Here is a 280535-nt window from a genome sequence, read left to right as displayed (position 1 = left end):
ATAAATAATGTAATAGTATAGTATTTAGAAAAGAAAGTGGTAAAAAAATATGTAGTATTGTATGCCAAAAGAAAATGTAAACACATTATACAGTATAAAAAGTCATGAAAATGTAATAGTATAGTATATAATGTTGTATAATATGTTAAAAACATGTAAATATAGTGGTAAATACAATAACATTGGCCTCTAAATTGTAGTGGAGTAAAAGTATATAGTAGCAAGGAAAAAATAAGAAAGATACAGTATATGAAGAAGTTTAAGACGTATGAAATTATTCAACACTGTAGTTGCAGGAAATGTGGAATAACTTTGTTTATCTTGCTTGCATTGTTTTTCCTGCCGAATAACATATGCAGGAAAACTAAAGCACTTAAATGCCTCAAGTGATTTATAATCCCATTTCTAGCTTCATGTCAGCCTGATTCAGAAAACAGAAAAGCTACATTTTAAGGGCCATAGTATTACCTGGGTTAAATTCTTGATTCTCCTGCTCACATTCATCCTCTGCTTGCTGACACGTTATCAAAGCTCTGATAGCATTTATCTTTCAACATAACCAGAACGATCTTGTTAGACAAAAAAAAAGCCTCTTCCTGGTCAGTCATTAACAAATGATTAGAGGCAAAGCACACAAACTCAGAGAGGAGTCAGTGTCACGTGTGTTCACGTAACAAGTTTGGTGTCTTGAGTGTTTTCATCATGGTGCACAGACTGTAGTTCTGCCAAAATAAACAGAGGTGTCTCTTCAGACTGGCTCATGTGGTTTCATCTAGATCTGTTTTTCCCATTAACCTGTCCCTGACCTCTGACCCTTTGTCTTCTACGACAGGCCACTTCTAAGTAGATTCGGGTGCGCTCAAACCAAATAATGTCACAGTATGCTTTCTAACAAAACCTTGATTTTAGAGTGAGCTATCACCGTCTGGCACTGCAAAAAGGAATTGGAGTAGCTACTTGCAGCTGCAATAGATCTATCAATAAACTATTAATCAGCAACAACAACATGCTGTACATTCTCGATGTAAACAATGTGATTACAGTATGAATAAAATAGTGATACCAAGCAGAATAGTTTTGCTGCCCAACATCAACCCCACTTTTCTTTCTTGCCAGCACATTTTGTGTGTCTTGAGATAATTAATCATTCAGTTAACTCTAAACAACAAACTAAATACAAGTCAATGTCCAGTTTATCCTTCTTCTGTAATTCTGGCAAACTTGCCAAGGACAGAACAGATTTACAAAAAAAGGCTTATCTGATTTAAAGAATCCGCTCAAAGCATTTGAGTGTTTGAAAAGTTTAAATAAAAGACACAATTCTGCCAACACAAAAAGGCCAAACAAAGGTCAGGAAGTAGTAGGAACATCACTATGTATCTAGATTATAGCGGGTTTCTCATGTGTTATGCCTTACAGATTACAGTGAGTGTTGGGCTCCTTAATTGGGCCCCTAAGGAGTATGAACTCTGTGGATTTAACTAATTATTTGCACTGTTTACTTTAAGCTAGCCTCAGGTTGTTATTTCTGGCAACCTTTATTTTATCGTCTCGGCTCACATCTAACTAGTTTATTGCAATATGAAATAGTTCATTTTGGGTAGGCCGTTTAGGCAGGGCAAGAACTTGAATAGTATATTATATAAATTGGCTTATTATTTGGTGAATTATTTAGTTTTAAATCCCACTCAGCACGCAGCCCCTGACTATCCAGGTTTGATTTGTTTCTGCTGGCCTACGGGAGGATCGGCTCCCTAGTTTAATGGCATTCATCTTTATATTAACACAGCTGTTTCTTATGGTCACCCATCTTAAAATTCATGAAACATGCTATTACAGCTTACATTGGCTCCATGGTTTATGAACTGTTGATCATGCTTTTTGCCTTGCTGCTTTTGTTCTTAATGACGCTTGAATCAGATGGCATAACATTCACTAATAAGAGCTTGTTAATTTTCGCCCCTAATTTCATAAGGTTATCACCAGCTGAAATCAGAATGAGAGATGCAGAGAAAGGGTTAGTCTCTCTGCTCTGTTTACACAACAATAAAGAGACATTTTTTTATCTCACTGTCTGCAGAGCTTGTGAGCCACATGAAAAGGTTCAGTCTGTGTTCAGATTACAGACCCATTGTTTCCGCAGGCTCCTGTTTGTGAGCATCTCTTGCACACACAGTGCAATACGCTCCCTGATATTACACTGAAACACAGGCACAGTGTTGGTCACCTTAAAGGCCACCAGCTATCGGAGAGACACATCTTCATTATTTGATCTTCTCTCAGGAAATGGCTCAGTATTTTCTGCAGTTGTGTACCGAGACAAGAGCCTCAGGCTGGGACTTTGATGGAAAAGAGCATTTAGACAACAGGTGACTGTCTGCTCCAAATGCAATTACGGTCAGTAATGGAAAGTTACTAAATGCATGGTACTGTACAGAAGTACACATTTGAAATACTTTTTATGGTACTTTGAACTACTTTTCACTCCATTTCAGAGGGAAATATTGTACTCTTAACTTCAAGACATTTCTTCCACCTGTAGTTGATCATTTTGTTGATTAATATGCAAAGCATTATGCATTTCTAAAGAATTAATAACACAGCACTAAGTAGTAGACATTAGCTTCACCTCAACAAGCTTGCATTAGAAGTCTGCTCATGTTATAATAAAATGCATTATGTAGCAACAATTAAATAAAAAAAACTAAACATCAGTTTTTTGTGCAACATCTTAATTTGCATAATTAACTATTGCAGTCGCATGAAATGTAATGCAGTAAAAGGATGAAATTGAGGCAGTTAATTACAGTACTTAACATTTTTGTACTTATTTTAAGTAGAGTACTAGACTTTATGTATTTATGGCGCATTTCCACTGCAGGGCCTCGCACGGCTTAGTACGGTAGTTAGGCCTTGGTAGGCCAGGCTCACTTTATGCTGCGTTTCCATTACAGTTTAGGAACTGGGGCAGTAACTATTGTAACGCAGTGTAGGCGGAGCCGTGAAGTCCTCTCCAATGCGAAACACAAAGCCAAGATCAGCCGTTAGCTGTCAGCCCTCAAGCTCACTCCTTCTCATATCTGTTCAGAAACTAGACAAAAGTTAAACAAGTACAAACCACAGACTGTCTGTGTCATAGCGAATACAGTCGCTGGTTTATTTATGTCTGTATAGGCCGTTGTTGTGAGTGTGGACGGTCGGAGCATATACTGCGTTAGCTTAGCCGATCTCCATTCAGAAAACACGCATTTTAAAAGGTTTTTCGCCTGCAGTCTTGTCTGCAGACTCGTCTTGTCAAAGCATGAATTCATGGTTTTTACTAACCGGTATCAGTATGTTGTTACTTCATTTTGAAACGTGTATTACAATTAAATCACGGTAAAATATGTTCATTTTGTTGTAGTTGCCAGCGATTCTCTCACTAGTTTAGCATACTCAGCCCGGTTGTTGGCCCGGAAAGAACCTCGATTTTGGAGAGCCAGAAAACTGTGAAAGAGTACCCGCTAGCCGGAACTAGCCTAGTGGAAACGCAACCAAAAACAGGCCGGGCACGGCACAGCACGCTTAAACCGCGCTCCGCGCTGTATTGAAAATGCGCCAAAGTCACTTTCCACACGAGAATTTACATTAATGTAAGACCAAAGAAAGCAGCAAAATATAGAACCATCAAATTGTCATATTTTGCTTGAAAATTTATTAAAACCATTGATCCATATAAAGAAATTAAATCAACCAACAACTAATTGCTGAAGCTCTGCATGTTTTACGTTCATATGTCATGGTTTCTAGTTAAATATTTAATGAACAAGCTAACTTTGCTCAGAACATGATGTAAACAGGAATAGTTGCATCATTTTTTTTTTGTTGACAACAACAACCTTTCTCTCCCTCTGTCCATAGGCTGCCCTGACCTGGCCGGGTCCCAGACAGAGCTGTCCCTGTGGGTGACGGGGGAGGGGGTCCCCCTAATTAAGGTCTTCTAGCTCCCATACAACATTTGATCCACAAAAACAGAGCTGAAAGCAAAAGTGATGACAGTAATCACACACTGAAGCATCTCACTGTACACAAGGGGTTAACAAGCAGTTTCCACAAGCTGTGAAGACCCTCCCATCATCCACTCCCCCCTGGACATGGACTGTCCCATGTATTCACAAAAGTGTGTATGTGTATGTGTGTGTGCGTGTGTGTGTGAGTGTGTGTCCCTGGTGTGTGTGTTCTCTTGACCATATATATTGGGCCATGTGAACACAGACGTGGAGTTTTGTAAAATAGACTGTGTAGTGGCTGCAGGGCTGTTTGCCTCCCTTATTACATTTCTCTCTCAAAGAAGAGCTAGCAGGAATATAAAGCACCTTCAGATCTCTCTGAGCTGCTTGTGGAAGGAACTGAGGAATCTCTTCTCCCTGAGACTCTAGCTGACTACCTGGCCCTGCAGAAAAAATGAGTGACAGCCTGGACGATGGGTCGTTCATGTTCACATCGGAGTCCGTAGGAGAGGGACATCCAGGTGAGTCTCCAATCAACTTTAACTACCTTTGGGTTCAACAGGGACACTGAAACTGAAGCGTGTGAAAGTGTTTACTAAGATATGTCACACCTTGGCCAAGTCTGTTGTAATAACAGTCTTAAGGAACCCCATTTGTATTTGTTTCTGTATACAGAGGAATATGTTAACCATTTTACTAAAACTGCAAATAAGGACATGTATACAAATAAACATCACACAAGTTAGACGTCAAGACCAAAATAGCTCCACGGTGCTTTTCTCTCCAAGCATGGTTGGTATTCCATTCACAGCAACATGTGTTTACTGCCCCTCTCTCACACTCTCATTTATGAGCAGCAGGAAATAAATGTGTGTGACGGTGGTGTAAGGTTACACGCTGGAGTAAAAAAAAGTATCTCTTTTTTGTGTGCACTATCCTGGGATACAACTGGCATGTTGATAAGACAAGTCAGTCACAAATGCAAGTACATTGCTGCAACAGAACAAAGCTGTCAGCCTTTCAAAAATGTTTAATGAAATGTTACTCAAGTCCAAAAAGTAACAATTCCATGTTGGCTATACTTACATTTAAGTCCACCCTATTTAGCATTTATCACAATTTATCCATATTAACAACATGGTTTGTAACGGTCTAACTGTGATTGAATTAGCAGACGTATTTGTCAACAGCTGTAAATGTCCCATAACAGGAGACTGCTACATTTTTAAGGGCATTTGCAAAAAATATTGGTGTATTAGGTATTTTTAGATGCTTAACTCTATTACAGTTTTCACATGTATTCAAAGTTTGTATACTGTTCATAGATGCTCAATAGGAGGACTAAAATAGTGTGACCTAAGAAAGATTGTCCAACCAGAAACCATAAAAGCTAAAAATGTGCTCTACCCTCTAAAGTTCTGCTTTTAGACCACCCCCAACTTGTGTTGTAATCATTTCACAAATATGTTACAAAGTCCTCTTTACTAAATCGATAATCAGTAAACGCAGGTAAAAACAGGTTGGGCATCTTTACATAGACTGACAGAAAAAGTGACAACTTTAAGCTCCAATTATTGAAAACAAATGATTAATTTGCAAAAATGATATTTTACCATTTTTCATTATTAATTGTAAGGGAAAAGTTTGAAACATGACAAAAAAGAGGGCTACATCTTTAGTGTGTAAAATATCATACTTTTACTCTATCATCGAGTAGACATAACTTTAAGTCGTTCAGGTCTTTAAAAACTTTAAAGACCTTGTTACCAGTGATAAGAAATTGAAAGAAAAGCCAAAATGCATGATAACCCAAAACCAACAAATATATTAGAGGATCTTTTTAGCATGCAGCTTGTCTAACTGGAGTACTGTGAAGAAAATCAGATGGCACTTTTTCTAGAAAACATGGCAAGACCAACATTTTCATACCTTTTTGTTCACTACAGATGCAATTTACTAGCAGTAGGTTAATAAGGCATTTAATCACAGACCAGCTTAAATATAAAAGTAAAAGGTTCAACACTCTACATCCCTCGTTTAGCACATTCACAAAGGTGTGTGGCCTTGGTGGAGAGCTGCAGCAACAGCGTTGGTTTGATAACACCTCGAGGTCTGGGCTGTTCCCACAGATAGGGAACTTTTTGGACTGAAAGGCATGTAGACATACACCTGCACACAACTGCAAAGTCAACCTACAGTAAAGATTAAAACAATCAAATGTTTTTGGATTTGGCGTGACCACATCACCCCAATTCTGCCCTCAAAATACTGGCTTCCAATTCAGTTAAGAATTGATTTTAAAATCCTTTTATTTGTTTTTAAAGCCCTTAATGGGCTGGCTCCTGCCTTTATAGCCGAACTCCTCCATCGCTACACCCCAGCCAGAGCTTTAAGGTCTGCTGACCAGCTGCTGCTGATAGTGCCCAAGACCAGGCTCAAAACCTGAGGGCACAAGCCTTCGCAGCAGCTGGCCCCAGGCTCTGGAATAGCCTGCCCCTCCATGTTAGGTCGGCCCAGACACTAGGGGTTTCTAAATCCTCACTAAAGACTCACTTCTTCTCCCTGGCCTTCTAGTCAGAGCGGAGTATGACACCTGACTATTCCCTGTGTTTTTGTTTTTTATATTTCTGTTGTAAATGATTGTCTTTTATTGTGATTGTTGTAATGTGTTTTTATTACATGTACAGCACTTTGGCTCGACCAAAAATCGCTTTTAAATGTGCTATATAAATAAAACCTGATTTGATTTGATTTGGATTGCTCCATATTTGTAAATGAGTGCTATAGTTTGAGGTTCTGAGGGTCGTGTTGAGCCGATGCAACCAGGTGTTTGTTGTTGTTTCTGATGTAACGCGTGTGTTGCTTTGCCTCAGCAGGAGGGCAGAGAGAAAGATGAATGGAGTTGTTTGAGAGGCATTATCCTGCTGCTGCACTCAAATCCAACATGTTCGTTTTGAAATATAAATATTTAACCTTTAAGATAAAAATCAGCAAAACTTACATTTAATATGCTACAATATATATTGTTTTTTCTGTTCTGCAAATACTGGAATCTGCTTCAGAATCTCATATAAACTGGTGGCCTTTATGTTAACCTGCTTTTTTTCTCTACAGACAAGATCTGTGACCAGATCAGTGATGCTGTCCTGGACGCTCACCTGAAGCAGGACCCAGATGCCAAAGTGGCCTGTGGTGAGTGTATGAGATATTCTATGTCGATCAAGAAAATATAAATAAAGTTGCAGACAAAACTAGCAGAACACATTTTTGATATTTTTTATCCATAGTTATGGATTGTGACAAAAAACTGCAAGATCCAATAATATCCCAGTAGCCTACAAGTAAATGTCCTGAATTCAAAATGTTAATTAATAACAGAATATTAATCAGCAAAATGTTCTTAAAGTATCAAAAGTAACGGTAATGGTTTCCACCTCTTACTATGCATATGGCTTATTAAACTTGACATCAGAACAAGTGGTTTTGTTAGGGATAAGGTTCATCAATAACTTAACTTGTTTATTAGATATTCTTTTAAGGACAAAGGGCAACATTTGGTAAGTTTTGAAAAAGATGAGTGTAAACAAACATCATTGTCTTTGCTGAGATGATTTATTGTATCTCTATATCGACCTCTGAGTGTCTGAAAATTACCTCTCAGCAGAGCGACGCTGTGTGTGTTCTGAAAACTGCAATCATGCCGGTTATGGCGTTGCAAAAATAGACCCATGAATAGATTTTCAGGTTTTTAAACGGATATGTAATGTATTGATTTGACAGAGACGGTGTGTAAGACTGGCATGGTGTTGCTCTGCGGGGAGATCACATCCCGGGCCAACGTGGACTACCAGAGGGTGGTGAGGGACGCCATCAAACACATCGGCTACGACAACTCTGAAAAAGGTGAGAGAACAACTTGAACGTTAAATAAAATAGAGGTAAAATATGCTCTGTGTGTCAGCCTTCTCCATCTCATTCTCTTTCCTTCCGTAGGTTTTGACTATAAGACCTGTAATGTGCTTGTGGCTCTGGAGCAGCAGAGTCCCGACATTGCTCAGGGCGTCCACATTGACAGAGAGGAGGAGGACATGGGAGCTGGGGACCAGGTACAACAACAATAAAAATAATAATGTATAATAAGCGACAGAAAAATAAAGTTCAACGATGCCATGTTAGCGACGCAAAGTAGGGCAACGTTTTCCCTTTAACCTTTTTAATCATGCACTTTTGGGTGGTTGGCTACAGTCTATGGTAAGTAACATCAAAATGGAACCACATATGCTATTGTTACATAATGGAAACGCAGGTTAGGCTACTAATTGTTTAATGCTAAATTTATTTTTAAATCTTTTCACCTACATGAGTGCACTTTTTATTTATTATCTCAGCCTATATCTGACTCTTCAGAGACCACAGATAAGAACAATGAATATCAATGCTTTTTAATCATCTACCTTTAAAAAAAGATTATTTCAAGATTGCTATTTCTTCTATGACGATCTTTTTCATTATACAGTATACATCTTCTGTTTAAGTTCTGTCGCTCTCTCTCTGCAGGGTCTGATGTTTGGATATGCCACAGATGAGACTGAGGAGTGCATGCCTCTCACCATCGTCTTAGCTCACAAACTCAACTCAAAGATGGCTGAACTCAGACGCGACGGCTCCGTCCCCTGGCTGCGCCCTGACTCTAAAACACAGGTGGGTTTATGAATTGTATTACAAGACTTGCAACATTTTGCCTCACAATATGTCTTCTGTGTAACAGTTTTTTGTTTCTACTCCGGATTTCTTCTGAGAGTTTTGTTAAGATACCAGCAGAAAAAAACATTGACCTTAGGTGCCTTTGTGTCCCTGCTGGTTAATATAAGTTGATAGAAAGTCAGTCAAGAGATGGTAGGTAAAATATTCAAATAGAGAACACATTTGGTTAAGCACATATATTTATTGACAAAGGAATATTAAGGAATTGACTATGTAGTCAGCTTGCCAATGCAGATGCACTCATTTTCTATGAGCTGTGTCAGACGATATCAGGCCTAACTCTCATTTAAGTTTCAGATGAGGATCTGCAAAGGAAAATAAATAGCAGCGGTAAAATGGAGAGAACAACAGATCAGTCAGTAATTATAATAAACACCAACTGTTTTCTTGTGTGTCCCACAGGTGACGGTACATTATGACCAGAAGAACGGAGCTGTGATCCCCAAGAGAGTTCACACCATCGTAATCTCCGTCCAGCACGACGATTTTGTTACTTTGGAGGAACAGAAGAAGGTCCTCAAGGAGAAGGTAGAGCCTCATAAGCACACCTGACCGGCCTCTGATGAAACCACCTCTTTGGTTTTAATGTCGCATTGATTTGTTCAGGTGATCGACGCTGTGGTTCCTGCTAAATATTTGGACGACAAGACCATCTACCACCTCCAGCCCAGCGGTCGCTTCGTCATTGGAGGACCTCAGGTGAACATCACACACATCTGCTTATTCCGATCAGTAAACAATCAAACACTTAAGAAGTCACCACTGATTTGTACTCATCTTACCTTATTTTATTTTTTTTTCATTTATTTGTACTTATTTATTCAAAACATACATGAACATCATACATTCTACATACAACAAAGTACAGGGGCAGACATACAAAGCAACAAAACATTACATAAAGTAAAGAAAAAAGAAAAATACATTTTGATACTTCAGATTAAATATTTTTTAAATATCAAATTAATTTTGATTGCCTTCTTATTCCTAATGTTTTTAATAGTGCTAATATTTAACTTCTATAATACATTCTTGATAAATATTTTGAAAAAATTGGTTTGGAGTCAGCCCATTTATTTTTATGGATATGAAATGTCCCTAGAAATGCAATTAACTGGACAAAAAAGACAAAATCTGCATCCATACCATCAGCCTTGAAGTACATAACACCTTCCCTTCTTTCTTCAACAGGGTGATGCTGGTGTGACAGGCAGGAAGATCATTGTGGACACATACGGAGGTTGGGGCGCTCACGGTGGTGGAGCTTTCTCCGGTAAAGACTTCTCAAAGGTGGACCGCTCTGCTGCCTACGCTGCTCGCTGGGTGGCCAAGTCTCTGGTCAAAGCTAAACTCTGCAGGAGAGTTCTGGTTCAGGTGAGCGTACAGCGTCAATATTTCACCCATCTAAAAATGGATGAGGGAGTAAAGGCTGTAGATGTGGTGTTTGAAGCATTAACGGGCTGACCTTTGACCTTTCTGGATGTGTTACAGGTATCTTATGCTATCGGAGTGGCAAAGCCTCTGTCCATCTCCGTCTTCACCTACGGTTCCTCCAACAAATCAGAGTCAGAGCTGCTGCGGATTGTCAACAAGAACTTTGATCTGCGTCCAGGAGTCATTGTTAGGTAAACATTACTATTTGACCTTTATGCAAGACTGTGTCAAGCTGCTACATTTGAAGCTGCCTAGTCCGATGGCCTAGGACTAGGTTTCTTTTTGGGGCAAAATCAGACAAGTGAAAATGTGTGTTTTTTCTGGTGATGTGCATTTGTGTCTACTACCACTAGGGGCCATTAGAACTGAACATGTTCAAATTGTGCACATAGCTTCTACATTTACATTCACCGCAACTATTTTTTATTTCATGCTTCGTGCATAACAACATACAACCATTTGAACATTCAGTTATGAACCAACAATTGTAGCATAAGATAGTTTGCAATGCCCTTCCCTACAGAGACTCAATTGCAAAGGGCAACACAAAACAAAAACAATGATGCTCCAGATAACTCATGGCGAAATGTCTGATCAATATTAAATACACATGAGTTGCAGTTGATCATAGCCATAGTGTGAACAACCAGAACTACATACATTTAAAAAATGTACTAATGTAATGCACTAATGTACATTTTTCACAGATTTCACAGATTTTTGACTGTTATTTTTTATATATTGATTGCTGTGCTTTTATGTATGTCTCTAATGTGTGCCTATGGCTAAATGTGTCTGTTGATTGATTATATATATGCATATACATATTTTTATATATATTTGTATTTTGTATTCTTTGAGATTCTGGGAAACGGTATTTCGATCTCACTGTCTGTACACACAAACTGAAAGATTGACAATAAAGTTGACTTTTACTTTGATAAAATTACAAAAACAATCCAGATATTATCCTGTGACGTGCTAACAGTCTTCTCACCTGTGATGTTGTATTTCTTCTGTATCCTCCATAGGGAACTGAACCTGAAGAGGCCCATCTACCAGCAGACAGCCTCCTACGGCCACTTTGGTCGACCAGAGTTTACTTGGGAGATGCCCAAAAAGCTTGTGTACTAAATACTCCACCTGCTCTTCCTTGAGGCGCCTCTTTCTTGACTACGACTGCTTCAACTGATTGGACATTTTTAAATAGGAAGAACCAAAGCCAACGTTAACGATAAGTAAGATTAAAAGAGATGAGGATTATCATCATATGCACGAGTGGTTGTAGTCATGTAATGTAGTCGAGAGGCATTGCAGAGGACATCTCAGTAACCAATCCTTTCCCCCCGTCCTTGAACATCCAATTATTGATGATTTATAAATATGGGTACAATCGCTAGTCAAAGATCTTCCCTGGTAAGGTAAAGGAACACCACAGCAAATAGAATCCACTGAAGATAGATATTTCTAGCCCACTAGAATCAGGGTTTTACCTCAAAGCTGCAAATGTTCCTTTACTTGATCAGTATGATGTACAGAAACCACCTCAGTGCTTTATTTACTTCATCAGTGACGAACATGAATATGTACGAAGTGTAATTATTGCTCAACCAAAGGCTCAGCTTCATGACTGTAAAATTCCTTTTTTCTAAGTCTTAATTTGTAATGTGTGCTACAGGAAGCTGTTTGCACTGTTACCATCACTATTGTAAGTCCAGACAGGTCAGTACAGTGGAGAGGGCTCTGATCTCTTCAACATTGTGTTACAATCAGTAAATAGCCATGCGGTTTTCACACTGCACTTCTTTGCTGTCATCCTTTCAGCCTCTGCTTGGCTGATTTGTATTTTTAAATGGGTTTTTTTTTTTCACCTGTAGGCCCGCTGCTGTTAAAGAGTCTATACATTTTATCAAAACACTTATAAAGTCTTAATCAGTCTCTTCTCTTTGAAGTGGATTATCAAGCTGCACGCTGTTGAGGCTAAGCATTGAGTTCACCACTGATGTCTTATAGTTGCTGCATTGTTGACCATTTAATTCTATCTGACATAATACCATGGTGTGGATGCAGATCACCTTTATCTTTGAGATGATGTTAAGTTCTCTGCAGATCTTTATTGCAAATTGAGATCCTCCCTTGTGGATTTAGATTGCAAAAAGGGTTTTTCAAATGTATTTCTCAAAAGGCATTTGGAACCTTGAATGGTAAAAGTATTTAATCAAATGGTTTCCTTCTGATAGGGTGGAGGAAGTGTGAACAGTGCTCACCTCAAACCTTCATGTCTGCAGAGGTGCACACTTTGTGGCTATTGTAACAACCCATGCTTTCTTTTACAGCAGACATTGTTTTCTATTTAATGTGTTGATCTGTGTTGACTCTGTTGGAAGAGAATCTGGACAATGTAAATAATTAAACAATAAAGAAAATTAAAAGATATAAATGGATTGCCCTCTTTCTTCATCACAGATAAGAGCTACATGCAGAAGATAGAATTGCATTACATAAAGAGAATGATTGTTTTTGGAACATTTTTATTTGTTCAACATTAAGGCAAATATACAATCATATGACTTTTCATCCAAATATAATTATTTACAACCTAAACCTCTTTGGTTTTCATAATCAAAATAATATATAAAGGCACATCGGGAGCATTTTGCATTTCAACGGTATTGAGTAACAGATTTCTGTGAGCTTTACAGAGGCTAGTTTGTCAGAAAAGTCTCACCAATGATCTACTGATTACATGGGTGAGTTTTTCTTGCAGATCTTTAACCATCATGAGCAGCATAAGCATTCTCAAAAGCTTACTATACAGGAATGTTTATTTTGAAGCTTAACTTGAGTCTTGATTAACAAAAATAATCGATTAAATCGTGGCTAACCACCTATATAACAAAACATATATAAACATAACAAATAGTCATAGAACAAATGCCTTAAAAAACAACAGAAGGCAGAAGCAAGCAGAGTTCATTCTGCCGCGAATCAAACGATGCAGCTGGTGTCGTAACGCTTTCCTGAGTGCAAAGTTCAGACAGATCAGTAAATGAGAAGGAGCGAGGACAGAAAGAAGAGTGTGACATTGAAAGAAGAGGATGCAAAATGACAATCAGTCTTAAGGAACATTTTACAAAAGAGATTTGTGTAGTGTTCAAATCCAAACGAGGGCTTTTGTAGAGTTTGCTACTATGCATTAATGTGTAATGAAAATGTTTCCTGCTAGAGCCACATGAGCAGCACCATCATCACTTACTTAAAATAATGCATATTGCAAAACTAGTGTCACATGGTCAAGTTTGACTTTAAATTAATACCTGGTAGGCAACTGAAGATCGCTGCTGAATTAAAGAACAGGCCCAGTTCAAGTGCTCTTCAAGAATTTGCTCCACTGCAAATGTAAAAGTAATACAAGAGCTGACTTGGCATGAACCTTGAGGTGATTGAATGTGGAAAGTAGAGAACAAGACCTGGTGTGAGCGGAGCAACAACATTACAGCTCTGGTCCAACACCTGCAATAAGCAGTTTGACCAGTAGGGAGAAGCAAGAGACCACAGGTGTGTCTGCTGTTGTGTCTGTAGCAGCGTGCACAAGCTTTCCACTTCAGTCTTCGTGACAGTATTCATATGCAGTCTTTCAGTGACAGGATGTGAAGCGGTTTTAATACTGGGTTGTGGTTTGAGGGTTTGATATTTTGAGAATGCCTACTAACTAACTATCACTGTAAACCCTCTGCTTGCTCTGCTTTTTCACCAGAGAGCTCAGAGTGTGTTCTTTTTCAACTGAGATGTTGAACATTTTCCCAAAATATAAACACTAATCCTTACTCTGTATTACTGCATGTCAGAGAAAGACATTGAATAAAAAACTACATTTGAAAATCTTAAAAAATATGATTTTGGGGCTCAAATAAAATAAAAAATGCACTAGAAGATACAATTATCAATGATCAATTAGCAGGGAGCCATATCTAACATGTAGCTATATCCGTTTTGGTATCCCTGGCACTCACAAGCATGCTACCCCCTGTCCCTGCTTCTCCACTATAAGCAGTGGACGTCTATAACCATCCTATAGCCTTCATTCATCAGAACACGTTAACATAAACACAGATAAACTCAGGGACAAGATAAGGCCCCGTGTGTTTTGGCACCAATGCCACAGGCAAAATGATATTTGGCTTATTCTGCTGTAAAGTAACAATGAGGCAGAACGGAGCATCTCAGTAACATTACAAACCCTTCCTTCTTCCCTTTGTCCATAGGGCAGTGACAGTGTGCTGCTTCTCCTTGTTGGGGAGTAATGAGATGCAGACCTGCGCTCCTAGGAGCTGGGAAGACGTGTGAAGCCGGCTCACTAAACTCAATAAACCCAGTGCTCTGGCTTGAATTAGCTGGTACGTCTTTGGCCTCTGGACACTGCATCATCTTTCTTTCATATTCTTTGGTAGAACGGAAGTTGAATACATTTGAGGTTCATGTATCCCAACAGAAAGGGGATAAGACAACAGTTTAGGTTTTAAGTCATAACGTTTTGACATAACGAGGCACCAGATCTAATATTTCTTTTGGGTGTGGTTCAAATAAGGACACAGTACACCACGCAAAGCATCCAGGAACAAAGTGGAGTAGCTATTCAAACATCATTTTGTTGATGATGCACATTTTAAAAAACGATATGAAGTAGGCAGACATGTAGCGTGGAGTATGATGTTAATTCTACGGATTTTTTGACATAAAATGTATTTAAATTGTATAACAAAAGTATTGCTTGATGCAGGATTGACTAAGACATTCTTTTACTTTTCTTTTTCACACGGTTTATTTAAATGTTTTGTATTAATCTATTCTCTCGAGGGAAAGACAAGCATGACCTTGCTCCCGCTGTCGCTGTCGCCCTCACACCCTCTTCCCTCTCTCCTCTCTGTCCCTCTGCTGTAACACTGTCAGCTCGGCCGTCCAGCAGCCGTCACTCCTCTACGTAGATAATGATGCTTTCAGGAAGTCAACAGAAGTGAAACTGTCCCAAGGCCACTATTGAGACATGTTTCATTATCTCAGAGGGGAACAGCACATTTTCTTTATCTGATTGATAAAAGACTCTTTTACTTGTCACGTCGGGAGGAAGTCTGGTTTTACACTTGTGCAATGTGCAAAATACAAAGTTCTTGAGACACCGAGCTCTTATGTGTGCACAACACAAGCTTAGCTCCCCACCCCTGGGGCTGAAATCGTAGAATCCACTCTGCCATGAGCGGCACTGGCCTGGTTCATTTCAAAGCTTCAGACGAACACGGCTGGAAATGAATAATTCAACTTATTCAACAACCAGAGTTTGAAAGGATGATACAAGCCATCTGTGTGGCATCGAGGTGAGCCAGCAGGCTACAGTATGGACATGTTTTCAGGTTGGTGTGGGTGTGGCTGTGAGTGAGTAAGGGGCCCTCCCAGGGGTCCCAGTGCGTCCACTTTGTGTTCTCTCCCAGCAGGTCCCAGGGTCCCTCGAGCCAGCACCACCATGGTATCTGATGACATGCCGGCAAACTCAAAGGCAAAAGTCCCGTAAAACAGCATGATGATGACGCAGAACAACCATTCAAAGATGGCCGACGCGTGTTGAAGGACGAAGCTCTCCTGACAGAAAAACACACCACCTGAGAACACTGTTAAGGTCAACAACAGCAGAGCGGTGAGAAGACATGTAAGTCAATGTGCAGACAGGCTGACATTGATCAGATTCAAACTCCTTTCAGTAGGGCTGCATCAGACGGTTGTACCGGACCACCACCTGATTTCGTTTTCACAAATCAACACTACCCCTTACAGTCAAATACATATTTGTTCTATATGTTATTAAATAGTTTAGTTTTAAATATTTTTTACAGAATATGGAAGTTTTCACATTTTTCCTCTTGACTGTACAACATTGTCACTAGCCATCATTTGTATTTATCTTATCCAATGATTCATTATTCACGTCGACTGCTTCTATACATCCATATTGGAAAGCCTGAAGAGCTGAAATGCATTTTGGATGCAGTTGGGTATGTCCCGTAGGCTCCAATTGCATTTTTTGATTTTCTTGTTTATGTAGTATACATTCGGGTAATTTTTTTATATAATCCACATGCTGTGCCCACTTTATATACTCAGTATCACATCGTACTTACTAAGATAGTTAACGTGTGGGCTACCCCTGGTGTAAGGTATATAAGAAATTATCTAAGAAATATTCCTCAAAATGGCACGTTTTCACAGCCATGACTGTGTTTAAAAGCATGCACCATAACATATATATTGTAAACATTTGAGTCTACTCACAGTAAAGCTGTAAAAGACTTAAAAAAAGGCCTATAACAAACGATTTGACATTACATACCGGACCTGATGTCTCTGGCAGTAATAAGCTCTATGCTAAAGCACTATACGGCCTTGAAGGCTGCCATCTGTCAGTGGCTGGAGGATACTGAGCACCAAGGCTACGAAGGTCAGCAGGGTCATGCAGAGCCGCAGGTGGGCCACGTTGTACTCCCCCTGGGTCTTGGCCAGTCGGTAAGTCAGAGCTGACTGCACGCACACAAACAGCATGCTGGTGGGGAAGGCGATGCCTGCTCCGACATAGTGGAGAACTTTGGAATTATCCACCTTGGGTAGAAAAGAAAGGAGACAAGAGGAGATAAAACGTGGTTAAATAAAAAATGGGTGAGAAAAAAGTTTATACACAAAGTCGGCAGCTGACATGTAGGAACTAGCAGACAGCTTCTGCATCAGGCAGTTGGGTCGGATTATTTATTGTTGTGTAATACTTTCTTAGGCTTCTTTTGTAAGGAGCTAAAAGAAGAATACGTGGAAACGAGAGCATTAAAGTAAGCGCTAGCGGGTAGCAACTCAACAAAACGCCTGCTGTCCCCTACTGGTCACAAGAACGATGAGAAACAATACACAAAAGAGGTGCTCAGGAGCATGTGACACACACACACACACACACACACACACACACACACACACACACACACACACACACACACACACACACACACACACACACACACACACACACACACACACACACACACACACACACACACACACACACACACACACACACACACACACACACACACACACACACACACACACACACACACACACACACACACACACACACACACACACACACACACACACACACACACACACACACACACACACACACACACACACACACACACACACACGATACTGGTGAGTACATACAGAACATTCCTGTCCAGTAGGCTAATCCTTGAAAGTAAGTTATCCATACAATCAATATGAAAAAACCGCACACACCATTAGTCTTATTTTTACAGGAGTGGAAAAATAAATCACAGCAAGCTCTTTCACACATGTTTCCACATGCCTTTGCTCAAACAGCAGTTTATTGTTTTAGCTTTCATACTAAAGTGGCTGTTACAAAATCCTATTTTTTCAACTGCATCACCATCTCCATTTACAGGAACTACATCAAACTGGCACTGCAGGGTCTGAGTGTACTGCCAATCTGTTACTCACTGTACACAGTAATGGAAAAACCCACACCCATGCAATAACAACCATATGCTCCGTTCTCCTTCTGGTAACTTCCGGTTTTAACTCCCGTTTTGTTTTTTGCAGAATGTTTCCTTTTCAGATGTTTAATATATCAAACAACTTTTGTCTCAAGAATATAACCAGCAGATTAGGCATAGACAGTATATTTAAATAATCCAACACTCCTCAGGGGTTTGTACTGCTTGTGTGCTGCCTGGTGTCACAGATTATATCACTATCGTGGTCATTACCTGATGGCTTAATGAGCCGTCGCGGCATCAAAGTAAACCTTTGCTGTTCTTTTGTATGGAGGTTTTCACACTTTAGTGTGCTTTCAATATGGAAACATGTGTTCATGGGAAACTACACATCTCTGAGCATCTGCCTTCATCTGTCACTGCTGAAACTTACTGCAGCTAGAAGTCACCAGAGTTTGCCCGGTTCTGTCATTTTTTTAAAGAATTGGTACCACATTTTATTAAATACATTGATCCTGTCAATATAAAAAATCAATAGACATATGATCATCTAAATGTGTGTGTGTGTGTTACTGTAATGTAATACAGAGCGTGTGCAGGATAATCTGAGGTGTGAGGATGTAGCACATGTTCCCAACAGACATCCAGCTCTCTGTCAGCGTCAGTTTTCATTATCTGGAAATTGAACAAAAAGTGAAACTCTTTTGACTTGACCGTTGAAACCACAACTGCTGAACCAAACGGCTGCCAACATCTGTAACAGAAATTTCACAACCACATATTGCAAAAGCCATTCAAGCAGACGGACAAAAAGGGGGTCCTGAATAAGTGCCTATATGACATTTATATCTATAATCACCAGAGACATATTCATGCACATAACATATGCTTTCAAATGTTAGCCATGATTCCTTGGACATTGTTTCTAATACTTTACACAACCATCAGTGCTTTTCAAAAAACAATATTTCTTAAACGGACTGCAATCCTTTAGGATGCAGTTGAACGGCACCGACAGTCAGCATCATCTGTACGTCATCTTCCTCTCTCTCCTCCTCCTCCTGACGGCAGCTCATGAACTAGCCGTGTCCCTCTCGTGGACCTCTGTCTGGCAGCGATGTGCTTTTCCATCATCTAGTTATGTGCTTCTCTGCCCAAACCATCAGACCACCTGACAGGAAAAGCCCCAGCGGCCGCACCACATCTGCTCTGCCAAAGCCTTTACGTAACCCACAGCTACATACGTGTTGTGTTTCTGCTACTTTCTCTCCCTTTTCTCTGTTGGGTTCATCAGATTTTGGCTGCTGTTCTCTCCTCTGACTCTCCATTGTTTGCCAGGGGATGCTGTGTCATTATTCTTTTGAGCCTGGGCTTGATTTTGACAACAGAATTTATGTTGTCATGCGGTTTAAAAAGTGTAATCATCTTCAATGACATCTCTATTTCCATCCCACTGGAATGCCTCGACTATAAGCCATGTGATGTCTGTGAGCGAGGCCTGTGATTGGTTACAGAGGGCCTCAGCCTCACACACCCTGTCTGCCTTGCTCCTCTCCATGCATGGCCAGACCTGATGACTCACTTCCCCCTGGCCCTTCCCGTGTAATTCCTCCCAGCTCTGCAGAGCGGAGGCCCCAAAGGAAAAGCGGGAAGAAGGTGAAGACGACCTTTGAGCATTCTCAAACAAAATACCACTGCAAACCTCTCACACCTCTACGGCTATTGTTTGTCTCCATCTTCCTCAGGACACAGTGGCCTCTAGACAAACATTGTTTAACTACTGTAAGATGTCATATCATCCATAGACAACATTTAGTTAAGAGTGCTTCGGCCACACCTTACAAACAGCATGAGCTCAGTCTGATCATAAAGGGACACAGAGTTGCCCCAATACATTTTTGTAACTAGTGATTCATTTACAGATTCAACGGTTAATCTTTAAGTCTATAAAATGTCAGAGATATATACAATAACAATGACATCTGATACACTCAAGGAACATTTATTCTGCTTTATACTGAGGAATGTTTTCATTCAAAAACAGGAACTTTAACAGTGAATTTCTTTCAGAACTGGTCTGCCTTTTGGCAATTCAAAAAGTCCCACATGTGTTAGTACTGTAACCTGTCTGCTCCCTTCTCGTATCTCTCCCACATGATTTACCATAAACAGTGAACTATTTAACAGTCTTTTCCAATTTGAAGGGCAAAGCCTGAATGTTAACAACATTCAAAGAGGTATCCAGCCTTTTATCAAAAAATAAAACCGTGTCTATTTGATCTCTGAGCTTCCCCTCCCAAACTTACAAAAATACCAAGGATGTCTCCTCAAAGCTACTTGTAGTCTGGGCATCGAGCCAGTGCTCCAAATATGTAAACTTCATGAAATTCTTTTCCAAAGAACAAATATCTACAGGAGAGAAATTCAAGTCAGTTTTCCTCACTTGAACTACCGGAGAGAGCAGGAGAACAGTGTGTCTCTGATAGCAGAGCAGACTTTAAAAACACCTGAATGTACAAAGTCTAATCTTAAATACAAGTTGTTTTTCTGTGTGTATCTGTGTGCACGTGATAAAGAGGGGGCGAGGAATAGTGTCATTTGAGGAAGATGAAAGCAAATGAAACAAGCTGAGTCATGGACACAGGCCTGAATGTCATTGAGAAAGAGACATTTCAATGCCAGGCAGTTTTCTTCTGGGCTGTAAACTAACGGTTACTTTGTATTGATAATAATTCTGCCATGTGCAATGAAAAATAGCCATTATTATATTCTTCAAACCAAGGTCACCACATGTGAAAGAGAAAAACATCAAAATACTCATCTTAAAATGATGTAAAAACCACCTAAAGCACAAATCTTAACAATTGCTGTCACAGTCTTTACCTTTCTAATCAACTCTGACTCACATTTTGAGAGTCATTTTACTCATCTATATTTCCCTTGTGGTATCACATTACTTTCCTGCTATTTCATCATTTTCTATATTTGGAATTGCATTGTATGTCTGTGTGATGAAGGTAAACTGGACCCTCGTACCTGGAAGTTGCCCACCATCATGAGTCCAGCGGCACAGATCCAGCCTGTGGAGAGACCCGCCGTGTTGAGAACACAATTTTGTTGCTTCTCAATGACGTGGGCGTAGCGGAGCAGCACGATCACCATAACTACAGAAGAGAAACAAAACGAGACAAAGACAAGATGAGTCAGTGATGGTTGGATCTGATCAATTATACAGGTTGCTACATAAATCACTACGCTAGCAGAACAGTGAACTGCTGTGAGCGAGGGGTAACAGGTTATGCTGTTTCTGGAAAAGTCCGCTACACACTGTTGTTATTGCGCGTTATTATTTCACCGTGCCTGGCTTCAATTTATTTCACACACTAGCACACCTCACAAAAAACACAAGACTTGCTTGGGAGCTGATTAAAAAGACAGGAAATGGCGGGAAAGTGAGAATGCTAAATGGGTGGGGGTTGGTCTAAATCTTGCATGAGATTAAAAGAAGAGGGGAAACGAAGTACAGTGTATGGGACAGATGACCGCGGATGTGCTAATGAGCTGTGACTGGGGGTATTGTTGGTGCACGGAGGAGCTGACCCCCGCTTGGTGTCTCTTTGTTAGCTCCTCACGGATGGTGCTTCACGAGGGCTGACTGGGCTTGGTGAAAGCGGGGGGCAAAGGGGGCGAGGGGAAAAAGACGAGGCTGAGACATTCAGAGGGGGACAGGGAGCCCCTGGTGTCTTGACCTGACGCTCATATATTTTCTTGGAGACTAAACTGTTGTTTTAAATCTGTCAGCATCTGTGTGAGAGACGGGCTCTAAGACGTTCTGTGCTGCCAAATGAGAATAAAATGGAAACCGTGGTCACAGAGGAAAAAAAACATCAGTGCAGGACTTAACAATGTCAAGCTTTGTCTCCACGAGTCAGGGTTTGGATACACTGTGGCCCGTCTGTGGCTAGTAAACCGAGACATTTCAAGAAGTTTTGAGTAATATCCTGTTAGTACAAAGTGTGAAAACGGCACGGCTTTCTTCTACAAACTGCCAAGAAAGTACAATGAGTATACTTTATGATATTTTGGAATATAGGATTAATTGTAATCCAACAGTCATTTTAGCTGGTATCTGTGTTTTTCACCGTAAATGAAAATAAACTCATTATATTATTGTATTTATTGGGCAAAACAGATACAAAATATTACATGCAATGCAACAGATGAAATGTTCATGTGTATCTGGTGCCACAGTATTACCAATAATTATATTACGTTATAAAAATGTATAACAATGTTATGTTTGTTCAGATCCTCAAGCCTCAGCTTTTGCGTGAGTGCTGTTGTTTGTTTTCCCTCTGCACTAAGAATCTTCTTGGCAGTGATTTAAGTTACAATCATGGAAAAACCCACAGCAGTGTCTCCAGGCTCGGTAACAATCTATTCTCTTTTTTTCCCTCCTCGTTTTTTTAATGTAGAAAACACTGTAGCGCTGAAGGGACAAGAAAGGAAACTGCAGTTTATTTAATTAGATTACAGCTTCTTCGTCCAATTGCTGCAGACTGGTTGGCTGTGGATTTTCTCTATTGAAACAAATGAGTTTTCATCATTACAAATGAGCGTGCTTGAACTGGCTGGCATCAAGTTGTTTCTCTAAACTGATGGAAGCTCGGCCTGAAGGTTAAAGGCATGGAAGAACATGTTCCCATTACTCTATGGAGAAATCCTTCATGCTTAGGCTTTATTTGTGCTCTGTAACCTTTGAGGCACATTCTGTTTTCTGGAATAACTTTTGGAGGATGCATGTCGTGATGATGAGTCACAGCATAAAGGTTACATGTCTGAGGAGTTAGCAGCATGGCTGACGCCCACCTGGCCTCAGACAGTTAGGACAAGCTGCTGTGACACATTTGTATACTGCCTTTCTACGTTACCAGACACAGCACTATATCATTTGACTCCAATTATCCATTCACATACATCTTAATACACTGATGGTGGCAAAGCTATCATGCAAGGTGCTGGCCTCGTGCCTTGATCAAAGAAACGTGTGGACTATATTTAGATGTAGATGTTGGCAATTTGATTGTGTTGTCAACAGAAGGAATCAGTTTACATATTGCCATTGCTAAGCTCTGATCTCCTTCCACACAGACGCCCACTCCTTTTCTCTGAACTCAGGAAGCCCAGAGGGGAAAAGCTTGGCTCAAACCCACCAATGCTACTCTTCCGTGGAAGTCACCTCTCAACAACGTGGACTTATGGTAACTGATGCACAAGCCTGCTGCCACAAACACAGACTGGCTTATGCAATCGCACATAGACGTTAGCAAACGGTGCCAGTGCATATTCCCACTAAAGTCCCATCAGCCACACCACACCTCGCAGTTAAAAGAACCCTGCTGTCCCCTCAAGTAGATATGTTTCAACCCAAACAAACGGCTGCATTCTCTCCCACAGGAGCATGCTGAGAAAGAAAACATGCATTGTCTTTGAAACAGAGTGTATACACTGGCCATGAGGTGGGAACTGCCTGGAATAAAAACGAGAAGTATAATTATGAGGCAATGTGCAGTCCAGGGAGTGCAAGATATCCCAGATAAAAGTGAACCTCTGAGCCGACTGTAGCAGGCACAAAGCGAGACATAAATCAATAGGCTAAGAAGCTAAACACTAGTTATTTACAATAGCCTCTTGTATAGCCACATGCCTTGACTGCTTAGCCCGCTTTTGTAGAGCCTTAATAACTTACAATACAACAGGTATTAACACACGCCGAGATCAGACTCGCTTGACAGTAAAGAAAATGTTTAATAATCCCAAGGAAGCCCTCATTTTTGTAGCTGTATTTACAATGAATTCCTATGTTTTCTTCTATTTTTGGTTTTAGATTTGAACCTTTGTATAATCAACAGTGTTTCCCACAGATCTGAAATATACTTGGGGGGGGTGGTGGTAGCGGGGGGGGGGGGGTTGAGGTGACGTGCAACAACATGGGTACTACCCACAAATAAACATGGGTTACTATTTAAAAAAAATTGTAAATGTATTTAGGAACATATCAATGTGATTTTAAGTGGGGGTGGACCTCAAATCCTCTAGGGGGGTCCAGGGGCATGCTCCCCCGGTAATATTGTTTTTTCATTTTTGAGTTAAATGCGTCAATCTGGTGCACTTTCAGGGGGAAATAAAGAGACTAGATCTATGGGAACACCTATATGGAACAGAACTGTATACATTTCAATAATCATAAAATCATGGCCATAACCAATACCATTTCCAATATGAAAAAAACACTGAAACTTGTTTATTTATTTATTTTTGGTTCATTTCGTTGTGAGTGTGTCTGTGCTCCTGAATCAGCCTCTCCTGTCTCCCTCCTCTCCCCCCTGCTCCTCTCCCCCCTGCTCCTCTCCTCCCTGCTCCTCTTTGAGGCAGCAGCAAATACTAGTTTTAGCTCTCAACAAGTTTTAAAAGTGTATCTTACCTTTTTTCACCTAGTTAACTTTTTATTTATTTATTCATGCATATTTTACTAATCACTACCCTCTCAAATGGAAATATGTGTTACATAAATGGTGACCAAACCGTTTGAGACCCACAGAGATGACTTAGACTAAGTTAACTATCTAAACACTCAGAGAGTCCTTTACCTCACCTGAGCTGAGGTTATCCCGAGCTTGAATGACAGACAGAGACCAATCAAGGGCTTTGATTTATGAACTGTATGACAGTGGCCATGTCGGCAGGCCACATCATGTAGACAGCCAGTCACCCTGTGTGAGGCAGGCCACTTAACAGGCCAGGCCATCGGGAAACACCCCGGTCCTCCCGATGGCCGGGACTGGGTACAGGAGGCGTAGAGCGAGGGATCATTGTCCACAAGTTAATCGACCGCAGATGGCGTCGCGGTCACGGATGAATAAAAAAATAATTATAATTATATAAAAAAAACTAAAAAACCTAAATGGCTCGCGAAATATACTTGGGCGGCCGTTAATATAACTGGGCGGCCCGCCCAAGTATATTCTATGTGTGGGAAACCCTGATCAACATTATTTTAATCAGTTTTGAAAATGTGCCTGCTGGTGTGGGACTGGATGATGAGTAAAAAAAACAGCAGGACCAAAGTAGAGTAAATTATTACATTTTAAATAATATACAGTGATTTTTTGTTAAGTATACCTGTATAATTCAATTAACATGTTTTTTCTGCCGCCCAAAAACTCAAACCATTGTTTATATAATAATACAATGCCTTCACATAACACAAAGATATATAGTTCTCTAAAGTAGCCGGGATGTTACATGCCTGTCAGAAACTGAGTATCATAAAACTGATGGATGGGGAACAAATGTGCTCAGATTTAAGACTGATTTAAAGGATATGTCGCAACCTAAAGTACATGTCCAGCAAAAAAGGACGGATCTTATTTCTAGGTGCAACAACAGGTGCACTTTAAAGTTAAACTTTTTCTACTTCAGAGCGAGACTGATGGATCAGTTACGCTGATATATCATGGCAGATTTGTTGCATCGTAAATAACAAATAAGTAACAATGGTGTCACCATGACATAGTACTTCCAGACTTCTCTTTTTTAAAGCACACCATTTATAGCTCTGAGCTGAACACACTTACTAAGGACAGAATTACACTTAAATCAATTCGGAGTTAACATTAAAGACAGGCAATATACCTTTGTGTCGTTTTTGTTAAGCTGTATGCACTGAAATGCCAAATTGTTCGTCAGATACATTAAAGTGGACCTATCATGCTATATTTGAAAAATATATTGTAGGGCCATACCTATATAAAACCCATACCTATATAAAAAAATATTGTATAACCCATTGTAGCCATATTGTATATGGCTATAATGGGTTAACTGTTCGGTATTTTGAAAAAAATAATAACAAAATACCGAACAGTTAACCCATTGTAGCCATGCCTCATTCTGCTCATTCCCCTCTTTTGCAGCCCTGTTAGAGAAACGCAGATTTTGGGTCCTAAGATTGAAAAAGATAAATAAGAGGAGGCGGAGCTAATGCTTGATCAGAATTCTACCGGAGATAAAGTTACATTCGGTTGTGATAAAACGCCATCCTGTTTAAACCACGTCAAGGATTATTCTGAAATAGTATGGAGCTCAAATGCTTTTTTCTCTTGCAGGTTTATCACAAGGTGATTTCCTTTTTTATTTCCTACTTTTTAAACACATGTGCTCTTCAGTACAGGTTAGCTCTGAGTGTTAGCGAGGCTTGCTAATGTAAACAAAGAAGTCCAAAACACGTCAGGCATTGTTTCTGATAGCAACTTTCAGTGGGTCCGCTGCCAATTTGACGTCAGTTCGGATGGAAATCTGTATCCGCTCGTTGTACACCCGTTTTTAAAAGATTTGGGTACGGAGGAAAAGAGAGGGTTTTATTTTCTGACGCTGCGTGAGTTCCCTGATGCACCAGGGACACATATGTATAAAAGACATCACAAAGTGCATTTTGCATGATAGGTCCCCTTTAAGTTGCCAACTAACTTTTCTAAATCGATTTTCTACATGTTTGTATACTCAACAGCATTATCATATCACATTACATTTAATTTAGCTCACGCTTTTAACCGTGCAACTTAAAGAGGAATCAACTATGAATAACTTAAAACAGCAATAATCTTGTAATAAGACAAACCATTTTAAGTGCTAGAGCATTAGCTTCAAATAAGCAACACCAAGTGCTGGATACGGAAATTCAATTTTTTGTTTTTCACAGTGCAGTGCTTAGCCGACCTGTCTTTCTCTTACACAAACACCTTTATGTGCACAGGGGTGAACTGCTGTGGTTCAGGGGTCATGGATTGCTAACAGAGCTGCTCCAATGTAAGACTTTCACTGCTGCCTGAGCAGGCCTTCACACTGAGCTGCAACCGTCTGCTGCCTGGATCTCTCACGCACAGTCTCACTCTATATAAACACACACATACACAGAGAAAGGCTCCCCTATTATTGTCACAGCCAAAGAGTATAGCTGTAATTAAGATGTCAAAAACACACAGCATACAGCTTGTTTTGAGGATCATGGTCTCATCATGAGACTTTCTCTGCTTGCCTTTCAGAAGCAACAGTCCACAGCCGGCCGATCACACAGGCCTTAAATAGCTGCTGAAGGCACGGAGGCTCCTGATGAGAAGACAAACTAGGCAAAGGGACCTATCCCCCGCTTTATATAAGTGCATACACACACTGAACATGTCTAAGCCACAGCTGGGAAACATTAACTGGATCAGGATAGTCAGGCAGGCAGTTAACACAGGGAACAGCATGTGTAGACTCATACAGACCTGCACACGGGCGCTCATTCCCTCACTTTCATATCATGCATGTTTCCCTTGTCCCTTTGAAAATACACACTCAGCATGTATGTGTTGGAGGCTGTATAAAACATTCTGAAGCGTATGTTGTTGTCCTTTTACCTCCCCCTTTATTTAGATATGACAACATGCAAGGTTTTCACTGGCTTTTGGTCAGTGTGGTTATATGTTTTGCACAGACTGGCATTCTTAAAAAGGGCAACAAAACTAATGCTACTCTCAGTCTCAACTTAGGCAAAATAACTGTTCATAAAAACTACATTTAGTACCAACAAGACAAGAAACTAGTCACTTCTGCAGAACCGATTTATATATTTTTAATGAATAACTTATAAAAGAAAGCGATGCTTCTTATTACTCATGTATCCTATATTTATGTACTTTGGATTGGATATTATATATAGTAATAAAACTATCAGTCGATCAACAGAATTTCAATTATTTGATAGTTAATTAATGATTTATGATACAAAATTATGATTGTTCCAGGTTTGAATTGTGAGGGTTAGCCAGTTTCCTTTTTATATAATAGTAACCTGAGTATGTTTGTGTTTTGCCAGCTTGTCTCAAAAAGCAAGCATTTTGAAGATGACAGATTTTGTTATTAATTATTACATCCCCATTACTGATGGTATGTATCCAAAATTGTGTATGTGTAAATAGTTTGTAAAAGCACCAATAGCAAACCCCACAATATCCTTTTTGAGGTCAAACATTGTGATATGGGACTTCACTATATTCCCCTGCCCTCATGTATGTATGTAAAATGTTTGTGTGTGCACATGATGCTTACCCATGAATGAGCCTGTGCTGCAGATCAGGCTGAAGAAGCAGCTCTCCGGGGGAAGAGTTCCACATTTACTGCAAGATAAAGTAGACAGAAATAAATCAGAGGACTACTGTTAACAACCTACGCACAGTCCACAGCAACAGAAACACTAATTCATCTCCTTTGTTGTGCAATAAAGCATGTTGTCAGATATGTAGTTCTGCCCATGCAACAAAGGAAAAGGGGGGGTGGTGTGGGGGTGGGGGGCACACTTCCTCATATACCAACATTAAGGCTTTGACTTTTCACCTACTGAATACTCCACTCTAGGAATGGGAAATGTTTGTAGGAGGGGAAAGCAGAAGACAGTAAACACAGGCCGTCTGTGCCCGAGATCCTGCCTCATGCAAAACCAAAGCCTCCTCAGCTGACTGCGGTCACACACACACATTCAGTAAGCTTATTCTCACAACCATGCCTTTGAAACAATTCTGAGATGCATTTAGGATTTTGATTGGGGATTATGTATATTTTGTCGATTTTATTTGACATAGTTCGATTTCCGTCTATTACTGACCTACTCAAACAGCATATGATGTAGCTGAATATATAGTTATAAACTGGAACATTTGAATCTCTCTCACCTTCCAACTAAATTGCAAATGACAGAACAACAGCAGCACTGCATTGGTGAGGATAGTTAGCAACATCTCTGATGTTACGTATAGGTACATAAATAGTTTGAGGCCTACTTAATATTTCCGTTTACATAATCTTGCGCATGTGTCAAGATAGTGATTTTTTTTATGGCCTTCTCTAACTATTTACTCCAGATTTGATAAAGAAACTAAAGTATTCAGATGATACACTTGGCCTTTGATGATGAAAGCCCAGTTTGAATAAAAGCTGCACAAAAGAGCGGGAGTGTCTAGATTTCCTCCCAAGTGTAAGCCGACGCCTGTGTGTGTGTTTACTTGGTAAAGTGCAGACCAATGCTTCGCCTCTGAACTGCCACGGTGGCAGGCAGGATACTCAGCCCTGAGTTGTTATTTTCTCCACACACACACACACACACACACACACACACACACACACACACACACACACACACACACACACACACACACACACACACACACACACACACACACACACACACACACACACACACACACACACACACACACACACACACACACACACACACACACACACACACACACACACACACTTCGACAAGGGTCAGGTTAAACAATGGGACAGTGTTCCTTGTTGTTGTTTAACTACCAGACAGAAACGAGAAAAATAAGACAGAAAAGAGACAGATAGAGGTGTGTGTGTGGGGGGGGGGGGGGGGAGTCTCACTGACCTTATGAGAGGTACATTGTCTAGCGTGCAGCACAAGGTTGGCCCGCTCTGCAAATACAGATCCTCTTCACATGATTGGTTGTACAACCTGGAACATCAAAACATACATGTTCATTTGTGCACACAATAAAAAGGTCATATTTATAAACAAACTTTTGTTGAACAATCATATTTATTTAAGCTTTAGAAATATTAGTACAACTTTATTCCTGCTGTTAAATCACCAATTGCAGACGCATTTCGAATAATTACCATCACATTTGTTCTTAGTAAGTTTGGAATAAATAGTTAATCTGTAAAATAATAAAAAATGACGAAGAAAAACAGGGACCACGAGGGATCACCAGATGGCAAGGATTGAGTTTGTGGGATCATCAGAGGTCAAATAAAGCAGCATACAGTCTAATTGATCAACATACCAGTTATCCACAGGGCAGACATGTTGATTGTACAGGGCCATGGCGTACCTGAAATATAAATAGTATGATTAGCCGGGAAAAAATAAACAATGTTGGTATATTGTAAATCGTCTCAAGTGAGTGAAAAAGTAAAACATTTAGAATAAGGTTCTAATAATACGCAAATAACAGTGGAGTCTTTATCTACGCTGTTGTCTTAGTAACATAGCCCATGACTACACTTTTACTACCAAAATGTCATTTGATCATATCCTGCCAGTCTGACCTTCCACTGATTTTGTTAAACCTGTAGGGCCAGACGACCTGACATTCGATTGTTCTTATCTCTCTATCTAGGACTCAGAGGTCAAAAGACTTGTTTGTCTTTCACAACTGGTTTAATAACTGCTGATATCCAACAGTGATGTTTAGTCAGGTCACTGACCACCGACATCCACTACGAGGTCAATGGCCAGAAGATCCAAAGATAGAAACACATATTATTGAAGATATTTTGATATAAGTGTACTTTTGGATCAACATCATCCTCCATATTGTGTTTCAAGATGGACATGTCAGGACTGGAGGGACGAAAAGGGAAACTCTGGAAGGAAAAGCAATTGTCACCTTATCCCCTCGCTATTTCCGAACACACATGCTGTCAACACTGATAAAAAATAATATTTTTAACTGCTAGAAGAAAGATGGGAAGACAGACGGTCAGAGACAGACACAGAGACTATCTATCCAGATTTGTGAAAGCAGTCCTGGTTCAGTAGGAGGTTAAATACCAGTTACAAATGTTTCCGGGGTCGATAGTATCCAAATCACTCTTTGAACGACGGAGTGATATCATAAAGGCGCACACACACCTGCTCCCCAAAAGACACTAACAAGCACAGGCCCTCGTGTCAACACACATAAACACAAGTAAGACTATATTTATTGGAAGCAAGACCTATTATATGAGTTACAAATGGTGGTGTTTATAATATTCAAATCGATTAGTGAAATTTGAGTGTCAAACTATAGAGTGCAAGGTCTGACGCTTTAAAATGACTGACTTCAATGTTGTAAAAATATAGTACCACACAGATATATAGTTACAATTATATTATAGTTGTGGGTACATAACTAGAAATATCAGGTAAAGAAGTCCCCCCCCCCCCCCCCTACATCATATGGTTATACACTGAACAAAAATATAAACGCAACGCTTTCTTTTTTGCTCCCATTTTTCATGAGATGAACTCAATCATCTAAAACATTTTCTACATACAAAAAATAACGTTCTCTCTCAAATATTGTTCACAAATCTGAAAAAATCTGTGATAGTGAGCACTTCTCCTTTGCCGAAATGTTGTGAATCGAGTGGCCCAAGGTGGTGGTGGAGTTATGGTACGGGCAGCCGTATGTTATGGACGATGAACACAGGCCACTCGGTTCACAACATTACCCTAACCCTAACCCTAACCCTCACACCAGATACTGACTGGTTTTCGGACCCCCCCAGACCCCCCCAATAAAGCAAAAATGCATGTTTCAGAGTGGCCTTTTATTGTGGCCACCCTAAGGCACACCTGTGCAATAATCATGCTGTCTAATCAGCATCTTGATATGCCACGCCTGTGAGGTGGGATGGATTATCTCGGTAAAGGAGAAGTGCTCACTATCACAGATTATTTCAGATTTGTGAACAATATTTGAGAGAAATTGTTATTTTGTGTATATAGAAAATGTTTTAGATCTTTGAGTTCATCTCATGAAAAATGGGAGCAAAAACAAAAGTGTTGCGTTTATATTTTTGTTCAGTGTAATAGATCTGTTATTTCGGTACTTTATAAATGAATGCATTTTCTTTTACACGTGAAAGCTTGTGTTAAGTATTCAATTTGGCGTTATTTCACAGTCATCCGCTCTGCACTGTATTACACTACACTAGAGGATCTTTCATAAAATCCTACACATAAAAAGGTCAAGTTAAACTATAATTATTACAAAAAAATCCATTAACGAGACTTAAAACCAATAGATATCAAGTCCAACCTAAGATAAATAATTACTGGGAGAAAATCAACATGTTGGAGTGTTTATTTGTGGCTTCCTAATTTTCACAGTTTCAGACTCAAGTGTGAGCAAGTGAAAGGCATAATTGAATGAAGATTACATTATTTGTTTGGGTACTGACTAAGGGAAGAGGGAGGCACGAGTGGCATGTGAAAGGTATACAAGCCAGATGCTACTCTTGCATAATGCAGCGAGGAAGCCCACCGCCATCAGGTAGAAGGTTCCAGTGCTCCAATACAATGATACTACTATACTTACCAAGGGGGAAAGATGTAGGAAAAGTAACTGCAGCCAGCTGAAGTGATCACATTTTCCACAACTTCCAAGGAAACTTGTTTTGTTTGGTCAGCTTCCAAATATAAAACAGCAGCAGGGCCTTTCTGGGACATTTCTAAATAGAGCGGTCTTTTTTAGCACTATGTGAAACTAAACTGGTGCTTTCTGCGCTCGGGGGAGTCTGAGTAATAATAGGCTTTTTTACATAATTAGACCTCTATCGAAGCTCAGCAGTGGTAGTAAACTCTAATTGCATGCCTTTGAGCAAAATATAGATGGAAAAAGCCATGTTGTTTTATTTAGGATAAGGACTTTTACAGAAGGATCTGATGTTGACAGTTAGAATTCCCATAAAACTGAGCAAAAAAACAACATATCAGAAACCACAGGAAAGGGTGTGATGCACAAACTGTGAATTTATTTTAGTAGTATGGACTAAGCTCCAGTCGCTTCTCTGGCTGTTTGCTGTAGCGCCTAAAATGTAAAGTACTATTAAACTAAAGCAAAACTGCTTAACTCCTAACTCAGGAGAAGAATCAAAGGTCCTGGGAGGGTCAGAAATCTTCTTCTGCCTGCACACAGACATTTCGTACACTGGGCATGGCCTCCAGATGCTGAGTGAAAGTTCTGCTTACTATGACCGCCCTCCAATATTTACCTTACTCCCACCCATTCGCCCACAGTGAAAGAGGGAGTTACATAACATGTCACATCCTTTGACATTCCTCCAGTCTGGAAAAGGACCCTTGACTGCTCTTAGAAACAAGGCGCCATTGTCGAGGTAACGGGAAGGAAGCGGGTTTAAAAAAGGGAATGACACTAGGCAGCATTAGGCAGCATTTGGCATCTTAGCTCAGATATCTTACTACCTCAGAAACAATTGTCAAAACAAGAACTAAATGGGCAAAGCTAGCACTGATTTTCACCTGCATGTACTCCAACTTTGTATTTGTCTGAGTGTGACGCAAACAGTCTATAGTCTAAAGCAACATTAGCAGCTCCACCATGTCCTTTGTGCAAAGCCCTGCACACCTGAACACACACTCCTGATTAGACTGTGAAGCAGCCATGTTCACAAACACTAGTAATTGGTGTGCAAGATCTCAGCTTTGGCATCTGATTAGACTGAAAACTCCCCAAGCAACTCATCATAGACTGCTACAATCTGGAATTAGGCCATCTGTCTCTCTCCCCTTTTTGAGGTGAGCATTCCTTCTCCCATAGAAACAACAGAGCAGAGAGGAGAGAGCTGTCAGCCCAAAACATAGCAACAAGGTAATCACTCCTTCCTCTCTGCTACATACTATCAGATACCATACTGCAGACAGATATACTGCAAACCTGCAAGTCTCTCTTTAAAAGAGCGGTGATAAACCCAGATCCTTCCTGGAGAGCGTTAAACATGCGATCGCCATGACTCCCAGGAATTCAGCGTAAATATGCAGTGTTGCTCTCAGGCTGAGGTATCAAAAGGTTTTAGACTCAACATAAACAAGATTTACAATGTGTTCTATTAAGGCCTGGGTATCACTGCATCTAGTCTATGTCAAAGATAATTTGTTCAAATATCATTTTAATTGTGATGATATTCTGTTATGTACACTGATATATTTATTAAGAAAGATATATGCAGAAGTCCTATATTTGTATAAAACAAATTGTCCAATGTGTATGCAGGCAGAACAAGTGTGTGTTAAATCAGGTTTATGGCTCTATTAAGCTATTAAAAGGTGTATACAGAGTGCGATAGCGGACCAAATGTGCTTTATTACACCATTGCACATGAATACACTGTGTATTGTTCCTCCATGCAAAAGTGTTATAAATCTGTCAGGGATAAGGTGTTATCATTGTGCCTGGTTGAATTTAATAAAACCGTGCTACTGGCCAAATGTGTCTCTTTCAAAATCTTGTGGGTTACAATGCAGAATTGAAACTAGTGTTTCTTTTACTTTTGGTAAAACGGTTACTGTATTGGTTTGGCAGAAAGGATTACAAAGCTGTTATATAATTAAGCGATGTAACATACTTGACGTAAAAGAAACTTGCACTAAGTATCACTCACTACCAAGGCAGATGAGCATTGTACACACTTTTTCAGTTGCAGCCGACTTGAAAAGGTACTTGGTTGTGTTTGATTTTAGTTTTAGAAACAGATTTTAAGGAAATGTCCTACTTACACAACCCATATCCCAGTGATGGTCAGAACTGGGAGGCTAACGGGCAGTATCATCCAGAGAGACATCTTCCAGCACCTTGAGCAGCCACTTTCTTCTTTTTCCTCTTCGGCCAGCCGAGCAATATCTGCTCAGGTAGTACTAACATTTAACTGAGTGTGGCTGACATCTACATTGCCACCGACATTTTCTTAAAGATAGAGGATAGTAGATGGACAGGTGTGTCCTTTATGCTGGGGAATGAGAAGAGGGGGAGAAATGAGTAAGGTCAGTACCTTTACCTAATGATCGAAAGCAATCTTCATCAAGCTCTGCCAGTTAGAGAAATCAGAGCAAGTCTCCCTAGCATGTTTATGTAAAGCATACAGCAATTGAATGTATAAAGACAAAAAAGTAGGGCTTTAGATCTGTTAACCTGTTTCTGGAGATTTCTTCTAATTGGTGGAGCTATACAATGTTGTTGTGGACTAAACCTAGGTTATCCTATTCAAGATTTTAAAAGTTGTTTTTCGGAAGTTTAACTGTATTTGACTGTCTGATTTAACAACGATGATGCTTGTCATTCTAATACATTGTATATATTGGTGATGTGTAACATTGACTCAATTAGTACACTTTTCCAGGTACATGGGCCTTACTTGAACACCAGCATTTATGTTATTTTGATTCTACTTCCCTACAACTAAGAGGAACATATTCTACTAATACAAAATATTTTTAATAAATGATGATATCCTATAGTTGATTAGTCTGCCCAGTAGTATATATATACTACAACAAAATAATGCATTGTAAATATAGGATTCTGAGATTAGTCATTATGTGTGTATTTTGTACTCAATTTAGTTGTACTTTTATTTGGAAGAAAATCTGTAAATGCAGGACTTTTACCTGCCATTTACCTAAAATGGGGTTTTACTATATTGCACTAATATGTGTAGTTAAATCTAATGTGTGGTAAGCTGCATCCCTTCTCATGGCACATGCTAAAAGCTGCTCACCTTCAAGGGTCTAGCTAGCAACAACGACGAACATCAAAAGAAAATCATTGACTACTCACCTTCTGTCTCAGTGTTCACTAGTACGTTTTTTGCAGCTTTTTGGTAACTTTGAGTACGCCGAACACACCTCTGGAAGCCGAAAAATATTCCACACAGACGGGACGCAATTAAACTTGTTTTATATATTAATCCTGTATTTTCTTTCCCGAACAACTGAATCCCGTTTTCCGTGTTTCTCTTTGAATCAAAGGGGGAGGCTCGCTCTCAGTCGGTTTCGTTGCATCTCCGCCACGAGACACTCCACAGTATCCAGCTGTTAGGCTCCGCCCCCTTAGACCTGCAGTGTGCGCTGCATTTAAGTTTGTTGGCGCAACAGGTGGGCGGGTCGAGGGCAAAAATAACCAATTTCAAAGTTGTCCTATTTTCAGTGATGTAAGAAGTGCTCAGATGTTCTACTTAATAAAAGCAGCAATACCTAAATGGAAATGCTCAGGTAAAGTACAAGTACAAATTGTACTTACGGACAGTAGCCTACTGCAGTAAATGTGCGTAGACCACTGCATATTTTACAGTATGATTATGCTTTTCAAGATAAACCTAATAACTGTGTTACCACCATTAGTGTTATAACCTGTGGAGGTCATGAGCACTTCTAATTATTTTAAGTACATGTTTCTTATATGAGAAAACTACCACTGTATTGCATATCTAAAGTAGTCCTATATAAAAACAAGCAAAACACCTCATTATAACAGTCATATGGAAAACGAATTCATTGTTGTTGTATCCTACATGTACTACTTCAATTATTAGTTGATCGTATGGGTCGTTTTATTCTCTCACTGGACAGCCAAAAGACTCAAAGATGCAGGTCCCACCTGTAGAGACGAAACGTGTTTCTGCTGCCCCCTGGAGCTTCAACCATGGTATGTATATATTACTTGTTAACATGTGTATGCACTAATGAGGACCAGCAGATGGTGGTGGAAGGCAATAATCTATTGAGTCTGGTGATTATTGATAACAAATACAATCACTTTTATTTGATTTCTGTTGATTATCAAATCGTTTTTACATTTGTCACATCATCACAAGTGGCATATGAAATGTTGTTTCCAGGTTTTCCCCAACATCTAAAGGACGTATTTGTGTATAATTAGAGCAAAGATGGTGTATAGACTCACATCTTGCATAACTAGAATGCAGAGATACATTTAAAAAAGCATGGTGGTTTTAGAAAGTTTTATTTTCAATTTAGTTTAAAACACAGTATACCATTAATATAAATATAAAACGTGTTATAACATAATTGAGAAAAAGATGTTGAACACTGTGAAATAACATAGTCAATTAGTGCATATGTTTTATAATTAGATTGCCCCAAAACAACAGTGATCAAAATAAAATACACAGAGGGTAGGATTCATTTAAAATAAAAAATAGTAATTGGATCATTTCAAAAAGAAAAAACAGAACACTTGAATAATTTAAACCACTCCTACTTTAGCTCATAAAGGAAGAAAAAACTTAAAGCAAAGGTTAAAATAAAATAAGATCCGCATTTTTTTTTTTTAAAGGATATATGGAATTTTGTGTACATTTGTCGCACATAACTAGCACTATGGCAACTCTCCTACACTCTGATACTACTACCGAAGCCCCACACACTGAATGCAGGGTAGAGGGGCTGAGTGAATATCGTCTGGATTCTGTGCAGAAGCTGCATGCCATCAGAAACGCTGTAAAATGCGAGTGTTCCTGCAGAATAATCCAGGTAGATGCCTATTCGGGATGCAATAGGAGCTGCAAGATCTGTGCTCTTGTTGTTGTGGACAAAGGAGAATTTGGAGTCAGAGCAGTACAGACTCCAGGACTTGTCGTTCCAGCCCAGGCTGCACTCATTGCTGTTTCCTTTACGGCGGATTCCCCTGTAGCTAACAGCCATGTCCACCTCTGTCCCCCTCCAGTCCACCTCCCAATAACAGCGACCATTCAGGCTCTCCCTGCACAACACCTGCATGGACCAAATGAGAGGTTAAAAGACAACGTTTAGGCATTGTTAGCTTTTATTTTGAGAGTTTACTTCACATTTGCCCAGATATGTACTGCAACTACGCAAATGAAAAACTTTTATAATAAGAATAATTTCAAAGACTAATAGCCTGATATGGATGGAGATTTTAATTCAATACAAACAAAAGACATGTAAAAAGTTTCACAAAAAAGAGAAAGAAAACTCTTTTAAACTTTAAAAGATGCTCGTGTTCTAAGTCTACTGACATTTTTTGTTTAAATGTGTCAATAAGGCATGTTAGCATTTAGTTAGTTTATAGGATAATTTTACAGATGCAGATTGACAAAGTGTAGTCAAATAAACAACTGAATGTGTGTTTAGGAGGTCTTCTGTTCAGTAGTCTAAAATATGACATGTTGTGGGAGAAAAATAGCCCAAACTCACATATCAGAACTGTGCTTTTGTGTTTGACTTCTTGATATTGTGATCATTTTGGCTCTTTAGAATTCAGAACCCTCTTCTCAGGCACTAAATAACTTTTTGGCGTGCTGAATATATTCTCACCTGTTGCCATTGCTCGAATCGGTCTGGGTGGTCAGGGTAATTCTTTGGCTCACTCTTCATCGTTGCTGATCGGTTACCCTCGGAGAGATGAAGATTGCGATGGACACTGTTGACCTCCAAACTCAGCTGGCAAGAGTCTAAACAAAGCAGGACAATTTCATAATTTACCATCTCTTTTTTGTTGATCAGTATCTGTTTTCCAATGTAATGCTATACATTTAGCTATTTGTCTCTTTTCAGATGAGCACATTTTCTTCCCTTTTCCTTCTTCTTTGGGTCGTACATAAATCATCCACATAAATGGTTAGGAACAAAGTTAGTCCACTTAATCCTTGGTGAATCATTTTAATGCAGCAGTTTGTTAATATGCTTTACCAAGGTGGAGTTACAGTGGGAACACCTGTGTTTGTTTAAGTGATACTAAACTGTGAGTTTGCTGTCTTACATTTCACCAAACCAGTTCTACAGCCTTTTGTAACACTCCGAAAATGTGTTTCACCCGATGGTGTAGTCATACCTTTGTAGGGGAGATGTGCCAGCTATGTCAACATGACTGTCCTGTTATGAACCTTAGTACAGAATACACTTCACTCGGTTGAATATGAGTGAGGTTTGATATGACCGCAAAGTAGCCTTGCCAAGTTGCTTTTGCTAAAGGTTTCATGAAAGGTTAAAGGCATCCTTCTCTGTAAAATAATTTTTTTAACTCACATTTCAGGAAATCTTCTCTTGTCCTGGGTCCTTCTCTTGTCCTGGGTTCATCTCTTGTCCTGGGTTCATCTCTTGATCTCGGTTCTTCTCTTGACCTTGATTCTTCTCTCGATATTGCTTCGCTCATTGTCTTTGTTTCAACCTCCTGCGTGATGTATACATCATTGACTATAAAGAGGCAGATAAAAAACACAGGGCAGCATAGGTTTTATGAGAGTAGAAGCAGACTGAAAAAACATTCCTTAAAGGAACTAGAGAGGGGCATCAATGCTATTTGAGATGAACATCACACATTTGTGTACCTGCTCCTGAGATTTTTCTCATTTCAGTCTTGCTGACTTCTTCTACTTGTAATTTCAATGCAGCGATGGCTCTCTTGGTGGCATCAAAGGAGTAATTGGGAGCGGCACAGATGTTGTTGAGGTCTTCATATCCGGAGGGGCCTGACAAAGACTGCCAGCTCTAGTAAAAGAGATGAAAGCTAGAAATTAGCATTAACAGCTTCTACATGTTTTCTACTAAGACTCCTGATATTTGCACTATACAAGTTCCTCAGTTCATATAAACCTCACCTGCAGAAAGTGTATGTGATCATCGGTGTGTGAGAGCTTCTCCAGGTCAGTGTGTTTCTTCCTCAGCAGAGTGATCTCTTCTTCCAAGCGGTCCAGAAGTAACTCGGCCCGTGTCACAGTTGTCCTTTCATGGGAACGGATCATCTCTTTGACTTCAATGTATTTCCTCTCGATGGAAAGCACAAGCTCTTTGAAGATCCTATCGTTCTCCTCCATGGCAGTTTGAGCCGAGTGCTGAGGAGAAACATCACAAAGAGAGGAAGAGAGTTTGTTAAAATATGGATAAAAAAGCAAAGCAAAGTTATTTTCCTTACAAAATACCCTAATGTTTGACCTATTATGTTTAAAGTACATTTTACTTACTTTAACTGATTCAACAGCTTGGCGGAGATCCTGCCACTTTTTAACTCTCTGGTCGATCCTAGTCTGAGATTTGTGCAGCGTGGTACCAAGTTGTTTCTATAAAGGGAATGACATTAAGGTGTTTTTGTCAGCCTTGAGTATCTTAACCAAAAAGTTTAGATGGACATGTCGTTTTCACCACTCACTTGTTTCTCAGTCCTTTCAGTCCCAGCCGGGACGATGTCGTGGTGTTTGTGTTCATCCATCATGCACAAAACACACACTGATGTCTCATCAGTGCGACAAAAAGCCTCCAGCAACTTGTCATGCTGCGCACAGATCTTCTCTCTCATCTGACCCGTAGCTTTGACCAGCTTGTGCTTCATCAGGGCAGGGTAGTCATAGTGAGTCTGGACGTGGGTCTCGCAGTAAGACGCCAGGCACACCAGGCAGGACTTCTCAGCCTTTTGCTTCCTAGTTGTGCAGAAGTCACACACCACTTCCCCGGACTTGGCTAGGGTCCTCGACTGGTTACGACTGGTAGACCGACGAGATTTGTCCGAGCTATATCTGTCTAAATCTAGAGACATTTTTTAAATAGGATCTCTGGCAATTATGGGACCAAAATTTAAATCCACAGGTGCTTCAGCTCATCAGCAATATGTTACCCAAATGTGTTGGATCCGATGCTGAAGAAAAGCTTTGATAAAAAGTAAGCAGGAGGAGGTAGCCTATCCTTAGAAAAATGAAGAACTGAAGTTAACAGCTTCAGTGAAACTGTGAGACTGACGATGTGTGTGACAGAATGTTAACTATGTGGTTCACTCTCATTGTAAAACCAGTATACCTGGTTGAGCATTTATAGGCAATGGGTGTTACTACAAATAGGCTCAAACAAAGAAGAGGAAAAGTTAAAACTACCTCAATAAAATAAAGTCCTACTTATTTATGACATGTAATACACGTTTATGTTTGTATCTCTATTGATTATTTTAGGATAAGGATAGCATGAATAACACAATTTTAACATGGCCTTCATTTCTATTTTAAATTATATTAACTGCTGTTAAATCATTATCCTTTTGAATGTAACTACTGCACTGTTAAGTGTTAACTTACCCTTGTTATATTTGTTTCAATATCACATTTGTCTTATGGCTATCTTTAGATTTGCCCTTGATATGTAACATATTTGCTGCCCATTCTATCTGGACCTTAATCAAACACTTTCTCTGTGAAAACAGCAACATCTTGTGGGACTTATTCATTACTACATACATTTTATATGTGCCTCTATTGTATGTTGCCTCTACTCCTTAGTATACTAAGAACTATATAGCATCTAAAACCTGATCCCGCAGTTTTTAACCCTTTGCAATGTTGCACAACTGAATGAAGTGGTAAAACAGAGTAAAATCAAAGAGGTTTTACACTAACAGCAAAATTATTTGAAGAAGGCCTGCATAAGTAAAAGTATTTATGGTGAGAAATGTATTTGTTTAAAAAATAAAGATGTAGGCTATAGGCTGTGCATATGATTATCGTCATGTGGCAATTATCATCAGAATCAGAATCAAAATGTCTTTATTAGTCCCACAGAGTGGAAATTTACATTGTTACAGCAAAAAAGAGCCAAAGACAGCTTAATGTTACCTAAGCATGCATACAAAAAAGTACTAAAGATAATTAAAAAACAAAATTATAATAAAAAAGTTACACATTTAAAAAAAAATACACACCCTGTAACAGTTCTGTACCAGCCATTAAAACACTAAAAATATAAATTAATGCATCAATAACTACAATCCAATAGTATAGGCTTTTTTTAAATGGACTTGCATTGCCATGCTTTACTTTCGGCAATTTCAGACGTATTTTTGTAAATTGAATTACAGAAGTGTTTCTGCACAAGCCCCTGTTTGTCTCCAGGCCTGCAGGGGGTGATAGTGGTCTGCTTGCTGTATTGAAACGACGCTAAAGTGCGTCGGTCGTCCAACATTGGCGCCAGCAATGCACAGAGGCAGAGAGAGAGAGAGGAAGACACATAGCAGCCTGCAAAGCCCTTTCTCAACCCTGAGTTTGAAGCATATAAACGACAAAAACAAATGTCTCTCGTTCTTCAGCAATTAAAAAGTAAAAGGACATAAGGTGGGTGTGCATGCAAGCTTTTTTAAACATTTATTTGTGTATTAATTCAAACCGTTTTGATCCGGACTCCTGGCGATTGTTAATGGTTTAAACTCTACTTAATGTTATAAACAGTAGAAGCGTTAAAGTAGAGGGTTGCTCTGTTTAACGGGGGGGGCGGGGGGAAATGTTTTTGTCTTTGTTATGATTAACTTTGGTAGTCAACGTTTGTGTTGTTTATTTTGTGTCTCCAGTTATGATAGTAACGAACTTTGTAATGGAAACACAGAGGGCATGGCTGGCTTTGGTTGAAGCATTTAGTTATGTGCGGAAACGCACAGGGAAATATTAATATAACGGTATGGATCTATTTCAGATTTGAGTCTCATCTAGGTTATTTCTGATACTTGTTCTTTATAGACTCGGCCTAGGCGCCTTTCTTCGCTTTTGCATGCGAAACCATACTTAACATGGTCTGATGGGCGGTAAAGCAGAGCTTCCGCTACAATGTTTTACAATATACAGGCTGCTACTAAACAGGAGAGCAGCCTTTAGCTTTGCTAGCAAACTGGATTAGCTGGCTTGTTAGCTTTGCATCATGGCTATGTAGCCAGCACGCTAATATTGTCTCGGCTGGATAGCTGCTAACACCAGCAAGGCCGCCATTAAAGTCGTGTGTGCGGGTTGGTGCTGCCGCAGTAGAAGGAGGGCTTTAGGGTCTAAGCCAAGATGTACAGTGCCGCCTCAAGCAGCAGTTTAATTAGTTGTCTTGTCTTTTTCTGTTCGGTTGCCCTTCTTTAGAGCTGTTTCTGCCGTGGGACGTGTGTCTTGCCTGGATTGCTGTGTAAGTAGGACGCATCCTTTCCCGGGCTTTTCGCGCAGCATTAATCGCCCTCACGGTTAGCCATCTTTGTTTCAGCTAGCCAACTACTGGTTGGAAGTGCCGTGTGGCTCTTAGCGTGCTAACCTACTTACCATTAGCCTACGACGTTGCTATTCGTCGCTACTGCCTATTTTACGAGGATTTAATACGAACGAAATACTGTCATACGTGAGTTTTACAAGCTGTGTGTGTTTTTGACTTACTGCGACAGTGCTTCTGGGCCATTCAATATGTTATGGAGGGCGGAAGCTAACGCTGCTAACTAGCTAGCGGCAGCCATCTTAGGCGAGCATGTAATCTTGGCTAGCTGGAAGTGCTGGTGTGGCACAACAAGATGGCCTGTTAATACTCGCACAAGGAGATTTTTCACGTCGATCGAAGATTCATAAATAACACCATATTACCCATTTCGAATAATGTGTTAATGTGAGTATGTGGCTGTTTTCGGTGTCTTTACTATGTACTCGCGAGTTGCTTTTGCTATGAAGCTAGTTAGCTGGCTAAATTGCGATCACATTAGCAGCTAACACAATGCTCTCGTTAACCAGTCGCCCCTCGACCATAGCCAGCTAACTAGCTGCTATGAAGGCTATTTTGTAGCTGTTATTGAAGGCTAGCCACCAACAGTTCAATGTTTAACAACAATGCGTTGTTGTTTTGATGCCTCCACATATTCCAAGTCGTTTTAGAAGTAATGCATGCAAACTGCGGAGACAATGGAAATATGTAGGCCGCACAGGTTTTGGCTTGCGGATTAAGTACGAATTAGGGGGTTGATCACGACAACTTGATTTTATCATTTGTGTTAGCTAGTGATAGTTTGGCTACCAAATTGACAATTTAAGTAGTATTGCATCTGGCCGTTCATTTGATATGATGCACGCTGATATGGAAACCCATATAATTAAATATGAGCCGATGCATGGCTACATTTTAAACTACTTATTAAGCTTTCTGAATTGAAATGCAACCAATACTGTTTTAGAGAACAAACATACACCAATGGGTACTCAACCGTACAAACTAGTTACACATATCTTGTGTGAAGGGCTTCCCCTTTGTTACTCTCCTGATAAACCTATTGTGTTAACCAAACACTCGCCAACCCTCGTCTTTACTGTTGACACCAACCAAGAGCTATATTATGAGTTGGAGGTAGAAGTGCATGTCTGTCCTGGAAAGCACAGGGAATGGATGCTACATTACACTTATATTGCATATGTGCTTTACTCAGCTTTTTAAGATCAAATTATTAATTATGTTGTATACAAGATAAGACTGAATTTATCCCGAAGGAATTCTTGTTAATAGTTAAAGATATCAGATGTACAATAAATAAAGCAGCATAATCATAACAGCAACACTTATGATGATTATACTGTACCTAAGAGTTCTGTAAAAAGATTAAATTAAACCACAAACTGCAGAAAATTTAGACAAATAATTAATGCATTATGGATAATAATCTTAAGGTTGACTTTTCTTTTAGAAAGTCTGGCTTTAAATGTATATTTTTTTATTGTCTACAGCCAGATTAGGACCGAAAAGGTCTTAAGACCCAATTTTGTCAAACCAAAGTTCTAAAGCCAGTTTACAAATCAGCTGAAACACCACCACTGGGGTCTTTTCTATTCCAACAATATTACGCTCTGATTACGTGTATGACGTTTTTTCATTCAAATTCAATAAATTAGTAGTTATTGGTTGTTGGTAATATAGTTAAGTTCCTATGTAACCGATGCACGTATACCGGTTTTTGTTAGTAGCATAGTCATATAAATGAGGACAATCTTCTAATTTATGTTTTGTCTTTTCTGCAGGTCTGCTCACTGACTACAGCACCAGCGTGACTTGACCCAAAACAAAGATCCATATCACCCGATTCTTTTTAGTGTGTCCCCCGTCCGGCTGAAAAACGGAGGTCGTGGGCCTGGAGTGTGTTCTCATGGCCGAGTCAGAGACTGAATGTGACACACCCGGCCTTGACACGCTTGGGTCGGAGTGTGTCATAGCCCACAGCCATGTCGACCTTCACTATGGAGCAGAAACGGAGATCATGACTGAAGAAAAGCGTGGACTAGAGCTGGAGATCCACGGCTCAGACTTAAAGATACAGGGACTGGGCTCAGATCTCGGAGCTGTAGCCTGTGTGGAGTCAATTGTAGCGGAGTCAGACCATGATTACATCAAGGTGGAACATGGAGAGATGCACTGTTTCACAGCTGCGGAAATCAAGACGTCGGGAGGCGAGACTCTGCTGGGAGAGGTGCTGCTTAAGGGGGACGGCGAGCATGTGGTGAAAGTGGAGTCTGACCATGGCGGGGAGTTGACAGTCGAGTCTGAGAATGGTGTAATCATACATGAAGCCCATGGACTGCAGTGCAACGAGTGCGGGGAGATTTTTGGAAGCATAGCTGATCTTCACCAACACTTTGAGATCCATAAGGATCTGAACCCTTACATCTGTGTCCACTGTGGTGAGAGCTTTGCTGTGGAGGCCAGTCTCAAACAACACATGAAGATTCACATGAAAGAAAAGCCCTACGTCCCTCCTGGAGTTGAGATTATGGGCAAAGATGTTATGGATGCCTTCAGTCTCAAGTCTCATCAGATGATTCATTTGCCAGACAAGCCCCACAGATGCTCTGAGTGCGGTAAGAGCTTTGCAGCTGCCATCACCCTGAGAGAACACATGAAGATGCATTCAGAGGACAAGCCCTACAAGTGCACTCAGTGTAGGAAGAGCTTTGTCCGCAGAAGGCATCTGAAAAAGCATCAGGAGGTCCATGCACGAGAGAAGCCATATACCTGTGGCCAGTGTGGCAAAGGCTTTGCCACGACTTCCAACCTAAAGCAGCACCAGAAAACCCATGCTGCAGTTGTTCTCGGAGACAAACCCCACCGATGCGCACAGTGCGGAAAGTGTTTTGCGGCTGCTGCCACTCTGAGAGAGCACCAGAGGATCCACTCGGGCGAGAAGCCGTACAAATGCAACATGTGCAGGAAGAGTTTTGTCCGCAAACGCCATCTGAAGAAGCACCAGCAAGTCCATGCCGGAGGGAAGCCCTACACCTGCAGAAATTGCAACAAAGGCTTCAATCATTCCTCCTCTCTCTCTCGCCACCACAAGATCCATCAGCAAAATCCAGTGTTTTCTTCACCTCAGCCTGGGAAAACCCTGTCCTACGGCACTCCCCCAAAGCAGAGGGTGCACCAGCAGGGAGAAAAGCCCTACATGTGCCATCACTGTGATAAGGGCTTCAATCATTCCTCTTCCCTGTCCCGGCACCAAAGAGTCCACTCGGAGGGAAAGAGTTACACCTGCGCTCACTGTGGCAAAAGATTCAATCACTCCTCCTCCCTCGCCAGGCACCAGAGAGTTCACTTGGAGAGCAAACAGCAGCAGCAGCAGCAGCCACCACAATCGCCCCAGCCACCACAATCGCCCCAGCCACCACAATCGCCGTCGCAGCAGTACAACAGCAGCCCCACAGGGAAGGGATTCCCCAACAACGCCTTCCCAAAACAGCGCAGCCTGTCCGTTGAAAAAGCATACAGGTGCTCCCACTGTGGAAAAGGCTTTAACCATTCATCTTCCCTTTCCAGACATCATAGGATCCATGTAGACCAGTGAGCACCCTCACAAGCTGTCCCATGCGAGAGTAAAACCCCCATCTCCCCCCTCTGTTTCTGTTCTACTAATGGTCCCATCATTGACATCACCACACCAAATGTCAGGCCAACTTATAGAGACAACGGTGGTCATGCCCGCTTTGAAGTGGAGTGGCTGCAAATAAATGGACAGTAACACAAGTCTTCAGGTGTAAAACGGACCGTGTAGCCTGTCATTCAGAGCAGAACCCGGGACTTTGCGCTCAGTATGTAAAGGGGATAATAATAGATTGTGAAGGAGCCTCTATTATTGTTAGTGATTGTGCTTCACTTCAGGACCTCTTTTGAACACTTTTAAAAAAAAATGTGATTTGGTGATCTAAAATAATTATTACCTGGGGGAAATATGCCTCCATCTGTTGGTCTTTTTGATGAGAATTGGGTTTATGTAGGTGGTCATATGCGCTTTTCAGCTGCATCTGTATCCAAGGCTACGAACACAATTTGGCAAACAAAAAACATTTCTCAATTTCAATTGTTATTTCTTTTCCACCACCATATCCCATGTGTAACAAACATCCAAAATCCAATGTAAATACTGATTTTCTTTTATATATGTGTATAGGTGACTAGTGTGCTGTTCCAAAAGATTACATTTTTGATAGTAAGATCCACTTTGATCAACTTTGTCTCCACCGTTTTTTTTCCTTTTTATGAATTTAATTTGTTTTAAGTGTTGGAGAGCAACATGTTGAAGGTGTTCTCATGCGGCTTTGTTCTGGAATTTGGGCCCCATCAGACATGAGCCATCTTGTATATTTATACGGTTGTATTCTTGTATGTCTACGATGGGTTAGTGCTGGTGCATCGACTGTACAGAGAGCAATACTGGCTGACACCCTGATTCTATTATGACATGCAATTTAGTTATTAGGAAATGCATAATAGAAAATAAAAAACCTACTGGGTAGCATATTACAACAAGACCTGTGTCCTAATTATTTACTGTGCGGTTTCCGCTGTACCCCTTGCACCAAATGTACATGAAATGCAATATCACACTTTGTCTATTGCTTTGGAGACTAAATCAATATGTATAGAATATAGGTAACTCTTACTTTCTGCAAACTATCACAATTTGATCTGAGGAAATCTCAATTTTACAAGACTTCAATGATTTTTCCAAATTCTAATGGGTTGCGCTCTTATTTCTGTGTAAGATATCTTTTACAAACTGATGTATTTTTTTAGACATGGCTTGGGTTATATGAAAGGGAATGAGAGATATACAGTTTTTATGGGAGTGAACATTACAGCGAGCAATATTTTCTTTTCCTTTTTTGGTTAACATTTGTGCTTCACACAGTAGCATAGATTTTTTCCTTGTGTTAGATAGGTGCCTTATTGCATGCTATGTAGAAATGTGTGCCGAGCTGTTATTTGAAAAAAGTTTCAGGGTTTTCAGAAGTCTTTTGTTCTTATTCATACTAACTTACCCTACATTTTTAATTTGATGTCACTGATACTTATTGCTTTTGTTTTGTTTTCATGTATATTACCATGTGTTTACACTGTTACGACCATATTGTCTTTTATTTCCCCTTTATTTTTGTCAATGGCCTCATTGTAGAGAAAAAAATTGTAAATTATCCATATAGGCTTCTCCTAAAGGCAAATCATGTAACATCTCTTCCCAATTTCTGAGTGGCACATATATGGATAAATAAAGGTTGTTGACTCTTGTGGCTTTAATCAATGGAGTACAGTTTGGAAATGGGAGATGTATTTAACCTCATGGCTAAATAAAAGTCATTCATAAATCATTAGGGTCATGTTTCATTTTTATAATCGTGCACACAAAACAGAAGAAAATGCGACCAGGGGTAATACTTAGTGGGTTATTTTACTTTCAAATCAGTCTCTAATGTTGCACAGCACACAGTGAATTTAGACTGCATTTGACCCAGCCTAGAGATGGCTAAAGTAAGTCATTTACTCTTAATGCACTACCTAAATTGGTCCACTTGGTGTCACCACTGTCTCAAATGTTTTGTAAGACCAAGACCAGTAAGAATTGTTCAATTGGGAAACTCCAGACTTGGAGCAAGCAGCAGTGTGTTTATTTTTAATGTTTTAAGACCCTGAACATTCCCCAACTCTTCAATGGGAATTTTACCAACACTGAACCAATCAGTGCAGCTGAAGGTGTGCATTGATCTGTGTGTGGATGCTCTTGGGAATAGTGTGAAAACATCAACATAATGTCAGGAAGCTTACTGCCTTCCCGTACACCACAATGGTTTACATTCCTTCACAGCTGGAGGACAGACTTAAGTTGCCCATTGAGGGAGACACGGTTAAGATCCACCATCATAATAACCTTCAGAAGGAAGAGCCAATCAGACCTCTGGGGCCAGAACCATGTCTGGTCACCATCACTGAATATTTACACTAGAGATAGCACCTTGATATGTCTGAAGCTATGCAAATCTTCAAAGATCTCCTACCAACAAATAGATTATAATAAATTGATGTTGTTAAGTGTTGTTAATCAGAATGTTCTTGAACTGGGTAAAACAAAACAAATGCTATACAGCTCTGAAAAAAATTAAGAGACCACTCTAAATATTTATTAAATCTCAATCTACACATGAATGGCAGCCATTCCATTTCTGTGTCTGCATTCAAACACAGAGAAATGTAGTCAGTAGTTTATAGAATAAAATAAAAATACATTCATTTTACACATTCCTATAAATAGTCAAACCAGAGAAACTGATAATGCTGCAGTGGTCTCTTAATATTTTCCAGAGCTGTAACAACAATAATGCTTTCTGAAGTTAATGTTGACCATAATAACAAAATATATATTGTTATATATATTGGCTCAATTAAGTGAACATAAATAAAACATTTTGTTTTTCACCAGTTTCACAACAAGTTCAGCATTAAGATATTAAAGAGGACAGGTTGGTGGTAATTTATTTTTCTTTAATTTGAAACCCTCAAAAAGAATCCATCCTAATTTACAATCGCTTAAGGAAGTTGGGTAGGAAAGGAGGGACCTTACTCTACCGATGCTGATTCTGCTTAAAAGTGATGTTTTTCGGGGGGGTTGGTTGACTCCATGTTTTATTTCATTAAAATGCAAAAGTCTAAGACATGTTCGGCATTGAGAGAACATCAACAGAAAACTTTTCCATCAAAGCATTTTTGTATCCCTCTACATCAGACGTGTCAAACTCAAGGCCCGCGGGCCAAATGTGGCCCGCCACGTCATTTTATGTGGCCCGCGAGAGCTTAATTACATTACATTGCATTTTTTTTTTTTTTTTAAACTTTTTCTTAATTTTTTTTTTTTTCTTAATAGGTCTGATTGTCTAAAAATAAATAAGTCAAATGCGTGCCGTGACCAAAAACTACATTTCCCACAATACATGCCGATTATGTTACCCGCGAAGTGACGGCATCCCGCCACTAGACTGCAGTGTTTCCACATCGATGCGATTTTCCCAACAAGTGGAATTGAGAAATACAAATAATGATCCCAAAATGTCCAGGAAGAGAAAAATTGATGCAGATGGAAGGGTGTTTCAAGAAAGATGGGAAGGCGAATACATGTTTGTGCTTCAAGGAGAAAAACCGGTATGTCTTTTGTGTTATGAGGCGGTGGCGGTTGTCAAAGAGTACAATCTACGTCGGCATTTTGAGACCAAACACGGAGGTAAGTATGCCAAATTTAGCCATCAAGAAAAACAACAAATTGCCCAAGAATTAAAAGGCAAACTGCGATCGCAGCAGAATGTGTTCGCGAAAGCCACAACCAAAAACAACGCGGCAGTGAAAGCTAGCTTTGTTGTAACTGAAGAAATCGCCCGCGCTTCAAAGTCTTTTTCAGAGGGAGCGTTTTTGAAGCAGTGCATGCTGAAGGTCTGTGAGCAGGTGTGTCCCGACCAGATACAGACTTTTAAAAATGTCAGTTTATCAAGAAACACCATCGCGGACCGAATTAAGGAACTAGCAGGAAACCTGGCAACACAGCTGGCCGAAGAGACACACAGCTACATAGCTTTTTCATTAGCTGTTGATGAAAGCACAGACAACACGGATACAGCGCAGCTATCTATTTTTATTAGAGGCGTGAAGTCGGACCTCTCTGTCACTGAGGAGCTGTTGGATGTGGCTGCCATGCATGGGACCACAACGGGACGGGACATTTTTGATGCGGTGGAGAAGTCCGTCAGTAAAAACGCATTGCCCTGGGAAAACTTGCTGGGATTAACTACAGACGGTGCACCTGCAATGTGTGGAAGAAAAGTGGGCTTGGTTGGACTAATGAAGGAGAAAATGCAAGAAAGTAACTGTCACACGCCTCTGATAACGTATCATTGCATTATCCATCAAGAAGCTTTGTGCGGGAAGGTGCTGGGGATGGATGATATAGTGACCACGGTCATGAAGACAGTGAACTTCATTCGGGCGCGTGGCCTGAATCATCGTCAGTTCCAGCTGTTCTTGCAGGAGATGGGCTCGGAGCACGGAGACGTGCCGTACCATACAGAAGTAAGGTGGCTGAGTAGGAGCAAAGTCCTCAAACGATTTTTTGAGCTTAGGGAAGACATTGCTCTTTTCATGCAGAGTAAAGGAAAACCCTTGTCTGAACTGTCAGATCCAAACTGGCTGTGTGACTTTGCTATGTTGTGTGACATAACCGAACATCTCGCCCAACTGAATCAGAAGCTGCAGGGACGCAAACAAGTCATCACGCAGATGTCCGACACGATCACGGCTTTCCAGCGTAAACTTGACCTATGGATGTGCCAAGTGAAACAGGACAATCTTGCCCACTTTCCTGTTTCTCAGAGCATCTCAGCCTCATGTCCCGGTACTTTCTCATGTGCTCAGTTAGCTACCAAACTGAGCCTGTTGATGAATGAGTTTGATCGGCGCTTCTCTGACTTCAGACCACAGCACTCTGGATTTGCCATCTTTGCTAGTCCTTTCACCACCGACGTGTGCACTGCACCCCAACAACTTCAGATGGAGTTAATAGAGCTTCAAAGCAATAGTGGCCTGAGAGCAAAGTTCCAGGATGTTACAATCCAGGACTTTTACCGTCTACTGCCCCCTGCTTTCATGCCACAGCTTCGACTTCATGCTGCCCGTGTTCTGTCTATGTTTGGGAGCACCTATCTGTGCGAACAGATGTTTTCAATAATGAATCTAAACAAAAACAAGCACAGATCACGCATCACTGACGACAACCTCCACGCTGTTCTACGGATTGCTACAGCACAGGACCTAAAACCAGACATTGACACACTGGCCACGGAAAAACGGTGTCAGAAATCTGGTCAGAAAACACATTGGTAAGCATTTGAAAAAACCTAATAATATATAATAAAATGCAATTCAACCAAGAAGAACAATAGTTAAACTATGTGCAATGTAATGATTGTGTTTGCATTTTGTTTTGTGTTTGTTATTTACAGAACATGATCAATGGATGAGGATGGTGGAGAGGGGATCCACATGGTGTGTTCAAGGACAGGCAGCATCTCCTCATCAAAAACTAACCTAAAAACTTGACCAATATAGTTGTGGACTGAGACAACCCTTATTTTGTTATTTTGAGTTTATTACATATACTACTTTATATGTGTAGCAATGTATTTAGTGTTTGCAGGTTTTATGTGTTTCTGCAAACAAATGTTTACTGTAATCAAACCATCTCTCATGAGTTGGATGTATGCCCCCTGCAAGGCTGTGTGCAGCCATTTGCTTTTGTAAAATGCTACATCTGTCACACATGTTCTTAGCAGCTCACAATTGTTGGTTTTACAGTTATTTGTTATTTCAAGTTTTGAACAAAGTTAATGTCATAACTTGGGTTTGATGTTATTTTTCTTTATTAACTTGGATAGTTTGATCGTTGATTGATGGAGTAATATGGGTTTCATAACCTGACAAATTAAAAGGATTTATGTTATAATAACAGAGCAACAAGCAAACATATTTTTTACATCTATGCAAATATATATGTAATATTTGTAACTTGAATAAGAAATAAATTCAGAGTTATTTAACATTAAGGAGTAGTTACATTTATTTTACATTGCATTTAGTTACATTGCATTTAGTTACATTTATAAGTTACATCTGGCCCTTTGAGGGCAACGATTATGCTGATGTGGCCCTCGGTGAAAATGAGTTTGACACCCCTGCTCTACATATTTTCTCCCTTTCAGATGGTGAAAACCAACCCTGATGAGAATGTGATAAGATACTTCAACTGGATTTTGTGCTAGCAACTAAACTACAGGGTGTCCGCGGGGTCTTAAAAAGTATTAAAAGTTGATAAATCAATTTAGCGAAAATTAAGGCTATTAAAAAGTATTAAACGGCATTTTCCAAGGTATTAAGAAGGTTCACAGCAACGACAACATGAAACACCCTTTAATTTACTGAAACGACATGTCGGGAAACCCCACGAGGCGGCCCCATGCATAGCGCGCCGTAAAATGCTGCTTATTATTTTAAGTTTCGTTGCCTTGATCTATCTTGTATCAATTAGATTTATGATTCGAAAATTATAAAAGTAGGGTAGACATGTGGATATTATCCGACTGAACAAAACGTGCATTTACTTAACAGGTTCGTTTTCCACTGACCTTTTTTCGAGCTATTTTCCAAAATCCTATGGAGAAATCCCATTGCTATTTTGTCGAGGGAAACCGAGCGCAGCTTACTTCCGCTTTTTGGGACGCGTCACTGCACCACTCAGTTGATGCGATTTGATTGGATTGTGAGGTAAGGGAAGCCAGCCGCCTCTGGCTTCCCTTGGCATGGCCCTGACCAATCACAGGTTGGCAGGGGCATGACGTGAGCCTCATCTGATTGGTCAATCCCTCCATTTTTTTTCACCAAGGGAAGAAAATTTCGGCTGGCCTCCTCTCGCAACAGAGAGTGCAATCTAGTGTTTCACCATAACATCTAGAGGGGCGCTGTTTCACTCTTTGTAAAATACTCAATGAGAATGGGGGAGAGACGGGCCGGCAGCAACACACAACAAAGAATTTCCGAAACTAAACGAAGTGTTTTTATTTATTTATTAAAATTATAGCTACAATCCGAAAAAACAGGGGAAGCCTGGCTTCCCTTGGCATCCAGGAGAAAACGCCACTGATTATTATACAGAGAACAGAGTCGTTATCAATTTGTTTTAAAGCTCAATAAATAACAAAGAAGACCTCTGACCGGCACTTTCCTAATTTTGAACGGAAGATTTAAACTTTAACGGACATGTTGACCGGCGGAACATTTTTTTTACGGAAACTGCCGCACGGTCCCCTCGTTCCTTGGAAGAGGCGGAGAGGTGGGTGTTTTTCATCTGCTGGTGGACTACCTGAGAGATACAGCAGGAGAACACGCCGTCCACCGGGGAGAATAAACAGAAGGGCAACCATGGCAACCATGCTCCGGGGTCTTCTTCGCTGCTTTTGGTGTATTTCGGGCGGCAGCAGCGCCACTTACAGGCCTGACATATGTACTACATCGTTTCCAGCATTTCCAGCGGTCTAGTGGTCTAGTGTGAACGGACACGTTAATGAATCGAATGCGTGGGCCCAATTTAACCCCTGGGTATTTGTGAGGGAGCTCCTATATGGCATTACCCCGCTGAAGCTCACCAAAGTTTAACATATTTCATAGTTCAAAGTTTTGTCAATTGTTTTGTTTATTGGTCAAATACTGGTTTCTAATGGTTTCTGAGGAGTTTTACTGGAATGAAAGAGCACAGAGTACAGAAGCAAAAAAGCAGCATACTGCATTAAACCTGACCTTCACGGAGAGGTTGAAGTTCATGTGGGAGGAGGCTTCAGTAGTCTGTCTGCACTCTGTTTAGTTTTACTATCTTACAATCAATATAGTAAATGTGAGGTAAAGTGTGTTGCCAATGTAACCGGTTAGAACTCAAAGTTGCGATGAGGTCTTAAAATGTATGGAAAGGGTCTTAAAAAAGGTCTTAAAAGGTATTAAATTTGACTTCAGGATTCCTGCATATACCCTGAACTAACAAGAACTTGTTCAAGCCTGGTTTAGAAACTGAACTACAGCTCTTCCTTCACACTTATGATTTTGTAAAGCCAAGAGGTTGAACACAAAAGGCCTCGAAATAGTACATTTTCACACAAAATCACTTAAAAACCCTCTCACTTCACGTGTCATGCTCCTGAAATCTGCCTGGAGGTGAATTTAGACCATTTCAGTACAAAATATTTTTAACAGCACCCTCTAGGGAGCGATGTCGGATTCAAACTAACCCTGTTCTCGCTTAATAATGAGACAGAATGAAATGCTGGGCTAACAGCAGATATCAGAATCATGATTATGATCATGTTAAAATAAGGGACGTGATTTCTCATCTTCACTAACTTATGCTACATACATTGCGGCATGTCCAAGATACCCGACAGTTTCCATTGTGTTTTGAGCCTTTTGCATTACTTTTTCTTATTGCTGTGAATGTGTTATCTATTGGTTTTTGCTCAGTCTATTTGCATAATATGTTTTATTATTTCTTGCAGTGCAGTTCTCAGGCCCAAGGTAAACATCTCTCATTTTATTCTTCTATTAATAGAACATGTTGTTTTACAAACACTAATAGGACAAAAATACACCTTGGTTGACATACATTTTTATTTGTAGTAACTTGCTACATGATAAAAGAAATAAGTAAATGCTAGAAAATTCTATTTCTGTTATAGACATTTTAACCAATGTGTAGAGAATGGAAACTGTACATTTCACAAGAAAAGGCTATCTATCTTAAACCATGAAATTAACCGGCAAACAACGTAGTTTGTAAATGAATAAATCATAGCATATTACCTTTAAAATTATTTACAAAAAGAAATATATATACTTACATTTGTACACAGAGCCCTGTTTTAGAAGGTATTTATATGTGAAGGTAGGCAACAAAGTGCAAACCTTCCTTTTTGGAAATGTTTTCTGACCAAGCAGCTGCATAGAACTGGAGAGTCAAGCTTGGTTTAGGCCTTTTCATACTGAGCCAAGAAATCCATCAGCTCCCACACAAAGCTACGACAGAGGACTCAGGTCTGCTATACGTTCATGACAGGAGTCAGCTGCAGCAGTGAGCTCTGCGGGCGAATGGCGCTGCTCTTGGAATGGAGTTTCTCCAAGTTTTGTAAAAAGCCTCTTCTCTTCAGACCCTCCAGAATGACAGTGTTGCTGGAGGCCAAACTGACACGGGTCCTGCAGGGGGAAAAAGAAAGGCATGAGGTTGAGATTTTCTATAAATATACCATTTGTACCAAGTTGACGTGTTCATGCCCCCCATCTGTCCACCCACACACCGGGGTGCACAGTGAGTTCAATGTCGAGAAGTTCCTCTTTGATTTATAACATACGAATTTTAAGTGCCTTACTGCAATTACACTACATTATAAAAAAATACTCCCTCCTGTCCAAATACTGCACACTCTAATTGGACACAAGGTGTTTGTTCAGCTTACTTTAAAGGAAAAAACACAAATTGGGAGGAAGGCCAACCACAGACATGTAACCCAGAGGTTAACTAACCTCAGTACAGTGTTTATTTTGCCTGTCACTAAAGCTCCTCTAGTATGCCGTGGGATAGTCTGGTGTGGGCTTACAGTTAGAGCGGTAAGTCTTTAGGCTAAGCTGTGAAAACTAGAAAAAAACAATGTGTGTCTGGGCTAAGGGGTAAGGAGCATTTTCTTACTGGTTTTTATCCTTTTTTCTCTTATACCTATCGGTCAGTTCAATGCCTTGGAAAAGATACCCCAGACTCAAAGTAGGTCACAATGAAATGCAAACATGATATCACACCATCTTATTACAGCTGATATGAACAAGAGAGGAACTCACCGAGGAGAATCTATCCCACTGTCTCCCGTGATGCTCTGGTTCTCCCCAATTTCCAACGCTTCCCCGATCTCCACCCCTCTGGCACCACTGGGCGGACTCTGAACAGCTCTGCTGGTCTGAGGAACATCTGTCTCATCAATATCGTCCTCCTGCACCTCAGCCGCCCAGTCAGCAGATTCTCCATCGCCCTCATCACCCGACTTACGGACCGTCTCACTGTCGGATTCTATCTCACTGGTCTGGCAGTAGTCAAAGATGCTACTGTCAGCAACTTCAGGCTGTTCGGGACAATCCAAATCAAGGTTGACCTCCTGTCGTCTCTCCCCCTGGACCGATGCACCTAGTCTGGGGCTAGATTCCCTTTGGGACCCTGGTGATCGAGTCCTCCGATGGCGGTGATGGACCCTCCAGATGGTCTCTTCAGATCTGGTGGGGCTGAGGGAAGAATTCCTCTGAGTTGCTTGGGGAATTAAATCTTTAAATGTGCTTTCCCTTGAATCTTGTTTGGAGTCAACTTGTGTTTGGTGAAAGTTGGAATTATAAAAGTGACGATGGGGTCTTTGGTATTGAAAATCATACTCATTGTTCTGGTCAACTACCTTATGGCCTTGGTAGTCAGCTAGACCTGTCGGGAACACATTTGCAGAGTCAATAATCTCCTCTTCATTCAGACACAAGGAGCTGCAAGCATCCTCATCATCATCATCATCCTCTTCTGCTCTCTGGTAGAGCCTGAAGTCGTCTTCTGCAAAGCCATCAGTGTCTGTTATTGCGCTGTCAGCAATCAGTTCTGGCCTTTCTCCCATGGTCCTTTGCTCTCTATTACTGATAGTGAGGGTTCTTATCTCCTGTTGTTCCAGTGTGGCTGTAGATTCACAGGCCGGCTGATGTGAAGAGAGCTCTGGCCTCTGAACATCTTCCCTTTGTGGGTTGGACAGTCTGAGGGAGTGTTTCCGCTGTAAAGAGGGCTTTGGCCAGAGCAGGGTTGGGTCATGTGAGGGATTTACAACAGGCTCATATGGATGAGTAGGGGGAATGGCATTGGTATTGGAGTATTGTTGGATGTTAGAGAGGATGTCATCTTTAGTTTGGCTGTGGTCTGGTGCACAGTTGTATTCTGGCTCGTGTAAATTGGTTCCTTCTCTCTCCCAGCTCTCCTTGCTGTTTTCGTCCCTCTGATGTCGGACCTTGTCTTCTATCCGGAGCGTACTGCTCTGTGGGTAAACTGAACTGTACTGCAGTGGCAGCTCAATGTTGAGTTTCATGTCTGCTTGGAGCACATGATCAGCATCAATGTTGTACCTGTCCTTAGACGTTGGGGATGTTACTGCATGCTCTACATCTAATGTGATCGTTTTGGCTCGATGTGGGTCCCAAGATTTTGAGCGATTATTTAAGCGATCCTTCTTCCCTGGTACAGAAACCTTGCTTTCTTTTACCTCTCGTCTTCTTGGCTCTTTGTTTGTGGTGACATGAATAATAGGCTCAGGTTCCTTGATTGGATGAGCCTGGAAAGGGTTTTCGATGCGCTTCTTATAAAGAGATTTCCCTTCAACAGCTCCACCTTCTTCCACTTGATCTGGTTCATCAACAGGGATTTCCCTTCTGAGCCGTGCAGGGATCAAATCCTCCCCCTCTAGATAATCTTCCGTACACATGGGAGCCTTACTCTTCGCCCGCTCCTTCTCTCTTTCCTTCTGCTTGTCTCTGGAGGAATGTGCCCTCCTCTTGCTGCGAGAGGCCTTCTGAGCAGACCTTTTCCCGGCCTTAGAGGAGTGATGATACCTGGGTTTTGAGAAGGCAAGGATCTCAGTAGACATTCCCTTGTCTACTCCCTTGTCATCTTTATCAATAACCCTGTCCAACACCCTCTCTATCCCTCTCTCCCTCCTCTCCTCCAGCTTCTTCATTAGGACCGTGTGGCGCGTCAAGTTGTCCACAGTCAGTTCAGGGTTGATGCGTTTGATGATTGCATGCTCCAGGTCACGGGGCAAGTTATTCAGGTCCTCCTCGTCTCTTACTGGCCACTCCTCTGGAGGGAACTGGGCTGAAAACGATGCATACTCCTTCTTTGGCTTTTCTTTTTTACCTCCATTCCTCCGAAACAAACTGAGACCAAACTTCCTCCCTGGCTTGGTGTCTTTTTCCTTGCGGCTAGTGGCGTTACTTGTGGCCGTCGTTTTGCTGATTTCACTCGCCTGACAATCTGCCGCTGTGGAGGTGGACTGATGCTGCACTGTAGGTTTGTGATCTAATTGTCTGGGCCACTTTAAGCTCTTGCCTGTACATTCACTGATTGAAAAAGAAACTGAATGTTGGTCTGGGACAGTAGAGGGAGGGATAGTAGCTGTTACAGCGGTGGAGGCAATATGAGCGGGTGTTTGGAGAGGGCTGAAGCAACTGCAAGACTTGCAGTGAGCCACTGGCAGCGTTTGAGTGTTCTCAATACAGGCGTCATTGCTCAACAGGTACGTAATGGGAGGTGGAGAGGGAGGGTCATCCGCTGAACCAGAAGTCCACCAGTTCTTCTCTCGGACCATGGTGTTGGTGATGAAATAGGTCTGAGGCGTGACGATGAAGTAGCCCTCGCCTGTATGGTAAATTTTGCGCTCTTTGATCAGAGTTCCTAGAGCATTGTAGAGGATGTCCTGAGTAGGGATGGTTATCCCTGGGACATAGAAAGAGAAAATAGTGTTAAAAGGACAAGCAGGGGGGGCAAATTAATAAGATTGGAAAGCATACAATATCTTCAAGCAAAAGGTTGACAAAAATTGCTTTCTGACTGAGTGCAAGATGAGAAAATAGATACCATTCACATCTCAGTAAATAAGAACCTAAAGCTCACAGCCAATTAGCATAGCTTAGCATAAAGAGTGAACATGTGGAAACAGCTAATCTAGCTCTGTCATATGGTAAAACCATTCAACAAGCACCTCTAAAATCACTAATTAAAACAATACAGAACAAATATGTTGCAGAGAAAATTACAACAGGGGTTACAGCAGGACCACATAAATAGTTCCCCTTGTAAAACAGCAAAATGTCGTCTTTAAAAAAAAAAAAATTGTTTGATGTAACAATAATTAAGATTAAGAGCTGCTGGGAGTTGGATTTTGTTCATTTTCAGACAGGGCAAATGTTTCCAGTCTTTTTGCTAACCTAAGCTCACGGGCTGATGGCTTAAGCTTCATATTTACTTATTAACCGAAGATACAAGAACGGATACACTTCAAACACATGTACCAAATATTTAAAACCATCCCTTTAACAAGAAAGCAGTTCATATGGATTACCTGGGTGGGCTTTGCTCATGTAATTGATAAGTGCTTCCTGGTTGACGATGATTTGAGAGGAGTTCATATCGGAGATGACTGAGCACAACACCTCGGCCAAGGGAATGAACTGGGACTGGGGGACAGGGGACATCTGCACCGGGGACAGATCACCTGAAACACAAACACACACACCACCATATTATTGAGTGAAACAGGTGGGCCTGCTGCAGTACACACAAACACACCTGGGTAAGAGAGGTCTCTCTCCGACTTGTGCTGCCAGTGAAAACAACTCAGAGTGCTAAAGTTGACATTCCTTTCCTAACCACCTTCTAAATCATGACCGATGTGGTCTATTTATGTGAGTTATATGAACCATGCCTGACTGCTTTTGAAATTCCATCAGTACTGGGACAGACCACGAAATTCCATTACCCCCAGAGAAATGACCACAGGTCTGCCTGCTGGGCAGATCAGATATCCTGCCCTCCATATCATACGGCCCGACATGTCCAGGAGGTGCCCTTAGACAAACATGTATCCGAAAGTGAGAGAGACTCAGAAAAAAACCCAGACAGTTTTAGAAAACATTTGTCTTATAGTTATAATAATAGGATAAAACTTGTTCTCTAAATGTATACCCCACATACGAATCTGTACAATTGCAGGCTGACAGTGTGACAAGCAGACTGTGAGCCTATTAGGCAGAAGCCACAAGGCGTTTAAATCATAAAACTAAGCTGCTTTTTAAGACAACCAGACATTTTAAAGATGTATTATTAGTTTCAAAAACAATCGCTGAGTTTCACAGGATTAACACATTGAGTAACGTAATTCAAGCAACATGCAGTGGTTAAGTTGCTTCAGGGAAAAATGTGTTGTGTAAAGCCTACATTGAAGAGAGCATGAGGGGTTAAGACACTAGAGCCACAAAGACTCAGACATCAAAACTAAACGTGACATTGACACGGTTGTGTCTAAGTCATTGGTTATGATTGAAAACATGGATGTCTCTTGTCTATGTTTTAGACAAAACACAGGTAATAAACATATCTTGTTTTTTTAATTGAGTTCCCTATTTACCACAATGTGAGGCAACTAAAAACATCTGACTTTTGTTCAAACTCAATTAGTAAAAGGAAGAAAGGAACATTTCCAAAAAGGTAATAAAGATACCACCATTGTCAATTGCCAATTCAAAACCTCTGATCCCACTCAGGTCATTGGCAGAAATGCTGTTACTGTCTTCACAATCTGGAAGATTGTGTTTAGGCAAACTATTAGAAATGTCTATTAAATTAAACTTTAAGGTGGCAAGTTTTAGTTGTAATATTTATGTTTAGGTTAAGCTTAGATATTGAGGTTATGGTTAGAATAAGAATTTGAATGAGGGCTTGTTGCTGTGCATACCTTGAGCAGTAACCCCAAGAAAAGCATTGCAAACCCTTGAGGGATAATATAAAAGGCAAGCTGAGAAAGGTTTGCCTTTATGAAACTGTTATTTATTTTACAAAGCTAATTTTGATTAAAACAGTTGCACACATTTTGACTGTTTGACTTATTTAAAAAAAAATATATAGAGCACAAAGAGTAATGTCTACTAAAGACAAGTGAGCCAAGTGAGAGCACCAAAACAAACCAGATCCCACTGCTGATGAATGATTAGCATCTGGCCTGAGTTAACACAAACTCCCTTCATAAGAAGAGCAGACACAAGGGCATGACCATAACCTTACGCACAGGACTGGAACATTGGTTTAAGTTAATCAGCTACACCTCCTTAATGGGCACTAGCGGGTAAATCTTGACACAAGACACAAGATGTGTGCAGTGATCTACCTGCTAGATCTGATATAGTATTTCCAGTACCCTCACAATGCAATGTGAGTGTAAGAAATGCCACACATACAATTAATGATTGCTATATAGCCAGTCAGGACTTCTTTCTGTTATTGAGTGGGACATTTCCCCCAAATGTCCAGTTGTGCTGACCACAACACTTTGTGTATGAATGTGGGAATAAAGCTCAAACATGTGGCGTGTGTGAATGTGACCGATTCTCCCATCAACCCCAGGGCATTCAATGAATACACTGCCAAGCTCGCACTTGATGTAAACTAAACATTTACAACCCTCACACTTGAACTACTTATGTCCAAGGAAGGGCAAATAAACAACTAATCAAATATCTGCCATGTTGAAACATGACAGAACACACACATACCAAGCACATGTACCACTTCTCTGGTGTGCACATATGGATTATTACTACCATGAAGCATCAAAGACAGTGTTGCAAGATTTTATTTATGAAAAGTATCCCAATAAATAGCCTCAAACCAGAATAATAATAGACTGGATAATATGTAAAGATAAAAAAATCCTACTTGTGATAAATTGAAATTACATTTGTTTTTGATGGTCAGGTATTGCATGTCAAGCCAATCCTACTGATATGCTTTAGAAAATCACCATAATACTAATAAGAGAAAAAACCGGTGGCAGTTTTACTGGAATAAAGCCTAACTTATCATTAGTGAAAACCCCCCAAATGGAACAAAAAGTAGCCCACATTTTCACATTTATCCACCCAATAAAGTAGTATTGGTGTTGAAAACTGCATAATCTGAGCTGCTTTTTCCTCAGTAAATTGTTTAATCAAACTGCTACTTACGCTGTCATTAATGTTTTGTATCCTCAGAACGAACTAAATCAAGCAAAGTCAGTAAAAAACAATTATCGGCACAGTGAGCTCGCTTAAGGCTCATAAGCTCACAGACAGGGGTCTTTCAACTGATCCTATGGCACATGGTGGGATTTAAAAGAAAAAGAAAAAAAGCCATCTGCCTTTTTCGGCTATGACAGAAGACGCTAATCTGACAAAAGCTCAGAGCGGATATCTCAATAGCAGTCTCCCTGGGCAGTGAATTACTGCTGCTGACTTAGCTAGTCATTGTTGTCAACTTCCTATAGGAATGTCCGCCAGGCTGTCCACATAGCAACCGCCTATAACCACAGACAACAGTCAAAAGGTCAGCAGGGATAGGCCGGAGGGGGAGCCAGATAACTAATGTTTGAATACAAGAAATCAATAAAGTTATCTGAAATCACCGCCTCCTCAAATTGAGTTCCCCGATGTCTTTGAACAGAGGTGTTTTTTGTCATGCTCTCTGACTGTGTCCCGGTTTAAAGCAGAATATCCTGTGAACACCTGCTCACATGATTTCAAGCTGTACTGAAAAATTCTACAGAAAAGTGAGGCTGAGGATGTAGGTGAGACAGAAGGAAAAAAACACACCTACAGCAGATTGTTTGTGGGAAAAAGATGGTGTAATATAGTCAGGGGATTATTGTTTATTGAGTCTAACATTAGCAGACGTGACCTTCGGGTGGGGGTTCATGGTTCTAACTATCTTCTCTCCGGGGGGAACAGGCCTCTGTGTTCCTGTAATCTTAGACCGGGCCACCGACATTACACTCATTGTCATACACTGCATGAATACCCTGCTGGATGCCATGGCAACCGAACCCTGTGCCACAACGAAAAGGGAGGGAAGCTCTGGACCCAAACAGGAGACGAGCCTTCAGTTCAAAGGAGAAGCAGTTTAATGTCGTTTAGGGGAAATTCCACACATTTTACATTTCAGAGTGAGCCGTCCAGGAGAATAAGCGCTTTTATCTTATTTCTTTATAAATGTGCCCCCCCAAACTATACGACAGTCCCCGTTAAGTATGAGATGATCCAGTGTTTTTGAAACATCACAAATAAACACAAGAAACAGTTCCTACAAACTATTGTCCATGCAGCAGAAGAAGAGGTTAAGTGAAAAACACAAATAGACAACAGTGAGTGTGTCACATCAAATTATAATTATGAATTGTAAGACAAAACCTCTGCCAACCTTAACTCAAAAAATATTGTTTTGAATATCCCATTAAATCATCCAATGACCTCCACATTGAGAACCACTATCATAATGCATACTTTAAATGTTGTGTATTATACGTTTTATTACAAGAGATCATTGCTGGGCACCTGTGTACCTCACCAGGTAACTCCTCTCTCTCACTATCAGAATGAATCAAAAATACTTGATAATTATAATGACCATAACATGAAAAAAGTGACAAACCTCACACCATGCTTTCTGTTCCATGCAGAATTCAAACATTTATTTCTTCCCATGTCATATACTTTCCACGTGAGAATAACTTCTCACGCCTGGGGGATACAAGTGATTGTGCAGAGCATTGACTGAGACCTTCTGTCTTCTATCCCCAATGAGATCTTTTTGGCTGCTGACACTGATCAATGACACATGTATTCAGATGGCTGTGTCGTTAGCTGGCCACATGAGTCTCGTTTCATATGTGATTGCATTACCTCCAGACTCTTGGGAGAAAACACTCACATGCCATACAATGCAGCGCGTACTGTAGACCAAATAGCTGCACCCACCCTGCTGCTCTCAGTGCGAAGATCAATCCATGCACCTACTGATTTTCAGAAAGGATTTAATCTATATTCTCGCCTTGATGAAAGACCAGAAACCAAAGTAAGGCAGACGATAGCACAATTGTGACTGAATCTCGTCTTTGACCTTTCCCCTTCATGCTATCTCTGGTAAAAATCTAACTGAAACATCAGGTTTGTTTCCAAAACTCTTCGCTCCATGTCCTCCCTGGAAGCCCACTCTCTCAGACACATATCTTATCTTCCTATCCTATAATCTCGAGGCCCCAGTGAGCAAACAGGCTAATCTCCTCTCTCCCTCATTAAGGACACACTGCAAGGCATTCAACATGAACTTGAGGTCTGCCCAAACTGAAAAATCCCCCTCCTGTCTCCCATCGCCTGAGACCTTTTGAAGAACACGCCTCAGTGAGTTTCCAGTTAAGTCTCTGGTGAGACAATGTCAAACATTCATACACTCAGATTTAGTGTAATGGGAATTGATGCCAACAGTGATTTATGTCATGACTTCCTCCCAGTCCCACCACCACTTCCCTTTGTTTTGGGTTTCTTGGTCTAGCAGGCCTTCGTGAACCCACCCTCCCCTTCTTATGTGCGTATGTGCAACGCATCACACTTTTTAAAAGTGCTTTACGAGTTTGTGTCTTTCACTCCCATACAACACACAGACGTGGGCGTTGCAGTTAAATGGCCCAATAAACTGAGTGAAAAGATCCCTTCAGAGAGGCATCACAGGCCAAATGTCCCCAAAACCAAACCTCGCCCAGCCTAACAACACTGGCCCTTCCTGTGCGTCCACTCCGAAAGCACTTAGAGAAACACTGTATGGCCCATTTGATCAAAGTGCTTGCAGTAAACATCTGCTTTTCTTGTCAATGTCATCAACACGGCTGCCACAGTCCCACTTAAAACACACCAATAACCAGTGAAACGCAAAGTCTGAACATTGTACAGCTTTATTGATTGATTCTCAACAATAAAACATGCATTTCTGCCCAAACTTGAAGGCATTGATTAAATATTTAAACTGACCCACTGTCAGCTCAGTCTCTCAGCGTTTGAATATTAAGTGAAGCTTTGAAGTGGGAGGAAACAAGTTATGTTGGACTGTGCCCGTTTTGTAATCAGTGTTTGATCAAATGTCTTTATTTTTGCAAGATAACTCAGATTGACTCTGAAAATCCTCTTGCATTAATAATTCGTCTGATGAGGGTTTGTTTTCTGTTTGTTTGTCTGTCAGGACAATTTTCATAAAACTTTGTAAAAGGGTGTATCATGGGCCAAGAAAGGATACATTAAATTATGGAGCGGATCTGAATTACAGGGCGGATACACATATTATTTTTCACTTGTTAGGATTGTGAGTTAGGGCATTTTGTCTGTCCTTCAGTCTGTGCTCTCTGATTGCCCTTCCAGTTTATTAGTTTCATCTAGAGATATTGACTGGATATGAACACTGACTTTTGAATTTTCCATCTAAAAAGGTGAACAGTTAGGAAGAAAAGTCAAACTTAAGAGAATTCATGAGCTAAAACTTTTAGAAATGAGGAGAAACACAGTCAGGCTTTGTGTTGACTCCCGTCGCTATAGAAACCTATACTGAGGCAGCGACCTGCCACATGCAATACAAAGCCAAAGAAAAAGAAGAACCAGCAGCAGAAGTATAATAAGGGTATCTATAATCCAGCTCAAGCCTTGGGGATCACTTTGCCAAACCAACCCTTTGACATTTAACATATGTTGGCAGGAGGGCATACAAAGGCTATGACTATTCTTCTGAAATTGAAATTCACAGAGCTTGAAATATTTACGCTCACATAGTTGGTCACCGCAGATTTTGGCTGTAGCTGTAAAGCCATTAAATAATATTCTTACCATCTGATTCACAGTAAGAACAATTTGAATAGCAGCACATGCCACAAGAAACAAATGACAAAGTGCTTTACTAATGTTAAAAAAAAAACGTCATGTTCTTGTGGAGTAGGAAATGCACCTGAGCAGGTGTTTAAAAGAAGACAATGTGCAGGTAGACAGGCCTGTATTTAATAGCACAGCCCAAAGTGCTCTGTGTAACATGACACTGGCACTTTACTTTCCCATCTTTTTACCTCGTACCTCTCAGACCTAATGGCCACACCCTGAAATATCTGGCTCTCGTCTGCTTTCATGAACATTAGTCCAAAGTCTGCCAGGGCTGTTTCTGCCAGATGCTTGGAAGACCAAGATATTTACATTTGGACCAAAGTACCTTTCCTATGTTCTTTAATTGTACATGTTTTTCACATTTCTGTATATAAACTATGTCCAAGTCCTCTGCCTCTTCTCAAGCCAGATTTGTCACATCTCCAGAGTAACCACTTCATCTCCGCTCGAATCCAGCCCAGATCTAATGAACCTTGCATTTCAGCTTAATACCAGACGTTCTGGATATCCCAGAGATCAGTGATGTGGGACTTGAAGAAAGATTCAAAACAAATGGTCAAAAGTATTTGCACAGAGGTTGTGATATTCTGACTTTTAGTGCCTCTATAACATTTCTTTTTAACTTTTTCAACAGTTCTTTTCTCAAAGGTCCATAGAAATGAGTCAGATTCAGATATCTGTGTTGTTAGTCAAGCTTTACCATGTTTTATACACACTCAGATGTTCTTGGTTCTCCTGATATTCTGCCTGAACTTTTTGTTGCCTCTTACAAAACTCATAATTGCAGGTGATTGTTATCTTGATTAGTTATCACTGATTACTTCAGACTGTCTTAGCAAAACATCTTAACTTACTACAGATAACAACGGAGCATTAAACAACCTTAAAAGGAGCATACTGAAAGACTTACATTTGATTTAAAAAAGCCTGGGCTCTGGCCACATGTTCTGATGACCCTTTTGACTGGTTTACTTCCAAAGCAATTTTCTGAATGAAAAATGCTTAAATCATAAATGCAATTCAGCATTCTTGCAAACACTGAAAAAAAGCAATATTGCATTTCAATACCTAATGTTTGCTGATCGTTTACTAACAATAGTCTTAGTCCTCGACAACCAGTCACTGTACAGTGAAATAGAACATCCTCATTTCATCATTTTATCTTTACATTTGACATTGTGAAATATTGTAATAAAAGGCACATTCATTCTTCAGTTTTGGCCAAAATTGTGCTTTGCGAGGTCTCAGTGACATTGACCTTTGACCCCTAAAGTCTAATCAGTTAATACTTGAGTCCAAGTGGAAGTTAATACCAGACTGAAGAAATTACCAAAAGATGTTCCTGAGACGGAACAGACAGACACTCGATGGACAGCAGCACGCATACAAAAGGATGGACAAACGATCCTAAAGCATAATGCCTCCCACCACTGCTTGCCGCGACCGTGGAGGTAGGAAAATGAACGTGTTTCGAATCCTTTTTTGTTGATGTAACAGTAGGTGTAGCCAAAGGTGTAGCCTCTCCCCCCCTCTGACATCTCTCCCCTGAACTCTCCACCCTGCCTCTGACCTTCCTCCCCTGCCCCAAATGGTCCTGGACTCTAACACACGCGCGCGCACACACACACACACACACACACACACACACACACACACACACACACACACACACACACACACACACACACACACACACACACACACACACACACACACACACACACACACACACACACACACACACACACACACACACACACACACACACACACACACACACACACACACACACACACACACACACACACAAAACCAACCTCCCTCATCCAGCACCAGTCACTTTTCTGCCATCTCCGCTGAACACTTTAACATATTATTAACATTTTAAACTCAGTTTAAAATGTAATGTAATAATTATGTTATGTTTACTGTATACCCCGATTATCTAGGCCCTTTTGTTTTTTTTGTTTTTTTTTAATGTATATAGATGTCACACTGTAGGACCTCGAGAAACGATATTTCGAGATTTCTGGATGTACAAGATGTAGAATTCTTGACAATAAAGCTGACTTTGACTTTTTTACTTTTGTAAGGCCCTGTTTTGTTCACTATTTAAACTCTTAGCTTGGTTTTTGCATGGTTTCACTGATGATAAAAGGTCAATTCTGCTCTGACAGATCCCTCTCAAACTTACCACTAGAGCAAAAGTCTTGAGTATCTCAAGTTTCATCTTCAATGATGACATGTATAGCCGCATGTCATCATTTCAGCGCTGGTTGTCTTGGTGGTGCCCAGCAAACAATGTGGGCTTCGTAAATAATTGGAAAGCCTTCTGGGGAAAACCTGGTCTGATTAAGAGAGACGGCATTCATCCTACTTTGGAAGGTGCAAATCTCATTTCGGCAAACATTTCAGGGCTTTGTGGACTTAATCCATGATAAACTGGAGTTGAGACCAGGAGGCAGAGTCGCAGTCTTACACGCTTCTCTGCGCTCTCTCCTAGGCAGTCATCCATGGGAATCCCGAACCCAATAAAATACCCAATATTAACGGTGTGTGTGTCTGCCCAGGGACAATTTAAGGTAAATCCTAATAGAGGTGTCATACATAATAACCTACTAAAAGTAAATGTAACAACTACTACAGTGCAACAAAACAGGAAGATTAAATGTGGTCTCTTAAACATAAGATCTCTAGCATCTAAAGCAATATTGGTAAATGATTTAATATCAGATTATAATATTGATATATGCTGTGTCACTGAAACTTGGTTGAGACATGAAGAATATGTCAGCATAAATGAGGCCACTCCACCCTGCCATATCAATACTCATATTGCCCGAGGCACGGGCCGAGGAGGTGGAGTTGCAGCAATCTTTGACTCAAGTTGACTTATCAATACTAAACAAAAATTTAATTATACCTCTTTTGAAAGCCTCGTTTTCAGTCTTACGCATCCGACCTGGAAAACTTTGCAGCCAATCTTATTTGTTACAGTGTACCGTGCACCAGGTCCTTATTCAGAATTCTTATCAGAATTCTCTGAGTTTTTATCAGCTTTGGTACTTAAAACAGATAAAGTAATTATCGTAGGTGACTTTAATATTCATGTTGACGATGATAAAAATAGCCTTACTGTTGCATTTAACTCTATATTAGATTATGTTGGTTTCTGTCAGAGTGTAAATAAACCAACCCACTGCTATAATCACACTCTCGACCTTGTTCTGATTTATGGTATTGAAATTGAGCAACTATTAGTTGAACTGCATAATCCTGCTTTATCCGACCATTTCTTAGTAACTTTTGAAGTACTGTTACTAGACTACAAATCATTAGTCAAAAGCTCCTGCAGCAGAAACCTATCTGTTAGTGCTATAGCCAAATTTAAGGAAGAGATTCCACCAATACTTAACTCGATAGCATGTCTGCATGTAAGGGAGGAAACTTATACAAAATGTACACCACCCCAAATTGATCATGTTGTTGATAGTGCTACAGATGCGCTGCGAATAAAATTAGACTCTGTTGCTCCTTTGAAAAAGAAGAAAATAAAACAACATAGATTAGCTCCATGGCATAATGCCGAAACCCGCAAAATAAAGTAAAAGTCGAGACAACTAGAAAGGATATGGCGTTCCACTAAACTTGGAGAATCTCGTTTAATTTGGCATATTACTCTCAATGAATATAAGAAAGCACTGCGTAAAGCGAGAGCAGCCTACTACTCTTCATTAATAGATGAGAATAAGAATAATGCAAGATTTCTTTTCAGCACTGTAGCCAGGCTGACAGAGAGCCACAGCTCGACTGAGCCTTCTATTCCCATAACACTCAGTAGTAATGATTTTATGTGCTTTTTTAACGATAAAATTGTTACTCGTAGAAACAAAATTAATGACCTCTTGCCTTTGACCAGTATAGTGTTATCAACAGCTCCCGGAAACGTAAGTTCTAATATTACACTATAGTAAACTAGAATGCTTTTCAGCCATAAACCTTGAACAATTAAATTCAATGATTCTCTCTTCTAAACCATCAACGTGTATCTTAGACCCGATTCCAACTAAGCTGTTAAAATAAGTTTTTCCATTAATTAGCACTTCTTTATTAAATATTATGAATATGTCTTTATTATCCGGCTATGTTCCACAATCATTCAAAGTAGCAGTGATAAAACCGCTTCTTAAAAAGCACAACGTCGATCCAAAGGTTTTAGCCAACTATAGAACTATTTCTAATCTTCCGTTCCTCTCAAAAATTCTTGAGAAAGCAGTCGCAAAACAGCTGTGTGATTACTTAAAAAACAATGATTTATTTGAAGATTTTCAGTCTGGCTTTAGAACACATCATTGCACAGAGACAGCTCTGGTTAAAGTCACAAATGACATTCTAATGGCCTCAGACAAGGGAGTTGTCTCTATTCTTGTTTTGCTCGATCTCAGTGCTGCATTTGATACTATCGACCATGATATCCTATTGCAAATACTAGAGCACTTACTTGGCATACAGGGAACTGCTTTAGGCTGGTTTAGGTCCTATCTATCTGAACGCTCTCAGTTTGTACGTGTCAACGATGAATCTTCCACGCAAACCAAAGTTAGCCATGGAGTGCCACAGGGCTCAGTGCTCGGACCTATTTTGTTCACATTATATATGCTTCCGTTAGGCAATATTATAAGGAATCATTCTGTAAACTTTCATTGTTATGCGGATGATACTCAACTATATTTATCAATCAAGCCTGATGAAATTAATCATCTAAATAAAATAAAAGACTGCCTCAAGGACTTAAAAACGTGGATGACCTTACATTTTTTGATGTTAAACACGACCAAAACTGAAGTTATTGTACTTGGCCCAAAGAATCTACGAAATAAATTATCTAAAGATATACTAACTATGGATGGCATTAATTTGGCCTCCAGTGAGACTGTAAGGAATATTGGTGTTATATTTGATCAGGATTTATCCTTTAACGCCCACATAAAATCAATTTCAAGGACCGCCTACTTCCATCTCCGTAACATTGCAAAAATCAGCCATATCTTGCCTCAAAACTATGCAGAGAAACTAGTCCATGCATTTGTTACTTCAAGGCTGGATTATTGTAACTCCTTATTTTCAGGGTGTACCAAGAAGTCAGTCAAGTCACTTCAGCTGATTAAAAATTATGCAGCTCGTGTACTAACCAGAGTTAGGAAAAGGGACCACATTACTCCTGTTCTGGCTGCCTTACACTGGCTCCCTATAGAACACAGGATAGACTTTAAAATTCTTCTTCTCGCCTACAAAGCCCTTAATGGGCAGGCGCCATCTTACCTTAAAGAACTCATTATACCCTACTGTCCTACTAGGGCATTGCGTTCCAAGAATGTAGGGTCGTTGGTTGTTCCTAGAGTCTCTAAAAGTACAATGGGAGCCAGAGCCTTTTCTTATCAAGCTCCACTTTTGTGGAATCAGCTTCCAGTTTGTGTTCGGGCGGCAGACAGCCTATCCGTTTTTAAGAGTGCGCTTAAGACCTTCCTTTTTGATAAAGCTTATAGATAGGGCTGATTAGATTCAGCCCCTAGTTTTGCTGATATAGGCTTAGTTTGTTGGGGGACATCTTACTTCTTCCTTCTCTCTGTCTATACCTGTGTACTCTCATGTTCCGATTAACCCAGCTTCCCCAAATTTCTTTCTTTTTGGTGTCTATATACGCCGGGATACGGAGTCATGGATGATCCTGCGGTCCTGTGTCATGGATTGCGAGTCCTGGATCTTGAGTCGTGTCTGTGGTCCTGGATCATAAGTCCTGGATGGATATCCTCGTGGATCCATCTTCCTATTATACACACATGCATTTCCAAACATTTGGACTACCTATGTTGCAAATGTATTATCTTTTCAATTTACACACGGCATCTATTGCACGTCTGTCCGTCCTGGGAGAGGGATCCCTCCTCTGTTGCTCTCCCTGAGGTTTCTCCCATTTTTCCCTTTAAACTGTGGGGTTTTCTCCGGAAGTTTTTCCTTGTACGATGTGAGGGTCTAAGGACAGAGGGTGTCGTATTGTCATTCTGATATTCTGTACAAACTGTGAAGTCCACTGAGGCAAATGTAACATTTGTGATATTGGGCTATATAAATAAACATTGATTGATTGATTGATTGATCTTATTCAAAGATTGAAGTATTTTCACTCAACTGACACCCCACCACCAAAACATATATACACACAATCTAAGAGTTTCTCCAGCAGGTCCACACCCCTTAATCAAGAGTGATGGCAGTCATTGGTTGCAGATGAAACCCATTTCCTCTTAACCAAGCTCGAAGTAAAGCAGATTCCTGTGTTTGTTATCCCAGCATTAAGGGCAACGCTCCTGTCCAGTGTCTGCCATATGATACATAGCTTCTTAATATCCTGATACATAGTCAGCACCCAGATCCTTGAAAGTGTATTTTACTCCTGAAATACAATAACACAGCACTTTTCTATCACAGAACCTATGTTAGAATACCATTACACTTATCAATGCTAAATAAGGCAAAGAAAACATCCTGTCAGGAAACTGAAGAGTAATGGCAATGCCAAACTTAATACAATATCCTCAATTCAGTGGTGACCCATTTGTCTGACCAGAGAGTGAATGAAGATAAATCCCATGAGGGAAACCCAAGCGGCCGCTGACAGTTTGTGTAAGCTGAGGAATAAAGAGGAAACTCCTAGACTGTTGTTGTTGGCACCGCTCCATCCAACTCTACTGAACAGCCAAATGTGGGTCGATAAAGAGGCCAACATGCCTGATTTGCACCAGGGGTTAGCTTCCTGCTCAATGGGAAAGGATGTCGCTAACAAATGATGTGCTGAGAGGCAGGCACGCAACACGGAAAGTCTCTCACACATGTGAAGGCACGTCCGAGGGTCACGCCTGAGAATAGAGGTCAAGGTTTCCTTATATCTGACACGCTTACTGAACCATCTTTTACAAGCACAGGAAACAGAAAGACATTCTAGATGGATGCAGACATATATCCTTGGCTCTGGCATAGTCCAAGACAATAGGAGTGATGCTGGTATTAAACTGCAGCATAATTAACTTACAAGAACAATGCAATTTGGAAAACAATCTAAAAGTTCAACAAAACTTCACAAGTCACAGCGGCTGCTTTTATTTCCCTTTAAAGGTCCCATGTCATGCTTTTCCGGTTATTACCCGTCCCCTTGTGTGTTATGAAGGTTTTTATAAATGCAAACAGTCTGCAAAGTCACAAACCCTCAAATCCCCCCCTTCCCGCGTCCATTCGCGATGTGTCGCTGTCTCGCAGACCCCACGCAGCAAGCAGGAAATGAACCCAGCTCGCACTGTCCGCAACCAGACCCCAAGCAGCATTCTCATCTGTTTGTCCTTACTGGTGTCATTTTCTGGTTGCTAACGCCATTGTAACACGTAATCACTGATGTTCCTCTGTAACGGTGGTAGACCATAGTGGTGGACTCATCAGAACAGAGTGGGCGAGCTGACCAATCAGAGCACAGTGGGCTCACAGGGAGGGGGGGGGGGGCAGGAGCTCCAACAAGCCGTTTAGGACAGAGAGTGAATACACATAGCCTACTATACAGAGATGCTGTATGAGAGTATATGATCAATAGAAATGGCATGGGACCTTTAACAATTTCATTCATCCAGTCAATTGTTTATTTCGTCTAAATGAATTAATTGGATGTTCTTTGATCTACCAACCAACAATAATAAAAACCTCGACTCTGTTGAGTTATAGCCGATTGAGGATCTTCCAACCCCTGACATAATACACACTTTTTGTTAAATGTTAAACTTGAGAAACAGCAGCATGTATATCATGTTTCTGATTAATGCCGCAATATCAGTGTAGATAAAAGGCTTTAAAAAACGAAGAAATTGGGACTTGATTAGAAGATACAGTATGTTTAAGTTAATTAGGACTATATTTGGTGTGATGTTAATCCTTAGTTTAAAAGCTACAGCACAATAGTTAATGTGAACTGTTAGCAAGTGAGTAGAGAAGTTCAAATAAATTAGCATAAAGCATCTTTCAAAGACATTATTCCAGGTATATTCCCAACCCTTGGGAAACAAACTGTTAAAACTAAGCTCTTTCCAAACTTTGTAAAAATCCAGTTAATGAATAAACAGGTTGAAATAGTTAGCTTAAAGTAATGAATAAACAATCAAAGTAGTTAAGTCAAAGTAATGAATGGATGAATCATTCTGGTTTTGGATTTGACAAAAGGAAACAATGAAAGTTCCTTAGTATACTTAGTAATGAGTTGAATAACATCCAGTATATAATCCATTGATGAAAACAGAAATAAGGTTTGGACTAACAGAAGCCAGAGTGTGGAACACCTGGAGAATGTATTGATGTGTGTTGCTCTCTGAAGCCAGCTGACCTGCAGCAGCTTGTTAGCAGGAAGGTTGCAACCTTTGACCTGCGCTGCTTAGTTAGGACAGGGTGGGCCATTTAAAGCTGGTGAGGGGGTGTCATGGTTAATAAGGGCACATCTGGAAGAGTTATGACCATTAGTGAAGCGCTTTGAGACTCTGACAAAATACCCTCATGAAAGGAGACACCACGCTGTGTGAAAATACAACACTTTCAAGTGAAAAGTAAAGAGCAGAAACGAGGCTTTCTCAGCCGACAAACTCAGGAAATGATCTCAAGAGTAAATGAAGCATTTAAGGAATGCTTCACCCCTTCATGGTATGGCAAGTTAAATGAAATATACCATTTATAAAAGGAAACTTGGCTGAAAAGTGCCTTAATTCTCCAAATAATACACAGGTGGGGGACCTACAGTATGTCCTGCAACGGCCAGAAAAGTGTTTTCCATGGCCAAAGTGAGGACTTGTTCACATCCACGTTCAAAGGTGGCAGGAGCAGTTTACGGAGCTCTATGTAGTAAGGTTACACGATACCTCATTACACCACTGGCTGACTACTTATAAATGTTTCAGCTCTGGGATCTACGCTCATCCTGCTGCAGGGACAATGGTAGGACTCTGAATAATGCAGAACGGGCTTACAGTCATAATGAAGCCTCTGGTTTCAACACGAAAAGCCTGGATTTTGTGAAATTAGTTCGGGGAACTTTAAGGATTTTATAAAAGCCCACTGCCAAGATAATTACTGCATCTTCAGACACAATATTAATTAATTACCAATCTGAATAAAGGAATAGTTTGACACTTTAAGAGTTACCCTTATCCTCCTAAAAGTTAGATTATAAGATTGGTCCGACTCTCATGTCTCTACGTTCTATGCAGCTAGTTTTATCTTGTGAGTTTAATCTGGACAAAGCCATCCATTTCCTCCTGTTCCCAGTCCTTACGCTTAGCTAGCTTATGATCCCAGCTCTGGCTCTAAAGTTAACCCTCAGACTCATAAATCGCTTTATCTAACTCTCAGTAAGAAAGTGAATAAGCACATTTCCCACAATGCAAAACTATTATTTTAAGGCAGAACAAAGATTATTGCAACGCGTAAACCATCTTGATACAATAAAGCTGAAGTAGATTACTCTTCAATCCTTTTGTATTTATGTGGCAGGTAGACACCATAGCATGATTCAAGTTGGTGTTTTCACTCACTACATTTTGTGAGGTAGATATAATGTATTGTGTCTCTGAGCAAACAACTGGACCACTAATGGTGGTGAAAAAACTTGAATCTAGGTATTGATCACGGCAGAAACAAAAAACACTAACACATAATTTTCTCTAGTTCTCCTTTTCATATTTTGTGTTTCCTGCAGGTTACCATACCAATTAAGGAAATATTTCAACAAAAACAGGATTATTCAGAGTATTCAGGTTACAGTGTAAATGTAAACATACAGTACTGTCAATAATGATCGTAAATGAAATGAGTCTGCGGTGGAATTTCAGTATTTTTCTGTAAACAACAGCTTAAAAGGAAGAAAATGGCTGAGGAGATAATTTAAAGTGAGGAATGAGAACCACGTTCATGAGTTAAGAGGAGAGGTCAACCCCAGTGCCCGGGGGGGCCCATTCCAACAACGCAGCCTGTTCATACTAACTCCTCACCCTGCCTGTTTACCTCGGACTAACCTCACCACGAGCCCCTTCCTCCATCAACCCTCCCACACACCTCTCTTTCTGCGTATTCTCCCCTCAAAAAAGACCCACAGAACGATCTGTCTTCCCTCAGGCGATTAGCACCGATAACCAGACAGGACCAATAAGGAAGTAGCGCAAATTAAGCTTATGTGTCCCAAAAGCTTTGTTTTACATCTATTTGATTAATAACTTAAACCACATCTGGTCTATTTCAGCTAAACATCTTCTAACCTTTACTTCCCGTTTAAAAACCTCCTCACGTCAGTAAAGTCCCGTCTCAACCTTGCTCTGACCTGAGAAAGGAAATATGGCTGTTTGGTATTCACTGTAGCACATAACTCATAACGTGTCTGTCTTCTAACTGGCATATTTATATGAGGACAATGTCAAGGCCTTTAAGTCCATGCCTGATATCAATCTAGGAGTCTGACTTTCACAGTCCCTCGCTGGCCATGAAATGGGGGGGACATTAATCCTGGGTAACAGAGGAGCGGCGGTGGTCTGCAGCCAGTCGCTGGGTGATTCACTGCTGACCCATTCTCAGAGAGGAGGCCGTAAACAGGACTCTTGACAGTCTGCCAGCACTGATTACCATACAAATTGCTGCGGTGCGAGGTGAAGGATTTTTTAAGGAGGAGAAGGAGTTGACAAATCCACACAAAGACGTGTTTGCTTACAAGTGTCTTGTGTGAAGCTCAAACATGAGGAGTCTGTAGAGGTTTCAGCACATGCCTCACATCCGATTGAGAGCTCATGGTGTCTGTGTGCACCTTTGTGCTGACGCAGCGCATAGCAATAGAGCTCAACGTCACCTTTGGCTTTCACAGTGTTTGTTTGTGAAACTGTCTCTCAGCAGGATGGCATGTCAGCCTCCACCTCCCCCCCTCCACTGTCGCTCCACGCCCCCTCGGGACTCCCCTTGTGTGGTCTCGTCCTCCCCTTCATATCACATTCCTCCCTTTACTTGTCTGTGCACCTTTCAATTTGCCCTGGCTGATGGATTGATACAAAGTTAGCAGGTAGACGGCGGCATCCAGACTAAAAACACATTATGGGAAAGAACCTGAAACAGAGGACAGACAGCTGGAGCAGATGGGGACTCAAAGCCAATGTTTGTGTTGCTAAATCACTATCAACAACCAAAAGGGACCTGCTGCAGCTCAACAATTGGAAACCCGCCACTAAAACTACTATCCTGCCGCTTCCAAATTTCATGGGATGTGCCTTTTGGAGTGGAAGGGGGTGCTTTGTGGCAAAAACATAAAAACAGTTCCCGCAGGTGTCAATTTGCAACCACCATCATTCAGCATCTTCCTTCTGAAGTGGCAAAACATGTGAATAACCTGGTGCATCTCTTAAGAATACTGTCATTAGGTGTAAACCCTTACAGAGGGTTGCTGCCGGGCATTTACAGCCCATGAGATCATGCTATAGTACGCTATATAAAGGTTTCCATTCGGTTTCTGTGCACATATAAACCTGCTTTAAAACATCAGAACAGAGCCAGAGAAGGAGAGTAATTAAAGGTAATTACATGGTATACAGAGCTTTGTTTACAAGCTAGGGTAAACATATAAATGTGTCGACAACAATGGGAGGCTGATTGGTGATGTAGTCCTATAATGCACCAGACCTTATACAGCGGAACAGAGATTCAAGGAACATTATGTCTGAGGCAACAAACACTTGTAGTGTTAGTTTGAGACAACATTTAAATGATCATAGCAAAAAAAGGTATTCATAGTGGTCATAATTGTCTAAATCTAGAGTTAGAGATAGGGAGAACATAATCAAATAAACTTCTGTTACCAACAACTTTAAGATGAAAAGATTTTAAAACACATGGAACAGAATTTAGTACTCATTCTTCAGAGGAGGAGGAGGAAGGGAACCTCTGGCATCCCAGTGTTGAAAGTGTATTGCTTTCACACTTTTCTCTCAGGGTGGTAAACAAATGTTGTTTGTGCCATCTCTCACACCTGTGATAACTTTGTCTGCATGTGGATGCATTGTAGGCTTACACACTGTATATTAGTTATTTGATTTTAGATGGATAGGGAAAGCTATGAGAAAAGGATTGATGTTACATACCGACAGCTTTGATAATAAATCCCTTTGGTGACCTCAGAGCTCTGCGCATCCACGCTTCTCTCAGCACCTCCAAGTTGTTGGCGTTCCCCTGAATGAAAAGCACCAAGTTTTCCATCCATCCCTGAAAGTACACTTCAGCTACAGCCTTGACGAGTCTCTTATTCCATGAACTACGCAAATTCTGCGCCTTAAAGTCCGCAAAAATCTCCTGGCCGCTGGTAGTGTTGCCATTAAGTTTCACTCCTCCGGCGCGCAAACTCTCCTCGTCCGGGCCGAAGACTACGGCGATCGAAGCAGCGGAGAGCTGCACAAACCGCGGCTGCTGAGACATTTCTAACACCTCTACTGGCTCCAGGACGGAGCTTTCATGCTAGAAATCTCAATGCACTTGTTAGGAGAGAGATCTCCTGTCTGAAAAATCAAAATAAACGCCGTGTTTTGCCACGCATTCCTCCAGTCCGCGTCTGAATCCTGGAGCGAGTGAAGCGCAGACTCTGGACGTCGTCCGGCTGCTGTCTGTCGGCTCCCAGGGAAACCAGTGACGCTGCAGAGGGGAGGAGGGGGAGGGCTTACACACAGGTAGACCTCCCACTGACTGTTGCTCCCAGTGTGTGTGTGTGTGTGTGTGTGTGTGTGTGTGTGTGTGTGTGTGTGTGTGTGTGTGTGTGTGTGTGTGTGTGTGTGTGTGTGTGTGTGTGTGTGTGTGTGACTGTTGCTTCTCTTCTGTAGATATCTGCCGGACAGGTGTTGGTTCACTCATGATTTTGATTTCAGTAATGACATTTATTGTTATGTTGGATTTTTTTGTTTGCTCATTTTTTTACGTCATAGCAGCATGTTAAAGCAATGCATTGTATAAGGGGAAATACAAGAGTAGAAAATAAACAAACATAGAATAGAAACGTCTCAAAATAAAAATTAGAACAAAACTAAAAAGTAAAATATATACATGTTGACCGTGAAAGACAAAAATCTGTAGACTTTCAAATAAACACTAGAAGGGCAAAAAACAGCTAAAAAGATTGTTATAGTTTGATATAATTGAATATGCGTGCAAGGAAGGGCATATTATATAAATATAAATGTACAGTAGTGTGAAGAAAATAGTGTTGCAGTTGTTCATTTAAAATCTCAGTTACATTTTAACAAATGTAAGGTGATGTGTAAGATAATTTAAGGATTAAAGTATCCAGGTAAGTGGCCTGCAATTTGCAACACAAATACAAATCTTGTCCATAAAGACGGAAAGGTCCAAATTAGGACCAGCAACATGGAGGGCTTGTGAAGTACTTCCTGCACATAAGTTGTTACATACATGAATCACCATCAAAGGAGACCCAAGATAAATGAGATTCCAACATAGATTTAAAGTAGCTTTTGTTGAGTGATTGGGAGTTCATTCATAAAATATCTGATTGTTTTCTTCACTATTCTCCTCATGGAAAGTTGCAGCTATAAATCATTTAATATTGATGCCAGAGCCAATTGTTCTGCGTTGTAACCAGGGAACTCACGAGAAAAATGTATTCCCATGGAAAAAGGAAGCCTATATTGCATTTCAAAACAATGACTTGCGAAAATGCTGGTTGATAAAAGTGCTTGATCCTCAGGGAACATATATGCCGCATTAAAATGAGAACCAGTCCCCCCCCCCAAAAGAGGGACCCCATTAATCCCTGCTTTTACGCACACTGTAACAGGCAGTCTGAAGCACAGACACCTCATATATCACAGTCTGAGAGCCTGTGGCTTGAGTTTCAGGAGCACTCAGGCCCCTGAGAGGCCCGGGGCCAGTCTGCCTCAGTGTGGTATTAGAGGCGGTGCGGGAACAGGATATTGCGTTTCCTCTGTACGTGAAAAGAATACATCACCTCAGCCTACACAGGATGAATTATGTGCAGTCCGTCCTGGTAGAAGCAGAGCCGAATGAAGCTGGAGGGCAGAAGAGAGAACTTGCAAAGTTTCAGTGTCGAATAAATATTCAAGTTTTTTTAGTTGAAGAAATTCTTTGTGAATAATACTTTTGGAGATTTTGATAATCATTTTAAACCTTCCCAAACTTTACAAACAGAATATAAACTTTGTTCAAACACACATAACTTTTCATTTGTAGGGCGCTTCTAAAGATATATATCTGGCAGCTTAATTTTGGGGAAATTTGTATACATTTGTTTCTGTTTCGTGGAATGGTGCAATAACTCTATGATCATCTTTCATTGTGAACACACACAGTAGATTCAAGCTGATACAGAATGATACTATAGTCTGAATTTAGGTGAACTATTTCCCTCGTTTTGTTTATCTTGCATGCCCATGAGCACACTCATTCATTATTCATCCGTTTTATTGGCTCTGTTTCTCTCCCTGTTCAGCTAATTGACTCTTGTGCATAGCTGTAACAAAGACCCTAGAGTTCACTGGCCATATAGATGCGTATTCAAAGTTGAACAAATACATTATTTATTTTTGTAGTATTTCATGTGTTTTAAGAGAGTAGCTAGAAGAGAGTTAGTAGGAAATAGGGGGAAAGAAAAAAGTCCCCGGGCATAAGAGAAATAGACTTAGGGAAGGGTATTGAATATTTATTTTCAAAACATACAGTAACTTGTGGTATGTGTAATATAACGTACGGACAAACACACAAAGGCATTTTAAGCACTGTTTGCTTTCCATGGAAGTTTGCAGAAATGCTCTCATTGTTTGATACTGTTAACTTCCTCCTGATACAAAATATTGGCTCACACTTTTGTTTTATCTGAACATGGACAATGGGACTCGACCCAGCGGTCCGACCCGGATTCCAAATCTAAGAGCTCTTTCTTCAGAATGTTTAGTCTGCTGGTGGGACTGATTATCAAGAAGCAAAAGTTCAGCAAGTCACCATAATTACATGAAATCCTGCACTGCAGCCCCTTATTTCCAATTACCATACATATCTCTCCCTCTTGCTGTGCATGAAGCAATTCCAGAGTGGTATCAGGTGTCTCTGAAGGGCCAACGACCTTGACGTGATCACAGTGTATATTTTGAAAATGATAATTTCAATGAACCACAATCCTGAACCTGAATTTTTAGTCTCTACATACAAACTAAAACATCTGGTCATGCTATAAGATATTGGCCCTGGGGAGTCTTTCTGACTAAAACATCCCCCAGAAGGCTTCCTCTTCACCTGCATGCCAAGAATATGACCCGAATCATCCCTAAACCTCAGCAGAGTTCCTGCCCGGGAGCCAGCAGGTTCATATACGATGCTTTAATAAAACCTTCACTTTTACAAGACTTACATGTGTTATAGAGGGTGTAGCATTTCACCTATTTGTTAGGGTTAGGATGGCGCTGAGGAATTGAAATCTGAGGTCTAACAGAGAGGCCAGTGCTGCCTCATAGGGCGAGGGTCAGAGGTCATCAGAGGGTCAGGTGTTGGCCATTTGTTCAGTAACCTGTCAAAATCTCCAGAAAGGATAAAAGGATTTACATTTTGTAAGACAAATGAGGCTACACGCCTATCAGGGATTGCTGTTGTGAGTTTAGAAGGATATTTGATTTTGGGGGTTACCCTATCTTTAGGAAACAAGGAGTTGACTTTAAAAAAAACGGTTAAACACAGCCAAGTTATCTGATGTATATTTTCTTGGATCCAAAATATAATTCTGTCATCACCCTGCTTGTTAAGATCTTTTTTTTTTTATCAATGACAGAGATTTTGAAAATCTTTAAGTCAGTGAACATACCCCCGGCATCTGTCCAGGTACTCTGTTATTACCGTTTCATTATTTCAGCACTTTGCCATCATGGGGGAGATCAAAGGGAGACCAGGCTGGTTTTCGTTCAGCCTCTGAAGAGCGTATTGACATTTAAGACAGTAATGTATATGCACGCTCCAGCGCTTAAGAGCACAAATCAATGCACATCTTAAGTGAAACCTGCAGGAGCCACCCACTTTAGAGTCAGAAGGGAGCCAGACAAACATAATGATAGTGTTTTTGTCATAAAACATGATTACTTAAGTCTGGGTTATAATTGAGTCATGTTGTTTTAATAAGTCTATAGGCTGAGAGTGAATCCAGCAAAGCACTTAGTTCTCAGAGGAGGGTTGCTTTTCAGTATTTTAAAAGATTTTTACCAAAGAGCAAAAGAGAAAAGAAAGAGATTTACAGTTACTTTGAGCACTGTTTAGTGTATTAAGGTGCTGAGTGATGGTTTACACCCACTGCCCTATGAACCACACACACACACACACACACACACACACACACACACACACACACACACACACACACACACACACACACACACACACACACACACACACACACACACACACAGACACAGACACAGACACACACACACACACACATAAACACATAAACACACACACACACACACACACACACACACACACACACACACACACACACACACACACAGACACACAAAAGACCCTGTGGATATGCTGCAGATCACAGCCATGTGAGAGATGTCTGCAGCTGCACTTTGAGGTTGTGAGAGAGTCAGGAGGGGTCGGGTGGTTTAGTCTCCTCTTTCTTCCAGTTTGTGCCCAGCCAAGTTCACAGGTGCAACGACTCTCATCAAACACTGACCTCCGTAAAGCCATAACAGGGTGTTTTTGTGTTCCCATGGGAGTTTCTCACGGAATTAGGTGGTGGGCGAACAGGCAAAATAAGAAGATAGGGGTTTGTTTTCTAAATCTTCTGAAAAAAAACAGTTTTTTTTTACAATGTAGGAAAAGGAGAAGTCAACTCAACACGCCTTAGCAGGTGCCAGCATGCTAACAGTTGATACCACAAAGTACAGCTGAGGCTAAAGAATAAAGATGTGCTGTGTGTGCATGGATTTGGCAATCGAACCAATACTTCTGGAATTTGTCATCCAAAGAAATGCTCCCTAAATGCTAAAACGTATTGGGTTTGACTCTTGGAGTATCCTTATGTGAGTATTTGCAGTTTTGTTATATATATTATTGGAAATTGAATTTCATGAGGTTATTGAGTGTTTGTCAGTAAACCAAGCAATTTGATGAAATTACATTTTTTAAACTATTGTCTGACATTTTATTTAAAAAAAATTGTTATTGAATGATTACTGGACCTATAGTTTTGAAACTGTTTCCAGGTCAAAGATAGTTTTTTCAAATATCAATAACTTGATTCAGTTTATTGACAGTTCACATTTAGTTTAATATATTTGGCTTTTTCATGAATTCATTTAATTCTGCGTACCAATTCTAAGAAAATGTATTTTACTCCGTTTACGGTCAGCAGGTTATTTGGACCTATCCTCTAAATGCACATCAGACGACTTCTTCTGATTGGCAGACTTCAAGGCTTATTGCGGTCTGTGATGTGTCATCTGTCACCAGATTAACATCCAGGCCTCTACATTAGACCAGGATCTAAATGACCGGAGCTTTGAACTAAAAAAGCAGAGCCTGAAAGCGCTAATGTGACATCAAAGACAGCAAATGTGTGCAGCATATGAGCTTCGTTAGAGGAGGAACAAGAAATATCTATTAATGTTGAGCCAGAGAAAGATACTGAGTAACACATGCTGTTACTGCTCTTACACAGAGATAAACATACATGCGGGAACACACAGAGGACACTGTTAAGAGCCCGCCTCTATGTTCCCAGCGACCTCTACTAAAGGTGAGGCAAAGCATGCAGGAAATGCCTCATGGTGACTTCCTGGCCTGTTTTAGAGCTTTGAGAAAGGAAGACGTTCAGGAAGGAGGGAAAGGGGCTATGTCGAAGACAGTTACTCGTTACTTGGGACATGTTGTTTGATCGTTAAAGTACTAGATGTCAGAAGATGGTGGAGACCAAAATCTGACTTAAAAGACTGAATATAAGACGTTGTCAGGTAGTCACAAAATGTTTTTGCCGCCCCCGCATGGAAGGAAAATGATTTATTGAAGTTTTTATAAAGTATACTACTTGTTGACTTGTTGACGTCAGCAAATCTCTAGGTCAATTTGTAAAGAGAGACCTTTTAGAATTCCACCTTAAATAATGAGGATGCCATTAGACTAAATGTTTCACCTTCAGCAAATCATGAAAAGACATATACGTTTAAAACCACACTACCCTTTCTGTGGCTCTCATCCCCAAGTCCAACTGTTCCTACTGAAGATGAACACCGGTTGAAAATATTCCTTCATATTAAAAAGGGGGCTAGGAAATGTTTAAAGTGTTGAGCACTGTGGTTTTTAGCAAACTCTACTGAAACAGGGTCAGTTTTCAGAAGCAGAGTAACACACATGTAGCATGTTAGTGAGTATTTACAGAAGAACGGTGTTATGGCTGGGGTTGACTAAAAGCTAAATGACAGTGTTTGTGTTCATCATGATGAAGGGACAGCAGGGTGGCTGAGTGATTGGTTATTAACTCATTGTGGACAATAGAGGTCTAAGGCACAGAACAATGAGATATATTAGGATTTTCTTGGATCGGTTTACTGTTAGTCAAGTGGGATTTTTCAGAGTGCACAATATGCAGAGATGTGTATTTAACATACTGTATGTGTAGGTTTTAGCATGTTCATCAGACAAAAATGCTCTCGAGTTTTTTGTATTCCAAATAATCCTCTCATCTAAGGAGAATACTGTAAACATCTCAGATCAGGCTTTTAATCAGATCAGAGCATGTTGTAATCAGACAAATTACCACTAATCTAAGACAGAGGGAAAAAAACTGAAATACAAATCAAGCATATATTCAGATGTTTCACATTTGTCACTGATATTTAAATTGGTTCTTGGCCTGCTGACCCTGCACACCTGCAGCCTTTCCACGGACTGCTACTTAGCGTACCAGCTGGCCTGAATGGAAATGTTTCCTGTGTTCATAAACACACGCACACATTTTGACCCATGTTTGCATGCACCGTGTCAGAGACTAGAGATGTCCCTATCCGATCACGTGATCGGGGATCGGAGCCGATCACGTGATTTTCAAAAGATCGGAATCGGGAGAAAAAAATCGGGGATCGGGATTTTTTTTTTTTTAAATACTTTTTTTTTTTGTATTAATTGTTACAAAACAAAAATGCCCATGTTCAAGTCTTAAAGTCATCCTGAGGCCTTAGTTTTGGTTTCAAATGACACAACATCATGTATGTGTTGCTTCTATGGGGCTTGTTTTCATAGACCTGGTTGCTTATTTCTCTCAAATCTGGCAACAGAGTGGGCGCAGTGTCTAATTGTAGCAGTAAGCTAACGAGTACTGATAAGCTTTATTTTGTTTTGATCCAATGCTGCACAACTGAACTGATCCAATGCTGCTGTGAAAGAAAGAAGCTATATCCATGTTGGATAGAATATCCAATTTAAATAATAAGAAAAACCTTAGGGGACAACTTCAATGCTTTTTTTCTTTTTTTTCCTCTTAATGCATTGCTTAAAGATCGGATCGGGAAAAATCGGTATCGGCAAATTGTCAAAATCAAATGATCGGAATCGGATCGGGAGCAAAAAAAGGTGATCGGGACATCCCTATCAGAGACTGCTTTGCAATTGTACAATGGAAGTGTGTGTATTTCTAAATAGCAAGCTGGTACTGGCAATCTGGGGTTCCCACTGTATGATTATCTTATTGAGTGACATACTTTCCTTTAGGGCAGCGTGCAATGGCAATTAGGGAAGATCTGCTTTTCCCCTAAAGTGTAAATGCTAAGCCCGGATGAATGCCATGCTTTGTGTATCTATTGTTAACTGATGAAATGTGAAACTTGCTTCAAATTGATGTGAAGCAGAGTAAAGTTGCATTAAAGGGCCACATTACTCTGCAGCCATGTCTAATGGAATATGCTACTCTACACTTAGGATACTGTAGTGGACTGTGGTTGCTCTGCTGGTCCTCATGGTGTTTGGGTGAGGGTCCACTCTGCTCAGAGCTGGGGCGTTCCCATTGGAGACGCCCCAGAGAAACGCTGTCAAAAACAACCGTGGAACTTTCTCACACTGTAACCCAGTATTCCCAGGGAAAGGCCTTTGAGAGGGGGATCGTTTCCTCAACAACTACCACTTTGCTGCGCCGCTCCCGAGGAAGCAGCTCCAGCTGAACAGCCCCCCACCCCCTCTCTCTGCTCCACCCGGGGCCTGTGCAGGCTGCTGGGGAGACTAACAAATGCTCAATAGAGCCTCTCATGTATCAATTACCTGAAATATCAAACAACACGTAAGAGGGCGGTTGACTTGTTTGTTTGACTTTGGTGGTCAGAAAGATTTCTGGCAAATCTCAGAGATGTGCAAATAGAGAGAAAAAGTGTGTTTACCCCAGAGAATGTGAGAGGGAAGCCGGGTCATTTGTCATCTGAATGACTCTATCAGAAATAATCCACTTGGAAATGCAACTCTATGGTGCAAAATATGGCCAGACAATAATGAGCAAAGAATAATAATTATCTTGTTGTTTTTAAGGTAAAAGAGAGTTCAGCAAATATTTGGTGCTGCTGTGAAGATAAAGGACAGTCATCAGTTAAATACATTTGAAGTTATACAACAACAACAACAACAACAAAAAGATTAATAATACATAATTAACCCTGGCTACATTTGGGCTGAGACTTTCTTTTGCTTCTTATTGTGTCAACAACACAGGCGGGTGAGGTCCATGAACAATGCAAAGAGCTCTCAAACACTGACTCCTGACATGGACTGAAAAGCTGACTTATTAGGAGGCAGGGCGCTGCTTTTGTCATGATAACTACGACTCTGAACTGTTGACATGCACATAGGATGTAGGATGTCCGTAGAAAAGAGTGATTTGACAGAGGGGAGAATTTAAACAAATCTACAAGCCTATAAAAGAAAGTACGAATTTGTTAATTTAACAAGGAAACCAGTGTAACGTCACTCTACATCTACACATGGTCCAAAACCGCACCAAAAGACTTCAGATGGCTGATTTACATGAAAAGCGAAGAGGGGGTGAAAATGGAAATGCTAACCCTGTCTGCCCCCACTCCTGGAAGCTGTGACCCTGCATTGAAACGGGCTGATTGTCAGCAGACCGGCCTGTGATTTTAGCAGCGCTTTGATACCAGGAATGGGGGGTTAAAGAGGCGGGGCGGGGAAGCAGTCACAAAAGCCTTCTGTGGCAGCCTGGGAGTGGGGTTACCTGCCCTGCTCTTTGCGGTGGGGTCTAATTTCACACATCACATGAGCATGCATACGCATATGCATGCACATCCAAGTGCAAAACCTCACACACACAGCTGTGATGGAGTGTGAGGCGTGAGGAGTGTGCATGTGGTTCCTCGGGGGACAAATGAGGTTTGTTTGTCAAGCATTCAGAGCACGGCACCGGGACAAAAGCAGCCACATAACCGAAGTACCGGGTGACAGATAGTCATTGTTCTGTAGGAAATGTCATAGACAGCTGGACACAGACAGAGATGTTTCCTGCTTTAAAAGAAAAAAAATATGAACCCGATCTCATTCTTGGTGGGAACACATTTAGCAGTTTCCCAGCTGCAGAACCTCCCTGAAGTACTCAAAAAGAGCAGTGGGTAAAATAAAAATGTGGGGGGAAATCTTGATTAACACCACAGGGGCACGAAAGCTCTAACCCTGTGTGAAATAAATCAAGACAGAAATGTGTCTTAAGTGAGTGCAGTGATGTGAAACAGATTGCGATCTGAAGTGTGTCTATGACTGTGAGCACATAAATCTATGAAATACAAAATAATTATTGGGCAGAAAAACCCTATTGTAATAGTTTGACAGTGCAGAAGGAAGGAAGGAGCATGAAGGACAGTGTGTTTGTGAAGGGAGTTGCAGCATTACATCAACAGGAGGTCACAAAAGTCCAGTGGCGAGACATAAGAGACATCTCCGGGAACAAAAGCTTCAAAGGTGAACGATCTACAAGAGGCTGTGAAGCAGGACCCTCCCTGTTCACAGACACTCAATCCCAAAATGATTTATCATTAATATTCCTCTTCCAAATTATGTCTGCTGCCACCCGTATTCTGTCTCCAACTCTGGAGTGAAGTAACAAACTATCAGCAGTCTAAACATATGGTTCTCATGGGGAGTATGACACAGTAAATAATCTAATAAACAAGAACAATGATGGGGAGGATTACAAGACAATGGGCCCCTGGGCATAGACATGGAAATGGCCCCACCATGTCTGTACATAGATCTACTTTTGATCGTTTTGGCCATTTATTTCTTTATAGTTTCTTTGTATTTCATTGTTGTTTTATATTGTTTGGTGGTAGATATGCATCTCTTTGTAGTGGGTGTCTATTCCAGTGACATTTTGTTCAGTAATCCATCAACGAGTGATCAATAAATACTTAGAATAACATGCACAATATGTTATCCTAAATGTAATTGAACAGTTGAACTGTGTATCAGCTCTAAACATCTTGTTAAGTATAATGGTTAGCTTGGTTAGCAGTGACCTGATAATAGGAATACTACTTTAAAAAAAAAAACTCAAACCAGATCTAATGCAAGGAATACATATTCAACTCTCAAACAGAGGCATGTGGAATAGAAAAAACAAAAAGTCAAGATTCCCTAGGACACAAATCCAAAATGAAACCTTCTGCTGATGGTAGAACTCAAAAACATACTGGAAACAACATGAACATTTCTCCCAAAAGATATTGTAATTGCAATGAGTAAACACTCTCAAAGACATGAACCCAGTGACCTCAGAGGGGCGGCAGAGCACATCTTGATATAATCACATCATTCAAAGTGATTGCTAAGGGCTTTATTGGCACTTCAAATTGCAAAAGAATGAAGGAAAGATTGCAAAACATCTTCATCTACTGTGGAGATATAAATGTCAACGTCTTAAAGAGTAGGCTATAAACAGAAGGTGATTTCAAAAATATTGCCCGAAGTAAAAACATTGCAGGGAACCAAATCAGTTTGAAAGCTATTGTTAATGTATTAAGGATGTTGAGCGGGGGAGCACAGAGGCTCCCCCTGCAGGCCTGACAGAGGGAGGGATTTAAAAGCTCTCAGTTGAAGGGGCTTGATTTCTTATTTTGTCAATTGTCAAGTGAATTCAATAATATCAAATGACTAAATGACAGGTGTTTGCAAACTCTATGTGTGCAAAGTTCTTCAAGTCAAGGACAGGTCTCTGTTTCTCCCTCCACTTTCAAATATGATACTGTAGTTAATCAGATATTCTCATATATTTATTGTCCTTAGTTTGCACGTGTTGTTATTTTATATATTTAAATGTGGTGTAACTACTTGTCTTTATTCATTTGTAATGTTATATTGTTTCTTAAAGGCCACCAATTATGCAAAATCCACTTCTTCATGTCTTTTATACATAAACATGTGTCCCCTCTGTGTAAAGAGATTCTGAAAGTTTCAGCAAGATGTTTCGCTGACTTTTTGTCCTGATCCATTTCTATAAAAAACCTGTCTGAAAATGAGCTGATCAGATTTTGGCCACTTTATGATGTCATAACGTTTTTTTGGCTTCTGTAACCATCAGCCAATCACCAAGCAAGGTAACACCCTACACCAAAGCAATTGACTTGCATGTGTAAATGTACCGGGCAATAAACTTGATTCTGACTTAATCCCAGTTTTCCCTCCTGATTGAATCCGTAGTTATGTTGATAGTTGGCAAATCACAGGTAAGTGGTGACATTAAAACAAAAGCCCAGAAACATTGTTGTGTGTTAAAATGGACCACTTTACTCTTGTACAACACATCCATACAGTACATTCAATAGAAAAATAAAATGGCCTGCTTTGTAGCACATTTGAATGTAATTTGCATCCTTGCTAGAACAACCCAAGCCGAAACACACAAGTGCAGAGATGAATTTCAAGGGTTTAGTACACTTTAGCTGAACACACATTCGTCGAGCTCCTCTTTTGGTTCATCTGAAGTTGACTTTCTTAGAAAACAATGCAGACGCTCGTCACAGTAAAACAGAAAGAGTGCAGTATTCGGTGAGTACAGTTGACAGCAAAGAGGTCCACGAGAAGCAGGAACCATGCATAGCCGTGTGGGAGGAGACTCCAGCAGAAACCAGTTCAACATATAAGAACTACAAACTATATGGGGTTTATTGGACAGTCGAGGTTAAACAGCAGAAATGACAAACCAAAAGATTCTGTCTGAACTAAGTGGAACCCCTTTTCCATCCAACATGACTTTCTATTCAATATATTTTTATAGTAGTTTCAATGAATTCTCTCGCACATAAATAGCATCATTATTGCTCATTAGAAAAACAAAGATCAACTCACACAAACTGGCATTTAAATCTACAACTAATCATTTCATTGGCCATAACGAAGCTAAAGAAAATAGCAAAAAGAAATGTTAGCAACCGAACTCAACTTATTTTAAACTGCGGAAATAAGCGTTTCAAAGCTTTGTCACGGATCAAATGACTCGGAAAGAAAAGTGACTCCTCTAAAACAAATCTATTGTACAAAGAACCCGAGGACAAATTAATTATTGGATTTAATAACACATGAACTTTGGAGACAATAGGTCCGAATAGAGCAACCTATGCTTGTTGAATATTTACAGTTTTTAAGAATAATCAGTGTTACAGATTAGCTTATTTGATTTTAAATGTGTCACTCATTCATCAGAGCCGTTAGTTTGAGACGTCTGAACTTGATCGGCAGCAACTTCCTCAACAGGCTCCTCTACTTCTGGATCCTGAGAAACAAAAAAACAAATCAGTGAATACAGCGACTCCTTTCAAGAGGAAGCCTTTACTAGGAGACATATAAGACGGTGTTGCTCTCATGAGTGACCGCGCCACTTTGAGTTAAAACCACCGCAAACTAACAAGACTGCAGCTAGACACATTTCTGTATCACTTTCAACACGCAATAAAACCTATTTCATTTTGTCTTCATTTGCATTGTTTTATTTCATATTCTGTTCTTGTACATCTCATATTCACATGTATATGGACTTTTTGTACTATTTTGTATTTTATTATATATGTTGGATTGTTGGAGGAGCTCAGGTCAGAAGATTTTCTTTGCCATTTCTACACTGTAGCTTTGTGCACATGACAATAAAACCTTTGAATCCTTGAATTTGGAAACGTCTGAATTGAATGCCGTGAATTTGACCGGACAATTTTTAATACGCATATAAAAAGGAGAAAATACAATTTCTATAAGCAGGCAGCTAAAGTCAAACAAACTCTACTTCAGTCTGCACCGCCATTGATTTCTTTTTTGTGAAACAAGTGAAAATAATTGTGCAAAATAAAAAATTGTTAAAAGAATTAAATGATCTGCAGTAGACCCAGACCAATAGGAAACAATTTCCCCCTCCATCTACCATCAGATACACAGTGCGCTGTAAAGACAATTCGGGTAAAACTTATGACGGTGATTATGGGGATTTCCCATTAGCATTTCTGACACCCTGAGAATGGCAAAAGGCCTCTCTCCCAGAGAGATGAAGCAAGGAATGCCACTGATGGTTCGGCCTGTCCTAACGATAAAAAAAGGTAAAAAGAACAAGGGGCTTTTCTAAAGATGTTGTACCTCTTTCAGCACAGCCAGCAGGTCTTTGACGGTGGCCGTCAGGGTGTTGGAGGTGTCGCTCAGCTGCTGGTGGAAGAGGCTCTTCTGCTCCTCCGCTGCCTTCAGGGTCTGCTCCGTCTGGCTCAGGGAGCCCTTCACCTCCTCCAGCTCCCGGGACAACGCTCTGTTGGCCTCCTCCACCTGAGCTTTCACCTTCCCATCTTCCCCTGGAAGGAGGCAACGCAGAGTTAGATGGAGGACCAATAGGAACCTCAAGAAAATGTCAGGTCAAACACTTTCTGCTACTCAAACTTAATTATTAAAAAGCACTTGAAAAACAAATGTTTTGCAAATGATTGTATGTTGTGTAAGAAAATGAAGACCATCAGTTACATTATTTTTTAGAGTTCTTGTAACTTGTTAGGGTTTACAGTTCAGGACAAGGAATATTTTCCTGCGCTAATGGGACAAACAAGTTAGTCTCTTCATTCTTTCCTATAAAGAACCCTTTAGCTGTTACTTAGCACTCTTAGCTATACACAATGAAAAGCAATTTAGCTGAGATCTATTTTATATTACAATGTCATAGTAATGTGCCAGTCCACGTTCCAGAGATCACAGAGAGGTGAAGGCTGAGCGCAGTGAGGCTGGGCTTCTTTGTAGTATCAATTAGTCATATTTTAATCGCAATTACGATTATGGCTTACAACGATTATGAAAACAACGTAATCGAAATAAAACGATTATTACTTCTTTTTTTCAAATACATTTTTTTTTGTATTGGTTTTTCAGTTGAATTATACTTAAAGTTCAGGGTAATCAACTGTTAAAAACATACCGTTCAAATGGTTTTCTCCAATAAATTGATCCTTTCAAAGTAAATGGATAATCGTCTAATAATCGTTGATATCAATTATTGACCCAAATAATCGAGATTATGATTTTTGCCATAATCGAGCAGCCCTACTTTGTAGCAAAGCTCAAATTGAGCCACATCATTGTCCAGAAGGACTTCTGACACAGAGTGTAGCCTGCAACTCATGAGACCATGAAAGCACTTCTAAAGACAGCATATACAGAATAACACAATTTAAAATCATACCCATTTTGGCATCCAGCACCAAGAGCTTTTGTTCTATTTCCTCTCGTGCTTTCTCACTCTTCTCCAGTTTCTGCATCATGCTGCCGATGTCCACCATGGCTCCGTTAAACACGATCAGATTACCAGACTCACTGGCCTCAGACTCTACACGGGTCTTAGGAGCAGGAAGTAGAGCTCGGTTACCTGGCGGGAAGAGAGAGAGAACAACTTTAGAGAAGGGCTTGCTATAGCATACCTCGGCCATACTGCTGAAGCTCATTTCATATGAAACTTTCTATTTCATCATAGATTCAAACATATGCTGAATAGACTTTACACATTGCTAAACCCATGTTAGCTCACCTGTGAGGTTCTCTATCTGGGCTTCACTGAAGGTGGGGGTGGGCTCGTCCTTCCCCCTGTCCGTCAGTTTGCGGTAGTGACAAGACTCTCTGACCACCGGCTTATTCAACAGCTTCTTAATCTGGAAACAGACAAGACAGGCAGGCATTTAATAAGGACCCCAAAAGAGGGTAACTGTGTGCCATAAATTCACCTTACTCTTAGTAATGTTGGGGTTGATCAGGAGAACATTTTTTGAATAGAGATTGATATAGTGCGTCACACAAGCACACACGAGTTGCATCTAAAACAAAAATGCTTTTATTTTGTATGCAAAGAGAGGTGAAGGCTGAGTGCAGTGAGACTCAAATTGAGCCAGGTCACAGTGTAGCCTGTAACTCATGAGACATGAAAGCACTTCTAAAGACAGCATACACTATACGTATCTGTTCCTGATGGTTTAGGTTTGTGCTGTGGTTTCAGTATCAAAGTCCTAATCCTAGCCCTGCATCCCATAATGATGAGTGTCTGTTCACCTGAGCTCGAGAGAGGTGCAGGCCCAGAGTGTACAGGATCTCCTCCAGGTCTCTCTCCAGCAGATAGCCACAGTGGCTCTGGTCGAAGTAAACAAACGCCATCAGCAGCTCTTTGTTGTATGTGACCATCAGCTTCTTCTCCTGGAAAAACAAAAAACACATTTATATCAAATAGCAAGATAATGCTACATATCCACGTCTTCATATTTGAACAACAATAACTAACCTTGTCTTTAGAGGATCTTTCTTTAGACGACTTGCGGTCATCCTTGCGGTCTTTTCTGTCTCTGTCATTGGAGTCTTCATCGTCTTTATCTGAGAAATATCAAAAGAAATACATTTAGAAAAGGTGCCGATACATCTTTTATTATTAAGTTGTATTATAGGATTGCGTAAACACAACAAATATAAACTAAAGGCGCTTTCACACCGGAATACTTTTCCCACTTTAGTTCCAATATATTGCCGAAATGTTGCGTTCACACTAGGCTTGGGCGGTATGACGGTATTACGGTATACCAGGGTATTTCGAAATACCGTCGGTATGATTTTCAATACCGTGACGTCACAGACTGTGCGCCAAATCATAGATGCGTTTCATTCTATTACACTGACACGGAGTTTTGACAGGGACGACATTGGTTGTAATGCACAGCACGCGCCAGCAGAGGGCAGGGGAGGGCATTCCGTCTTTCCCGCTCTCAGAGCTCAGCACAGAGCTGAGCTGAGCAAGATGGCGGCAGCATTTGCCGGCCCCGAACTCGGACAACTAGTAAAAAAAGAAAAATGCCTCTGCGCCTGTTTGGGACTATTTTGGGTTTACTCGTCGCCAGTGACTTCATCCAGCACAACGAGAGACGGAGGCACTTCTTTGGGAATGTTTAAGACGGGGTGAGTGAGTTTTGACATTTTTTAATCCTATGCAACTGGTTGATGGTTTTGTAGTCGAGGTCGGACGGTTTTAAAAACGAAAGCATTTACGTGCTAAACATTCACGCGAGTAATCCAATGAATCAAATGGAAATAAGGTTTTTAACACATGCACGGAATAATATTGCCAAACTAGTTAGTGAATATAGCAAACTTTATTCAATAAGTGTTAGAAATTAAAATCAATGTTTTAATGGGGAAATGTAGTTTAAACATACCGTCTGTTTAAACGCTCTTTTATAGTGAAAAACCAGAAATTCTTGTGCACAAGCAGTTAAGCTTTTATTCTGAAAATCCTTCATCTACGCATGTAGCATGTGGCTAATATACGATTTCCTAAAGAGGTGAATTTAGTAGCGAAATGACATGGATTGGTGCAAACCGAAGCCTACTGATTTAACACTACAACTATAGATGTCGAGATACTACCATGCTGAATATTAAATGAAGGTACAGTTTATTTGAATACATTATTGTTTACAGACGAGAGTAGCATGTGATAACATCCGGAATGACCGGAAACCAAACGAGCCGAGAAGTATTTTTTAGAGTATTGATTACAGCGTTTAGAATGTGTTAAATGAAAAGTGATGAAAGAGAATATGAGGAGAAAAGGTGTGTTAAGCATATATTGAATGTGAAAAGAACCAATCCTCTGTTTAAATGCAACAACGGACATTGGAGACGAGGCGAGCCGGCAGGCGGGGAGGAGCCAGCAGAGGATATATAACAGCACCGGAGGAGAGATCCAACTCTTGGCTTCCCTAACGAGGAGCGGATCACAGCTGTTTGTCTGACTGAACAATATCATGCTTGTGACCAACCCGCGCCTTTTTTAATTAAAGTACCCAATTGAACTTTCACAGAGACTCCATTTAGTCTCCTTTTAAAGCTTCTCTCCTGGACGGGAGAATAACGAACACAGTTTACATAAGTCAAGTATTTACTCCCGGAAAATGTTTATGTATGATGATATATTGTTAACTTAGCTCACTATGGAAACAACGTCGGACATCTACAAACGCGTCCTGTATCCGATCTCAAAATGTGCCATTTGCACAATGTGTCATGTATGCAGCCCTTGTTTTGCACTTGCGCGCACGTCGCGGCACTTTGCGAGCGTCTACCGGCTCGGGCTGCATTTTACACCGAACATATAATATACCGTTCGAAACATCTATTTGCCGCCGAACGCCACCTCACTCAAGTCGACCCAAGTCATACCGTCAGTGGCGGCTGATGGAAAATATTTTTGGTGGGGCTGGCTGTTGATATAGTGAGTAAAACATTTTTTGGGGGGAGAAATTACCCCTTAAATTGGGACTGATACCGTCATATACCGTATACCACGGTATGATGTCAGCAAGGTATGACGGTATGAAAAAAATGATACCGCCCATGCCTAGTTCACACCAAAAAAATCCGGAACTAGAACTTAGGTCATGAGAACCTTTCCATCCCCTTTTCCGTCCCTGCTAGAGAGCAGGTACTTTCATGGGAGAAAAAGGTTCCTATGTCTGATTGGCTGAGCGGAATGCAAACCACGCCCCGTAAAACTACCAAAAAGTTTTTTGAAGCCGCCAGTTTATTATCCTCGCATTAGCATTATTAGCATTATTAGCATTAGCCGAGCGCACAAACAGAGAGAGACTAACTTATGGTAACACAAAAAAAACATGGGAGCGGTGGCGATGAGGAGGTGTCGGCCAGTCCCCAACTCTGGGGACTTCGGGCGGCAGGATACACCGTGAAGTTGTTTGCGGCCTGCCAGTAAACCCAAAGCAGAAGAAGAAGAAGTGACGTCAGCGGCTTCATTTGACTAACCCTTCCCCAGGAACTTATTCCGGTGTGAACGCGATCTGAACTTAGTTCATGAGAACTAAAGAGTTCTCATGAACTAAGTACGGCAAAGTACTTGGTGTGAAAGCGCCTTAAGTTAAGGCCTCAGAAATGGTGGTGATGTAATCCACCACAGGTTCCGCGTGGTTTCTCGTCAGACCAAATCCTATTGTGGGACATTACATATATATCGCATTTGAAAGAAAAGTGAAATACCATCATCATCATCATCCTCTGCATCTTCAGCCTCCATGGGGTCATATTCTTCAGCATTATTCGTGCTGCTATCATCCTCCATCTCCTCTTCATCTCGAGACGGCTCCTTTTTCACAGTCTTTTCATCAGACTAAAAAACAAAGGTCAGAAGGACATGAGAACACGCACATCGCAGGGTGAGCGACAGACTGATCAGATAGGTACGTTTGGGAGGCTTACCTTTTTCTTCTCCTCCTCTTCCTCTTTAGTCTTCTTCACTGCTGGCTCTTCAGTCTCCTCTTCTTTATCCTTCTTTGATTCACGCTTCTCCACTTCCTTTTTGGCTTTCTTCTCCTTTTCCTTCTTTTCATCTTTGGTAGGAAAAGCAGCCAGGACTTTATAAATGCGGTAGCCAAAATCTCTCTGTAGCATCTCGTTGAACAGCTCAGCAAATAGAGAAACCTGGAGGGGAAGAAAGCAACATGTAATCATGTGTGTGACTCATAAAGCACATCCTGTCCAGCCATCACTATAGAATATGAAGACTTCTTTAAGACAGTGAGCGGTAACTCTCACCTCAAAGGAGTGCTCCTTGTTGTCTTCCAGTCTGTAGTCCAGCAGCACGCTCAGAGACATGACGCTGCAGTCGAACTTGCCGTTCTTGGCGGCCCAGTTGGGATGCACGATGATGGTGGGCTCATCGGGGAGGATGTAGCGCCTTTCTCTGCGCTGCCGCTCCAGCTCCTCCAGCTTCTTCTTCTCCTCCTCCTGACAGAAGAAGAGATTCATTTGAAGATAAAGCTCATTTCGGAAAAGGTTTTATGATAATGCTATTTCAAACATTTCCCAAATCGGGATCAATAAAGTTCCATCTTATCTAATTACTGAAAAAAGACTGACATGTTCGTCTTGCTACTCAGTTACAATCTTAGAAAGTGTTCCACGCTAACAAAAAGCTACTGATGCAATGTGTGTACCTCTCGGTCATCCTCAGGGCGAGACGGCTCCTCCTCCTCGGCCACTTTGACCTCTGGTTTCTCAGGCTCCTTGGACTCCTCCACCTGCTCCTCCACCTTCAGCTGCTTGGTGAGGCGGGCGATCAGCTGCGACTTTAACCCCTTGGAGCTTAGAGAGCGACAATCGAGCTCTTTGCGCAGGTCATTGACCTAGAAGAGAAAACAGGGATGTGGGAAATGAACTTAAAACCTTGTGAGGAGAACAAATGACCAATACTGATTTATGCACTACGTAGAAGTGTCTGTTTGACGAGCTCTATCTCTGAGGCGTTCCCTTTGAATCTTACCTTCATTGATTTGGGGTCAAGTTTAGCCCAGTGAGTGGGGTTACTAACGTCAGCCGCTTCTTCCCCATCCTTCTCCTCTTCCTCCTTGACAGAAAATCATTCAGATAGAGACAGGCAGAGAGAAAGACAGAAGTGGAAAACAAACAGTTAGTACGCCGCTCGTGGCCCGAGGGAACTTTAATGTTGATCCGTGCAAGAAGCAAGGTCACATCTGTCTTTCATTGTGTCGTCCTAGTGAGCTCTCGACTGTGTTTAAGTCCACTGCTACTGAAGCGTACACAGGGAAGCTCTCTAGCTCTTATAAAACCAAAAGAAATGCCCCCCAGCTGCCAATCAATCAATCTGTGGAACACAAAAAAGGTCAAAATCAATGAGAGGTGTGTCCGAAAAGGTGTGTGGGTACATCAGGTGAACTGAAGCTGCCTCCAAACGGAGTGAGGATAGGGTGGCCCTATGGTCTATGACTGGGGGATTGGGGATTGCCATTTATGGGTTTTATACACCTACGTCAGATAGGAGCCATCTGTCCAACCAACTGCCCTGGAAAAACCAAACTCTACATATTGTCCAAACGAAATGCAGAATCCAACAAGAACAGACAAGAAAACAGAAGTCTGGGGAGGTTCTCTTTTTGAAGTCAGAGGATATTAAATTGATGTGGAAAATCAAATAAAAATACACATTTCTACAACAAACACAATATTTACACGCAACTGACTACACAGATTCCAGCGTAAAGAAACATTTAAATTCCAGCGTTGCAAAATCATCACTGGCTCGAATTTGAGAGACTATTTTGGAGATCATTGCAAGCACCCACACTCAAAGCAGGATAAGCAAGTGTTGTTTTAAACAATGGCCGAGATATACCAGGAATAGCATGAATTATTAAAGCAAGATTAGCACCCAATTACGAGGCTTTTGAAGAGCTGGAAGCTGTTTTATCAGTTGCGATTCTCGACCTACACAACACAACCTAGTCTCACTGCTTCCACTGTATGTGTCTGCTGGATGTGAGGGAAGGTGGATGTGCTGATGGGAGGAGTTGGAGCAGAGGAAAAGGGACAGGTGGAGGAGTAAACAGAAGACGCCTAGGTGAGGTTTGGTGGGGAAATAATCTGCATGTGTCTGTCTGCGTGAAAGGTGAGGTGTGCTTTGTGTCTGATGTGTATCTGGGGTTTGTTTTTGTAATTCCTGTGCCTTCCTGTGAGAAGCGGAAATGAGAAGAGAGGGATTAGCGGTTCAGTGCCTGTTCTCCATCCGCCTCCTTTCGCTCGGCCGACAGCTTCTCAGCCAGCTGCTCCCGGAGTCGCCGTGACAGCACCTCCCACTCTGAGCGGGTAGGAAGACAATGCCAAACATCCGGAAGAAACAAAACCACTGTCTCCACATGAGCAGGGACTGTCCGCCCCTTGTGAGTCTCCTCCGGCCGGTGATAGCGAATCTCTGCAAAACGATACCTGTCGCAAAGGAAGAAGGTGCATTGGAAAGAAACATTCTGGTCAGAGCAAAGTATAAAAGGCAGGCCTTGCTAAGGGCGAGCCTTCTACTGCTACTCCCTCCCATGAGCTCACTGAATGATGTACATTTCATTACAGTGGCCCTTCTCCCACACAACACACAATGGACCCATTCTGCAGCTCTCCAACTGTTGTCCCAGGTTACGGCGGCCATTTTGAGAAAGTTGACAGACAATCACATAAAATAAATCACATCCCCAAATTCATCCCCATTATAGCTTTAGCTAATTATGGATTAGTGTTCTGCATTTAACGTAGGAGACACTTAACGCACTACATTGGGGTTGTGAGAAGAGAGACAGAATCAACAGGACAGTGAAAGCCAGTTAAATATGTAAGATATTTAACTGGTAAGTAGAAAATAAATAAAAAAACAACATAGGCAGTGTCTTCTGGTCCAGGCTACTGCTTCCAGCCACAGTCCATGCGTTTGGTTTTTCTATGAAATATGCATTTATATATCTATATATATATATAAATATATATAGAGTGTGACAGCAAGAGAGAGCCAAGACGACAACACACAAAAGACCAAAAAGAACTTTGCACAACACAATAAAGGTAAATAATAAGTAGCAAATTAACAATACAATAATCATTATTATAAAAAAGGAAAACATAAAAATATCACCCAACATGTCCAGGATGAGAGTTTGAATAGAAGTAGTAAATCGTAGTGATAAATGTGATTTTAAAGTAGCAGAAGTGATTAGATTTGAACAAAAACACAAGAAATATTGAAGAGAATAACAGCTCTTACCACTGAGTGCAGAGACTAAGATCTATGCCTGTGAGTGCCTTGCAACAGCGTATGGCTGTCTTTATAAGGACTGAGGGGTCCTTCTCTGGGTCGGCTCCGTCCAGAGAGGGAGACCAGTGACCACCAATGGCCATGGCCTCATCTTTACCTCTCATGCCCACCAAAAACTAAAGGAGAAAGATAGACGGTACAAAGAAGAGCCAGAGGGTAGAAAAGGTTAGGTGGAAATTGGGAATAACAATATGGATACGGGGTGGGAGGGGGGCAAGTTCAGAAGCATGTCTAAATAATCATACCTCTTAGGGTCCACAACCCAAATAAGAAACAAAACACACAAACAGGGAGCAAAGGCCAGTTAAGAGTAGGGATGGGAATTTGAAAGCAAATGTATATTCGAATATTCGACCCCCAAAAAAACAGTTAACCGATTAACCGAAAATGTACATATCATATATCCATTTTTTTTTTTTAAGTTTAATTTTGAAAAATAAATAAATACATGTTCAAATAAGTATAGAAACTAAGTCGAATTTGTCAAATGTATTGAACTGGTGATCACAGTTTGAACAGTTGACAGCTATAGGCCTACAGCTTTCATGCTTGAAACATAACTTGGTTTTTAAATGAAATAGGGATCATACACGAACAACATAACAGGTTAGGGTAACGTAACCCTATCACAACAGAGAACAACAACCTATAGCAGGGCCTATGCACAGAATGCAGCTATTCAATACTCATTCTTGGTTAAGAATATGAGCATGTCTACTCAGGGGAGAGGCGGGTGCGGAGGCGATTCACAATCAGACCAGCTGTAGAGAAGACCCTCTCAGCTGGAATTTGGGCATAAGATGAGGTTTGAGTCTGCGTGGTCTGCGTGTAGGGAGGGGCAGCAGCCATATCATTAGCTAGAACTAGCTAGATCTGATGGATTTGGACATAAACGCGAGTGAAGTATAACCGGACGCGAGAGAGAGAGACAAGCACCTGCAGCTCTGCCCGCTGTGAGGGACCGGCGAGCGGAGCAAAACACACCTTTAGACCTAACACATAGCTATGGCACTGTCGTATACATTGAATTATTCCATTTGATCATATGTAATCAACTTAGGCACCCCTCCCAAAAAAAAAAGGATTACAATAAAAATATTCATAACTCATATTGGAATACCTGAATAGTTTCGAACATTCGATGAATCGTTCCCATCCCTAGTTAAGAGCCTTCCATATTGTGAGTGTACTAAGCAATGTAATAGGATCATTACATGTCAGCTCATGCAAACATTACACATGTGTAATGTACCTTAATGAGCCTAGCAGGGTGTTGGAAAGAGTCTTTGACTTCCTGCGGGTCCTCTGCCAGAGCACAGGACTTGTGATAGAGCTCCTCAATACCGGGGTTAGCCAGCAGCATCACCTGCATCATAAAAATACCACATTAGTTATCCCACCGTGTATTTATATTCATTAAGTATCTCTCTATGCCTTAGTTTGTATTGGTAGTGGTTTAGATTGCCAAGCTTAGAACAAGGAATGATTTACACCGTGGTACTAAGAATACACAGAGGATGAGCCGGAAGTTATACTGCTAACAGAGCAATTAGGCTATTTATTATACCAGGCAACCAGATGTATTTATCGCTGGCAGACATACCTTAGCACTGTAGGTGTGGTTGGCATCAGGAGGGTCTAGCACAGCTGTATTCTTGACTAGAGGGTCCACCTCTTTGTGTAAGATGTGGAAGTTACAGGCATTATTATTCTGGAAGGGTCTCGTCACTGGGAAGGCATCCACCCAGGTGAAAACGGCATTATAGAAGTCGCTAGGAATGTAGAGGCTCTGATAACGCCTTCTCAGCTCCATCAGGTCACAGCTGGATCTGGAAAACCCACAGAGGAGAGTTATTACCTCCCGAACCCAAACTGAACAACACTTCAGTGATATGTTGCTAACAAACAGCTTACCCATCCAAGCTGAACTTGGAAAACTGGACGGTGTAGCGAGGCACGACCCTGCGCGGGCGTCGAGGTGAGCGCTCCCGTCTGGGAGAGCGATCTCTGGAGCGTTTGCGTGTGGGCGAGCGTTCTCTCGACCGCCGCCGCTCGCGGTCTCTGTCTCGACTATGGAATTGATGTATAAAAACACTAAGATGAATAACTTATGCTGAATGCCAGGGAAAGTGACTAATATCAGATGATCTGGGGTGAGATCTTTCGACATCTCACCTGCGTTCCTCTTTAGTCCTGAGGATGAGCTCAGGGCCTCGATCGTTGCGATTGGGGAACCGCGGTGGAGGCTCGATGCGTCGGACAGGCTGCGGCTGTGGCATCATTCTCACTGGGGGCTGAAGCAGACCCGCGCTAAACACATCTAGGGACGAGGGAAATCATCTTGTTAAAGCACTCCTCATTCCACAAAGACAGATGACATTTTGACCAGAAGTGAAGAGGAAAGGGTGGAGTTTATTATAACCAAAGACAAAATAAGATATTATTTAGCGGCCAAAACCTTATAATTAACTTTCATAAACACACTGTGAAAGCTTTAAAGCGTAAAGACAGAAACACTGACGATGCCCAAAATCAGACAACACCATGGTAGCCATTTTTCAAGGTAGCACCAGACTAAAGTATACTTTTCTCTACTATAGATGGGACCATGATGCAAGAAATGAATATTGTACTGTATAATATAAGACCTAAGAACTGGCAGTGGAGACTAGTGTAGTCGCCCCCTTGTGGCTATTAGAAAGTATGCAGGTTGAAGGCACTTCAGCATTAGCTTTACTCTTCAGACCTGGGTATGGCCACCTGCCAAACCGCTGCAGAGATAATGATGCTCATCACCCCTTGTTTGTTTCATTTCTAAAACAAGACAAATGCAATCTTAAGTATTTCACCTTTGGGTGGGGGCTGTGGCAGCAGAGACTGAGGAGGGTTTTGGAGGAGAGGAGCCAGAGAGGCAGCGGAGAGCTGGGCTTGCAGGAGGGAAGGAGGGGGAACCTGGGTCTGAATGTATGTGTTCGGGGGAGGCATCGACTGTAGCATGTTGGGGGTTGCCTTCATCATGTTAGGAGGTTGAGGCTGGCTCTAGAAAAGTGGGAAAAGACAATAAAAGAGAGGTGATGTGAGCAAATGTTTAAAAGCAGACCTGAAACAATCTTTAGTTAACATGACAATGACGGCTCAACAACTAACAAGATGAAAATGTACAAAATATTAGTTAGTGGCTGCTTGCAAAAAAGAAGGTCTGAACATCTGCTTGAATGAAAGAATTGTAGAAATGTCATTAATTTCTTAGAGACGCCAAAGAAAAAGCTGGTGCCTAAATCAAGTATAGCCCTTTGGCTGAAGTAGTGACCAAGCAGCCACACTGAAAACACATTCACAAATATTAATAAAATATAAAAAATAATATATATTAGAATAAGATATTTGTTTTTGTTTGATAAGGCACTGATTCAATTGGTGAAGTATTGATTTGAGTGCTACTTCAAACCAATTCTTTAAACAAAAAAACACTGTAATCCAGCAGAGCCTCCTAATGTACTCTTCCTGTCATCTGCAATGTCCGCTGTAGAGATTTAGTGATTTCAATATGAAGACGCCTGAAGTGGAACGCACCTCTGAAACAAAGTTAAAGTCCCAAGAGCTTGTTTTACGACCAATAACTCAAAACCTGGATAAAAAGGATGTAATCAAGCACATTGAAAATGCATAATGAAGCAACAGTATAAAAACAGACTCTCAAACTAATGTTCCTTAAAATAAAGAAATGCATTATTAAACCACAAAATGTGGTTCTATCCATTTGGCAATGACAGCAAACTAAAGGAACAAGCAAAACTATGGTAATAGGTAAACATGAACATGTTACACAAGAAAGCCAGAAAACAAAGACAAAAAATGAAAAGAAAGAAACTGAGTAGGAAGAAGAAGCGACAAAGTGTGTGATTCAGGGCCGGGTTACATTTTGTCTGTGGTCCAAAGAGGAGTGCATGTCTGAGTAGCGCAGCTGCATCCCTGGCTCACTGTAAAGGTTTCCGAGCTGTGGGGAAGCTTGAGGTAAAGGCTGCTGCTGATGCTGCTGCTGCTGCTAGGAGGGATCGAGAACACAACAGTCAATGAAGGTACGAGTGAAATATAAATCTGAAAAATAAACCCCACATTTTAAGACACTCATGCAGACTCTCTTTTTAACCTGTGGATCTCATTTTTTATATTATTCAAAGAGATATGTTCTCATATTCACCATTTAGCTTCTTTCTTAAGGCGAGACACTACAGGTGAATAGGTTGATTTTTTTTAACTTAAAGATATCAGCTAGACATTTCTCCAGTTAATTACTTACATTAAGACAATTGTTTTTTGTATTACAAGTTTTCTGAAATAGCATGTTTAAATATGCAAATGAGCCGTTATCTCATTAAATAAGCGCATATTTTAACACATTTCAGGAACACAAATCTGAACTTTGGATAAAGCCAGGTTCAAAATTATTGTTTCATTTTCTAGTCATATTAACATCCAAGGCTTTTACAGAAGGGATTTTGGATATCTCTTTCTATCACTCCATAAATCAGAAAACACTGTCAAAAGCCCTAAAATATCAATTTTTGCCATGTTTTTAGGTAAACAATGTTATATAATTCAGGCTATGAAGCTTTGGTGTATGTAAGTGCGACTGAAGTGGACATTTCGGACTCAGAGTAGGAGAAAAAACTCATTTTGAGAAAACGACCTTTAAAGATTGCAGTGAGGCTCGAGGTAAACCCTCCTGTTCTCTGGATGACAGCTTGCGCCTCGACGCACCCCGTGAAGGTATTTCATGTTCGGGGTCATTTCTTTTTTGTATACTCTTGCTTCGTGCAAGTGACAATTGTTGTCGTCTTCTCTGTGAGCTTTTTTTCCGCTGTTCTTTTGCCATTTTGAGATTTACATTTCCAGCGAAAGCTAACCAGGAAGTGTTTTAGCACACCACGTGACGCATCTGAACTAATCACATTGTCAGAAATTGACACCAGCCAATGAGATTTTGTTTCTTGGTTTAAGACCCCTTTGTACTTTCCCGATTGGTTGCTGATACAACGGAAATGACCATATTTGGATCCGTTGAGATTGTGCAGGAGAAACTCAGCTTTCCAACGATATCTTTGTTGACATGGTGCACACAGCGGTCGCGGTACTTTATGTTACGTTAGAAAGCTAACTTTTGGTGAATTTAGGAGAAATCTACAGACGCAAATAGACAAACTATGGTCAAATAAACACTTCAATGTGTGTGTCTAAATGTGTACGTTTTCCTTCCAAAAGCCTGAAAGAAAACATGTTATGGAATCAAAATAGCACAAAATCTCAAAATTGACCAGTGCATGAAAAACGATGTTTTTGCCTGCCGTGTCTCGTCTTAAAGGAATTGAAGACAACCAACATATACAAAAGAGAGAAACTTTGTAATACTTTAAAGACCGCTGGCAACATATATTGAACTTGAGTTGATATGTGGCCCAACTTGCAGTATCATCGACAAAGAAAGCTGTCATGTAAATATTATGACACGTATAATTAATTACACGATGTATGTGTTGATGCAGAATGTTTAGCAGATGGCCTCTTTGAAGCCATGAAAGGATTTGGGTAAAAAGGACATATATTGTGCCGATTATTATAAATCTAAACGTTTATAAATATTCTAGTAGAAACCACCAATTTGTACTTGTGTACCCAACAATGTTATCATGTCCTTTATGAATGATGGTAAACCATTGAGTTTCTCACCGACTGGTTTGATAGCTGAGGTAAGGTCTGGATGCGCTGGGCGTTCCACTTGAAGGGCATGTTTGGGTTGTACACCGCTTCCACTAGGACCCTGTCCCCCACCTGAGGAGTCTTCCCCTTTACAGCACTGAAAAAGATTTTAAAAAGCCATTCAGAAATTCTCTACATGTCAAGTCACATGAGTTACAAATTAAAATGTATTTTTTATAACTGTGTCCGTTATTATTTATAAAAATGGATATTGACCAGGCAAAAATACTGACATAAGAAAAAGGTGACGTCAATGTCATGTATACAATAAAGAAACTATTACCAATTACATTAAGGACATTTAAATCATCACACTATTTGCACCAGACATATATTCTATAAGATGTTCTGTTTTACCTTAGCTGAAAGAAGACATCTTCATCTACAAAGCCGAATGTGTCATGTAGCTTGTTGACGACACCAGTGAAGACTCGCTGCTTCTGAGGCTGCGTCTGCTGTTGGTGGCTTGAACGTGGTGTTGGGTAGGAAACCGTTATCTGGGCTGTCTGCTGCGGGTTGGACAAGCTGAGGCTGGTGGGCAAGGCGACGGGGGGCTGGGGGTCAAAGAAAGAAAGAAAGGTCCAAAAAACTGCCACCAGTTGCTAAATGTTTACCTTAGTTGCAGGTAATTAGTAAATACCAATAACACGGAAACTGTGTACTAGAATGCAAAGGGAGACACATTTTATAATAAATCAAAACGTTGCCTTTTTTAAAATAGAAATAAACTAAACACAAAGCAATTTAGAAACCTTAAAATATCATCATCACAAAAGGGCAAAAATGCATTGAGCTTCTATTCTATGGAAACTGATTGCAGTTTCAAATCCCTGCTGTAAAAAGAAAAGGGCTGAGCATTATGCATGTCATCAACTATTTCCCCCACAACCACCCTCTCACTCAATGCATGCTGGGATATGGTTTGTCCCCTTGTGACCCTGAACATGATACACACAGAGAAAATATACATGTATGAGATCTTTGATGAAATCAGTCATTAAATCCCAATTGCAAACCTAGACTGGTTTTAGTTTCTTAGACATAACATAAATATAGCAAATGTATGAGTGAGGGATGCTCCGATCGCCAATTTTGGGGCCGATCGACGGAAACAGTATCGGCCGATACCGATCACCGATCCGATCGAGTGGGGGCTATGGGGATCTTCCATTTAAAGTGATGTTTAAAACTCAGTTAATGGGGCTCATTCACTGGCGCTTCCACAAACAACAACCAACATAATTATTACATTCAAATGAAGTACATTATTCAAGTTTACATTAACTTTGGATAATAACCCGGGAGAAATAATGGGAGCCTCTCTTTTCCTCTCTCCCTCTTCTCTCTCTCTCTCTCCTGACAGCCTGTCAGTATCGTCTCATGCAGCTCACTGATCCAGTAATGAGTGACCCGATAGTGAAGAATAAACATATTTATAACTAGTTTAGCTTGTTCCAGAGGTAGATAAAATGGCTAAGTGTGTTAGGTCTAACTCTTAGTGTGTGTTTTGTTCCGCTCACCGGTCCGTCACAGCGGGTGGAGCTGCAGGATTTCTGCTGAACACAAGTTGCATAGCGCTATTTTAATGTCTTATTCGGACACCTTAAAATACAGCCAGACTGGTGAAGCCATTTTGGCGAGCTTGTTTTGCCGCGCACAGAGGAAAGTGTCATGTATTTTACGTCATGTGATCGGCTCTCCTGATCGGCCTTTATAGCGAGCGCCGATCGATCGGCAGAGAGTGAATATCGGCCGATATCGATCGATGGCCGATCGATCGGAGCATTCCTAGTATGTGTGAATTACCTGAGGGATCAGTGCCTGTTGAGGCTGTGGAAGCTGTGAAGAAATAAAGAAAATACAAAGAGTAAACATTTAGTTGACTTGACATTATAGATTTGCCACACTCTCATAACAGTTCTGTACAGCCCATGGTTGCATGTTTACCGATGAATCCTGCTAATGGAAGCAAGATATATAATTAGTACTATGTATACACACACTGCTACTTGAGCAGTCGTATCACATTACCCAGCACATTGACATGCTCTGCCTCAAGACAAAATGTATGAGGATCATGGATCAATAAAGCATAAGGAAAAATTGATAATGTAAATTACAGGAGTAGGCCTGTCGCGATAGTCGATATATTGACATATCGTATGATAAATAAAAATAGACTCGATAACTTTTCTGAGCTCGATAAATTGCCGTTTACACAAGGATGTGACCAGCATTTTAGCTAGGAGCGCTGTCACACAGCCAGGTCAGGACACTCCACGTGCACGTTAATAATATAGCAACAACGTGTGACTTACTCGCGGGGAAATTAAAGTGAAATGGAATTGGTTACAAAACCAAACTACACATCTTGATTGTCCGGTGTGGCAGTATTTTTTGATTCAAGCCAAATCAACGAGGCGAACCAACGGACTTGAATGAGCCGAATGAAGCATTTGTTTAAAAAAGGTAGCGACAAAAGCAGGCAATACCACGCATTTTAAACTACACCTAAAACATAACCAGCCCATTCCGTTTTCCCAGCTGGTAGCAAACACGGCAGCTGGAGATGGAGAGCCCCCACCTTCCCGACAGTTTACAATCAAAGATGCATTTGCCCGACAATGCAAACATGTTGGTGTTCCTTGCTCGAAAACTTTGAAATACAGATTTGGATATGGCCTGTTGAGGCATCTGGGTCTTTGACAGTGGACTGTACACTTGACTGTTGTTTGAGGGTTTTTTTGCTTGTGAGATAATGTGTGCTAGATAGATAGATAGATAGATAGATAGATAGATAGATAGATAGATAGATAGATAGATAGATAGATAGATAGATAGATAGATAGATAGATAGATAGAGAGAGCTCTGTTTTCCAGCCTGACTAATTCATGTATTGTGTTGGTTGTGTGTGATTTAATTAATGTATTATAATTTAATTAATTTGTTTTATTTATTATATATAATTTATATATTTTAATATTATTTCACATTTCATTTGCAATGTTGAATGTTCAATAAAAAGTGATGTTTGAAAGGATGTACTTAAATTATTATTATATATTATCATTATGTCAGTGGTGTAAAATGGTCTTATAATGGTGCCGACAATATTATCGTTTATCGCAATAATTTCCAGAAAAATGTATCGTCCAACAAAATTAATTATCGTGACAGGCCTATACAGGAGTCAATTTAAAAGAGTGACGAGTAATATTAACCACAGAAAGAGCAATGCTTTGGGCATAAGTTTACTGCAGTATGACTTGACCAGGGGGGTATACTACGAAGCAGGATTTTCGCTTAGCCGGCTAACTTCAGGGAAAACTCGGGCTTTCCGGTCCTACGAAGCTGGTTCTCTTTTTAGCAGGCTAGATCTCCATGGTAACTTATGCTGTGCGGCTAACCTGCCCCGGAGCAGGTTAGGTTGCAGGCTAAGAGCTCAACTCAGTGAAAGCACTGCCTGCTGAGCAATCAGAGCTCAGTGTGCGGAGTTTAAAGCGGTCAAGTCATATTACAGGAGAAAGGAAATGCAGGAAAGACGGCCGGCAAAAATCACCGACTGTGTGAACGTGAACATTAATAGAATATCACCTCCCATCTTCAGAGCAATCTGACTATTATAACATTAGCGTTAAGAAAGCTTACTTAAATATCTGCCACAACATAAGTAACCACATCACATCATAATGTATCATATATTTCCTTATCTGAGTCAGCTGAGCCGTATCTGGCCGTGCAACACTCACAGTGTCACATACTGTATGCATAGTGCTGTGTACCTGGACTCACATTCAGGTTCGGGTCCGGACTCAAGTCCAGAGGTTCAGGTTCAGGTCCGGACTTATAAGTCCGGACTTGTGTCAAGTTGTGTGAGTAACTAAATTGAACTTATTGTGAGCTAGTTATCAATTGAAAATAAACTCATAATCAACTCAAATTCAAACTCGTCAGGTTTATTGTGCGCCCTTCCAACTTGTGTCTACACCATGTCTTTTCTAGAACTCTACATGTGTTACTAACTACACAACACAACTACATACATAGTGATGTACATACAAGACATTCATGCAAGAGTACAAGTCTATGTGTTCTTGTTCAAGAACAACAGCATATTGACATTGTCTGGGTGAAGTGTTGCTCTTTCGGCAGACACTATATCACCATACATACAAAGGAGTTAGCTTAGCTACACTACCAAATATGGCAACCAGCATCCCACGCTGTCAGTGTCCACTATGTCGAAGCCGGCTTCCCTTGACGCCACACAGATCTCGCGAGCAGTTGCGATATTTTGCGAGACTTCGTGAGTTCAGTAATGGCCGCCATATCAGAAGCCAAAACAATGTTTTTCGTCTTTTCTCAGCGCAAATGTCTCGATCTATGGAAGGTTTTAGATGGTTTAGAACAAAAAGGAGATTATACGTAAGTACCGGTTCCCGACGTTCCGGTTTTAACCGGACTTGAACCGAAACTTTTTACAAGTCCAGTACCGGTTCGGCGTACCGGTACGCAGCACTATGTATGCATAAGTATTATTTTAAGCAACACATTAAGTTTACGAAACACTCGAGACAAATCCACTCGTGTCTTAGACGGGGCAGTGATATCATAAACCTGTTAATGTACACATTCAAACGCTTTTTCTTTTACCAGCTGTATTCACCTTGCAGGTGCAACTATGTGGCTTTGATCCTGGATAAAGTGTTTAAGTCATGGATATTTAAAGTTTAACTTCTTCATATTTGTCTAATTATATAGTTGACTTTTCATTCAGGAAGTCTGACGCTGCGCTGTCAGTACGCTTCTCCATGTTTGTGATTGGTGGAATGCTCCAAATACCACCCCTTTCATGTGAACGCGCACCTAACTAGATAGGACACGGCTGGCTTGAGCGATCAAGTTGATAGACAGCATCATAGGACAGTTTAGCGAGAGCGCGTATGTTTTGGATTAGGCCGACCGGCTAACTCAAACATATCCAGGTTAGGTTGAACCAGCTTCGTAGTACAGGCCTCTGATCTAGTTTCCCTAACATTTAAGTCTTCTGCTGACGCATCACGATCCATGTGAAGCAATCACGGCACAAATAATGCCCATTTCATTCATTATATCTAGAATAAGCCAAATAATTTGTTTGCGTTGATAAGTATTATCAAAGGACTGCCCAAAATAAAGTGTGAAAAGAAAATGCTCCTATGTTTCACCTGATGAGGAACATTGTACAGTTGCTGTGGAGGGGGTTGCTGCTGTTGTTGATGTTGCTGCTGATGTTGATGTTGTTGTTGTTGATGATGTTGTTGATGTTGTTGTTGTTGTTGTTGCTGTTGTTGCTGCTGCTGCTGCTGTTGCTGCTGTTGCTGCTGCTGCTGTTGCTGCTGCTGCTGCTGCTGCTGCTGATACTGCTGGAGGGCTGAATTAAGCTGAGACTATATACATTACAGAAAACATGGGAGAGATAGTGATTGATTACAATGAAGAATGATTACATGTGACTACAGAAAGCTGCATATATTGCTGAGTGTGCTTTAGTACTGTGTGACTGACCTGCTGTAGTGCTGCTGCGGCAGCTGCTGCAGCTTGCTGCTGCAGGGCAGCAGTTTGCTGAGACAGCTGATAGTTTGCAGCAGACTGGTTGCTGAGAGAGGCTGCAGCCAAGGCTGACTGTTGAGAGTAAACAGAGGGCGATGCTCCCAATAGAGATGGCTGCTGCACACCAAGAGCTATGAAGAAGGAAAATAGGGCATTAGATTCAAAATGGGAGTGAAAACTAAAACTAAATGGGGGAAACGTTGATATGTGCTATATACGTTATTGTTACCACACATCTAATAAGAGAGGTTTTTGTTTGTTTGCTATACTCACAATGCAAGCTATTCAGGTCAAGAGGCTGTCCGGAATGACCCGGCTGGGACACCGCTGTGGCAGCAAACTGCGTGGCCCACGGCGGATTCTTCTGTCCCCCGAATTGGGCCATGACTCATTCAGGTTAAGGGTATTCTCTGCTCACCAAGCCGTTGCTTTTCAATAAAAACAAAGCCGAGAAAAAAATAACAAATTAGCCAGGGGTAAAGGATTTGTAATAATTTAACACAAACCGTAAAGTACGTTGGGGAGATGAAGTAGGTTGAACAGGGAGACGTGTTTGCATTTGCAGGCAAGGATATGCAGCAAGCAACACGCAGGACTAAAACAAGGTCCAATGTAATATAAGCACCTTTAGAACTTGCTGTCAAAATGAGGAACAGGGCACCAGGAAATAAGCTATGTTTCTTATTATGAAGTAAACACTTTCTGGACAACCTACAGCCATTAACCTTACGTACGGTTAATTTGATATATATTGACACCAATTGCCAAACACGAGGGACTGAATTAATCAATTCGAGAGAAAGATTTCGTACGTCGAAAGAACAATGTAATTACTTCCGTACGATTTCAATAACAAAATTGGTTACCCGTGATTTCTGCAGAGCTCCGTAGCTTAATAACTGCTGACACAGCGACTTCTGGCTAACGTTAGCAACTCCAACTGACAGAATGATAGCTAGCTACCATTTTAGCCAATGCTGTTATTGTTGTGCTTAACACCAGCTAGTCAAAAACATATTTTGACCAGGTCATTGTGGCTTGATTAACATAATAAAAAGATGCCTTTGTAAGCTAATACAACATTAAAACGCATTATGGTATTGTAAAAAAAAGATAAAACGCTAAGAGCTATGCGTTGCTAGCTAACGTTGTGATGCCGTTAGCTTTGTTGCCAGATTAGCCTCGTGCTGGATTGGATAACGAATGCGAGGCCGCAGATGGCACTGTAACGACCAATGTTTAAAATTATAATGTAAAACATTCATTCATAGCACCAATTCCCTTGTACGCAATTAATAATCGCACATTAAGTGTTCCGTATAATTTAAAGTAGTAAAGGTCTTGCGTAAAACATAGTCAGCAGTGCTTACCAATGTCCCCTGCGCCGGCCGATGTAGACATGAACTGAGCATGCGCGAAGAAGAACCGACTCAGCTCAACTGCCAACCTTTTTCCTTGACGACCTCACTAATATTATTATATTAATCTCTATGCAAAACATAAAAATACAGAAAGAACTGAAGAACTGTAAAGTTTACCCGAATACTAAACGCAACAACGACAGGGAGTTTGTGTAAAACAAACAATTTGGATGATTTTTAAACAGATTATTTGTTGTCAATAAATGCATCAGAGATCAGTTTACCTGTTGTATTTATGAATTTGTTATGTCCTTGGCTTTTTGGTCATATTTTGTTTAATAATTCGGTGTTTTCCCCTCCCTATGGCTTGGCAATTATTCTATTACCTCTGTTTGGACTTTTCTAATGCAGGGCAAGCCTTTTAGCAGATTGTGTTCAGTTGTTCTCATGCCCACAATTTTATTTAGTTTTCTTCAAATAAATGAATTTCATTGTAAAATATAAGCCAATAAAAAAAGTTGTATTACACACCTTAAACCAAGGTTTCATGATGACCATATTAAGCTTTTGCAAACCCACAGGTTGGGAACCAGTGCTCTGCACAGCTGAGATTCAATAAAGTAGTAAATACTTTTTTATTTGTCAATAGCTATCAATTTAATATGAAATATTATTCTGTTATTTAATAATTGCTAAGTGTAAAGACTGTGACAATTCAGTAGCCTTTGCTTTAGTTATTTCTAGTGTTTTCTCTATGTGGGACGAATTGACACTGGGAGAAAATAACAGCAGCCCGACAAAGGGAGTCAACAACAACTATTTGCTTTCAATATGTGAACTTTGTTTGATACAGTGATACATTGGAATAATGAAGTCCAAAGCACATAAATAGCACAACGGTCTTAAAGGGAGTTACACAGCACACTAACTTATAGTTCAGTAATTTTTGTGTTGTTATATTGCAAAAACAAAGTATGTATCCAACCTTCATTCTGCATGAGCATAACCATTTCACCTTTCACAATACGTCTATGAAATCCTTCTATGAAAATATTATTTCAAAATATAAAATATTTATAAGAAATAAATACATCACAACATTTAAAGCAATCACAGTAGAACATTTTGACCTGCTCAAAGTACTTTCTGTATACAGGTATTGTCCTGTAATTGCTATCTTGATAACAGGGGCATACAGTATGTACACATATGAACATGAACTCTAGTAGCATATAGCATACACACAAAATAGCAGGGGGATAATTTTCTCTTTCCATTCACATTATAGAATGGCCCTACTGGGAATTATGCTATGTATTTACACAGTGGAATATACCCTTCCTACAACGAGATGCATAAGGGAGTCGGTCCAAGACGTTTTTATTCTTGTAATTTGCGTTCCAGCTCTGAGAAAACCTTTGCATTGATTTCATCAACTTCATCTTCCACCTGGTCAAAAAAGATAATTGACAAAATGTTAAATGTGATGGTAAACGATGTACAGTCATATCATGAAAAACACTCAACTTAGAAAAGTAGTAGGTAACAAGGAAAAACGCACCCACAGACTGAAAGGTCTGTGGTCATTGCTCGGTCTTAAGAGCCCACAAATGAAATTGAATTGAGATCACAGCACAATTTCCTTAACAATAATCCTCACAGAAACGTATGAAACCAATTCATAATGAAACATAATTGAGGCTTAGTCTCACACAAAAACCTGCACAAAGGTCTGCTAAACCAAATAAATAATCACCTGCTCCACATTTTCTACTTCCGGGATATAAAACTGCATCATGTTCTGAATGCCGTTCTTCAGGGTAACGGTAGAACTGGGACACCCTGTGCAGGAACCAACCAGCTTCAGCTTGACCGTGCCGTCCTCAAACCCCTTAAAGATGACATCGCCTCCATCCTCCTGCACTGTAGGTCTTGTGAGCAATACACACCATATCAATTAGTTCAGAACATAGGAAACACATAGGACAGAGAGACTAAGACTGCTATCTCAGCATCATTGTTATGAGTGTTGAGTACAAAAATATCCGAGAGGAAATATTGGATAAGTCGGTCCAGTGCATGACAGATGACATGTAGTTCCACTGCTGTTGTAAAGTCGATTAGCAGTGCCGGACACTCTCAGTTTTGCTAATTATAACCTCAATGGATCTCAAAGTTATAGGTTTTGTACCTTATTCTGGTGTCAAGAAGCTCCTTTATCATGGATACGATTTCATCATCATCTTCAGAAATACCTACAATGAAAACAATGAACAGTTTAAAGATATTTACACAAGCGGACAAATAACTCTAAGATCACTAATACTATAAACTCACTGCTTTCATGGTGCACTGCTCCTACTGTTATTGGATCACCACTCTCAAAGAAGTTAGCAATGGCCTCCGAAGCATGACGCTTAATGTCTGTCCATGCCACATCCTCATCTGTCTGATAAGAAAAACAAAGATCTCACGTGTTGTATCACCACACAGATTTCATGGTAATGCATGACGTGTACATTTGATACTTACTTTAGTGACTGTGATGAAGTCAGGGCCAAAGAACACACTTTTTACTCCTTCAATTTCAAACAGTTCCCTGAAAGAAACATCTAATCATGTTATTGTTCCAACAAAAGAAAACATACTAATGACAGCATGGAGTCTATCTTCATGTTGGTTTATTTAGTGATAACAACTTCCGCTCGGATTGGCTTTTATCAAGTGTGTCATTGATGATTGCACTGCTTTTTAAGTTGTTGTCAAATACTTTATGTATCAGCAAACAAAACATCTTATCTACAAGCTATTCCCATGCTGTCAGCTGACAGATGTATTCTGCACTTGGTGCATTCGTCACATCTGCTGTATGTATTATTCTACTGTGTCACTTCGAACAAATTACAACAAAATCATGTATTGCTAAATGAAGACAATATTCAGTGTCAAACAATTGTTTATAAGAGGAAACCCGCACTAATACAAATAATGCATATCTTTAACTTGTGAAGATCAATACCTATTAAATCAATAGAAGTTTTTTTTTTTCGAACAGACATCGTGAGTAGACATACATCCATCAGTGTTATATGAGTGTGCAGAATCTGATGATTTAAAAAACATGACACTTCTTCTATGAATTGTGATTTCCTTAAATAATTCTATATTGTAAAACCAGAAACAACACATACATGACAAAGTTCAACAATCATGACACTCAACCTGGCTAATGATGAACATTCAGCTGTGCTCGGAGTCGGAAAGTCAAGCGTCCCACTTCCTAGGACAGGTTTTCCAGGGAGAAACTTCAAACTTCTGGGGTTTGGAGTGTCTTGAGTCTGGATGGACAGGTGTCTTGCTGAAAGATATTATAAACATATTTTTCAGTATTCATTTGGTCATGTTTAAGAAACAACCTGCAGAAAATAGGTTAATGTTTCAAGGTGTCCAAACATTGGTTTCTCACTTGAGAAGTGTGTGCTTCCTGTCCAGAGCTGAGGCTGAACTTTTCCGAAGATCTGGGTCGAGCTCAAAGAGAGGTACGAGCTTTGGGTCTTCACTGGAAACCTTGAAACGTAAAAACATTTGACATAACTGTCAGTCTACACAAGTCTTAAACGAATTCACTTCTTGAGAACCAGTACACAATTAGCGGGCTTTGATGGATGAAAGCAACATCCGTTTCCTTAGCTGTTTTATTTCACAGTTTGAAAGGGAGAGGCTTTGTCATTGTACTGATTTAAAGTTTACAGCCCAAGCAAGCTATCGTTAGCAGCTAACTTACAACCTTGGGATGTGGAAAAATGTAAAATCAAAGACGAAACGAAGTAGAAATGACTAAATCTGCCGATTTGATATCTCCACCTGTAAATATATGGATAAGAGTTACAAACCTATCTAGTGTCGCAGTTAGCTAGTTAGCTAATAAACTAGCTAATGTCAACCACACGTCTGAATGTCACGTCCATGCTTCATGAAAGTGTTGCTACTTTCCATATCAGCGAAACAAAATGTGTAGAAAATAAAATGTCAGATGTGTAGAGGTTCAAACCTAAAATGAGCCGTATTGCTTGCCCGTAACAACCGTAGAAGACCCCGTCTCATGTGCACCGCCATTTTGTTTGTTTTGAAAATGAGGACCCCATGTGGTGACAGCACAAAATCCAGATCCTAATATCTGAATCTTCATTTCCCTAGTGAATATATAAATAAACTTGCCTTGCCTGCCTAGTGTAACAATTAAGGTATTAAGAGCACAAACCAGACAATTTAACATAACAACAAAGGGATAAAATACTATTATATATTTATAATTATAATTTTTCGTAAAAAAATAAGGTCACATCTGCTGCATAATAAATCTATTAGTGTAATATTTATATACTAATAATTAATATATATATGAATAATTAGTCCTATATTTAAACTTGTACTGCATTGTTTTAAGTTAATGAATTCTGAGATTCCTAATTGTGATTTTCTCTTTAAACCCTAGTGTATGAGCATTATTGACCCTGAGAACAGCCTTTTAATTTTTTTTTTTTTTGTACAAATGATAGTGATAGTTAGCCTATATAAAGTACATGCAGGCTACTTACATTCCACAACATCTACAACAGGTAAAACAAAGCCTGTCACTTGATCATTTAAAGCATTCCTAAGATAACAGTCAGAGTTCTGAGATTAGTTTTTTCTATCACTCTCATATTGTGTGTCTTTATGCACACATAATATCACATCAATAGAAGAGTGCATATATAAAACCCAGTCCTCTATAACAAACTGTTGAGTGACTTCAGATAGAGCAGAATTAAACAAACAACAAGATTGCGTGAAGAAGGCCAGCCCCATGTTTCCCAACGTTTGCTCTGACAGGGAAAGGTGGTGCTCAAAAGGAGTGGCAGAGAAAGAAGGACTCTCCCATAAAAGCAGGGCTTTGTGGATGGTGGAAGACTGTCGCAAGGCAATTGTGTGCTTGAAAAACCTGAACTAAATTGACACCATAGGATTAGGACTTTCTTTGTTCCAGTACTAATCTTGATTTCTAGGTATGAGGCTGTCTTCATGAGGAACTCCTGAAGAGGTCTATCGTTGAGTGCGTTTAAGACAACTGGACTTGAGGAATCCCTTTTTGAATCAGTTTATTTCCTTCTTCACCACCAAGACATGGTTTTCTGGATTATCTTCCCCATATCCCTCTCCCTGGTGTCCTTCATTGGAACATGGACTGTGTAAGTTAACCAAAAATCCACACTTCCTTAATTGTCTTTACGCTCTGGTGAATTGTTTTTCAAGTATTTCTTATTCTGTTATACCTTGTATGCTTCTGTTCATTGTATAATTTACATATGACAGCCTTAAGCTGATCACGAAACAAGAACCACAATGTGTTAGGAAGGTTCCTTGATAATATTTTTCATGTTTGGCACTATTGAAAATGACACTTTATAATAATCAAAGTTTGTATTCCATCTGCATATTCCTGTTTTAGGACATTAAGTTCCAGTAATACTGATTACAGAACAGGAAGTTGTGAGATGGCATAAAGTCATGTCTGGCAGATATATGTTTCACATGCTTTGAATATAATTTCAATTTTTAAAGTGTATATGTAAGAGATAAGTCAGAGAAACATGAGAAAGCTCGAGAGCTAATACTATTGAACATGTTATGAAACAGAAGTCATAAAACAAGTCCTACGGCTTGTTTGTTGATAGGTGTGCACACCAGAATTTCAAGAAATATACTTATTCATTCTGCCTTGTCATTTAGTGATATTGGGTATAGTTTCTTGCCATGTTACAGTAGTCCATTCTTGAGAGTGGAGTCAGAACTTGTTTTAGTTTAATGCAAGATACATTTATGGTGATTTCTCGATGAAAAACCACAAGATAGGGTTGAATGAGCACAAAATATGTTGGTGGTGATCAAAAGGTGAGCCGTACAACAAAATCATTGGAGCTTAGAGGCAGTAATCCTTTTTTTTTAAACTATTGTCGTTTATTGCATGTTGGTAGGTTTTAAAAAGTTCGAAAATATATATTACCTTCCCAGAAATCCTCATGAGCAGATTCAGGAAAGTGTTGCTAACAGTGGAAAGGAATGACTAGAGTTCTACTTTTATTCAAAAACATTGGAAGATAATGCTTTTTTTATTTGGTATTACACAGTAATGCAAAATCTACCAGTAGTTTGAATGTTCCTTTATATTAAATCACAGTGTAATTGAGCCCACATTTCAAGTCATATATATTTAACATACTGATATGTTTTTGCTTTTGTTTTATCTTTCCAGATATGGCCTAGCGTTAGCTAACACACATGTGTGCTCTCTCAGTGACTGGTGAGTTGTTTCTCAGTATTGTAAAAAGTTGACCATCAGCATTTGAATGTGGCAGATTCCTCAGAAGCTAATTCATTTGTTTTCAGGGGGAGTGACAACTATTGCAAAGCAAATCATACCACAGGATGTTGCTTGGTTCCTACTATAAGGTGAGAATAGAATAATTAATGTGCAGAATAAATGTAATTTTTTTTGCGTGCAACAGATTTTGGTTTGCATATGCACAATCTGCTATTAAAATGGATATGTTAAAGCGCATTGAGCCCACATAAACATTTACAAAGCACTGTTTTACCTTTTACAAATCTAATTTTAGCACATTCCTTTTCTCAAGCCGTTATCATTTTTATCATATTCGGTATAGCTTAGTTTTGCATTTTCAAACCTTCGTAATATTTGAAGCTTTTTATTGCATTTTTATATATTAAAGAAAATCCTAATTGTGTTGGGAAAAAATAAAATGTTTTGAATGGACTGGTGAAACAATTAACATAACATTATTACATATAACAACGTTATTTTGGTATTCTAGCTCCAGTGGAACTAAATCACCAGAAAACTCACTCTTCACAGCCACAATCAACGCAGGATCCTTTCTGTGTGAGTTTACCTGCCTACACATTATTTATGCTATTCCTGATATGTGTTCTAACATCTGTGATCTCTCTTCTTTAGTCCTGCTCTTCTGTATATTCCACCATGCTCATATTATGGAGAGACACAGATGTCATTCCATGCTGAGCAAGTTTGCCCTGGTCTTTGGTGTGGTGGCAGCCTTGGGGGCATTCGCAGCTGGAAACTGTAATGTAAGTATTTCACTTCCTGCTAAATGTTTCAAGATGTTTAAATAGCAGCTTAAAATTGCTATCATACTGTAAGTTTCTGTGAGACAAATTTTACTACATCATATAATGCTGACAATAAAGCTTCCATTTGCACCTGTGTTGAAACAGCAAACAAAGGTGGGTAACTATTTGTTCAATGTCAGCTGTAGTGATTAAGTGCACAAGCCCCGTTTACAACAAGCTGGTACACCGCAACAGTTTAAAACCTAAGATGGGTCTGTTTGAAGTAAACTGTATCATTTTTATGTGACAAATGATAATAATAGGTGTTTGAAAGACATAAGCACTGCATCATTTAACAATCTGATATTACCACACCATACAACCCGTGTGTGAAACAGGAGTGAACCAGTTGCTAATAAAAATTGCCAATTGTCAGGTGGTTATTTAGTTGCACGCTAACTGCATGGGGTTATTTCCTTCAGTGAGTAGTTCATTAGTACAGATTTTATGTACGCTCATCCATGCATGTATCAATGTTTACATTAATCTCTGCCCTGATTTAATCTATCTCATCTCTTTATTCGATGCATCTGTTGACTCTGGAAACTCCTCTCTGTGCTCCACAGCCGGGTGACCTGGCACTGCCTCACTACTTCGGAGCTGCCATCAGTTTCATATGTATCTGCTTCTACACTGTGTTGCTCACCTCACTGACCGGCAAGTGTGTGCTGACAGGATATGAGAGGGCTCTCTATCCGCTCCGCATCGTCTCCACTGTGGTTCAAACCATCGTTACCATTTGCTGTATCCTTTCATAAATGTTGGAGCTAGGTTAACTTGTCTTTTGTGTGGTAGGTATTCTTCACAATTCTTCTATTTGAGGGCAATTGTGCACCAATAGGATGATAGGTGTGCAGTGAGCTGGTAAAGCAGGTTGGATGAAAGTAAACATGGTAAACATTAATTTAGTGAAGCTTTAGGCATGATATTCCAGCAATTGACTCTAGCAGTGACGTATCCATTAGATAGTCCAGCTGCTCTGCAGTACAGTACTCCCCTGTGCCATATCTGGATCCGGTCTGCTGCTGAAGTATTTATAAAGTGGGACAGGTTACAACCATCTCTGACTACAACTAGAGCAGTTAAATGTTGATTGTAAAGCTTACAATAGCTGGTTACACCTCTATGTTTGGGGATTAGACCTCCAAGCCTCCAGTTTATGGGCTCAGATGAAAGTTTAATATAAGCGCTTTGAGCACCAGGAAAAGCGCTTGATAAATGTAATGTATTATTATTATTATTATATACACACTAGCCTACAGGGTGAAAACAGCTGGCTTCTTGTATTTCTTGCATTGATACATCTTTATTTTCTCTCTTACTGTCATGGAGTGTTTAGGGATTTTGCCAATGCTCATGAACTGATCTCAGGAGCTCTTTACAATGACAGGTTTTTAAGGGACTGACTGTGTTGCATCCTTAACTTGAAACCCTTCAGATACTGTTTTGTTTGCCCAGGACCAGTACTTTTACGTTCACTTGTCGGCTATATTTGAGTGGATGCTCAGCGTCAACCTGGAGCTGTTTGAGCTCAGCTTTGCTGTGGAGTTTTGTTTCTTCTCATCCTGCATGATCTCAAATCTGCTGACCAAACGAGAGGAGGAAAAGCCTTTGATTATATCGATGTCTTGATATGAGGCCCCCACGGTCCAGGTGCAGCACATAAGCAGGGAGGATGGACTGGGTAACACATCTGTGAGGACATCTGTGGCTGGAACTTTGCTTGGAGAACAGTGATGTACTTTTTCACTGCTCGGGTGGATTAATAGTTATTTATGAATTAGGAGCACTTTTGTTTTCGACCTTTGGATACGGTAGCCTAAACTTTTTTAAACCAGGCATATCTGATTCTTATTCCTTATTTATTGAAACAAAGTTGAATAGCAAATGAACAAAACATGATACATTCCTTTCATCATGTCATGTTGATGCTCTGCCAACAGAACAATTAACTTTGATGTGTTAAACTTTAAGAATCCTTCTGCGTTTATCAGTTGTATTGTGCAATGACTTGTTATACTATTTTAACATAATCAACAATGAACAATCATCGTTAGTTACACTAATAAGGATCAGATTTACTGAAAATGTCGCTGATGTCAGCTTCCAATTATATTCCTTAGCACTTGTATATAGCTTTGACACTTTATTAAATCATAACCACTGTATACTCATAAGTCCTGTTATTCTGCTGATTGTACCTTGAAGCGTGGAACTAGGGTGGAGTGAGATGAAAAACAACCCGTTCAGGTATTTTCAGTCCCTGTGGCGTCACTAAATCCTGTTTGACTGCATGACTAAGGGACAGTCGAATAATAGATCTGTCCGTGGGTTCTGAAAACAATGACGTTGAAATCGTCAACAGGTTACGGTTCCAGAAGAATGTAGTTTTAGGCGTGGTGGGCTGAATCTTTTTTACGTGTAAACTAGAGTAAGGAATCCTCAATGTAATGTACCTTTAAAGATATATTTATAGGTTACTGACAAGTATTTTCTCCCGTTTCTGTAGTGATGGGCGACTACTTTAATGCAATATTTCTGCCAGTTATAACAGGCTGCTAGACATACAGTAACTCACAAGTGTACGTCTTCTTTAATGTCCACTAAACAAGACAACATGCTTTCGGGTTTTAATGCAAAGCACTTAACCTTTACTTGAAAGAAGGTAATATAAATCCTGGAATTACAGATAATAAAGATACATTATGAGCAAAATCATTTCACAATGAATATCATCTTTTCTTTGCATCAACCAAGAGAGGCGTGCAACATTATCTACAGTTTTTGTTAGGAAGAAAACAGTGAAAAGCACACCTAATTCTGTCAGCATCTTTATGGTACACTGCAAACAAATCTCTTCTATATGCAGTAGTACACATTATAAACCCTTCAGATACTGTTTTGTTTGCCCAGGACCAGTACTTTTACGTTCACTTGTCGACTATATTTGAGTGGATGCTCAGCGTCAACCTGGAGCTGTTTGAGCTCAGCTTTGTTTCTTCTCATCGTTCATGATCTCAAATCTGCTGACCAAACGAAAGGAGGAAAAGCCTTTGATTATATCGATGTCTTGATATGAGGCCCCCACGGTCCAGGTGCAGCACATAAGCAGGGAGGATGGACTGGGTAACACATCTGTGAGGACATCTGTGGCTGGACCGTGGCTTGGAGAACAGTGATGTACTTCTTCACTGCTCGGGTGGATTAATAGTTATTTATGAATTAGGAGAACTTTTGTTTTTCGACCTTTGGATACGGTAGCCTAAACTTTTTTTAAACCAGGCATATCTGATTCTTATTCCTTATTTATTGAAACAAAGTTGAATAGCAAATGAACAAAACATGATACATTCCTTTCATCATGTCATGTCGATGCTCTGCCAACAGAACAATTAACTTTGATGTGTTAAACTTTAAGAATCCTTCTACGTTTATCAGTTGTATTGTGCAATGACTTGTTATACTATTTTAACATAATCAACAATGAACAATCATCGTTAGTTACACTAATAAGGATCAGATTTACTGAAAATGTCGCTGATGTCAGCTTCCAATTATATTCCTTAGCACTTGTATATAGCTTAGACACTTTATTAAATCATAACCACTGTATACTCAAGTCCTGTTATTCTGCTGATTGTACCTTGAAGCGTGGAACTAGGGTGGAGTGAGATGAGAAACAACCCGTTCAGGTATTTTCAGTCCCTGTGGCGTCACTAAATCCTTTTTGACTGCATGACTAAGGGACAACCGAATAATAGATCTGTCCGTGGGTTCTGAAAAACAATGACGTCGAAATCCTCACCAGGTTACGGTTCCAGAAGAATGTAGTTTTAGGCTTCGTGGGCTGAATCTTTTTTACGTGTAAACTAGAGTAAGGAATCCTCAGTGTAATGTACCTTTAGAGATATATTTATAGGTTACTGACAAGTATTTTCTCCCGTTTCTGTAGTGATGGGCGACTACTTTAATGCAATATTTCTGCCAGTTATAACAGGCTGCTAGACATACAGTAACTCACAAGTGTACGTCTTCTTTAATGTCCACTAAACAAGACAACATGCTTTCGGGTTTTAATGCAAAGCACTTAACCTTTACTTGAAAGAAGGTAATATACATCCTGGAATTACAGATAATAAAGATACATTATGAGCAAAATCATTTCACAATGAATATCATCTTTTCTTTGCATCAACCAAGAGAGGCGTGCAACATTATCTACAGTTTTTGTTAGGAAGAAAACAGTGAAAAGCACACCTAATTCTGTCAGCATTTTTATGGTACACTGTAAAAAAATCTCATCTATATGCAGTAGTACACATTATTGACCGTAGTAACAAAAAAGAGAAAAAAACACAATTTGAAAAAACACAAGTTTCATGGTCGTCTTTCAACTAAGTATTTCAATGTATACATTATAAATAAATGTAAGGGGAAGAAAAAAAAAAGGTCAAAAAATACTACAAGCTATATTTTCACAATTCCAGCATGGCTGAAACAATAAGCGACCTTAAATGTAACCCCTATCATTTGGAGTGAGGCCACAGTTTTTACAAATCTTTAAGATACTGTAGATTTCTCTAACTGGGCGCCTAAAAGCCCAACTCATGGTTAACACTTCTGGAAAAGTCAAGTTAAAACTGCCCTTAAAATTTGTTCTGTGAAAGATAAGTTGCCTACAATAAGTTTACCTGCAAGGTGAGAAAAAGCATTTGTAAGGAGGGTTAGAACCCAGAATAAGAAAAACACAAGGCTGTATAGTTACGTTTTTTTGCAACTCAAAGCCATTCGGGTACTGAAAGTAACCTTCATCTCAGCTAAGCTAAGGGAGGTCATCGGTATTAATCACAGAACTTTTCAACTCTAAAAAGGAAATAATGCGTGTTCTCTAGCTTACGTGACATTTTGAGCCAAATGCTGTGCCTTTCTGGCCTCCTCCCAAATCATCATCACCCCGCTGCTGGGGGAAGCTCCAACTGTATACACTATGAACAAATCTCTTTTCAATAAAAAGGAAAAGACACTACAGTAGATGACAATTCATAAGTATTATTGTGATTATGCGGTTTGGTAATTGTTTAAATCTACAGCGAGTTGAAACCGGGGCGGAGGAGTTTTTCAAACGGAGAAGATGTTCTTGGTGGTGGATCCGCTCTTGCTGGAGGTGTCGTCATGTGATTGGTAGCCGATGATGGCTTTGGTGGGGATGCTCAGACGCTCTTTATAATTTTGCCTGTGGAAAAGCAAGAAGCGTTATGAAGATGGACGCCAACTTAGTGTCTCCATCTAGTGGTAAACTAGACACCTATTACTTGAATTAGTGTCATTCTAAGGTCTACAAAGTGACTTTTTAACGTACCCTATCGTCATGATGGCGTCCCTGTTTTGGCAGTTGCTCGTCCAGATTGATATTTTGTCACCTTTGGGTCTGACGTTGACCACAGCTCCGTTCACATCTTCACTTGCCGCATCAAAGGACTCACCGACTAAACACAAGAGCTGCAAAATACACAAAATGGGACACATATGAATCATACTGTGTTTTTTTTGTCTTGAATGTGAAATGTTGAGATATAGGTTTATCTATGAGCTGCTCCATGAAAAACGCCCGCTTACCGTCTCCATCCAGTAGCGGTCAAGATCGTTGTGTCTCTGTTGCTTGTTGAGGGTCATCAGCCATCGACCCCCGAGCTTGTTCCTATCGTCTTCCCACATCGGCTTGATCCCATCCTGACACACAGAGTGAAAGGACACATTTTAAAACTTCATTCATGGTTGGTTAAAATTGAAGCATTGGAATACATTTGGAGAAAATTGAAATAGCTCCGACTCACAATGCTACCACTTAAACTGCACAGCTCTCCCACTGAGATACGGCACAGAGTAATATGTCATATTCGTATTGTAATGTTTGTGTATTACATTGTTGTAGACGTTTCCATTTTATATTTAATCATTTTTATAAACCTCTTGTGTTCATGTATGCACCAATTAACAACAAAGTGAATTCCTTGTATGTGTAAAGCTACTTGGCAAGAAACCTGATTCTCAATTGATTGACTTGCTTAAAACATCCTATTGTTGAAAAGGAAAACAAATGTAGGCTTACCTTAAATAAACAATAATCACAGCCAAAGCCAAGTTTGCTAGGTTGCTGTATGTGGTTGTATAATCTGTAAGAAAAACAAAAAAGGGTTGGAAGTGTTCCAGATGGTTGACTCCGGTAACAGTACGAACGTCATCTGCATTGGTTGACAAATGGCAAGTCAAGAGTTAATTAAACATTGATAAAGGGCTATTAGAGATGCTCCGATCGATCGGCCGATATTCACTCTCTGCGCTCTCTATAAAGGCAGATCGCGAGAGCCGATCACATGACGTAAAATACATGAGACTTTCCTCTGTGCGCGGCAAAACAAGCTCGCCAGTCTGGCAGTATTTTAAGGTGTCCGAATATGACATTAAAATAGCGGTATGCAACGTGTGTGAAGCAGAAATCCTGCAGCTCCGCCTGCTGTGACGGACCGGTGAGCGGAGCAAAACACACACTAACGGTACGTCCGCACAGCAGCTTTGAAAAAATCTTGAAAATCTTGGAGCTGGGCGTTTGAGAGCTTGGGGATTTTTTGCGAGCAACGCGACCAACAACCAATCACATGAATCTCCCGCCCCCGGCATAGAAAGCAAAAAAACCCTGGGGATTTTTCAATATATATATATATATATATATATATATATATATATATATATATATATATATAAACTCCCCAAACAGGCGAAAACCTACCAGTTTCACCCACTGTCTCTGCCACCTCCCTCCATGCCTGGTTCCTCCGGTTTGTATTCCGGTAAATAGTTCTGGTCGAAAAGAACCGGGTGATTTGTTACCGTAATTTCTCGTTTGGAATATGAGGAAATGAACTGAATGAATGAATGCGGTCTGGCTCTCCCAGCTTGTACGCGGTTTGATTGACTAGCACTTGTACTGGCAGATTTGCATAAACGGAATTTGATTGGCTGACGCTTCCAGCTCAGCTTCAAAAGTTGAACATTGCTCAACTTTTGAATCCTGAAAATCCTGGAAATCTTCGCTCTGCTTCCCCACAATGCAGTTCGGCGAAAAGCGAGGCAAAGTGACGTCACCCCCATTCAAAGTCAACGGGCAGAGAAGCGTTGGAAGATTTTTTTAAAGCTGCTGTGTGGACGTACCGTAAGAGTTAGACCTAACACACTTAGCTATTTTATATACCTCTGGAACAAGCTAAAACTAGTTATAAATATGTTTATTCTTCACTGTTGGGTCACTCATTACTGGATCAGTGAGCTGCATGAGACGATACTGACAGGCTGTCAGGGGAGGGAGAGAGGAAAAGAGAGAGGCTCCCGTTATTTCTCCCGTGTTATTATCCAAAGTGAATGTAAACTTGAATAATGTACTTCATTTAAATGTAATAATTATGTTGGTTGTTGTTTGTGGAAGCGCCAGTGAATGAGCCCCATTAACTGAGTTTTAAACATCACTTTAAATGGAAGATCCCCATAGCCCCCACCCACTCGATCAGATCGGCCGATACTGATTCCGGCGATCGGCCCCAAAATTGGCGATCGGAGCATCCCTAAGGGCAACATATTGAGACGCTTTTACACAAGTAACTATGTTTAAAGTGCAAGCTGCTTTCCTGAAGATTGTTCTTCAACTTGTTGGGGCACGATGATATTCAGGAATCACTTTAATTTGATCTGAATCAGTATTTAAAATGATAAAGATGCAAATACAACAGGTGAGGTGCAGACAACAGAAGAAAATGTAAGCATAAAGAAAGAATTAATGACATGATAATTTATGTTAATCTGCATAATACACTATGTTTCAACGAAATCCCTTATTGTCTCCATATGAATGAAGTAAAATACGATTTTGATTAAAATGCCATTCTTCTGAAACCCTCCACTTATTCCCTTTGTAAAAAAGGAGACAAAATCATATTCACAATACAGGATTAGTAGAGAAAACTTACGCCCAAAAGTCTTCCACTGTGTCAAACTTGGAAATGAGACGCAGGTTCTCTGTCCAGCTTTTGCTCTTGTCGTTTTTGAAATACCACAGAGCCCACCTGAAAGGAAAACACAAGCATCAGTACACTTAGTATTCCAAAAGACTATTGGTAAATGACTCAAGTACAATTGCAACTAAGGAATTTACTGTGAGTGCTTTTTTAATGGAAAACAGAATAACCTTAAGAAAAATCACAGATATGCACCCTTCACAGCAGCTTGTTACGAAAGCAAATCGATGCAAAAGAACAGAGAGCCGGCCATCACCAGCACTACAAGTGCAGCCTTTGTTTGTGATGGGCCCTGGTATTCTTTCATCTATTCCCAGGAGAAATGGGGCTAGCAAGGGAGGGATGGGGGCAGAGAGGGGACATTAGCTGAACCCAGTGTCCCCAACCCGCCCACCACAATACACCAATATCCAACTTTTAACCACACCCACGTGCAATACACAGAGATGTTGTGCACTGAACAAAGATAAACCAGAGCTTAAAACGGTACTGTGCCATGTAGCAACTCGAATGACACACATTTCACAACAGTAAGGAAGAGACAACACACAGGCGTGACTACTCCAGTGAACCCATCCGCGGACACGGTTTGTTTACCTGCCTAGTTGTGGCATGTAAATAAACCGACAGTAGTCCAATAAGCCAACGATGGATTAATAAACCAACGATGGATTAATAACCCCGCCATATTTCTCTCGACACTGATATGTCAGACTAATATTCTTTAAACGCCTTTTTTATTCAATCATTTCCTCAAGCCCTGGGCGGTAGGTTGTTTTGCCAAAACACAGGTGTTACTATCTTGGCTAAATGCATGCTCTTGTGAAATGTGGGTAACAAATCTGTAAACACTAAACAAGATTAACAGAGGAGCTTAAAGAGGCTGTTATGGTATGAGGACATTGTGTTACCTTAAATCATGACACAATGTAACCAAAATACTTTCAGTGTTTCCCATTCATCGATTCATTTTTGTTAATTAAATATTGTCCGCCACAAATAGATCTCATAAAAACATTTTTTTTTTGGGAGAATAAACCCCACAGATCCTCAACTCAGGTGTGTGTCACTCATTATGGGGGTGCGGTGTGGTGCCCCCACAAATAGAATCAAATTCTGTGGGACTATATTTTGATCTAAATAAAAGTCACACCTTTGCCAATATATAAGCAGGTGTAAGCTTATTGCACGTTTATAGCATGTATTCCAACCATTCCCCGTTGTATCTGTCTAACTCTTCTGTTGCAGTGACAGGAACAAAATGTTACAACTATTTAAAATCTAATTAAACCCTCATGAAATAATGTTTAATATTAGTTGAAGCTTAGAATTTCCCTTCTGGTTATTTTTGGAGGGTGTACTTTATTCTGCTGTTGAATTAAACTGCTTGTACTGACAGGTCTTTCCATTATCTTGTCTACCCTATTAACGGGGGGAGGCTAAGTAACAGCAACACATCTCTTGCAGGTTTTATTGAAGGGTTGCATTAGAAGGCTTAGGTAGGCGTACCTAATACACGACACTGTAGGCAAATACAATTTCACAATATACCAGCCTTATGAAACTTAATTAAATTCCACAAGCCAGGATTTCTTTTTTGTGAACAACAGTGAGTCAGAGATAAGCGACAAAGCCTTGCTGTATTATGGTGTCATCCAACATTGAGGTTGTTATAATGGGAGATCAAATATGCCGCCTAAAACCAGAATGGCCAGAGCAGCAGAGGAGAACAGCCTTGAACTCCGAGGCTGGACTGAACAAGCAGAATGGTCTAGAAGTGACCTAACAGGTGAACCATTCAGCATTTCCTAAACCGAGCGTACAATGCTCCTGAATAGGTCGTCACCGCCACAGAACTGTGATAACATTTGACAATAGTCAACAACAATTGCTACACTAGCATGCAGTGTACCAAGCTGAACTCTTCACTCTGTGCTTCCGATTCAAGCATAACACAGCCTACACTTACATATCATTTTGTGTTTCCATTAGTGACTACCATGATTTTCTTGTGACTATTTACTTAACTAGGGCACTCTCCAACAACACCCAGGTTTCTACCAATTATCAGAAAACTATTTATTTAGGGTATGGATCTTCAAATATTTGTAAAACTAAATGTTTAAATAATCTAAACCCAAATAAAACACATTTACAGGGCAGTTATCGGTCAAGACCAACTGCAGAGGAGCAATTTTACTCCTTTTTCTAGTCAGGAAGTATCAAGAACAGCGGTACCGAAACATTGTAAGAAGTTGAAGCACTATAAAAGGAAATGACATGGCAGCAGTTAACATTAAAAGGTTTGTGAAATCAGTAAATGCCCAAATAAGACGAAGACGTAATGTGCTTTTCAGTGCACATTTACTCAAATGAGTAAATAGTATGTTAACGGTTAGAGCAATAAAAGACTATGGACCTAATAGGGAACTGCAAACAGTTCTTGCTTCAGAGCAAACATGGCCCTTTTTCTAGACAAGGGCCCTCTTCAATGCTGTGTTACATTCTTCTTTACTTCTAGTTATTAGCTTATGTTGCAGCTGTAATATATTAATGTTTCCATGCAGAGATAATTTGATAATGTCTTAAGGCCTTAGTAGTAGAGCAATAAAGAAACTATTTATTACAGTAGTCGTTGCGAAACGGCATAAAATTGACTCAATTATAGTCAAAGTTTGTCCAAAAATGCGCTTACACATGGCATATTCTTTATTAGGATTCATGTAGTCTTAATATCAGAATACTGCACGCTGTGTGAGCACAGGCACCTTTCGGTTGCAATATCTGTCAAACACAGCAGCTGGTTATATTCTCACCTGTTTTGCAAAGGGTGCTTGATATACTCCTCAGGATTCTCAACAACTTCGTTTTCAGTTTTTTCAGTTTTTTCAGCTATTTCAACTATTTCAGCTGGCAGTTGTTCTTCAGTTTCAGGTGCTTTCTGCAGAGGGACACACACACAATCATCATAAGCCTTCTGTGACACAAAGGACATCCATTGAAGATATTTATACATGTATTTTGCAGAGGATTGAACAGGTATATGCAGAACTGAGCTGAAAGATGTATCAAAAATTGTACCAATCTGGTGATATGAGGTGCTGTGGTTACAATCATGCCATGTCACAATGCAGCTTAAATAATACCTGTATTGTTTTTTTATTGGCATCTTATATTGTTGTAGCATAATTATCACCATTGTTGATTGAGTTATACAATTCATCTTTGTTGTACTTAATTCCCTGCCTGTTTTATATATTATCACTTGTGCAATTAAAAATGCCCATAATTAAATATCTCCTGCTGATCCTAAAGTAATGATTACCTGTGATCGTTTTGCATACCTGAATACCTGGTTTAGCTGAATAAATACCTTCTTATTTGTAAGGGCCTTCATCATTTTAGGCGTACAAAGATAATTTTGTTACAACTTCAGGTACTATTAAATCCACATTACAGTTATTGACTTTCCTCCAGTACCATAACTATGTACACACACTTAAATATATTGCGAAACATCCGTTCCCCGTCACATTATCGAGATGTAAGTGCTAATTTCAGATCAACGTTAAGCTATTAACTTAATTATCTGACAGTAGTATCCAGCTCTACTTTACCACGTCAACATTTTTTACATGAAAGCTCATAGAACACAGCTAGGTTTTGGTTGGTCAAAAAAAAGATTAAATTAACATATACGCTACAGTTAGGTAACAAGTTAACGTCGCTAGCATTAGTTTTAGCAGACGTGCTAAGCTAGCTAAAAGCTAGATACACACGTGTCAAGATTGTCAAAAATCTAATCAGTAATATCGTAGTATGAAAATGTTAAGGATCTGATGTTTGATCATTAGCACCAGGATATTAACTCAAATGTCGAAGTAGATTAAAACAATTCATTGATTGTAGTTTGAATGAACGACGCGCAGAGTCCCTCCCTGTCTGATCCATCACATTGCTGAGCATGCTAACCGCTAACCGAGATCCACGCGAACTGACACATCTGGGAGGCAAAACACAATAACATGCCCGAAATGTTAGCTGCCGCTTTAAAGAACGAGGATTATAAAACAAAGTCGTTATATATAATGAGGTTGTAGCAAGTCCTTCCTTGCGCATTTGTCTTTTTTTTCCAGCAATCTCTTGTCTCTCTTACCGGCTCGGATGTCGCCATCTTGACAGTAGAAATGTTCTGCCCGTTCAGCGCTTCTGCGTCACTGCAGCCACTCTCACAACTACGGAAGCCTCCGAGTCCAGTTCACCAAAGAAAGGAGGAAAGGACACACATCAATATTTGACATTAATAACTTTTTTTTACTTTAAATAGGCCTAAATAATACAAAGATGTAATTTAATCCTCGTGTTCCAAACATTGTTTGGCAGAGTTGCCCAATCAAACCAAACGTTAAACCAATAATTAAAAAAAAATATGCACAAGCAAATAAAGAATCATCAAATGAAATGCAAATAAAGAACATTTTAAAATACACGAATGGTACACTTATTACCATGTAGCCTACAGGCATTTTAGTGCGTTTTTGGTTGGCTTGTTAAAAACAAACCAACTCCCTGTTTTAATAAACAATGTATGACCTTGGAGGAATGTATTAATCACCATGATTTAGTGATTTTTCTTTTCAAGCAAAACAATTCAAAGCTCCTTCTTTCTACATTACTAAATGGATGAGCTTCATCAACGTTTTGAAACTAAATCATGGTTGTGGTTAATAAATCCAATGTTCATACATTGTTTATTAAAATAGGGAGTTGGTTTGTTTTTAACAAGCCAACCAACAACACACTTTATTAGTTTTTTTGTACTAAAAGAAGCCAATAATTAATAAAAAATTGCAGACTCAGTGAGTAGACTTTAATAACTTAAACTAACAAAAGGGTGCTTCATGAGTTGCGGAAACATTTTCCCCTGTGATTTCAATACTGTTATCTCTTATATCATTAGATTGTTATTATGTATATAATATATGAAAGTGTATTTAACAGCTGGTTGAGGTGGAATTCGTTTTAAATAATTTTTCGTCGGACTGCAACTCATAATTACTTTAACATTTTGAAGATCAGCCCCCTGCCCCAAGCTATCAAAAAAAAAAGTAAAAAAATCCCTCACACATAACATGAACTAAACAGTTAAATGGCATAGATATGTCTCCATATTCATCACACACCTAGATTGTACACCTGAACAAACCCGCATTCGCACACACAACAAATAAGGAGAGGAAATCATGATCAGGTCCAAAATATAAATATGACTTTATTTCACAATCCCAAAAAGAGATCAGCCATCCATATAAGGAATGCTAAATGTAGCCTCTTCTCAAGTCTAAACTGGATATACTTTCAGCATCGTACAGTAATTCAGTTTTAAAATAAGCAAGAGCATCCATTATCTAAACACCATTAACAGTACAGTAAGAACAATATGGTTCACAAAACATATTTACACATTTTCTACTAATAAATGTTTTTTTAAAGATGTTTTAATGCTGGTGCTAGTTGTTAGTTCCTTGTTGATACAAATACTTTCAATGTGGATTGAGAACGTCCCCACAGTCAGTCAAAAACATTTACAAGTGTAACTTTGTCATGTTGGGTTCAACATTTTTAAATCCACTGATTTAAGAACTGTTTACATTCATTTCACTTTGTGTGTGTGTGTTGTCATTTTTTTTAAATTGTTGCAGATTTTGGTTATTAGTGGAAGACATTTGAGGGCTAGAGGAAAATCGGCACAATCATTCGATTTTTTTCACTGATAATTAAAAAGTATCATGATCAATGGTGGAGATAGAAATGCATCTCCGTCTGTCCGAAAAATTAAAAAACTACCTTTGTATTGAAACATACATCAGATCAGTGTAGAGTTGTATAAAAGCACCATTACACCAATGTACAGTATATAACCATGTCAAGTCAATGTTGTCCTATTAGCACCAAAAGGAAGTAAAAGTGTTTGAAAGACCAACAAGTTTCTCAAGAAACATTATACCAGTGTCAGTGTGAATATCAGTGAAAGGTCATTATCTCTTGTGCTATAATTTAATTGCTGAGTTTTAAAAACAAATAGCTTCTGTTTCACCGGTAATAAAAAAGATCCTGATTCACCAGGAGTTGACACTAACCCCCTTATTTTGACCCTGTAAGGAAAAGCTCTCTGAAAACAAAGTTTTCACAAAGGTCGAGCACCAAAAACCGTCTTCTAGTCTGAGTGGAATCTGATGTTTGAGTGGTTTTCCAACAAAAGCAGAGCGGAAGAGAACAATAGACTGATTATTCAGACACTGTTGTACATGATTATGGACATAAAAAACGGCGACATATCAAACACTTAATGAATAAGTAGGTCTTATAAGCACCATCAAGTACGTTTTTGAAATCCTATAATTTTCCAGAAGGTGAAAATAAGTTAAGTGCTAATAATGGTAAGCACCTTACTGTTGCAGCATTTCGCGATTCCTCAGTATGTAAAGTTTAACATTTCCTTAGATATGTAGGCCATTTTCAACAAATTGTAAATGAAAAATACTGTAAAGATAAAACCAGGATCATGCTAAACTGTCATATATCTCTATCTGTACATACATATTTAGGCCTAAAGACTGGGACCTTTTCAAGTTAAGTTTAAAAAAATAAAAAAGTGCTTCTTAATATGCCATACAAATCTGTGAATAAAAAGAAAAACATCCAGACATAAAGAAAACAAATCAACAAAGAAGAACATTTCTTTCGTCGACTGCCGCCTGAAGTCAGAGGCAGAAGAAGGTCAAGCATGATGCTACATGTGACAATCTGTAGTTACTATAAGCACAATATTAGTCCTGTTTCTACATTATGTGATGTTATGGTGTTAAGCAGGTTTTACAGTGAGAATGGCACCAACTTAGAAGCCAATGAGATTCATCTTATGAAAAGCGAACTATTGGCTAAAAAAAAGAGCAAATTCCTACTGTACAACGTGAATTCTGAAAACACAATGCAGGTTATCATAGAAATCTTGCAGTAAACAGGCTTGCACCAGGAATTAAATAGAAATCGTTATGATAAGAATAAATAATCACATATTTTTTGTTCTTAATCATGTATATAAAACCAGTTTAAAAACGTCTTAAAAATGCTTCAAAGCACCATCTCTTTACAATAAAAATACAGAAACTCACAGTTAAAAAAGCCAACCAACTTTGGTCTTCCTCATCACTTTGAAAGCAGAGACCAAGGAGGCCAAAGTCAACAAACAGACTCTAGAAAAGCACAATGAAAACAACTTTAAAAAATGAGAGTAGCAGTTTGAAGTTGAATGAGGTAAGGCAGAAGCACAGGGTGTAGAAGTTTCTTTGTGTGTGTGTGTGTGTGTGTGTGTGTGTGTGTGTGTGTTTGTGTGTGTGTGTGTGTGTGTGTGTGTGTGTGTTTGTGTGTGTGTGTGTGTGTGTGTGTGTGTGTGTGTGTGTGTGTGTGTGTGTGTGTGTGTGTGTGTGTGTGTGTGTGTGTGTGTGTGTGTGTGTGTGTGTGTGTGTTTGTGTGTGTAAAACATGTCAACTAAGTCCAGCGATTGTAGGGGCCCGTCACTTGGGTAAGAGCATAAGGGGACACGGTGACAACACCATCCCTCGGGAGAGTCCAAGCTTGTCGTGTGGGGACATGCATTGTCCTCCTTGTCCCCTGTGCATCCTCCCCTGTTCCTTCCTCTTGCTCCACACCTCCTTTTCCGTTATTCCCCAGACATTCCTCCATCCTTAATCTCTCGGCCTCCTCCTCCCGCTCTCTCTCCCGCTTGGCCATCTTTGCATCCCACATAGCCATCCCGTGCCCTGGTTCATTCAGAGACTTGTGCTGGTAGAAGACCAGGGAGATGCGTGTGGGATGGCTGCGGTCGGGCCTGAGGATTGGGGTGGTGGCGTGGAGCTCCCGCCGCGCACACTCTATCAGGATGGAGCCGTGTGCCGGTGCCACCGCGACTCCGCCTATGTCACGGTCCAGGAAGTTGTGCTCGCTGTCTGACCACACCTCTTCCTGCTTCAATTCCTCTGGTTCAGGCGGGGGAGTCTGTGGGGGAAGGGGGAGAGAAGAGAGTGGAGGAAAGCCATGACCCCTGACCTCTGCAGTGACATCTCCAGCAGCCCTGTGGAGTCCATTGAGCCTGCTGAAGAGGCCCTCAGAGGTAGGTCTGGGGGAGAAGGAGGGGGGAGGAGGAGCACTCCCACTGGGGGAGGGTCTGCGCAGAGGAGAGCAGTGCACCTCGTTTGGCTCAGTTTTAAAACCATGGGGGAAGCCACTAAGGGCATTATGTGGAGGTATATGTACACTCTGGCCACCAGATGCTGAAGAATAACCATTCACAGCATCACTCACTGTTTTATAATTAACAGCTGAGCCATTCCGTCCAAACTGGCCGCCAGGCAGGCCATGGCGGTTGGGGGGGATGACCTCCTTCTGTGGGGTGATCCCTGCACCCGAGGTGGGGTAGCTGCTGGTGCTCTGGTTGTAAGTGCCGGGTTGATTCCTCTCCTGTGGGTACCGTCCATCGCTGGCAGGCCTTGTGGGCAGTCTGTACGGGCTGGAGAAGCGCTGTGGCTCTGTTTTGGAAGTAGAGAATACAAGTATTTATAAAAAGCTGATGTATGAATCATCAAAAGAACCTTTATACTTTTGACCTCAATGTCCAACTATTAAAATACATTAACCACATGATTTAATACCTTTGCTGGGGGTGTCGTTCTTCACTTTCCCAGGAGTTTGGGGAGTCAGCCCGAGCTTCTTCTCCAGCTTCCCTGCTTGGGCCTTCAGACGAGCTTCTTGCCTGATCTTACGGGCTGATTTCACTGGCTCAGCCAGGAGACGCACCTAAAGAACACAACAAATATATAATCAACATTTTAAAACATCACTCAGGTTACTGTTTCTAAACGTTTTATCTATTAGCGTTTTTCACATTGTATGAACAGTGAGCAAAAAGCAAATACCATTTGTTTTTAACAAAAGCAAACAAATACAAGGTTATGGGTGGATCAGTAAATTAAGGAACATTTTAAATAGAGTATTGCACCGAGTACACAATTATGTCTCATTTGCTTAATAAGCAAACTATTGGAGTTGTAGGATGAGTTAATTTTTTTATAGAAGATGTGATGTTTAACAAAAATGATAGAGAGGCCAATAGTGGTACATTTTTCTGAAGTCAATTTTATATAATAGCCTTTTTTACTTGCTGCCAGCAAGATCTTTAGAAAGTACAATAGGCATACAATTGTGTTTTGCTTGTTTGAAACAAAGTACTCAAACCACTGACAACATAACAATAAGAATAAATAGCAAAAGCTGCTTTCTTACTTCTCTGGGAAAGGCGGACAGAACTTGCAGAGCACCGCTCCGCATCTTGGCCCACTGACCCTCAACCTGACCAAACTCGTCCCTTGCGGAGACTCTGTAAAGTGGCAGAACATGGAGCTGCTCATCTTCTGGTATGTTAGGCACTGCCCGGTTATCTTCCTTGGTTAAAGTGCAAACCTGAAAAAGGGCAAACACAACAGGCAAGTTGTTTAAACAAACAGTAGACCATGTCCAATCAATCCCTTAAGATGTAATCACATGATACAGTAGATAACATGGAGTCACACTCGTAGCATGCTCACCACAGTGCTGCCGTTATTCATGTTGTGAGTGTCCTTGTGAGCATGGGCACAGAAATCCACACAGGCTGTGACCCCAGAGAAGGGACGACCCTCGTTCCGACCCAGACGGCAGTCATTCCCTGCCGACTCATTCTCCACCTATGAGAGGTGAAAGGACAAGAAATTGTGAACATAGTAAAAGAGGTAAAAGATTCAAAGCAGGTCATTTGAAAATAATATAAATAGTCAGCCTAAAATAGTGTGTCAGCTGTTTACTGTTTCATACCTGGTTTTGGAAGGCCTCCGGAGCCAATCTTTTGTAGAGGGGTGCAAGGTCAGAGGCGAGATTCTGCAGATTGCTCTCTATCTTCTCCTCCTAAAAGTAATGGACAGATTTAAGAACATTTGGAGTGAATAACAGCTCATTAAAAAAATAAGCCACTCGGAGTGGAGTATTTGGAAAACATTTGATTATTATGTCCGCCTTTCCTACGAATAAAATTCACTACAACAGGACAAACAAACAGAAGAAATTGCACTAGATGTTTTCCACTAGGGTTTTTGGCAGTAGACCACTCTCTCACCTCATCCCGGTCGTCTCCAAGCAGGCGGAACTTGCGCGGAACCTTGCTGCGGGCAAACTTACAGCCATTGAAGTACATACTCCAGGAGCAGCCGAAAGAAAATGAAGCTCCGCATGTGTCCTGGTCCAAACCCTGGCAGGCACATGTTCGACTGTGGAGATGGAGTAGCAGGAGGAGGATGATGAAACGAACCAAAGTTGGGAAGAAATTGTGTAATTGCAAAACAAAGAAAGAGGTACTCACTCCTCATTGAGGGCGCAGCGGCGGCTGGTGGGGGAGCCGTATTTGAAGAGGGACTTTGTGAGCTCCTGGTAGAGATTGTCTGCCACCGGCCGAGCGATTCCCTCCCACGCCAGGATGAGGATCACCAACACGGCTGTTTCACAGTAATGCCCCGGCCTCCGGCGGACCAAACACAGCAGCTTCTCCTGTTCACTGCTACGCCGGACCACCTGTCAGATGATGGTGCAAAAACAAATACAACCTGATAAACAACAGACATGAGGAACAGACAACAAGATGCCAGAAGGGTAAGAATCTGGGTTAACTTCCATCTCTGATGGGAACTACAAGAACCCTTCAATATAAAGTAGGGCTGCTCAATTAATCGTATTTTAATCGCGATTACGATTATGGCTTGCAACGGTTACGAAAACAACGTAATCGAAATAAAACGATAATTTTTTTATTATTACTTTTTTTTTTTTTTTCAGTTGAGTTATACTTAAAGTTCAGGGTAATCAACTGTTAAAAAACATACTGTTCACATTTTTTTTCTCCAATAAATGGATGTTTTCAAAGTCAATGAATAATCGCATTTAATAATCGCAATTACAATTATTGACCCAAATAATCGAGATTATAATTTTTGCCATAATCGAGCAGCCCTAATATAAAGAACACATATTTGGGACATTTAGGAACTACAACTACAAAAAAAACAACATAAGCTACATACCCATTTTGCTATTGGACACCCCTGGGAGCTCTTTCCTTCTTTCCCAGTGTAAACAACAACTTCCAACCTGACTGCATTTCCTTTGGCACCATATCTGTAACACACATAGGAGAAACGGGTTGTGCTTTTGAACTCAGAGCATATCACACTGGCAACTTCACATTGTTATCCATACATTAGGGCAACATATATGGACAATCAATATATCAAATCAAAAAAATGCATACAATGCAGTAATCATCAGTGGAAGAAAAACATATTGGGATTGTGTATTCCTTGTAGTCATTGTGCAGTAAAATGTCATGTGTTGTATATCATTTTATATTTAGTAGTTTAGATTCATTTTACAGCTGCATTAATGTGTGAGATATTTACAGCTGTACTAATTATATCTTCTTTATATATTGTTGGATAGTTTAATCTACAGCAATGCATCATATTCTAAAGATCATCAAATGTCTTTGTCGCTGTCCTGTGAGAAACACGTACCTTAAAAAGAAACAGCCCTGTGCTTTGTATCTTTGTGTCAACACCTACCCAATGTATTGAAGTGAAGAAAAAAAAATTGCCTCTGAGATATTAAATATTTCTATAAAATGTGTTTCATACAAAATAAATACTCAAATTGGTTTGATTACAACTATGTCATTAAATGTCTCAATGAGTGCAGAATGACGTTTCTTTTGTCTGGTTTTCAGATGGACTGAAAAGGACATCAAGATGCTTTAAACGGGCTTCCATTGTGGTTTACGGCCTCTTGTCTCAGCTCTAGGGGTTTCCTGTTTCAACATGTGTGTATCTGAGACAGAGGGTACGTATTGAGCTGGCTCAGCAATGCTTCCTTTTAATGACAGACTCTTTGTCTCTGTCCCGCCCCATTCCACCAAGACCATGGTTCACTAGTAAGGTCTTTGTATGTTTGCTAGAAAACACACCCACAAACACAGAGTGTAAACAAAGTTGCAGTCACTCTACCTGTTCTCCATCAGTTCCCTCACTGCAGGAACAGTAGGCCCTGCCCCAAGGTGAGTGTAGTAAGGGCCTTCCTCCTTTTCAATGATCTGTTCTGTGGACAGAAACAATCAAAAACAAGATGTATCAGATATCAAAGCAACTTTATCAGGTTTAGAAGTGTCCATCCAATGTGGTGTTGGTATATCTTTGGGAAATGCTCCTGATAAAGAAGTTAGATTAATTAAATGTAAAGGTAAAATAAACAGTTAATGCATCTGGATCTCAGTTCAGGGGCCACCACTCTGTACAGTATGTTTGCATTTCGAGACCAAATACATCATAACAGCTCAACATGGCTCAACAAAGCAGGCCCCCACCCCAAAAGAAAGGACGTATTATTGGCTTCCCCTATTTTTTCCCCCACGCCACGCTACTGCAAAGCACCGCAAAGAAATGTGGCCTCCTTTTGCTTGAATTGGCCCATGAATTAGAACACAGCATGTGTATGGGATTAGTTTTGTATCATAAAGATAAAGCAACACTTTTTCAGAATAAAGCAAAACTATGAGTTTAAAAGAAAAAAAAACTGAGTCAAGCAAAAATAAAATACATTTCAAAAATAAAACTATAAGTTGCAAACAAATCATTTGTGTAATCATGTAAACTATAAGTCTTTTTTCTTTGTTTTAACATTGGTTTTTGTTTGCAGTTTCTTGTTTCTTGTTTCTCAATGATCAGACTTTTGCTCTCGCTGCAGCTCTCTCGTTTTTTGTTTGAGATTCTGACACAAACGTGACTTTCAGGGGTGCGTCCCCATTGGCTACTCAGTTTTTGAGTGACAGCCCAGTCCTCCAGTGATTGTACAGTTGCGGTAGCTGAGCGTGGATAGAACACCCGCAGAAGAACCAGCATTTCAATTAATATAATACTACAAGTGAAAATATATGTAAGTATTGTTCCTTTGTGTTGTTTGTGCTGTACTATACGGTCTGTTTCTTTATTGTGTTGAGTGAGAAGTAAAGAAAAGCTGTGCTATGAAAGTTAGCTTTTGCTAACTTTAGATCCATAACAATGCAAGCTAGTAGCCTAACGGCTCATAGCAGGGACAAAGCGAGCAGCGTTCAGACACCGGCGCACACTCAAACGGACTCGTGTGCCTGACTCAACCAACAGGCTTTCATGATTCTCTTTAGATATGCAAGTATAAACGATGATAGCTTATTTTATTAACACGCTAATTTGATATGAAAATCAATGGAGGCTGAGTTAACTTAGTAGGAAAACCTACCGTCTATGACTGCCCCTGAGCTGTGTTTTATTTGTTAACTTCATATTTTCATTTCCTAAAACATTTATTTCCCCTCATATTAACAGTGTGGATCATTGAGACAGCGTGGCGTCCAGAGTCTTATCCCGTTTCCCACTTCCTCTGAGGGGACAGCCCCGTGAAGAGAGACCTGCACCCGCTTCATCCACGCTGGCGTTGCTGTTATCACTGGCTCAGTGTCATTTCATTTGACCATGTTATTATTATCCACCTTTTTGTTTTATGTCCTTTTATTTCAAACGTTCTTTGAGACTTCATCTTCTGGTTCAAATTTCAATAAATGTAATTTGTATAATCACTCTTTTGTCTTTATTCTACTTGAACATTTTAGAGATTCCATTCAAATCGGTTGATTATTCAGATCTTCCTCAGGAATAGTATGTTGAGTTTTTAATGCTAAATGTATATAATTTTCTCACAGGATATAGAATGAGACAATACCGTTTTTATCCATTGTGTATGAATGCTTCAGCTCTTCAGACCAACATAGTAAGATGTGAGCATGTTCCTAATTGTGTTGGTATGCAACCTAGGTCTGCTCTGTTTAATAAAGCAAATCTGCCACTTTTATATTGTAGAATTTGTTAAATTAAAGCAGTCTTTAATTGTTTGTCCTAAAAATAGCCATGCTTTTGAAATGTAACATGTATTTGAAAAAAATAACAGTATACAGTTTATATTGTGTATCACCTTTAGCTTGAACATACATATATGTGTTTTTTTAATCTATAAAATAAATAAATAGACAGACAGACACTTTATCAATCCCAAATTGGGAAATTATTTAACAGCAGCAGTGTGTTCAGGTATTAAAATATTTAAAGTTGGAATAAAGTATAAACTACACAACACGTAAGTATAATGCACAGCAATCCATAAGAGAAGTCCGATATGTTCATGAAAACTCCCCAGCCGAGTGGACTCCGGAGTTTGCTGCATGAGTTGCACTGTATGATCTTTGGTGTAGTGGGCTGTCACTCAAAAACTGAGTAGCCAATTGGGACGCACCCCTGAAAGTCCCGCCCACCTGCGACGTTTGTGTCAAAGTCGGAAGAAAAAAAATGAGGGAGCGTAAACGAGAAGAGCTGCAGCGAGAGCAAAAGTCTGATCATTGAAAAAGAAGAAACAAGAACTGCAAATGTATAGTTTTATTTTTGGAATTTATTTTATTTTGCTTGACTCAGTTTTTTTCTTCTTTTAAACTCATAGTTTTGCTTTATTCTGAGAAAGTGTTGCTTTATCTTTATGATACAAAACTAATCCCATAAGCATGTGTGTGTGTGTGTGTGTGCGTGTGTGTGTGTGCGTGCGTGCGTGCGTGTGTGTGTGTGTGTGTGTGTGTGTGTGTGTGTGTTTGCATAAGAAAAAGAAAAACATAAAAGTTTGAGGTTGCAGTATTGCTCCAAAGCCAACATTAAGGGTACATTTAACCCCAAAGTGGAATATATCTAATGTGACTGTAACCAGGTTGAAAATAACCCTTACAGTGAAATTAAAACAAGATACTAAATATGTCATTTAGTTATAAGTGTTGTTCAAATATCTAGTTCATGCAAAGATAGCGATTAAAATATATTTCACAACGGTTTAAAAAGGGAAAGTGTAATACATATGTAAGACTAAAATGTATAATTATAAATATTGTGTTTTATTTTGAAAGCCAAAGGTTGAAGTTGGCAGGAAGTGAAGGCGGGAGAAGGAGTGTGCGTCAGAGTGGTGGCTTGACTGACAAAGTCGCGGCACAGAGAGTGAATAAAAGTTGACAGTTTATAGCAAATTAGTATGTAGTTAGTGTCTCAAGATTATCAACTCGACAGTCTTCATATGGATTATTTTCTACACGCTGTCTGCAAGGAACTGATTACCTTTCTACTCCAAGTTTGTCCCAGAGTAATCCACGTGTGTGTATTAGCTTGTTAGCAACTGAGTGTTTGCATTCATTAATACAGTGAATGGACTCTTAGCCACGTTATAGCTACAGTAACTCAGCTGGCGTTATTGGCTTCAGTTCGGCGTTTTTCGGCATGAAAACCCTGAAGATCTTTATCAGTTTTGCTGCAAGTTGGTGACAGTGAGGAGTTTTGGACAATACGAGAGAGCACGCCGCTGGACACCTTCCCGCCACCGTTGATCGCCACCTGAGACTGAGGGATCGGTACAGCTGCAGTTTGGGGTTGAAGATGTAAGGTATCGCTCTGGTTTTATTGCTCATTTGAGTGAAGAAGACAAATAGTGTTGACTTTCAACGCTCTCAAGCATCACATCAGACCTGCAACGTGAGGGGTTTTATTTCATTTTATTTGCCGGCTTGTGTGTGTGTGTGCTGAGTGAGTGTGGGCCCACTGAGTTAAGTGTGAAATTCTATTCGAAGGTGACCTTATAATATTTTGATATGATTAATAATTTCCAGTTAAAGGGATTATTAATCAGACATTATTAAAGGTACATTCTGACTGTGTATTTCCTGTTTGTTCACAAGTATACAGTAAAATAATTGAGATCTCTATTTCTAAAACTGATTCCAGTGTGATATTTGGTGATTTATATCAATAGAGGTATTTAAACTAGGGCTGTCAAACGATTAAAAGGTTTAATCAGATTAATCACAGCTTAAAAATTAATTAGTCATGATTAATCACCATTCGAACTATGTCCAAAATATGCCATTTCTTTATGTATATTGTTGTGGGAATGGAAAGATAAATGAAAGAAGGCGGATATATCCATTTAACATACTGTATGTATGTATGTATGTTTATTATAACATTGTTCTGTGTGTCAAAATGAAAGACAGCCCACACACCTATCAATCATCAAACCGTGGGGTCTTATTTCACCACATCGATGTATATAGAGATGTAGGCTACTACAGTAACATTATTCTCCGTCGGGACTTCCTGCAACAACACCACGCCGTTATCTTGATTCTGATTGGCCAGAAGACATTATCAAAGATGTTCAATTGAGAAGATGATCACTACGTGACAAAAGTTTTCAAAACCGTTTCTTGTCTTCGGTATTTCCAGACAAGCGGCTACTGAAATCAATCTTACTAACTGCTGTCTGCAATTTACTCGGTGCGAGTTGGCAGACTTTATTTTGCCTACTTTAACATCATTTTTCATGGTGGGGCTAAGCCATTTCTTTGTATGGGTGTAGCCTACCCCAGCCATACCCTGGCGCTGCCACTGGTGGGATGTATGGGGCGGGCCATTCTGCACATGCGTTAAATGCGTTAAATATTTTAACGCAATTAATTCAAAAAATTAATTACCGCCGTTAACGCGATAATTTTGACAGCATTAATTTAAACTAATGTGTTTAAGGTAAGTGTCATTGTGCTCAACACATTTAAATATACATTTCTTTTATATGTCACTCAGCTAAATTGTTCAGTGTGTATATGTTATAGTAGAGTAGACATAATCTAATACTAGCAAAGTTACAGTGCTTAAAGGTGCTTAAAGGGACTCAAGATAACACAAAGGGTACATTGGTCAAATATAAACAGGATAATTTAAGAGAAATAAGACAACATTACCTTATGTATTCTTCATTGTAAATTAGATTTATTGAGTTAATGAACTCAGGGCCCTTCCCTGATTAAACTAGGGAATAACTGGGCTACATAAATGGAGGCACTGCTCAGATATCTGTAAAAAGTGTCTTGAGTTTCTAGCTGCACTAAATAAAAATAAAAGAAAGTCAGTGTAAATAACAACAGTTTACAGTAGCATACAGGTAACCTTCAGAGTCACACTATGTATGTAAGCAAGCTGAAGAACTGGTGTCGAGGAGAGGCGCTTGATGAGAGTCATGCTTTACTGACGATTGTTCCAGAAAACACGGAGATTGCAAAAATAGAAGAGACATTGGAGACCATAAAATGTCTCGGATGTGTACGAGTGAGAGGAAGAATGTTAAGTGAAAACGATAATGAAGTAATAGTCCTTTGTGAGTGCAGAGAAAAAGTAACAGACCCAAATGTTCCGGACGAAATGCTACCATTAGAAGGATTGAAAGCATGGCCAATAGTCATTGTAGCTGAAAGCTCAGGTGCTGAGGAAGACTTTAACCTCAAATTGAGTGCTCTTTTACAGAGTGAGGGGAAGTCTATGGATGATGTGTAAGCTCTGTTCCCACAACAGCAGTCAGTCTTCTCACCCACAGAATCCATCCTTCGTGCTGTTGGTGACCTGTTAGACAAATCAGCTAAACCATCTATGGAGAGCGAAGGATATCGCCGTCTGCGTATCTTTTCAGGTACTATGCCTACTCCAGCAGGGGAAGAACAATTTGACCATTGGTTAGAGCAAGCTTACCTGATGGTTGAAGTGTGTGACTGCTCCCCAAAAGAAAAGAGGAGAAGAATAATGGAAAGCTTAAAGGGGCCAGCACTAGAGGTGCTAAAAGCAGTGTGCTTCTCTGACCCTGATCTTACTCCAGAAAAAAGCTTGGAGGCACTTGAAAGTGCATTTGGACTGGCAGAGTTGGGGGACGATATGTATTTTGCTTTTAGACTGCTGCAGCAACAATCTGGGGAGAAACTGTCTGATTTCTTGAGGAGATTAGAGCGATGCTTGTCAAAGTAGTACAAAGAGGGGGTCTTCCAGCCAGTGGTATGGATAGAGCACGGCTCGAGCAACTACTTAAAGGTGCAGTAGCTGCTGACTTGATGTTAATTCAACTAAGACTGAGAGAGAGGAGGGCAAACCCTCCAACCTTTCTTGAACTACTGTGGCGTGAAATTTGCACAGAAGAAGAGTATGAAGCTTCCAGAGCAAAACTGAACCAATCAGTACATACAGTCCATGCTCAGCTTCAAGTGGAAAACAAACAGTCAGAAATACAAAGTTTGACAGCTGAAATTAAGGAAGTAAAATCAATGTTTGCAGCACTCTCCACACATTCCCATCAAGACAAAGATGAGAGAAATGAAAAACTGCCAGTTAGCGTAGAACCAGCTACAGAGACTAATTTGGATCCAGAAGTAGTGGCTCTGAAAAAACAAGTGCAACAGCTACAACAAAAAGTGAACTCAAAAATGTCCCTTCAGGCTGGAACTACAGCTACTGCAATGACTGTTAATATTCCAAACCGACCCTTAACTGATTCAGAGAAACGCTTCTGTTACCGCTGTGGGGAAAACGGACACATGGCAGGAAAATGCAGAAACCCTGAAAATCAAAACAAAATGATTCAGAGACTTATTCAAGCTCTCAAAAAGGCCAAGACCAACACTACAGGTGAAGCTGCACCCAAGGACAATACATCCTGTACAGTAAGGAAGAGTGCAGTGGACATGCTCGACTCCTGTGACATACCAGAAGGTTTAATAGGGCCACCATCCTTAGAGCCAGTGAAAGGGAACGGTCACCTATGTGATGCACTATTAGACAGTGGATCTCGGGTTAGCATTATCTTGAATTCTGGTACAGGAGATATCTGTCAGACACTCAGATTCACCCAGTGAAGAAACTTGACATCTGGGGCTTGGGTGACTCTAGTTATCCATACCTTGGCTACGTAGTGGTAGACCTAGAGTTTCCGAAGAAAGTGGCAGGAACGCCAACCGCTATGTCCGCCCTGGCATTATTTTGTCCTGACCCACCAGGTCCAGATCAAACACCTGTGTTCATAGGGACCAACACCAAAGCAAGCCTTGCTAAGCAGTTAGCTCAGCTGTGTGAAGATACAACTGGAGTGTTTGTGGCCCACACTTTCGGGATAGGCAACACTTGCACTGAGAAAGAGAAAGAGATGAGGACTACAGAGCTGAAAGGAGAAGAGGAGGATGAAGTCGGATGTGTGAAGTGGGAAGGCCCTGGACCCCTGACATTACCTGCAGGAAGCAGTGGTAAAGTCATCTGCAAGGTCAAGATAAAGCAGCCCTTAACCAATGAAATATTGATGGTCGAAGCCTCTCTCACAAACCCTCTGCCGGCAGGTGTACTGTTGCAGCCCATGGTAATACCAAGCATTAGTGTGGATGTTAATCAGTTCATAGTCCTAGTCCAGAACGAGTCGCTGAAAGATGCAACTATACCAGTTGGCACTGTGTTAGGTCATCTCTGTGTTACTGATGTTGTTACAACAGCATCAAAACAACAGCCAGTGAGTGAAGATTTTAATGCCAGTTCCATCGACTTTGGAGAGTCACCTATTCCGGAAGAATGGAAAACAAGGCTACGTCAGAAGTTGTCTAAGAGAGCAAATGTCTTCTCTCTGGATGAACTGGATGTGGGACTCGCCAAGGAAGTGGAGAACACTATTCGTCTGTCAGATCCACGACCATTTCGTGAACGTTCCAGGCGCATCGCTCCAGCTGATATTGACGATGTCTGCGTCATATCCAGAAGTTGTTGGCAGCAGGCATAATCAAAGAGTCTAAACGTCCATATGCGTCACCTATAGTGATTGTCAAGAAGAAAAACGGAGATGTAAGGATGTGCATCGACTACCGTACTCTCAACAGCTGTACTGTGCCTGACCAATACACTACACCACGCATCGATGAGGCTCTGGACAGCCTATCCGGTAGTCAGTGGTTTTCTGTCTTGGATTTAAGGAGTGGCTATTATCAAATAGCTATGAAGGAAGAAGACAAGGAAAAAACAGCTTTCATCTGTCCTCTAGGCTTTTACCAGTTCGAGAGAATGCCACAAGGCATCACAGGAGCCCCTGCGACTTTTCAACGACTGATGGAAAAGGCAGTCGGAGACATGAACCTACTCCAAGTACTGGTGTATCTGGACGATCTGATTGTATTTGGGAAGACACTGGAAAAACATGAAGAACGACTCCTAAAGGTTTTGGACAGACTCCAAGAAGTAGTGCTCAAGATCTCCATTGACAAATGTCGATTCTGTCAAACGAGAGTCAAGTATGTGGGTCATATAGTCTCAGCTGAGGGTGTAGCAGCAGACCCAGTGAAGATTGAGGCTGTCACCACCTGGCCAAAGCCTACCAACTTGAAGACCCTACGATCCTTTTTAGGATTTTGTGGGTATTATCGCCGATTTATCCACAATTACTCTTCCATTGTCCGTCCCTTGACTGACCTCACTAAGGGATATGTCCCCACACAGCATGGGAGAAAACCAAAGAAAGGACAGAAAGATGTCTATCTGAATGAACGGGATCCATTTGGAGCGAGTTGGAATGACATATGCTCTGAAGCATTTGAGGAAATAAAACTCTGCCTCACGACAACCCCGGTTTTGGCTTTTGCTGACCCAAACAAACCATATGTGTTGCATGTGGATGCCAGACTTGGCGCTGTTCTTAATCAGGAACATCCAAAAGGACTGAGACCAGTTGCATTCACTAGCCGAAAACTGAGCCCTTCAGAAAAGAACTATCCCATTCATCAGTTAGAATTCCTGTCTCTAAAGTGGGCGGTGGTCGAAAAATTCCATGACTATCTATATGGAGCCCGTCTCACTGTACGTACAGACAACAATCCGCTGACTTATGTGCTTACTACAGCAAAGCTCAACGCTACAGGACATCGTTGGCTGTCGGATTTGTCAGTGTATGATTTTGACATTATCTACAGACCTGGCAGGAACAACATTGACGCTGATCTGTTATCAAGAATGGAACCAAGAAAAGGAGAGACAGAGTGGCATAACATCTCTCAAGCTGGAGTTAAGTCCATATGCCATCGAATCGGTATACTGGGCTCCGTTGGAGACTCTCCTAGGTACGTTGAACAGCTTGGAGCTCCACCTGACTTTATACCTGATATATATGCCTTTCCTACTCGCCTAAAGCTTAACACACTAGGAAAAATGTCTCGGCAGGAGTTGATGGCAGCTCAAGGTCGAGATCATGTGATAGGAGCTACAATCAGTGCCATGAAGTGTGGCAAATGGCCGGATGATATCCAGTCTAAACCGGAGATGATGCTAATAAAAAAAGAAGTCGGAAAGTTGGTCATGAGAAATGGACTTCTTCACTGTGTGAGTACAAGTCATACAGGAGAGAAGACTGACCAGCTTGTGCTACCTGCTGAGTTCAAGGCAGTAGTATTGAAGTCCATGCACGATGACTTAGGTCATTTAGGACAAAAGAGGACTACTGATATTCTCAGAAGTAGGTTCTACTGGCCAAAAATTGCTGCTGATGTTGAGCAATATATCAAGAACTGTGGAGAGTGCATCTTGAGGAAAAGCCCATGTCAAAGAGTTGCCCCATTACATCAAATAGTCAGCACCGGAACAATGGAGCTTGTGTGCATCGACTTTCTCTCTATGGAACCTCATTCAACAGGAATTAGTAATGTGTTGGTCGTTACTGACCACTTCACAAGATATGCTCAAGCCTTTCCTACCAAGAACCAAAAAGCCCTCACCGTTGCCAAGATCTTAGTGGAAAAGTATTTTGTGCATTATGGATTGCCTACACGGATCCATTCGGATAGAGGACGAGATTTTGAGTCCAGACCCATTAAAGAACTGCTGAGGATGTTGGGCATACGAAAATCACGTACAACCCCATATCACCCACAGGGGGATCCCCAGCCAGAACGATTAAATCGTACTCTGTTGTCAATGCTGGGCACACTGAATCAAGAAAATAAACGCCGTTGGAGCCAGCATGTTGAACATCTGGTACATGCTTACAACAGCACTAAATGTGATGCCACGGGATACTCCCCATATTTCTTGATGTTTGGGAGAGAAGCTCGACTACCAGTGGATGTATGCTTTGGGACACACCCAGATGGAAAAGGTGAACAACAGCACTCTTCTTATGTCACTAAGTTGAAAGAAGCACTGCAAAAGGCTTACCAGATGGCTAAAGAAGTTTCTAACAAAAGGCATCTGCACAACAAAAAAGCCTATGACAAGAGACTAGGGTTTCAAAACCTAGAGCCTGGTGATAGAGTGTTGCTGAAGAATCTGGGACTAAGAGGGAAACACAAGCTTGGAAACCGTTGGTGTGAGGTTCCCTATGTTGTAGCAGAGAAGATGCCAAACCTGCCTGTCTATAAGCTGAAACCTCAGAGTGGGAAAGGGAAGCTGAAAACACTAAACAGAGACAATCTGTTGCCGATTGGAGACCTTGTGAGGATTCCAGCTATCGACAACACAGAAGATGTGCCGACCAGACCAGCAACTCGAGTAAATGGTCATAAAAGACATAAGAGAGCCACAACAGATCACCCAATACAATTAGAGGGTGAAATGTCAACTGAGTCTTCTGATCTTGAGTGTGAATGGCCACACAGACCATACAGAACATATATGGAAAAGATCATTCAAAGACAGGAAGAGAACAATACGGACCGGGCAGAGCAGCCAGGAGTCCGCATCCCTAAGAAAGACAGCTGCCCAGAGACAGAGAATTCTCCTCTAGAAGACCAAGACCCGGATACTGCCCCTGAGACTGATTCAGGCCCGCAGTCAAGGGATTCAAGTGAAGAAGATGACAGACAAGAGTCTAGCCGTCCAAACATAGTTGTGACTCCAAGGCAAACTAGGCCAAAAAGATTATTGAAGCCAGTGGTAAGACTTACCTATGATAAACCAGGAAAAGCAAGAGATGAACCTATTACTATTGTACACAGAGGTGTAACAATAAAGATTGTAAAAAGTTAGAGAACGCCTGTAAAAAAAAAAACACTCACATAGTTTAGTTCATTAGGTCTGTTGAGGACACCAGACATTTAGACGGGGGAGTGTGTAAACAGGTTGAAAATAACCCTTACAATGAAATTAAAACAAGATACTAAATATGTCATTTAGTTATAAGTGTTGTTAAAATATCTAGTTCATGCAAAGATAGCGATTAAAATATATTTCACAACGGTTTAAAAAGGGAAATTGTAATACAAATGTTTGAAAGACTAAAATGTATAATTATAAATATTGTGTTTTCATTTAGAAAGTCAAGGGTTGAAGTTGGCAGGAAGTGAAGGCGGGAGAAGGAGTGTGCGTCAGAGTGGTGGCTTGACTGACAAAGTCGCGGCACAGAGAGCGAATAAAAGTTGACAGTTTATAGCAAATTAGTATGTAGTTAGTGTCTCAAGATTATCAACTCGACAGTCTTCATATGGATTATTTTCTACACGCTGTCTGCAAGGAACTGATTACCTTTCTACTCCAAGTTTGTCCCAGAGTAATCCACGTGTGTGTATTAGCTTGTTAGCGACTGAGTGTTTGCTTTTATTAATACAGTGAATGGACTCTTAGCCACGTTATAGCTACAGTAACTCAGCTGGCGTTATTGGCTTCAGTTCGGCGTTTTTCGGCATGAAAACCCTGAAGATCTTTTATCAGTTTTGCTGCAAGTTCGTGACATTGAGGAGTTTTGGACAATACTAGAGAGCACGCCGTTGATGGACACCTTCCCGCCTCCGTTGATCGCCATCTGAGACTGAGGGATCGGTACAGCTGCAGTTTGGGGTTGAAGATGTAAGGTATCGCTCTGGTTTTACTGCTCATTTGAGTGAAGAAGACAAATGGTTTTGACTTTCAACACTCTCAAGCATCACATCAGGCCTGCAACGTGAGGGGTTTTATTTCATTTTATTTGCCGGCTTGTGTGTGTGTGTGCTGAGTGGGTGTGGGCCCACTGAGTTAATTGTGAAATTGTATTCAAAGGTGACCTTATAATATTTTGATATGATTAATAATTTCCAGTTAAAGGGATTATTAATCAGACATTATTGAAGGTACATTCTGACTGTGTATTTCCTGTTTGTTCACAAGTATACAGTAACATAATTGAGATCTCTATTTCTAAAACTGATTCCAGTGTGATATTTGGTGATTTATATCAATAGAGGTATTTAAACTAATGTGTTTAAGGTAAGTGTCATTGTGCTCAACACATTTAAATATACATTTATTTTATATGTCACTCAGCTAAATTGTTCAGTGTGTATATGTTATAGTAGAGTAGACATAATCTAATACTAGCAAAGTTACAGTGCTTAAAGGTGCTTAAAGGGACTCAAGATAACACAAAGGGTACATTGGTCAAATATAAACAGGATAATTTAAGAGAAATAAGACAACATTACCTTATGTATTCTTCATTGTAAATTAGATTTATTGAGTTAACGAACTCAGGGCCCTTCCCTGATTAAACTAGAGAATAACTGGGCTACATGACACTAATGCAAATGCTTTTCTTCTCAAAGATTATAGGAAGAACAACTCACCCACACATTCACAGGATGGAAGATCAGCAAGTTTTTTGGAAGGTGTATTTAGCAAGTTCTTGGTAGGGGTATCTAAAAAACTCATAGGAGACTCCAGGAAGCTGTTGACGTTATTCTTGGAAGGAGTTGTTTCTTCAGACTGGCTCTGAACCCCGTCAGTACTAGTGGACAGGATAGTGACAGGTCCTGCCCTCTCCAGCTTGTAGTAGCCCTGTTGGCTCGGAGGAGGGGACTGCCGGCCCCCCGAGAAGCCATTGGACAGTCCATGGTTTCCAGATGAGTTGCTCAGGAAAGGGTTATTGGCAGCGCTGGTGTTCGGATCAGCACCGTGATGCACTCCCTGAGAAAACAAATGCCTTTCATAGTCCAGCCCAGCATGACCGTTGCATGGATTGTGTTGGTGGAGTGGACCGTTAGAAAGTGACCATGGGTGGTGTTCTGGACCGGTGTTGTTAACCCTTGTGAGAGGGCTGTAGTTGTGAGTCTGCAGCCCGAGGTGGGCTGCACTGTTTGTGTTACTGTGATGGATGAGTTGCCTCCTTTCCTCCTGAGCCTCAGCCAAGTATCTGTTCAGGTCGATTTGAGCCTGAGGCAGAAACAGGTTCCTCTTGTGGTGAAGGACTGGTTTCCCCTGAATCTTCTGGCCTCTCCCCCTGGAAGTCTCTCCATTTGGCGTGCGTTTTGAGAGGGGGGTCCGGCAGTTGATTCCCTCATTAGGCCCATCATTTTTTTTCTTCCTGGGCTTGGAAGGCGTTGCTCTTGTTTTTTTCACGGGGGTCTTTTTCTGACTGGGGGATATCTGGGAGTTGTAGTTGTATTTGATGGCTGACACAGGTGTTCCTTTCTGAGGGTTTTTCTCCGAGTGCTGGTTGTGTCGAGACTGGATGATGAAGGCCAGGTCTGCCAGCTGAGCTGCCACCTCCTCTTCCTCCTCTCTGTTCCTCCTCGCTTTACCAACAACTCTTTCTCTGTCCTCCGCGAACAATCGCTCATGATCTTTACTGACTCTCATGTCATTGGGATATTTATAGCTGCATTCCGACTTGATGACATGAGAACCAAAGCCCGGCTCTGTCTTCCTACAGGGTGCTTTATCTCTGTCTGAGCTAGCTTCTAAGAGATCGTGCAGATACAGCTTCGCGTTAGACCCCTGGGAGCACTGGATGACGTTTCCTTGTCTGGCCACAGGAGGGCGTATGACTGATGTCTGGTGCAGTGGCGAGCTGATGACCGACACTTTGTTGTAGCGAATAGCTGGTGTGTGTTTGACGTCTTGCAGGGTTGTATTTGTGTTGGAACTGCTATGTTCACACACACGTTCAGTTTTAATGGACCCTGCGGGGCTCTGAGGTATAGCTGCCAGTTGAGTCAAGGCCTCAATAGCAATAGCCTGATCAAAACTAAGATTTCTTCTCTCTGCCAAAGACTGCACGCTCTGTTGCAAGACACCTTGAGTAGGTTCACTTTTAATGTATTGCGGATTCCTTTGCAGGCAAACAGGAGTGCTTTTCTGAAACAAGTCATTCTGTAAGTCCTCTGGCTCTTTTTTGAGAAAGTACAAATCTAGTGGCTCTGTTTTGATGGAGCAAAGAATGGAGGACCGTGAGCTGAAAAGTTTCTCCTCCAGTCCTTTTCTCTCTGTGACAGAAAGACACACCACGGCCGCCAGCGTGGACAGCGGGTCTTCGCAGACCTCGTCTTCATCGCTCAGCTGTTTGGTGGGCTGTTCAGGGATCCACATCCACGGCTCCTCTAGTTTGATCTTCTTTAGTGGAACTGACATGTTGTCCGGAGAAGTCTTGGGTTCATTCTTAGGGCATTCTTTAGGAGTTGTAGCAATTATAGTCCTTTGAGGCTCTGATGCATTAGTAATCCATTTGAAAGCAGACTTCAGGTCAGAGTGTGACCCAGTGGTCATATTAGCACCGTTAGGTTTTGTCAGGTTCTCAGCAGAACCATTCTGAAAATTCACAGAAGAGCATAAATGCTGGTGAAGTGCATTGCTGGTCAGCTCCAGCCCGGATTCTCTTTTGACAACTGATGATGGCTGTCCGCCTTGGTCCGAGGCCGGTTTGTGGGTGATGGTGGGAGCTTGTGTATGAGGTATGTGGCCTTCCTCCCCTTCATCCTCCTCTGCTTCCGTGTGGGTGTCTTCCATCTGCGCTTTGGCTTTGCCATTTACCGACCCACTTTCTGGAACCACCTGAGACAGAGAGAGAGAAACAAGAGGAGAGAGGTGACTCAACAAGTTCTGGCAGTATACAGTGATTCAGCTTGTTCTAAACAGTCACGCCACACAGCACAACAGATTGCCTCCCAGCATGGCATGAGCATCTGCTGCAGCCACTACCGAGGCGGTGGAAAATATTATGACATGTGAAAAAAAAGAATCTGCTTTCTATAAATCTTGCTGAAACTGATCTCTCAACAGAAATAATACAAAAGTGAAGCTGTGTTAGTCACAGTCGAGGCCTCAAACAGGGAAACATGTACGCACTTTGCTGAGTGTAAAGCGCTGTGGATCCACAGGTAGCCGAGTGCCAACAAGTAAACAGTCAAGCACAGTTCATGATTACATCACTAGGATCACTGAGGGCATTTGTAGGTGTGTTCCCGGGCTTGTATGCAAGCACATGTGATTATTAACACAGCATCCCGACCATGTTAACCCCTGTGCATTGTTCAGTGAGTGATTAACCCACTCAGGGTCTAATCCAGACACAGCACAGCTTGACCCTTTGGCTAAGACGGATTCTGACTGCCAGCAAAGCTACGAATATCCAAAGGTCCACAGTATTGACATTTTTATTACCTCCATGAAGAAGTGGAAACGTAATATTTTAAACTTTCGTAATTGCAGACAATTATAGACATAACTCCATAAGATCAATTGATTTAGGAAAAAGTAGAAGCTAAGGCAGTTTACAAAGTCCACATGTTATGGTGTATTATGTATTTATGTTTGTATGTAGTCATGTAAGGCTCTGTATGGACTTTTTCCTTGAAAATAGACAATAGAGCTTCTATCTAAATTAAGGAGCACAAAACAAACCTGATAACAATCTAGCCAAGGTAGTGTTTCTACAACTAAATATACAAATGTGCTTTTCATCATCTTGAGTGAGCATATAATCAACAGAAGTCAAATAAAGCTACTTTTTATTTGAGGACTTAACCTCACATCAAATTGAGAACTAAAGCCTTCAGCATTAGAAGACTGATTAGAAATGTTGCAGCGTGACAAAGATACAAAAAAAAAGACATCATGTGGCAAGACTCAGCTCACAAAAGGCTCTTAAAATTAGAAGCTGGAGGATATACAGTACACTCTAAAAAGTCATTCAGGGGACCTTTTACCACCACTTAATCAAATGCATGGTTGCAAGATACAAATTTGAATTACTTGATTTAGATAAACATTTTAAGTTGCAAACATTAATTTATAAGTTGTGTTGACATAATAATGTTGGTAATTACATCAACTTAATATATCATGGTGGTATATACATTCACTCCGCAGCTGCATATAATCAGCTCATCACAGGCGTTCTCTTTAACCTATTACATTTCACCTCGTTTTCCAGCAGCCAATCACTGTGCTGCAGCCAAACTTTAAAATGGTTCTCCTCTCTCCTGCAGTCAGCTGTGATTTCAGGTTTTCATGCTGCCGCCCGCCTCCTCCCCATCCACCTCCTTTCATCATATCCAGTGCCAGGAGAGCTAACCCAAAGACCTCATCACACCCCCTCTTCATCCCATCTCCTCATCAAATCCAGATCTTCATCATCATCACCAGTGTCTAGACCCCGGGGGGTTCCCTATATGCTCACGGCTGCATTTCCCCCTTTAGATATACAATTTCAGGATCGGGGTCTAATCGCCAAAGACTTAACATTTATGACATGTGTCAATAAATCTCTCCTGATTGAAATATCATGTGTTGAAATAAACAACTGCAGTTCAAAATAAAAAGTGAATTGCCTAATATTTTTGTTGTGGAATTAATGAATTTCTTTCTTTAAAGGCAAAAACATGAAAAAGCAAAAAACTATTGAATACAATATATTTGGAGCAACTTCAAAACTTGTGTTCACAATGATGGTAATTAAGTACATACAACTTGAAATTCCTTTTAAATAATGTGGTAAAACTAGTTTAAAAAACTTGATCTTTGGAGTAATCAACTTAAAAACTTGTGTTTATGCTACCAATTATTAAGTAAGTGGTAATTAAAAACACCTGATTGTAGAGGAAAAAGTCTTCTCCCCTAACTCAAATAAGTTTGTTGGTTTAACACACTTTCATTAGAAGTTGTCATAACTCAATAAACATTGATGCAAACTGTTGCATGGATTTTCTTTGTTGACCCAAAGCATTTGTTTTTAGAGTGTAAGTGCATTCCTGGGATCTGTGTGTAATGTATGTTTATGCGAGTGTGTATGCATTAGTCCTTTAATGAACTTGCACAACTGCAGGGTGGCTATATACAGGACTGTCTCAGAAAATTAGAATATTGTGATAAAGTTCTTTATTTTCTGTAATGCAATTAAAAAAACAAAAATGTCATACATTCTGGATTCATTACAAATCAACTGAAATATTGCAAGCCTTTTATTATTTTAATATTGCTGATTATGGCATACAGCTTAAGAAAACTCAAATATCCTATCTCTAAATATTAGAATATCATGAAAAAGTATACTAGTAGGGTGTTCAACGAATCACTTGAATCGTCTAATTAACTCGAAACACCTGCAAGGGTTTCCTGAGCCTTGAAAAACACTCAGCTTGGTTCAGTAAACTAAATCACAAGTATGGGGAAGACTGCTGATCTGACTGCTGTCCAGAGGACCGTCATTGACACCCTCCATCAGGAGGGTAAGACACAAAAAGAAATTTCTCAAAGAGCAAGCTGTTCACAGAGTGCAGTTTCAAAGCACATCCACAAAAAGTCTGTTGGAAGGGGGAAATGTGGCAGGAAACGCTGCACAACCAAGAGAGATGACCGCAGCCTTAACAGCATTGTGAAGAAGAGTCGCTTCCAGAATTTGGGGGAGCTTCAAAGACAGTGGACTGAAGCTGGAGTCCAGGTATCAAAAGTCACTGTTCACAGACGTGTCCGGGAAATGGGCTACAATAGCCGTATTCCCATGGTCAAGCCACTTCTGAACTCAAGACAACGGAAGAGGCGTCTGACTTGGGCTAAGGAAAAGAAGCACTGGACAGTTGCACAGTGGTCCAAAGTCCTCTTTTCAGACGAAAGCAAGTTTTGTATTTCATTTGGAAGTCAAGGCGCCAGAGTCTGGAGAAAGGCTGGAGAGGAGCAAAATCCAAGTTGCTTGAAATCCAGTGTGAAGTTCCCACAGTCAGCGATGGTTTGGGGAGCCATGTCAGCTGCTGGTGTTGGTCCACTGTGTTTCATCAAGCCCAGAGTAAATGCAGCTGTGTACCAAGAGATTTTAGAGCACTACATGCTTCCGTCTGCTGAAAAGCTCTATGGAGATGAGGAATTCATTTTCCAGCATGATCTGGCACCTGCCCACAGTGCCAAAACCACCAGTAACTGGTGTACTGACCATGGCATTACTGTCCTCGATTGGCCTGCAAATTCCCCTGACCTGAACCCCATAGAGAATATGTGGGGTATTGTGAAGAAGAAGCTGAAAGACACCAGACCCAACAATGCTAATGAGCTAAAGGCCGCTATTGAAGCATCCTGGGCATCCATAACACCTCAGCAATGCCACAGGCTGATTGCCTCCATGCCACGCCGCATTGATGCAGTAATCCGTGCAAAAGGATTCCCATCCAAGTACTGAGTGCATTAATGGACATTTTCAAATGTTTGATTGTGTTTTGCTGTTATAAATCTTTTTTTTTTACTTGGTCTGAGGAACTATTCTAATTTTTTGAGATAGGATTTTTGAGTTTTCTTAAGCTGTATGTCATAATCAGCAATATTAAAATAATAAAAGGCTTGCAATATTTCAGTTGATTTGTAATGAATCCAGAATGTATGACATTTTTGTTTTTTTAATTGCATTACAGAAAATAAAGAACTTTATCACAATATTCTAATTTTCTGAGACAGTCCTGTATATTGTATATCTGGCACCCATTAAACTCCATCACTTCCACTGTTTTAATCTATTCTGCAGCAGGAGATGCACTTAAAGTTGACAGATCAAGCCGCGACAATACTTAATATAATAAAAAAACAGATTTATATGAACACACAGACCAAACAGAAAAGACCTTTGAGTTACATGCGCTCTATTCAACTCTATTTTCCCTATTTCCATCAGACATGGGTGCCAGGGTTGTTCGAGGTCCATGTCCTAAGACATCCTTGATAAAATGGTAACAGTGTGTTTGACTTTTAAGCTTATCGTTAAAAAGCAGAATTGAGCCTTGTGACATCCCACATGTGACGGCTGCTGAGCAAGAGCACAGGCTGTCATTCATGAGGAACAAGGTGTTAAAATACAAGCAATGAAGCAGGCTTCCAGAGCTAAAAGCATTCAATTAAAGATGGAAAATAAAAGCTGTCAAAGGCTGCGCTGAGGTCTAAGAGGATTAATACGGAGCACATCTCCTGCATTGGCTGCTTAAAGAATGTTCTTAGTTGCCTTAAGTAGATCAGTTGCTGTGTATTGTGAAGTCAGAGAGAAGAAAGAATGAAGAGGTGTTGGTTAAAATACCTTCTTGTAATACTTAAGCATAGAGAATGATAGGTAAATGATTTAGTTTCACACATATCACATTTTCAATATGATATTTAATACTGACTCTCAGACTGTAATTCCGGTAAGGAGATTTGACACTGCTGTGTGAGTTGATTGCATTTGGTGCTTTATTAAATGTGCTAGTAAAAAAGCTGAAAAGCAATATTTGTACAGAAATGTGTATTTGTTCAACATGCCTTTCTAATCTGAAATGATTTCCAGTCTGAATATCCATTAAACATGCTATACCGAATAGAGCCCTTGTTTTTGACTATGTGGGACTGACACAGTTGCACCTTGTGTTTACAACTGATTTTCCTCTTATTTGTTGTACATCCATTGGTGCTGTGCTAGAAATATTTCAAACTGGTGCAGCTTTTTGTATCTTTTGGACCAGTTATCTTCAGGAATATAATGCAAATTGCCAAAAGCTGTTTATTAAGACAAAGTTAGACTGTCGTTGGACAAGGCAACTGAGCGTCAGTGTTTTCCCCTTAACCTATTCGGGTGGTCCATGCATTCATCCACCCCCCCCTCAAATAAGATAAAACATGCGAGTTCATGGCTACTGTAGACAATGTTCTTGTTGCTCTGTGTTGCGTTGTTAATGAGTGAAACACACTGGAGTTGAAGATCTGTGGGGTTTATTCTCTCAAAAATATAATTTACAATTTAGGCATTTAGCAGACGCCTTATTCCAAAGCGACTTACAATGACCAATTACAGGGACATTCTCCCTGGAGTAACCGAGGGCTAAGTGCCTTACTCAAGGGCACACTAGTAGTGGTGTTCCAGGCAGGATTTGAACTCGCAACCTTCCGATCATCAGCCCACCTCACTATTGATTAGACCATAAAAATAAAAATAAATATATATATTTTTTTTTTATGAGATCCATTCGTGGCGGACGATATTTAATTGTGGCGGCCCGCCACAAATAAATCAATGTATGGGAAACACTGAGTGAGCTGTTCAGGTTAATAAAATGTTAAGATCGGACATGATTAGTACGATGGAGCGGATTTAAGTCTTTCTACCAATGTGATATTCCTGATCCCTCTCTGATCCAATTTCTTTCTCCCTTGTCCACTTCACTCGCCGTGTCTTTCAGGACTACTACTAGAAACACACTGCTGATGCAACAGATAGCTTGAGCTCTCAGGCTGAGGCAATACTAAAGCTACCGATTCAACAGAGTTTGATACCCGTTCCAAACAGACTGTGAAAATGGCCCACCCAACGTTCAAATGAGCAAGTGAAGGGAAGAGTTGGAAAAATGGGTAGCCGGGTGAGGAGGGAGGGAGGGGGGAAAAGGCAGTGTGTCTGTCACAATAAACTGCTTTCAATGACAAAGCAACTCTGGCCGGCTTCCAGCACTGCAACACGCGTGTCTCTGTGGATATATATGCGTGTGCATCCAAGTGTTCATGATCCGACATCAAAGTACAGCGCCTGTTTTTAATTATGCTACATTTAGCCTTGCGATAACAAAAAGCCTATGCAGGATGTAAAGGAACAGTCATGTGCTCTTGTTTAACCTCAGGGTCTCTAGAGATCTGGGTCTGTGATGTGTTAGTGCTGTGTCTTTGTGCTGCTGTGTCTGCCTCAGGGGATCTGAAGTCACTTACATGTGCAAACATTGTCTTCTTCTTTTCTGATAGACCAACACATATTTAACTGTTGTGCTTGTCAGAGCTTTTAAAGTTAAATAAATATATGTTAGGGTAGCTACAGGTGAGTGCACTACAAACAAACACACGTTCATAGACCTACCCTAGCAACAGAAGTGTAACCGTCGCCTGAATCCTAACAAACGTGTCTCAATGGGTCTCCAAGGAGGTTTTACGCAGTGTGTATGTATTCATCACTCGACAACACAGACATACAAACACTCAGATATACACATAAACATCACTACATAAACAAAAAAGAAAGTGCTACGAATATATGAAATTCATTCTGGATAACTTTCAGCCCTGTTCACTTTGGATATTATACCCAGTTAGGATCTTCACCTCACACAGCTCTTAGAAATGATCACAGAAAAAGCGCGCTTCCTTCCTGGCTGTGACTGTAAGTAGTGGTTGATGTGTGATTCTTTCTACACGTGAGAATTTCCTTCATTCATTGAGTGTTTCCTGCCTGCACTAAGCTCAATGTCACGTCGTGAACATAGGAAACATAGTACAATAAAAAGAAAACAGCGACAAAGGTGTTATAAGTAGCAATAAACCGAATGAACTTGAATAAACTGGCTCCCAGGACACTCGTATGAATAAGAGCTTAATTAACTGTAAAACTATACAAATTAAGACAACATCAGTACCACAAAGACCCTTTCTTACAAACCACACAATAATAACACCATTACTATTGCAGCCAAACTATTAAAAGCAAGCCAAATTACAACCCACGGCTTACAAGCACCACACTTCTCTGCTAAGCAGTCAGAAAACAGCAGGTGCAAACATATGGCTCTCCGGACCACTGCAAGAAAAGGGGAAGCAAAGGGGCTCTTCATACAGTATAATGTGTAACGGCTTAAAAAAAGGACATGCAACAGGGAAAGAGAAGAGCTGTGTCTATTACCATGGAAACTGACCTCTTTATTGCTGACTTTTGTTTTCACATCCTTTAAACCCACCTGGAAAAGACAAGCCAAACGCTCACACACAGAAGTCTTCAGTGCTTCAGGAGAAACAATAACAAAACCATCCTCCAAATAAAGCACTCCAATAGGCTAAATCCAGGCTGGCAGAGAGAGAGACAAACGCAGGATAACCTCTAGCTGAGCTCCACTGTAGCTGACCCATCTGCAGCGAGACAAAAGACCCCAGGGTGAATGAGCCGGCTGCCTTTACCTTGTCTGTCCTCGGAGGAAGCCCCTCCGGTTTAGGCAGCATATCCCTAAAAGGTATTGGTGGCCATCTTACTTTGCCTTCCTTCAGCCTCAAAAGAAAACCCTAGCTACAGTAGCCGTGTGCAGGGCAAGCTCCTGGGTGTCATGACTGTGAGCTGCTGTAGCAAAGTGCTGCTACAGCAAACACTCACACACACACACACGCACACGCACACACACACACAGACATATAGACGCACACACATACGGGATGCCTTTCGCAGACGCAGACAGAGCCTCATCAGCCAATAGCATGAGGACCTCAGCGGCTTGTAAATTATCTTCCATGCCTAGACTCTCCTAAACAAAGGATCCCCTATGTGGGCTTTTTACTCCAGCCCTACACACATGGATTGGTGGCAAGCTGTGGAACGGATACTGCACACATGCTGGATCCGGATCACAGGAAAACACCCCCATCCCTGCAGAGATATTAACCCCTAAAGCAGATCACCAGCACGGCTTTGGAAGAATGGGGATTTTCACTGAAATCCTAGCCCCACTGCTATGATTATTAATCTATTCATTGATTAATCATTAGAGGGAACAATAAAATCTGCAATTTATACGAATTACATATTTATTTATAATCTTTTATTTGAGTGTTATCTTGTTGCAATATATTGGAGAGAAGACAGACATTTCTACTCGCGAGATCTCCACCACTTAACAACTAATTGATTATATTAGGAGCTTTCCTTTAACACTACTCCATCAGATTTTTCAATCATGCGATCTAGTTCATAAAATATAAAAGGTGTTTCAATATGACAATTATTGCATGCCTTTAAATGATAACAAACAGACTATGAATCATTTTCTGCAGCACGTCTAATTCCCACATGATCTAGAGACGATGTGGAAGGCAGCAGGAAAGAGGATGTTGACGGCAACCATACCGTCTCAACAACCCCTCCCCTCATTCTCTCTCATCCACCCCCGGAGCCTTTTTCAATTCCCTGAGGAAAAGCTTTAGTAAGAGAAAAAGGAGGGAGACCGAAAGCAATGACTAAGAGAGGAACATGTTATGAGAGAGTAAAATACTCCCCCTTTTTAAAGGCAACCATGTGGCGCTGAGGTCACACCAGGACAAGAAGACTGAAGGCAGTGGAGACTCGGTGGGGATTGCCGTTAACACTCGAATGACCGACTTTAGACGTGTGTTTGAAGCAGAGAGCTTGCAGCTTAATCCAGACACAACAATTAAATATATCTGCAGCGTGCATGCAATAAATATGCAAACAGCAGGATGAATAAAATGAATGCACAGGCGGTGAAAAATGAAGTTGTTATTAAAGGATTTAGCCGTAAGCCATGACAAAATCTCAAAAGGTATTCATAAGCACGTTACACCCAACAGGCCTGAGTTATATGATGTGATTAATGTGTTTAATAAAGGAATCATTTGAGTCCTCTGTGAAAACGAAACACATATCGCAGTTCACACAGACTATTTTAACACACTATATAAACAATGTATTACAATGTTTTTAACACTATGGTGCCATTTTTGAAGATGAAATGTATCTGTTTTTCTCACATTGCTCTGCAGTTCAACAGACAGTGAGTCAGTTGGTCAGTTAGATGCTTATAACTTATCATTGTCAAACTGCTGCATGCTGTGGGGCTTCATGCATATGTAATCTCACACATTTTTAAAACCAGTGCCTTGTACAATGCCATACAGTGAATGTGTGTTATATATTAACAGTGGTGGTTGCTGAGTAAAAATGCTTTTTCTCTCAGTATTATGATGTATTCTCTACAACGGTTCATCCCAAAAAGGCTCATTTCAGATATCATATCCTCTGCTAAGCGTTAGCAGATATTTGAGTGTGCATCTAAGAGCATTCATCATCTAAACAGGTAATATTCAACAGAAGTCATTTTCCCCAACAGTTATAATAACACATTTCCTGACACACTGTAAAACAAACAGGGATGTAGACTAAACACTCGAAATATACACAAGGCATGTGTGTGGTGTGCAAACTTCATTCCCATAAAATAATATTTCTCAAGCACTGTCAGCAACACAAAACCTCAGTCCACATTGCAACAACATATTTTCAGCTATTTTAATCACAATGTGGATAACTGGCTGCAAATGTAGAAGTTGTTTTGCCGACTCATGTGGATATACAACAGCTTTTACGCTAATTTAACCCTGAACTGGCCATAAGAAACTTTTATGGACACCTGAAATATCAATGTTTTGCGGGGAAGAGCGTTTTACTACCCATTACACATGCCAAAATATGCATCGTTTACTTTTTCTCTCCTATAAATCCAGAATAATTTCCTGAACAATGATCGTTTTTATGCCAACTTCAAGGCATGTTTATGATGGTAATAGATGCGAAATTAGGTAAAGCCATGTCTGGGTTCAATAAGATATTTCCAGGTTCATTGTGGCAGTTATAGCTGATCTCTTATCTGAAAGGGAATGTCTTAGGTAGTCTGACAGGTTTGACATTCGTGAATGGTCTTCAAACTATACTGTCAAACAGGTTACACCAACCTAGTCAACAAATATCTTTGTAAGATACACACCTATCAACTGCTACTTTTTACTTAATAGTGTGTTGCTGAAGCCTGTTGGCATTTCTTGACACTAAATTAAAACTACACAATTCAACAGCTAGGTGAAAATAAATGATATAAATACAATATGTTGGACAATGTCATTTATAAAAAAATGCATATAATAATACATCTCTCTAATATGTGTTTAAAAGTATGAACTGCATTGAGTGTACTGTGTTTCTCTGCTTTTATGATTCCTCCTGCAGCACCTCCATTCCTGCATCCAAAGATACTTCACAACTACCAACAGTATCCCTTCACTTTCAGCTATTTAAATGTCTCATATGTTTTTTCCCTATGACAAGCTTCCTAGCTCTCATGAGGAACAAATCGTCTGGACGTTTTCATGCATGCTAGGTAAAGAAAGTATAGTTCTGCACTGCAGTCATAAACTGTCTCTGACACATGTGGAGGCTGACCCACTGGAGGCCGGCCCGCTGATGGAGCTGTGCCAAGAGTGACTGTTGCCAATAGTTGTCATCACAGTGCTGCTGACGCTAATGTAAACCTGCCTCTCATTTGCATTGAAAAACGAGAGATCTCTGCTGAAGGGTAGTAGTTTGAGGGAGTTGTGACTTTCTTCAGTGAAAGATAGCAATGATAATAGTGATGAAAACCATGGGGAAATATAACTCTGTGCATTGACTTGTCCCCATGCTGCTGATTGAGACAATCATTCACAACCATTCACACAAAGACCAACAGACAAAGTTAAGGGACTAAGAATAAGCAATACATATCTATATGCAAACACCCAAGTCAGCATTTGGATACTGCGTTACCAGACCGAGGCAGTTTGAAAGCTGATTTTCCTTGAAGAGAACATTGAATTCATAAATTCAGTGTTACCTGAGAGGAGGCAGCAGTACGGCTCACAGTCAGACCCTAAAAGCTGCACACAAATCACAATGTTACCTTTTCCAAAAGAACATCTGTGGACTTAAGCCTTTGACTTTATGTCTGCACAAAATGTTTATGCGCTCTCCTCTACATGCTCTCTGCTTCCTCAACAAACACTAACAAATAAAACGAAATGTTTGGATCGGATAGGCTGTAACCAATGGGTGAGGCTATTTAAGGACACAAGCTATTAACATTCAAAACTCGATCCATACATAAACACAGAGAGTGACATGGAACATACTACAATCCCACTCTTGGAAGAAATTGTGCATCATTCAACACCACTCCCTCAACCCACATGGACTTCATTTAAGGTCCAACAGCGGTTGGTCAGCACGAGAAAACAGTGTGTCATTCCAACTCTCACACCTCCAACCGGGCCAGGAGAGGAGGGATGAGTTTAAAAACTGTATGCATCTACAAAATGTCCTCTTTAATAGTTTAACAGTATTATCCATGTGACTGTAGCTGCCGATTTTGATCTGGTTAAACACACAATGTATACTGTGGTGTCTCAATACGGCAAAACGTGTTTCACCTTGGAAAGGACATTGAAGAAGGTGAGGGGATCCATCAGTTTATGTAAATACTGACAGAGACCATCCCACACACACACACACACACACACACACACACACACACACACACACACACACACACACACACACACACACACACACACACACACACATACACACAAACACTATGCAGGCAGAGCAGCATTGGGGCCCCAGATCCTCTCACAATGAGACAGGAAAAGGCTTACTTAAGTTTGCGCTAGTACAACATGCTGAGTCGGCATGTTGGCCATTTCACTGCATGTGTGTGCATCACTCACACACACAAATATGTGTGCAGACAGATGCATACAAAAATAGAACAAGGTGAAGTGACAAGCATCGCAATGGATAATAAATGCATCCTCCTCAGGTGCATAGGTCTATATTCAAGGTTAGCGAGGTCAGGTTGATGCATGAATATGCTTTGGTTTCTCTAGAAGGAGGTCATTGAATGCCCTCGGTAGGATTTGAGTGGCATTTCTTTTGGGGGGCATACAAGGATTTCTTTTCACCCAGTGAAGCCAAGTGGCACGACTTCAAAGCTTATCCAGGGACTTAGAGCCTTACAACAGTCAGGACGCAGCACACACTCACAGATTCAAAGAACCAAAGAGGGTTCAGGAGCATTAGTGGTATCACAGTTTAACTCTACAAATATATTGCTGAATTATAAACATTATTATACTAAAATACACCTCGTCTCTTACAAAATTACGTCATGATACAATCTGAGTTGTCCTTCCAGAGAAATGTATTTTCTACCGGATTACGTCTCAGTTTTTAACAAATTTTTAAGGTTGTAAAATAGAACAAAACAGAAAACAGCAAAACTACTACTTTGGTAAATTATCATGATGTGGCTTGAAATTAGTATGTTGGTATGGTCGTAAAATAAAATGACTGAAATAGACTAGTTTTGAATGGGACACTTATTTGTTTCCTACCTAAGCTTTGATTAAAATTGTGTTACATAACAAAATTACATAAACTGGGACAAAATATGTTTCCCTCCAAATGTAAATGACATGTTGTATGGTAACATCATTTTTGACATAAAACTATTTGTATTGTTGTTGTTGCAGAAAAGTATTTGCTGCTGAGTTGCTAAGGTGGATTTACATTAAAGCAAACATAGTGAAGTCCCTATTAAAATAATTGAATTGCTGTTTAGTTGGATGTAAGCCTTCAACATGGCACAGCTATACATCTTCTCTGATGTCGGGTTCTGACCATAAAACAGACATGTCCCATCATACACAGAGCCTTTTTCTGGGCCTCTACCCAAGCCCTGCAGTTATTACAGATAACTACCTCAGATGTTTGTTTTAAATGTAATTGGCTTGGACCAGGTTAACAGAAAATACAAAGCAGCCATAATCAGAGGAAGGCTGATGTAATAAAACGTGTGTCTGTGAAGAGGAAGAGGAGATGTCAGAGGAAAGAGAGGAGGCTAAGGCAGAACACAATCTGCTTGGTCATAATGAGTTGGCAGTGTCTTTGACGTTTCATGAACCCTCCTCGGCCCCCTTGTGTCCCACACATTTATGTAATACAGAGGAGAATAAGAGTGTGTGGATGTACTTCAGCCAGAATAGCCACGTGTAGATGTGGGAGAACCTGAACCTGTAGAGTGACACACTAAACTTTGTTATGGCTTGGAAAATAACATACCTGTTCAGTTTAAGATATTATCTGTAGATACATTAAATGGTTTAATGTATAAATAGTGTATCTGTCAGTCAGTATCTTAAAGGGGACTTATCATGCAAAATGCACCTTTGTACGTCTTTTATACATGAATATGTGTCCCCGGTGTGTCAGGGAAGTCACCAAGTGTCAGAAAACACAACCCTCTCGCTTTTCCTGCATACCCAAAATCTCGAAAAACGGGGCTTTAACGGATCTGATACAGATTTGAAAATAGTCTGACGTCAGTGACGAGGAGCTCCGCCTATATGGCCAACTCTCCACCAATCAGGGGAATGAGAGGTTGTCGTGGCATGGTAACAACATGGTAACAGCATGGTAACATGATGCTCAACTCGGCCCCCTCCTTTGCAGGGGGGCGTGGTCAGCTGCAGCGCATGCAAAGACAGGGTGGAGGAGAGCAAAATAGAGCAAAATGAGGCATGGCTAATGCATGATCTGTTTGGTATTTTGAAAAAGAAAACGTATAAATAAACCTTATGGCCCTACAATATATTATTCAAATATAGCATGATAGGTCCACTTTAAACAGCATAAGACTCATGTTATATATTTCCCAACAATAAAAAACAAGCTTACTCTGTAACGTTTGCCATATAAATAAATGTGTGCTCATTGCATTTATCGGCATAAACATCTAGTGTAATAACCTCACTGAATTGGTTGATTTACAGAGATAATGCAGACGTTTTAGCGCTCATCTCTTGTAGCAGCTACAGCTTGCTGCTGACCCGATATGAACAAGACAATCTGAGCAGTTTAACCCAATTACCTGGATATAGGCTACCGAGTTCACAGCCTTAAACCCAAAGTGCGTGTCTGCTGGTTATCTCCACTAATCCTCCTTACAACCCTGAGAATACTCCATCAGCCATCAGCCGTGGCAGGTCAAAGGTCAGCACCAGACAATGGGGTCTCCATGGCTACCGTCGGTCCTGAAGACTTCCACTGAGTGTGCGTGTGTGTTTGTGTGTATTTGTGTGCGTGTATGCATGTGTCTGTGTGTGTGTGTGTGTGTGTGTGTGTGTGTGTGTGTGTGTGTATGCATGTGTGTGTGTGTGTGTGTGTGTGTGTGTGTGTGTGTGTGTGTGTGTGTGTGTGTGTGTGTGTGTGTGTGTGTGTGTGTGTGTTTGTGTGTGTGTGTGTGTGTGTGTGTGTGTGTGTGTGTGAAAGAGAGGGGGAAGAGGAGCTTGGACCTGACAGGAGCGTCTGCTGGGACAAATCACTCTCACTTTACATTAAGCTGGTTCCATCGGAGAACAATGGGGGTGCTTCGCTGCACGATGGCCTCAACTACAAGCTGTGAAAAAAGACCATCATACACACGCCAGACGCACACACGGTTATCTGCATGGACCTTCCCTTTTGACAAAAAAATATAGGAAATAATCATTCGTGCACAAAGACACACACAGCTTTGAATATCTGTTACAGAGCAAACAGTCGCCGCTGGGTGCTGCCGGCTGCCTGTCCTCCCCACCAGAGGCTGTCGGAGGGATCGGATCGGCAAGTGTTTTCATGATACATGTGTTATCTCAGCTGGGCTACTCCTTGCAGCAGAAAAGGAAGGAGTGAAATAAGTGTGGGAGATAAATTAGTTTGCAGCAGGAGCTGGGCACAAAGCTGGCTAGCTGACTGGAAGAATGCAGGCTGCTATTTGTAAAGAGTATAGGGTCCCTGCTATGTTATTATGGTGCGCCTCAATCTCAGCCACAGTGTACCTCACCAGGTGCATGGTGTGGATAAATGCAATGGCAGAAAGACACACAGCACTCACAGATGATAGATATACTATGTGTGAGTGCGGCTTTTGGCATTTGTCTAAGGCTATGACAAAGTATGTTGTACAATATACTTGATAACTTGTTCTGGAAAAAATGGAAAACAAAGGGGTTTGAAATGCCCCAAAAGTAACATTGTACTTTAATACATATCTATATATATAGTATACAAGTACTTCTTATAAAAACTTATTGGGAAGTATCTTAACCCCTTTTTGGAGAAATTACTTATGTGCATAATGTACTTACATGTCAACATCTTGCATCCATTTGTGAATTTGTATTAGGTATTTAAGATGTTTTGCCAGTTCAAGTCAAATGGTCTGCTGGCAGTGAGTTACTGAGGGCCAACTGTTTACAAAATGATGATAAGTGACACAGTGATGACGGCTGTTCGTTATAACATATTTTTGTTGCTATTTTGCAGGGATTTGAGTGTTAAAAACATTATCCAAAAACACTGACATCTGCCTTGTTAGCCAATAAAACAGTGAGTCAGTTATGCAGCCTACAGCTCTAAACATGTCAGGACTATTTCAGTCAAATTCATTATACAAACACAGGAGTGTTTGCACCCTATGAACGGTAGTGTTTTGTTTCTGGTGTGTACGTGTTAGCATGTGTGTTTCTGTGTTCAGGCCAGGGCCAGGTCAGACTAGGCAGTGAGCCCCTTCCACACAGCCCGATACAGAGCGAGGCCACGAGGGGGCCATCAAGCCTGAGTGAAACCAGACCTTTTTAAAAGGAAAGCAACACACTCTTTTTTACAAACACACAAACAATAGGAGCTAGTTTTGCCTCCATATACAAGCACCTTACACTGATCAATCTGTGTAAGGTATGTTATGGACTTAATGTTTTATGACACAGTTAAACCAAACTTAACCACAACAACACCAACCATGGAAGCTTACTAAAACCAGGAACAGAATCCACATGTCACAACATGAACTCCTCTTTGGCCTCTGCCCCTGTTTTAACAATCTCTGGGCTGAGTATAATCTGTTGGTAGGGCGTGTGAGCTTGATCAGCAGGACTGGCCAGCAAGTATAATGTAGTACACAGACTATAAATACACATAAAGTAAGCCCTTGTGCAACACAGTGTCGTTTCTTGAGTTATATATACTAACAAAACACAAGGAAGGGTTGCTCCCCCTTTCTGTATCTGGAGTTAAGCATAGGGATTTGGGGATTTACCCTCCAGCTGATCATGATGATAGCTGTTCTGACAGTGCTAGCTTGCAGCAGCTGGTGCAGTCTATACCCCTGCACAATCCAACAAAAACCTGTTCCCAAACCACAAACACACACAATACTAAAGCGTGTATGCCGTTCAGAGCCATGTGGAGACAAACACTGGCTCTGTTGCTCTGCAGCTCAATCCATTTATATTCATTGTCACTCATGCATGCACCACACAAACATGTATACTCTTTAAAAGTCATAGCCACATATACTGTACATTTGAATTTGACTCTGAGTCATGCACACACTGACCCACATTTTCAGGGGATTCCAAATAAATCTCTGCCTGGCCTGATCTTTTCCTTTCTGCCCACTCTTGTACACTTATAAACAAATAGTGCACAAAGATTGTCATTACTAATACCACAGGTGTTATTTAATCATCTTTAATCTGCTACTGCAACTGCTAGGGCCTACACGCATGCCAGTTGCAGACACAAGACCACATGGACCCTCACTCACAGTTGTTCACACAGAGCCCTCCCCCAGCCACATGGACAGCACTGAACTATGAACATGATTATGTAGCTCTGGTTGCCAGCTGCTGTAAGGAACTCTTATTCCCAACTACCAAAATGATTGTAAATGCTTATGTTATTAGCCTTCAGTTCCTAAACAAGCATGTTATAGATTAAAGATAGAGCACCATAGTAAGAACATATGTTTAGCTTATACCAGGAATGAAATAATTTTGAATACATGAGTCATGCATTAACCATTCTTGGACATTAGATTGTAGAATAAGTAACACACATTCCTGATAAAATATGATATGTTTACATACAGTCCAAGGATGAAAGTCGTCATAGAGCTCTGAATACCAAGGGGAGCTGCAGATACAAGTGATCATTTTGCAGGTTCAAGAATATAATAATTATAGCTATTTCAAAATGGACTGGGACAGATTCCTCTCCTAACTAGGGTCCTGACTGTCATTGTTCATTGTCTTGTGTTAAAATATGCATTCACATTGTCATTCAGTGCCACTTTGCAAAACATCTGGCCAAAATCGGCCTTAATTACATACCCATCCACAGACACAAGCATGCACATTCACAGAGACACCACGTGCAACTCATAAAACAGCTTATTCTCTTGCTCGCACCATGGATGGCACACACACACACACACACACACACACACACACACACACACACACACACACACACACACACACACACGCACACGCGCGCACACACACACACACACACACACACACACACACACACACACACACACACGCGCGCGCGCACACACACACACACACACACACACACACACACACACACACACACACACACACACACACACACAACCAACAGTCACATACTACAAGCACGTGCTGAGCTGCTGCTGGTCATGTGACACCGCCTTCCCCTTTTAACACACAGTCACAGACACAAACTTCCCCATTTATCACTCAACACATTCCCCAACATTTAACAGGAAGACACCATGAAGTTGAGTGTTTGGCATGTGTTGTAACTGACCGAGGAAAAAGTGAAACACATTGTGAAAGTGAAACCTTCTGTTTCCACTGTTTGGCTAACTCAACTCCAGATCATAGCTGGGAAACCTTGGAGATCAAAAACAATGCTGTCAGGAAGCATCTTTTTTTTATCAGTTGCTCTAGATCCAGTAAATTCCCACTCAAATGATCCTCTAAAAGTCTAAATGAACCTCCTTGTGAGAACGAACTAAAGAACTGACTGCAATAAAAAACCCTGTAATGTGTTGCTATAAAATTAATTAATTAATTAAGTGCACGTGTGCGGTGTAATATCAGACTCACCTGTGCGGCAGAGGGAGCGAGCTGAGAAGTTCTTCTCCTCCTCAGATCCACACACTTCCTCAGCTTACAGATCTGGTGGCCAGTGCTGCGGTTGAGGCAGCAACTGCACTGGCCACAGCTGATCTTCCTCAGGCATGGCTCGCACATCCCACACCTGCTCCGCTTCTTCCTCTCCTTCTTCTGTTGTTTCGGAGTGGTCCAGGAGGGCAAACAGGCCCCCTCTGGCCCCCAGGATATGGGAAGTGTAGAGGGGCCAGGCTCTCCATACCCTGCCTCCGATTCCGTGTCAAAAGAAAAAGAGGACCGTGTGCTTTCTGAGCTGCAGGAGAAAGTATAGCTACTGCCCGGAGAAGTAGTTGAGATCTTTGGCACCGAGTTTTGCTCTGCTACCAGAGCGCTGTCCTCGCTGAGGTTTGGTTCACACTCGGCTGCAAGAGCATCTGTGCTGAACTGAGGAGCGAGTGATAGTGACAGGGAAGATGTCTCTCTCTGGCTGTGGCCCTCCAATGGCTCTGGATTGGATTCACTATCTTTGGTCTGCGTCTCTGCTGGTGTGCAAGCTTTTTTCTCTTCAAGAGGAGAAAGGATGGCTAGGCTCTGCAGTTGGTGTGGTTCCCCCTGACTTGAATCCCTCACAATTCTGGGTTTGAAGCAGTCAGTACGGATAATAACCGGTGTATTTCTTTTTACAAGAACAGTCTGCACCATCAGGGCAGTTTCAGCAACAGCTGAGGACCCTGTGAACTGAGGTTTAGCACCATGAATGGCAGGTAGCATGTCTGTCTTACCCTGGCTCAGACCCTCTGGCTTAACTGCCTCTGAGGTGGAGGGGGCTTTGGTGGGATTTGAGGTAGCTGTGTTGGACACTGACAGCACATTTACAGGTGATTCTGACAGTTCTGTCAGTCCATTGTTAGAGTGAGGTGGATCTGGAGATTGAAAGGCTGGAGTGCTGGGGAGGGGGTCGTCAGGATTGATAGAAAAATCATTCTCCTTTTCTTTTTTCTCTCCATCACAATTTGCCAGCCTCTCAGCCATGTCCTCCATGTCCTCCATGTCTTCCACAGTCTCAACTGCATTGTCTCCCTCGAAACTCTCTCCTCTCTCATGATGTATTTTCTCTTTTGTCTCAGTTGCGACTATCTCTCTTTCATCTGTCCTATTTTCTTTTAAGTCCAACTTGCTACCTTCCTCTTGGTGGACTGTACATATATCATCTTGCGTACCATCACAGCCAAGATGATCAAGCTTATTTCCAAGGATAGATAAACTCTTGTTTCTCTTCCTGTTGCTCTGTACTTCTGGTGAGCAGGTTCTTGTAAGCGCGAAGGGGCTATCTTTACTTCCGTCACTGCAGAGTTTAAGCTGTCCATCAACATCGCCACACACCGCAGTCACACACCTCAGGTCACCGTCACTGTTATGACTGACAGCCTTTTTGTCTTGCTGGGTTGTAGTACTGTCACAGCTGCCCTGCACACAGTCTTCCAGTAGGTCATTAGACGGCGGGGAATCTGCTTTAAGAGGGCTGCCATCTTTAGCATTGTTGCCTCCTAAACTCTGATCTTTGATATTTGCGGGAACTTCAGCATCAGTTTTTAGAGAAACTGCAAGTTTTTCTTCAGCGTCACTGACGGCCAGACTCTCAATTCTCTCTTCAGGAGTTGATTCATTGATGCTGGTGCTCAAGGGCTTGTTTCTTGTGTTTCCTTGCTGTGATGCTGCTCGCCTCCCTGCGCCCCCCCTGCTGTTTCTCCCTCCTCTGCAAGGTTTAGGCTGGTAGGGAGTAACAGGCACCCGGGTGCCCCGCAGAGACTTCCTTCGCCCCGGGGGGTCTTGTAACTCGCTGCTGTGGTCAGGCGGATTGCTCTGCCGTCCAAGCCTTGCAGATTCTTTTACATTTAGGGCATGGTTAACTCTGCCAGGAGACCTCCCAGGGCTCTCAGTAGCAGGCCCGCTAACCCCTCTTCCACGGGGTCTTCGGCCTGACTGTGCCTGGGCCCTGGTTGTTGACCTTTTGGGTTCTGCAGGTGTTTTCTGGGGCCTCTCTGTGGCTCTTCCTCTGGGTTTATTAGAGTTAGAGGTTTGCCTCTTGGTGCTGATCACTTTCTGGGCAGCTTTTCTCTGAGCAGGTGTCTTTCTCCTGGAGGGTTTGGTAGTAGCAGGCATGGCTGAGGGTGTGGAGGGGAGGATTTCTTGCAGCCAGCATGGGAGCCAGGTGGAGGTTTATCTTTTGCTCAGCACACAATTTGTTCTTAACCTTACACTTTTGTGTTTTGCTTGTAAATTATGATACCGTCATAATCGTGTAGCTGCGGTACATGACCTATAAAGCAAGAGTAAACAGGAAGAAAATAAAAAAAACAAATAGTTTCAGCGACTTTAAATGTATATTCAGTGTAATAATGCAGTATATGAGTTACAACTTGATGACTGACAACATAGTTATAAAATATCTAAAGCTAAAATCTACTCAAATGTTGTTTACTTTATCTGCTGGAAATTACATTTTTGCCCCGCCTAGTATGCAGTCTACTCGGATGATCAAGTGTTGTCTGGTTGACGTCAATAAAGAAAAGCAAAAGCATTTTTAAATACTACCATGTTTTTCTTTTTTATATAAACTCATAAGAACTGTAGGCTGTAAAATAAATAGTGAAGCTTCAGGAAGGCTAACAGTTTAAAGGGCAGCAGGCACGCTGAGGAGTGGGCTCGAGCCGGAGGTCGGATCCTGTTTTCGCCTTTCTGACTGGCGGAAGAGAGGGTTATTACCGTGTAAAAGCGCCTTCAGCGTCGCTGTTTATTAGTATTACTGCACTTGACCGCTGTCATTTAAAGCGCCATGCAGTTATAAGTTGTGTTGTTGCTGGTGAGGTTTCATAAACACGTTTAGGGCTGAAATGCTTTACATACCAGAGAGCGACAGTTGCACTGTCTGCTAATAATACTCCGCTCCAGCGAGACAGCGGGACCTTGTATTGGTTTCCCTCCTCGGCAAATATAGACTGCTGGCAAGTTCAATCCTCCTTCGACGGTGACACATGGACATGATTAAAGCCCCAACATGAAAACAAATCCAGCGGAAGAACAGTAGAGTTTTCACCGTGCACCTTGTAGTCTTTACGGAGCACGAGACCCGTTAAAATGTAAATCCCCCTTCTGTCAGTCCACGCAGGGCAGCCCCGCTCACTCTCCCTCCACCAGACGCAACCTACGGTCGGTGTCCACTGGCCACAAACTCGTCGTCGCTGTGGAGGAAGAGTGGAAAACAAAACCTGGGATGGAGTACAGCTAAGGTTTGTTTAGGGCTCCTGACCGTGGTTTCAGCCAGTGGACGCATGGTTGTGCTAAAAATCATTATAAGGAAATTAATCACCAAAACAACACAAGTGCAGTTGATAAGGATAATTCATAATTGTATGTGAACTGCTTTTAATAAAAAAGTATGATCTACTTACTATGTTATGGAAATGTCACATTCGTACATCTAAACTGGCCAGAGAGGTTTGTATAAAGACGTCTGCCAATGAAAATATTATTATTATTATTATTATTATTATTATTATTATTATTATTATTATTATTATTATTATTATTATTATGAATCATTCCCGTAATTAAAAAATATATAATTATAATAATAATACCGTAATAACTCTTTGTTATTGCTCTTTTTATCTTAATTAACTGAAATCGTTTGACATATTTTGAATACATTCTTATACCTACTTTTTTAATACATAGGATCAAATAAAATATAGAATATGTGTAAAGTAACAACTATTTTTGGCTAAATCTCCCCTGTAAAACCTATGAAAACAAAAATCCTGAAATGTACCGCAGCCCCTCGTCCTCGTCTGTTGACGTCATCCTGCGTCATAAACGTGCGACTGTTTTCGGTCAGATGCTGTCAGTTAACTGGCGAAGGGCATTAGTGGTACCTACATGTTGAAAGTACACACGGTTCATTCATCACAACAGATCCAGTTTGCGTTCACCTGAAACAGTAAACCAGCAGCTCCTCGCGACCACCCGGCCTTCATAGTAACACTTTCAAACAGCCAGGATCAACCCGAGAGGAGAAACATTTATTGAAGAGATTTCATCGGACAGAGCCTCCACTTATTCTGTGTTCAGTTTCTCTTACAGTATCGATCATCTTGTGAGTATCTTGATATCATGGCTAATTACCCTCAAAGCTAGTTAAACCCCATTGAAAACTTGTACACCACCCTTAAGTAAATACAATATCATAGACTCTGGTTTACTCATATGGGTATTTGCCAGGTTGGTGTTACATTCCCATGGTCACATGTGAAATCACAGTGTTTTTCTCTATTGTACAGCTACGGATGTGGCAGATTCCTCAGCAGGAAGGATGACATCAGAGGCTGTGGTCTCCACTTCTCCTGCTATAAGCAGCGGGCCCCCTGCCGAGAGGGACTACCACTTTGTTCGCTCCTTTGTAGCTGGAGGTAGGATCTGACTTATGAGTCTATATTATCATTAACAGGTTGATGATGATGATTTACACAATGTAGAACTCAAAGATACAGTTTCCAGCCTTGTTGTGTCTGCAAGAGTATATTGGGATAAAGCAGTGTGCTGGTATATATGAGAGTATTTATATAAAGAATGTATTGGTTTCAGCTATTCAAAGTCTGACGAGAATTTCTGACGGGAAAATCTGACATGATAGATTCTACCTTCTCATATAACTGTTTGTTGTACATATCCTGCAGTGCTAGTTATTTGCTGCACACATTTAACACCTTAATTAGTACATTTCTGCGTTTGACCTTGAAAAAGTGATACCAGCAGATAAAAGAGAAAGTGAGCACAGAGAAACAATAATGATTGATAACAGATTGTCTTCAGGGTCCTGCAGCCGAACAGACTCCTTGCTGCTGCTGCTGCTGCTGCTGCTGGGCACTGCAGGCTCATGTACCCTGATCTACAGGAGGGGCTCCACTCTCTCCTGCTTTCTTCTGTGACACATAAACTGCACAGCCACGCTACGGACCTTGAACATACTGCACTTAGATAGTTAGATAGGTCGCTTAAAAACCTTCATATTAGCTCTAAAGATACCATCACTCTGCAGGTCTCTGACCTACCTGTGGAACTTTGCAAGCACAAATTGAGTTTCCCTTCAAAGACCAATGAAGACAACTAACCAGGGACCAAAATCAAAAATGTTCACTGCCTGCCAAATGCTACTTTAGGGAGCTTCTTTTAAAATCGACCAACTATTCGAGATTCAGGTAATTATATATTTTACAAACAGACAAGTTAGTTTTCAAAAATATTTGAAGCTTCTACAGTAAGTTCTGTTTTCTACATTGTGCAGTTATTATAGAAAAGACAGGTATGTTTTCTGTGTTGTTCCTCTATTTATTTTTGCAACACATGTTGCACTTGAAAATCTAAATGGTTATCTGTTCTGCTCTCTTCTATGTTGCACGACCAACGCTACTCTTAATATTCTGATGAATCTTATTTCAACTGTTCTATCTTTACATGATTGGCCTTTTTCATTGCCATTTCAGGCACTCAAGTTTAATTAAAAAACATTAAAACTATTCTCCCATTGTAACATTAAAAGTTGCATATTAATGTTCTATTTACGTTTATCTGCTTTTGTTTAGGTGTTGCAGGATGCTGTGCCAAGAGTACCATAGCTCCTCTGGACAGAATCAAGATTCTCCTTCAAGCCCAGAACCCCCATTACAAACATCTCGGTAAAAACAACAGCAGCCAACATGAAACGCCAATAAGAGTTTATTTTCGCAACTCTGTGCCACATGAGTGACACTTCTGACCTTTCTTTGCAGGAGTGTTTGAAACTCTGAAAGCCGTGCCAAAGAAAGAAGGCTTCCTTGGCTTGTACAAGGGTAATGGGGCAATGATGGTCCGCATATTTCCCTATGGAGCCATCCAGTTCATGGCCTTTGAAAAATATAATAAGGTACAGTGGTTCTTTATTTTGGAATAACACTCTCAAAACGCAATGTTATAAAATATATTGTAATTCAATAAAACCAATGGTAGCCGTTGATTTGGGAAGTGTAATAGGCGTTAATATTGTTACATTTTGTTTATTTGTTTGCTACGTTTCATTGTGTTGTTTTTCTTTTGTTGGTTAAACTTTTGACCGATGATTCCTGGCATTACAGCTGCTAGGTAAACAGTTTGGGATCTCTGAACACATCCACCGCCTAATAGCAGGATCTATGGCAGGTAATTCATCTTTCTCACTGATAAGACGTGCCTTTTATGTCAGTATCGTAGTTGGGTAATATGCACTGTAATGTAGTTTCCCTTTCCTGTTAATGTATTGATCATTGAATCTTAGACTATGTTTGCATTTGTCACCTCAGTATAATCTTTCTCATGTTGTTGAAGTGGTCCAGTTCCCAGTGTGCTTGGTGGGGTGTAACACAACAATAAAAGAGAATGAAAGACAAGTATTTCAATTGAAATGAAAATACAGCCAAAATGTGAAAGTGCTTGATCCCAGTTTATTAGTTTGAAGCATAACTACATTCAAAGACTGTGTTTATAAAAAAGTTTGATCTGTTTTGTTGTGTGTTTTCAGGGTTGACTGCGGTGATATTCACCTACCCTCTGGACGTCATCAGAGCCAGACTGGCCTTCCAGGTGACCGGAGAGCATCGATACACTGGAATTGCAAATGCCTTCCAAACCATCTACCTTGAGGTAGGGTACTGCTGTTCAACTTCTCACACAAACAACTAAGCCTTCGTAAACATTATAGCCTTTCATTTAAGCGGCAATGGACACGTTTGTTGCTTTACTTTTATCAGTATGAAACAATGGTGATTGCACAATGTAATAGCAATAGAGTAATGACAACATCTTGGTTTGGATTGGTTCCCTCTTGTTACACCTTCTATGTAAACCATTGCACAACCAAGGCAGGGAAAGAAGGGTCATTTGCAACTTGGCGACATCATTGCACATTCATTTGTAAAAAGCTTAGTGGTTGTGTCTTTTGGAGAAAGGTGCGGCAAGGGAAAGACTGACTGTAAGGTTGGCAGAATACCCAGGGACTGTGAATACTCCGAGAAGCATTGGGAATGAATCAAATATCATTAACATTTATACATATTGATGCTTTTTCACCTGACTGTAAAAATAATAGGTAGCTAAATATGTCCTTGTGGTAAAAAAAAAAATCTATTTAGAAACACTTCAGGAGGAAAGTTAAAAGCTGTATATTGCCACTTTAAAAATGCGGGACTATAAAAAAGATATTGTAATTGTAATAATGTATCCTCTGCAATCAGACCTGTCTTTATTTTTGCAAAGGAAGGGGGCGTCTCGGGCTTCTACAGGGGACTTATTCCAACACTTATTGGAATGGCTCCTTATGCAGGTGATTAATACAATGATTTTTGTATTGATTGATATGAGTCTTTAAAGAAGATCCTATATTATCATGCAGAACAACATACAATGTCCCCCTTCATAAATCTAACCAGTGTTCTTTGTGAGGTGTTAACTCTTTTCTCCCCTTTCCTTTTATCGTCCAGGTGTCTCGTTTTTCACCTTCGGCACCCTGAAGAGCCTCGGCTTGAAACATTTCCCAGAGAGGCTGGGACAGCCCTCCTCGGACAACCCTGATGTCCAGGTTCTGAAGGTGCACGTTAACTTGCTGTGTGGAGGGGTTGCCGGTGCCATCGCTCAGACAATCTCGTAAGTGCTGTCGGCTGGTAGCCAAAAAGCCCTAATGCTGACAATGTGGTTTGAAGTTTTCTTTTCAAGTATTTGTATTGATGTTTGATGTGTCACATTGTGTCTCCTCTTAAAGGTACCCTTTGGATGTGGCTAGGAGAAGAATGCAGCTAGGAACCGTGCTTCCTGACTCTGAGAAATGCTCGTAAGTATCACCGATGATCCTACTCTCCCATATTCTGTTGGCAGGTTGTTCTGCACCTTCGTATATGAGGTTCTTAACAAAATCAGTGTTTGAATTGAGGTGTTTTGGACAGTAGATGAGAAGTTCCCACATTTGGTTTGATAATGAAGTGTATGCTTACAGCTGAAGAGAAAACAAAACCCAATAGGGGCTGTTTACATAAAAACAAATATAGTCCTAAAACGTCAAGGAGTATCATAGCTACTAATCTGTAAAACTACAGCAACATCCTGGTAATAAGAATAGGCTTTACTAAGCTAAAAAAAAGAAGACCCATAAACCCATTAGATTTCTCTCTGATTCGTATTGTCTTTTGCCTCAACAGATCTCTGAGAAACACGCTGAAGTATGTGTACACAGAGTTTGGCATCAAGAAGGGATTGTACCGAGGTCTTTCTCTCAACTACATCCGCTGCATCCCCTCCCAGGCCGTGGCCTTCACCACCTACGAGTTCATGAAGCAGATCCTCCACCTGAACTAGGTGCTGGTTTTATCCATCCTGAGTCTGTACGCTCCGAGACCTTAAACAGATCAACCTCGATGCTTCCAACAGAAAGGGATCTGAAACGAACTCGCTACGTCTTAAATCGCCTTTTCCTCTAGTTCACTGAATGCACCATGAGAGTCAGCTCACACTGAAAAAGGAAACTGGATATCAGACAGTAAGCCACTCATCGTCTGTGCCATTCAGTTCCTTTCTACTTCCTGGTTTTGTGTGTCACCCACTTCTCAAGAGAAGATTTACTCAAACATACAACATGTGGTTTGAATTTCTCTCTCTCATCAGTGTCTCCATGGATACAGCAGGTTAGCGGCTCGGGGCGATGATGTGCTCTTTAACTTTAACAAAACAACCCTCTCATTGTGGACAAGCCGCTCACACAGATGTCCTCTGACTTGATTTTAAGATGGACATCAGCCTACAATGATCAGATGATCAGTTTATTTCTAACTCGTTTCCTTTTTACTGACCTGGTAATGAAATTGTTGGTTATTCTGGGAATGTGGTTTGAGTTTGAGAATATTCTCATGATTTTCAGTGCTGGTTTATTTAAAGTTGTGCGTGTCTTTAAATGTATAGAGCAGCTTTGGGGGGCAGTAACTCTAGGATAAGTTGTTGTTTCCTCTACACAAATCTAAAATCAGTATAATCAATGCAGTGACAAAGCTGGCACTTTATTTCAGTTTAAACTTAACATTTTATTGCCGAACCTTGAATAGAGCAGGTAATGTCTGTACTCTTATCTTTGCTTTGTTTTTTATGTTGGTTAATGTCGATCAGATTTTTAATTGTGTAGCTCCGATGATATTGAATTATTCTGCTGCAATCAGAAAGATATTCAGAGTTTAAGAAGTCAGCATTTAACATGGTATGGATATAAGAGGGACGTGATGGGACTCAAAATGTGCACCTCATGACTGTAGCTTTTTCTTCATTTATTTATTGATTCACATAGAGGTTGCCACTGGGTGGCAGCATTGAATATACATGTAATTGTTTACCATCACAGCTGGACAAAACATTCATATATATTTCATAAATTCATAAAAACAAATACAAGTCAGGGTAGATTATTTTTTTGTTAATGAAAGCTAGCTGTCAGATAATAAGTGCACTGTTTTTAACCAAAATGTTGAACTACGAGCTACTGTCACAAAGACTGAACATTTAATAATGATGAAATAGTTGTTTCCTAACTTTCAACCTTAAAGTCACCACCTGTGTTTACATGCGTCTCTTCAGTCAGACTTGCTTTTTCAGCCTCTTGCCTTTCTCTGCATTTAATACCTTACTTCACCGGACTGTTTCATGTGTTTTCTACGAGTTTTAGACCTAGTATATGAATGCGTGAAAATTGAGCCAATGGTGTGTAACCTTTATGGCTTGGGACTTTTTTTAAATGAAACATTACAGTTTGCATATATCCCCTATACACTTTTCAGTAAATATCATTTGAATAATTGCGAGAGGGCTGAAGAGTTAAAACTACCAAATATCTAACAAACAATACAAAAATAAGACTTTTGTCCAATCTCAAATGTGCTCAGAGACGATCAACCTTTTTCGAACTGCCCCACTAAAAACGTCAAAATTATTTCGTATCACTTTACAGCACACCCTCCAATAACAAGTTGATTCACAATCAGCCCCCGCACCCATCCTCCATCATACTGTAGTGTCTGTCGATTATAGTAAGAAATGGAGTAGGAGACTAACCTGATTTGGCTTAAGAGTACAATCACACCAATGAGAAGTTCAAGCCACCATTTCCGAAACAAAAGGTAGTATTCAGTAACACTTCTGCTTATTAAAATGCCACTCATCTTCAGCACTGTGGAGCTTTCATTTCTTTCTCCTTTGGTTTCCTATTTGGTGTCGAATACATGACCTTACTCTGTTATTGCAGTTTTTTAAGTATCCCAACAATTGGGGAATAGATCAGCTCTGTTCTTGCTGCTCACTGCGACGTGATTATGTAAGAGAAGATATTTGGATATGTAAATGTTTGTAAAACTACACTGTACAACTTCATTAAGCTATATGTGATGTGACTAAATATGCATAGTTTTCAGAAGGATCGAACAAAAGAAAATGCCTTTTTAATGTCTGTCTGTATTTTCTCTACATGTTCAGTTTTGCCTTTTAAACAGTGACAGTATTACATTACAAGTGATCTTGAAACAGTACGCCTGCTTGGGTTTTTATTTGTCTGTGACGATGAACATGTGAATGATCCTGTCCTGTACACTCAGACTTTACACCATTTTTACAAGAGGCTGATTAGGTGTGTTTTATTCCTTTAATAGATTTATTTTGTAATCTTACTTGTGAAGTAGGACCATATTAATCCCATTTCCCACTTCGAGTGCAACACACACAGCCCCCTGTCAACGTTTACGTTACAGTTTCACCTGTAAAACCACAGAGGGACTCTATGATTTGCATTTATTTCACTGAAACTGGAATACAGTGCCAGCTGTTGTCCAGTGGCAGATACTGATTTGACTAGTAAATATGATGTGTAAAAGATATGTATGTCAACATGTCCCTTTCATATCATCAGTAACGCCGTTGGACTGCCCTCTCTTTTTCTTCTGTGATACAGGAATTTCAGGAAGTCCTGTTGTTTGCTGACAAAGACAATGAGTTTGATATCCTCTCCCTGGTATAAGACACCTTTCCCTGCACCAACATTCATGTCGGTGCTCCAGAAATCCAAGCTGATAACGCATCTAGAAAGGAGTCGTATTTGATTCTGACATCTTTGATTCTGACATCTGACACATTTTATAGTATGCAGGTGGAGATCCGTTTTGTGCACCTCCCTCTTCTGCCTGATTACACATGTTCTGTTGGTGAAAGAGATATGGGGAGAAGAGAGAAGTGAACATCAGTGACACAATAACAGCAAAGAGAAGTGTGCAAACCTCAGGGGCTTTGGTTGTGGTACTTTTCTGCAGATTTCTTAGTCTCCAGAGAGCCTTTGGACCTGTGTGACCGCCATGCCTTCCTACACGGTGACAGTTTCCACGGGCAGCCAGTGGTTTGCAGGGACAGATGATTATATCTACATCACTCTGGTGGGCACGGAGAGATGCAGCGAGAGAACGCTGCTGGACAAACCTCTGTACAATGACTTTGAGAGAGGGGCGGTAAGTGAAGTTACAGCGGCACGTTTATTTTCAATTCTGATTAATGGTGGGCACCAACAACTGCACACAGACAAACCCTGGGTGAGCTTGTTTGCATGTAGACTAAAAAGAGGAAGAAGAGACAGGAAGGTCCATTGATGTTTATTCTGTTGGAAGGGGAAATTTGTTGTATTTTAAGAAGTAATTGCTGATAGGAACAAAGCATTTTATTACAAAAATATAAGCAACCTTTTTCACGTTTTTATCTTTTAAAAACATATACTGTAGACATTTTTGTGCTTAAAAACAAATAATTAGATGTCATTTATTTAAATGTCCCTGAAATGTATTCTCGACTAGTTGAACTTCTCCCTTCAGTTTATTCTCCAGAGAGACCAAGTGTTTGAAACTACTCCAACCCTAAGCAAAGTTCATGATATGATTTCACATAATGTTTGACAATACAAATACAAGAAATATAGAAAAAAAATATAGAAAATAAATCAAAATCATGCAATGGCTGTACTATTCTATGAAGAAATGTTTGCATGTAGATAGGACGAGGTATAAATAAAGAATTTAGCATTCTTGAAAACTATTTTACCATACATTAAGGTTTTTAGGTTTTATCTGTTGTCCCCTGCAAACTTGCAAATGTTTAAAAAGCATTTTATTTAGCTTGATATTTTTGAAGTCCCACATTTCTCTGCATTGCAGATGTCAATTTGTTTTTGCAATTGATCATGCTCACGTCGACAAACATGACCAAAGGGTGCACACAAATGAGACCCTCTATGTGACATTGAGGTTTTCTCATACACTATGCTGTGACAGGCTAAATGTGTTTCACCTCTTCCCTTTATACAACAACGCTTACTGACGATACACTATTAATGCACAGTGGATTCTTCAAATAACACTATTTTCCTAGCTCATTTATTTCCCTGCTGAATAAATTGCAGGTGGACTCCTATGACGTGAGGGTGGATGAGAATCTGGGAGAGATTGTGTTGGTGAAGATTGAGAAGAAAAGGTACTGGGTGCAGGATGACTGGTACTGCAAGTACGTCACAGTGAAGACCCCCGGTGGAGACTATCTGGAGTTCCCCTGCTTCCGCTGGCTGGTGGATGACAAGGAGGTGGTTCTGCGGGATGCAAGAGGTACATGAGTTTGCTTTTCCAGACTGCCTGCCTCGTCTTTTCATCAGTCTGCAGGTCAAACTCTGTTATTGTTCCATGATCGCTCACTTTGTCTTGTGTCGGTTGCAGCACACCTGCCTCAGGATGATAAGACCAGCCTGGTGAAGCAGCACAGACAGAAAGAGCTGGAAAGGAGGAGAAAGACCTACAGGCCAGTTCACACAGTTTGTGGTTTTCTGATAAAAGAGGCTGAGGCTAACATCTCTGCTGTCCTTACAGGTGGAAGGAGTGGCAGCCAGGCATTCCTATGAGCATAGATGCTAACAGACACAAAGACCTGCCGCGGGACATCCAGTTTGACACTGAGAAGGGAGTGGACTTCGTACTGAACTACAGTAAGGCGTAAGTGCTCCCTCTGGCAGCCTGCTGTAGAACACAGGTTGACAGTAGTTGTGAGGACAGCTGATGCCCCTCAGTACAAAGAGGCCTTAACCTCCGAGGTGTGTTTCAATGCAAAGCTTTCACGATGCCCCGGTCATATGATGATCTCCAGCCTGATGACGTGCACTCTATTTTCTGTGCCCAGGATTTCCTGGAAATAAACAGAGGTCTCATTGTGTGTTTATCTCCAGTGATATTTGCATTTTGCTTTCATGCAGGCATGAGAGGCTGAGCACAGACACAATAACACAAGACAGATTCCAAACACATCCGTTTGCACCATGCATTAGTTCTGTTAAAAGTTGCATCAATGACAAAGCTTTGAAGCAGAGGAGGGTCTAGAGAAGTAGCTGAGGTGGAAAATGAGTCACGCAATTTGGAAAAGTGAGCTTCATAGGTGTTGACAGAAAGGCTGCAGCTTTGCACATTTCACTGCTACTACTGGCAGTGAAAAACATCATAGCCACAATCAGTATGACATGTCATTTTCTTTAGGGAATTATTTGCTGTATTTAGTTACATATTCCAAAAAATACATTGTATATTGTATACTTTTTTGTACTTTATTTTGCATATGATGATGATGATGATGATGATGATGGTGATGATGATGGATTTTCAGAATAGAGAACCTGTGTGTGAACCAGTTCATGCACATGTTCCAGTCCTCTTGGAGTGACTTCGCTGACTTTGAGAAGATTTTTGTGAGAATCAAAAACACAATCTCAGGTCAGCCTCACATATATTATATTATTTTATATAATATATTGTTGTGTTTTGTTATATTATATCCTAATGTATTTGTATTATCCAGAGTATGTGATGAAACACTGGAAGGAGGACTTCATGTTTGGATACCAGTTTCTGAACGGCTGCAACCCCGTAGTAATCAAAAAGTGCACCAAAATCCCCGAGAAGTTTCCGGTCACTGATGAGATGGTTAATGTGAGCCTGGAGAGAGAGATGACTCTGGAGGAGGAAATAGAGGTACAGTAGACTTGTTGTGACATATTCAAAGTCCATGTTTAACTTTAAACCTCCCACTGACTAACGATGTGAATCCATGTTTGGCTCCAGGCAGGAAACATCTACATAGCGGACTACGAGGTGTTGGAGGGCATCACTGCTAACTGCACTGACCCGTGCACGCTGCAGTACATCGCTGCTCCCATGTGTCTGCTCTACAAGAACGCTCAGAAGAAGATCATGCCCATAGCCATACAGGTACTGTTGAGCCTGTATGTCCCTGTATCTATGAAGAATATAAACACGAAGCACTTTTTGAGTCAATTTAGGCCTTGTAACTAATTCACCAGCACTTACTATGGTATGATCTTGCTTGAAGTGAATATATATGCACTTTCCTTGTTGTTCGGTGTTGGAATCTTTATGGTTTTTGCACTTATTGTAAGTCGCTTTGGACAAAAGCGTCAGCTAAATGATATGTAATGTTATGCTGCATGCAACTGGAACAAACTGCAGGAAGGTCCTAGATATGCACCAAATCTAGCAATTCTATGATTCAGAAAGTCTCTTTTTATGTGTTTGTGATGTAGCTTGGCTTTTTTCCAATATTTTTATCCTATGCTATGTTCCTATCTTTTATTGTTCCTTATGTAAAGCACACATTATCCTGTGTAGAAACTGTGCTATAGACATTTACTCGATGTTGCCATTTCATTACACCTCCAGGGAAACATTTCAGTATAAATCCATTCCTCTCTTTTTCCTGATTCTTTTCCCCAGCTCGGGCAGACCCCAGGTGAAGACAGCCCGATCTTCCTGCCCACTGACGCTAAGTACGACTGGCTGCTGGCTAAGATCTGGGTCCGCTCCGCTGACTTCCAGTACCACCAGAACATCACACACCTGCTCCGGACTCACCTGATCACAGAGGTGTTTGCTATCGCCATGTACCGGCAGCTCCCTGCTGTTCACCCTGTGTACAAGGTAAACCTCAGACTCATTAACCGGTTTATCCCAAACCTCCCAACCTATACTTTAAAATAACTTATATTTGGCATTTAATTATTTAAATTATCAAATGTTCTACCCGTATTGTTAACATTTGGTGGGATTTTTCAATTCTCTCATTGTAAGTAAAGGTTCAATATACAAACGAATGACATTTTTTTGATTGATGTTCCTTCCTCAGCTGCTTATGCCACACATTCGTTTTACCATCGCTATCAACACCAAGGCCAGAGAGCAGCTCATCTGTGAGTGTGGCATCTTTGACAAGGTGAGTCTGTGGGTGTTGGATGTAAAATAATGACACTTTTCTATATTTGTTTTATTCTGTTGGAAGGGGAAATGAAATGCAAAGCAAAAAGGAGGTCTATCTAAGGTCTATTTAAGACATATTTGCTGCGAGGAACACAAAGCATTTTATGAGACTCTGGCCATTTCTCAATCGCGAGGATACTGCCTTGGTAGTCGCATACTTCCAAGTCACTTCCTTCAGAAACGAAGCAAGTATACTTCCAAGCCACGGCTTCGGAAAACAAAGAAGAATGGAACAGGCTAACAGGTGTGCCACTCTCTCTAACGGTTTCAACATAAACTGTACCGAAAATAAATACCTCACGATGTCTATCTAATTATGAACTTGCTTTACTTTCACGGAACACATTTTTGGTGATAACAAATGCAACAAAGTAACATATTTACCAACACATGTTCTACGCCACTACATACTTACATTTAAATGTGTGCTGTGCTGCGTCGGTTCAGCCATTCTTCGCAAGGGTTTTTGAAATTGGTCCGTGCGCAAAGCATTGTGGGGATTTGAAGGACGCGAAGTCTACCCATGTGCAGCCTCGAAATTACGCCCAAACCAAGGACGTGGCCTCGGTGGAATTCCAAGTATGCTGGAGATTGGAACAGTCCTTCGGCGGCACTCGATGACGTAGTATCCTTGAAATATTGGCTTGGAAGCCAGTTTCCTTGCGATTGAAAAACGGCCTCTCAGTTAAAAGCAAAAGCTACAACCAAGAATGTGCTGAAAAAGAAAGAAAAATGCACTTCCTGTTAGGGCATCTGTAATGGATACTTAGCCATATGCATGCAAAAATAGAAGGACATAAGCACAAACCCTTGGCTGCAGGAGTGATGAGTTACCTGTGTGATGACGCTGTATATTCTCCATCCTCTTGAAGGCGAATGCTACAGGTGGAGGGGGTCACGTCCAGCTGATCCAGAAGGGTGTGAAGTCTCTGACCTTCAGGTCTCTGTGCTTCCCTGACATCATCAAGGCGCGCGGCCTGGACAACAAGGAGGAGCTTCCCACATACTTCTACAGAGACGACGGCAACAGGGTGTGGGAGGCGACCAAGAGGTGAGGAACTGCACTGATGTGTAGTTGGTGTGTTTAAGGGAGAGGAAACACTCAAACCATAAACAGAGCGGGGTCATTTATGATGGAGTGTAAGGGAGAAGTTGCAGCACTTCCTCTATATGTGACTGCTGCCTTGTTTCCTTTCTGGCAGTTTTGTGTCAGATGTGGTCCATATTTACTACACCAGCGATGAGACCCTGCAGGAGGATGAAGAAATCCAGGCCTTCATTAAAGATGTGTGCAGCTTCGGGATGCAGGACTTCGATTACTGTGGTGGGTACACATTACACACTTCCGGTTATCTTTTTAGCATTGCAACATCATTAAAAATTCAGCAGTCTGTTTTTCCATGGAGAGACAATGCTCACTCAACCTTAAATATTGTGTAGTAGTGTAGGGAGACAGGTACGACAGGTGACAGCATTACAGACTCAGATCTGTTCTGTCACAGATGAAAGGTTTGAAGACAGGAAGCCACAGCAGTCTGATGGTGTCACTGACTGAGCTTCACTGTTGCAATGCCCTTCCTGCATTTCTCCATCACCTGCATTGTGAAAGGATCTTATACAAAGTTTGATTTTGTAAAGATTGAATCTCTCTTTGTCAATTCTGCCCGTGTACAGAGTTTCCCAAGTCCCTGAAGACCCGCGAGGACCTGTCAGAGTATCTGACCGCCATTGTGTTCACCGCTTCAGCCCAGCATGCAGCCGTAAACTTTGGACAGGTGAATAATAAATAATCATGAACCTGACATTCAATATCTTTCTGATTTAAAGCTAGTTAATTCACTGTCATTTTGAAAGACAGGCATATCATAATGTTCAACTTCTCATACAACTTGTATTTTAGTGTATCCAGATTTGATGTAGGACAATAGAACAGTCAAGTCCATTTCCAATATCCAAATTTGCTGTCATGAATATGCTATTTGACTAATAAGACATATTAAAAAACAATAGACCGATAGATGTTTAGATATATAGCTTAACATAATCCGATTTAAATTAAAGTTATATTGTGTGTAATGTATGTTAAGCGTGTGTTCTTTAGTGCCACATAGTGGGCAAAGCAAGTTGAGCAAGAGTAGAAGTGTAAAGAAAATGTTCCTCAAAATACTTATTGGGTACAGTTTCTGAGTAAATGTACTGCATGCACATACTGTATCTCTGTGTACATTGTGTAGTACGACTGGTATTCCTGGATCCCCAACGCTCCGTCTACCATGAGGAGGCCCCCGCCCAACAAGAAGGGCGTTACAGATGTGAATTGGATCATCCATAGCCTTCCTGATCGTGGACGCTCCAGCTGGCACCTGGGGGCTGTGTGGGCCCTCAGTCAGTACCAGGAGTGCGAGGTACTGAAGAAGCACACTCTTACACAGCTCAGTACGGACTGGGTTGTTTTAAAGGTCACCTATTATGCAAAATCCACTTTTTCCACTTCTCTGTGTTGAGATTCTGAAAGTTTCAGGAAAAAAGATTTGCTCACTTTTTGTCCTGATCCATTTCTATAAAAACCTGTCTGAAAATGAGCTGATCAGATTTGGCCACTTTATGATGTCATAACGATTGGCTTGTGTAACCATTAGCCAATCACCAACCAAGGTAACACCCCCCCCCCGCCCCCCCGCCCCACACACACACACACACACACACACACACACACACACACACACACACACACACACACACACACACACACACACACACACACACACACACCTTATCACCTGAATCTCCTCCTAGAGCTCCGTGGTGTTCTCTTTAACCAAATATCTCTCAGAGTGGCGTGGGGAAGGGCTCCTTATTTTCATCTAAAGTAACAGACAGACAATCAGCACTTTTGAAACAGGGCTGAAACAGAGGGGATTATGGGATGCTGCAATGATCTGTTTGGTATTTCGAGGTAAACACTTCAGAGACATGTTTTGTATATATCTGAGACTTATAAATATTGATGAAAAACATTATAATAGGGGACCTTTTAAAGGGCCAGTGTTACATCCCCACTAGGGATGAGGAAATGCAACACACACCAGTTGGAATTGGTATAATTATAATGGGTTTATTTTAAATAGCAAGTAACAAAATGGAAAGTACGCAGCCTGAACAAACAAAAGGGCCAAAAGGGCGCCGACTTAACTAATGAACAAACAAAAGGAGGACTCAAAAAAAGGAGTCTAATCGCATACAGGAGAAATAAATACTCACACACTAAATAAAGAACTGAACAAAACCTCACTTTAAAAGTTGTACAACTAACAAAGGAAGGCTGTAAGAAAACACAGCTAAACTAAACAACTATAGTCAACGTAGAGGCTAAGATACTCTAATCACATATTCACATCTAATCATAACAATCCTGACAAACACAGACCATACAAGTTAAATACAGGCCATTTCTCAATGTTGAGTATACCTGCTGCAGAGCCACTATTTCAAGTATACTACGTCATCGAGTGGCGCCGAAGGACTGTTTAAATGCATGTTAAATGCCCAGCATTCGGCGCCACTCGATGACGTAGTATACTTGAAATAGTGGCTCTGCAGCAGGTATACTCGACATTGAGAAACGGCCACAGACTCTACACTTCTACTTTACATTAGCCTCTCCCCCTGCAGTGGGCCTCCTGACTCGGTCCCCCTCTCTCCCTGCAGCTGTACCTGGGCTCGTATCCTGACGAGCACTTCACAGAGAAGCCCGTGAAGAAGGCCATGGAGAGGTTCAGGAAGCAGCTGGCAGAGATAAGCCTCTCCATCAAGACCAGGAACGAAGGGAAGAAGCTGCCTTACTACAACATGTCTCCTGACAAAATCCCAAACAGTGTCGCCGTTTGAGGAATAAAATAATGTCTCAACTTGATCTTTTGCCAAAAGCACATTGAAGTTCTGATATTACTGAGCAGTCCATGAATGCGTTTAGAAACCTTTGTGTGACCCCAGTGAGGGATTTGATACTTCTTTAAGTTTAAATGCATAATGTGCTGACATAAAAAGTCAATTGAAAACCTCAAGTTTGCTGATAAACTGTTTTTTGTCACTTATTTGGGTGAAAATTACAGCAATTAAAATGTTTTGATTTAAATCAGCAGTTTGTTATTTCTTTCTGCTAATTTCTCGAGTATAAAACTGCAGCTTTTAAACTTTTCATCTAATAATAAGGATACACCATCAACCTTCTCACATATTTTGTAACTTAAAAAATCCTGTTAACATTTAAGTTCAGAACAAAAAAACACAAAGCATTAAAAGTAACTTAATTTTTATTTGGTTGTTCTTTTTAATTCTACATACTTTGTTCAATAATGGGAAATTAAACTGAAAACACATCAATATTTCTTTTAAAAACATAAGTACTTTTACCAAATCCTTTACAGTTACTATTCCAAAGTAAATTCACAGACAAACTTGTGGTATGATATCATAAGACAGGGGAACACTCATATGTTCAAGTCCAGTCAGTAGTAAACAAATGTAGCTTTATGCAAGTTACACTATTCCCAGACATTAGAGTAAGGTACATTTTGACAGAAATACTGAAAACTTACACTGAGGCTGAGGAAGTATCTTTCATCCTCAGTCCATGTGCTGCTCAAAAGGATTATAAAATAAAGAAATCCGTTCATGGTTGTAGACCAGGGGTCTCAAACTCAAGGCCTGGGGGCCAAATCCGGCCCGCGACTTCATTTTATGTGGCCCCGCAAGAGCTTGCAAAGAATATAATACGTTTATTATACGGTTACATGCCACTTTACAGAAGCAGGTTGCCCATAAACTACATGTCCCACAATGCATCTCGTTCTGTGACATGCGCACTGAAGAGACTTGCAATTATTTGCCCTGGACTTCTGCTTTCAGACGTAGTTAATTACTAAGTTATTATCCTATCCGATAATAATCCAATTCAGAGACAATAATGTAATGTAATACATTATTTTATATATATTATATATTTATATAGTTACAACCGGTCCTTTGAGTGCAACCTTTATGCGAATGTGGCCCGCGATGAAATTGAGTTTGACACCCCTGTAAAAGAAATAAAAAGCTGCCCGCTGTTAAATGTTAAAGTGGCCTCAAAACTTCCGTCTCAGACTTCATGTAAGGAGCCAGCTCCTATGAGTAGAAAATACAACAAAAAAAAGAAGCACAATCTACATCCTTCATTAATCTTCCATCTCAGGGAAAGTAGATATTCCATGTTGTTTCATGTAATACAGGAAACTTTAAAATTTGCACTGCATTTGAATGATTATTGTCTGCATAATTAAAATCATTTCATCAAGCAATCCACATTAAGGTGGAGCAACCAAGCCTTTTAATCTTTCCTATATGTTTTTTAAGCTTATAAGTGAATAACAAAGAGTGAAAGTGATGTTCTGGGAAAAAAACTGTTAGTGTAAGTTGCATAAAATTACTAATGAATTCTTTTTTTAATGAACAAATTGTACTCTGTTTTCTTTTCAAAATAAATACAACACAAAATGAAGAAATAATCATTTCATACCCAGAGGACAACCTGGACATTAAACACCATTACATAACTATAGAATAGAATATCAACAAAAGGGTAATTGCACTTTTTATCTGTCTAATTGCACTGAGCCTCGCGGGGATCGAAGGTTCAGAGAAGCTTCTCGTTACTAGATCTTAATCCAACTTGACACACAATAACTCCCTCGGCTCTTGTTATGTATTTAAAATTATATTAGACTCCAGATCTCAAGTCACTGTGGGGCATAATACACAAGTACAGTATGAATTGTTGCAAAAAACAAAGCGCAGGTTTCATTTATTGCTGCTGCTAATGAGCAGTACTTATCACGTATGTTGTTGGACCATCATTTTTCACAGACAGTATACTGGTATCAAAGATAGTTTTTTAAAAGTGTGTGTGTTGCTGGAATGGCTGTGAGGCTCAACATGAGCCTGGCATCGCTGTGCTCACACATACACTAAAGCACTTACAATGAGTGTAAGCCCAAAACACATCGGCTAGAGAAATCATCTGCTGCCTAGCTCAGACTGCACGTACAGCCTCTCACCAGCAGGCGGTGCTGCAGCTCACTGAGGAGAGACGATGCACCCTGTGTGAGTGCATGCTTTTACTGCCAAATAAATCTCATTGTTTGTTCATGAACCGACCTAATATGACACTGATGCAACAATCTTCTTGATGCTGAAATAACGCATTTACAGTATTTCACATGTGCTTCCTTTTAGAAATGAAAAAAATGCGTTGGAAACATTTGTCTCATTTGAATAACATAAGGCCAGATTTGTGGCAAACGCTCAAAAAAAGGGGAGGCGACATGCTGACTAAAATGGTCACTCCACCATGTGATTAGTCTGGCAAGAAGAAAGAAGACACTTTAGCTGAAACTGAAACTCCAGCTGTCTGAGATGGATGCTAAAGCTGCTTTACATCACAACACAAGCTCTGTGCAGGAGTGTGAACATAACTGGAATTCATTGTAAATATGTAAGTCATGAAAGCTCCTCAAAGTTAGTCAGTTTTTGAATCAAATCTATCCATTTGGGAACAATGGATGCACTGTGGGAGCGATGTGAGGACAGACTGAAAATAGGCAGCTTCAGATTTCTCAGGGCACATCCCGTGACTAAGCAAACAAATGAACATATTAAAAACTGCACATGGAATATCACACTGTAAATATTGTGTCAACCGCATGATAGAAAAACATGAGCGGCCCTGTTTATGCCCAAAGGCTTTAGTAATGTTCCCAAGACATGGAAATTATTTCACAATTTCCTGTGACCAGTAGAAAATGTTATTTTTTTGTATACATTTCTTTTTTATCATTTAAAAAAAAGTTTACATTCTCAAAGCCTTCAGAAAGTTTTGTTGGGGTAAAGATGTGATGTGGCTGGATTTTCCGTTATCTGCATTTAGAGCGTTGAGCCTGACTCATAACTCATATTGTCTATTTTGACGAAAACACTCAACCCCCAATTCCTTTTTTGTCATCCATGGGAGGTTAATATACATGTATACTGTATGTGTGTATGAGGAAATGTTAAATAAAACAGGAGTTTGAATGTGCTATCCCCCATGTACAACATATACAGTAAGACTTAATTCATATCAAAGACAGAAAAGAGCGAGAAGAAGGGAGGGGTTTGTTTTGGGAACTAAAAAAAAACCCAAAGTGCTTCGATGCATGTCCAGATCAAGGCCTGCTCGGAGCCGACAGACCACAGCGACACAGATGGCAGTAGCTGGAAAGTTCCAGAGATCCGATGCGTGGCGCTACATACTGATCCACGGGAGGTTAGCCCAACACTCACGGGAGGTAAAAACGAACAAATCCAACAAACCCACGAAGAAAACCACGTATCGGAGACGTGTAGACCTCATGAGCCGTTTGTGAGTCTCTTTGTCTCAGTCCTGCTCGCACATAGGTCTACATGTAAGAATGTGTGTGTCTGTGTGTGTGTGTGTGTGTGTGTGTGTGTGTGTGTGTGTGTGTGCATGTGTGCATGTGTGCATGTGTGTATGTGTGTATGTGTGTGTGTGTGTGTGTGTGTGTGTGTGTGTGTGTGCATGCGTGCGTGCGTGCGTGTGTGTATGTATGTATGTATGTATGTATGTATGTATGTATGTATGTATGTATGTATGTGTGTGTGTGTGTGTGTGTGTGTGTGTGTGGAGAGTTATATGCTCCAGGCCTTTTCATACATTTACAGAAGTCAGTAAAACCAGTTCAGTCCTGCGAAAGGAGACAGGTGGGGTGGGAGTGTGGATTTATGGTGAAGGAGGAGGGAGGGATAAAGTCTGAGCGGAGGAATGTGGACAGAAGAAGACAGATGTGGTCTAGCCTTCTTTGTTGATGGAGTTTTAGAAATATAACCAGAATAGGACAGGAGGCCAGTCTGGGGTCAGAGGAAGGGGAGTGTGTGGTCGTTCCTCAGAAACCGAGCATTTCTACGATGCTGCTCTTCACTGCGGGCCTGTTTGTGTGTGTGGGTGTAGCAGTGGTCAGACGTGGAGCACCTCCATACTGTAGTCCTCTGTCTCTGTGTACTGGGAGGAGTTTGTGTCCGACTGGGTTGGAGCCAGAGCCTCCTTGCTCTCCAGACTGGGCTCCATGAGGGGGGGCTTCTCCAGCGCCAGCTTTTTACACGTGTCGGGGCGGTTCTGCACGTAGATGACCCGGTTGTACGCCTTGAGTCTCCTCCATAGATGGATGTAGACTTTGCACTGGACGTACATGAACACCAGCCCCCCCGTGAAGCCGATGGCCACCACCACCAGCTTGGTCCAGAAAGGCCATTCCAGGATCCCTGAGAAACAGAGGGAGCACAAGAAGAAACACGGACGCCTGTCAAACAAAGACCACACTGAAAACTAATACAGCAAAGTATGTGAACACCACTTGGGAAATAATTGCGTTTTAGTATTATTTTTGCATCAATGTCATAACGTTTCCTTATTATTAAGATATTCTTTTACTAAATAAAATGTGTTTCTTGTTCTATCGCAGCCTGCAGTGTTTTTAGAGTAGTGCTGTTTCTGCTTTTCAAACCATCATTTGTTTCTTTTTGTTATAATTGATTATTTTACAGACGCACGCTGTTAAGAGTGGAAGTGGATTTTCACACTGTATAGAGGTGTGAAGAAAAACAATATTTTCCTGTCATCTCTCAAATGCTGCTGTCTAATTAAGTCATAAAAATGCCCCCGAAATAATCACATATAACAAAAAGAAACAAATGATTGCTTGGGAAGAGAGAACAACACCACCATAAAACTGCAGATTTGAAGTAAATTGGCCAAACCGTGCAAAATAAAATGATATGGTCCCAGAGGCAGTTGCAGCATTTCTGCAAATTGCAAATCCCTTGAAACATAAGGCTCTATGTAAGAGGTAGAAAACTTGCAATTTGTGGAAGCGTGAATATTTGTAAAAGGCTGCAGCACTGGGAGGCAGAAAGGGGATCTTTAAAAATAAGAACAAAAAGGAGACAACAAAAAAGGTCTTCTTTGAAATACACCGCAATCTTTTCAGGCTGGCTGTTATATTTCAGCTTGCTAACAAATATGAACAAAGGTAAGGTTCACAACTGAATTACTATTTAGATTATGGAATGAGATACAACACATCCTCAAACTTAGTATAATCAGTATGGTTTTAACTAAGCTTATACAGCTGTATGAAGAGAGAGTAACATGTGATTTATTGTGTGAACATATTTCTGTGAGGTTTTCACAAAGTCACAAAGTACATCACAGAAGATCACAGCGTGTTGCTGTACTCAGTTCTGTCTGCTTTCATTAGATTTGAACATTCAGTGAGATGGTGTGAAAATAACCGGTCATTCATGGTGAAGAAGTATTATATATATCCTGAAATTAAGGCAGACAGAGGGAGGAAAGGGGTGAAAAGTGCAGTTTGAAATGAACTGGACACAGCTGACAAAAAGGCTGACGAGGGAAAACACAATTTGAAAGTTAAAAGGCCAAAGTTGAAATGTTTACCTGGGATTCTTCCGGCTGCATGAGTAAAGAAAGTGTAAGTATCATGTATTACCAAACACACAAACAGATTGATAGAAATGCGCAGAAATTTGAAGTAAAGTCACATTATACAGTTGGATGTTATTCATCATGCAATCATAAGCATCAGCTCTGCAAATCAAAGGAGGCAATGGACAACATTTCAGATCTGCTGGTATCTGCACTCGGACTGAGAGAGGAACACCACTCTGTAGGACAGGACCGGTGAGGAGCTCATTGGCATCACCATGGTGATTGAACCTGACAACCCTGGAGACAGTGACAAGTCTGAATCATCAGGTTGGGCACCGCCTGCTCCTCCATCTGCACGCTGTCTCGGAGGCACCAGATATGCCAGAGAGGAGTGAGTGGCAGCCGAGGTAGAGCCAGCTGAAGATAAACAGCTCCTCTTGAAAGCAGCACCACACTTTGATGATGGCGCCGCCAAGTTGTCCGAACCTCAGAGCTGCTGACCATTTAGGTCAAGATGGACGTTAGGAGAAGCCAAAGCTCTAAAGGCTGCTGAAGGCTTTTTTAAACTCCTAGTCACGTTTTCCTCTTATTCACAACGTTCCAAAAGACCATGATGCCCAACTGACAACGTTACAGTCTGTGGTCAGCATCAGGTTCCAGTTTGGTACTTAAGAAAAAACTAAAGTCAGCTATCTTCATCAAGAATCAGAAAAAAACAATGTGCCTGTCTGAAGGGATAATTTGGGGTTTTGGGAAATATATAGTTTAACAGCAGCTGTTCACTTTTTGAACGGCTGAGGTCCCTCTTTTTAAATTGCTTCACTTGAATTAAATATTAAGATGTTTGTGTGTTTAGACTTGTGTCCAGCTTTTCAAATCAATATACATGTGCCCAGCTGGTGCTAACGGCTGTCACATTATGATTCAGGACCGTACATCTGTCACATTTCACACACATACACACATACACATACACAGACTCGAGCAAGAATACACACACACACAAACACAGTTATAAAAGCAACCACACAAACTTCAACACACTTTTATCCTTGTGAGGGCCTTCTGTTGACCTTTAACTTGAGGCAAGCCTTACACACGAAACCCTAATCGGAGCAAAACCACCTGACCTTGCTATAATAACATCACCATGAAAGTCTCAATCTCAAATTGGATCTCAAGAAAGTTAGGACATCCATCATTCTCTTTTATGGCCTACAGGTCTGAAATCTGTGAGTCTATAACAACATACAGAGAGGATCATCTCTTAAAGAATCTCAGCACACTCTTCTACACGTTTGTTCTCGACTTTGATGCCCACTGAGCTGCTGCAAGGGAATTACGCCCACATATACTCCAATCTAAGCGAGCATTTCACACCGTTTGCACTGCTGAAATACCCCTACAGCTAAGCAGATTCATCATTAAATACTATACTTAAATGAGCTGGATTGTGGATGAATGGACGATTTCTAACAACACCACATCCAACAGTCAACAACGTTACGTCAATGTTTTTTTTGTGTTTGTGTGTGTGTTAGTCTGTGCTGACCGTTTTTGATTTCCTCCGCTGTTCTGTCGATGAGCACGTAGAGCGACCACACCACGCAGGTGATGGCGATGACGTGGAAGGTGACGGAGCACATTATCTTCCTCCTCTCGCTCGCCGTCATCTGTAGCTTCTCCCACTGAGGCACATACAAGGGGGGGGGGGGGGGACAAGAGGAAGGACATTCGAGGAGGTCAACAGTGTGTTCACACAAAGACACAAGGTTGCAGACACACACACTTAAAGCATAGACATTTTTAAACGACAGCTAAAGACACATCTTTTTAGATTAGCTTTTTATTAGCAACCCCCCCACTTTAAATGGCCTTTATTATTTACCTACTTTTATATTTATTTTATAGGTCTTAAAGGGTTTTATCGTATATTATTTATTGAACAGCAACATTTCTTTTTATGTTTTTTTTTTTTTTATATATTTGAATCGTTTTCAATCATTTATTAGAATTATGACGTTTTTATTACTATTATATTTTTATTTTTATTTATGTTGTACCTTTATGTTGATTTTATTTTATAGGGTTTTGTATTGACGCATCTATTCACTTTGTGTCGTATCTTTCTGAGATAAATCATTATTTATTTTATTTTCTATTATCATACCTTTTACCTCCTTGTGTCTCTTAACCTGTTAAAATGTTATATTGTGCTGCATGTGTCTGTAAAGGTTTTAACATCTCATCTGAGGGGAATTTGTTGTTGTTTACTTTTAACTTGTGATGTGTGCCATTTCGTAAAGCACTTTAAGCTGCACGTGATGTATGAAAAGTGATATAAATATAGCTTTATTATTATTAAACTGTTGGCTTTCTTTTCTGGAACATGAGGGTGAGGGAAATATTTGATGGAGGGTGTTCAGCAGCTTCTGTTTTCAAGAGCCAATGCTACATTACATGTCTTGCCATGGCGAGTAACACGGATAGGAAAAGATGCTTAGTGTCTGCTCCTGGCTTCACAAAACAGAATCAGGAAATGAGCCCAGCGATACAAAGAAACTAAATCAAATACGATGCCAACACCATCAGTTATTTTAATGGGTTCTATCGCTTTCCCATCATCCCAAATATATTCCTCATGTGTTCAGTGATGAGGGTCAGTTTGTATGGAAGCTTGCATACCAGTGCGAGTGCGAGATAACACTTGGCCTCCTCTGATAACTTTTCATCCCAACACCTACGTCCTCATCTCCCCTTCGCTCCTCACACGCAGACAACTTAAATCTCTTAGTAGGATTCAGAAGCTATTACCAGCGGAGCATTTGTTTAAGGCCTTTTGTGCAGCTAATGGAGGGTGGAGGAATTTTAATTAATGTCCTGCTATCTCCAGGCCACAGTGATTGATAAGACCCTTTAATGGGAATGCGCTGCCTCCGAAACCTCTTCAAAGCTCCGTGTCATTCTTGTGTTATCTGCCTGACAGATGGGAGGCAGCTATTGGCCTTTTTCCAACTTCATAACGAAGGAGTGACGTGAGCTAAGTTGGGACACTTGGAACAGCCTGGATTTATTAACTGATGCTAAACTGTTGGTGACCATAAATACATTACAATACATTAAATTGCATTTAGCTGACGCTTTTATCCAAAGGGACTTACAATAAGTGCGTTCGACCAACAAAATACAAACTTGAAGAAAACAGAATCATATCAGTACATCAGGTTTCATAGAGCTAAAACATTTCAAGTGCTACTCAACTGGCTTTAGATAAGCAGGTCCTTTATTAGTATATAAGTGCTTTGTTAATAGTTCTATCGCTCGAAGTGGAGTGGAAAGAGATGAGTTTTCAGTCTGCGCTGGAAGATGTGTAAGCTTTCTGCTGTCCTGATGTCAATGGGGAGCTCATTCCACCATTTCACAATTCAAAGACACTTTACAGTATGAGGGAGGGTAGACAAACAAGGACAGGCAAACAAGTAAGTATAGTCAAATAAAAAATAAATTAAAAAAAGATACTGCATGTATGATATGTGTAATGTGTATTTGTAAAGCGCTTTGAGCATCTGGAAAAGCGCTATAATAAATGTAAGGAATTATTATTATTATTATTATTAAACTAATGAACGTGTAATGATTGACTGTAGACAAAAATCTGTGTGTTACCTTGCGCAGCGGTTTGAGCTTGGTCTCCATGATGAACTCATATTTACAGAGCTCACAGCAGCGCGTGTCGGAGCTCTTTATCCACTGCTGCAGGCAGGACTGGTGGACGAAGCGCAGGCTCCCCGTGCAGTGGCATGGTGTGATCAGAGGACTCTCCTCGTCACCTTCACAGTGACAAATCCTGCGGGAATCAAAGAAGACAGTCAGCGCTAAGCTAGAAGAAAGACAGCTGTTATGGGAGGAAAACAGAAGTGACGAGAGATATAAAAGAGAGAAATGTTGGCAGGCAGAGCAGATGGATATTTCTCCAAACTCTTGAGTTGAGTTTGGGAAGATATTTAAGTAAACTTAGACAGCTGGGAACATTTCAAATATTTGAAGACTCTGAACGCAGAACACATTGCATGTCCCTCAAGAATGAACTCAATCAGGAAAAACTCATTTGATTTTAAAGCACTTCATTTACAAATCAAAAGGACATTTTACAAAATAACCTACCTTATTCCCACAACGTCGCAGCACAAAATTGAACACAACAAATCTAATCTCAGATAGATTAGAGTTGTAGCCGCAGCAATCTTACATCTCAGTTCTTCAAGGACTGATACAAATTGCCTGCATTGATGACTATGTTAGGCAATATAATCAACACATGGCATCCAATACATCAGTGGTTCCTGTCCTATTGTGTTAGACATACTCTAACATCCCTGTGAGGTGAACTCAGGTAACCCATGGCCATTCACTTATGTTCAATGTGTTCTTCTTATAAAAGGGATTTTGAACTGGAGTCATTTTAAATATAGTTTGTTTTTCATACTATTTAACGGTCAATATTTAGGGTTCTTTAATCAAGTTAGAATGTTGACAAAAATACCACAATCATTACTATTTTGGATCACAATTGCTGGAACATTCGATTAGGTTCTCTGTTACCTCTAAGGAATACTGCATGAGAGGAACCAATCAGATTTTAATATCACACCGGAGCACTCCCCCCCCCCTCCTAAGATTAAAAAATTTACCCAGTCTGACAGGTTGAAGGACAGGAGCTGTAAATTAACTTTAAGAGGGAGTATATTTATCTGATGCGGAGATGGAGGGTTTGAGAAGGCAGACTCTTTCCACACTTTCACCAGTAAGCCAGTCATATTCTGCCATAGCACTGAGTTTCAGAGGTATTGGACACAATGAGGGGTCGGAGAAAGTTATTAGAGCAACCTAAGTCGAGTCAATATCACACACCACCAGAATCTAAAGTCATTATGATCTCAGAATGTCAGGACCTTGTTGCAGACCAGGGCAGAGTCTTTTAATGAGCAAACGCCCAAAAATCAGCTTCTGCTTTCCCCGCAACAAACTAGAAGAGGAATACGAAGGATTTAAAGCTATACTTTTTCCTATAGTAGATGCATGAACCAGGAAAGACTTCTACTGTGTTTGCCCAGTGGCGAACCGTGTCTATCACAACTGGACCCCCCCCCCCCCCAGGCGTTATAATGTCCGTCTTTTCACTGAATTGTCGTCTTGAAAAGGGTACTCACAACAATTCTGCAACAACTTCATCTTCACCTGTTGCACTTGCCATTTCAACATTAAAAACAATAAAACGGCACGAATTGCTTCGTCGCATTCATCTAGATCAGGGGTGTCAAACTCAAGGCCCGGGGGCCAAATCCGGCCCGTGACTTCATTTTCTGTGGCCCTGCAACGAGCTTGCAAAGAATTATACGTTTATTATACGGTTACATGATGATTTACAGAAGCACGTTGCCAATAAACTACATGTCCCATAATGCATTTCAAATTTGACTTTTTTCTCAGAATTAGACTTTTTTTAAATGTTTCTTTTTTAATTTCACCTCCTTTTTTAAATGTCACTTCTTTTTTTGATTTTCACTTTTTTTCCAGAATTTGGCTTTTCTTTTTAAATTATTTTGTGACATTCTCATTGAAAAGATTTGCAATTATTTGCCCTAAACTTCTAAATTCAGTCGAAGTTAATTCTGAAGTTATTACCCTATCTGATAATAATCCAATGCAGAGGCAATAATGTAATATAATACATCATTTTATATAGTCTTAAAGTTACAACCGGCCCTTTGAGTGCAACCATAATGCTGATGTGGCCCGCGATGAAATTGAGTTTGACACCCCTGATCTAGATCCTCTGTCTCGAGCCAGTTAACTAGCGGGCCTTAGAATACCCTGGAACCGAGGGAAACCCTGAAAGAATACGCCCATTGGCTACAAATGAATATATGATTGGTTGATCAAACTGTCAGTCCAAATGTACGCTCTCATTCAGTGCAACGGCCAGGGCATTCAATCAAGGATACAGAATACCTTGGTTGAAGGATATTCTACCCAGAGACCCAGAACAAGATCTGATTGGTTGCTTTCTTTTCAAACACAAAACCACTGAAATGCGTAGTGCATGGACCGAGAAGTACAAACAAATCAACGTAGCACTGTAATATTACAGATCAACAACACAGATACCATTCTCATTTATTCATTTTATATACATTTTATTTATATAATTAAATCGATTTTTTGTTGGTTTTATCTGAGTGTTCCAGGGTATTCTCTGAATACCTTGAAGGCCCTGACGGTTCGCCACTGTGTTTGCCCCTGAGTGAGATGCAGAGAGAAGTTGTTATTCTTTCTGGGAATAGATGGACAAAGGAGAAGAGAGCAGATTGGTTCGGATGGGTTTGTCCCGGTCAAGGGGGGATAAGAAGAAGACATGAAGACACCCATGCACACCCACACCCGCCACGCATGTTATTAAGAGAGCGAGTAAGATAGCATCTATTTCCAGATGACACTGATCTGGCCTAAGCGTTACAAGATTAAAGACAATGTGAAGAAGAAGAAGAGGATAAGAGCAGGTGGAGATCTATTGTCAAATAATGGAGAGAGTGGAACGAGGACAGAGAGATTCATGGACTGAGGAAGCAAAATAAAGCTCTCATGGTGTTTTTCTATTGGTTATGGCTGTGAGTCTTTGTGGTAATTTACATAGATCACAGATGATGAATTGCAGATTCTCTTCCCACACAAAACTGGTGTGCACTCCTCTTTCAAAAAACACAACAAAAGCCAGCCTGAGGACCAGGACTCTCTCACATCAAGGGCTGGTGCGTGCTGAAATGGGAAGATGTGAGAATCTTTTCTAATGTTGATATGGATTTTGATTTCAAATGTAGGAGGGAATAAGAACAGAAATATGCCTACACCTCCACATAAAGCCACAGTGGAAATAAAATGATCATGGGTGGAACAGGATAAGGGATCCTGAGTATGCTTCATGCAAGATGTCTGCTAGGTTGTCACTAAACTGCTTTAAAGATAAAAACCTTATAAATAGAGCACAAAAAAACTGCTTTATCATTTGAAATGTAATTAATCTTTAATAGAGAGGAAAACAAGTTCGGCGACATAACTGCCCTGGCGAGGCATTCACTTTCTTCCTGCTCACTCTTATCTGTTTCCTGGTATTTCTGCTGTGGCATTTAGGCAATCTATTAACTCTTCACCTGCTCAATGTATCGCTTTAAACACCCACCCGTTCAGCAACTCCTTGCTCTGCCCTTGTCCTGAAATGTTTATTCATTTTAAATGAATTATGAACACCATCTGTTTGTTTGTGTTTCTGCTAAACAGATGTTCATGGGGCTTTTCAGGGGGCAGTGTGATATCTGAGGGGTTTTGTTCTCCTCTCCGTTCTCAGCCTGATTTCCGTCACATCTATTTAACTTCTGCACGGTGATCAGAGAAATACACATTTTAAGAGGCACCACCACAGGGACCCATCTCCCTGTTTACTCTTCTCTGCTCTCTGCATGCCTTTAGAGGTCATTTGCCTCTCTCTCTGTGGTGATGCTTACTTCAAAAAGAGAATATTACATCTGCTGACATTGCTGTATTGTTAAATGTAAAAGCTCGAAGTCAGCAGTGGAGTTATATGGAACTATGTTACTGTACCTGTTCTGTAAAATAACATTGTTCTGTCTGCCTCTCTACTAGTACATGCTTGAGGCCCAAAGAGGAAGACAATGCTAAAGAGCAGAGTGTGCAAGTCTTCAAACACTTAAAAGAAGAAGAATAGACGGAGCAAGAAGCAAGAGCTGTAGCAGATACAAAAGTGATTCGAAGCTGAGGAACGTAACTGACTGCAATTCTTACTCTAAAGGTTGTCCATGTCTATCAAATGAATGGGGGGTTAAATGACACCTGGTTAATGCCCAAATGCTGATCAACAGATGTGTTAATTAACAGAGAAACATGTATGAATACAATTACTACAGTTGTGTATATATATTTATAAATGCAATGCATGTTTTCAAAGTATTCTCCGAAGCCAGGAAATATAACATGAGAAATGAAATGCATTCACAACGTTAGCGCGGGAACCGCCTACCTTTAAGTTTGCCTCACATGTGACCTTTCTGATAAGGAAAGAGATAATGTCACTTCTTCAAAGGATTCCAATCCTTACTTTCTGAAATGTCAATGTAAGAGCTAGCTTATAATTCACATGGCATTCCTCTGTTCAAAACAACAGCCTGCAAGCACCCTGACAGCTCAGGTCAGGCTCTGAGCTCACGCCACCTGACAGAAAGCTCCCACGATGTGTGTTTGTGTGTGAGGTCAGAGACTGCCAGGCTATTTGAAGCCAATAATCTGTCTCCTGATCTCTGATCCTGCTCACCTTGCCAGATCTAAGCTCGTGTTTCTCTCTCTGCACACAGCTGACGTATGGGATGTATAATCTGGACTGAACAACGTGCACAGACCAAAGCGTAGAGGAAAAGAAGAAACTAATGTATAATTGACATTCTTCAAACAGTCATCAATCCATTTCTACAGCTGCAAGGTCAAGCATCGACAGACAGACACTGTAACCCTGAGTGTCCAAACTGGATCTATGTAGGGCTCAATAGGTTTTTCTTGGCGACTTAGTGAGATCTACTGCTAACAGACTTCACGTGTAGAGATCAGGAAGGCATGACCTGGTCTGTAACACAAATATTCTTTACATTCTGTTCTTCCTTAAATAGCCTGGCCTATCAGATCGCACACAGACAGCTAAGTGAAAAAGACTGATCACGGCCGTGTTGACTTAATGAGACAGACTCCATGGGATCCACATTTATTGTGCTGCTTCTGTTACACTATTTCTCAGAGGAACTAACACTCCTCTGACCCTCTATCTTTTTGTTATCATTGTCATTGCCCCCTATTCCCGCCTCTACTGCAAAGATGACAGCTTAGGGGCAAAATCAATCGCACATTTTTGCCAGGCTATGTAAGAAACTTTAAAGTTTCATCGATCTCTTAACAGAGAAAAATGATTTTAAAAACAGCACAGTGAAGGACATGAGATAGTGGAATGAAATGGTATGAAATGAAATGAAGTCATATTTCTGCTATTAACACAAGATAGAGGTTGAATCAGGACAGCTTATGGTGTTGTAATGTGCATCTAGGTGTCAGCTCCACTCCAGACAAGGGTTATTGGTACAAATGCTGTTGTGGTGTAGGATATTTGCTGGGTGGTTACACGACAGGATGAGAGGCTCTCCACTACGCCACAGGGCTCTGGGGTTCACTGCCACGGCACAGGGAGGATCTGGGCTCTACCAACAGGAAGGGTGGGTGTGGATTATACCATCCAGACAGTCACCCACCTGCACCAGTCTCCAGAAAGCGAATACGGTGACAGTGGCCCATTTCTCTCCGACAAGGGGGACGGGCAGCAGTCCAAGTCGCTGTCTGGGTCCATAAAACACAGGGGGGCTAGAAGAGAACCTGACCCATCCACGGTGACCGTTAATGGGGCGCCCAGCTGGCATGTTCCCCTTGGAGCTAGGCTGTTCCGGTCCTCCTCAAATACATCGTCATCCCCCAGCAGATCCTCCACGTGGAACCCTAACTCACTGCCTTCCAGCGGGGAGGACTTGAAGTGGATGTGGGAGTCGTTGCTGCCCAGCTCGGAGCAGTGCAGGCTGGCCGAGGTGGAGGATCGAGAGAAGGGAAGAAGGAGACGCAGGAAGTTGGCGCTCGGGGAGTGATGAGGGTGGAGGTGGTTGTTGGAAAGAGTAGGAGGAGGAGGTGGTGGAGGAGGAGGAGGAGGAGGAGGAGGAGGAGGAGGGGCGATGGTGACCGGGTCATGTGGGGGACAGTTGATGGGAGGGACGCCCAACATGTATTTGTAGTTGTTTGTAAAGGAGGGGACGAGGTGGGGGTTCTGGTGTGTGGGGGCTGCAGCCAGCTTGCCGTTGAGTGTGTGTGCCCTTCGCTCCGCGCCTGGTGGCATGGCAGGCTCTGGCTTGGTCTCAAGCTCCCCCTCGGAGCAGGTTCGGTCTATGAAGTGCAGCCCGCGACAAAGACTGTCCACACGTTGGCCCACGTCGTTCAGAGACATAGAGAACTTGAGCGAGCCGCTTGGGCGGAGGTTTGCGGAGGATGGGCGGAGCAGGGAGAGCCAGTCTCGTTGTTTGGCCGGTTTGGAGGCTGGTAGGGCGTCCGTGCAGAGGGTGGCCACGGAAATACCTTCTGAACCATGACAGCTTTTACCGTTTGAGTTCAACAGAACCACTGCAGTGTGCTTCTGACAGTCCTGATCCTGACTGCTGCTGTGCATGTGTGTTTATGAAAGAGGAACATGATTGAAGATGGTGGTGAGGACAGAAGGAAAAGGAATGACAAAAGACAAAAAGAGAGAAATGGAAAAGACATCATGCATTTGGAAACAAAGGAGCTTATACAAAAGGAAATAAAACGTTTTGTGGACTGACGACACTTGTGACCCATGTTTATATATAACCCAGGTTACACGAAAACAGGGCTACTTCAAAAAGTGTAATGGCTCAGGGGTAAAGGGAAAGCATCATCTACTGTTAAGGTTCTGCAGCAGCAATGGACTGAAAAATAGATAGATGTCTTGCCCTTGGGTGTTTATATCACTTTGGACACACATGACATCATTGGCAGTAAGAAATGAGGAGGTTTGTACCTGCAGATGTCCTGGCTGGAAGGGGAAACTGATGTCCTCGAGAAACTGCATGGAGCGTTGACTGAAGTCGGGCTCCCTGCCTGTGGAACAAAACAAAGATATACCTAAATAAAAAACGCCTGAATGATTTAGGAGACAGGATCAGATCAAATTGCCCGTGTTCACTGGAGAGAAATGATCAGTGTGCGAATATGAAGTTTACAGAGAGAGTAAAAGTGTGCCACGCCCTGATGCAAAAGATGATAAATCACAAATCTGGCAGTGAATCCGTCTGATTAAAGTAGTGCCAGGCTAAATGTGTCCCAGTGTGTCTCAGAGCAGGCGAAAACACCAGGCTGCTGGGGAGCGAAGCGCTCAGGAGACAGACAGCGAGACAGAAGCAGAGTTATGAAGAATGAGGAGCTGAGAGAGGCACAGCTGGAGGACATGAGGCTGTGGACTCATTCAGCATCCAGAGGGGTTTTAAACAGATGCTCCTGCAGGTACAAGGATGTTATACACCCTTGGCATTATCGAGTGTAGCTTTCACTTCTAAAGCTGGTAAAATGAGTGACTACTGGAAGGTTTTGGGCAAAGTGAGGCAAGCTGTTCCCCCTCTGCTCCCACTATTCAGGTTCTGCTATTTACCAAATAAGTGTTGTATCTTTCTCCCCTTACTTTCAACAAGAAAATAAAAACCAAGCATATTATACAAAGTGTTAGGACAATTTATCCAATGACAGCATACAGAGTGTGTACGGTGGGACGGTAAAGAATGGTAGCAGATGGTGTTTGGGTTTCTAACGTAAAGACACGGGAGGCCGGGTCATTTCAATAAGGAACTAATTACCTATTGATTTCATTTCACACTAAGGGGACATTTATAGCTCATGGCCTGACACCAATCCATAGAAAATCCATCGTCCACAATATGCCCTTAGGCCTGTTTCTCTGAGCGCAGCTTTAACCATCTTTTTTCACACCAACATTCTCCACACTTTTTTTTATTGTCTTTCTTTAAATAGTTCATTGAGGGTTTCTTTTGATTTCCGATTTTAATAGTTGACATTCAAGGCTGCTGTTTGGGGCTGCTTCAGGCGTCTGGAGTATAAAATGAACAGACAGCTCTAAGAAGTGTGTGAGGAACAAAAAGATTAGATCAAAGCAATAAAACATTATCATAGCAACCAGCACTATATTTAACCGCATGCTGCTTCAGCTCCACACCTTCTAAAAAGAGGGACACATGCAGAGTTCAAGCATAATTTGACTGAAATCTGAGTGTACATTGATTAAAAGTAGATCATGTTTACACTGACAACATTGAAAAGTACCTTTATTATTCCTTATCTTTATTCTTACTGGGTAAATATCCCAGAGCTGCCTTGCCTCTGTTAATCATTTGTGTTGAACTGAATGGCAGATTGATTCAGGCTCAAACAGCAGAGATGATAACAGAGTGGAGATAATAATGATTAACTTCTTAACGGCCTGCACCAGTTCAGACATCTGCTCTCTCATAACTGCCCTCTCTTATGACAAGGACCTTTGATGAGGGAATGAGCACCAAAAAAACTGTGGGAGATGATTTCTCAACAAGTGCTGAAAATGTGTGTCAAGTGGTCATATTTTACTTTAGAAACTGTAAACGATTATTTTCAGTTGATCTAATCAGTCCTTGTTTAATTTGGCTCTGTTGTGCTAATTAGATGTAATCATGGCTCATATCATGTTCCCCCTGTAATTAACCGTTTATCGTGCTTGGAAACAGTCTCTCCACTCTTTATCATAACTTTTTATTTAACCTCTCTCCGGTAGCACTCCCACTCGCTTCAGCCTAGGGCTGCTCGATTATGGCAAAAATCATAATCTCGATTATTTGGGTCAATAATTGATATCACGATTATTAAAAACGATTATCCATTTACTTTGAAAACATCAATTTATTGGAGAGAAAAAAATGTGAACAGGATGTTTTTAACAGTTGATTACCCTGAACTTTAAGTATAATTCAACTGAAAAACCAATAATAAAAAAAAAATATTTGAGAAAAAAAAAAAAAAGTAATAATAATTTTTTTAAAAATCGTTTTATTTCGACTAAGTTGTTTTCGTAATCGTTGCAAGCCATCATCGTAATTGCGATTAAAATACGATTAATTGAGCAGCCGTACTTAAGCCATGCATAAATCATCTTCTTTTACACTAGTTGTAACTTCTTCTGCCCCTCAGCCTTCATTCTCCTCTTCCTGATCCACCTGGAGGACTATACCTCTCATTTTCTAGCCATAGGGGCCTTTGAAAGAATAACCTTTAAAATCGAACAGCAGCAATGAATCACTGCCTCCCTGTGAGAAATGTCTTACACATAGACCGCGTGAATGGACCAGGTGTTAACAAATGTCACTGGAAAAGCATCAAAGAAGATAAACATCAACATTGACCTTGAGATCAGTACAACATCCTCATAAACATCACTTTCGGATCATTGTAAATGTGACACTGCCCACCTGTTATCTTAGTATTTTATTAAATATCATATTTCCTGTATGTGTCGTTTTACATCTTTGGGATGAATAAGCAATAAAGGCATTTTTCACCAAAAGCATTTTGTCGTAAAGCCATTCAAGTCTGGATGCCATGAGGGTCAGAGCCAGCTTCAGTAGAAAGCAGTACAAAAGGAGCATCGCTGCCAGAAAGAGAAACCCTGCCAGAGGAAACTAAACAAACCAGAATGTGTTCCAAAACATTAATAATCAACTAAACCATTTTTTTTTTTAAATACTGGCTTTGCTTGGCGCTTGGTATCAACATCAGTGGTCTGCCAAGCTGAGCGGGGCAGCAGAGATCTGGAGGACAGACCTGGACTGTGCTCTGCAGCAATGGAGCCTGAAACACTAGAGGAGCTTGAATGGCAGAGCACCACCAGATGTTTGGCTGACTCTCAAAGGCAGCGTACTGAGCAGTGGGTCGTTGCGTTGTGTCTTTATGAGGATGTAATAGTTTAATTCCTTCCAGAACAGTGTAGGAGGCGTCGCAGCACCCCTGGCCCTACGCTGCAGAGAGACACGGCCACAGCTAAGCCTCCTGACCTCGCCAAGTGGAAAATCAACTCTTGCCAAATCACCGGGCAATCCTCAGCCGCTAAAGCTTTCAGAGCTGCTTTAATATATACCACACTGACCGTTCTTGCATTTAACTAAAATGCTGATTATTTGCTCTCAACTTCACCTTTCTTTCACAAATCTTCAGACAGAAACAGCTCGATAAGAGACACCTTCTGAAAACATGAGACAATGAAAGAAAAGTACACTCAAGAATTTCTCCGGATGTTTTTCCTTGTACGATGTGAGGGTCTAAGGACAAAGGGTGTCGTATTGTCATACTGATATTCTGTAGAAACTGTGAAGTCCACTGAGACAAATGTAACATTTGTGATATTGAGCTATATAAATAAACATTGATTGATTGATTGATTGAAAAGTACACATAAAAGGCCTGTAATGAGTTATTGGCATTGGCTCACATATATACAGTGGGGCAAAAAAGTATTTAGTCAGCCACCAATTGTGCAAGTTGTCCCACTTAAAAAGATGAGAGAGGCCTGTAATTTTCATCCTACTGTAGGTATACCTCAACTATGAGAGACAAAATGAGAAAAAAATATCCAGGAAATCACATTGTCTGATTTTTAAAGACTTTATTTGCAAATTATGGTGGAAAATAAGTATTTGGTCACCTACAAACAAACAACATTTCTGGCTCTCATCTCTGTAACTTCTTCTTTAAGAGCCTCCTCTGTCCTCCACTTGTTAACTGTATTAATGGCACCTGTTTGAACTCGTTATCAGTATAAAAGACACCTGTCCACAACCTCAAACCGTCACACTCCAAACTCCACTATGGCCAAGACCAAAGAGCTGTCAAAGGACACCAGAAACAAAATTGTAGACCTGCACCAGGCTGGGAAGACTGAATCTGCAATAGGTAAGCAGCTTGGTGTGAAGAAATCAACTGTGGGAGCAATTATTAGAAAATGGATGACATACAAGACCACTGATAATCTCCCTCGATCTGGGGCTCCACGCAAGATCTCACCCCGTGGGGTCAAAATGATCACAAGAACGGTGGGCAAAAATCCCAGAACCACACGGGGGGACCTAGTCAATGACCTGCACAGAGCTGGGACCAAAGTAACAAAGGCTACCATCAGTAACACACTACGCCGCCAGGGACTCAAATCCTGCAGTGCCAGACGTGTCCCCCTGCTTAAGCCAGTACATGTCCAGGCCTGTCTGAAGTTTGCTAGAGAGCATTTAGATGATCCAGAAGAGGATTGGGAGAATGTCATATGGTCAGATGAAACCAAAATATAACTTTTTGGTAAAAACTCAACTAGAAATGTTTGGAGGAGAAAGAATGCTGAGTTGCATCCAAATAACACCATACCTACTGTGAAACATGGGGGTGGAAACATCATGCTTTGGGGCTGTTTTTCTGCAAAGGGACCAGGACGACTGATCCGTGTAAAGGAAAGAATGAATGGGGCCATGTATCGTTAGAATTTGAGTGACAACCTCCTTCCATCAGCAAGGGCATTGAAGATGAAACGTGGCTGGGTCTTTCAGCATGACAATGATCCCAAACACACCGCCCGGGCAACGAAGGAGTGTGTGAAAATCTTGTGAAGACTTACAGAAAACGTTTGACCTCTGTCATTGCCAACAAAGGGTATATAACAAAGTATTTAGATGAACTTTTGTTATTGACCAAATACTTATTTTCCACCATCATTTGCAAATAAATTCTTTAAAAATCCTAGAATGTGATTTCCTGGATTCTTTCCCCCCATTCTGTCTCTCATAGTTGAGGTGTACCTAGGATGAAAATTACAGGCCTCTCTTTTTTTTTTAAGTGGGAGAACTTGCACAATTGGTGGCTGACTAAATACTTTTTTGCCCCACTGTATATATATTATACTGGTAATATTTACATTAATTATGTGACCGTCTATGTTTCATGTTGAAATGTAATTGCTCGTTTTACTGCACTTTTAGTGTACAGTTTTACTATTATGCTGCTGTTTTTATTGTATTTCTGTAACTCTGGCAAAACAATTTCCTTCGGGATAAATAAAGTCTTATCTTATCTTGTTTTTTTTATAAATATCCCTCCCTGTCTTTCGCGTGCAAGGTTTTCCAGAGAGTTAACTTGTCCTTGAAGAGGACAAAGTTGTTAATTTCACAAAAACATCCAACAGTTCAGTGACTGTCTATATAACATAAAAGGGACCCGAAGTATCTTGCCAGGTATCAGTATAAAACTGGAGCTGCTTTGACAGCTTTCTTCTGATTTCTTCTGATGTTTGAGCTCCCATACAAAACCATCCAGACTGTAATGTGAGGCTAAGTTGGAGATGTTCCTCTCAAGCTGATGCTGTGGTTATTTATGAAGAGGGATATATTTTAAGTAGGTCAACAATTGTGGATACGAGCACGTTTTTTGATTTGATCTGACACGAGCGGATGTGATTCAGCTTGAATCGGAGCCATGTGAAGCTAGGAAGGGTTTGTTGTGGTGTCCTTATTCGAGTCTGGCTGCAGCTCATGTGGAAATGAATGAAAACAAACACGTGTCATTCCAAATCATTTATTTAACGCTCATCAGCAGCGGCACGTGCATAACTTAAATGAAGTTCTTATCAGCTGTACATTTAACTAGGATGATTACAAATGCCATTATCTTTCATTATATGGAGTGTACTTGACCTACATTTTGTATTCTTTCAGCAAAGGGGATGGTTTCACTTCATTTTCATCGTGCAGAAAGCTGGGAACTGCATATAGGCATCAAATAAACTTCCGTAGTCTCCTGGATTATATTCTGATTCAAGCAGCTTCCACAGAGAATGGTTTCAGGAAGGAGAAAAAATATAACACATCCATAAAAATGTATTTTCTGTCAATAGTTTCAAGAGGACTTTTTCTATTTCCCATAAGTTTTCAAAACATGTCTCGTGTTTCAAAGCTTATAACCTTTTCCATCAAAAGTGACTGATGTTAAACTGACATTCTTCTACCGCTGAGATTTCTGGCAGACTTGTGCGTCCAGAGAACAATTAATACAGATTTAAAACCAGCCAATAATTTGTGTTTCCTTTTAGGAGTGAGCAGGAAACACCAGGTGGCAGGCAGATTTCTGGTTATTAATTAAAAACTGTCAAACTTAAGAGCCTTTTTCATACTTTATGTCTATCACTCCATGACACACACATTTGTCAGAGAAATGGCACTCCATGAGGAACATTCAATGCACAGAAACCAACTAATTAAATCCAACCCTCCCTTTACGCATGAGAATGCCTGGCACTATCATTTTGGGCAATATTGTGTGTGAGGAAAGCAAAGAAAAACGTACTGACTTCTATGACTCTAGACTTTACATTCAGTTGTGTTGTTCAAATTAGACTGAATGTTTGAAATACCAAGTTTTTTTCAAGCCATGTTGAGAGTTGATCTGTTTCAGCTCCTTTCAAATACCAAACCTACACTTTCCTGTCACAGCAGCTCCAGACTGACACTGCTGTCTCCATAAATGCCAAGCTCAAGCATTTTGGAAACCATTAAGTGAAAAGTTTGACATTTGGGGAAACACACCTTTTTGTTTTCTTGCAGAGAGGTTGAGGCCACTCTCAAATCGGTTCGACAAATATAAACTCAGCCAGCCCGGCTCAGTCCAAAGGTTGCAAAATCTGAACGCAAACACCTCTAAAGCTCACCAATTAACATGTTGAATCCATGGTTGAATCTTGTATCTGAAGAAAAAAAATCTATATATATTTGCCATTTTGTCAGCTACCAAAGGTCATGTATTTAGAGCTGATAACTAGATTTAGTTTTATCGCACAACTACATCACATGATTACAAGTTTATCATCTCGTTCTTTTGTATTGTAATTAAATACTACATTTGTCCATTGTAAATATTTTAAATTTGAAGTTGGTTCAGCTTTGACACAGGTTTTACTTTTAACGATTAAAACAGTGGTAAGATAAGATAAAAATACTTTCCATTAAATAATAATCCTTTATTGATGCCCATTGTGGTCTTGCAGAAACACAAGGAGGTACAGATATATAGAGAAAAGTAAGAAAAATACATATAATAATTGAGTCTATTTAAGTCTATAAAATAACAATAAGGAAATATAAGGAAAATACACTGTACAAGAGTATTTCAACTCAGTGGTGCAGAAATGGTAGTTTGATATTTGATTTTGATATACTTTATTAATCCCTGTGGGGAAATTGTTTCTCTGCATTTGACCCATCTTAGTGTTAGGAGCAGTGTGCTGCCATTTTGAACGGTGCCCGGGGAGCAGTGTGGGAACGGTGCCTTGCTCAGGGACACCTCGGTAGCACTTGGTCTTGCCGGGACTTGAACTGGTGACCTTCCAGTTGCCATGCCAAGTCCCTATCGACTTCGCCACCACCGACCCACATATCAAGACATGCCAGATCAACAAAGAGATTCCACATTTACTTGCCTTAAAGTGTTGTGTCATGATTCTGTGTATTACATATGAAATTAATCAGTGTAGGTATTAAAGTCTTTTATGCAACCACATCTAGTACCTGCTATCAAATTGAACAAAAGTAAATTGTAAGTTTATTCCAACAGATTAAGCAGCAATCAGTGATTCAGTGGTTCTTGTTATAGTATAGTATGTACAGTAGCTACACATTATTCACTCTAGACTGGGAGTTACACATAAGGCAACAGCATTTTAAAGTTTGAATATAAGGTTTATATTTGTCACTCAGGTGCATGAATTTCCATTTCCCTAATGTTTGAAGAGTGACCGGCGTGTGGATCAAACATCGTTGCAGGAGCGGTCCCATGGGAATGATCTGACCCTGACATCTATTAGCACAAGTACAGGGTTTATCCGATTAGAGGCTCAGGAGAACAGGGATTGAAACCCTGGAGTGAGAGTCAAAGCAGAGTGTATATTTTCCCGAGGGAGCAGGGAAGAGGTGAGTGAGGAAAGAGAGGGTGAAATAGAGAAAGACAGGAGCCACAGAGAGAGAGACTTCCTGTCTGACAGAGAGCCACAGGGAGCGGAGGTGTGAAGCCGCGTCTGCTCTCTGGAGGATGGTCAGCGGGGCCCCACTGATTGGGATGATGTGATTCAGGAGAGGCAGGTTGTCTATCATGTACTCTCTCTCTGTTTCTCCTGTCAATCTCCACCTTTCTCCACAGCACACCTCCGTCTACCTTTCTTTCTGTTCTCTTGCATTTCTTTTTGTGTGGGATTAACTCACCTTTGATATATTGCTGGACCGGCTCGCAGAATGCCCCAGGGGCTTCTCATTCTGTAAAAGAGAGAAGAAGAAAGACAGCTCAAGTGGGTGCTAAAAACTCATGCAGGAACAGAACAAAATGCTCATAAATCCACACATGCATTCTGCAGAGTCAGAACTGACATTCGCCATATTAACTGCATCACACTGTAATGAATGGTGCTGTGTTTGAGCATTGAAACCAAACATACATCAACGGTCTGTTACAGCAACAACTAATATGCTCACCATTACAATGGCATAATCATTGTAACATTTGCTGGTTAGCACTAAACACAGTACAGCTGAGGCTGGATTAGTTTTGAAGATATTTGGTCATAAACCAAAATTGAATTTTGATGAGGGCATTACGAAAAGGGAAGGGCAAAATAAAGTTATTACAATTCATCCTGAGGGACAAATTCATGTCTGCACCAAATGGTTCGCAAATGCATCTATTTGAGAATCAGGTATTTGACTTAATTAGAGAAATATTGTCCTGCTGGGCATTACCGAGAGTCAAGGGATCATCAATGTCAGTAGGATTTGTCCTCTTGGCAACGAATGAATGTCTGCAAAACATTGCATGCCAATCGATTTTTATGGACGTGGAGAAATTCCAGTCTGGAACAAAGTGGTACATCGACCAACAGACCTACATTGTCCCACGAGTCAATCAATAACAATCATGCCGATTTTAGGAACAATGCAAAAACGATGGTGAAGATATGATAAAGTGAATGCAGAAATGTTTTGACTACAGCGGGAATAGGAAGGACTGATTCATGTTTTTACTCCTTACAAGCAAAGCTTCATTTCTCAGCAGCTGAGCTTGAGCTGTTTGGCATCCTAATTTGATAAATCAAGTTTCTCTGGCTTGAGACGAAAGGAGGACAAGCCGATTACATAAAACATCCGTCCAAACTACAAATCAACCGGTGTCACAATATTTGTGTCATTACCCAGGGACTGTAACAGGCCAATGCTGTCCAGTACAGTCAAGTTTTATACAAGGGCTTTAATGATCTCCGATTCCCACTCAGTGTTCAGGGCCTGCATCAGAGACTCAGATAAACAGCCATCGGGGCGCTGTTCTGCATTTAGTTAGTATTGAAGCCTTAAGTAGTTTCTTAATGAATAATCAATCATAGTTACATAATGCTGAGTTCACATCGGCTGTGGTGCCTTGAACATAAAATGTCAATAAAAGGGAAATCAGCTCTGCTTATACCATCTAGACTAGACTGTAAACGAACAGTGGAAGTAGATTAAACGTGGCAAACATTTGATTTGAGCTCATTGGAATGTATTTAAGAATATGCACCATGTAAGCACAGGAGAAATAGCTTAAGGTGATATTGAAAACACCATCAATCTTCTTCTTAAAGACAATTGTCTACTGTTATGTAGTCCTTATCCAAGCAATGTTGTTGTGTGTTTTCACCAGTAGAGATACTGTAAGCCTTCAGTGTGGCTGATAAAAACAAGTTGATTATTATTGAATTTATATTCTTCTACACTAGCCCATTTGTTGGTGTCCGGAACTCAATTAAAAGCTTTTGCAGCCTACATCGAGGGCCAGTTGGTAATCCAGCTTTCAGGGGAGGACACCAGCAGAGAGACATGAAGAGTTGAATACTGTCAACGCGAGATGAAGCAGCTTGTGTGTTACCTCGGCACCCCTTTTCCAAAAAGGAAGCATCTGAACCATGAGTCCACACACACACACACACACCTTAATTACTTCAGCACTTTACTCATGTATTGAGTGTGTGAACCAATTCTCTCTCTCTCTCTCTCTCTCTCTCTCTCTCTCTCTCTCTCCATATTTTTAAACACAAGATCTACACACACACAAACCCACACACAGATACATGCTTGTAAAAAGATAATTTGTATATAGCCTCCGAGATATACTATTGGTGTTTGGAGAACACAACGTGCCAGCACCCGCATCCAAACACACAACTTATTGACATTAACACGACTGTCCTTACCTCTATAGTATTATTGGAGAGGCAATGAATTTGTGGTCAGAGCAGAGAGTGCAATTAAACACGCATGAGACCTCTCTTATATCTTAATTTAATTATCCTACAGTCAACATATCACAGAGCAATAATAAAAGTGTCCATTATCTGATGAGGCAAAGAGCTGACATTTAATCAATAGGAAAAACACATTTCTCAGAAAAACATATTTACGAAATGTCCTGTCACATTGATAAACTAAAATGTCAACTGTGAGCATGTGGCCATCATCTTAAATCAAATATCTTCTGCTTTAATCTGCCAATCTCCTGTAAAATTAACTTTCTGCCTGATGAAGGGACACAGGAAGTACAGGAATAAGACCAGAAAAAGCTTTCAAAAGAACAATGCTTTCAGTTCTGCAGATATAACTCTCCTAGTGTACTAGTTGATAAAAGTGAAGCAGTTCTGCTACCCCTCACTGTCATTTCTTCTTCACTGTCCTCAATACAATGTCACAGCACAATAAGTAGAGCTCTCAATGGGTGCAATTTGTGCAGCAAATCAATAGTCAGATTGTCAGGGGATGATAATTCAGGGTTGCGAGTGTTTTTCTTCCTTCAGATAACAGAGGGGGATAAAAGATCCTCACCTAGTCCTTTCTCCTTGTCCAAAAAATGGAGTAACAAGCAGATGTGCCGAGGGTTTCTGCAAAATAAACAGGCCACAAGTGGACCAATGTTTTCCTTTCATGGGCAGCAGTGATTGAAGCAGAGAGGCCACAGATGGATCACAAAAGATGAAAAAAGTAAATATCATTTGTATGCGGGGTCTCTTTATTTCTAACCTAATTTCTCTGAAAATGCTTTCAACTGTTACCTGTGCAAGATCTGTCACCTTCACTGCTACCATGACTGAAACTACAAAGCGCCTTATTCTCTGGGCTCATGCATAATTCTGATAAGGAAGGTTCAGGTTTCACACATCACTGTGTCCATCTTTCTCCACCTCCTCTGTGGGTCTGTAGCCTTTGATAGCACAACTTTCAGCCTGGACTCTGAAGACTCCAGGCTTCTAAGAAAACGAAGCTCTGGAGAGAACGACAGAAGAGGAGAGGTCAGATTCAGAGGCTTCGCTGCGTCCCTCAGGGCTCTGTACTCGGCCCACAGGGAGTAGGGCTCAGCTCACTTTTATGAATCTTAAAAGATACAACCTTTTTGAGGAGACACATTTCAAAGAAGCAGGATTAAATTCACAAAGTTGTTATCCCCATTCAAACTTTTTCACCATCTGAGCAGCCTGTGATGAACCGTCACAGATTGCGCAGATGCTTCTTATGGGGTGAATGACCGGGCTACAGCTCAGCTGTTTCCAGCTTCTTGAACGTTAAGTCTTGGTGGTTTTCCCTTGTTTTACACCACTGTTAACTGATTATATTTGGGTTTGGGACTTTTAGTCAGACACAATATTTAAAGATATCACCTTAATCTCTTAGAAATTGTAATATTATTTCAAAATAAATTCACACAACCACAATTTATCATAAGAAAATAGAGCTTGAAAATATTGAAATTGTATTTATTATTTCCCGCAGCCCAATATGATATATCTTAAAAGTCTGTTTAGTCTGACCAGCAGTCCTTATTAAAGTATGCTCAATGTACGATCATATATGATAAAAACAAAAGCATAAAATGCTCACATTAAACAAACTGAACAACAGAATGTTTGGCAAGTGATTAAATAAAATGTCATGTCTATCGATTAACAGCTGCAACTCCTTATAATGTTAATCTGATTGTAAAACACTCAATTACATCACAAAGCATTTAAATGCATGTGGTGTATTTAAGCAAAAACATTTGTATTCAAATACTATTGCATGACTGATTGTGAAGAGTTAAAGTGGAAAGTTACATAAACCAGCCAAAGGCAAATGTCTCCTATTTTGTTGAAAAACATTTCTGCACTATTTCACAGCAGTGTCTCGCCAAAGGCAGAGCATAAAGATTTGAGTTTATTCATGTTTCAGGGTCAAAACCAACCTGAGACCTAACATCAGCGAGGCTTACTGCACCATCTGACCTCAACTTTAAAACAGATTCAGTCCCAACACAGACATGACATGTGATTCTCAATGTACTGTCAGGCTTCAACTTGCCCTTTGTTCCATCAGGAGATTGAGACAGTTTAAAATCAACAGATAGATCTTCAAAAAGGGAAAATCCACTAATGTATACTTATTATACTTATTATTATTATTGTATACTGCTTATGCATTACATGTTAGCATGCATGCGTAGCTATGAAATGTGTTTAATGCCTCTTTTTTTGCCTCACTGACTTCATCTATTTTGACTTATCTTTACCTCCTGGGGTATTTTTAAACATCCCTCAGAGGACTTGCCTGGACTTGCATGGACATCTGCTTTCCAGCGGAGAGAGTGATAGTGACTGAGCCACGCGTAGTGACAGTTATGTAACAAGAGTTGGTTTTCCAGCTGTGAATAAGCAGAACCAGTGCTCCTTTACAACAGCCCTTAAGCTGCAGTGCAGTGTAATAATCAACCATCAGATACCCTCATTGCCAGCAAAATGTAGAAGCCAACATTTCTGTTGCCTGGGACACAAATATAAACATATAATACTGCAAAACAATTCAAGCTTAGAAAAGAAAGAGCATCAACTTTCCTCAAGTCACTTTAGAAACATCATTAACTTCAGCTTTCTCTGTCTCAGTGCCAATCATTCCACTAGCGAATAAAAGACCACCTGTTTTCAGAGGTTAATGGAAATAAAACAATGCTTTTGGACTGATAATTGGCGGGATGTGTGAAATCTATTTCAGTCAGGAGGCAGGAAATTGATTCTTGTTGATGAAGGGCATTTGAACAGTCTTGGAAACATGACCTCCAATATTCAACAATGCAGAGTTTATCTCTAATGAAGTATAACATCTAGTTATGGAGATGGACTTTCATGCAATAAACAACTCCTTGCCGTGCGTCCCAAACTGTGACAGAGAAGACCAGAGGGGGCCAGATAGCTCACTTCATCATTCCCTGGTACAAATAGCTGACATCGCAACAACACTAAGAGGGAGTGACAGAGATTGTTGGAAAGAGATGGAAGAAGAGACATAAAGGAGGAGACAGAAGCCAGATGAATGATAGCCATCAGACAGTGGTAATAAGGTGACTGTCAAAGAAATTGAATCAGTGAAATGAATGGACGTACGTCTGCGTGCAAGTGGGTCTCTCTTTTCTTTCTTTCTCAGTCATTTTATTACAATTCTAAGTGAATTCTGCAAGCTGCTTGACTCTTCGTTCAACAGAAGCGGTTTAATTTCACAATAATCACAGTTCAGTGTCCAGCAGTTCACCTACACCTCCGTCATCGACAGCTGAAACCAACAAATCTTTCCTTATGCATGCTGCTACGATAAAAGTTAGATCACATGTAATATGTTATGTGTTGTGGTAGTATTTAAAAAAGGTAAATATACCATAAACAATTCAAGAAGCAGTCCAACAGTGTAATTCAACTTAAAAAAATAAAATGTCATCCCATTGGTTGGTGAATCCTTTCCTAACTAAACTATATCATTGTTTTAGGTGGATCATCCTCAAAAAAAGGAAGTTTAAGGGTTAAAGCATCTACATAAAGATGAATGAAATCCAAACATAAAAATAATATTTAAAAAAAGTTACAGATAGAGTTAGACTGTCTAATTCAAACCAATAATTCACCATGCTTTTAAAAACCTTTTAGAGACACCTTTCCACTGGTGAGGGATATGTGCTTTCTGACATTGTGAAGTAGATAGAAGCTTTGAAAGGGCGAAATTAATGTCAGTATTCTTTGTAGTATGACAGTAAAACAAAAACCCACGCATCGATGGGCTCATGGATTCTGAATTCAAGTTGTCAATGTCACTCTTAAAGTAGCGACATGATACAAATGGATCTTAAAATGACTTCAGCAGAAACAACAGCACACTAAAGTGCCGGCAACCAGGACCACTTTGTTTTCAGTTCACAACGAAGCTAGAGATAAACACACATTAGACTGACAGGTGAGAGAGTACAGCTTGTAGATCAGCAGCTTTAACAGAGATTTGTAGCAGACTGCACAAGGCAGTGTTTACATCTGAATAGTTTTTCCTGAAATAAATGGCATAAGCATGCCATGATCTGCTTAGGGCTGACCCTTCTGCCAAATGCAGATTTAAAAATGAGGCCATCCTTTTAAAATGCACACGTTGCTGCAGACGACACATATTTTCTTTCACAGACAGAGATAACATATTCCTCCACATAGTCTCTGCATCTCAGAGAAATCTCTCTCAAATCACATTCATCAAAAACCAGTGATATCAATTAGGCCACATAAACCACTCTTAATCTAAAAATACCACTGTCAGTGTCATGTACAAAAATGCAACACAAATCTTGAGTCAACATGGCACTGCCTATCTCCTCCCTCACTGACTAAAGTGCCATCAGGAAAGGAATTTGGCTTTGTGTGGTTTCCTATCTCCTGTCGATGTCCAGCAGCCATTCCAGGAGGAGGACAGGATCAATCAGAAATAAGGTAACAACAATCAACAAAGAGCTAAACTGACCACTAACTAGAGTGCTAACCAAACCAGTTAACTGCTATACAGAGATGTCAGTTTAGAGAGTTTAGTTCGCAACAAAGGTATTGTCTCACCTGGCATTCTGTTTGAGGGTATATTCATACTACCCGAGGGCATTATCTCAGCACAACTCAAGCCTTGCTGTGTCCGCCTGTGGTATCTCGGTGTGTGTTTCTGTGTGCATTATAAAACCAAATCTAACTGAGATAGCACGTAAAGTGAGACTGCAGGCCAAACACATCCGTTTTTGCACACAGCATTCGTGTGAGAAAGAGCATGTTTGTCTGACGGCTCCTGGGCAGAATGAAACCATGAGAGCTTGTGGTTTTCCCTCATCTTCCTCTTCCTGTAACTTCCCTCATCTTTCCTAATCTCGGGCATAATTACATCAGTAAGTCTAAACGGGATATGTAAGAGGAGAGACTGTGACCATTATATCCAGTGCAGGACCGGGGCTTTATGGCAGTATTGTAGATGTATTACCAGAGTGTTATCCAACAATAATGAACACTGAAGTAAGAAGCAGAACATGAAGGCAAAGGGAAACACGATGGACAGAAACCGTAGGGTGGGATTCCTTCATTAAGAGAGCAAGAGATCCAAAGATGTGCGGAAGTTATTTTTGTGACTCCGCTGTGAGGCCACATTTCCTCATTAGCTACACTTGGGGTCAGGCTCTTCCCCATGACCTAAGTCATTATTTATTGCTTGCGTGGAAAAAAAGCAAGCTACACATAATTAGTTGCGCAGAGTGCCTGCTAATTAGCTCCATTATTAGTGTGTGAACCCTTAGTCCCCTTGTGAAATAATCCTTCAATAATGCGGTGGCAGAAACAAAGAAACACTTTTAAGTGCCTTATAGGTGCCTTGACAAAGATAGGAATGGAACGATTGAATTATTGACCAAGACTAGTATTAAATGACGGGTAGAAAAACCCCAATTCAATGAAACTTCAGTTGAGAAGAGACTCGCAGACTCCTTAGCCAACTTTAAAACTAGGAGTCCATAACAGCTTGAGGCCTGATCCCACTAAACAGCTTCTTTATACCTAGCAGCAGCTGCTTAGAGAAGCATTAGCTCTGGCGCCCGCTGGGAATATGAACACCCTATCTGAAGAAACACTTGAAACAAGTTGCTCTTTTAAAAAGAAATATTCAGCACCAGCGTTCTGAATATTAACTGCATGAGTTTTCGGCACGGTCGGATGTTAAAAATGGTCCTCAAGGGTTTTTAAAAGAGCTCTTTCAGAGAAAAACAACACGACGAAGAGAGAAACAACAGTGTTAACGGAGATGCTGGGGGCATGTTGCAGAATACCTCAATTGTGAGTGAAAACGTCAGTGCTGAGCGAAAACACCACTATATAGCACAAACTCCTGTGTGCATGATGCACTCTTACTTTCTCTCCTCTACTGTCCAGCCTCATCTCATTCTGTCTTCCCTCTTCTTCCTCCTCCCCTCTCCAACAGGTTTTCTAAGCTCTGCCATGACATGTGACTGCATTAATCTCGCCCTCCCTCCCCCGCAGCTGCAGATTTGACATAAAGCTCAGTGATTTGGTGCATCAGTCGATGATGTGATATGCTAAGCTGTGGTTCGAGAGTGGGGAATATACGTACATCAGGTCAGTTTCTGTGAACATCCATAAGCTAACAATTGCTCTGCACAGCGAAGACTTTTCCCTTCCACACCATAAGTAGAGTTGGTTGCAAAAATACAAAAACTCAGACAGAGCAGAAAGGTTAGTGGGTTCATGTGGGCTGATTCTGACCAGATATGGTATTTTTACAAAGTCCTGTACTTAAGTAACCAATCGCAAAACCCTGTGACAGCACACAGCCAGCCTGAAGACATTATTGCTAAAAACAGTGATTATTCTAAAAAAGGAAAGTGAAGTTGATATAACAATGCTCATGGGGCGTTCGGGTTCATGAGTCACATACTGTATTTCGGTACACCCCCACTCATCCAGGACAAAGGGCGGAAGCACAGGAGAAAGTGGGTCAACCTTTCACACTGAAGGGGTGACAGATGCTCCTCTGAACCGCACAAACAAACATGAACAGTACCGTCATGCATGCACGCCCAGGCACGGACTGCTCAAAACCACAGTCCCTGATGAATAGAGCTGAATACATGAAAACACTTGCATTCAAACACATTCATGCAGACATTACTGTGACCGGATGGACAGATGGACCAATGCTGACTGTCTCTGCTCTCCATGTATCCCCTACTCTGTCACACGCATACTAACACAAATAGAAAAAACAACACAGTCCTGGAAACTCTATTATTTCTCTGTTACTGCAGCACAAGCACTCTGCCATCACCAGGGAGACAGAAGGCCTCACCATAACAACCACTGAAAGGAAGCTCGATGAGCCCCTTTCCATTCAATACCACCGTCTGTTCTTCAAACACACCGTACATATGATCGCCTATGCACCTAGATATGTTATGTAAAGCTGCATTTTTATAGACAGAATGTAGAGCTCTACAGCCCCAGCTGTTTTAATATTCACAGCATTGACAACAGAAACAACACAAGAGACAAACATCTACAACACCATCAAGAACAAGATGTTTGTACCTGAATCTTCATTTTCCAACAGGAATTCATGTCTGGATCCTGAAGGCACCTTACTTCTCCTTCTCACAGACACACACACATACACCCACACACACCCTCACGCAGACAATGGTTCCTCAGGGAGGCTGCATGCCCCCTCTGTAAATCCTCGAGGTGAGCCGAGACGAGGAAGGAGACAGAGAGAGAGCCGAGCCTCTGCAAATACAGAAGTGGAGCTGCAGCAACAATGTCAGCCGTCGCCGTGGCGACTGCAGCTACGGCAGCGAAGACAAAGACAGGCAGAGGAAGAGATTGGGAGAGAGATGGCAGAGGGAGGGAGAACAAGCGGCTGCCCTACATTTTCCTCTCACACACACACAGAGCTGCTGCTACTTGTCCAGGCTTGTTCTCCCTCTCACACACACACATACACACAGAAATACACACACAGAGTCAATCTGGTACTGTAATCCCATTGGCCGAGCAACCACTTCCTCCAGCTGATCCTAATGAGAGGTGGGGGAGGGGCAAACTGTGTTGAATTATTCATGAGAGGGAGGTGGTGTCCTTTAAATAGACTCCCTCTGCTCTGCACACCGGGCTTAACCTTAAATAACCCTTTTCTAACCCGACTTAAGCCTGTCCTGCAGCTACAACACATTACCATGGTAACACTCACACAACCAGCCTCCTCCCTTCGAATCTCTGAATGTTTTAAGACAAAGAGTCAGCATCCAGACCTCATATAAACCACTGTCAATGACCACCAATCAGAGAGCCCGTAACTGACTTCTCCACCAATCCCCAGCTGGCACAGAGGGATGAGAGGTGGAGCAGAGGGTATTTCATTACCCACATCCTCACAGCTGTATTCAAGGGCAAAGTAACAACAACACAATCACTGACATACTGGACCACACTACCAGCTGGCCGTCCAATAACAAACACGCCAAAGAAACATTTGAATGGCGCTATGATTCACGTAGAAGGCTTTTGAATTGGATAAAGACGCCTTCTGGTGGTCAGCGGTGCTGGCTATGAAGGGAAGATAAAAACAAATACCCATGATGAGTTAATTGCAGCCTTTGAATTGTCTAAAACATTTTGGACACACTGAAACATGTAAACATCCCCTGGCTTGTCACATACAGTATGAATATAGGCATGTGAAGAATCCCCTAAGCTCCTTATGACTAAATTCAACCTGTGTACTATTTTACCACATATTACACATGGTACCATTGGATTATGTAGAGGATGCTTACAAGTTTTTTGTTTATTTTGTATATTTGTTAATGTAACTCTCTGTCCTTCAGGAATAATGTAAGAAGTTATTTTAATGTTTGACACCTGATCCTAAGGCAGTGTAACTTGCTGTTCTCTACCTACACAATTAGGACAGATCAGGTCATTTCCATTGGATGATGAGGTGAGCAGCACTTTACTTCCATTGAGTAACAGCACCTAAACGGCTTTGGCCTCTAAATACATTCTTACAGCTGGACCATTGACCCGGCATGCAGACTTTGGTCAGCTAACATAACAAGGAACTTTTATGTTTTTTACTGCATTATGAGTAATTTACATCTTAAGGACGTTGTTTTAAAATGTATCCGTACTTTTATTTTACCTATGTTTGCAATAGAAAACAGTTATATTGCATTATTACTACTTTTCCTTCAGTAAGGATCGGAACTGGGGTCTTCTTCTATGCCAATAAAGATTCCCAATGTGATATATATGTTAATTATTTCCCCAAATTTAAAATACCATATTTAGTATGCCACATACAGGACATGACTTTATGTAACGACTTATGGATCTAACTGTTTCATGTAGATCAGCTTTATCTGACCAATAACTAATCGGTTAATAAGAATAAGTATCTAAAGCATTAAAAAATCAAGACGATCTGGGCTTCTCAACTTTAAAGAAACATTTTTGCACGAGGCAAAACCCTCCACTGAAACTCTTAATTCCTCTTAAGTAAAACGAGAGCTGGTACAAACCCTGGCAGTTTGTGGTTGTAAGTGAACCGTGTGAAATTGGACCCAGATAAGCGATGAAGCAACAGCAGGCAACAAGAAAGTGAGAAAGCTGCCGATTTCACTCAGTGAGGAGGTTTGTATAACTATAGCTCCTGATTTCTATTCAGAATGGCATAAAAGGGTATCTAATTTACAGAACGACATAACAATGTCTCAGATTCTGGCACTTTAGCAGAGCAGCAGAAAAAAGAAAGGATTGTTAAGCCAAGGTGAGAATATGCGTAAATGCAAATGATGCAAGTGTATCTTTCCTTTGGCTCAGCAGGCCAACAGCCCGTCACGTTAACAATACATAATGAGCTGCTGAGGTTTCAGCACAGGTTGACAGCCCCAATACACGGCTCTCTAGTATAAAGCTGGGTGGGTAGAGACCAGCGGGTGAACTAATTACAGCCCCTGCAAGAAGATATCTACCACAGCTGATGGTTAGAAGCATGATGGAGTTTTAGGGAAGAAAAGCCGATGCATACAAATTCAAAGCCCACAGAAGAGAGGTGATGACATATTGGAGAGATGGATGGAGGGTTGAAGACAGAAATGTGAGGCAAAGTGGGACAGAAAAGATAAGGAAAGAAAGAGAAAACTCTGATTTGCACTAAGGGAGAAACATTTCAGATATCCCACTGAGCGTGAAATTGAGCTGTAATAGCCTTTTCCGTTCATATTCAAATACACTCATGCATACAGATAAGTACAACAGTCAGCTTTTCTGCCTGCTGCACGTTTCAATCAAATCTACCTCAAATAAGGGAATGAGACAAGGGAAAAGAGATGAAGAAGAAGGAGAGAGAGAGAGGTGTGAGAAAAATCAAAGATAAACTCTTCAGGAAAAAAAATCTTCCTTGTTTTAATATTCTGTAAAATGTTGAATAACTATCCTTTGCTACTTATCTGCTGTAACCGTATGAAACGCTTTGATCTGGAGCTTTGCTTTTCATTTACATATCTCTGTGCAATGCGTCAGAGGATGGTTTTTAAGCCTTGTGTATTCATGGTACATAATCTTCAGACTAAAATACACACGCACAAACATTAGGTGGGCCGTCACTGCCACAGCACCAACACCACACAATGCCTCCAATTCACTGTCCCAAAACAACAAGGGGCAGACTGTGGCATCTTTATTGATTTGTGGGCTCTCTTCACTACCCGCTGTTCTCTTGCACAATCTCTCACCATCTCTGCAAATCTGACAGCCAATAGCACATCTATCTTGACCTGTGAACGCTGATGGAGATTTGTTGGATGGGGCTGTGAGCACCTGACTGTGAGGTGGAAACAAAGTGAACTCTTTTCAGGAGCCTCACTTTGACAGGCTATTACTGGCCAGGCTGCAAGGCGACAAAACCGTAGAGAGCAGCAGTACATGCATCAGAGTTCAACAGACACAATTCAGACATTCACACTGGTGGAGAAACATCTACTAATTCCCCAAGGAACAGTTTAAATAAATTACTCATTGTACAAAATAAAAGTGTAGGAGTTTAATAATACTGCTCACACAAGGCACAACAATTTTTTTTGACTTTGCAACTATGACTAATTCTGAAGTCCGGGGAGATAATGGTGTGATCAAAGAGTAACTTTGAAGATGTATAAACAACAACTTCAAGCACCTGTTGAAAAAAATTAACTATATTTTGTTAACCGTTTAATAAAGCCCTGAGAGGCGAGTTAGAAAAATCATTCTGGAGATCCATTTGATACGTTTTACCTTAATTGTTTTCTCTCCTGTGTTTATGACTTATGACTTAATACTTGTTAAAATCGTTTTTTGTGATGTTGTTGTAAAACATATGTTGGCCACAAGACACTGCCCCATGATCTAAATACCAAAATCATTACACTTTTTTCAAATGTACTTAAGTCATAAACAAAGGAGAGAAAACAGTCTACATCAGATTGAATGATTAACCAGAAGCTTAGATTTTCATAGTCATCAATTGCATACATTTTACTTTCACTTTAAAAAAACAACAGGTAGATAGATATCATGGATTGTCACCCCTCAAACTCACAAAGGTAAGCACAGTTTATCGGCCCGCATGTTACAAACTGGGCTGTTAAGTCTTAAAGTTGGGTGGTATTCAATCAAATTATTTCAATTCAACACAAAGGAACAATTTGTTTCCCGATAGGATGTTTTACATGGACTGGCCCCCCCTCCCCCTCCCTTAGGGGAATTCATCCACAAAAAACACACTGGACGCTGCACTTGGTCAGAAACCAGAGGAGACTGTGAGGTCCACCGTAGACGGACCACTTTCGGTCAAAATGTTCTATCAATTAAGGGCAGTTCTTTCTGGAATAGCCTCCCAACTGAGATACGGGATTGTCCCACTTTGAACAGTTTTAAAAGGTCAACTCAAAGAATGGTTGAGAAACAAACAGACGTGCAATCACCGCTAAATGCACTTTAACACAGGGGTATCTCCTCTCGCACTTTATGTAGCTCTTTTATATTCTCTTGCACTTTACATGTCATTGCTGCTACATTGTACTGCCGTGTGGTTAATGCTTGTATATGCTGCTCATGCTCTTTCTGCATGTATTTATCTTTGCTATGTATATAAATGTCATGTTCTTAAATGTTCTCTGTGAGGGACTATGGATGGAAATGAGCTCAAAGCTAAAATCTGGCATGTTCACGTTTTAAAGCATTATTTGTTTTAAATGGTCACCAATGTGCCCTCTTCAAATAAACGATGAAATAAAGGAAAAAATAGGATGATTATTAGAAGTAAATGTTCTCATTCAGACTTGGGTAGACTGTCTAGAAATACAGTAGTTAAGGTCAGAATAATTCACAGTACTCTGAATGTTCAAAGACGAGGAGTTTAAACCTCTTACCTCCTGGTTGTCTTAAAAGGAAAAAGTCTGAGCTGCCTCTTACGTCAGGCATGGTTAATTTAATTCAACTGCAGTCCAATCCGTCTACTCTGACAAAAATATGAACACAGTGTTCTTTTCAGAGAACGCAATCTGTAAACGTCAGTGGTGATGCGAGGTCTTTTCACAGCCTCCTAGTGTTTTCCTCGCTGCAGTCTTCAGTTGGAGTGAAAAGGCTCTCTATCACTAATGAGTGAATCACTGTAATAGCATGGAGCAGAACAAACTGTACTTAAAGTAATGTGTTGATAGACAAGGGCATCAGAGCAGCAGTTAGAGTGCAGTGCGATTTGATTTAACTCTAATATCTCAAAAAGACAATATGTATTTAAATGTCCAATTGAAAGGTCCAAAGTGTGAGACAAGCTTGAGCACACACACACACACACACACACACACACACACACACACACACACACACACACACACACACACACACACACACACACACACACACACACACACACACACACACACACACACACACACACACACACACACACACACACACACACACACACACACACACACACACACACACACACACACACACACACACACACACACACACACACACACACACACACACACACACACACACACACACACACACACACACACACTAACCTTTTTAATTAGATAAGTATTTCACCAGTGCATTAGGTATAAGTTTATGAAGACAACAGCAGAAACTGGCGACAGACTAAATCCTGTGTTGCACTCTCAGCACGGCAGATCGATTAATCCTAAAGGCTTCTCGAGTTGCAGCAGAGTGTTAAAAGGTATAACGCAGATCTCTCTCCCTGAATGAAAGCCCCACGGTATGCATGTGAGTTTGACGAGTCGAGTCATCAAAAGCTATTGAGATGCAGACAGCGGCACAGAGGCGAGAAGGCAGAGGTTATTGTGCTTTCAACTCTCGACCCGGCTGAACTGATGTCTCCGGAATCAGACAATGAGTCTGACCGTGGGTTAGATGAACAGAAGTGGCTGAAAGAAACCGCACAGATATTCAGGATTACGACTGAACCGACCACAAATGTACAAGTTTCACCACGTTTTTTTCACTGACAGGGGAGAGTTAATTATAGCATGTGTGCATTCTTTGAAGTAAAATCTATGTGGTCTGGCTTTAGCTCCGTCTCCTATAAACATCAGCAGCCTGATGAGGGTAATTACGATTGCTATCATGTCTTTCTCTAAAAAGAAGGTTGAAAAAAAAACAGATTTTAAGGCACTGGATTTATTTACCCAGACTTTTCAGCCTTTGCAAGAAAGATGGGCGGATACATTTTCAAAGCTTGTGTGAAAATGATTGAAAAACTCCATCCAGCCATCTCTTCAAACGTCTTAACATCTATCATCTGGGCTGAACTTTTTCTTTGAATGTGCATCACTGCAGAAATGACCTCACTATATGTGGGTATACAAAAAAACAACCTAATGCATCCCCCTTCTCTTCCACCCCCCAACGGCTCTCTTTTGGCCCCTGTTCACTAGCTATGACATCATCGTTCATCGCCTGCTGTTACACAGATGGCACCCTATTACTGACCCCTGACAGGTGGAGCAGTCTGCATTGCAAATATACGAATAACGGTATTATAAATACATTCAGTATATTAAAAAAAAGCCTCTTCAACCACTGCTTCACTTTAACCTTTCTTGCCCCTTCATAAAAGATCTGATCAGGATTTCAGGCTTGTAAGACGCTCCCCTGCAGCATTCGAGTCCTCAGCGGGGGGCTTCTGGCAAACAAACATGCCTGGGGTTAGAAAGCTACCGATCGCACATATAAACTAGCCCTGCTTTCCCCCACAGCAACAACAGGTGCAAATAACCTTGGTGAAAAATCGTAGCTATTAGACGGAGTGGAGACACAGCGGCGAAATAATGGCATGGAGGTTGAACTCCTTTACCTATGATGTAGCTGAACATACACACAGGCGTGCAACTCTTCACACAAAAGCAAACAACACAAAGAGGAAGTATTAACAATTCCTCCATGTCCTACCATCAGAGGACAGCATCCTCCTTTGCCAATGTACACTAAAAAGAAACTCTTCAGACACTTTCATTTCTTTACAACTCAGGTTCTTTGTAGCTTTTTAAGATGTCTACATTATATAAGGGTTGAAACTCTATTCACTCCTCCACACTACAGCTACCTGAGGCGAGTAACCTTAGATTTACACACCGTCTTCCTGCACCGATGATGAAGGATGAATCTGTCCCCCACCCACCTACTCCAATCATCATTTTAAGGAGTAGCATCATTTGGCTCTCTGATAAATATGGCTTATAGGAGAAGCAGTGAATTTGCATTTAAAGGCTATTTGTCTTACATGCCTCATGTCTGTAATTCACTGAAAGGCTCATTTGCATTTTGAATGCCTGAAAATGTTTAAAAGCTCAGAAGGGAAAATAAGGGTACTACAATATTTTCAATTATAGTGCTCTTGTGCTTGCAAAGGCAAAAATAATAGATGGATTTAAGTAAGTAAGACACACACATCTCTTTCGAGGCTGCACCACAAACATCACCCGTCACACTGGCCTGGAGGCAGGTTGCAAGCTAGTTCAAAACAACAACAGAGATTACATAACTCTGAGTTATGTGGTGCACTCAAAGTTCCTGGTTCGAATCCACTGGTGAGACACCCTGAGCTCAGATACACTGTTTGCTCTAATGCCCCCTGCTGACCTGGTCCTGCACATACCCTCGACTTCAAAACCAAACCATAACACTTTCATTACAGTCAAAGCGGACCAGAGGATCACTTTATATATGGTTCAAATATTTCCACTAAGAATTTTCTACATATTTATGGAAAGTTCCCTTAAAAAGGAAGTTTTTAATCTGGTAAGGAGGCCGGAGGAAATAGACACACAGGTCTGAGACCAAAATGCTCTCACAATATCAGATTATTTGTCACTATACAATGGTTGAGGATGTGAGAATTCCCAATAATGATATTATTGCGATATATTTTTAAATGTAGAAAGATAATCACTATTATTGCCATTAATCAAATGTATTTATTATTTGTTATTGTGCTTGTTGTGTCTTTTTTTTGTGTGTAGGGAGGTGGAGGGAGTCTTTAACAATGACTGTACAAACGCTTACAAAAAGTAAGATGCATGCATTTCTACACAATATTATCATGTGTTATATTAACGTGAGGTCTATATTTCATTTATTGAACATTCAAATTATTCAACTAAAATGATTCCTGAATTAAATAGTTATTTGCAGAAATACAAGTTGGAAATGTTCAGGAATTTACCAAAATAGAAGCAGCACATTTAACAGTGAAATATAATGACTAATGCAATATTATTCAGGTTTTTCTACATCAGTTCTGCATTGAAGGTTTCTGCTGACTCATGCTGACTTCTTTAAAAGATATGAGATGTGACTCATAGTAATCTCACCTCACCAACAATCTCCATTCTGTCTACACTACGTCAAATTAATTCTCCTCTAAACTAAAGGTTAATGGAGCCGTTCACATTCTTGAAAATTGTCACCCCAGCTGTGTGGCAACACGCTGATGGTTTCACATGCGATTTTGCTGATTCCTCATACACATGTGTGCTCCATCTCTTCCTGTGCATATGGCTGCAGCTCTTAAGGTGGTGTAGTAAGGATCTTTCCGTAGCCACATGACCCAGCTGTGGGGAATGAGGCGGTGAGGCTGCAGAAAGCAGCTGGGACTTGATTTCAGATCATTTCCCCGACACTATAAGATGAAAATAACGGCCTGAAACAAAACAAAGCCAGATTCAAACCCAATTTTCTTTTGTTTTAATCCTCTCAAACCCCCCTCTGTACCCCTAAAGGATTGTTTCAGCAACGTCACACTTCAAAGATTCTGTACTGCATGACCACTGCTGCTCACATGAAGGAGAGGTGAGCGTAGAGCCGAGGCTTACATGCGGCACTAAATGAGCCGACTCCCCGGGAGATATAAGTTGTGTCTGTGAAAGAAAACTGCACAGCATATCAAACCGTAACTATTAGGCTTCACATTCTCCAAAAATGATCCACTTCACCTCAGGTGAGAAGGAGAGAGATACTGAAAGAATGCAGACTGCATTTTACAGTCGCTCCTTTGAAGTGATAAGCATGCAGCATCCCTCCCAGCTGGTCCACACTGCAAACTTTACTTTGTGTTTGACGCTAAGTTGCTGGGGTGCCAGTCAATTGAATAGTCCGAGTCTAGTCAAACCCTACAAAAGGGTACATGTATTAAATAGTAAGCATACCTCACATGAACCCTTTTGAATATCACAATATGTCTCATTTCAAAGCTTAGTCGTGCTACAACTTTATCGATCTCCCACTACTGCCAACAAACATATCCGGCTATTCCCAATCCTCCTACATCTACATTTCATTTTCATCCATCTCTCAATCTACTTAGACCTCGTTCCAATCACCACCCAAATCTCACTCCACTATGTCAACATTTGTCTGGTCATCTCTCTGTCTGTGTGCTGACATCTTTAAACAAACATCATCGTAAAGAGCGGTGTTTCCACATGAAATGGGACTGAAATCAGCTCTCAGAGGGGGAGCAGATGGTGATATTTTCCTGATGACATCTTTTGGCTTTTTACAGCAATTCTGCACCGCTTGTTCCATCCCTCCCTCTTTCAAACACACTCAGGGCCTTACAAAAATGTCAACAACCTTTCCTTAAAAATGTAGAGAACCTTGTAAACAGCATGCCTTTTTTTCTGGGCCCGGAGTCAACAGTGTTGAAGTATGAAGTTGCTTCCAATAAACACACACAGTAATTACTTGTAACGGTACCTAAACTGACTGGGGGCTGCTCTGCTCTTAGCTAAAAACAAACTCATTAATCAGTAAAGATAACTAATTGGTGATTATATATTTATTCCATTTAGATAAGCATGCTTGTATTACACATTTAAGAGATGTACAGTAGTCATCTATGTAGAATTTGTGAGAGATTGCAGGGAGCAAAGACATCAACCGGCTAATAATTAAGATATCAAATGTCCTCAGGAAAAGAGCGATAACACACACTCTGCCTGGGAGAGGGACAGAGGTCTATATGTGTATCGTAACCAGTCGGAGTCCTCAGAGTGGACAACAGGAGTAACACCTCAGATCCTCTTCCACCAGCCACTAATGCACCATTGTCCTCTGTCAGTTCAGTATCATCACTTATCTTTGTCCTTCACAGCGTAGCAGTTTCAGCTTTCAATCATTTCTTTCGTCTCCTTGTATGTTTGTGTGAATTGCACACAGTTACCACAGTGAGCATGCAGGTTTGTTGCCAACCCAAGAGAAAAATCCATTCCCTTGCCCAGATCTGCACACTTCCTGGAGAGGGTTTGCTACCTTAAACACAGCAGACTCTATTCAGCATCAACCACTGAGGGTGACTGTCTACTCCAGCAGATCACACGTACAAACCATTTCTAAAAATTAAATAAAAAAGCGACACCCAGACAAGTCTTGAATGTGCATGTGCACTTAGCAGGCGGCAGTTTGCCAACACTATGAGTTGTTACGATTGACTGCATGCTTTAAAGATATTGCTCAACATACGCTGCTTTAAAAATTTCATGATGTGACAGCAGCGTCAGAACCAATAGATGAATGTGTCCTCTCACATAAACACATTGAAACACTTCTGATTCTCCAAAAAGCTGAGCATCTGCGACCCTGGCCTCCACTTGTTTGGGGGACAAGGCTGAAATGAACAATGGGCGCATCTGCAAGTGTGTGCAAAGAATACTCAAATATTTCTGTTAGTATAAGAAGCGTGTTTGCTTCTCAGTGTGTCTGCCAAAAAGAAGCAATTCATTAAATTGAGTTATTTAGCCTTAAACTAGATTCAGAGAAGCGGTACAGTATGTTGTCCTTGTGGAAAGAGAGAGACAAAAAGAGCGGGGGTTTAGGGAGCAGCTCTAAAGTCCTTGGAGGTTGTTTTTGCATGGTGATGACTCATTCTCTCTGCCTGCTTGTCCCCCATGCTCCTCTTGTTTCAGTGGCCTGAGCATTTTATTGTTCACTTATATAGCACAACCATAATCTAGGAGAAAGCCTGAGAGGAGCAACAGCCCTGCAAGAGAAGGAAAAATGGTCTTTGTGCAGGCAAGCATTCAAAAGACAGAGCACGATTACTTCCACCCATGGCGAGTGACCTAAGGTAGCGTTTAATAAAGTAACCACCAGCCTTCTAAGGCATGTTTGGAAAGTGCCATGGGTTCAAATAAACACATCAATCAAAAAATGATTAAGCACCAACAGCAAGTACCCAAAGCTTCGGCTCTTACACAGAGAACACATTTCTCTGCATGAGGTTGACCTTGCTAAAAGTCTTGTAATTATGAGACTGTTTAGATGGTGGATGCCACCGGTCTTCGGGGACACCACTCCCTGAGAAGTCATTGATGGAGCAAAGTGGGAAAGCACAGCGCTCCTGGCACATAAACAGTTTGACAGCTCTGACAGAATGCTGAGGCATGTTGGAGTGAACGGCAGACTACTTCTCCACAATCTGCCTCCGCTGCTTCAGTCTTGCCAATACTACTCTTATAGGTCCTTGCTCTGTTTCTACGGCAACAACATGCTCCTGTCTCGCTCCCACTTCCTTCGAGTTGTTTACAACTCGGCGTAATTGTGCTCTCGTTCACCTTATCTTTTTATTCTCTCACCTGGGCCCTCTATCAGTGCTTGTTCAGCGCTCCACCTGGACTCAGTCCTTGGTAGACGGAGGTACAGTAAATGTCTCTGAACGCTACAGAGGAGACCAGGTACTAGTGCCCTTCATGCAGCTGCACCATCCACAGGCTAAGGAGGGATAAGATAAGCACTGTGAACACAATTTCATGGGTTGAATAGTGGCTTATGACCCGTGACATATGGCATCATGACTCTAGCTACCCATTATCTTTATCACTTACGCTTTTGTCTTCAATTGGTCCAGTGGGTGCAATAATGGCAAAATTCACTTCCCAGGGTCAAGACGATTTGTCTCAAACTGTACCTGCAGTAGCAAGTCATTTGCATAAAAACCTCTTAACGATGTGCTCTTTTTGTGTATAATGTCTAAGAGTACAGCTCTAAAGAGTAAAGAGATATCTTTTCTTTCCAAACAAGCCTCAGAAGAGGAATGTTTGTTGAGAGTTGCTTCAGGCTTCAAGCTGCAGACAAACATCTGGTGTTCTACTCTGCCTTCAGGAGCTCTTTGTGAACGCTGTCTTTCTTCTTTCTTTTCAAGATAACAAGAACAGATTCTCTTTCTGCTGTAAAGTATAGTAGGGAACACATAGGAGGTTTGTCCATTGGTTAAATGTATGTAGTGTACAGTGGGTTCACCTTTCATTTGGAAACAAAACTGATTCATTTCTACTGACATTTAGTTTCAAATACATACAGATTGAGATCACCGCAGCAGGGGCAACAAATATCCCTGACTGACATCAATGGGAATGGGCATTTTTCTCAACAGATTAAAGTTGTAAATGATGTATTTCTTTACACATAATGTGCATGCAGGCGATTATAGTTCCCACTGCTAATCCAGATCATGTTATTATATCTGCCAATACCATGGTCTTATTTGGTATCACTTTTTACATCACACAGCGGCACACGGCACAGTTAAAACGAGGGAAAAATATTCTCCACTTATTGAGGATTCAATTTCCTTAAACACATAATCATTTAAAATGTCATAGTTGTACTAATATGAATATGTACTTCTTTCTTTTATTGTTTTTCTTCCTGTGATGTTTGCCAAAGGAAGAAATAGAGCAGTGTTTTATCCCAGTGACCTGTGAAAGCTTAATGCTGTCTTTGTTTCTCTGTTCTTAGGTACCTTTTCATATTGGTTGTTTAAATATTACAAGTGGCTGTGGACTGCTTTCATTTTTAATCGTAAAAAAGCTCACACAGATGTAAGCTGCAGCTTTACTTTTGAAAACCTGAGCTACTGAAACAATCCCTGAATAATGTCTACTTACAGTATGACAGTATGCGGCAGCCTACAGAGAAACGCTCAAGTGTGATTAATTACTAACAAGAGGAGATTTCCACTGGCTACATTTAACAGACATCTTTAAATCAAATATGTCCAAGTGAGGTGTTATTTATGTTGCTCAGAATGATTTAGGGCATGCTAATTATAGTCTCTATTCTTTGGCAACAACCACAGTAAATCAGTCGTGCTTTGTTCCATTCTGAAAAAAAAAATCCTTGCAACCTACATTTGAAAGTAATGACTGTTTATTTCACCATGTTATTTTGGTCGCACAGTACAGCGGTGCACTGTGAATCAAGTCCTGGGCTGCAGTCGAATAGTCCATTTAGCTTAGGAACCTTGACAAACCTTCCTAACCGAGTGAAATGACCCGGAAGTCTCTCAGTGGCAGCCATGATAAGTGCCGTTCGAATTCTCTATGATAGGAAAGGAGGTTTCAAACTTCCTTTATAACCTCCTTTAGCTTAGGAACCACTGGACCTCCCTCACCGAAAGGAGAGGAGAAAATGCTGCCCCACAATGCCTTGCAGCCGCAGCATTTGCCATCACACAACAGTCAGCCGTTCACGGAAACAACCGATTATGACCGAGAAATTATATCATGAAAGTTAAGGTGCTTATTAAGCATTTTAAAACGTATGTGGTAAGTTGCCAAAGTGCTTTGTTTTGAACGTTCATCAGTATTATAATCAAAAAGAGAAATATGAACGTTAGTTTTTACTGAAATGATCAAATAAAGTCAACATTTCACAGTCTTTACTGAACTGTGTGGGGTTTGTTCAACTTTTAAAAGATGTTTGAATGGTAATATACACAGTGATAGGTGTTAAGGATTAACGTTTATAATAAATACATTTGTATTGATTTTAAGATATTTTCATAGTCCATACAATCGGGATCATTTGTATTAATGTGGACCGGAGGGAGAGGGTGACGAGCATAAGTTTCACTTTCCTTTTTCATTTCAATTCAAACTTTTGTCATGACGAATATGTTTCTCTGTTGTCCAAGTTCATAAAGCATAAAACAACAGCATCAGAGCATGGTGCAGAGTCTCTAGATGAGTTTACAGTAGTCCCTCGTTCCATGTTGTAGTCTGCTGTATAGAAAACTGTTTCCATAGTTTCCCCACAGCAGCAGACGCACATTTATGACGTCCGCTGGCGCATCATAAACACGTCGGATAGTGAAAGTGCAGTCGGATTCTCTAAAGTACCGCAGTCTCTTCTCCTAAGTCCTTTAGAATTCTCCTATCCACTATCCCTTAACCCCATGACGTTTCACTCAGAGGTCAAGGAATAGACGATATGGTTAGAATTTAGGAGATGATTTTTGGATTATCCGACTGCAGCCCTGGTCCTACACAAACAAGGATATAGGACAGAAACAGCTTTTTACAGCTTGAATCTCATTTGAATAGATTGGCCCATTCTCCCTATAGCCAATAATATCATCATACTCATCACACTAATTGTTCTTATCAGGAGACATCATCAGAAATAAGTCAGGTTAGCCAAATTGAAAAGAATTGCCTTCAATCGACCAACTATGTGCTTTAACTTTGACCTGCCCTTCTTGCTGTTGCATTTTAAGTCAATCTTGCTGTGCGCTAAAGAAATATATCAAGCATTGTAGGATGTTATAATTGTACCACCTGTTTCTTGCCCGTCAGTCAAAGATGTTACTGTTTCCCAAAACTAAAGGCAAGGCAAGTTTATTTATATAGGATCTATTGTGTGCATTTTGCCATCATAACCAATAGAAAGGGTGTAACTCTTACTAGTCTATTAATCTATTACAGAATATGACCAGAGAAGAACTATGGGCATGACTTAATTATGGACAAAGTCCTACCTGATAATGGCCATAGATGAAAGGTCAACAAAGTCACTAGGATTAATAGACCGAAGTTGAGATATCTAGAGGCAAACTGCATGCCTAAAAGGATTGTCCTCATACACAGAAAAGGTATTTTCACAACATTAGAATACACTAGAACAGATGGCTAGGGGTGATGAGCCCACTATGCGGTTCATAAGTCATGGTAGCAGGATTACAGAATAAGCTGCCATAGCATTTTATAGGGACAAGTTAAAGTCTGCAATTAAGTAAACATCTGCAGCCATTAGGCATCGGCTTCCGCAGACAGCCAGACAGCAACAAGGAGTTCACAGTGTGGTCACACCAGAGAATCCATAGGTGGAGAGATTAACAGTGCTAATCTTCCACTGGATAACGCCACGAGAGGACGATGGAGGAGGATGAAAAATAAGAGGAGGTGGGAGGATGCAGAGGAGGAGAAGTTGGACAAAAACAGCCAGAGAGACAGGGATAGGAAAAAAACAAGATGCAGTCTCTGTCCTCTGACAATTGTGAATCTCATTATCATATTTGACTGGAAAGCATGCGACTTCCCATCTTTCACTTAAAGCACAAGAGGCTTATTATGTGCCTGTGTTCTCGCCACATACTGGCCACGACAATGGTGTATGACAGAGCTATGAGTCCTATTATAGACTCATTATACAGCTGAGTGTACAGCTGCATATGAATAGCATAAATCAGGCAGCCATTGTGCGTCAGACTCCACAGACCCAGACGACAGGCTGCGGCAAGGAAACATCTGCAGTGTCTTCTCAGGAAGATGAATAAGAGGATGCTAGTGGCTGAAGGTTTGGGGCCATGTGAGTCACAGGAGTCATGTCAGGGGCAATTAAACGGTGTCCTCAGTCACCCCGCAGAGACACCTTCCTGTAAACAGAAGTGCGACAGAAGCACTCTGAATTGAGAGACTGAGGCAGCAGGACGGCACATGCAGCCTTTCGTGTGGTGATTTAATTTCTCCCTTCTGGAAATAACTTCATTAATTACTGTAAGGGAAACTTCTGTAGCAATGGAGAGTCAGGACTCAGAGAGACACGAGGAGAGTTGGAGCTTTGATGTCAAACACTGATGGTTTATTACGAGTATCGGCCGGAGAATTCACATCACAAGTCACAGCAGCCAGAGGTTCTGACTGCACGGGAGGGTTGCCACATCAATTCTGAAGAGCCTCTCTCTCGATAGACCTTTTAACTAGTTTACAGAGAGTAATCAACATATTTGAGATAGCCTAAACATCTGGGCGCACTGAATCATTTGTCAGACCCTTAATGGCCTCGAAGGTTACACACCTTGGTGTCCAGAAACACAAAGAAGGAAGTGTTCCACTGTAAACCATAAACCACTTGTGGCCGAGAGTTGACCGGTCATAAACTGGGAACAGCCCATCTCCTTAAGGGAGATAACAGTCAGGGTTGGTCATAAATGTCAAAGGGCAAAAAGGTTAGATAGTAAAGACAGAATTATTAGGAGAATTATTCCCTAACAATTACAACAGTGTTTTTTTTTGTGTTCATCTCCATCCATCTCCGGTTATCTGCTGGCTCTTCACTGACATCTATAATTGTAGAAATGTACCTTGGTAGCCGTGTATAAAAATGAAATAGGTTTCTTTAAATTCATTCTGGAGAAATTGGTGGCTTTCACAGCTGAGAGCACAGCTATCATGCTATGTTTGAATAATATAGTGTAGGACCATACCTATATAAGGCATATTTATCTTTTTATTTTTCCAAATACCAAACAGATCATGCATTTTAGCCATTCCTCATTTCGCTCAATTTAACACTGTCTTTGCATGGGCTGATTCTGTGAGGACAGCACCATCTACAGGCCTGGCATATGTACTACAGCGTCTCCAGCGCTTTGGAACGGCAATGTCCGTGGCTGTCTCCTCCTGATTGGTGGAGTTGGCCCAATAGCCGTAGCGCCACTTTTGTGACGTCACAGAAGTGTTCAAATCTGGATCAGTCTGTATCAGATCCGTTGCAGCCCCTTTTTAAGAGATTTGGGTATGGAGGAAAATAGAGAGGGTTGTGTTTTCTGACACTTGGTGAGTTCCCTGGAACACCGGGGACACATATTCATGTATAAAAGACGTACAAAAGTGCATTTTGCATGATAGGTCACCTTTAAGGTGCACTTTCAGTTCCTGTCGTGTGTGACAGGCTGAACTAATATCTGTAGGTTAGTAGGTTAATAGCTATACATCTGTCGGATAAGGTAATAGGGCCAACATAATATGCAAATTGTGAGATTATCGTTTGAAATTATGTTTTACCTGTGAGAGCGGCTTTCCAAGTCCCCTTATTTCACAGCAAAAGCGTTCATTTTGATCTGTGAGTGTAAGTGCTAAATATATGTGTGTGTGGGCAGAGGGTGATGGGGTTAATTACAAGACACTGTCTTCACTGAATGTCTCTTCCTCTGCTAATAGCTGCTCTTCTGAAACTAGGAGCTGAAAGCTCACACCACGGACAAAGCAAACTCTTATTCCTCTCCAACATCCATCTAAAAAACTATTAAAAAACAGAGCAGCTAAAGGGACTATTCTTATGTCCTGCTATGCCTCTGAATGTCTATTTTCTGCTGCTAAGGGTCAATTATAATCGATGTCTAAAACTTAATATAGCAAGTGTCAAGGCTTCCAAAAGAAAGTAAATAACCCTTGGAGCGATCACAGGGGATAATAAATTGAACAAGGTGAGGCAAAGTCCTTCCTTACAACAGTGAAGGCCCTCTAAGGCCTGGCCGTCTTGTCTACTCTTCCTTATTTAATTATGATTTTTAACACTTCAGCGTCTAGTGGCTCAGAGCAGCTGGCTCCTCCAGGACTGACTGACTATAACAACACCAGTGGCCGGCATTTAGGTGTGTTAATGTGTACCTGCCTGTCCTCGCATGTGTGTTTCCACAAAGAGAGGCTCAGATAGAGAGAGTCAAGAGATAGACAAAATAAAAGCAGCAGGTAAATGATCGACAGAAAATACACCATGGGTATTGACACACTGAAATTAAATTATTTAATTTAAGCTATTTTTAAGAAAATGTTTCAAACGTTGAGTTCTTTGAGTTTCTCAAATGGGCTGCTTCTTTCTGTTATCACTTTAGGACTCTCTCTAACAAAATTATCAATGTGAAGATTTGACTTTGAATCAAAACAAAATCTTCAATTATAATGAAATACATCAAATCAAGTCATTTACAGCCATACTGCCCTACTACCAGTACACAGAAAAAACGATTTCTCTAACTTTCTGCACTTTTAACTCAGTTATGACTTGCATTAAATGTATATCAGCAGCTTATGACTGGATGTTTTAAGAGTATAAAGTATGGAAAGTAGGTTATTTTGCTGACACAACGTTCATACCTTTATGAAAGTGACTACCAGAATAGAGAGAATCCCATTCTGCCAAGTCTTATCTTCCCTCACCAGCTTTTGCTTTGTAGACAGGCTGGGGGAACCTGTTTGGCCTCAGAACATCAACACCAGGAGGAACATGTTGTGTTTTCCTGTGAAAAATATGTGCACACAATATTTGCATGGATTGTGTGGACATATTGAATGTGTTTAACCTGAATATTAATTGGATAGACACTGGAGAATTTGTGTATTTTGTTTGCAAACAACAATATCAATAACTGAGTATTTTGTGTTTGAGTCTTCTGCAAAATTGCATCCTCTGCCTCCGATAACGAGTGACCACACCACATGCAGTTTATTCCTTATGTGAATGCCTAGTTTACCACGACCAAAGGCTTTCTGGGTAATTATCATGGCATTTCCATTTGCTGCCCCTGGGCACAGTGTCTGGAGGGGCATTTGGACAGTTTAGATCAACAAAATGTTTGGAAGAGGTTTCAGTGCTTGCAAAACATATTTTTCAAATAATCTTATAACGTTTAAAAATATGTTTTTGAATAATGTTTTTTAAAGATTACACATTCCATTTCATTTATCTAAGGCTTTAATCCAAAGCAATTTACATGCTGGCTGTAAACAGGATACACTGCTATCCTCCATATCAGCCAAAATGCTTCTACTGCAGCCAAAGAGAAGTGTCACAGTTTCAAGTGAACAAGTTATGTCGCTAAAGCTTAGTTAAATCAGCAAAGACAGACACATTAAACAGTCCCTGTCTAGCCTGGGGCTTGTGTTGAAAGTCTTTGCTGTGGTGGTCAATGTTTGATGGAGTTGGGCTTTGTGGAGACCAGGATCAGTGCCCCGGAGCTCTGCGGCGGACACTGTTATTAAACCGCCAAACATCAGAGGACAGACGGGGAGTCTTCGCTGTCCTTGGACTCTGACACAAGCTTATTGAAGGACAAAGCTTCAAGCGCTCTCTGTTCTCTCATGAAAAGTACTTGTGACATCGAAAGGGCAGGGAACAAGTATGACAGTGTTCAGAAATATACTGCTAATTATAATACCAGTGCGAGCTAGGTCATGCATGTTGGTGTGAATCCATGTGTTAACGTGGAAAGTTAAAAAGGTACAGCTGCATCCACTGAGGCTCGGCTGTATTTCTCAGCTCTGCTGGATGTACAGAACTCACACCCTGCTTGTGTAAATGACTTTATTTCAAAAGTAAACAAAAAGATAGCAGCTCAGTATGAATTTCCAAGATATATCACAGCATTTCGTCCTTCCCAACCTGTCAACCTGTGACAGAGATTAGTTCATTGTCAAGTCATGCCTAATCCATTCACTTCTCGTCTTATCAGAAACCCCAGACTCAAATCAATCTGACCGTGTTATTTGCCATGGCTGAGAACTGTCAGGAAACTTACATTTTCTCCAAAATAAAAACACTCTCCCAGTCTTTTGAAAAAGTTTTAAAAAATATTTCTTAAACCTTAGTCTATTTACCAAAATGGAGGACCCACAGTGAGCACAGAAAGTGCCCACAAGCACACCTAAAGAGGATTTCAGGGAAGACAAATGGACTTGAGTGAATCTGGAGGAGGGAGGCCAGCGAGGGCCAGCAACAGTTAAAGATGTGTTGCTCTCTACAGCAGCAGATGACTAACTCTGAATTCTAAGTAGAGGAAAGTTCTGCTTTTTTTCTTGCGGCGCTAAAAGACCAGTTGTGTTGTCTCAGAGGGCCAGATGGACTGGTGCTCTGTGACTCAAATCTGGGCACGCACTCACACACCTCCAGGACTCTCGAGTTAATCAGTATTCAAAGAAAAACACTCTTCTCCTAAACTCGGTTTCTCCTTTATCGACTCTGCCGATGGTTCCACAGGGAGGACGGGACTCGCTGCTGTTTATCCACTTATTCCTCTGGGGGAGAAAAAGGAGGCTACGCCAGCAGGAGACAGACGGGGGAGAGCGATGCTGAACACAGAGATGCAGGCTTGGATCTTTACACAGTTAGCAAACATGGCGGCACGGAGATTTAAAATTCCCCCCGACATTATACAGCTTACAGTTTCTCTCTTATTTCCCAGCAGAAGGTAACCTTGCTACGACTGCTCTCACAGTTTAAACCCCTTTAATCCTGTTAACCATGCATTATACCAAAAGCTTTTTTAGCTCATATTTAACACAGGAATTTGCATGAAATGAAACCAATGGCAGCAAATGAAACAAGGGAGCCTGGGTTTACTTTCACTTCTGCAATGACAAGTCATGGTCTCAGCTTGAGATTAGGCAACAATTGAGACTTCAGAGTGGTGTGTGCGTGTGCGTGTGCGTGTGCGTGTGCGTGTGCATGTGCGTGTGCGTGTGTGTGTGTGTAAAGTAAAAACACATAATGTCCTGGGAGGTTTACAGTGTGTACTATGACTTCGACAGCACAGCAGGTGGAAACAGCTCCATATGCAGCATGAAGAAGCCTCTTAAGAACACCTGTGCTGCTGCACTCAGCGCCCCGGATCTATTGTGCACCGATGAGGCCAAGTAGAAAGGGCGGACATATTGTCTTAGCACCTCGCTTTGTTCCACAGCTCAAAAAAAGCAACTGCACTCTGAGAGCACTTTACTGTGCCGTTTGATGCTCCTGTAGTACAAAGGAAGAGCCAGGGAAAGAAAGTAAAGATTGATGAGCTGCATTTGGTTGTACACCTGACTTTCTTTGGTATTACTGGCAACTCATAATGACATCCCGATGCGAGGGGGTTTCAGAGAAAGAGAGTCGTATTTGGACTCTGAGAAAATCCAGAATTCAAGGTCAAAAGTCCTCAATTTAGAAATCTGTGATAGGTGCAGATGAACGCTTTACATTTAGCTTAAATCCTCTCCAAGGCACATGCCAGAAAGATTACATCAGGCCCATATTTCCAACAAATGTTATGTGGGAGCTTTCCTGAGTAACAAAAATAGAATACCTTTCAAAGCAGCCAATACGATGAATAAAAATTCTCTCATGTGGTGATTTTACGCTTTCCTTTTGTAAATCTGAGGTAGAAACGATTTTAAAAACCCCACGAACAAGGTACCAAATCCTATATTTGGTCCACTAATAAACTGCTAAGCCAGATGCCCTTCAGGCGGCTTTGACAATAGAAAAGCATAACAAACTCTGACGATCCTCATTAGATGCAAAACCCCTGCTAAACCCACAGGCAGCACAGGAATAATTTATTTGTGAGAGAAACGTTGTAAAGCAGAATTTATATTGCGGTGTTAGGATTGACACCGCTGGCATGAGAAAATGAACTTCCTGATTGTTCTGTGGTGAATGACTGGAGGACAGCTGGTGTAACTTTCCCCTCCCCTTTAACGCTTGTCATTTCGAATTAAATTAGCTTTAGTCTACATCTAGTTGACATTTGTCTTAACATTTCTGCATTCATCATGTCTTAGTATTCTAGGACATGGACAAAGAAAAAAGCCATTTTACACTGTCAAACCAAGTTTGAAGGCAATGAATAAAAAGGAACAGACATGATAATAATGTTTTTAAAAAGGCATTTGGCAGAAAAAAAAATTCCGGTGGGTGTGTGAGTGACAGTAAGTAGAGCATAACTTAATGTGGCGCTGATATGACAACATTAACTCTGCCACATGTAAACAATGATAACACAAAAACTGACACAAGACCACATTTAGGTTTTGTTTGCTGGAGTAAAGACTGAGGGAATTCGTTTTCATTTGTTTTTTAAAATGGTAGCCAATCACTTTTTTCCAGAGGGATGACTTTATTAAATATATTCACACACTCTCATGAATAGTGTATTTTCATTATTCCTGGCAGCCATGCACACTTACAGATAATGGAGAACTTTTCAACAAGTCCTCAAAATAAATTAAACAACAAAATGCATCCTCAGTCTATTCCCTCCAGAACAACACAGGGGGGAATAGACTGAGTGTTAATAAGCAGTTCATCATCCGAGGAAACTATGAGAGTTTGAGTGAATATCAGCAACAAATGGCCGCCAAAAAAAGTCAGCTTTTTGATGTGACAACGTAATGGTTGAGGTTTAGTTAGTTAAAGAACAAACAGGATAAGATAATGGTTTGGGTCAAAATGATTTCAATATCAAACCTTTGTAGTTCAACAATAACAGTGTGATCAACATTTACCACTCCTCATGGTGAAAGAAAGAAAGTGCCCCGTCAATAGGAAAGAGGAAACAAACAGTGGTCTTCTGTGTGGTTCGATGTTTTGTTGAGCTTTCTCCCCCAACTCCTCCTTCTGCAGACTTTATCTCTTAATAACAATGTCACCCTACTTCCTCTTTTGCTCCAGATGAACAACACTCAGACACTTGTTTGGCCACTTTCTGAAACTACCCAGGCTCTCCTTTTACTTCATTAGACAAATCAAATCTTTCTTCTCTACTAGACTTGGTGAGGCATATGTAGAAAATATATCAAATTTGTCTGACATAAGATTGATCTGCAAGTCATTTTTCAGACTTAGGGCCAGAACCCGCCCTTGCTATTGCAGAATATCTCTGTAGGATGAAAACACTTTATAGCTTCCACCATCCTCAGTTGCATGGCCTATTGAACTCTTCACATACCTGCTTGTCCTTGTCCTTAGCCTTCCCACTACCGGACACCCGCGATGAGGTGACATCACGGGGGATGACAGAGATTTGGTGCAGTGGCATGTTCATCCCAGCAGAGCCAGCCAGGGTCGCTCACACACACACTTCCGGTGCTGCTGCTAGAGCAAAGGGCATGATGGTCTGAACTGCGACACCTCGCCCACGCTGTCCTGCAGAGGACACAGAGAACAAACATAGGTTAGCTATGAGATAGTGAAGAACACATTTAAAAGAAGACCACATACAATGGTTCACTGAGAACTACACCTGCACACACTAGTCTGTGTTGAATATGGCGTGTGTTACATGTTGTGATCATGGATGTTGCCCCTCATGTCTGTTATGTGATTGTGATGTCACAAACGACCTCCTCCTCTCCTCTGATTCAGGCAACCTGAACATCCTCATCCTCCTCGACCTCACCGCAGCATTCGACACCATCAACCACACCATCCTCCTGTCCCTCCTCGAATCATCACTCAACATCACCGACACTGCACTCTCCTGGCTGAAATCCTACCTCACCGACAGACATCAGTTTATCAACATCAACAACTGCACCTCCTCCACTGCTCCTCTGTCCCAAGGCGTCCCCCAGGGTTCGGTGCTTGGCCCCCTCCTCTTCATCCTCTACATGCTCCCCCTTGGCAAAATAATTCGTCGCCACAACCATTTCACTGCTACACCGATGACATCCAACTTTATATCTCAACAAAAACCATCACCCCCACAACACACTCCACTCTCACCAACTGTCTCTCAGAAATAAAAGCATGGATGCAAACAAACTATCTCCAACTGAACAGTGCCAAATCAGACATCATCATCGGCCCCCCATCCCGTACCAGAGCCATCCAGAATTTCAACTTCACCATTGACAGCCACACCCCCCCCCCCACAACCACTCCCGATACCACGCTTCGAAAAACAAAGGAAAGTACTGATTTTAAGCTTTTACCTGGTATATAATTTCAAACGATGAATCATTAATAATCAGAAAGATTCACAATGAAATTGATGTAGCTGCCTGTGTCATTGTTTTTTGTAAATGGGGTTCCTGGGAGGCTTCATTTTTGGAAATTAACAAAGTGATTCAGTTTGTACTGAGAAAAAGGATACCATGCATTGTGGGTAAGGGCAGTGCAAAAGGTGCTAAATAAAAGACAACAATGGATGCAGGGAATGTCTGCAAACAAAAGAAGGGTATTTTAATTACATCAGGCCGATTAACTTTTACTTGTGCTGACTTGCAGTTACCTGTAAGAAACTTTGAGCTATTCTCAAACCACAAAAGTCACATTTGTCTCTTGTGACTTTCTGCAGGAGAGCAGGAGTTTGTCTCAGAATAGCGTGTATTAAATCACCACGGAATTCACTTTTTCAACCAAAGACATGTAGGTGCAGGTCTAAGATTTCCACAAATGAGATAGTGATTGGTTTGCTGTTGTTCTTGGATATATTTAGACAGATAGAGTCATTAAAGCAGTGGCAGTGTGGGGCTGTCCTTGGAAGTTACATAAGAGATTTTATATAAGGGTTGTTTTAACTTCAGTTAATGCAGCCATCTGTACTGCCACTGACAGCAATTAAGCTTTAGCTCCTTCGCACCAGTAGGCTGTGTGTCTCTGTGTGTGTGTGTGTGTGTGTGTGTGTGTGTGTGTGTGTGTGTGTGTGTGTGTGTGTGTGTGTGTGTGTGTGTGTGTGTGTGTGTGTGTGTGTGTGTGTGTGTGTGTGTGTGTGTGTGTGTGTGTGTGTGTGTGTGTGTGTGTGTGTGTGTGTGTGTGTGTGTATGCAGCCACTTTGCCAGGCAAACCTAAGCTTCACAGTATGAAAATGACAGGATTAAGAAACTAAAAAGCAAGCAGACAGATGGGAGGTCAGTGAAATGGCAGTAATCGGTAACCAGTGTTGAAGGTGGGAGGGGGGGGGGTGGCTTCGAAAGGCTTTGGACTTAAAATTGCCACACGGGTCGACTTAGCCAGCACAGCCAGAGCTGCCACCTCAGTTCATGGCTGCACTGTCTCTGATCATTATTTATTAATCAAGATGGAGAGGTGATTATGCTCATATGATCTCACAAACACACACAGCCAGTGGTCATATGAGCTTCTTGTGCAACAGCTGCCAGTCCATGCTTAGTGCCAAGGAGGGGGGGGGGCTCATGTTTTAATAAAGACCAACAAGAAAGCACCTCAGTTCTCATTAAATAGAATTCTCCATCAAACTGAATTGCAAGAAGGAAACTCATAGAGCGCAGACCTGAGCCAAGGCTGTTTCCATAAGAACGAAATATTGCATATAATAAATAATAATACATTTAATTTATATAGCGCTTCTCATCTGCCAAGACAAATCTCGAAGCGCTTATATATATACACCCTGTACTGAGGATTGGCTCTAAAACGTAGTGTGTTTTTCCTTAACTTATGCAACAACCTCCAAACAAGTTTCACGATAATTTTGCAAGACATTTTACCATGATCCCGACAAAACACAGCAAGCTTGGCGTAAGTAATAAAAAGTCCCTGACACAGGTGTAGTGATGGAATGGGACCTGAATTTCAACAGTCACATTACAACAGTTATTAAGTCTGCATACTATCACCTGAGGAACATTATCTAGGATTAAAAAACTAATGTCACAACAGGATTTAGAAAAGCTTGTCCATGCTTTTATCTTCAGTAGACTTGACTACTGCAATAGTGTATTCACAGGGCTGACAAAAAAATCCATCAGAAAGCTGCAGCTGATTCAGAACGCTGCTGCTCGTGTCCTCACTAACATTAAAAGAGTGGATCACATCAGTCCGGTTCTGAAATCTTTACACTGGCTTCCAGTCGACCAAAGAATTGATTTTAAAGTATTATTGCTAGTTTTTAAATCACTAAATGGTTTAGGACCAAAGTATATAACGATCTCCTGCATAATTATGAACCATCAAGGTGTCTCAGGTCTTCTGGGACGGGTCTGCTCTGCAGAGTAAGAACAAAACATGGAAAAGCAGCGTTTAGCTATTATGCCTCGACAATCTGGAACAAACTGCCCGAAACATGCACGTCCGCAGAAACTCTTACTATTTTCAAATCGAGACGGAAAACATATATTTTTGCCGCTGCTTTTGATTGAGCTGCTCATATTCGCACTGCAGTATGCCATTTAAACATGTATTGTATACATGTTGTGTTTATTTTATTATCTTTACTTTTTAAATGCCTGTTGTAAAATGCCATTATATAATGTGTTTCTGCTGGATTTATTTTTAAATGTCTTCTATTTTATTTTTGTAAAGCACTTTGAATTGTCGCGTGCTGAAAGGTGCTATAGAAATAAACTTTCCTTGACACTGATACCATGTATCCTTACAGACTAAGATACTGAATATGACTACAAAACTACCGTAACAATTTCTGGAGGTTTGTGTTTGTCTTATATTTGTAACACATTTCTCCATCAACCTCGATGCTGTCGCTCATCTAATTGAGTTTATAAGGTAGGAAGGTTAACTAAATATCACAATGTGGTGGAAAATAAATCATTCAAAATAGGAGACTTCGCTCTAGACTAAAATGTCTGTCTTAAAATGCTGATTTCTGTGCCAGTTAAAACTCACAGCATGGTTGTTTGTTGAGAAACACAATAGGCAAATCTCACAGATGAAATAAATAATATATATTTAACACTGCAGTGCACAATTTACCAAGCTAATGCAAGGATGGTTGGGTACAGAGCTCTTAAGGCGCAGGTGAAAAGTTGTTGTTTTATTAATCATGTTATGATGCTACGATGGCTGTAAGGATAAAAGGAGAAAACCTTGGATAAACAAAGCCTTGTGTTTTTGCTTATCTTTGCATTGCTCGTTCTCTTGTATGGTTATTGGTGTGTAAGTTCTTTGAGATAATGAACAGGTCAAATCCTTGAATGTGTTCATTTGGTTTTCCAATTAGTAGACAGTGGACAATACTTCAAATAAGGCAGTTGCTGCAAAGAGGCTACATATTGAAAACATGTCCACTTCACACAAATCTTCAGCCCTACAGCGGGGGAGATCCATACAATCAATAGTCTCCAGGTGGGAACACAAGGGCAATGTCTCTAATTCAGTTTACAACCAAATGTGAAATATAGCCACAATCTCCCCTGCTCCTGAGTTATGGCGTTGAAAAGTGTTTTAGCAAACCATTATTGTCACGATCTGTCTGTGTTGTGTTTTGTCTTGTCTTTTTCTGTCTTTGGTTTCCCGTTTTATTTTGAAAAGTGTTCACCTCCTGTCTTGCCTGTTGCTTTCTGTCTGTTTTTCCTACCTGATTACCCGATTGTGTTCACCTGGTGCCCCTGTGTTTTCTCCTCCCTCCTCATCTGTCTCTTGTTTGTTTGATTAGTCCTGTGTGCATTTAGGTTCTGTGTTTTCTGTTAGTCTTTGTGAGTTCCTTGTGTATCTTGAATGTGTTCACAGGGAAGAGTTCTGTTTTGTTCCCATTTTGACCTTGGAATAAAGGTGTTTTTTCTGTGAAATCTGCATTTGGGTCCTGCCTGCTTCGCTCAACCCTGACAATTATGTTTTCACAGTGACCTTTTGGATTCTAAATATCATCCTTCAATCATTTCATCCTTTTATACATTTGTCAAACTTTTTCATACAGTAAGTAGTGAATATGATGAAAGCATTTTTGAATACAGGCTCAAAACCTGTTTAGAAAGTGACCTTGACCTTTGAACATGGGGACGCTTATTTAAAATGTGAAGAAATGTCCTCAAGACCGACCGTGATACTGTGTTCCTGGGAGCTCAACGGACAGAAGGACAACCTGTTTACTTCCAGTCAACACTCATTCAACTCTCTTTTGTCCGCACACTTTGAATTCTCCCTCCTGACGCCATTGGTTTTGACTATAGACTATTGACTATGTAAAAAGGAAAGTGGATTTTGTGCCTTGAATGCAAAGCAAGTTTAGTCATTCTATCCTTTTGGTAATTCTATCCTCATCATCAGCCATTATGGGACCTCACTGGGACTTGGTGAGCTATGGCTGCAGAATAGTGGTCACTTTGATGGGCAGAGGGCACACAGAGTCACATTGTGTGTGAGTGTGTATGGGAGACTGAGTGACAGTACATTTGAGAGTTTAGAGGGACAGAGTTACCATGCCTGAGGGCATCATCACATCATTACAGCTCCTGCTGGTTTTCACTCACAAATGTTTGCATTAAATCACAAAGCGGGCATTGTTGTGTCCTTTCCCGAGATATGATGTGAAGTAAACAAGAGGAATAAACGAAATAAATCAGGCAGTATATTTTCAGTGCTGCAGTGGCGGCGCAAATGTTTTTTTGTCGATGAAACAATGAAACAACATCCATCACCGTGGCCACAACACAGACTGCGGCTGCACCACAGAGGTCATTAATGTACATCCGAAGAATAACAACTGCAGTAAAACCTCCTCTCCACTTTTAATTGGCATTGTGTTTCAAGCCTGAGGATCTTTGATGAACTGAGGGGATGCACTAATGGGGCGAGAGATGAGCTGGATAGCCCATCAGGATTACACTTTCTCCATTCCGAGAAACATTCAGTTCACTCTTCTGAAAGAGCGAATATTGTTAGGATTAAAAAAGCGTGTGTGTGTGTGTGTGTCCTCCAGGCTTGCTGCCAGTCAAAGAGTTCACTACAGCAATATTAATAGCTACAAATCCAGCAGCACTACAACCAATCACAGACCTCCTGAGGCTCTAATTTGACACTGACCTGTTGCCATGGCAGCAGCTCCAGGGGTCAGTTGGAGCCGTTAGGGGCGCGAGAGCTTTTGATAAACGGACGCACCTCTGACTGCATAGTTATAAGAAACTGTTAAACCAAGAGTGAGGGTGGTGTGAAGTGAGCTCTAGGACTGGTTGTTCCCTTTTATTGATATTGAATGCTGCTAGCTTAACACACCCGAGTTTGTCTGCGCTCAAGTTGCATCCTAGTAATGCATAAATTATCTTTGGTATTATCATTTCTAACTGGCCCTCAGTGTTAACGTTTATCTTCACAATTTAAAATGTCAAAACAAAGTCAATTTAGGGAATTAAATGTCCACCCACTTGGGTTGAATAGTTGATACATGTGAATAAAGGGATATATTACATTTATTTGGCACACTTTCAAAATAACATAGGCCTACTATTTAACCTTAGGCTTTATGGGAAGGTATCAAATACTTTCAAGTTGAAAGGCTTAAGTCGAAGTCACTATTTTTTTGGTCAAAAGTGTTCAAATGTGTGACTCAAATCATGTGACTGGAATCCACTTTTCCACTTATATGAATATTGGTATACGATTGTCATTTTAAAGTCGAGGCTCATTTCAGTGCCAAGCCCAAGTGAACCATCATTAAGACGTTAACATCATTAACACCTGCCAGTCCTGACCACAGGAGGTCCACAGAGAGACAACCCAATCCAAATATAACTGCATCTCCTATTATCCCCTCTAAGGTCCATTTATTCTAAGGAAACACAGTTCAGCCCTCCATCTCCCCCCTCTGCTCCTGCTCCAGATAAATCAAAGTCCGGTCTCCTCCACGTTCTGCTCAGCTGGCTCTGCTGGTATTCAGCTCACCAAGAGACCCTTTGTGTCCCTGCTGTCGGATCAGACCTGAGGAATGGCTTAGAGAGCCCATCCTCCACCTCTGATGTGCAACCAGGCAGAAAAACTTGGCTGTGTATCAATAAATCCTCACATTACTGTACTACAGCTACAGTCTATATCTAAAGGGGTGCATTCCTCGAGGATTGGCTGTTTTGAAAGATATCTAAAGAACACATTCCAACGGATAACTATGTCTTTATCAAACTTGTTTTCAATAAAGTAACTCCTTTGAGATATGTATTTAGTTTGGCTTGTACCCCCTGATCAACTCGAAATACAACTGAACAAATGTAAGATTGCATTTTAAGTAGCAATGTTGAACAACATGTGGTATATCAAACTTACAAGCTGGTTTTTGGACTGTTTATAGTAGCCTATGATTATTTTAGGTATTATGCTTGATTGACATTTAAAACAAATCTCACCTACTCCCTGCAGTACCCGGCCTAAGGGGTTTCATCACCATGAGAAACACTGGATTAAGGGTCTTACAAATGTTGGTTAAAGAGATATTGCAATTATATTTCACATTTTGAGTGAGCCCCATTACTAAAGGAAAGACTGTTAATCTGTTATTTGTGTGCGAATATCACAGTTTTAGTCCGAACATTTTGGTATATAGTGAACAAAGTAATGATTTCACTTTCATAGACACTGAATTGACACAGTTGTCTTTCCCCTTATTAAGACAATAATCATATTTTACATCCACAGGCGGCGGGTGTTCAGCGTTCATTTGGCAACGTACAGCAAAACGCTTACAAATGTAATTTCTTGTTTTGATTGCTGTTGCCTCATGGGCCTCAAGTGTCCATTTTCAAAGAAACATTTTTCATGAGAAGTATGACCTAAAACTACAAAATGCCATAAATGTGCCAGTAAATTGGACGGATGCCCCTGTTGAGAGGTAGGAGCCAGGGGAGAGAGAAGGGCATGCATTTCATCACAGCACAGATCTTATAGCTGTGTTGGCAGCAGTGATTGGACTTAATGCCCTGCCAGAATCTACACACACTCACACACACACACAGATTAGTGTCAGTCCTGATAGACTCCTCTGATAAAGCCTGCTGCGGTCCACGTACTCTCACACACGTACACACAAATAGAAACATCACATTTGTCACTGAGCTTGGATGAATTGTGAAACAAATTAACTGCCAAATGTAAACTAGTAGATCATTTTACCGTCATTGACATTGTATCATTTCATAAATAAGAGCTCACACACAAATACACAGGCTTGTGCTGCACTGAGCTCGAACATTGGTGATGATATTTAAAACATTTCCAATAACAAACGGGGAATAAATTACCATAATGTTGTTTTTCATTTGAAATGTATGCATAATTTAGCAGCACCAGTGCGGTCTGAATATTACTGTTACTTCTTCTCTGCCTCCTTAATGCCTATTCACCCTATATCCAGCGTTAATCAAGCATCTAATATTTAAATCCACTGCATTGATAATGCCTCTGCTAGCTGTTCAATTAGATATATGCTAATGAGGTCCAGTTAGCATGTGATTAATTGTGTGTTGGTGAGATGACCTCTGAACAGACATCTGGCATAAAGAGACATGTTGGACGGGGGACAACGCAGAGCTGATGCTTTTTACACACACCAACATCCCTTGGATTTGACCATCATTCAACAAAATGATCTTTTACTCTCTTTCTAAGCTGCCAAGGAGGTGTGAAGGACGCGTCAAGAGCAAACCAGCCCAAAGAGTTGACACAGATGCACGTATACACACTTACACTTAACACGCGGTAAAACTTCCTCTCCTGTAAATGAGGAATAAGGAAGGAGGACGCGTTAGTTTACAGTAAATGCTTCATTTTCAGTACCGCTACCAGAATAGACACGGTGACTACGCCACGGATACACAGAAGTAGGCCATTCGAAGTTCAGTAAATTATTAATTTAGTCACAATTCTTTGAATGAATCCTCGGTCAATTCCCCAGATTCTAGTGACGGGAAGAGACTCTGATCACTGAATCACCAGAAGAAATGATTGCACTGCCTTCAACCCCTCACTCCCCATCGATTTCCCAACCAACCCAGAGGAGAACGGTTTCAATCGGCAGGTTTCTGTTCAGAATGACCACAAGATAAACCTGAATAGCATCATGAAGGTTTCTAACTCCATTCTTTCAAATTGAGCCAGACACTAAGTTGATTAAAATGGTTTGTTTAAACTCTTAACTATTTTTCTTACAAATACTTTGGTACCACTTTACAATAAGACTACCATTATAAAGGGGTTACGAATAGTTTGTAATTCATTTATTAATTAGGTTGTGAACACTTTATAAATCATTAATAAGCTTTTATAAAAGACATGGCAACTGTGACCTGTTGCTTGCCAAATAGTGAGCCCACATTTATATGTACTGTTAATTCTTATTAGAAATGGTAGTAACTCATTAATAAATGGTGATTTGTTTCATACTTTACAATAAAGCTCCCTTTTGGCAGTTATAAATGTTAGTAACTCATAAATAAATGGTCATAAGAGATGCCAAGAAACATCAAGATGGATGGGGGGAATCAACTCAGTGAACAACAGATACCAAGGATGCTGGATGATGAAGAAAATGTAGTAAGCTAGGTAGCCAATATAAGAAAGCAGTACATATAAATGTGGGCTCACTATTTGGCAAGATGGCTAAGCCTTATATCGTCTTCTTCATCAGCCAGCATCCTTGGTATCTGTTCTTCACTGAGTTGATTCTCGCTAACGGCCCCTACACATGGCGGCGTGCGTTGCCGCTTCAACGCTTCTGCCCATTCACTTTGAATGGGGTGACGTCACAATTCACCGAACTGCATTGTGGGAGCAAAGCGTAGCTTCTCTCGCGGTGCTCGCTGCAAAAGTAGAGCAATGTTCTACTTTTGACGCCTCGATGGAGGAGTCAGCCAATCGAATCATATGCCAGTACAAGCTCTAGCCAATCAAACCGCGTGCTTGTGTGTCTGGGGCGGGAGATTGATGTGATTGGTTGTTGGTCGAGTTTCAGCCCCCCCCCCCCGCCAGCAAGTGATAACGCACGCCGCCGTGTGTAGGGGCCGTAAGTAGCCAATATAAGGCTTAGTCATCTTGCCAAATAGTGAGCCTGTGTTGACGTATGAAAACTATGTTAGAACTGGTTTATAAATGGTTCTTAATTATTAATAAAGTGTTTACAACCTAATTCATAACCTAATTATAAACCCTTTATGAATCCTTTATAAAGGGTAGTCTTATTGTAAAGTGGTACCAATACTTGTTGTGCTACAGTTAATGACTGACCTTACAGCTGAGACACCATGAAGACACTGGTTGCCATACCCTTTTTATGTGAATTCACTTACAAAAACATGTTGTTTCGAGTACAGGGCCAGCATTGAGATACAATGTGTGGGTGCAGGTCATTTGATGTTGTTAAATGTGGATAGAGAAATGCCATTTCAAGTCTTTATGCTAAGCTAGGCTAAGCAGCACACCATCAGCAGGGCTGCCAACATTTGAGTTCAGCTTGGAGTGAGATTATTTTTTGGGTGAACCGAAAAAAGAAACGTTCATGTGTACAGTGAACATGTACAAACTAGGGTTTCCCATTAATGTACCGGGCGCTAGTGGAATACGCACACAGTGTACCCGCGACTCTTACAATGAAGGCTCGATAATCAGCTCACGGCATATAAAATGGCAGAGGTAAAGTGCGATTTTTTTTTAAATATTGAAGTTAAATCCATCAACCTGGTGCACTTTGAGAGCAACATGAATTTAAGGATACATCTCTCAACACCCATATGAAACAGAACTTTAAACAGATTTTTCTTTTTCTTTATGGATATTTTACAAATCACTCACCTTTTAAACTGTATTCTTGTTTTACTGTCATATAGTATAACTGTTTTTCATTTATTCTCATAAATGGGGACCAAAACGTTTGAGACCCACTGAGATAACTAGACTAAAGTTAACTATCTAAACAGAGTCCCTTACCTCACTGAGCTGTAGTTCTCTCAGTCTGACAGGACAGAGCTCTCCCTTTCCTTGTTTTACAAACAGCTTTTAATATCCGTTAGCGCAGCTAGTTAACCAGATGCTAACAACAACAATGCAAATAGTGAGTTTGGTAGAAATATACTGTATATAATAGTAAAGTTTTAAATTATAAATATTCCCCAAAATTATTCAAAAGCATATTCTTCCAAACTCCTTGCTGTAGTATGACACACAGGAGACTATTGATGTGTGTGTAGTGAGTTTGGTAGTAATAAGCTTTATAATAGTGATTGAATATTATTGTATTCTCTTTTTTCGGATTTGCACTTTGCAGACGGTCCCTGAGCACTCGTTTCTTCTCCGGCTGCGAATAGAGACCAATATGATGTGTCCAGCTCGGAGAACGGCGCGTATTGGCTTTTTTGGATCAAAATGTGGATGTAGTTTGTTGTCAACCACACCACGGTACTTAGGAGACGTCATTTGTGTCTGAATAACATTTTGTTCATGAGTTATTGATCCGTGAAATCAGAATCTCCCAATATCATTCCAACTTTACTGAATTAAGCCAGAAGACCTCATTTCTCACTTCGTAGACCGCTCGATTTGCTGTTCCTTCACTTTATTTGTATATTTATATACATTTATTTTGGACGACAACTTAGCGTGAGGAAAGGCAAGTGTGGCGTGAGTGCGTGAGATATGGGTTAATTGCGTGACTCTCACGCTCAATGCGTGACTGTTGGCAGCCCTAAAAGGCCAGTGTGTTTTACAAAATGTTCAAAGGTTCCTTTAGAATAGCATAGTAAAATGTTGTTTACTTGGGACATACATATTTGAGTAAATATATTGTGAAAGTCCATTACTGTAGCATGTTAAAGTCTATTTTAACTCTCCTCATCCTTTGTTTTAACAAATATAAAATGTACATCAGATAGGCCTTGCATTGAATCGCAATAGGCGCTTTCACACCAAGTACTTTGCCGTGCTTAGTTCATCAGAACTTAGTTCATCAGAACTAAAGAGTTCTGATGAACTAAAGAGCAGATCGCGTTCACACCGGAATAAGTCCCTGAGGGAGGATTAGGCAAATGAAGCCGCTGACGTCACTTCTTGTTCTTCTGCTTTGGGTTTACTGGCAGGCCGCAAGGCAAGCAACTTCCGGAAGTCCCCGGAGTTGGGGACTGGCTTCAGTAGAAGCTGCTGGGAAGCCTTCCGAGTGAATCGCCAGAAACGCCGACACCTCCTCATCTCCGATGTTTTATTTTGTGTTGCCATAAGTTACGGCCCGTCCACACAGCGGCGTGCGTTGACGCTGGCCGGCGGGCGTGTCTGAAACTCGACCAACAAACAATCACATGAATCTCCCGCCCCTGACACACAAGCAGCGGTTTGATTGGCTAGAGCTTGTACTGGCATCTGATTCGATTGGCTGACGCTTCTGCCGAGGCGTCAAAAGTTGAACATTGCTCAACTTTTGCAGCGAGCAACGCCAGCAACGCTCCACGTCGCTTCCCACGATGCAGTTTGGCGAAAAGTGACGTCACCCCATTCAAAGTGAATGGTGAAGCGTCAACGCACGCCGCTGTGTGGACGGGCCGTCAGTCTCTCTTCGTTTGTGCGCTGGGCTAATGCTAATGCTAATAATGCTAATGCGAGGAAAATAAAATGGCGGCTTCACAAAACCTTTTGGGAGTTTTACGGAGCATGGTTTGCAATTCGCCGAAATCAGAAATGGGAACCTTTTTCTCCCATGAAAGTACCTGCTCTCTAGCAGGGACTGAAAAGGGGGTGAAAATGTTCTCAAACTAAGTTCTAGTTCTGGATTGTTTTGGTGTGAAGTGTGAACGCACATTTTCGGAACTATATCGGAACTATACTACTGGGAAAAGTACTCCGGTGTGAAAGCGCCTATTGACTGTTTCACCAGTTGAAATGAGAAACATGGCGAGCAGCAGATTGTAACAGCTGCAGCCTGTAGTTAATTAACCGTAAGTCCCTAAGTACCTTACCCAAAGGCCAAACTGAATCTATGGTTATTGTTTATTGCTGTAAACAAAAACTACAGTGATTATACCTTCTCATTCAGAGGGGAAGGTACCAGGTCTAAAGTAGGTTTTGTTTAATCATACCTTTGTTTACTTTTGTTATAAATGTTGAAAGCTGAACCTAAAACGTTTCATACTTAATTCAGTTTTTAATTGTAGAGAACCCAATTACATAACTATTACAGATCAATTATAGCGGAGAGAAGATTGCAATGTAGTGTGTACACTATGGAATCTGACACGTTGTAAATCAAATAGGAAAAGTAATATACCATCTGTCTGCCATTTTTCATGGAGAGAAAAGCATCTTTCTCTGTCCCAAGGAAATGTATTCCTTCTCTGATAACCTCACAAGATGCCATGACAAGGCAAAACAAATCTAAATACGCCATATTAAGTGATGGCTTAAAGAGAAGTTGATAAGAGATTTGACAGGATGCCGTGAGTGTGATGGAAAGATACGAGAAAGAAAAGAGATAAACAGAGAATACATGAAGGATGAGTACCGATTTTGCACGAGGAGCAGAATAAAATATCTGGAGAAATAAAGTGGGCGAGAAAAGTGCAAACACATCAAAAATAGAGGAACTAAGATTGTGACACACACACACACAGAGACACACACACACACACACAGAGACACACACACACACACACACACACACACACACACACACACACACACACACACACACACACACACACACACACACACACACACACACACACACACACACACACACACACACACACACACACACACACACACACACACACACACACACACACACACCTTTTGTAATCTTGCTGCTTCATGCGATACTGTGAAGGGGAAGTGGACTGCAGTAAAGAGGAAGCCTGAGATGTTATTTATGCAGTCACACTTTAATATTTTAACCTCTTTTTTTTATATTTTATTTTCTTCATGCAAAATCCCAATATGCCTCTAGTTAAGAGGATATTTATCTGACTATAAAGCAGGAAAATACTAACAAGTACAGATGCTAAGTCGAACCCACTGGCACAGATTCAAATTTACATTCTGGGAATTTAGCCAAAGCTGATATCCAGATTGAGTAACGGTGAGTGAGCAGGTGCAAACTTTGGATGTCAATGAACACTGGCTGTTGGGAAAATCACATCTGCAGAAACCCTGATAACAAGTCTCTGGCACAAGAAAATAAAGTGTAAGCACAGTAAATGCGAGTGGCTTACACTTCTGACACATATTCATAGCATTGAGTTCTAGAGCCCTTTCTCTGTTGATGTGGCTGTTTGATTTGGGTCAAGTAGTGATGAATTTGAAGAGGGAAGTTGTGAGGACGCCTGCTGGTAATGTTAATGAAACACTGCCAAAACAGAGACTCAACAGCAGGTGAACTGTGACACTACTGGATTACAGTAGTGGATTTCAGTGCAAGAGAACGTCAACAGGGTGTTAGACAAATCCCTTACAGTGCACTGGCTCTGTTTTGAATCGATATAACGTTGGTCTACAAAACTGTTGCTCATCACCGTGTCCTATAGCCCAAGGTCTTTATTTTAGAAGATGATTGGCGTTTTTGTGTTAAAGGTCACCTATTATGCAAAATCCACCTTTTATGTCTTTTATACATAAACATGTCTCCCCTCTGTGTAAAGAGATTCTGAAAGTTTCAGGAAAAAAGATTCTCTCACTTTTTGTCCTGATCCATTTATATAAAAACCTGTCTGAAAATGAGCTGATCAGATTTTGGCCACTTTATGAATGTCATAATGTTTTTTTGGCTTGTGTAACCATTAGCCAATCACCAACCAAGGTAACTGCCGCCCACCTTATCACCTGAATCTCCTCCTAGAGCACCATTATGTTTTTTTTAACCAAATATCTCTCAGAGGGGCGTGGGGAGTGGCTCCTTATTCTCATCTATAAAGTAACAGACAGAATCAGCACTTCTGAAACAGGGCTGAAACAGAGGGGATTATGGGATGCTACAATGATCTGTTTGGTATTTGGAGTCAAACACTTCAGAGACATGTTTCGTGTATGTGTATATATATATATATACCAGATACTGATTGGTTTTCGGACCCCCCCCAGACCCCCCCAATAAAGCAAAACTGCACGTTTCAGAGTGGCCTTTTATTGTGGCCAGCCTAAGGCACACCTGTGCAATAATCATGCTGTCTAATCAGCATCTTGATATACCAGACCTATGAGGTGGGATGGATTTTCTCGACAAAGGAGAAGTGCTAACTATCACAGATTATTTCAGATTTGTGAACAATATTTGAGAGAAATGGTTATTTTGTGTAAATAGAAAATGTTTTAGATCTTTGAGTTCATCTCATGAAAAATGGGAGTAAAAACAAAAGTGTTGCATTTATATTTTTGTTCAGTGTGTGTGTGTGTGTGTGTGTGTGTGTATGTATGTATGTATGTATGTATATATATATATATATATATATATATATATATATATATATATATATATATATATATATATATACATATACACACATACAGGACTGTCTCAGAAAATTAGAATATTGTGATAAAGTTCTTTATTTTCTGTAATGCAATTAAAAAAACAAAAATGTCATACATTCTGGATTCATTACAAATCAACTGAAATATTGCAAGCCTTTTATTATTTTAATATTGCTGATTATGGCATACAGCTTAAGAAAACTAAAAAATCCTATCTCGAAAAATTAGAATAGTTCCTCAGACCAAGTAAAAAAAAAAGATTTATAACAGCAAAACACAATCAAACATTTGAAAATGTCCATTAATGCACTCAGTACTTGGTTGGGAATCCTTTTGCACGGATTACTGCATCAATGCGGCGTGGCATGGAGGCAATCAGCCTGTGGCATTGCTGAGGTGTTATGGATGCCCAGGATGCTTCAATAGCGGCCTTTAGCTCATTAGCATTGTTGGGTCTGGTGTCTTTCAGCTTCTTCTTCACAATACCCCACATATTCTCTATGGGGTTCAGGTCAGGGGAATTTGCAGGCCAATCGAGGACAGTAATGCCATGGTCAGTACACCAGTTACTGGTGGTTTTGGCACTGTGGGCAGGTGCCAGATCATGCTGGAAAATGAATTCCTCATCTCCATAGAGCTTTTCAGCAGACGGAAGCATGTAGTGCTCTAAAATCTCTTGGTACACAGCTGCATTTACTCTGGGCTTGATGAAACACAGTGGACCAACACCAGCAGCTGACATGGCTCCCCAAACCATCGCTGACTGTGGGAACTTCACACTGGATTTCAAGCAACTTGGATTTTGCTCCTCTCCAGCCTTTCTCCAGACTCTGGCGCCTTGACTTCCAAATGAAATACAAAACTTGCTTTCGTCTGAAAAGAGGACTTTGGACCACTGTGCAACTGTCCAGTGCTTCTTTTCCTTAGCCCAAGTCAGACGCCTCTTCCGTTGTCTTGAGTTCAGAAGTGGCTTGACCATGGGAATACGGCTATTGTAGCCCATTTCCCGGACACGTCTGTGAACAGTGACTTTTGATACCTGGACTCCAGCTTCAGTCCACTGTCTTTGAAGCTCCCCCAAATTCTGGAAGCGACTCTTCTTCACAATGCTGTTAAGGCTGCGGTCATCTCTCTTGGTTGTGCAGCGTTTCCTGCCACATTTCCCCCTTCCAACAGACTTTTTGTGGATGTGCTTTGAAACTGCACTCTGTGAACAGCTTGCTCTTTGAGAAATTTCTTTTTGTGTCTTACCCTCCTGATGGAGGGTGTCAATGACGGTCCTCTGGACAGCAGTCAGATCAGCAGTCTTCCCCATACTTGTGATTTAGTTTACTGAACCAAGCTGAGTGTTTTTCAAGGCTCAGGAAACCCTTGCAGGTGTTTCGAGTTAATTAGACGATTCAAGTGATTCGTTGAACACCCTACTAGTATACTTTTTCATGATATTCTAATATTTAGAGATAGGATATTTGAGTTTTCTTAAGCTGTATGCCATAATCAGCAATATTAAAATAATAAAAGGCTTGCAATATTTCAGTTGATTTGTAATGAATCCAGAATGTATGACATTTTTTTTTTTTTTTTTTTAATTGCATTACAGAAAATAAAGAACTTTATCACAATATTCTAATTTTCTGAGACAGTCCTGTATATATAGGGAGGCGTGTGGTACAGTGGGTTGAGCGTTGGTGATCAGATCAGGGGGTCACAGGTTCAAACCCCACTACAGTCAGCATGTCGTTGTGTCCCTGGGCAAGACACTTCACCCCAAATTGCTCCTGTGGGGATTGCCCACAGTGTGAGTATTTAAATTGCTTTGGATAACAGCATCCAACAAGTAACATGTGAGGAAATATATCTGAGACCCATAATATATTGATGAAAAACAGTACAGGAAAAGGACTGAAATAATGCATTAATTATCAAAATGGTTAAGTACTGGCAGCCCTATTGGTGCACCTCTACAATGAAAAGTGTTCTGTTTTAGCCTGAGTGTGAAATGTGGTTAGTTTAATGCTAATGCAAGAGCAAAGGTAATTTATTTTACAGCACAGAAGCCATTATGCATTGCTCTTATCACTGATGAACAACAGTCCACCAGCCAGAACATCATGGCCTCTGGTTCATTCCCAAACAGTACAATCATGTCTTTTATTCAGTGTAATAGAGCAGCTTTTTGACAGCATTGCAGTCATTTCTAGAAGTACATTTCATTAAACACCCAAGTCAGAGACAGACCCCTGCTACAGCAACACACATTATTCCACCTCTGCTGGGCCTGAAAATACAGCCAATTATTTGATAATTCAATAAATGTATTGTTGCTATTAATAGTAATTACAATCATTAATTGATCTCGTTATTGCTTGTACAAATTGGTTTTGTAAACATTATGTAACGCAATAAGTTTGAATATGTTTGCAAGCATCAAATTAGTTTGTGTGGCAAATATTTATTCAGTTGGATGAGGCGAGTTGCTCTGTGTGTACAGCTGTAGTCCCGTTCAAATCATGCTGCCTAAATTGTTATTTTTTCTTGTGCAGTTGAATTTCTTATTTCGAAATAACCAGGAAAACACTTTTACGATATTTGAAATCCACCCTATTGTTCTAAAATCGGCTATTCTGAAACCCAGAGAAAGAGAGGATTTTGTATTATTGATTCTTACTGTATATTTAATATTCCAATGGGGCCAAAGAAGCAATTTAAAGCTCCAAATATTTAAACATTTCCCAGACCAGTCACACTGCTTACCTCACAGCGACTGTATTGACAAAGGGTTTCATTTCCTGATACCTGAGGTTATATGAGATGATTCATTCTTATCTATGACTCAAGGGAGGATTACACTTGTACATTTCTTAGTTGAGGAGTAATGAGGAATTCACCCACACGTATTGACACTAAAATGTAATTTGAAAACAGCTGGAAGAGAATCCGTCTTAATCATGAAGGGTCACACATATTGACTTTGATCTTCCACATTTTATAAGGACTATTTATTCATTAAAAGCAGTTTCAGGAGGTCCTTATGGTTTACGTTTGTATTTTTTAAAGCCGACCGAGTAATAGCAGGAACTGCTTCAAGCCCAGTTGAGGAAATTGTTTCATGTTATTCCCCCTTTCTCTCCCTTCATTTCCTGTCAACTCTTTGCTTTTCTATCTCATAAAATGAAAATGTGCCCTTAAAGAAACAAGGTCTGTGGATTGTCATGAGTAAGTGGGAAATTGTTACTACTTTTTTAATTAATGTACCACACCAAACTACAAAAAGCGGTTCACTTTCATTTCGAGCTGCAACTAATCATTTATTTATCTGCTGATCTGCACTTTTCCTGATGAAGTGATTAATCATTTGTCTATGAAGCGTCAATAGTTAAATGCTGGCTTAGAGGCAAGGCTTTACATTTGAGAAGTTGAACAGGAGAATGTTCTGCTTGTATAATGGAAATGTGTCAAAAGATGAAATGATTACTAAACAAAAATTGTCCATTAATATTCTGTTGACCGCTCACTCCTTTAAATCTAATTGTTTTGGCTCGACTTCCATAACATCTTCAAACCTATGGGCTAGGTTGCATTTATTTATGGGTGCTGCAGGACATTTTTAGTGTCTCTGGAGATCACACATCGATGTTTGAGGAGATGAGACATGGGTCCCATGTGAAGAGTGGGTTATCCCTCTCACAACCTTTGACACGTCAGGACATGTCTTGATTTAGACCCTCACCCTCCCACTTCTCCACACAGCAGCCAAATCCAAGGTAATGGAACAGATGAAGATGTCAGGGGTGCTCTGATAAAGCACCCCTCGTCTTTGTAATGGGGATAATCAAAACCTACAGGGCTCCAAAATAACCTGCAGTGGATGATGTAGCTCATACAAAACTAAGCAATGTGGCACTGATAGGGCTGGGAGTTGTGGCCAAAATCTTCTAATATAAGTCATTTCATATCTAGTTTTTCAATAAATAAAAAGTCAATATTGAACACATTAAAGCCTCTTTTTGAAACGCCTTTGTATATTAATTATTGGCCAAATAAAATATACTGACTTGTGAGTGAGTTGAGAAAATTATATATGTGTGAAATTAAAGAGAAAACATGTATAACTATAAACCAGGCCATCAGTAATAGAAAATGGATATGATAAACATTGTATATATTTTTGTGTATATATATCATAATATTGCCAAGCCATGCACAGGTTACAAGTTGCTCATGCAAACAAAATGTTTTGGTGCCACTTTGGGTGGCTGTATGACATGTTCAGCGCAAACGTCTTCAAGCAAAGAGGCTAGAAAAGGGTGGTGTTTTCACAGCCATAATCACTCATTTCAACTCATAAATATGTCACATATATAGAGCATCAAAGTGTCATGACCGCCTCAGAACCTGAGACCTGACAGAGAAGCTAATCTCCCTCTGGACGGCACACATTATGCTCCAGGATGTAGACTAACTCGTCATTACAACTGTTCACCTGAATGCTTTTTATCTTTCAACACCAATACTCACACCAACTTCAACAGCTGTACACACAGAGCAACGCACGTTCATTCAACTGAATACATATTGGTCTGATTGTTGCTTGGAAAACTAATTCAAACCAAATGCATCACATTGTTTGTACACAACTGTTAGTACAAGCAATAACATAATTAAATAATGATTTAAATCACAAACAATAGGCTTACAAATGATTGAATAATGTGCCGTTTCGAAGAATTATGCAGTATTCTGAGGTACAGTATTTTGAACAGCTGTATCAGGTGACTGTCTTTGACTTTATGGTATTAGGTTAAAGTCGTAAAACAGCAAATGCAAACACCACCTGTAGAGAAATCAATAGGGAACAATAGAAGAGTCATTCAAAACTAATTCCATATTTATTATGAAATGACAGCAGGGACTCGGCTTTTGGAACTTGTCGTTGGTTTGAAACCCACATCAAGAGAAGTTGATTATATCCATTCTGTTTACAAGCGATTTGGGGAAATTATATAAAATGGTGAGTGGATAATGTTCCAAAGGAAAAACCCAGCAAATGTTCCAGAGGTTCCACGGCACTTCCCAAAAATTGCATGACAATCGGTATTTAAAATAAAATGTCATGTAAACTACTTTAATTGTCGGGCCAGCCACAGTGGCTGCTCAGCCAATCACACAGCTTCTCCTCCAGTTCCAACCAACGCTGCTGCCAATGCTGTGTGTTTAGAGGCCAATTTAAGCTTTCACCAGAAGCCTACAGGATGGCTCGTTAAAGCATAATATGAGCAGCATTTACAGGAAAAGGTCACAGATTGTCATTAAGCATATCATTATGCATGCAAAACTTTCTTTGCCCAAAAACCGCAATTAGTCTCTGAAACTCAGCGTGCACTGATAGAAACCTGCTTGATTGAGAAAAGAAATCCAACTGAACAAAAACTTCACTAAATCAGAGTATAATCTTTACTCGGGCCATTTGATGTTGAATTTTATTTGTACAAATCAAGTTGTGATAGTTAACGTGTACATGGTATTTGTCGGGCTATCACTACCACATAAACACACTAGAAGAAATTAACACTTTTAAAAACTGTGCGTGAATCAATGAAGTTGCAGCTTTGAAGAACATTGATTTCTGGAGGCTTATTTTGAAAGATGGATTAGCCATCAAATCATTTCAGCGAGTACATTTTTTACTTAAATGTATGGCCGACGGGCTTTCAGAAATCTAATAAAATATGATCTGATGTAGAGATATTGATAGACTTGGAAAGCAGCATTCAGTGCGGTATGTCAGTTTAAAAGACTACAAACTGGACTGGAGTTTGAATGAGCTTTGCTCTTATGAAAAACTGCAATGTTCGGCATGGAAATATTGATGATTCCTCATCACAGCTTTCAAAACATGAAACATCGCTTAATTTCCTGCCATGCAAACAGTCTGAATAAATAAATGAGGCTTCAGCACATCCAAATATATTGTTTTCATATTGCACTTTGAAAGACAAACTCTTACAATGCATCCATATAAATGAGAGCGCAGAGGCTCTTTTCTTCTCACCTATTTCCACACTGTCGTATCGCTCTGCTATCAGTCACTCCTGTTTAAGACGCCGCCGTCAACACTGCTGATTAAGTAGTAAAGTTTCAAGCCTGCAGTCAGTCCTCCAACCAGGATCAGACAGGTGACAAATCAACGGAAATACTTGAAGAAACTCGAGGAGAAACATAATGAATGCAGTCTTCCGTACAAAGAGGTCCGGCCTTATGATGGTGAAAATTGGATGACCATTTTACTTTTCATTTCATATAGCACTGTAAATTGTATGAAATTGTGAGCTGTTTTGTTTAAGTTTTGTTTTATATGTTGATGTATGTTTTGTGTGTGTGTAGGACCCCAGGAAGATTAGCCAATGCTCATGCTAGTGCTAATGGGGATCCAAAAAAAAAGACAAAGACAAATGTTTTAATGGGCAGGAAAATTATAATTCTTAACTATATGCTATGCTCTTTACTGTCTATAGATATCAACCTACCAACCATTCCCTACACATTTTCACAACAAAACATATTCATTAAGCAATGCAACTTCCTTGCAAGTGTTTGGAAAGACCGTCACCAAAACATCAGATGACTGAATACTTTTTAGAAGATTTTACCAGAGGCTTGAAGAATTGATGCCAAAATGCACTAAACCTGTTCGTGAAACGTACGCCTGTACAACATTTGTTTTTCTGAGATTGGTAATCCATCCTTAAAAAGAGAGACAATCCCAAATGCAGCTACAAGTTTAGCAGAGCAGCAGGTAACCAGGATCATTCTGAAGATTGTTGATACAAACACAAAACCACAAACAGGCTGCAATCTCCAGATTAAGTCATTGTCATTGCATCAGCCTATGTTGTGTCTGGCTACACACGCAGAACAGTGCTATTGTGTCTCCTTCCACACACACTCATCTTGATCCGTTGCTACGAGCAGACAGAGACCTTGGAGACTCTGTAAACCCTAATGACATCATCAACCATAACCCGCTACCAGCAGCAGTGCCATCCGAGGGTCCATTCAGCTGAGCCAGCATTTATGCTCTGCTGATGTATCGCCCCTGTCGAGCCACGCCTCCCCCTCTTCATCCCACACATCATCATTTTATTGCACTCGCCCAACACACGTAAGTCTGAGGGAGGGAGGCTACTTAAGGTGTGCAAGACATTTCAATATAAACACTGCTCTGTTGTCCAATAAGCACAGCTTCTAACTCCTGCCATTAGCCTTACTCCAGTGAGGTTTGAGTCATGGGGGGTGTATGACATCACCCATAGGAGGAAGCCATTAGATTGGATCAATACTCTATTCCTAAAGACGAAGAGCAGCCACAGTGGGGCACAGCAGCAGGGCAGGAGAGGATTGAGTTAGCGCACAGGAGGCAAAGAGGAATGACACATTATCATACCTTTATTATGCTATTATATTACAGGCCAGCCAGACGCTGATACAACACGACTAGCAGGGGACGTGTTCATATGATTATACCGGAGAAGGATCAGATAACAGAAGCGGTATGGGACAACAGCACAGAGTCTACGAGGCAATGGAAACAATGGTACCATACTCTGGAACAATTGCAACTGCCATATGGTGATTTTGTTCATATACTTTTATTATTTTTATTCAAAAAGTAAAGCTTGCTAAACTGGAGGTAATAAATGACAATATCACAACTTCCTTAAAGTCACTAGAGTCCAGGAAAACCCACATCCTGGATCATTTACACAGTAAAAGGGAACAGGATATGTATGAAGATTGGGTTTTTTTGTTGGCTGGATCCATTTCCTGTCTCTTTGCAGAATGTAAATCAATATTATGTTACAGATTAAGCCCCACAGCGGGGGGACGAGGGTAAGTAGGTGACGTAGAGAATCAGTGTGAGTCAGAGAACGTCCTCTGCAGGTGCCATTTTAAAAACAGGTTGACATTAATAATGGAAAACAATATTAAGAGTAAAGAAGGATGAGTTTTGCGCTGTCCCGCTGTATCGCCGACCTTTAATATCTTTGGGTTTTGGTTGGTAAAAACAACACATTTGTAAACATTAACTTTGGGAAACTGAGAAGGCCATTTTCGTCACTGGTGTCTGGCATTAGTTGACCATAATTAGTTGCACTGACATATTAGCCGAAATAACAGAAATGTTTATGAGTTTCATTACCGTAAGCTTTAGCTAAACTAGGTTAGGCTTGAAAAATGAGTCGACAACACAATTAAAATTTTTATTTTCAGCTCTTTGTCGTTTGAAACATGTTGTATGTGATTAATAAGGACAGGCGTTTAGGACAAACTAAATAAAGATGTGAATAAGGTGAACCAGAATAAAAAATTTAAAAAACTTATTTTCAGAAACTTCTTTCTGAAACTCTTCTGCAAGTTGAAATGTGTTTTGGCCATTGTTAAATTGAATTTGATTGAAACCTCTATAGAATATCACAAAATGGCCTGTCAAACACATCGGCTCTTCCAAAATGTAAAATACTGTGGGCGGCACATTTCACCATCACAGCCAATTGTGTCAAACAATTATGGCATTTAATTGGCAGAAATCTATCAAAGACTTCAGATACTTTTGATTGCATTCTTTCCACCCTCCAATTACTTTATTCAGAACCTATCTCTGAAGACACAAAGCATGAGTTAATTTGCAAGCACACAATGGCCCAGTCCATTAAGACTGCAGGCTCCCAGTGTTAGCAGCTTAACAGCTGCAGTCTCAACCTCCCTCTTTCTCCAGTTTGGAATCATAATCATGGTTTTACTTCCTCATTTTTCCCTGCAGTCGGTCCTGACAGGGCGACAGGCAACTTTAGAGTCTGTTGACAGCTCTGGCAGGTCGGGAGTAGGTGAGATTTCTCATCAAGGCAGAACGCTTCCCGATACCTGCATGATCCTGCACTGTCAGAGCGCACCAAGTCAGCTGGTCATGATGGGAAGACCATGCCAGGAAGAGGAAACCAGAGGGAGAGGAGAGGACAGTTGGAAATGTAAGATGCCGTCGTAGGAAATGACTTTATACTGCAGACTAGAAGGGCACACAGAAATAAGAGACCTTCAGCAAGGCCATGAACCCATCACGCAGTATTAGCGAAAGTGAGAAATAAATGGTGTATCCGCCTGTGATTACGATCCACTCCTAAATGTAAAGGGTTCCTCCTTGGCCCATGCTACAACCGTTCACCAAGATTCATTACATTTGGGCCAGCAGTTTATCCATAATCCGGCTGACAGGCAGGCAAATAAACCAACTGAAGCGAAACCATAACCTCCTTGGCAAGGAAGTGTTCCCAACTGTGAGAAAAAGATGACGTGAATACAGCAAATTCACAAGTCACTCGGTATGGTTATTAAAGGCGTTTTTTCCTCACTAAAATGTGATATCAATGCTATAATTCAACAAAAAACACAAAATAACTGCACTCAATGACAACTTTGACAAGTTCAGCCGCTCATTAATAAAAAAGGCTGACTTTTCATTTGGCTTTGCATTTTTTTACTGCTCATGAAGATGAAAAGTGTCCCCAGTTGCTTTTTTTCAAAGTCAAGACATATCTTTGTTCAACTCAAGTATGAAACGAACCAAGATAAGAACTCCCATTCTAAATCACTGCATGCCTACAAAAAGGCCACCGGCGTCCGTCGCTATCGTTTGAACACTCAACAGTTTCAGAAACTTCAAGTGTTTGTGTGGAAATGAAACCATTCCATATGCAGTAATCCCATGTGAGGAGGAGGCCGGATTAGTTACACAGCAGCTCAACAGAGACAATATGCATTGTGTTATCTGTAAGTTTATGCATGCACGCACACTCCACGGGACAATGAGGCTTCTTATCGCAACAAGCCCTTAGTTTTTCACAACACTACCATAGACATAACCAAAGGCTACAGTGATGTAACACCCACAGCTGGTTGTTCTTCTAACACTGACAGTAGCTGAACACCACAGGCTGCAGGGATGCATCATGATAAAAATGGTGCCTTAAAAGGCTGTATTTGACATGACGCCAACTCTTGTTACCTTGGAATGAAGCTGAGTGAAAGGTTTGCCCTCCCACTGAAAAAGTAAACAACACAGCAGGCCACCACATAGTTGTAGCAAGCACAGAAAGCTATACAAGTGTGTATGATTTGCTTTAAAAAGGTTTAAACAAGCTGCAATTTCAATACACACTCACAGACTATACTGCAGGCATCATGGCACACAGCAGGACTGGAGTGTAAAGTGGAAGAAAAGGAGGAAAGCTGATCCTGCAGCCAATGAGAAGACTGAGTGTAATCTGAGAGCCACTGTAACAATTCACTGAGGGCAGTACACTAACCTCACATTCATCAGGCAAAACAACATTTTAGAGTTTAATCTGAGTGTGGAATTGTTGTCTTATTGATGTCAAGCTGATTATATAAAACTAGAATGACTGTTTATATTTTTCAGCAGCAGCAGCCTGTGGAAGCAATGCAGCTATGGCCATCAGCTTGATGTTATTATGGTTCATAATAAAGGCAACATCCGGACAGCAGTGTGCCTCAGACCTCAAGTCTACAGCAAATGATCTTTGAGAAAAGGAAACTGCTGTGGGCCACCATGTTAATTCAGCATTAACATCCCAATACTGTATTGGGATGTTAATGCTTCAATATGTATTGGCAATACATATTGATCCAGGGTGGTAAACTCAAAAGAGACAAACCCACAGCTATGGCATGGTCACCCCCATTTTACAGGCTAGAGAATTCAAGTTTACAGCATTTAAGATAGCAATGTTGGGAACAAATGCTATGTTACAATATTGCTTAATCGTGTATGAATGCAATCATTTATATTTTTAATGAACTCGTGTCCCATCTTAAGGCACGCCAAACTGAGCGTCGCAAAGGCTTGGGGAAGACTAACAAAGGCTTGCTCGGACACATTACGTCTTCTCTTGATTCACAATCACAAACACATGCTGAATGGACAAACCCGAGGAAATAAAGAGCAGCAGGGTTGACACAATTAAACCGCGTTGCAGATTTTTGCTGCAGAGTGCACCAGTCGCTGACATTAAACTCCATTTGCATACCTTTATCACAAACAGGTTACGTTGACAGTCACTAGGAACCAACTCTCGGCTTTCACAGTTGCCAATAAAAAAAGCAAATTCTCACGCATTCAAATCCCAGCACAGTCCAGACGCTCGTCCGTCAATCCGCCCGACCGACAGACCGTCAGTCACCTCCGGTCGGATTTAATAAGCGAGAGGCGCAGCGGACACAGAGGAGCCTCAGTGTTGACGGACGCATAGCTGCATTGGACAAAAATGTTCCTATTCCAACTAACAGATAAAATAAGACACTCACCGCTGTGTTTGGCTCCGAATGACGACGTTTTGTTTATTGCGTTGACCCCCGCTGAGCAGCTGAGTGTAGTGGTGCGTCACCGACTTCCGCGTGGACTGAAGAAAAAAATCCAAGGGAAATAATGGGTAAAGCATAGGAGGCGCAGGCGGGCCCACCGAGGTGTGCAAGATGTAGCTTATGATAAGGAGGAGGGTGATGGAGGATATAAAGTAATATTGAACACTCCCCTAATCAGTATTTTTATATTAATTAGCATGGCGTACTCGTGACAAAACTGTAAAGGTGCTGCTTTCAGCATCCTGCAGTTACCAACATTTTAATTAAAGTAGTCTTTGTTGTACACTACATTTAAAACTCTATCCCACTCTTATCAACCCAATCTCCAGCTGCATTTTAACCCACACAAAAAAGCTCAAATTTAGCAATTTACCATCTAAAAGTTTAGCTACCAATTACAATTAGCATTAGCTGGAACATTTAGCCACTAATGAGCAATTTACTTTTCTGAAGATGTCAAAGAGACCAACATATAACAAAAAGAGAGTGAAGTACTCATATAAATCAGAAACACATCAAATGACTCATGAAATGCTAGTTTTGCTTTATATCGGCCTGAAGCAGCTACTTTGACTGCCCTCTAGTGCTTCCAGCCTGCCAGTTAGCTTAGCTTAGCAAAAGGTCTGGGGGGGAAAGCTAGCATGACTGCCAAAAATGAACACAATACACATCTAAACTTCTTCTTATCCAACCAACGTTTCATGCTATCTTGTTTCTTTAAGTCCTCCAAAAAAACTAAGTGTAAAAAGGAGTCTCTATTTCCTGTATCTGAACAGTTGCCTGGCACTGCCAAATAATGGAATATAACCTAAAACAGTAGGCCTATGCTATTTTAAATGACAGTTTAAATGACATAACAAATTAGATTTGTTGTTAGTCATATTGAAAACTATTTCAGATTCAATCGAGACTGTATTAAATATTATTCTGGTACAACAATGGTTACTATTTCAGGTTATGAATGGCCTGCAATGGTGACTTTGCCTGTATCACATCATGTAGCTGAACCAAATGAGCAACTCGCTCAGAGTGCATTATGTTGGGAGGGAGCTATAGGCTCACTTATTAAACGGGGAATGTATCATCTGTTGACTCAAAGCTTTGGCTCTATGTCTGTGAAACCTGTCATTGTGTTTGAGCTTATTACTAATGCACAGTCCGCCACTGTGTCCTTGGGGGGTGGGACAACGGAGCCTCTGTGCTCTGTCTGGACAAAGTGGGCACCTCAGATGTGAGTGAGTCTGCCAAATTGTCATGCATGTGTCTCTGCGTTGGAGAATTGGTCATCAAGGACTCCCAGAACCCTTTGGACTTTCTAATTACTGAACAAGAACTGGAAAAAAATGTATTAACCTAAAACCAAAAAAAGCAAGTGGGCTTGACGGCATATTGAACGAGATGCTAAAACACACCAGTAAAAAGATCAGATTGGCTATACTCAAACTATTCAATTTGATCCTGATTGTAGGTTACTTTCCTGACAGCTGGAATCGTGGACTCATAACACCCATTTTTTAAAACGGCGATAAATCTGACCCTAATAATTACAGAGGCATTTGTGTGAACAGTAACCTGGGGAAGGTCTTTTGTAGTATTATAAATTCCCTGTTTATAGACTTCCTTACAAAACACAATGTCCTGAGCAAATGCCAAATTGGATTCTTACCAAATCACCGCACATCAGACCACATTTACACACCCTAGTTGACAAATACGTTAATCAAAATAAAAGCAAAATATTTGCCTGTTTCATTGATTTCCAAAAAGCATTTGACTCGATTTGGCATGTTGGTCTATCTATTCAACAAACTACTTCAAAGCGGTATAGGGGTTAAAACATTTGACCTAATAAAATCTATGTACACAAACAACATGTGCAGCATCAAGATTGGACACAAAAGAACAACCTTCATTTCTCAAGAACGGGTACAAAGACAAGGATGCTGTTTATCACCGGCCCTGTTCAACATCTATATTAACGAACTGGCCAGTATCTTAGAACAGTCAACAGATCCTGGGCTCACACTTCACAAAACAGGGATCAAATTCCTGCTGTATGCAGATTATTTAATCCTGTTAAACCCGACAAAAGAAGGACTTCAACATAGTTTGAACATACTCGAATGTTACTGTCAGACCTGGGCCCTGGCAATTAACATAAAAAAATACAAAAACAATGATATTTCAAAAAAGATCCAGATGTCAGGCAAAAAATATTGACTTTACAATTGGGACACATACAATAGAAAATTGTAAACCGGTTCAAACTGTGATCTGCCCAAAGACAAGTCTGAGCCCACAACTATTAGAGTCAACCAAATTATAACAAAACACACAAAAAACTAGCTCACTTATTGGAACACTAAATCCCAAACACAAAGTAAAATGCAATGCTATCTGGCCCTAAAAAGACAGTACACTCTGGCAGTCTACCTGACCACAGTGACTGATGTTAAACACAGGAAGATGTTGACAAAGTACAGACTGAGTGCTCACAGCCTGGCTATAACAGGCAGGTACAAGAAAACATGGCTGCCAAAAGAGGAGCGATCCTCATGCCAACAGTGTGGAGGAACTGCTGTGGAGACAGAGCACTTCCTCACACAATGCCCAACTTTTTAACCTATACGGACACAATTCTTCCCAAAACTCATTCATAAGCATCCTCAAATATTTAAAAATTAAAATGAAAAACTAAAAATACTACTCAGGGAATATAAAAAGAGCTGCATTGTTGCAGGACAGTTTGTCTCTGCCTGCCACAGTTAGAGGGAATCGGACTGAGCTGATACACCAGGTCTCACATCTTATATATCTTACGTATATATATCATATTTTATTTTGTATTAATGTATTATATGAATTAAATGAATCTCTATTCCTTGTAAGAAAAAAAAACATGTTCTTGCTTAATGTTCAAATTCTTAGCAGTTTGTTTATAACTGTTTATTTGTTTATTTGTGTGTATTTGTGTATAGATGTTGCAACTATACAGAGCTTTGGCATTTCTATATGTAACTATGGTCATGCTAATAAAGCTATTGAATGTAATTGAATTGAACTGAATTGAATTGAGATGGGTGTCTCTAGTCATGGAGAGATTATGATATGGTTTGTTGTGTTGAATGTGAAGAGAAGCAGGCAAGGGAAATGCAGCTGTCTTGGTGATACTAAAACAACATTTCATCTGTTTACTTTGGAAATCCAAATATACCTTTTAACAAAAGTTGAAAAGGGATAATCAAAATTGCTAAAAAAATGTATTGTTATGAATTTCCTGAAGCATGTCTTTAGTGCCTCTAACCTATTACAGTGAACCTGTCGAACTAGTTCTTCTGTTTTGAGCCTAAGGCCATTATGCACCCATGACTCATGACAAAAATATTGTTTTGAACAACGATGACTTCTAGAGTATCGTGTTTAGATTCCGCAACAAATGCTGATATTGTTGGAATAAAACCTTTACATACATACAAAAAGGAGTTTGAGGTTTAATTTACATTTGAATTAAGAGAAAAGCATTGTGTTTTGGTCTGTGGAAAATATATTTGCAGAACTTGGCAGAGTTGCATCTAAGAGGCAAACTGAAAAATCTTGAAATAAAGAGTAGAAAAAATGCATTTGGTTTGTTATTCGACTTGCTGTAAAAGAAAGGTTGGAAGACTGTTCCACACAAGAGATAGCTGGAGTAAACAAAATCAAATACTGCATGTTATGATAATAAAATAGATTTATGACTGCACTCTCATAAAGTTGGGTGTTAAACAAGACATTTATTTAGGAAATTATGCTCACACCCACATTTTAAACTCCAGGCCTCTCTTTTAATGTTAGTTACCAATTAGCTGATTCCAAGACCAAGCTTAGATAGTTGGTCGATGCCGCTTCACTTGTCAAACCTGACAAAGCTTCTCTAGAGCCACAGAAAACTTCATGCAACTCTATTCACAGGCTGAGTAGTAAACCAAGTGGTGAAACATTTACAAAGGTATGCTACGAAAGAATAGTGTTCATTTTGATGTAATCTTTGGAATTAGATTCTGCATATAAAGTCTTATTGTTGTCAGACTGTTAGCTGATGGGTTCTGAAATTGATTCTGGGGAGGACAGAAATGTGTGTGTTCTGTGTGAGTCTGCATGGAGCAACATGAGCCGTCAATAGTCACAGAATCTGAGCATATTATATTAAATAAGCCTCTATAATGTTGTGGGCAGTCATTCTAGTGGGTCTGTGGAGCTGTTCTCTCTCATAGCTGTACCATTGAGCTAAATGCTTATATATACATGCTAGCAATGACCTTGTTTACGTGCTGATATTTCGCAGGTGTAAGATTAACGATGTCAACTGTCCTCGTTTAGTATATTAGCATGCTGAACATTTTGTTAATACAGGTCTCTTAACCCTTCAATTTGTGTACTTTTTAAATATATATGTTTTTTTTATACATTCAGCTCTTTTGAGAGGCCGCATGAAACATAATATTTAACTTAACCCTCAAATCAGTCGTTTTTGTTGCTTCACTAAGGTGGAAAGCAAATCAGCATGAGCAATTTTTCCAAATTTCACATGAGCCTGTTAACTCCCTTTTTTTGATATGCCCATCTCCATGTTAAGGAGCATTGATCTGCCAGGAGAGACTAAGCAGTGTTTCAGCTCTATATGCTGCACAGCCCAATTACCTTGGATCAAAGCCAGACAAAACCAAGGAGAGGGAAGATGAAACCCTGAGATGTGACTCGGGTCAGGGTTTGTCTGTTCCACAGGAACAGCATGCAAAGTGAAAGCAGAGTGTATAATGAGAAGCAACTACTTTTCATTTGAACATTTTCTGAGAATACTCGGTGACTCATATATTCATGTTTTTGATTCCACAAAGTGTTCTCATATTACAGATGCAACTTTGTTTGAACTACACTCTCCCGGATTATTTTGTATTTTGCATGCAGACATATAAACAAACTACAGCTTTGATGTGCTCTATCGGACAAAATATAAATATGCCGACATTGCATTTGAAAAAGTGAACCAGTGGCAGGAAGCCTAGTTTGGTCAATCCGTCTGTGGACAGTCATATCAGAACCAGATCCGAAAGCTTCATCACTTCATTATAAGCTCGCTCTCAAGTCTGAGGTTGTGTGTGTGATTGCATTAACATGTTTTCTATTTAGGGCAATTATAGCACACGCCCTTTACAGGAACAGAAATGAGCCGTTGATACGATGATAACAAGTTTATCCTGGTGGTGACACAGCGCTAAGACCTAACGAGATGTTGGTCTGAACCTTAAAGGTCCTAACTTTGGCTAC

General features: G+C 40.6%; 14 protein-coding genes across 32 annotated transcripts; 5 read left to right on the top strand and 9 right to left on the bottom strand.

Annotated features, from left to right (window-relative positions):
* Positions 1 to 4182: 4182 nt before the first annotated feature.
* mat1a (methionine adenosyltransferase 1A) lies at positions 4183 to 12627 on the top strand (the record flags this gene model as incomplete). 2 transcript variants are annotated; one of them, XM_079688313.1, is made up of 10 exons in its annotated part: positions 4186 to 4510; positions 7104 to 7181; positions 7770 to 7892; positions 7983 to 8095; positions 8547 to 8690; positions 9156 to 9281; positions 9360 to 9452; positions 9945 to 10127; positions 10245 to 10378; positions 11219 to 12627. In XM_079688313.1, exons 1-10 carry the CDS (start codon positions 4444 to 4446, stop codon positions 11319 to 11321), a joined length of 1164 nt encoding a protein of 387 aa, XP_079544439.1. In that variant the 5' UTR covers positions 4186 to 4443. The 2 variants fall into 2 exon arrangements, with proteins under 2 accessions (XP_079544440.1, XP_079544439.1); XM_079688314.1 differs by lacking the exon at positions 11219 to 12627 and having other exon boundaries at positions 4183 to 4510; positions 10245 to 10382.
* A 74-nt stretch (positions 12628 to 12701) lies between these two features.
* On the bottom strand, positions 12702 to 35496 carry LOC307042604 (transmembrane protein 150A). Its single transcript, XM_079686578.1, has 8 exons — positions 35212 to 35496; positions 34155 to 34384; positions 29653 to 29700; positions 29235 to 29321; positions 27890 to 27957; positions 20774 to 20901; positions 16655 to 16832; positions 12702 to 15841 (listed from the first exon to the last, which is right to left on the bottom strand). The coding sequence occupies exons 2-8, from the start codon at positions 34217 to 34219 to the stop codon at positions 15573 to 15575; spliced, it is 843 nt and encodes a 280-aa protein (XP_079542704.1). The 5' UTR covers positions 34220 to 34384; positions 35212 to 35496; the 3' UTR covers positions 12702 to 15572.
* Positions 35497 to 36163: 667 nt separating this feature from the next.
* Positions 36164 to 54442, bottom strand: ftr14l (finTRIM family, member 14-like). Its single transcript, XM_079690363.1, has 8 exons — positions 52649 to 54442; positions 39562 to 39935; positions 39377 to 39472; positions 39014 to 39247; positions 38744 to 38903; positions 38442 to 38609; positions 37731 to 37867; positions 36164 to 37166 (listed from the first exon to the last, which is right to left on the bottom strand). Exons 1-8 carry the CDS (start codon positions 52689 to 52691, stop codon positions 36786 to 36788), a joined length of 1593 nt encoding a protein of 530 aa, XP_079546489.1. The 5' UTR covers positions 52692 to 54442; the 3' UTR covers positions 36164 to 36785.
* Positions 41286 to 47800, top strand: LOC307044918 (uncharacterized protein). Of its 4 annotated transcripts, XM_079690360.1 has the most exons (3): positions 41286 to 41503; positions 42284 to 42326; positions 44186 to 47800. In XM_079690360.1, the coding sequence occupies exon 3, from the start codon at positions 44311 to 44313 to the stop codon at positions 45997 to 45999; it is 1689 nt and encodes a 562-aa protein (XP_079546486.1). In that variant the 5' UTR covers positions 41286 to 41503; positions 42284 to 42326; positions 44186 to 44310; the 3' UTR covers positions 46000 to 47800. The 4 variants fall into 4 exon arrangements, with proteins under 4 accessions (XP_079546486.1, XP_079546485.1, XP_079546487.1 ...); XM_079690359.1 differs by lacking the exon at positions 42284 to 42326; XM_079690361.1 differs by lacking the exons at positions 41286 to 41503; positions 42284 to 42326 and adding an exon at positions 42388 to 42533.
* Positions 54443 to 54660: 218 nt separating the features above from the next.
* stox1 (storkhead box 1) lies at positions 54661 to 78304 on the bottom strand. Its single transcript, XM_079690358.1, has 4 exons — positions 77762 to 78304; positions 59186 to 59338; positions 55893 to 58560; positions 54661 to 55256 (listed from the first exon to the last, which is right to left on the bottom strand). The coding sequence occupies exons 1-4, from the start codon at positions 78090 to 78092 to the stop codon at positions 55103 to 55105; spliced, it is 3306 nt and encodes a 1101-aa protein (XP_079546484.1). The 5' UTR covers positions 78093 to 78304; the 3' UTR covers positions 54661 to 55102.
* An 11132-nt stretch (positions 78305 to 89436) lies between these two features.
* Positions 89437 to 112638, bottom strand: ccar1 (cell division cycle and apoptosis regulator 1). Of its 8 annotated transcripts, none has more exons than XM_079689606.1 (26): positions 112552 to 112638; positions 111455 to 111609; positions 111137 to 111312; positions 110797 to 111018; positions 107395 to 107427; positions 105946 to 106142; positions 105559 to 105685; positions 103751 to 103876; positions 102681 to 102870; positions 102007 to 102151; positions 101746 to 101925; positions 101435 to 101660; positions 101084 to 101197; positions 99781 to 99947; positions 98750 to 98960; positions 97501 to 97584; positions 97175 to 97363; positions 96774 to 96965; positions 96438 to 96659; positions 96219 to 96348; positions 93460 to 93548; positions 93234 to 93374; positions 92719 to 92839; positions 92377 to 92559; positions 91296 to 91501; positions 89437 to 90447 (listed from the first exon to the last, which is right to left on the bottom strand). In XM_079689606.1, exons 2-26 carry the CDS (start codon positions 111564 to 111566, stop codon positions 90367 to 90369), a joined length of 3864 nt encoding a protein of 1287 aa, XP_079545732.1. In that variant the 5' UTR covers positions 111567 to 111609; positions 112552 to 112638; the 3' UTR covers positions 89437 to 90366. The 8 variants fall into 8 exon arrangements, with proteins under 8 accessions (XP_079545732.1, XP_079545736.1, XP_079545734.1 ...); XM_079689610.1 differs by having other exon boundaries at positions 101746 to 101901; XM_079689608.1 differs by having other exon boundaries at positions 103751 to 103873.
* A 723-nt stretch (positions 112639 to 113361) lies between these two features.
* On the bottom strand, positions 113362 to 116742 carry LOC307044415 (NFU1 iron-sulfur cluster scaffold homolog, mitochondrial). The gene is made up of 8 exons (XM_079689614.1): positions 116594 to 116742; positions 116009 to 116109; positions 115765 to 115900; positions 115075 to 115141; positions 114880 to 114991; positions 114734 to 114797; positions 114299 to 114473; positions 113362 to 113991 (listed from the first exon to the last, which is right to left on the bottom strand). The coding sequence occupies exons 1-8, from the start codon at positions 116656 to 116658 to the stop codon at positions 113923 to 113925; spliced, it is 789 nt and encodes a 262-aa protein (XP_079545740.1). The 5' UTR covers positions 116659 to 116742; the 3' UTR covers positions 113362 to 113922.
* A 738-nt stretch (positions 116743 to 117480) lies between these two features.
* On the top strand, positions 117481 to 121910 carry LOC307043855 (transmembrane protein 150A). Its single transcript, XM_079688754.1, has 7 exons — positions 117481 to 117773; positions 118838 to 118885; positions 118972 to 119034; positions 119418 to 119485; positions 119561 to 119691; positions 120300 to 120477; positions 121172 to 121910. The coding sequence occupies exons 1-7, from the start codon at positions 117709 to 117711 to the stop codon at positions 121363 to 121365; spliced, it is 747 nt and encodes a 248-aa protein (XP_079544880.1). The 5' UTR covers positions 117481 to 117708; the 3' UTR covers positions 121366 to 121910.
* A 2084-nt stretch (positions 121911 to 123994) lies between these two features.
* Positions 123995 to 132076, bottom strand: eif4e1c (eukaryotic translation initiation factor 4E family member 1c). Its single transcript, XM_079688759.1, has 7 exons — positions 131956 to 132076; positions 130616 to 130740; positions 127752 to 127847; positions 125843 to 125906; positions 125350 to 125463; positions 125093 to 125232; positions 123995 to 124966 (listed from the first exon to the last, which is right to left on the bottom strand). Exons 1-7 carry the CDS (start codon positions 131971 to 131973, stop codon positions 124852 to 124854), a joined length of 672 nt encoding a protein of 223 aa, XP_079544885.1. The 5' UTR covers positions 131974 to 132076; the 3' UTR covers positions 123995 to 124851.
* A 970-nt stretch (positions 132077 to 133046) lies between these two features.
* Positions 133047 to 175670, bottom strand: tet1 (tet methylcytosine dioxygenase 1). The gene is made up of 12 exons (XM_079687963.1): positions 175532 to 175670; positions 172619 to 174944; positions 152419 to 154621; positions 139940 to 140030; positions 138965 to 139058; positions 138250 to 138458; positions 138007 to 138157; positions 137709 to 137798; positions 137444 to 137581; positions 137142 to 137318; positions 136511 to 136655; positions 133047 to 136387 (listed from the first exon to the last, which is right to left on the bottom strand). The coding sequence occupies exons 2-12, from the start codon at positions 174785 to 174787 to the stop codon at positions 135351 to 135353; spliced, it is 6504 nt and encodes a 2167-aa protein (XP_079544089.1). The 5' UTR covers positions 174788 to 174944; positions 175532 to 175670; the 3' UTR covers positions 133047 to 135350.
* Positions 175671 to 175774: 104 nt separating this feature from the next.
* Positions 175775 to 183249, top strand: slc25a16 (solute carrier family 25 member 16). Of its 3 annotated transcripts, none has more exons than XM_079687968.1 (10): positions 175775 to 175914; positions 176965 to 177093; positions 178267 to 178359; positions 178453 to 178586; positions 178795 to 178858; positions 179217 to 179338; positions 179951 to 180017; positions 180175 to 180337; positions 180453 to 180521; positions 180886 to 183249. In XM_079687968.1, exons 2-10 carry the CDS (start codon positions 176997 to 176999, stop codon positions 181040 to 181042), a joined length of 966 nt encoding a protein of 321 aa, XP_079544094.1. In that variant the 5' UTR covers positions 175775 to 175914; positions 176965 to 176996; the 3' UTR covers positions 181043 to 183249. The 3 variants fall into 3 exon arrangements, with proteins under 3 accessions (XP_079544094.1, XP_079544093.1, XP_079544095.1); XM_079687967.1 differs by lacking the exon at positions 175775 to 175914 and adding an exon at positions 176454 to 176780; XM_079687969.1 differs by lacking the exon at positions 175775 to 175914 and adding an exon at positions 177497 to 177882.
* Positions 183250 to 183708: 459 nt separating this feature from the next.
* Positions 183709 to 192196, top strand: alox5a (arachidonate 5-lipoxygenase a). The gene is made up of 14 exons (XM_079687964.1): positions 183709 to 184215; positions 185157 to 185355; positions 185464 to 185545; positions 185614 to 185736; positions 186398 to 186504; positions 186590 to 186762; positions 186853 to 186999; positions 187522 to 187725; positions 187931 to 188017; positions 188934 to 189112; positions 189264 to 189385; positions 189736 to 189836; positions 190296 to 190466; positions 191770 to 192196. The coding sequence occupies exons 1-14, from the start codon at positions 184066 to 184068 to the stop codon at positions 191947 to 191949; spliced, it is 2025 nt and encodes a 674-aa protein (XP_079544090.1). The 5' UTR covers positions 183709 to 184065; the 3' UTR covers positions 191950 to 192196.
* A 160-nt stretch (positions 192197 to 192356) lies between these two features.
* On the bottom strand, positions 192357 to 275330 carry LOC307043491 (E3 ubiquitin-protein ligase MARCHF8-like). Of its 6 annotated transcripts, none has more exons than XM_079687971.1 (8): positions 275172 to 275330; positions 248617 to 248813; positions 216595 to 216645; positions 208293 to 208372; positions 201269 to 201449; positions 199155 to 199290; positions 197612 to 197626; positions 192357 to 196416 (listed from the first exon to the last, which is right to left on the bottom strand). In XM_079687971.1, exons 2-8 carry the CDS (start codon positions 248710 to 248712, stop codon positions 196112 to 196114), a joined length of 864 nt encoding a protein of 287 aa, XP_079544097.1. In that variant the 5' UTR covers positions 248713 to 248813; positions 275172 to 275330; the 3' UTR covers positions 192357 to 196111. The 6 variants fall into 6 exon arrangements, with proteins under 6 accessions (XP_079544097.1, XP_079544099.1, XP_079544098.1 ...); XM_079687973.1 differs by lacking the exon at positions 275172 to 275330 and adding an exon at positions 274895 to 275156; XM_079687972.1 differs by lacking the exon at positions 275172 to 275330 and adding an exon at positions 274980 to 275156.
* Positions 201456 to 208286, bottom strand: LOC307043488 (uncharacterized protein). Its single transcript, XM_079687966.1, has one exon. It carries the CDS (start codon positions 207918 to 207920, stop codon positions 206940 to 206942), a length of 981 nt encoding a protein of 326 aa, XP_079544092.1. The 5' UTR covers positions 207921 to 208286; the 3' UTR covers positions 201456 to 206939.
* Positions 275331 to 280535: the final 5205 nt, after the last annotated feature.

This window comes from Notothenia rossii (genome assembly GCF_949606895.1).
Source record: "Notothenia rossii genome assembly, chromosome: 6".
Classification (NCBI taxonomy): domain Eukaryota; kingdom Metazoa; phylum Chordata; class Actinopteri; order Perciformes; family Nototheniidae; genus Notothenia; species Notothenia rossii.
Note: the sequence above shows the minus strand (reverse complement) of the source record. Positions and strands in the feature narration are given on the sequence as shown.

Bases quoted from the DNA above. Each gene is read 5' to 3' on its own strand.
- LOC307042604 (XM_079686578.1), bottom strand. From the start codon at position 34,219: ATGTCTCTCTGGATGATACTGCCCGTTAGCCTCCCAGTTCTGACCATC. The intron at 29,322-29,652 runs GTATGTTGATCA...TTGATGTTCCAG, and splicing joins GTCTGCCCTGTGGATAACTG to GTTGTACAACCAATCATGTG. The intron at 15,842-16,654 runs GTATCCTCCAGC...CAGTGTTCTCAG, and splicing joins CTTCGTAGCCTTGGTGCTCA to GTGGTGTGTTTTTCTGTCAG.
- LOC307044918 (XM_079690359.1), top strand. From the start codon at position 44,311: ATGGCCGAGTCAGAGACTGAATGTGACACACCCGGCCTTGACACGCTT.
- ftr14l (XM_079690363.1), bottom strand. From the start codon at position 52,691: ATGGGATTTCTCCATAGGATTTTGGAAAATAGCTCGAAAAAAG. The intron at 39,473-39,561 runs GTGAGTGGTGAA...TTCCCTTTATAG, and splicing joins CTGAAAGGACTGAGAAACAA to AAACAACTTGGTACCACGCT. The intron at 37,167-37,730 runs GTGAGAATATAT...TGGTCCATGCAG, and splicing joins GATTCGAGCAATGGCAACAG to GTGTTGTGCAGGGAGAGCCT.
- stox1 (XM_079690358.1), bottom strand. From the start codon at position 78,092: ATGTCTCAGCAGCCGCGGTTTGTGCAGCTCTCCGCTGCTTCGATCGCC. The intron at 59,339-77,761 runs GTATGTAACATC...TTTGTGTTTCAG, and splicing joins ATTTATTATCAAAGCTGTCG to GTGATCTGTCCCCGGTGCAG. The intron at 58,561-59,185 runs GTAATCCATATG...TCTATGTCCCAG, and splicing joins CATGAGCAAAGCCCACCCAG to GGATAACCATCCCTACTCAG.
- ccar1 (XM_079689606.1), bottom strand. From the start codon at position 111,566: ATGGCCCAATTCGGGGGACAGAAGAATCCGCCGTGGGCCACGCAGTTT. The intron at 101,198-101,434 runs GTATGTCTGCCA...TTTATGATGCAG, and splicing joins ACCACACCTACAGTGCTAAG to GTGATGCTGCTGGCTAACCC. The intron at 93,549-96,218 runs GTATTTCACTTT...GATATTTCTCAG, and splicing joins AGAGGATGATGATGATGATG to ATAAAGACGATGAAGACTCC.
- LOC307044415 (XM_079689614.1), bottom strand. From the start codon at position 116,658: ATGGCGGTGCACATGAGACGGGGTCTTCTACGGTTGTTACGGGCAAGC. The intron at 115,901-116,008 runs GTGAGAAACCAA...AATATCTTTCAG, and splicing joins AGGAAGCACACACTTCTCAA to CAAGACACCTGTCCATCCAG. The intron at 114,992-115,074 runs GTAAGTATCAAA...TTTTCTTATCAG, and splicing joins ACTTCATCACAGTCACTAAA to ACAGATGAGGATGTGGCATG.
- LOC307043855 (XM_079688754.1), top strand. From the start codon at position 117,709: ATGGTTTTCTGGATTATCTTCCCCATATCCCTCTCCCTGGTGTCCTTC. The intron at 117,774-118,837 runs GTAAGTTAACCA...TTATCTTTCCAG, and splicing joins TTCATTGGAACATGGACTGT to ATATGGCCTAGCGTTAGCTA. The intron at 120,478-121,171 runs GTATCCTTTCAT...GAAACCCTTCAG, and splicing joins AACCATCGTTACCATTTGCT to ATACTGTTTTGTTTGCCCAG.
- eif4e1c (XM_079688759.1), bottom strand. The intron at 127,848-130,615 runs GTGAGAATATAA...TTTTCCTTTCAG, and splicing joins AAGCACCCTTTGCAAAACAG to GTGGGCTCTGTGGTATTTCA. The intron at 125,907-127,751 runs GTAAGTTTTCTC...TTTTTCTTACAG, and splicing joins ACAGTGGAAGACTTTTGGGC to ATTATACAACCACATACAGC.
- tet1 (XM_079687963.1), bottom strand. From the start codon at position 174,787: ATGCCTGCTACTACCAAACCCTCCAGGAGAAAGACACCTGCTCAGAGA. The intron at 140,031-152,418 runs GTGAGTTGTTCT...TTCTGTCCACAG, and splicing joins TCCATCCTGTGAATGTGTGG to AACAGATCATTGAAAAGGAG. The intron at 137,319-137,443 runs GTGAGCATGCTA...GCCCTTTTTCAG, and splicing joins TGAATAACGGCAGCACTGTG to GTTTGCACTTTAACCAAGGA.
- slc25a16 (XM_079687968.1), top strand. From the start codon at position 176,997: ATGACATCAGAGGCTGTGGTCTCCACTTCTCCTGCTATAAGCAGCGGG. The intron at 178,587-178,794 runs GTACAGTGGTTC...CTGGCATTACAG, and splicing joins CCTTTGAAAAATATAATAAG to CTGCTAGGTAAACAGTTTGG. The intron at 180,522-180,885 runs GTAAGTATCACC...TTGCCTCAACAG, and splicing joins CCTGACTCTGAGAAATGCTC to ATCTCTGAGAAACACGCTGA.
- alox5a (XM_079687964.1), top strand. From the start codon at position 184,066: ATGCCTTCCTACACGGTGACAGTTTCCACGGGCAGCCAGTGGTTTGCA. The intron at 187,000-187,521 runs GTACTGTTGAGC...TCTTTTCCCCAG, and splicing joins TCATGCCCATAGCCATACAG to CTCGGGCAGACCCCAGGTGA. The intron at 188,018-188,933 runs GTGAGTCTGTGG...ATCCTCTTGAAG, and splicing joins AGTGTGGCATCTTTGACAAG to GCGAATGCTACAGGTGGAGG.
- LOC307043488 (XM_079687966.1), bottom strand. From the start codon at position 207,920: ATGCACAGCAGCAGTCAGGATCAGGACTGTCAGAAGCACACTGCAGTG.
- LOC307043491 (XM_079687971.1), bottom strand. From the start codon at position 248,712: ATGAACATGCCACTGCACCAAATCTCTGTCATCCCCCGTGATGTCACC. The intron at 216,646-248,616 runs GTATGTGAAGAG...TCTCTTTTACAG, and splicing joins CTAAGGACAAGGACAAGCAG to AATGAGAAGCCCCTGGGGCA. The intron at 199,291-201,268 runs GTAACACACAGA...TATGTGCCTCAG, and splicing joins AGCTCAAACCGCTGCGCAAG to TGGGAGAAGCTACAGATGAC.